Source organism: Ursus arctos, unplaced genomic scaffold (genome assembly GCF_023065955.2).
Source record: "Ursus arctos isolate Adak ecotype North America unplaced genomic scaffold, UrsArc2.0 scaffold_5, whole genome shotgun sequence".
NCBI classification, from domain to species: Eukaryota; Metazoa; Chordata; class Mammalia; order Carnivora; family Ursidae; genus Ursus; species Ursus arctos.
The window spans coordinates 22,609,447-22,897,804 of NW_026623067.1; the positions used below are offsets into that span (position 1 = coordinate 22,609,447).

Consider the following 288,358-nt stretch of genomic DNA (forward strand, 5'->3'; position numbering starts at 1 on the left):
ACACAAAATAAGGAATTCTCTTCAAATTCTTTTATGACACCAGCATATGTGTGTGATAGTAACATCGAACAGATTCTCTCTCCCCCTTCTCCCTCTCCTCCCTTCCCTTTCTTCCTCACAAAAATTCTTAAATCATATATTAGCAGAGAAAAGAGTAATACAACATAACCAAGTGGGTTTAATTCCAAGGTGTCCAGTTCAATATGAGGAAACACATTGATTTCTTTAAATAAGACGGATCACAGTATATGCAAAAGGTATTTGATTAAATTAAGGACCCATTCCTGACTTAATGAAAAACTTTTTAATCTCCCCAAAATTATAAATAAGAATATAGTCTTATCATGGTAATAATCCAAACTTGGCAAAAAAGATAATATAAAAAAAGTTGTATTCAAAGTCGTAATAAAAAGACTACATAAAAATAAAATATACATGAATAAACTGATTAAGCATTGTTCTGTAGGACTGTAAAAGCTGAAAAATTCTATTAAAGGGCATTAAACATAATTTCATAAGTAAAAATGCCATGTTTCTGTTTAGAAAAAAAATTTTAAGGCTATTCTTTGATTCACTTTCTTCAAAATACTCCCTAATATCCATGTGTTTGTCTTCAGTATTGAAGCAATGTTTCTTTCGGATTTTGTCACTTTTTAAAATTAGTTTTAAAAATAGATAAAGCTAAGAAAATTTGGAAGGATTTAAAAAAGAACTATAAGAATGTTTATCCTGCTAGGATATTAAAATTTGTAAATTGCATTATCTAAAACAGAACTGCTACAGGAGACACAGAAGCAGTGTGAATTGAAACATAATAAAGTAGCCAGAAGTAGACCCAAAGATATTTGGTAGTCAAGTATATGATAAGGACAGCACTTCAAATTGGTGAGAAGATGAAGAGCATTTCCAACAAGTTACAGAGGGATTATTGGCTAAACATTTGGGGGAAGAAAAGCTGAATCCCTTATGGGAAAATAAAGGTAAATCAAAGTTTTAAATGTGTACATAAAATTATAAAAGATGAGGGAAAGAAAGGAAAAAAGCATGAAATAGTAGAAGAAAATATGGTATGATGGATAATTTTATAATCTTAGACTAGGGAAATGTTTCTAAGCAATACAAGTAATTTAAGATCTGTAATTATATTTTGATAAGTTTGATTGCATAATAATGTAAAATTTCTGTACCATGAAGTAAGCTTTTAAAGTAAACCCAAGGGGCACCTGGGTGGCACAGTGGTTAAGCGTCTGCCTTCAGCTCAGGGCGTGATCCCGGCGTTATGGGATCGAGCCCCACATCAGGCTCTTCTGCTATGAGCCTGCTTCTTCCTCTCCCACTCCCCCTGCTTGTGTTCCCTCTCTTGCTGGCTGTCTCTATCTCTGTCAAATAAATAAAATCTTAAAAAAAAATAAAATAAAATAAAATAAAGTAAACCCAAAAACAAAATACAAGCCAGGTAATAGATAAGAAAGAATTATTACATGTACTGTGTAAAGAGCTCTAGCATACCAACAAAACAAACCTTTCCAACAGAAATATGGGTAAAAAAAACAGGTGTTTCACAAAGGGAGAAATACAAGAACTGATAAACGTGGAAAATAGTCACTCTCACTAATAGAGAAATGGAAAAGAAATTATATGTATAATTTTTTACTCATGAAATTAACAGATGTTTATGTGACTGTAGGGAATGCTGAAATGTCCAAGTCTAATTGGTGGGAATGTAATTCTGTAGATTGCTGGGAGGCAGAGTGGGTGTGTAATACCTTAAATTAGATATCTTTGGCCTAAAAACTCCACTTCTAAAATTTTTTCTCAAGGAGATCATTATTTAGGTTAAATTAATGGATATGTGTGAGGATTTTCTTTAATGTGTTTAAGCAATCTATAGCTGTCCCTAAGTAGGAAACCAATTCAGCAAATTAATATACAAAGTATAGAACATTATATACCCAATAAAATGACAATGCATATCTGAATATAATTACCCAGAAAAGATGCTCACGATATATTTTTTGGTTGAGAAAATCGGGTTAAATATACAAGGTAAAGAATCAATTCAGTATGGGGCGCCTGGGTGGCTCAGTCATTAAGCATCTGCCTTCGGCTCAGGTCATGATCCCAGTGTTCTGGGATCGAGCCCCGCATCGGGCTCCCTGCGCAGCAGGAAGCCTGCTTCTTCCTCTCCCCCTCCCCCTGCTTGTGTTATCTCTCTCGTTGCTTCTCTCTCTGTCAAATAAATAAAATCTTTAAAAAAAAATCAATTCAGTATGAAATTATGTATAATAAAATCCATCCATGTAGATGTACACATGGAAATATACATTTACAATCATGTATCAGTTATATTTGCCTTCAACACAAGTGATAGAAACTCAGTGCAAACTAACTTAAGCAGAAGGGGAACATTTGGGCTCAGCCGAAAAATGTAGAGTTCTGGTTTGGTTACAGGCTTATCAGGAAGAGACAGTTTTTCTCTGTTTCCAGGTTTCTGTCCTGCTTCCTCTCTGGTGTCTCTGTTTTCAGAGCAGTGTCTCTCTTCATGGTGACAAAACGGCTGCCACAGCTTTTGCCACTCCTCTCCATTTCAGCACTAGCATGAAAGAGAGAAAGTCTTTTCCTGATTGCTCATTTGACAATTCTAGGTGCATTGGGCCTGGTCCGCTAAGTTGGGACATGGCGCCCACACCCAAATCAACATTGTGACCTAGAAAATGTAAGATTTTGATTGGCATTGGCCTGTGTGCTGGGTCACACGTTCTAGTATATATCCACATGTATATCCATATAGCCACATATTCATATATCATAATACCTATAGCATGCAGCTTGAGAGTTGGATGGGACGGGGGAGAAGAGGGGAGACTCTCTAAAGAAAGTTCGTGGTATGATTACCTGGAGAAGGGTAAGTGGACGCTGAGTCACTATAAGAACAAAAGAAGTGTACCCCCTCATGATAATGTTTCTGACATATTTTTTTTTCTTCCTACTTTTGTGTAGCATTTGAAAATTTACCATTTTGTGATTAGCACAACAATGAAAAACTATTATCGTGTCATTTTTATATTTGGATAAACAGTCTATTTTCACTAGAAATCAAATATGTAGATATTTCTCTTTCATGCTGTCTTTGCTCTTTTGTATTCCTGCCTTGTCTTTCACTTGCTCACTTTTCTTTCCTATGCACCCTTACTTTCCTTTCTGTTGTCTTTCCATTACTATTTACTCAAGTTTCCCAGGTCACAAGGAAAAAAATATCCGCACAAAAAAGTAAAGGTATTTACCCTAGGAAGTATTTCAGAGAAAGAAGTGGAGAAGTCAAGAAATCAGGTGGAGTTTCCAGAATGTTTACAGGGAGTATGAGGGCACTCATTTTGAATTCGTACTGCAGAGCAAAGGCTTTTTTCTACTTGGCTTGCCAATGTATACATGTTTGGTTGCCGGAGGGAAGGGTGGCCTTCCAAAGCCTACTCCCTACTGACTTCTGTGAATGGTTCCTTTGCTTCGGGGCTTCAGATACCTTCATGGGCACCTGAGCGACTTGGGAGCCAGCTCAAATGCAGATTCTGATCCAGTATGTCTGTGTTGGGGTGCAAGATTCTGGACTTCTCACAAGCTCCCAGGGAATGTCAATGCTACAAGTTTAAGGGGCCGGACTTTGTAAAGGAAAGTTTGGATGACGTTTTCCCATCTGTGAAGTAAAAACTCAAGCCTGCCATATTCTGCATGTTTTTTTTTTTTTTTAAGCAGGCTCCACCCCCACCGTGGAGCCCAACGTGGGGCTTAAATGCAGGACCCTGAAGTGAAGACCTGAGCTGAGATCAAGAGTCGGGTGCTTAACCAACTGAGCCAGGCACCCCTCTGCATGTTTTTTATTAAAATGATAAATAGATTAAAAGACACTTTTCACTATTCCAGGCTTATTTGTGTATGCTAGTATTTTTCTATTTAGGGTTAAATGTTTTAAGAAATCAACAAAATCTGATTCCATGTTACCTCGTTTTAAAACAAGGTAAATACTTCAATTCTCTTCCCCAGTCTCTAATACAGAATCCCCAAATCTGTTTTTACATTAATTCCATAAGGAAAAAAAATGCTTTCTTGCCATCTTAAATGCTATTTTTCTTGTTCTGGAACCAAAGATTACTCACTTCAGCTCTGAATTACACTGGGGTTATGGAAAATCCTTTCTTGCTGGAGATTTCAACAATGTGCTCTGTCAAAGGCAAACTCAGGAGTTTACTTTACTGCTGCCGACCAGCAAGACTTGTAAGGCCGAAGGAGCAAGGTGCAAAGAACGTGTCTTGGAGAAGAAGTATTTTAAAACTTAGATTCCCACATGTGCAAAATGGTGACCCCTCCTCCTCCTCGCTCCGAATCCGTGTGACCTTGGGCAGCAGACACAGCCTGGACCTGGCTTTCAGTACCAGTAAGGACTGGAGGCCCGGGCCATTTAACCTGTCAGAGGCAAATTTCTGCAGCTGCATGTGAATTCACTTTGGGTTACAAACATTTTTAATGATTTTTAATGATGTTTATGTTTTTAAACGTCACATACCCTCTCCAACTCCAGGCCCTTTGCCAGTCCCTCTTGGCTCTGCTGAGATTGATGGAATCTGGGAATCCAGATCAAGGGCAGGAGTCTGCTTTGTTCAAAAGGAATGTGTGTGTGTGTGTGTGTATGCGTGTGTGTATGCATGTGTGTAACAGAAATACCACTCTCTATGCCTCCCTTGGTTTGTGTGCCTTTCTTTCAGCTTGCCCCAAGAGCCAAATTTGCTTTTGGAAACTTTAGTAGGCAATTCCAAAATGGTAGCTGTGTTATAATTTTAACTTAGGTTTAAGCGTCTCATTTGCCCCTGAGTTCCTGTGTCTCTTTTTGAATATGTCTTCCCTGCTGGGTGGGCCATGATGCTACCTCGCTTGGGCTGTTGTTGCTACCTTGACTGCATATCCAGGTAATGCAGCTTTTGGAAGCTTAGCTGGACTTAACCAGTCTATACTTAGTTCCTACAACTACCCATGTTCTTCTCTGGCTCCTCTAAGGTCACGGGCTATGTATTTTTCACCTCCATTCTTCTTTGGCTTGCCTCTGTGACAGTTACTGGTGCTTTCTAAGAAGATGGAGGGATATGATAACATTAGAATTTGTAACAAAAATCTTATCGATGAAGCAAAACATCATCACAACCTGGATTTATTTTTGCTGGTGACATAGAGCTTTTGGTACCCCAAAACATCTCCCTTTTAAAGGCTTCTGCATAGTAAACTTTTTTACTAGAAAATCATGACACATGGGCACCTGGGTGGCTCAGTTGGTTAAGCATCTGCATTCGGCTTAGTTCATGAACCTGGAGACCAGGGATCAAGTCCCACATCTGGCTCCCTGCTCAGGGGGGAGTCTGCTTCTCCCTCTGTCTGCCCCTCCCCCGTGCTCATGCTCTCTCTCTTTCTCTCTCTCTCTCTCTCTCTCTCTCATGCTGTGTCTCAAATAAATAAAATATTTAGAAGAAAAAAAAAAGAAAAAAGAAAATCATGACACTTGTTTGGTAAGGGATGTTGGGTTGGCCATTGGTGCAGACACCCAAAATCCTAACATGCAGGTGTATTTAGCCTTCCCATCATGATGGTAGGAACAGAGACGCTCACCATGCTCTCCTGCATCTTGACAATTCCCCTCCCACTTCCTCCTCCCCGCCTCAGGCACCTTGGTGACCCTATGGAGTTGTCAAGGTAACGCCTCTAGCATGTATATAGACAGAAAAAAAGTCTTGCATATGAATGTGACTGAGTTTCGGAGAGCATAAGAAGAAAATGATATTTTAAGTTCATCGATCTTTGGATACAAAAGTTAAGCCTTGGGAGAAAACAAAAAAGATTCAAGTATGTTTCGAATAATCATTTATTTTAGAGCATCTGGCAAACATAAACTTGGAAGTATGGGAGAACCTCCATTTTAACAATGGCCACTTTCCAAAGAACAATAAGGGACATATATTTAAAAAGCAACAAGAGAAAGGCACAAACCACAGTCGTCTGCCACAGAAGTAATGAGTGCAGGAATTGTAAAGGACGGTGATAATAAGCGGGAGGTTATGCCTTTAAGTCTCGCCAGTGAAACCCAATTTAATGCAATGAGGGTTTAATTATGAAAACAAAGATGACTTTCACTTCTATTTTTAATTTTATGGATGAGAAGTAAGCCTCCGAAATATGAAAGGACCAAATAAAGGCATCACATAAGAAGAACGTAAACTCCTTTTCTTGTCCTGGTTTGTGGGGGTTTGGGAAGTTTGAGAGAAGAGGATCATTTGGCAAGCAAGAGATAAATAGAAGCAAACTGCAAGTCTTTGACTTTGCCTTACGTGGCAAAACGCATGACGAAAACACAACTGAATGAGTCTGAGTTGATAAACACGGAGGCAATTATTGTTCTTAGTTATTGGGTTATAAAGCACATCTTGCTTAATAGAAGGTGCTGGGCTGGAAAGCACAAAGGCCATTAAAACTCCAAAGTGGGGATTCTGAGAGTTGAAGTCCCACCCAGGGTATTTTCAATTACTTCAGGAAAGAAAAGATCCTATGTAGAGCTATGCGTAGGACAGAGTTCCGCTAAATAAGGATTAGGATTCCAAAATGAACACTGTGCCCTGCGCCAGACTGGCAGTTAACAGGGTGAACCTAAACACAGATTTTTGGCTAAAGCATTAAAACAAATTAAAATATTTAAAATCAAATGTATTATCATTCTTATATTACTTTAAAAGGTTTGGGGGGGATGTGGGATGGTGATTGGGGGAGGGAGAAGCAGGAAAGAATTAAAGACAAATGCCACAACAGTTAAGTAAAAACTGGTTAACTTAATTCAGAGCAACTCAGTGGGAGGTCTATATCATATTTTTTACATTTTGTAATAAACCCCAAATTGTATGGGTCCTCTTTTTTTTCCCCCTAAACTGGCAACTTTATGTGGCTATGTTCATCTATACCCAGTCTGAGTGGGCATCCACACAAAGCCAAAGATTTTTTAAAAATTCTGTCTGTCTCCGGGACATTTTAAAACTAATTTCTTTTACTTCACATCATCATTAAGAAAGATTATTTAAACAGAGGCACAGTCAACTTTTTGAATATCCTACCCGGGGACTAAAATTAGCAACTAAGTCCTTGAATTTAAACCATTCCAAGTTTTGGATCCAATCGTATTAACCTTTCTACCAGTTTTCCTGCTCAGTTTAATCTGATAGCCCCAAGAGATGGGTTCTGAAGGAGAGCCTGCGCTATTGGGGAAGGAAGTGGTTAAGAAGGAAGAAGTACGTTTCTTGGCAGAGTGTCTGAGAATGCAGTGACTTTGCTCAGGGCTGCAATAGATAATGCCTAAGTATCACTGTCTCTAAAAATACAATTTGGGGTTGTCAAAAGGCTTACCAGCTCTGTAATACCTGTCAGTCCCACCGTAAGTTTAGTCCACAAAATATATTTGTTAACTGAACATTCTGGGAAGAGAAAGGGCCTATCATGTGCCGAGTTTTGTGTTTTGTATTCATGTATGGTTAGAGTAGGGATAAGATCATGGTCTTTGATTTCAAGAACAGACCCACGTTACATTTTCCAGACCACGTCGAGAGTGCAAATGGAAGCCCACATACCATATAGGTAAATATTTTAAAGCCATTAATTAAAATTTTTAACAACTTTATTGAGATATCTTCGACATATAAAAATTGTGTGTATTTAAGACATACAATTTAATGTTTGGGTATTGGTATATGTTGTGGAAAGATCACCACAATCAGGTTGGATGACTTAGCCACCATCTTTACATAGTTAAACGTGTGTGTGTGTGTGTGTGTGTGTGTGTGTGTGTGTTTGTGTGTTTATGAGTGTGTGTGTTAAGGAGATTTAAATTAAGATCTAGCCTTTTAGCAAATTTCAGATATACAATATTAACAGGTATTGTTTACTATTATCATCACCATGCTGCACATTATATCTCCAGAACCCATTCATCTTGCAAAACTGAAACTGCTCTCTCTACCCCTGGCAGCCGTCATTCCTCTCTCTACCTCTATGAGATGAGTTTGACTACTTTGGATTCCACATAGAAGTGAGATAGGTAGTATTTCTCTTTTGTGTCTGCTTTATTTCATTTAACATAATGTTCTCCAGGTATCTTCTTTTTTAAGGCTAAATCGTATTCTTAATTTCCTTTTTGGATAGGTCATTGTTAGTATATAGAAATGCCACCAACTTTTGTATGTTGCTCTTGTATCCTGCAAGTATACTGCATTTGTTTATCAGTGCTAACGGTCTTCTTGTTGAATCTTTGGGGTTTTCTGCCTATACGGTCATGACATCTGCAAACAGATTATTCTACTTCTTCCTTTCTGATGTGGATACATTATATTTCTTTTTCTTGTCTAATTGCTCTAGCTAGGACTTCCAGTACTATCTTGAATAGAAGTGGGGAAAAATGGGCATTCTTGCCTTGAACCAAGTCTTAGGGGAAAAGCTTTCAGTTTTTCTCTATTGTTTTTGATGTTAGCTGTGGGCTTTTCATGTAAGGCTTTTATTGTGGTGAGGTAAGTTCCTTCTCTACCAATTTTGCAGAGTTTTTATCATGAATGGATATTAAATTTTTCTCAAATGTTTTTTCTGCATCTATTAAATAGTCATGTGATTTTATCTTCTATTTTGTTAATGGAGTATATCCTATTGATTGAGTTGTGTATGTTGAACCATCCTTGCATCCCACAGATAGATTCCACTTGGACACGGTGTAGGATCCTTATAATGTGCTGTTCAATTCAATTTGCTAGTATTTTATTTAGGATTTTTCCATCTATGATCATTAGGGATTCTGGCCTACAGTTTTCCTTTCTTGAGGTGTCTTGTCTGTCTTTGATATCAGGGTGTTCAGCAACCAAAAAATAAGTGTCCCCTCTTTTTCCATTTTTTGAGAGAATTGAAGAAGGATTCATATAAATTAACTTTTAAAATCAAAATTACTTAAAAAAATCAGAATTACTTAAGCTAAAAAATGTTTAAATTTTGAAAACAATGAAATGTCACTAAATATTTTATAAAAATTAAGCTATTTGTATTTTTAGCTCTGAGTATCTCTTTTGTTACCAATGTAAAGTATTAGTAACATGCTCCAAGCAGGCTATGTCTAGACCTGCATATACGAATTGTTTAATATATCAGCCTCCATGGGCAACTCTTGTGAATGTCATACATTCAGAGGCATGAATCAGAACACAAAGAGAAGCAAGAAGAGAGACTCTTGACACCACAAAGAAATAGCTGTTATACAAAAACCTACCACATTCATCTTATGAAAAAGAGAGAACTTGACAGTTGCTGTCTTTTCTCTTTCCTAAGCACATCTGTGTTCATCAAATCTTCCCCTTACTTCAGAGGAACGTTGGCTTCTGACGTGGGAAGGGGCACAGGCAACAAATCTTCCCAGCATTCTAGTGCAGTCACCCTTGTTTTCAGGACATGAGACAAGAAACATGGACAAGATGGTCCCTGGAGCTGAACAGGTTTGTCGTAAGAGCTGGTGTTTAGGGTGGCAGGCTATGTTGTGCCAGTCTCCAGGGTTGAATCTGAAATGACTCAGCACCCACAGGTTTTTAAAACAAATTTAGCGTTTTGGTGTTTATGATATGTGGGGCTCAGGAAAGTATAGATGCTGGGATGTGGGCTCTTGCCCAGGGCAAGGATGGTCCCACCACAGACCCTACAATTTAGCAAGAGAAATAGACACATGCATCATGAGTTTTAGTCAGAGACCAAACGAAGGAGTGCTGTCACAGATGAGCAGCAGTAATACCGATTGTTACTGGCTCCCTACGTGCTGCTCTCACGAGTGCTTTATATACATGATTTCTTATGGATCTCACCAAACAGTAAGTGAATATTGAAAAATACAGAATAGAGGTGCAGAAGCATTATGTGACTTACCTAAGTATGTGAGTACCCACCAGAGAGTATATTTTTAAGTAGAAGTTTGCTGGATATAGTAGTGTGCTAAATTTTATTTTAGATTTTTTTAATACACATTCACAAAAGGCATTTTTTTTTACCATTATGTTCTTGGCAGGTTTTGCATTCTCAATTTAAAAAATTCACTTATGTGTGTTTGTGTGTGTGTGTGTGTGTGTGTGTGTGTGTGTGTGTGTGTGTATAAATAAAAAAAGCTAAATCTAAAATGTATATGGGAATGCCAAAGACCAAAAATAGCCATGATAATCTTATGGATCAAAGTTGGGAGATTCACAGTAGTGGATATTAAGACATAAATCTATGATTATCAAAACAATATTCAGAAAAGGGAAAACAAATTAAGGGAACATTGTAGAGAATTCAGAAACAGGCCTACACACAAAAGGGCATTTGATTTATGACAACAATGGTCCTGCCCAGAGTGGAAAAAGGACAGTCCTTTCAATAAATGATGATGGGCCAATTGGATATCTATATATGAAAATAAATGAAATTTCACTCTTGCCTCATGTTGTACCCAAACATCAATTCCAGGTAGACTGTAGTTCTAAAAGTGAAAGGTAAAGCATCAGTGCTTCTAGAAGATAGCATGGGAACATATTTTTCTGAGCTTTAGGGATGACAATATATTTGTAAAACAGAACATAGAAGCACTAACCATTAAGAAAAAGATTAATAAATTGGACAAGATAACATCAAATTTTAAAAGTTCTTTTATCAAAAAACATTAACAGAGTAAAAAGTCAATCCAATATGTGGCAGAAGACATTTTCAGTATGTATATTCTTCAAGGGATTCATATTCAGAATGAATAAAGAATTCCTAAAAATCCCTATGACACTATAGAAAAATGGGCAAGAAATTTGAGCAGGCACTTCATAAAAGATAATATCCGTATGACCAACAAATTTGAATGTATGTTAAACCTTAATAGTCATTAGGGTAATGCAAGTAAAAAAAAAAAAAATCCCAATGTTATGTAACAACACATTTGCCAAAGGAGCTAAAATTGTTTAAATCGATGACTAAGACCAAGCTTTGGTACGGATGGGGACCTCTTGTATTTTAGTGGTTTGAATGTACATTGGTACAACCACTTCGGAATAATTACTTACAGTCTATATGTAACTGGACATTTTCTTATTCAAAGACCTACTAATTGAACTTCTAGGCATCTACCCACCAGAAGTGCATAAATATGTCCATCAAAACAATGGACCAAAGTGTTCATAACACTGTCATTTGTAATAGTCCCAAATTGTCCATCAGTAGTAATATGGATAAATACGCAGTGGAATAGTTATGCAGTGAAAGGAGGTTCAGCTGTGAAAATGAATGAACCACAACTATATGCAATGACATGGATGGATCTCATAAACATTATAGTGCGTGAAAGAAGGCAGACAGAAAAGCACATTCTACTTCATAAACTTATTTTTTTTTGAGAGAGAGGGAGAGTGCATGTGAGTGCAAGGGGAGGGGCAGAGGGAGAGGGAGAGAAAGAATCTCAAGCAGACTCCCCACGGCGTGTAGAGCTGGAGCCGGAGGCAGGGCTCCATCTCACGGCCCTGAGATCATGACCTGAGCTGAAATCAAGAATCAGATGCTTTACTGGGGGCGCCTGGGTGGCACAGCGGTTAAGCGTCTGCCTTCGGCTCAGGGCGTGATCCCGGCGTTATGGGATCGAGCCCCACATCAGACTCCTCTGCTATGAGCCTGCTTCTTCCTCTCCCACTCCCCCTGCTTGTGTTCCCTCTCTCGCTGGCTGTCTCTATCTGTATCGAATAAATAAATAAAATCTTTAAAAAAAAAAAAAGAATCAGATGCTTTACTGACTGAGTCACCCAGATGCCCCATCTACTTTATGAATTTAAAAACACACACTAATGAAATTAGCTTCATTAGGATTGTGGCTCCCTTTGGGGTGGAAGAGGACAAATGACCCAAAGAGGCCACGAAGTGGGTCTCTGGGATGCATTGTTCTGCTTCTGGATGGAAGATCATTGTGTAGAAGTCTATCAAAATGAAGAGTTACGACTTATGTCCTTTTTGGTAAACATTAAATACTTGCAGTCCAAATGTTGAAGTGCTGTGAAGGAATAAGTCATGGACTAGACAATAGGGAGGGGGTCAGGGAAAGGCTTGGGAGGAGCGGCACAGGAAGGAGAGCTGGAGGATAAGAAAGAGCTGCAGGGCTGGGAAAACGAACCGCCCTCTGTGAAAGTGAGTGTGTTGCCTCACTTTACCTCAGACAGAGAGTTTACTGTTTAATTCATTACTGCTCCCGTCATCTATCAAAGAGCAAGTTTCTGGGACACAAAATAAATGCATTTTGATGGACTGTGGGCCTGGGAAAGGATGAGAAATGGGAGAAGCTACCTAGGGGGAGCCTATGTGGGCAGGAAGGACATCACTAAGCAGAAAGAGCCTTGGGGTACAGCATGAGGCCACTAAATAAGAAGAGGGAAAGATGGCGGAAATGACAAAGACTGAAAAGGAAAATGTTGAACCCAGTCTTGACCTCCTTCAAGACTTGGCCTATCCCTATCTGAGACATCAAGGGGTAGAATCAGAGCCAAAAATATCAAGAAAACAATGACCACGTAACAAGAAAGCATCTAAAGTTAGTCACAAAATACAGTCATGTGTGTGTGGCCAACACACATGTGTAAACCTGTTCATGAATCCCCTGGAGCAAACCCACATGAGGAAAGCCGACATACATAAGTAGGGGGTTTAGAGAGGACAGACGAAGATGAGGGGCTCCAGGAATAAAGATAATGTGAAAAGTAGATACATAGGTTTGTTTGCCATCATCTGGAAAGAAACAATCCATTCTATTGACATTTCTCACCTTATAAGAAAACTATTACGTGCATAAAACTTAAGAACAGATGGACCAAAAGAGGGAATGCAAAGAAAAAACCAACAGGTTTGTTGAACGCCTTCCTATGTACTGTCATTGATAATATGAAGGAATGAACTAGAATCATATTCAGAAACCAGGACAATGCAAAAAAAAAATTCATATCATGCCCACCTTCGGTGTCATTTTTGCATAATTTTGAAAGCACCTGATACGTTACTCCTCTGCATAAGTAGGTTTTAGATCCAAATCTCGAGCATGGGTGTGTTCATGCTCTTAGGCTAAAAACTTTGAAGACAGCGAACATTTCAAGCTTCTGAGCCTTACAACAGCACGAAGACTCGCGCATTCACACACAGCTAGCACTGGCAAAGCATTTGCGAGAATGCCGCAGTGCGATGAGGCTACGCCCTTGGCAACTTTGACGTCCACAAAAAGGCTCAACACAGTCAAATTAAGATTTGGTAGTAGAAATAGACTGAAATAAGAAAATATAAAATCCAAAGACAGTTCCCATCAGAGTTCTAACACCATCACGGTGCGAAACCATAAAATTGACTTTTCCAGGTGTGAACCAGATGCTTGAAGATTATTTTAAGGTCCTTTCTCTTCTGCGAAAACCTGCCTTTCAGCGTGCTCTTAAGGGTTACATAGCAATGATTCACACTTGTGCTGAACACATTCCACATTGCTTAGGTCGGAGTTACTTCTAACACAAACCAAACAAGGGCTTTTGAAGATTTCTTTAATTGGTGTTTTACTGGTGGTCATTTAGTTTCTAGCATTTTAGGAGAAGCAATCTGACAGCAAATTTAAAAATACAGTGGAATATTACAATTATTAAAAAGGACTCAGTGATATTAGAGGTAGTAAAGCAGTAAGACAAAAGCAGAACTCATATCTTCTTATGTCTAGAATCCTTATTACATGTGTAATATCCAGCTCATTACCATAAAAGACTGTCTCAGGACAAACAGGTATGAAACAGGTGACAGCAGAAATCTGATACCGTAATATATGCAAACGACAAACCCCTGCATTCTCAGTAAGTTTACATAGAGCCCACATACAACAAAGAGATGAATAGGTATGCAGTATACATTTTCAGGTCAGGTTGGACAGAAATAAATTTAATTTTATTGCACTGTAAGTAAAACTGAGAAAATATCTGGACCTTTTCCCTAAAATTTCCCACTAGGCCTATGTGGTAAAAATAAATAGTAGAAAACCACGGTGTACGTTTATCATAGAACATAAAGCTGCAAGCGAGGCTGTGACAGACACCTTCAGGGCACAAAAGGGGACCGGTGTAAATCCTAAGCAAGAACAGGCCCTCCGTGGGCATTGGCATGTCCTGCAGTGACTGAACCCTCGTTACTGGCAGAGTCATGGAGGAAACAGACAAGGCTGAGGCATTTTTCTAGACTAACTGGGATGTGACGATCCTCCCTCTGACGGTACTTGGTACTTGCTGGTTTCCAACGCCCACAGCTGAGAGATTTCACCTCGTGGCTTTTCTTCCTCCAGGAAAACGGCATCTCTTAGGAGAGCTGGCTCTCCACTAATTTCAGCCATGCCAGTGATGCATTTGCCAGACATATGCTGGGGAGAAGCTTCGGCGGGCTGTCTACCGTGCAATTATCATGACCTCAGTAGACAAAATCGCCAGGTCCACACCCGTGAAGACCCTCCCAAGATAAACACACCCCCACCTCGCCCCTCTCCCTTTGACCATGGCCCTGACTCTGCCTCCTTTCTATCTCGGGCTCTGCCTCAGATCCCCATTTCCAGCCTCTCTCTCTGCCTTTTTTTTTTCCCCTCATCTCCAGTTCTCCTGCCCATCTCGTTTTCTTCCTCTTCTCTATTTCCTTCTCCATGTTCTCATTTCCTCTCCTTTGACACCCTCTTTTTTTTTTTTTTTTTTTATTCTCCCCTCCCTTCTATCTCGTTCCCTCATATCTCTCATCTACCTTGGTGATTCTTTTGGACAGACGCTTCTCAGAGCAAATTCTCTGTGGTATGTTTTCGCAGTGACCCCAGAGTCACATCCTTTGTCCCGCTACATATCTCACCGTTGGCCCGCACTGGCTCTCTGTAACCCAAATGTGTCATTTTCCCTTTGGGAAGGTAGAGTGTTTAGAGCAGTAAACACCCTATAGGAAATCAAAATCCTACTGATGTGTTGTCATCAGCAATACATTTAGGCCAGATTTTTAAAAAAAATATTTATTTTAGTGGGGAGAGAGAGAGAGAGAACAGGGAGAGGACCAGAGGGAGAGAGTCTCAAGCAGACTCCCTGCCAAGTGCAGAGCCCTACTGGGAACTCGATCTCCCCATCCTGAGATCATAACCTGAGCTGAAATCGGGAGTCAGATACTTAATCCGCTGAGCCACCCAGGCTCCCCTAGGCCGGATTTTCAAGGGCCCTCCCTTTTTAGAGTCTCCTATATTCAAGGCTTCTGTTTGATTTATGCTTAAAGCCAGTAAGTTGTTTTCTGCAAAATAAGAGGCAAAGAGCCAATTTTATCTCATTAAAATGGAGACTGTGCCTTTGAAAATCTGGCTGGAAATGTTGGTGGGATTGCTCTACTCATCAAGGTTCAAAAGACCGAGGGATCGGACATGGCCAGGAGAATAAACATGACAGTACTGTGACTCCTGCAGCTTAACGGTTTAGATGCAAGACTGATATCGCTGTGATGGGTTACTAGGGCTTGCATATCGGAAAGGAAATGGTTAAAGTAAATTAAATCTAAAGTATGGGAAGGCATCGTCTGTTCATTACTGTTACATTTACATATGAGATAGTTCACAGTCAGAGTCAAGGAAAGAAGACCCTTCGGGCTCTCTGGAGGTGGGTGCTCTGCTCACAGGGTGACTGCAAACGTGGCCCCACGTATCGACAAGAGCACGATGCCGAGTCCCTGCCTCCAGTAATATTAACCACTGTCTGATAATAAATACTAGTATTTATTATTTAACAGCACTAACAGTTTAGGTACCCACCTTTTTCCCCTTTCAAAATGCGAACCCTTTGATTTTTACATTGTGAATTCTCGTGATCAAAGCAGGAGTTAAAAATAGTGCTTATCTGTGTGGTTCTTGACAAAATTTCAAATGAAGCCAAATTCTCTCATCCTGCTTGAACCAGACAAGAAGTTACTGCCTTCATGGGTTTTTTTTTTCTTGAATCCTATTAGCTGTTCCCTGATTCACGGCTTAGTATTTGATCATGGCATTCTTTTCTGTGATTAACCCAAATTAAAATTTACATTGTCTGCTTTTTTTTTCTTCAGATTTTCTAATTGGATAAAAAGGAACACACTTAGCATTCAGTGGGAATTATGATAATGAAAATGACCCTAGTCAGCCACGATGGCACTAAAAATATGCGGTTTGCTAATTACAAAAGGGGAAAAAAAGCTATTCCGTCAGATTAAAGTCTTCATCTCTTAATGGGCAGCAAGCTCAGAGTTTCTTTGTCTGAAGGGTGTCTTCAAATCAGTTGTTTCCTTTGTATCAGCGTCCAAAGAATCTGCTTTTGTTACTTGAAAAATTCAATAGAAATTTCTAGCAATAAAAGAAATACTTTTAAATGGTCAAGGGCACTATCTGAAAAGGATCCTATAGAGATAGATAGATAGATAGATAGATAGATAGATAGAGAGACAGACACAAAATCTCGTGACATTTAAATGTTTCCAAAGCATCATAGAATGTTCACATTGAAGGCAACTTTAGAGACCAGCCAAGGGTCTTAAATTTAGCTCCGAAATACCTGGAGGGCTTATTAAAACACAAAAGGTGGGCTCAGACCCAGAGTTTCAAATTCAGAATTTGCATTTGCAGCAAGCACAGGTGATGCTGACACTGTTGGTCCAGCAATCACCCTGCGACAACCTCTGAGCCAGGCCAACCCTCTTGATTTATGGACTAGGAATCTGCCATTTGAATATGGCACCCACTGCTACACAGCTTGCAGATGGAAGAGGGTCGGAAAGGAACCTGGCTCTTCTTGCTCCTGGTTCCATCCTTGGTCCTCTCCACCAGGGCTTCTCAAACTCTCGTGTGCATCTCGTGGTTGCACAAGAGTCTGGTTCGAACACAGACTGTAGTTCAGTAGGTCTGGGATGAGATCTGCGCTTATATGTTAATAACAAGCTCTCAGGTGCTGACCTTGAAGGTGGTCCACAGACTGACTTTGAGTAGCTAGGTCTTACACTGTGTTATGTAACAGTGTTGGCTTCTTTATATGAATTACTTACCCTCTGAAAAGGTAGAACATATTTTTTTTCCTAATAAACTTTATTTTAGAGAAGTTTTAGAGTCAGAGCAAAATTGAGCAGGCAGTGCAGAGGGTCTCCATGTACCCCCTACCATCACGCACAACCTTGCCCACTATCAGCGTCCCCAGTGAGAGTGGTAATGAACCTACATTGATTCATCATTATCACCCAAAGTCCATTGTTTATATAAGGGTACACAGTTGTTGTTGTTGTAAGTTCTATGGATTTTGACAAATGTATAATGGTGTATATCTGCTGTCATAGGATTACACAGAACACTGTCTTCAAAATCCCCTGAGCTCTGCCCATCCATCCTTCCCTAACCCCTGGCAACCACTGGTCTTTTTAACTGTCTCTTTTGTGTTTGCCTTTCCCAGAATGCTATATAGTTGAAATCAGACAGTATGTAGACTTTTCAGTATTGACTTTTTTCACTTTGGTTCCTCCATGTTTTTTCATGGCTTGGTAGCTCATTTCTTTGTAGCGCTGAATAATATTCCATGATCTGGATATATCACCATCTATCCGTTCAAGTACTGAAGGACATCTTGGTTGCTTCCAAGTTTTAGCAATTAGGAATAAAGCTGCTATAAACATCCATGTGTGGGTTTTTGTGTGGACATAAGTGTTCAACTCCTTTGGGTAAATACCAAGGAATGCGATTGCTGGATCATATGGTAGGAGTATGTTTAGTTTTGTAAGAAACTGCCAAATTGTCTTCCAGAGTGGCTGTAGCATTCTGCGTTTCCACCAGCAACGTATGGGAATTCTCATTGCTCCACATCCTCACTAGTATTTCGTGTAGTCGCTGTTCCACATTTTGATCATTCTAGTAGGTGTCTAGTGGTATCTCATTATTATTTTAATTTGCAATTCCCTAATAATATGTGATGTTGGACATCTTTTCCTACGCTTATCTGCCATCCATATATCTTCTTTGGTGAGGTGTCTGTTAAGGACCTTGGCTCATTTGTTTAATTGCTGATATTTTTAAATTTTGGGGTTTTAAGAGTTCTTTCTATATTTTGGTTAAGTCTTTTATAAGGTACACCTTTTGCAAATGTTTTCTCCCAGTCTGTGACTTGTCTTCTTGAATTATTAAAAATATCTTTTAAACTACCTTTTTATTGCATCGGAAGAGGAAGAATACTCTGCTGAGTATTTTTTTTATGGTTGTGTTAAAACTGTTTTAATGAGTAGTTATTAAATAGCCATCGATCACTAGCTTGTATATGTATCCATAAGTTCAAGAGCCTCTATTATTAAGTGCTTTCCCTGTGCTAGGAATTTGGAACACCAGAATCTTAAGACCCAGTCTCAGGCATCAAGTCCAGTTAGGAAAGCCAGTGTAAGATGAGGAACAGAGTGCACTGTTGTAGGTGTGACCACAAGCAATGTATATAGGAACAGAATGAGTGCTGGAGGGAAAGAGTATTTAGAAACAACTTATGAAAGGAGGTGACTTCTGAGCTGAATTTAAAGGTACACATGGGAGTTGAACATATATTGAGAAGGGTATGGGGGAGGGACAGACATTCCAGACTGACATGTCACAGAACTTAAGAGTAGAAGAGGAAAGGTCTAAAGACAAAACACTGATGAAAGTTTATTCACATTTAAGGAGACAAGGGAGGAAGCTAAAGCAAAACAGAGTGAGGGCATCTTCAGAGACTTGGGAGAAGCTAATGTCCAGAGGTAAATTTAAAAATAACATAGGGTTACCTACTGATTGTTCTTGGACTCCAGTGGGCATAAACAACCAGCATCTAGCTTCTTATCAGATTTGTAGTCTACAGAAAACTCAATACATTATAGCCCAGCAGGACTGATTATTAAGGCAGACACACTGGCTAAACCTCCCGGACTCAAATAAATTTAGAAGTTGCAGTTTTTAAAAACACTGTCTTTCTTAAGCAATTAAAACTTTGACATATGAACAACTGTTTTAAGTGAAATATATTTTAAAGCAATCCAATAAAAGACTCAATTGGTCAGATTGCAAACTTTAGGCAGGCAGGAACTGTGACTTAAATTCATAAGGTCCCGAAGATTAATTAACTAGTATTTTTACTTCTACTCTTACCCTTTACTTCTTTTAAAATGTTATTTATATATATGTATTTATTACATATATTTATGTTTATCCCATATTTATTTTATATGTATATTATATACATATATATTTATCCCATATTTTATATATATATACACACACACACACACACACACACACACACACATTAAGAAATGTCTTGTTTTCTCTCTACATTTATTCTCAACTTAGCTCAGTTGCAAACCTCTGCTCTTTTTGGCAGCTCTCTTCTCTTTAGGGAGCGATCTTTCTCTGACTCAGACATTTCTGCCTTTTCCCCTCTCTCCTGTAAGACCTCTACCTAAATTTTCCAGCTATATTTCAGCTAAAATATCCCTTCTTTCCTGTGTGGGTAATTCATTTTTCTCCAGTTTATTTTCTACTCTGCAGTTTCCCTGCCCTTCCCTGGAAGAAAGACCTTTTATAGAACTTTTCTAGCTCTCAACATATCTATGCACAGTGATTTAGAGTTATGTTACAAATTGTCTTCAAATAATGACTTTTTAGTTTGAGAGAGAATACTTGTAAATACCCAGAATCTTTTCAGACAGAAACTGAAGTAAGACTTGAACTTATTCCATGACAGTGAACTGATTTTCCTGTTTTCTGTCTAAACTCGTGACAATAAACACTTAAATACTAAACATTGTTACCAATTTAAAGAATATTCCGTATTTAACACAGTTAAAATAATATTTATAGACTGGCTGTCATGTCAACTCAGAAACTGTTAGCTTTTAACATGTAAAATATAAATATAGAAAAATATACTTTTGCACCATCAGGCAGAAGGAAAGAAATAATGAAGATTAGAGCATTAATCAATGAAATTGAAAACAGGAAAACAGTAGAGAAAATCAATGGAACAAAAAGCTGGTTCTTTGAAAAACGTCAATAGAATTGATAAATCTCTAGCAAGAGCGACAAAGATAAAAAGAAAGAAAAGACACAAATCACCAATATTAGGAACAAAACAGGGGCTATCAATACAGATCCTGCAAACATCATGATAAAGGAATACTACAACCCACTTTATGCTCATAAATTTGACAACTTAGAAGAAATGGACCTGAAAATCACAAGGTATTAAAACTCAGCCAAGATGAAATAGGCAACCTGAATAGTCCTACAAACGTTAAATCAAGTTGGTAATTAAAAAGCTCTTGAAAAAGAAACTTCTAAGCCCAGATGGTTTCACTGGAGTATTCTACCAAACACTTAAGTAATTAGCACCAATTTTACACAATCCCTTCCAGGAAATAGAAGAGGAGGGAACATTTCCCAGCTCATCTTTATGAGGCTAATACTACCCTCATACCAAAATCAGGCAAAGACAATACAGAAAAAGAAAACTGTAGGCCAATATCTCTCATGAACTTAACTGCAAAAATCCTCAACAAAATACTAGCAAATCAAATCCAGCAATGTATAAAATTAATTATGTACCATGACTAAGTGGGATTTATCCCAGGTCTGTAAGCCTGGTTCAACATTTGAAAATCAATCAGTGGAAATCACCATATCAACAGGCTAAAGAGGAAAGGTAATATGATCATATCAATTGATGTAGAAGACGTACTTGCAAACTCCAATACTGGATCATAACAAAACCCTCAGCAAACTAGCGATAAAGGGAAACTTCTTCAACTTGATAAAATGCATCTACAAAACACCTAGGCCAACATCATACTTAACAGTGAAAGCCTCCAGGCAAGGCTATCCATTCTCACCATTCTTATTTAATGTAGGACTGGAAGTTCCAGCCAGGAGCTAAAGGAAGGAAAGAAGGAAGGAAAAAAAACAAGAGAAAATCTTTGGTAATTGATTAATAACAGACAGTCTGGTGACTTGATACTAATATCCCAATCCAAAAAATGTAAAATTAATAAATTGGACCTCATCAAAATTTTAAAATTTTGCTCAATAAAAGACCGTTCAATGGACACAAAAACAATCTCCAGGCTCAGAGAAATATTTTCGAAGCATCTATCTGACAAAGGACTAGTATCTACAGTATATTACGAGCCCTCAAAACTCAATGCTACACAAATAATCCAGTTAATCATGGGCAAAAGACATGGAGAAGTATTTCACCAAAAAGGATATACAGATGACAAATAAGCATATGAAAATGTATCAGTCATTAGGGAAATGCAAAGTATAGGCACAGTAAGATATCGCTCCCTACCCATCAGAATGACTAAAGTAAAGTACAACAACAGCACGTGCTGTCAAGAAGGCAGAGAAACTGAATCACTCCTACATTGCTGGTGAGAATGAAAAGTGGTACTACTACTCTGGAAAATCATTTGGCCGCTTCTTACCCATCTACCTATGCAACTAGCCTATAACCCAGCAATTGACTTTGGGCAATCCCAAAGAAACGAAAACTTATATTCACACAAGAACGCTAATGGATGTTTTAATAATAGCCAAGAACTGGAAACAACCCACATGCCCTTCAACAGGTGAATGGTTAGACAAACTGTGGTATGACCGTACCATAGCACACGACCCAGCGATCAAATGCATACCCTGGGAGGACGTGGATGAATCCCTGGGGAATTACATTGGGTGAAAAAGCTAATCCTAGAAGATTACATACTGTATGATTCCGTTTATACAATATTCTTAATATGATAAAATTATAGAAATGGAAAGGAGGGGCACCTGGGCGGCTCAGTCGCTTGAGTGCCTGCTTTGGGCTCAGGTCATGATCCCAGGGTACTGGGATTGAGTCCCCCATTGGGCTCCTTGCTCAGAGAGGAACCTGCTTCTGCCTCTGCCTGCTGCTCCCCCCTGCTTGTGCTCACTCTCTCTCTCTCTCTCCCTGCTCCGACAAATAAACAAATAAAATCTTAAAAAAAAAAAAATGTAAAGGATAACAGGATGCTATTGTGAAGCAAAGGGGTAGGTGGTTGTGGCCACAAAGGGGCAACAAATAGGCTCTTTGCCTGTAGTAACGTCAGTATCCTGGTTGTGATATTGTACTATAGTTTTGTAAGATTGTTACCGTTGAGGGAAACCAGGTCGAATATGTGGGATCTCCCTGAATCATTTCTTTAAACTTCATATGAACCTCCGGGTAACTCAAATTAAAACTTTAATTTAAAAAAATCAGTTCTAATCTTTCCCCACCTTCTAATTATTTAATGAATTTTTCATCAATGCCAAAAAGACCTAGGAATCAAATTATAATGCTATGGGAGAGGCGAAGGGGAATTATTAATCAGTTTTACTGAATACTGACTCATGCTTATAATACTAATAGCATGTACTATAAACATGAAGCTCTCCCTATGGGATCTTGCAAGACAAACAGAACATGGCATTGCCTCCCCAGATCTCATATGGAACAATTTGGTGTGCGACCAACCAAACGTATATTGGGTGTGAATACAATGTCAGATTCTCCATCTGGAATGTTAACAGAGTGGCCTTTCTATCTTCATTTCCTCCAGACCATGGCTTTAAATAGTGTTTCTTCTGTGATTACTACTCAGACTTATTAATGAGGTTTTTTTCCTCTGATGATGGCACATTTATTAACATTAAGATGGTTAATGTGGGATTGTTTGTTAATTGGAGTGATTCTATCCTGCGAAATGAAAATCTCATCATTTCCATACAAAGAAAATCATTATAAGAGATTACAATCTAGGAACTGAGGCCTAGGATTGGAGGCTGCCACCACGAGCTCTTGTTTACGCTTCACACCATCACGTATGGACCTTGACAGCATAGATAACATGCCATTCATGTATTCTGTTATCTATTAATTTATTCAATTTTATATTCATTTATTCAACTAACATTTCCTAAGAACAGCGCATGTGCATAAAATTACACTGGGCCCTGAAGTCGAGTAGAAAGTGTGCCCTCAAGCAGACTTCAGAGTAACACACATCCAGAAATACCAACAGTACAAAATAGAAAGTCTTAAATGCCCTAAGATACAGACCATATAAGCAAAGGACAGTCAGCCTTCAGAGGAAATGAGTCTTTCCAACTCAGGGCAACTGGCGAAGGCTTTATGGAGAGAATGATGTCTGGTGGAATTTTTAAGGAAGTGAGGTTTAAACAAACCGAGAGTGAAGGTTTAGAACAGAGCAGGAGTCAAGGCCATCTGGAATTGCCAAAGAAGGCTGAGGCCACCTGGGCTGATAAAGGGATGGACTTGATTCCATCTCTGACACTGGTGACTGAAGCTTGCTTGGATTCTCAGGGACAGGTCAGTGACTACCCTGCAGTGACGTTTCTTCAGCCATTCAGTGGATTTCTTACTGGCACCTTGTACTTTATGCATAAGATAAGCTTTCTAGAAATTAAGGAACCACAAATTCCTCGAGTACCTAAATGAATACATAATTTTAGTATTTTCATCAGGAAAAAAGATAGAATAAGAGAAAGTAGGCACAAAGTTTAGCAGTCAGATAGGAAATCAAGTACAAGCATGAATCGTGTGTCTGTGTATGTGTGGGGGGCGGTGGGGACCAGGTTTAAGAAGAACAGCACTGAAGTACCGGGGGACTTTGGCTGGTCCCCGCAAGGAAAGAGAAATGGACACTGACCATCTAGGGCATTGCAAGGAGTAGAACGTTGACCAAGTCAGTGTGAGAATATATCAGATGTAAATTTCTTTTATTTTTGTGGCTGTTTGTATCGGGTGAAGTTCAGGTAGTAACTAATTTAAGTGCCTATGTTATTTACCATTAATCCTCTAAAGAGTTTAAGGGAGGGGCTGAGATTTTTTTCATTTGCATATTTTATTAGTTAGTTGGTGACATCCTTCCTGGCGCTCTTCTATACTGTTTCTTATTAGATGCTCAGTAAATTCTTCCTGTCAAAGTGTCTGCTTGCAAATTTAAGCTTTCTCTTTCCCTGTTCCCCGAATCTGGACACCCCCAGAATCTGGACATCCCCCAAATGTGTGCACATGTGTGTGTGAGTGCGTTGGGATACGGAAGCACGAAGACATGAAGGTGATCGTATCATGTATAAACTATTGGAAAATTGACCTTAAATTTCCTTGAAACTCTAAGAACTACTTCCAATAACTAGAAGGTTATTTTCATCTTAGTAAAAAACAGCAAAATGAAATGTAATGAGCCCTACAATTGTGAAGTTATGTGCGGTGTGAGTATGTATTGATCAAGTCCCAGACGTAACTGAGTTATCAATTTCTTCAGATAATTTTAGAAACCTCAGGTTTTGATCTCGAAAAATTTGTAAATGTTTAAATAGTTGGCCTTCATTATGCCCCACCTCTAATTTGACTAATGGGAAGCTATTAGAACAACCTATAAGCAAAGTCTTGAAATATAAACACAAAGGCCCTTCATGCCCCCTCCGGTTCCTCCCACTTTCTAATTCCTTAGAGATAGTGTGACTTCATAGAGCAGACCTGTTTCAATCAGCACATTTCAAAAAAAGAAAAATATTCAGATCAACAAAGAGTGTTTTTAATTTAGCCTGATGAGCTGTATTTCAAACAGCCATGTAGATAGGAGGCTTAAGAGGCACTTGCTTACACACACACACACACACACACACACACACGGACAGAAACCTCCCCGTTTGAAGCCAACTCTTGTAATCACAAGATTGCAGGACTGAACTTCTTGGGAGACATGCCGTCTAAGAACCCACAACTTCACAGAGAAGTTTAATTACTACATTGCCCCATGGAGCTTACCCTCAACTCTGATGAGTACATTTCATGTTAACCTTATAAACAAAATGTCTCAACTCTTACGGCTCAGAATAAAACATGGCTGTACATTTTCGCAAGCAATCAGTCCCAACGAAGAATCTCCAAAGAAAACAATCACTTATAAGCTGATGTGGTCATGTCAAATACCACATCCCAGGCAAAGAGATCCAACATGAGTTTTCTCCCTCCTGTGAAGGTCTAGTTCACTCACCTGAACAAACTGGCCTCTGGTATACATTACGTCATGAGTATGAGATCAGCGTTTTCTTCCATAGATAATACTTAATGCAGAAACATAGGAAGCCTGTGTTTCTCTGAATAACTGGAATTACGATTATTTTAAAGGGTGCATAACTATTTGAGTACAAAGTTTTAAAGCCTGGGTTCCAAATTATGAAGGGTTCCACATCAGACAAGTCACTCTACACGAAGATGCCTGACAATTGTTCTCAGGGCCTGGATCGGTAACTCTTAACCCTGGCACGTAGGTTTCTCTTAAAATCTGTAATTACCCTGCGTCCAAGTAGGAACTGAAAGGTAATTAAAAACAATAGTTAAAGTTCACACAGGAGACTAAAGAATCCAAGGAAACTGGTTGTTTGGTATCTTTATCTTTCACAAGTGTTAACAGATTGGAATTGCGGGTTTGTCGTTTTGGGCAAATGTGTTTATTTCGTACTGATGGAACTATTTGGCTGTGCAAATGTGTTTTGGTCAGGTAGACTCAGAACCCAGGCCATCCATCACTGGAGTAATGTCAGGACCAGGGTCGTTTGGCAGGGGGAGGAGAACATGAATTTCCCAGGAGATGGAGCAGAGAGCAATCCCTGAACGAGCGGGTATCTAGGGTGGTGACAGCAGCTGTGGGCCATTATCAGCTTCCTCACCCCAAGGCATATATCTGCAAATCACAGAGTGACTCAGACCTTCTCGAATGTGCGCAGGACCACAATTACTTTGGCAAGTGGGAGGAGGTCCGCGGCAGGTCTGGGTGGGTCTTGAACATTTAGGTAAGCCCTGAGCAGGTGGGCCATTCTAACCTCTCCTGTGCTGGGCACTCGGCGGTCTCAGCAGACTTTAAGGGCATGGCCCGAACCTAGAGTAAGTAGCTCCCACAGTGGTCAGGTCACACCATCCCCACTTCCCGGCAGGCGTGGTCTCCCAGTGGCCAACCTCTCCCGAAATATAGACCGGCCCGGTGCAAAAGGTCTGACCCTGCAGTGGTTGTGAGTAGGGGATGGGGGGAGATAATAACGTGGCTACTCCTGACACGATTGAGCACAATTTTTCCTCTGTGGGTTGTGCTCAATGTAAACGGCAAATTTTCCAAGTTTTTTGTGTCTGCCTACCAGAACTCAAAGAGACTAAGACTCTTGTCTATGTACATAGGCCAGATCCTCCCTTGGAAGGGTAGCCGGGCCAGATGCAGCATTGTAGGAAGCCTGGAGAGTTTGCTGTGACATGAGTCTAGTGATGCTTTTACAGCGAACAGGGATACAAAGGCACTCGTTGTCTGAACTGCACCTTGAACGCCTGGCCCCGGCATCTCTGTCCTCATCCTGACCCGCAGGCAGCCGGAAGGCGAGCATCCGGCAGGTACGTCTTTGCAGTAAGCAGCCTTTTGGTAGTAACATCAAATGTGACAATAGCTAAAATATCTTCCCATTTTCTTGGACCCACAAGCGTTCCTTATGCCTAAAGCATGCTTTGCCTTTCGTGTACATCCCCGTTCTGTGGGGGGACCAGCTCCTGATAGAATTTTCCAGCTCTTTTGGCTCTCGGTAAAATCCTTTCACCAGGTGCTTCGCCGGTGTCAGGGATGTTTGTTTTCGAGCTGCCTCACTGCTGATCCAATCTGGCGGATTTGTATTTTCACGGCTCGTGGGTTTCTACTTCATGGTGACCTGTGCCCGTCCTGGCACCTCGTCATCAAAGCACAAGAGAATAAGGATTCTTCACTCCTCCTTTGAGATCTAGGCCCCTCTGGTGTCGCTGGGGGCTGGAGTCAGAGGGAGTATTCCTATGAATAGATGAAAGATGAATTTAACGGGAAGACTATTTAGAGATAAGCTCTCACAGCGTGCGCATCAAGCTGGCACTTGAGTTCCCGGTTTGGACTGTCTGGGATGAGGAGGAATGCTGGAACCCCAGCTGCTTCTTATTTGGCTCGCCATGAAACGCCCCCCCCCCCCCATAGATGTCACATGGTTCCGCAGCTGAACCGGTTTTTCTCTAACGCGGCTGTTTCACATGCAAAATATTTTGAGTCAGATACACATTAGCTCAGAGGACCTTAATTTCAACCTCCTAAACTCAGATTTTTAAAAAAGGATTTTTTTTTTTAATTTAAATAAGAAGGGGCTGCCTATTTTAGGGCACAGGGGGTCAAAATGTTTTATGTCAGCTTCATACCAAGATCTGCACTGCGATGGTTCCATGATTTTTCTCTCTGATAATGTTTTCAGGGCCAAGGCAGGTTCGTGTGTAAGAAATAAGAACCTAGACTGTTCTTGAAAAATTATGCTGGAAAGAGAGAAGAAAGCACGTGCCTTTGTAAAACCCAATGATCTGAGGCTCATTTTTTTCCACCCACTTTCTCAGTCTTTTATTAAGAATGTAAATATTTAGGGGCGCCTGGGTGGCACAGCGGTTAAGCGTCTGCCTTCGGCTCAGGGCGTGATCCCGGCGTTATGGGATCGAGCCCCACATCAGGCTCCTCCGCTATGAGCCTGCTTCTTCCTCTCCCACTCCCCCTGCTTGTGTTCCCTCTCTCGCTGGCTGTCTCTATCTCTGTCAAATAAATAAATAAAATCTTTAAAAAAAAAAAAAGAATGTAAATATTTAATTAAAATCCATTATGTACGTATTTGAATTAATGTACAGTGTTCAGGGCTCAGACTTGGGTATTTTGGGTGAGAGAACCTACCCTCTAGCCTTTGAGATATGCTAAGATTAATGAAAAGGAAGAATTTGAGGAAAACAAACTTCGTTAGTGACTCTTCTCACAGTGCCTCTTGATTTCCGTCTAGACACAGAGGCTGTCTCTTTATCCTTTATCAGCTCTTCTAGGACTAATCTCCCTGAGGATCACGGATTTGTGATCTGTTTTGACAGGAAATGCAGGGAAGTATGTATTTGTGGAGACGTATTCAAAATGTCTGCCCCAGGGTTGTCCTCAAGCCTTCAGGGGCCACCCTTCTCTTTCAAACCAAATAATTTGGATCAATACCCAGTCAATACCTCAGTGCCCCTCCCCGTTATTTTCACAGATTTCTTAAAAGGATTTGTTTTCCAGTTTATCTCTTTCTCTGAATTCCTGTGCCTCCGTGACAGCCTACCCCCTTTTATATTCTCTCAGGCCGTTCTAGACAGCCTGAGGGCTACCTTGCTGCATAGAGCCTGGGGACACTGCTCACTTTGTAGTCAACGGGAATGACATCTTCTGGAGCACGTGTAGGAGTGGTGGTCCTGGCACTGGGCAACAACATAACAGCTGCAAAGCTCAAAAAATAAAAAAAATTAAAAAAAAATTTTTTTTTTTTGACTTGCAAAAGTACTATTAATGCAAGATGGAAGGCTATGGAAAATGTTCTGGCTAACAGAGAGTCATTATGTCACAAGGTGGAAGACCTTTTAGACCTTTTAGGCTAGGTGGGAGGAGGAGGAAGGGTTCCAGTCTCATAGCCAAACAGATCCAGGCCATAAGGGTATTTTATAGGAAAAAAAAATTCTTGAAAAGAATTCTGCCTTCCTCCTAAGCCTTTGCCTCAAAATGCTAAAATGACAGGTATTTTTATAGCCTTGCCAAATGGCCTGAAGCGAACGGAGGGAAGCATGAGCTGAGACCATAGGGATGATTTAGGACTATGGCAAAGCCCCGAGCGGAAACCCCTGGATTCTTCCCCTACCTGCCACTTCACATTATAAATTCTGCCTCTCACAGACTGCAAACAACGGGGAAATGCAGCTTTCAGAAACAAGTTTCTCTTATCTAGCCGATGTCAGCCAGTTGTTTACTCTATTGATTTAAAAATCTCCCTCCTGACCTAGGTCTTTCTTACATGGCCAATTAGCTGGCTCCTAATGTCCTGTCACCAACTTTAAGATCCTCTGATTAGGGATTTATAACTGCAATCTTATTTTTGTTAAATTTCTTGAGATGCGAAGTTTCCCCTACTGGGTCATTCTTGTCTTGAATGTGAACATATTCAATTGAGGGAAAGACAAATTTTTATTTTATAACTGATATAGGAGAGCTTAATGCAATCTAAATCAAAGTCTTCAATTATTCTTTATCCTTCAAATAGCTACATCACTGAATATAAAATTAATGCTGTACCTATAAATTTCCTTTATATTGTGCTAAAGCTACGTAAGGTGAACAAAGGCCTTCATCTCTGGAAAAATTAGAAAGTTCTGTGTTTAGATGTAACTATGTCCACAATAATTAAGTAGCCAGGAAGATCTCCTCCTGGTAATAGAACATCAGTCATCTATTTCAAACTACTTTATAAAAGGAACTAATGGATCTAGAGGGATTGACCAGAGAATAATCAATCGAATTTAAGGACATAGTTGGAGGAAACACTGCAGTCTATGAAGTGAATTTTTACTTATATTTAAAAAATACAAGTAGATCGCCTTTTTCCTACGAACCTTAGATTAAATTCTCTTCCCTAGGATCTTAATCAAAAATCACTTCTGTGACCTACTGCATTTTTAGCTGATGCTTGGAAAATAAGATTGAAATCCTACATAGAGTCTACAGATCTTCCTTGGCTTCTGATGGGGTCACATCCCAATAAACCCATCATAAATTGAAAATACCGTTGAGTCAAAAATGCATTAATACCGACAATTGTAGCCTATCAGAAATGTGCCCAGAACCCTTACAGTAGTCTACAGTTGGACAAAATTATTCTCACACAAAGCCTATTTTATCATCAAATGCTGAATATTTCATGAGATTGATCGAATACCGTACTGAAAGTGAAAAACAGAGTGATTGCATGGTGACGGAATGGTGGTGATTGTGTTGGTTGTCTCCCTTTGTGACCGAGTGGCTGATCGGGAGCGGGGGCTGCCCAGCGTGGTGACAGGATATCCTTCTGCACATCGCTAGTCCAGGGAGAGATCAAAATTCAAACCACCATTCCTACTGAATGCATATTGCTTTCGCACCATGATAAGGTAGAAAAGTTGTGAAGACAAACCGTAGTATGTCCAGGGCCATCTGTATACAGTTTAAAGAAAAAAATAATCATGATATGAATGGGGAGTCTGAAGTATCAGAAAATATGGGACTGAATTGAAAAGACAAAAAAGCAAAAACCATCACTGAATGTTTTATTCAGTTCGAACAATGCTGTCGTCTTCATCCCAATTTGACTCAACATGTGGTGGGTTTGGGGGTTTTTTGTTTTTGTTTTTGTTTTTTTTTGAGCTCCCTTGCTGAACATAATGTGGTAGGCATGTAAACGAGGTTCAGAAGAAGCAGTCAGCACACCTAGAAACTCGTGTGCCTTCTAAAAGACAAGGGCAGGATAGCCCTGGCAGAAGTGAGAGGTAGGTGCTAGAGAAGTCATCAGTAAAATCCACACATTTCAAACAACAGGATCTTTCACTGCCTCTCTCGTGCAATGTCAAGAGGCTGCCTTGTGTCGGAGAATGTTCCCTGGCAGGGCTCTCTTCGCCTGCTGTGGGGAGGAGCGTCATGACTGCTGAGTTATAGTCGCAGCTCTGTGAGGATATTCCATGAAGTTTCCTGTCAAAACGGCCAAGGCAGCAAGCCAGGCCAGGCTGGTGTGGTAGGGAGCTGCCTCTTAATGTACTTGAAGGAGTTTCTGAAAGCAACTCTGTCACTGAATACCTCCCGCAAGAGAGTGCCTCAAGGCCTCACCGTAATATGCATTTCTTTTGCACAAAGGGGATTCCAACCAGATTTATGAGGAGCCTGTTAACTGCACACATACTCCAAGAAATGTACCCACTAGCAGCCTTCACTTGCATAACTTTATCGGCTTGACTCCAGATCCCATTAGGATCCAGATGGAGTGGGACATAAGTTATGTTTTGGTGGCATGTGTTGATTGGAGACAGAAAAGTCTGGGAGGTGGTACACAGTCCTGATCTAAGAATAAAGTGTGGTCCTGGGCAGTCCAGCCCAGAGAGAAGATGGTGGATTTCTAGAGGCGAGGGAAGTCAGGGCCTATTTTGAGAGAGAAAATGCAGTTGGATAGTGAAATGAGGTGGGCGACATACGCTTTGCCTACCCCACAATTTTGCAGTCAAGTACTGGCCTTGAGTGAGGAAGGGACCCTGCTTTGATGGCCGCCATTTACCACTCATTGATGATTGCCAATGGAAAACAAAAGAACAACCCAGAAGTCTGGTTGCGCTTCAAATGCCATTCCGCATTTCAGCGTTGGACAGGAAGCTGCCATCAGGAGTCTGCCTTCCTTGTCAGCAAGGAGGCGATGCTTGCTGTTTTCACTGGCCAGTGTTCGTTGGCCAAATAACTGGCTACCGTTGGAGATTTCACCAGAAAATCCTCTCATGTTATTTTCTTACTTTGGGTAGAACTAGAGAAAAGAAAACAGAAGTGAATGTGAGCCCTGCTGCCTCCCCAGGGTCCCAGGCCGGGCACCAGCACATCCTGGACTGCTCAGGTTATCTGAGAACAAGCCATCTATGTCCATCAGCACATTTTACGTCCCGGCTTCAGGCATAAAAATGCCAGCACAAAGAAAATTAAGCCAGGTGATAAACCTCCCCAAGAAGGGATCGCTTTTTCAACTTCTGCCTGGAGAAGGTAGAGGAAAATATTACAGGTAATTGACTCAGTCTTCAGTCGCCTGAAGTGTCATAAACCACCCATCCCTTCCCCCCGCAAAAAAGGGCTGATACTGTCTGCAGGTTTAATAATGAGACAAAAGCAAAAAGAAAGATCTAAACTATTTTTAAAGCTCCAGAAGTTTCCTTTGAGAGGAATTCAAGGCACAAGGTAAAATAAATGGGTCCTGTCCACTGGGCTGATTAAAGAGTAGCAACTGTCTTGTCAACACTGCCAGGACTCAAACAGCCCCACGGAATTCAGAATTAGAGGTGCTCGTAAGCCTCTTGATCTAGACAAATGGACAACAGACATCTGCCCGAAGGTGAAGAACTGTTTTACTAACTGTCTTGGGTGGTAATTGACAGAAGCCGACAACAAAAATGGCAGACACGTAGGTCGGGAGGTCAGTCATCTGCCAACAACTGTAACCCTAGGGAAGGCAACTATGCATGTGTGTTTGTGGGTGTAGACCTCATCCATCCTGGGCCAGATCATTTATATTCATGTCTGTCTTCATGTCACACTTGAATCACGCCTCGCTCCTGCCTATTTCATGAGACCCAGTGTGTGTGCACACAAGGACGCATGCAAGGTGGAGATTTTAACTGGCGCTTGTCCTGATCACTAGCTCATAGTTCATGAGTAGGAAACTACTGTAACAATAGTAAAAGTAATATAATTTTAAAAAGGGGAAGGGTATAAGAATATACTGAAGGTTGTTTATCGCTAGATCTAATAGCAAAAGCAAAAGCAAGCAAAAAACTAAAGACAAAGTGTCCATCAATATATTGAAATATTAGACACTAAATAAAATGAGGTGGACCTATATATTCTACATGAAAATATGTCCATAAGATGCTTTTAATTATTAAAAATTTAAGTGGGGAACAAGATGCCAACTTTGATTCAATTTTGTGTTAAAAGGAAAAGATATTTTTTGGAGAGGATCTGGAAGAGTACTCTCAAACACATGCTTGAAGAATAGGTTTGAAAAGTAAGGTTTGGGTTTTCATTTTCTAATGAGTTGACTTCTTTACCACTTATATATATTTTTTAAATGAGCAGATATTAGTTGATTGATTTTTTAATAGTCAATTTTTTTATTTAAAAAAGAGGGAAATGGTGAAACAGAAAAGCAATATGGAAAAAGCTGAGAGATATGGCTCAAAAATGTGCACTTTTGCCTGCAGAGCACCTTGTATGCCAAGAATAGTCCATTTCATCGTGATGATTTAGTCTGTGTTCAATTCCAATGGGTAAGTTAAGATTGATAGTCTCTTTAGAATTTCTGAGTGCGTGTGTGTAATTTATGCTAACACATTGAGAGAAGGAAGGAGAAATTATGTAATCATTTCCACTTTTCCTCTTTCTTTTCTTTACTTTGGGAGGCCCTTGTTACTCCTTTTGCTTTCTCTCTCTCTCTCTTTTACACAGTTTTTACTAGCTCTTGAACATAGCCTACTAATTATGAGTCTGTTGATGACAAGCGACAGAAACCCAGCTAAACTAGCTTATGCTGAAAAGGAAAACAGACTGGGAATTTGGGGAACATGTGAGTAAGAAATCCAGGGGCTTACATTTTTTCATCAACATTTTCTTTCTTCTTACCCCTCTCAGTACTGCCTTTCTCTCTGTGGGCTCCATTCTCCATTACGCTCTTGACGCGGGGGAAGCCCAAATGGCCAACATGGCTGCCTTAGACTCCTGTCACTCCAAGAGCTAACAATCCTACAGAGCAAGAGAGAATGCCTCTCTCTCAGTCACTCAACCAATCCCCCATCCCTGTGCAATCTCTAGGGCCATGAGAGTAAGAGACTCTGATGGACTAGTCTTGGCCATGTGCCCATCCCGATGGTGAGGGAGGCAGGTCAAGTGATAAACAAATCTGTCAACTGAGGAAGGCTGAGTTCCCCCTTTTCTTCCCCAGAAGAAAAAGATAATAGCTCTTACCAGAAGGGAGAAGCTCTGCTAAGTAGGCAAAAACTACAGATATACACTAAACATGGGGTTTTAAAATGTGTCACGTTCCATACAAAGAAGTAACAGAGCCTCTTTCATCTTCTTGATCTTCATCAATTCTTGGAACTTTTCCATCCTTAGGCTTCCATAAGTTCTTTACAACTCTTTCACTTTATTGGAAGACATGATTGCCTGTGATTCTCTTCCCTTGTGTATCCTATTTCGAGCAAAAGGCTCTTTCTCTGTCTTGCCCAACTGTCCTGTCACTTGCCTTCCAGTGATTTATCTCAAAAGGAAACTCCAGTAAAATGAAAAATTCTGATTTTTAAGATTTCCTATCTGATTATGGGGGAAGAAAATACAGTGTTTCAGAGAGGCGTTTTAAAAGTCTTGAGCTGGTGAGTTTTGCATAAAAATAACTTATGTTCTTTTCCCCGAGCCAGCAGTCCTTTAAAAAAAGCAGGTGTTCCGGATACTAGAGATGACAAACAGCTTTATAACTAACACAAGGAAGAGCAGAGGACAGTGAACTCCTCTGCCAAGCGTTAAAGCCAAGGGCAAAATATTCCAAAATGGATTTTTCTAGAACCCTTTCAAAACAGGGGAAGCCAGAGGATTAGTAAAACAGTGAATGTACAGTCTGGTCACTTTGAAGGCTGACGTATTAGCTGCTTTGCTAATGGCGTACATTTGCACAGATCTTTTCAAGGGAAAAGATTTTTCCTGCAGCCAACTACGAAGATATGATAGGTTTTTCCCCTGTCCTCAGCTCACGCTAAGCATCATCAACATCTGTTGCATAGTCTACACGGAGTGGGGCCCTTGCCATGAAATTTTCAGAATATACACTGGATGCCTTAGCTCACTGCTGGCAAAGGCTTATTTTCTGCTTGTTTACTTGTTGTTTGGAGGGACGGACTGGGAGGTGGGGCATAGGTTCGGAGAATCATGCATGCTCTTTTGTTGAAAAAAGCACAAGTCATCTGAAGGACCCTCAGTCCCTGGGCGCAAGGATGACATCGTGTTTTGTTTTATTTTCTTTTGTTTTTTTTTTCCGCTCCTGGTTTCCTTCTTTGGAAGCATCTTCAGAGCACCTGAGTAATTTTCTCCCAACACTTCCTGATGGGTTTTCTACCAAGCATCCATTTTTCCAGTACTGTGTAACTGTCGCACCCATCTGTTACCTTCCACCTACAGCTAGAGCAGTTAGCCACCTGTTTTTCCCTCTGACAATGTTGCCATCCATTGCAACAGAATGCTTTAGGGTAGATGGTTAGGGAGCAGGTACGGTGAGGTCTGTTCCCCAGAACAGAGCTGTCCAAGAGCAACACGATGGAGTGGAATGTGTGCGTTTAAGGGTTGAAGTATTCGGATGAAAAAAATCAATAGTGAAATTAATTTTCAGGATTTCACTTAATCCAGCATATCCACCTACTATACAGTGATTAGTGGGATATTTTTGCGTTCTCTCTTCTGTACTGAGACTGCGAAATCTGAGGTGTTTTTTCCATTTACAGCATTCTCCATTTGGACGAGCCACCGTTCAAGTTCTCAGTAATTACCTCTGGTTAGTGGCTACCATATTGAACAGTGTAGCCCGAAAGGGACCCTGGAGGCTAGACTTAAAGTATTTGCTGTGGCCTTGTTATGCTTTTTATATAATACCGCACAGTGCTGGGTAGTTCAGGATGCTGTGAACAATAGAATTGTGTTTTTTTCAAAAATGCTCATTTCCTCGAATCTGTACCGAGATTCCAAGTTTTTCCCCTAGTCAATCTAGCTTAGTAAAGCCACTGCCAAGGTCATGACAGATGTTAGGAAAATGTGGAAAGTTCGAGCTGAGGAAAAGCACTCCAAATTTTGAAGTCACAATTCTTAAATTCCACATTAGATAGCAAACATTTTGTGATGTATGTCCCTCATTATTTATGAACCTTGTAGACCTTTTCATCCCCAGCGTGATTTTCTGCTACCCGACTTGCTCTGGAAAGTCTTTTGTGTTCCAGTCTCAATTGTCCAAGGTTTTGGAAAAATTCATCTCCTTTCCCCCTCAGCTACACAAGTTCAATAACAATGATTGATCTCTTTACCACGGAGGAGGCCAGAGGGGCTTCTGCTTTCTCTGAAGACTCGCTGTCTGGGGACGAGCATGAGCGAAACGCAGTGACACTGTTCTCACAGATGCTTTGCAAGCACTTCTCATGGGTCAGCATTTCCACTTGTGTTTCCCGAATGTATGGTGAATGGTGTTGTTGATTGTTTTTCTATGCATGTGGTGGTATCCAAGAGGTAGATTGACATGACCTTCCTTAAATCGCTTAATTATTTGAGAACTACTCTGAACATTCTTTTGGCTTCTTAGTAGTTGGTGGGTGGATGTTCAGCAGTCCCAACCATTTCTTCTGCCTGAGACTCTCTTCTCAGTGTTCACAGGGTTGGCTTCTTCTCATTCTCCAAATCTCAGAGGCCTTCCCTGACCACCCAGTGTTATATTAGATCCTATTATTTTTTTTTAAAGATTTTATTTATTTATTTGAGTGAGAGAGCACGAGAAAACATGAGGAGAAGAGGGGCAGAAAAGGAGGCAGACTCCCCTCTGAGCAGCGAGCCCTATGTGGGGCTCGATCCCAGGACCCCGAGATCACGACCCGAGTGGAAGGTAGACGCTTAACCGACTGAACCACCCAGGTGCCCCGAGAACCTTTATTTTATTTTATTTTTTTTTGCCACAATAAGCTGTTTTCTGTCTTCATAGCTCTTAGCAACACTGAAATATACTTGTTTATTGACTATCTATAAGGGCATTCTGGCGTGTCCGTTCTATCCACCCCAATATATCCTAAACTTCTAGCACATTGCCCAGCTCACAGCAGGTGCTCCAAAAAATTACTTTGCTGGCTAAAAAGTGCATAACAAGTTACTTTGTATTTTTCCAAGAGCTGTGTTTTTCTCTTTCTATCACATTAATGGTAAATCCATCAAAATCGTATTGTCAGCCCTGGAGTTAAAGATACTGACAATGCTTCTCTGACTAAAGATGTTTCATTTTGCAAAATACTTCCTCTTCGTCTGTTCCTGATTTGTGCATCAAATCAGCGATGGAGGTCTGGGAAAAATGTTAAGTGCCATTTAGAATCCAAAGTTAAATATCACATTAGAGGATCCACATTTTTAAAAATCTTCATTTGTTGGAGAACCAGTGACAATACTTAAACCCAAACTGAAAGGTTTCCCAAATAACCGTTCATGTCGTCTCAGTGATGATAATAAAAGTAGGGCTGTGGATAACTGTATACATACTGTGTAGGAATCCAAGATGTACTTCTTTTCTAGCTTCAGGAGCAAAGAATCCCAGTGCTATTTCATGCTGTGACACAGGTAGAGAAAGAGCGAGCTGCACAGCCGGCCAGCATAGCACCGGGCTTTAGGACCCACATTGCCTGGGAATTCACGCAGGTTCTGTTGGCTTTCTAGAGTTCATTTGTTTGACAAATACGTATTAATATTCTTCGTGTGTTCAACTTGCAGTGCTCTTAGAATATTGACTTAGTCGCTTATCATAACAATCTGGTGAAATAGGCACCATTAACATCCTATTTTGTAGTCCTGAAAACTAGGACCCAGCCACATTAACCAACTCTGAGAATGGTATGAGATGAAGCTGAGATTTGAACCCGGAGAGCCTAACGCCCAGATCTGTGTGCTTAACCCCTACACTACGGGGTTGCCCTAGACTTCAAATGTAAAAGCACTTATCTATCAACAATTCCATCTTTCTCTATTCTATCCACAAGCCGCCTTTAAAACATTTCTCATGATTTACAAGGAACATTTTTCATCGGCCATCAGCTATCCTCATCCAGTTCAATATGAATTTAGCTTTTCTCTCCTTGTTTTCTTCTAAAGAGGACCATATGTCCCCAGGCTGAGGACTTGGGAACCGGAAGCTATAAATTTAGAGAAAAAAGTAAAACTCACTACAGAGTCATATCGAAGAAGACTGAAAACCTTACTTCATTTTCAGAGTTTTTCTTCCCAAAAGCTGTTTGGACATAGGGTTTATTCTGGTTTGGAACAGAGGGGATTATGATGACTTCTGCATTCCATTTCCTGATGGCTTTCTTCTGCAGTTTAGAGGTGACCAGTTCTAATGTCTTTGCATGGCTTATCCAAGGGGAAAAAGTTTTTGTTCTATTACCCTACCAGAAGCTGCTTAGAAATAAAGTGAAAAAACAGTCCATTACAGCTTTAATATCCATGGCATCGAAATCCCTTTGTTACCCCTCGGAGGGATAAGCGTCATCTGTAGACCTATCCCATCGTCTCCAAATGCGTGGCTTTAGTCTCAAGGTAGAATAGGTAAGAATAAAGGTGAATTACTTATAAAGACAACAGAAACTCCGAATCCAAGTGGATATATATCACAGTAATATTCACAGCACAGATTAGATGCTATAGTGAAATGATTATCAAAATGAAGACAAGAGACTGTGTAGTGGCCCAGGGACCAAGCGTAATTAAATACACAGTGCGGTTACAATTGATAAGTAATCAGTGGAACGTGTTTTCGTCAGTCTCATATTCTGCAACTGGGACAGGTCCATGGGAACATGGTACGGTGTTCGGAAGTTGACCTGCATTCCTCCTCAAATCATTTAACCACACTTGCTGACCTGCATTCCTTATTATAACCATCTAATCAAATTCATTTCAAATACCAAAACCTCCAGTTCCAGATTTAATCGGTGTTTACGCACACGTGTGAAATCTCTAGTGTCCGCATGTGCCCTTGAGGACGAAGGCTGCACGTATACAGAATTTCACAAGACTTCCCAGCCATAGGGTTTCATTCTTAAATGAATTCCCGCTCTCTTTTCTCCTCCCGGTCCTCTCCCTTCTCTTCCCTTCCCCTCCCTCCCCACTCCCTTCCCCTCCCTCCCCCTCTTCCTCCTCCCCACCTTTTTTTTTTTAAAGATTTTTTTATTTATTTGACAGAGAGAGAGAGACAGACAGCGAGAGAGGGAACACAAGCAGGGGGGGGTGGTGGAAGAGGAAGAAGCAGGCTCCCAGCAGAGCAGGGAGCCCGATGCAGGGCTCGATGGATCCCAGGACCCTGGGCAGACCCAAAGGCAGACGCTTAACGACTGAGCCACCCAAGCGCCCCATCCCCCTCCCTTTCTTAAGAGGTCTTTAATCTGTGGACTATTCCAATTGTTGAAACCACCCATCCTGCACCCCCCTCTTAGAAAATATTTCTCTCTTCTATTGGTCCGTGTTGGAAAGTAGTGTAACCCAGTAGGCAAATTACTAATGCGGAAGCTCTGGAAAATATATTGATCCCATGGTAGAGCATAAAGAATCTGGCTGAGTAGTTAATAACTGACATGGTTAATGTGTACGTGTCATATTATGAAAGCAAGTATGCTGACCGTTTGGCAACTTACAGCATTTTCGTTTATCCCTAACTATTAAGTTGGATGCTCTGATGTGGGAGGGCTGTTCAAGTCACCAACAGAAAAAAGAAACCTATGGAAAAGTTGAATAATGAGACTGTGCAGTTTGAAGGATTTAAAACACCGCTCAGTTATTGTTATAGGGCGTTAGGAATTTCCCTTGCAGACAAAAATGTTGGATGTCAACGTTTGCTTAGAAATAACCATCATATGGTTAAATTACAGGTCCTTGGCCTCCATTCATGTCAGTGACTAGCGTGCTATTCATGAAGATAAAAAGGCACTAGAATCCAAAAGGGGGAGAGGATAGTATCAAAGCCAAACACAGGCAACTAAGATTGATTTTATTCAGGTTCTTGCCACAGCCCGAGCACTGTAAACCTGAGTATTGGAGTGTTTCTGCAGTGCGATTTTGTGTTAGACTTTTATAGGGAGGGCGAGACAAGTCACAGGTGGGGTGACTTAGGTTGGGATTGTTTTGCAATCAAGGGAAGTCTAGGTCAGTTAGCTGAACAGGAAATGTTGTTTCTGTGTCTAGCAGTTTTCAGAGGGACAAACAGTTTAATCTCAGCTATTCATTCATGAGACAAAGAAAGGGAAGTTGGACGGTCTGTGTCTAGTCTTGTCAGCACGTTCAGGCAGAAGGGAAAAGTCTGTGTTTGGCCTTGTCATAGGTAAACAAGGGAGCCACCTGCGAATCTTAGGGAGTCATGAGAGAGAGTGGACCATGAGTTTTATCAATCAAATGGGGAAGTGACTCTTTGGGGTAAGCCATTTCCCGGAACACAGAAAGGTGGGGGCGTTTCTCATCCGTTGCTGATTTCTGGGAGCTCGCCATTGTCAATGGCAGCCTGATTCAGACTGGCGGCGTCAGTAGACAGATAAGGAGATGGGATATAACCCAGGGGTAGTCTGCTCCAACCAATCTGACGGCAATAAGCCACCCTGAGAGGGAGCAGGCTTTCCATAAAAAGTATCCAGGAAAAGGTAACCTATTAATAAAGATGATGTGAGGAGAATCCCCAGGAAAAGAGACCCGTCCTTTGGGCAGTTTGCCGAAGAAATACCACTTGTATTTATTTATTTTTATTATGTTATGTTAGTCACCATACAGCACATCATCAGCGTTTGATGCAGTGTTCCACGATTCTTTATTTGCGTATAACGCCCAGTGTTCATTACAACACGTGCCCTCCTTCATACCCATCACCAGGCTACCCCATCCCCCCTCTGCCCCTCCCAGAAATACCACTTTTAAATCAAAACTGAAGGTTTACGGATGAAGCCTAACAAGAATGTGCAGAGAGTCTCTCTGGGGCACAGGTGAAGCGTGAGCCCAAGTCAACCTCAGGTAGAAGAAAGCGCTAACCTGCAAAAATCTGGCTATTGGGTAAAAGTAAGTATAGTTAAATCCAGTCATGACACTTACATACTGCCTGAATAGAGTTTGGATCCAGAGTTCCTCTAGGTATTTCAACAGCTTTACAAATTCACTGTGCTCTCTGCTAGTAACTCACGATGGAGGAGGAGCGCAAAGGAAAGGCCATGGCCCCAGATCAGTTGATTTACCAAAACAAAAACAAAAACAAAAACAAAACCTCTTTGCCACTGGTAGAGTCTTCCCATATTTTTTCCCCAGGCTGACTCAGAACCACATGTCAAGACAGTCCTTCCCCTGATCGTATTTTTGCACATGATTTAATGGTTTCCATTTAAAAATACCAACAACGAAACTTCCAATGATCTGTAAGAATAGGTAAAAGCGTAGTAACGGGATTAATTGAAATCCCAGGATAATCTCAGTGAATCAAGTTAACAATCCATAAACTTCCTTCTACAGCAAATCTTTTATTAAAGCTGCTATATTATAAGCAGCTAAGCTGCTGGACTTGAATTTCATCTCCCTTCCGATTCTAACTTTATTAGAAGTCTAAGATGAGGCAAAAGGCTAACAGAGAAAAGAAATATTGAAGGGGGGAAAATCACTGGAAAGTGAAGAAATGACCACAGAAAACTGGTCAGGTGAGGAATGCCAAATTCCTAGTCACACTCAGCGCAGACAGGCGAAGACACGTGGTACAGCAGAAATGAGCACTGTCTAAAGAGCAGGGGGAAGATGAGGGGGTGGGGCATGTACAGGAAAAAGGAGGTGGGGAGAACCAAGTGAGTATGTCCTATAACCATTCCTTTCTCTGTGAAACTCAAAACTGTTCAAAAACTGGGTTCCTCATCATTTTTTTGCCAGTCACGTTTCTTTAGTGTGGTTTTGGCGATTATTTCAAAAAGTAAAACTAGCTATGGCAGTTACTCTGCTGTTTCAATCTATTCCCCTACTTAAGCTCTATGGCTTTTAGGTCAAATAGAGAATTTTATCCTGTTTTATCTACAGTGAAATGTGAAATGTTCATGCTTCCCCATCTTATTATTTACCAAATTCTCTGGGTACGTTGTAGGATGCCCGTCCTTGTTCTCCTGTTCGTTTGTTTGTTAAAGATTTTATTTACTTATTTGACACACAGAGAGCACAAGCAGGGAGAGCAGCAGACAGAAGGAGAGGGAGAAGTAGGCTCCTCACTGAGCAAGGAGCCTGAGGCACAGCTTGATCTCAGGACGCCCGAGATCATGACCCCAGTCAAAGGCAGATGCTTAACCCACTGAGCCACCCAGTTGCCCCTCCTCCTTGTTCTCTTGTGATTGGTGGAGCCACATGACTCCTTCCTGCCAATGAGTTGTGAGCAGCAGTGGTATGTCTAACATCTAAGCTGCAGCATCTAATCCCTGGCTAGAGACCCTTCAGAGTTCTCTCTCCCTCATAGTGATGAGCAATATTGCTGTTAGCAACTTGCTCCATTTGGCTGGAGTCTTAAAATCAAATAGACGTGAAGCACAGATGCAGCTGACCTGAACTTGACCTCTAGTGAGAGCAAGAAACACATTTTTATAATTCTATGAAAGTTTTGAGTTGTTGCATGATTGTTACTACAGCAGAACCTAACCTATCCTGACTAATACAATCACATTTATATAAGAAGTATAGTCTGATTCTCGATATAAATACCTTGTAATTACTTACATACATTTGTACAAGCAAATGAAACAAACGTGACTCCAGAATAAAATAATAGTCTGCCCCAACCAAATTATAGTTCTCAACCAGAAATCAGAAAGGACTTCAAACAGGACCTCCCTCAATGACCCGGACTGTGCAATGAGAATAAAAAATCTGAGCCTTTAATATAGAGTGAGCTGTTTTGTTAAAGAAAAATCTACATTAAAAGAATAGGGGAAAAAAAAAGAATGGCTACTTGATCATTGACAGTGTTACAGCAGGTTTATCAATGTTTGTCACACAATAAAGATATATTATGGAAACCGGGTAAAAGGATAGAGGCAGATATTTAATTGTAATAATTGAATGAACAATTAGATGTCAGCTCTTTGGCAGATGATAGACAGTGAAATGCACTTTTGTACTAATTATTTTCAGTAGCTAACTCTTGAGTATAAAAATGTGCTCAGTGTTGAAGATCCAAATAGAGTAATATGAACTCCCTGGCATCTTGATGGCGATATTGTCTAGTAGGGGGTAAGAAATGGACAGGAGGGGCCCCTGGGTGGCTCAGTCGGTTAAGTGTCAGACTCTTGATTTTGGCTCAGGTCCTGATGTCCAGGTCCTGGGATGGAGCCCTGCAGGGGCTTCCCGCTCAGCAGGGAGTCTGCCTGCCTGCCTCCCTCTGCCTCTCCCCCTGTGCATGCCCGCCCCACTCTCTCTCTCTCTCAAATAAATAAGTAGATCTTTTTTTTTTTTTTTTTTTTTTTAAGAAATGGACACGAAGCAGAAATACGCTAACTGCTCTTAAAGGTGCACATGCTGTGCCGTGGTAGGCATGGGTGGGGAGTACTCTTAAAAGGGGTAAATGGTCCAGTGGCTGCGGCGGCGAAGCCATTCCCTTGGTACTCACTAGCCTACCGTGGCAGCTGCTTGATTAGAAAAGCGAGTATCAGAGACTGGTAATTGGGAATCAGCAGTTAAAAGACTAGGCGGAGTAGTTTATGAACTTGTTAAAAAGTCGGCATGATATTGAGGAAGCTGGCTTTCTTGCCATCCAATCTAAAATCTAGCAACTGCTTCACTCCTTCCACACTTTGGTATATCAGTTTGCGGTTTAGGATTTAGCAACAGGTTGCACAGGACAAGCAAACCAACAAATGATCCAAGCAAAAGTGAACTCATAGACTATGTAGGAAAGTATATATAAGCGTAGGTTTAAATCACAGTGTAAAAATAATCACACGGAAACAATGGTAAACATGTAATCAAAAACATGTTAGAAAGAGAATAAACCATGAGAAAAGAACTATAAAAAAAACCGGGGGGAACTATCCGAAACAACATCTCTGAGATTGCTCTTTTACACTATGGCATGCTATTCCTTTGGCTATGCAACAACAGAGAGTTTTTTTTCCTGGGACAACCCATTTTCTGTACATGCGACACAATCGGTCCCCTTCTTGAACCATTTAAAGCGAGTTAACACCTGGCTCACTGTTAGAGCTAGTAGATATTCAGAGCAGTGGAAAGATGTCCATTTATTATTCTTCAACAAATTACTCCTTCAATAAATTAAAATCTGATTTTTAAAAAACAGGATGTCAAAATATTTAACAGGATGGCAGTGGAACTAGGCTCTCTGTAGACCACGTCAAGGATGACACCAATTTCCATCCATATCTACTGGATGGAAGCAAGATGTGCTTTTCTCAGAGTTTATACTAGGCAAAAAAAAGGGGGGGGGAGGGGGAATACAAAAAACAGTATTTTTATTTTAACCAGATGTGAATGAATTAAGCCCAATATTTTCAAGTATTTTTAGTGCCATATGATGTCATCTGATTTTATATTTTCCTACTGAGGGATAATGTGTGTTTTTAAAATTGTGAAGCCACTTTCCATGCATGTACTTGGTCTTATATATGATCAATTACAATAAACAAATTACAACACTCCAGGACACACTCTTGGCTGTTTATGTCAAAAAGCAGAGAGGGAGAAATTTAGTTTCTTAATAGGAAATCAAATTAAAAGCATGTGAAATGTCTTCTGCTGGCCTTCAAGGTAGTCCTCATTTCAGTAATTATTGTATTTGTCCAAACAGGTCCAGAACAGGATTGCCGGCCATGTCCCCCTAATCCTACAATTTGCCTTTCCCGCCAACAGAGCAGCCCATGGACTCCACAGGCACTGAGTACAGAATTACACTAGTCATCCAGACAACTCCAGTTTTTAAACAATCAAGTCCTTTCTGGTTGCTATGTATTAAATATGTATTATTATTAACATATGTAATAATACATTATTATACCCTATTAATACAAAATACATTATCTTTATTCTATGTAGTAAATATATTATCGATGATGTATTTTCAATGACAGGCTCACACGCTACACATCGCCAGTGCCGTTAACCCAGATAAGTGCTGACTTTCCCAGGATCGTGGCGCCACTCTCGCTCCCTTGGAACTGGCAAGGGAACAAAGAGGACCGATGGACGGAGAACTTGCTTCCTCACACTTTCCTCTGGGGCAACATCAGGCAAGTAGCCACACCCTGGAGCAAGAGAGTGGCCCTCAATAGCTTTGCTGAGTGAACTTCTCGAGTCATCTCTCCTGGGAAAGAGATTTCTTAAAAACCATTTAAAGCTTTCCAAAGGGCAAAAGAGAGATGGTCCTGAGCCAATGTTACCATAAATGCTTCCACTCTCCCTGATTTCATTTCGGAAATAAGGAAGGAAAGAGGCAGTCACCACTGCTGGCTTGCCCACACGCCTCTTCCAGCTGCTTCCCCCCTCCCGCCCCCCCACCCCCCGCCTCCCATTAAGAAAAAGACGCTAAAAGTAAAGTTCATATTACTGTAGGGCCCGTGGTATATTAAACGTCGTCGAATTAAAAAGCCATCATTTCAGTCCACCCAGCACCCACGCCGGAGCAAAGGACAGTCCGGGCCAAGCCCCCTTGCCATCCACTGGAGGGGGCGAGCCTCGCGAGCGGGAGGGAGGAGTGGGGGCGAGAGCTCCGTGCCAGAGCCACATCCCCTGCCAAAGGCTTCTCAAGCTCAGCAGTGTCCCAGGACTGTGCCCACCTTCTGTTTCCCCTCCCCGAGTCCCTTTTCCCGGTTCAGGCTGGACCGCCGGACGGGTTTGGGGACCAATGAGGTGGCAGCGGCTGACGCGTGGATCCCGGTGAGGGGCGATTTCATTTCCAGGGGGAGAGGCCGCCGAGCGGGGTGGGGGTGGGGGGCTGGGGGCGGAGGAGAAAGAGGGAAGCGGGGGCAAAAAGTAGGAGGGGAGGAGAGGAGCAGCCCAGCTGCGGAGAAGCGAAGGCGGCAGAGGTGAACGCGCGAGAGAGGTGGAGAAGGAAGCGCAGGTTCGCGGACCGGAGCCGGCGGGCGGGGAGGCGGCGCGGGAGGGGCGTGGGGCGGCCGGGGAGGGTCGCCGGCACTCAGGCGGAGCGGGACTCGCAGCTCCGGTTTGGGGGGGCGGGCGCAGGGCGCGCGGCGGCTCCCGCGGCCCCGGCGGTGTAGCCGCGCCCCCGTCCCCGGCGGTGCGCCCGCGCCGCGCCCCGCGTCCCCCCGCTCCGGCTCCGCGCCCGGCCGCCCCGGGGCTGCCCCCGCCCCGAGCGCGCCGGTTGCGGGGCCGGGGGAGCGGCGCCGGCGGCCCGGCCGCATTGTGACGTAGCGGGGCCGCGGCAGCGCCTCTGCCGCCCGCCCGCTCCCGCTGCGGCCGTTCCTGCTCCCGCCGCCGCCGTCCACCCGAGCGTCCGTCAGTCGGTCCGCGCTCCCGAGTCGCCGGCGCGCCGGGCGCCCCCGGTGAGTCCAGGTCCCCCGCGGGCGCGGCGGGGAGGCGGGGGGCGGCGGCGCGGGCGGCTGAGCCTTTCCAAGTTTGCACCGGGCGACCCCGGCGGGTGTCGCCCCTGCTCCCCGCAGCCCCCGGGCCCCCTTTGTGCAGCGAGTCCCGGCGGCCCGGGCAGCGGCGGCGCCTCTGCAGAAAGGCTTTGGGGGAAGGTCTCTATAGTAACGGTGGCGGCGGCTGCCAGCGGCAGCTTTACTCTGGGGAAGGGGGGACTCAGCCCCCGCCTCGGTTGCCAAAGGATTGTTCTTTTCCTTTGCCCGTTTCGCGTGGTTTTTAGCCGTGCTGCCACCTCACATGGTATCGGAGGCAGGGATGGGCAGTGCCCCGGCTCCTGAAAGCCCAGATACTGAGGGGCCAAGTAATACTAACAGCGACAGTACCAAATGACAATAATAATCAACGCGAAAGAGGGACGCCTGGGGTTGCTGCCGCCCCGGGGAGCCCCCGCGCATTCCGGGGGGCTCCCTGGCTGCCCGGTGCAGCCGGGGCTCAGACCTGCCCCGGGCGCTGTCCTGCTTCCCAGGCTCGTCAGCCTCGATTTTCGCCCGGAATGTGCCTCTCTGGGCCTTCCCTCGTGCTGACGACTTTCATCTGCAGGTGGTAAGTGAGGTGAACCGGTATTTTGGCTATTGTCAAATGCCACGTTTTGTTTATTTCATTTTTACGAAAAGAAAAGAAGGGAAAATTATGAGCCATTACTGGCAGCCATACAGTTTCCACAGGAAATACTAGCATTCTTTGAGGAACACGCTACTGCTTGCAGCGAAGAAAGTCTTTACCAAACAAAAAGGCAACAGCATTGTTGCTCATTTTCAATGGACCGCTAGGAGGGGGGGTGGGGGTGGTTTGGGGAACGTGTTGTTTTTTCCTGTGGGAACGTGGCTTTCCTTGGGAAAGTTCATTGAGGAAGCCGTCCTGTTGTTGTCCGTTTTACCCTGGTTGGTGGCTGGGCCTCCTCACTCCTGTGGACTATTACTGACAAGTGTCCTTCAAAGAGCCTGGAGGCAGGGAAGCGCCCAGAGGAAGGGAGAGCCGGTGCAGGACAGTCTCGCCACACACCACGTGCTGTGGAGCCCGGCCAGGGTGCAGTTTGCAAAATGAAATAAGGGCTGTCTGGGGAGGTTTATGAGGATTACATGTGTGCAGAGCATGTCAGTTCTCCAAGGTGTCACTCTAAACACGTAATTTTCGAGCACCACTTTCCTTGCTGAGTCTGCAGGAAGGCAAAAAACCTATTTTTCTGATGACGGAGCAGACATCCCAACTGGGAATGGGTTGAAATCTGTATTTCATTTGTACGTATTGAAATTTTAAAAGGCAGCGAGAACAAGGTCTAGGGAAGCAGTATGCTAATGTGTTCACATCTGGGAGAGACCGTCTATTGGCTCTTCCTGATGCAGCCCAATGTTAATTTACAGTCCGAGGGGTTAGAGTGGAAGGAGATAGCTTTAAGGGCTTCTGAAAACTATTTGAAGAAGGTGTGACATTTTGCTGCCAATCCCAGCAGTCTCTCCCGAAGGCAGTTTTAACTGAAGATTAACCCCTAACCAATTATGTAGGAGTTCCCAGGTCTAGAATCAGAAAGAAGATGGTGCTTCTCTTCAGGATCTTTTGGACATCTCAGAAATACAATATAAAAACATACGGGATGTGACTTGGAATGTAAACTTCATTTTCTCCATCAGAAGCATTTCATGAGGAAAGGTTACAAGAGAGTAGATGGGAAGTGATGCTGCATTTATTGATTCGACATTTACCCTGTGTTGGTGTCCAAAAGGAAGTGACTAGCGCAGATGAATCTCTCTTATACGATGTGCAGATGAATCTGTCTATATACTATGTCCCAGCTTTGCTAATATTCCAGGCGGTTGGTGCAGGTGTCGGTGGAAATGTGCCACGGAGGCCAAGAAACTTTGTGTGCGCTGTCGTTTTGGAAGGAATTGTAGTAGTACTTTACTGCTCTTGAGAGGAGGGAAACCCACACAAACATCTAATACAAACAAATGATCTTTGATATTATCCGAGAAAGCCTGGAGCTGTTTTTCTTGCCAGATTTAAGGCACTGCTTGTCAAGAGAGGAAATCTTGCAAGAAGCAGGTGCACCATTATAAGAAACACAAGGGAAATTCTCTTTTAAATGCAAAATCTAATTGAACAGAAACAAGAGAATCAGTGACACTCTTAGAATAGAAGCCTTGTTTTTGGCAGTCTGTCAGGTTACAGTTGCAAACCACATAGGCGAAATATGTGTCTTGGGAGAACAATAATATCCTGGCGAAAATCAAACAATTGCCTCTGTGAAACTTTTACCCTTATATATTTGTTTCCTTGTGTGCCTTTGATTGATAGGCAGACTTAGTTATGAGTAATTTACTGAAAATGAATCAATGAATCGGTTACTTATATGATATATACTTTACATGATTTTGCACTTCACATGGGTGAGATAACTAGATTTCATTTTTTATGGTTTGCATCTTTGCTCTCTTTTAAGCTTTAAAAGTTAATGATCAAGTTATGTGTTGAGATGATGACTGTGAATTGATAAGATGGATGGCCGGGCCCTGGAAAAGCACTAATTGGTTCCTAAGTAGTTATAGGGTATTCACTTTGTGCATTTGTGGCATATAAAAATATAAAACGCACAGACTCTTTTACAAGGCACTTCGAAGGGAGGAACTAGGACACATGAAAGGTACTTTGCGATCGAGCGCCCAAGATGCTAAATAGTAATTGGAAAGGAGTTGTGAGGAGAAAATGACCAAATCAGCTCAGACGTTTTATCAGTTATGTGTCGCTGCATAACCCATCACCCCAAAATGCAGCTGCTTAAACCAACTACTGAAGCTCAGGACTCTGCGGTCAGTGCTTTGGGCTGAGTTCAGCTGGGTGGTTCTTCTGCTGACCTTGACCAGGGTTCCCTTGGGCATCTTCAGTTCGCTGCTGGGTGGGCTGGTGGCAGGATGATGTGGGATGGCTTCAGTTACGTCTGGCAGTTACCATGCTTTTAGCCAGGTAAACAGGTGACCAGGACGTGTACCTCCCATTCTTGAGCAGATGAGACTGGACCCCTTTACATAATAAACACTATACCAAGAGCAGCAAAAGAGCAAGTGTGAAGCCTCTGCATATATCCTATTTGTTCCTCTCCCTTGGTCAGATCAAATCACAAGGTCACCCTGCATTCAAGGGGTGTAGAAAGACTCCACTTATAGTGAGAGGGAGCCACAAAAAAAATTGTAGCCTTCTCCCCTCCCCAATTTACTGCATGTTTGAAGACTTGTTTTGGCAAATGTTTTCTACGAAGGAAGAGTCCATTGTAAGTCAGGAGAGATTAGTGGGCAGTCTAGAATTTAGTTTAGGGAATGCCTGTACATCACTGTCCTGTAGTCTTTGTCCTGTAAACCTTGGGTAGGGTGAGGAATAATCCAACGATAATAAAATTTGAGTCACAGGCTTCTGCCACTGGCATCAGGATGGTTTGGAGGCGGTAGGCTGGTGGCAGAGTCAGCAGACCATTGCTGGGAGGTGAGGAAGGTTCTGACAAAGGAGGAGGCAGAGACAAAGGGAAAGAAGGGATCACTCTGGGGGGGGGGGGTGTCCCATATTTTAGGATTAGGTGACTGATGGTGATAGGGCATTACTGAAAGCCTCCAGTCAAAATTATTCTGAAATTTTGAAAAAGCTTAAGTGGCTGAAGGAACGATTGTGCCGTCGTAAGAAATGGAGAAATCAATAAGTGATTTATTTGGGGGGAGGAGAAAAATTCAGTTCCAGAAAGCTTGATTCAAAGAGATAAATTGAATGTGAAAGTACTTTATAAGCTGCAGAGTATGCCATGGCTGTTAGCTGTTGCTTGGTGCTTAAATTGCAGTGAATTGTAAACACTTGGGTTTCTCTAGAGTAAAGCAACAGAAGCCAAAAGGCAATCTGGAGAATACCCCAAGGGTCAAAGGGAGGTCAGAAGAACCACTTTCAGGATGGGAACGGAACTGCTGTTGGGGTCCGGGGAGTAAGAACTCACGTTCCTTTTCTGCAAGGCACAGCTGGAGGTCTGCTCGTGGATTTCGCATACCTGCAAAGAGAAAACCTTTGGATGCACCTGGGTGGTTCCCTCGGTTGGGTGTCTGTTGGTTTCGGTTCAGATCATGATCTCAGTCATGAGATGGAGCCCTGGGTCCCGGGTCAGGCTCTGTGCTCAGCACAGAGTCTGCTTGTCCCTCTCTCTCTCTGCCTTTACGCCTGTTCTCTGTTTCTCTCTCACTCTCTCTAATAAATAAATAAAATCTTACAAAGAGAGAGAAAGAGAGAGAAAACCTTTGGCCCAGTGTGAACGGCATGCACACTGCTTAGCTGGGCACGTCGGTTGACCACCCCACCAAGATGGCGTCCAATGGGGAGTCTGTAGGTGCTTCCTCAGAGGACAAGGGCATACTGCTCTCAGAAGTGGGAAAGGACACAGGGTGGAAAAACCAACAGTCGCCCACCAGAAATGAGCCCTCGGAGATTTATTTCGACCTCACCCCTGAGAAGCCCATAGGGTAGGAGCTGACAGTTCAGGCATAGTTCCATAGAGCTCTGTAGGTGCCTTAATAAGAGTTAAATCCGTGCTAGTGTCGGGGGCTTTTCCTGGCAGGAGAGTAAAGACAGAAGGCCCAACATCGTGCCTCATCCAGGCTCCCCCATAAATGTCAGTGGTTGTTTTATTAGAGGGGAGAGGAATTCAAAACACGTTCGACGCTTTTTCACCTAAGGGCTCGGTTGAGGTGCCGCCTCGCCAGCCTCGTTTTATTGATGGCTGGTCTGAGATTCAGGTGGCGTCCTCTCCACCAAGCGCAGCTGCGGGCCAGACAGACACACCTGGCCGCCCTAGCGTCGCACAATTAGTCTGAACGGCACGCACAGCTGCTCGTTACGGACGGGCCTCGGATGGACCCGCTCAAATCCAAGCACACGCTTTTATAGTTTCTTTTGTACAAGTGTAAGAACCCTGAAGATATTCCATAAATGTTAACTTAATGAGTGAATGTGCCCTGATCTGGTGCAGTAACATTTTCTAAAGCAGTCTGGTTTGACATTTCATTAGTCACAGCAGAATTTGCCATAAAATCCCTAAGTGTCTTTTTTTAGATTCCAATGTTTCAAGGTACTATTGTCTCAGGAATGTAGGTTTTTATAATCCACTGCTCACAGACGTAGACTTTTCTGAGACACAATTTTCTTTACTTCGTCTCTTTATCAGCAGCTCTTGGCTGCAAGTCCCAGAAACCCAGTTTATACTTGGTCAGGCGGGAAGGGGCATGTATTGGCTCCACTATGGGAAAAGTTCAGGAAGAATCCAGTTCTGATTTCCCCTCTTCTTCGTGGTGGTTAAGATGGTCATCAGCAGCTTCAAGCTTAATCCCTGCAGGAAAAGAGACTAATTTGGGATTAACTCTAATTAGTGGGCACATGCCCATGCGTGACCCAGCTGCTGTGGCCAGGGGTTTGGTACATGGGACTTGGCTTGTCCTTGCAGACATGCCCAGGCCTGGAGCCTTGGGGAATGGGAGGAGCAGTCGGTGTGTGGAGGTGGGGGGGGGGGAGTGCGGGAGCTGCCTGGGAGGGTCGTCAGCAAAAGCCCCCTAAACCCAATGGCCTGGAAGCAGGAAAGGGGTGGTTCTTGACAAGAAAATATGGAGAAGAAGAGAAAGTGGGTACCATGCAAGTGAAGGAGCCGGGGTCTGCTCTTGGATCTGTTTTCCCTGATGGACGCACCGTCCTCTCACTCTGTCCCCACGCCATGAACTGGGAATGATCCTGAGGTGACCGCCACCTGCTCAGCCACCAGGACTTCCTGCTGTGTCTCCGTCTTACCCCTTCCCCTGTTAGTTTAGACTTAGAGCCTCCGTTTCACCCTGCACAAGTCCCCTCTGAAAATGCCGCAAGCCAGTGTCTCTGTTTCCAGTCGGTCCTCCCTACCATGGCCGGAGGGCTCTTTCTAAAGAACAATAGATAAAATCGAATCAGGTAACTGCCTAAGAGCCATTCAAAACCTCCTAACCCTGAGGGGGTAGAGGGCAGATGGAGACCGAGCTCCTGAATTCCGTGGTTCCCGGGGTCCCCCTTAATGAGGGCCCTGCCCCCTGCAGCTACAGTGGGTGAGTAGGAGGGAGGTGTTCGGCAGGGCTTCCTCTAGCTGCCCACACTGTCCCATGCTGTCCTGAGCTGGGCAGCACCAAGGGCCCCACACGCTTCATTTTTCTCTCATTTTCATGTGTTTGCCTGTGCTTTTGTCTCTACGGAATGTTGTTTCCCATTTCTTGACCTTACTTGACCTTACTTGACCTTGAACATCCCCCCCCCCTTCCACATGCAACCCAAGTGCTGCTCTTGCGAGAAGCCTTTGCTGAACTCTGGGTCCTGCTCCGCGGTGCCCGCTGGGGATGTGCGACTCTCCCTCCCCGTGTGCTGACCGTGACCGCTGCCTGCTGCCTTCTCGTCTTCGCGTCTCCCGGTGCCTAGTGCTGGTGCCTGGTGCCGGGCTCCTCAGAGCAAATGTAGTCGAGAAGCTGTAGAAGAAGGAGTGAAACCTCTGTGCTGAGTCATTCATCTTGGTGATTGTCCAGGTTTACTCTATTTCCTTCTTAAATTTGCATCTCACAGCGTTGGCTCCGAAAGCAGGTTCTCTTTGAAATCGCTGCTCAGACTCTTCTCGACTGTTTCCCCAGCTCTTGGTATGCTCAGTGTCTGCTTGGTCGCTAACAGCCACTTCAAGGAAGAGGCTGAAAAATATCAGCGGCCCAAAGTCAGTCTCGAAGCTGGAACGTACGGCTCAGAGACCAGATGAGAAATACCTTTTTTGTCCCCCTGCCATAAAAGAGGTTATTTAATAGTTAATATTTATGAGGCACTTACTCTGCGTTGGGTGCTTAACAGATGACTTACAATTATTTTCTTATTAATTCTCACAGCAGCCCTAGGAAGGAGGTATTACCATTACCCATCCTTTCTCTGCATGTGAAGAAACGAAGATTTACAGAGTTGAAGGGCCTTGCTCGCCACTCAGGTCCTTCTTCCTGGAGACTGCCCAGCTGTCAGACACTCCTCCAGGTTGCTGAGGAGCAGAGGCAAGCTTTGAATGGGCTCCTCCAGTTCACCCATTACAATTTTTGTTGTTATTGCTCTAACATGAAATGACCACCTTCTAAGAATAAAACATGCCCCTTCCTCCCCTGGCCTTTGAATATGTCCAAAAGACTATGGAGAAAGATGTGTTTAAAGCAGTAAGGACTCTGGGTCCTATAGTTGAAATGAAGACGGATGTCTGCCTTAGAAATTTCCAGTCATATTCCTATGATTCTGCTGTTCCCAGATAATGAAGGCCTCCAGTGGAGGTTGAACCACTGTGAATAAAATGCAGGTGCCCTGAATCGCCCAATGGAAGTCTTAGCTCTGAGGATCACTCAGAAACTGAGTCCATAGGTTGGTTAAATGAGCCAAACACTTTGGAAGCCACAGCAGCTCAAAGGTTCTGTTTTGTTTTTTACCAGTTTTCAGTCTGAGAGTTTGTGGAGGATTTTTTTTTTAAGATTGTACTTATTTATTTGACAGAGAGCAAGAGAGCACAAGCAGAGGGAGCAGCAGAGGCAGAGGGAGAAGCTGACTCCCTGCTGAGCAGGGATCCTGATGGAGGAGGGGCTCCATCCCAGGACCCTGGGGTCATGACCTGAGCCAAAGGCAGATGCCTAACCGACTGAGCCACCCAGGTGCCCCAAGCCTGTTGAGGTTCTGATGAAAGCTATGGATACTTTCCTCAGAAAACATAGATGTGCCCCCACACCACGGTGTTCATGGGTATCCGGGGTCTGTGGAAGCCCATTTGTGGATTTGCTGGGGCTCCATAGACTCCAGGTTAGAAGCCTTGTTTCAAAACTGCAATCTGGAAGAAAGATAATAGCCACTGTAGTATATTGACCACATTCTGCAGGTTACTGGTCACCGTTTATGCTGTGTTTACCCTGTGCCAGTCCTTTTGGAGAAGTACAGAGCAGCTAAGCACCCCTCTAAGACACGGATTATGAGGGGCGCCTGGGTGGCACAGCGGTTAAGCGTCTGCCTTCGGCTCAGGGCGTGATCCCGGCGTTCCGGGATCGAGCCCCACATCAGGCTCCTCCGCTATGAGCCTGCTTCTTCCTCTCCCACTCCCCCTGCTTGTGTTCCCTCTCTCGCTGGCTGTCTCTATCTCTGTCAAATAAATAAATAAAATCTTAAAAAAAAAAAAAAAAAAAAGACACGGATTATGAGCCCTAGGAAGGGGTGGGAAGTGAAGTTAGGGGAGGAACTCCATCTCCCAGCTAGCAAGGGGTGAGAGTGGGATCCAACGCAGGACCCACACCTGTATCTCTGGTACTTCACGCGGCCTCCATGCTCGCTCCTCTTACCATGCTGAGCATGAGACCTGTGCCCCAGAAATTCTGAGCCATTGTTAGCCCTGACTCCCCTCCCACTTCAGTGCCCCTGTTGGAAGTGGGCCACAGGGCTGTTTCTGCTGCAGGAGCCACTGGGAATGTCTCTGGTGCAGGAGCTAACAAGGGTGGGGCAGGTCTCAGCTCCTCTCCTCCTTCCCCTGTGATGGCAGCTCACACCCGCATCTGAGACACACGGCACTGCTACTGGACCCTGCCTAGCTGAGCTCCTCGCTCATTCCTGAGTGCAGTTTGCACACCCAGAGACGTTATCTGCTCCGGGTCTCCACTGCAAAGCTGGCTGCAAATTCTCCATAGGAACCCCTTCCCCAGACAGTTATTTTGAGCCCGCTGTAAGATGGGCACCTCTCAGAGCCAGAGTGAGCATACAGATGTGGTTCCCGAGCTCATGGCATTTCCATCGAGTCTATATCTCGCCGGGAAGGGGGCGAACAAAGAAATAAAGTGTGATGTTCTAGGAGAAAGGAAGTGTAAAGGATTGATTCTACTCCAGTTTCCATTCTTTGCGGCTTTACAACTCTCGGCACAAATGTGTCTCTTTCTCTAGCACTTTCCTCCTTCCCCTGGGATGTTGAGAGTGCCGCAGATTTCCAGAGACCTGAGTAGACAGAGTAACAGGGACCCAGGCGCCCCAGTGCATCTCAGCCACCCCTTTGCAGATGAGCAGATAGAGGGACCAGATGACGGGCCAGATGGGGTGGAGACACGGGGCTAGCTAGCTGGTCAGGTCCCCAGCAGAGCACGGCTCCCTGTAAACCACAGGCTGCTTCTAATTTATTTGTGATGTGATGATTGTCATTTTGGCCTTTATGTTGTGGTCTCTCTGCTGCACATGAATCTGGCTCCGGAAGCTCACACACTGCCAGCCTCTGCTCTGTCTTTGCAGCCCCTAAGAGGGGCCCCTGGAGGGTCTTTTCTATGCAGTTCCTTTCCCTGCTTACCCACGTGCGCCCCCGCCTGCCCCCGAGCCAGCCTCCCAGGTTCTTTCCCCAAGTGATGCCTCGTGACTCCTTAGGCCAGAACTGACGTATAGAAATAATAGATCCCTAACTGTGAGCTAGGTAATTTCACATTTTCTAGTAAGCACGTAAAGAAAAGTAAGAGGACACAGGTGGAATGAATTTTAATAATATATTTTACTTAACCTGAGATAGCCCCAATATTAGCATTTCCACATGTAATATAAAAAATCATTAACCAGATTCGTTTCATTCTTATTTTCCATATTTTCTGAAATTTGGTGTGTATTTTACTTTTAACTCAGATGCTAGGCACACTTGTGAGGCTCAGGAGACACGTGTGGCTTGTGGCTCCCATCGTGGACTCCAGGCTTGGGCTCTGAGGAGGCCTAGGGAGTCCCAGGGGCAGACTCAGTGACCTAGTGCCTCTGGCTCCCTCAGCAGTTAGCTTGGACCTCCACTCTTGCCCCTGCTGGATGTGGCTGACTACGTCCTCGAACGTGGGCTCTTGAAGTTAGGGAATGCGTCTGTCATCTTCCTGCCCCCAGTGAGGAATGCAGTGTGTAGGAGGCCCACAGTTGGCCTTTGGTACGTTGGGAATTCATTAACGGATGAGGAAAGGTCATTTGTTACCCCAGGAGCTGCAGGGATTGGTGTGTGTGTGTGAGGCTGGGGGAGTTGCCTCGCGTGACCTCCCTTTGCTGTCGCTGCCCAGCTTTATCCAGTGCCACAGAAATGCATGTGAGTCAGACTGAACGGACAGAAAGCCTCTACAGTGAGAAGGGATGGCCCAGCCTAGCATTGTTCTGAGCTCCCACAAGTCCGCGTTAGCTCCAGGCTTTACCTCCGTTAATACCGACTGCTAGGACAATTACACACAGCCCAGAGTGTTAAAGCTTAATGGTCTTATTTAGCAGGATAACAACAACAAAACCCCCAAATATACGGGACAGGCCAAACACCAAAAAGGTCAACTGAGATCCAGAGCGTTCAATATGCAGGGAAAGAACTGCTGTGTCAGGGAGCTCTCAGAGTCATCGTCATGAGAGCTTTGTCAGTTTCCAGTGGTTTTGGACGCATCGCACCTCCCTGGGGAGAACAGGAGATTGATATCCTGAGTAAACTAGCGTTTGCACGTACAGTTTTTAAATTTTGCAAGTGCTTCGAACCCACTAATGGGCATGTGCTTTTGTTTGTCCACTTGACCCCTCCTGGTAAATGTCCCTTGAAGTAATTGATATAACCGGGTCTCACAGGTTGGCAGGCCCACAAAGCCGTACTAACCACATATTACAATAAATGCAAGGTTTGAAAATGGAAGAGAATATCGCTGTTTGATCTGTGAAGTCCCATAAGTATTTTAAGGGGATCTGGTCTCAGAGAAGAGTACGGTTACCTCAGGCCCAATTAAAGCGTGCTTTGAAATAGAAAATGGAATCAGGGGGCGCCTGGGTGGCGCAGCGGTTAAGCGTCTGCCTTCGGCTCAGGGCGTGATCCCGGCGTTCTGGGATCGAGCCCCACATCAGGCTCCTCTGCTATGAGCCTGCTTCTTCCTCTCCCACTCCCCCTGCTTGTGTTCCCTCTCTCGCTGGCTGTCTCTATCTCTGTCGAATAAATAAATAAAATCTTTAAAAAAAAAAAAAAAGAAAATGGAATCAGGCATCACCTCTGTTTTACCGTTGATGACCAGTTTCAACCTGGAAGGCTCACAGACCCGCTTGGGGGGGGTTGTGTCTCAGAGGGCACACAGGGAAAAGTCAGTCCTCTGTCACACACCATGAGGGGGCGGGGCGGGGATGAATGAACCTTAGGAAATGTTTGAACAATTCCTCAGCTAAACTGCTTGGAACAGTTTGGAGACAAGGTAGCTTGCCAGTAGTTTTGCGAAGTAGATTCTAAAAAGTTAAGAAAAAAAATCATAGGCTACATCATGGACATCATGACTGAACACTAGCCATTGTTTAGGTAATTTGAAGATCCCTTCTTTAATAAGTCAAGGATGGTTCGAGACAGACAGAGCTGTACATCTTTTGGCTCCAGTTTGGAGAATGCTGCTTTCATTTGAATCTCTTAGAAAGGAACCCGTGCCTCTCTGTGACTGTAATATACTTCGTCCAACATGACGGCTCTGCTCTGCTGTGTTGGTGTAATTGAAAACCTATAAAAAGGCTGAGAGCTACTTTTGAATTGGCTCGGTGAACTTGGACTGGATCTGTCAAAGTGGTGAAAGGTTTAAAGGAATTTTCATAAATGAGGTCTCCAAGCTGTGTTTTAACCATCGAATTCCAATGAACTCCAAGGCCTGTGAACTTGGAGAATAGCGCCTCGGAGAAGAGCAGTCATATCAAGATGGAAATAAATGATTCATTTTCATTCCCCGAGTTCTGCAGACATAAGCACACTTAACTGCTGATCATCATAATTTAGAAGTACTGTTGTGCACTAAAAATACAATTTAAAAGTCTAATCTTTAATTAAATTGAGTACTCACAGATTAACATGGTGACAAATCTTGGGAGCCGGGGATAGCACAATGTTTACTCCTGTTGCTAGGAAATAGCAGAGCTCTTTGTAAGTTACAGATTGATTTGGTAAGTAGAGGGATGTGGGCTTCTCCCAGCGAGGACCTGATGGGTTTCTTCTCAGTTTCTGTTTCATAATGTATGTAAATGAATGTCGTGTAGCAGAAATCCTGCACGCTCAGAGCTTTCGTTGGCGACAGAGAGCACAGGTGTGTGCACCTGAGTAAACATTTGGGAGATCTTTGAAAGGGTGAGCTCTTAGACGAAATAAACATCATCGAGTGTTTGGGTTTTTAATGAACTGGGTTTTTCCATTTGTTAGAATTATCGAGAAAAAGGATTGCTCTTTAAATTATAATTACCATGAGGCTAATTGATGGTTTTGCATTCTTGCCATTTGTGGGAAACTGTGAAATTAGTACAGAAATTTGAGACAGGTTGATGGTTTTCCAGAATCATTAAAACTCGCATGTAGGAAATCAACTCTGCTATCCCTTTTTTTCTCCTCTCCCTCCCTTTGGCAAACCTCTCTGCATGACACATTGTACAATAGTTTTTAAAAATGCAAAGCTAATGCTTGCACAGCATGAAAGGGAGTTGCTGTGCCAGCTCACTTGCCTTGTCCCTGAAAAGACGAAAGATTTCTATGTGCTATTTCAGTCAGGATCAGGCAGAGAAGAGTGGCCTCCTCAAGCTCAAAAGTAGAACTGAGAAAAAACCCACAGGGACAAATTACTATTTGGTCTGTTTGAGGCAGGCCCTTATCTATGGAGCTGGTATTTCAAACTGGAGTGCCCTCCTAAGAGGTGGGAAAAGAGTAGAATACTTGATTGTCTCCAGGAACGACATCAGGGTTAGGATGCTCATTACAGGGTTTTAGCCTGTATCCAAGCTCGGAACAACGTGGGGAGAAGGAAAGGATGGTGCTGCCCGGGGGGCAGGGTCATGATGCACTCCCAGATGTGCCCCCATGACCTCTGTTGGTAATTAACACACTTTCAACTTCCCTCTGCATAATTGTTGACTCATTACTTGCAGAAAGCAGTTGTTGATTTTGGTAAGAATTGTTTTCTCAATCCGTGCAAGTCCCTAGCACAGTCCCAAGTATGTACTCTATGACCAGTATATGTTGGCTGGATACATGAATCCTTCAACATGTCTTGAAAATAAATGTATTAATATTATAAGACCTAAGGCTTACTCTGTTGCAGTAAATAGTGGTTAGGGACTTGTCTTCTCAAAAGATAGCGTTGTGTCACCTATGTTACGTATATTCAGAACATCCTTCCGAGGCAGGATACTATCAAACAAGGGGGCAGAATGCCATGTGATGGAAGGTTTCACTGCTCAGCCCCTAGTCGGAATAGGTGATGGAATTGTAAGAGGTGAGGGACATGCTATTATAGAACTTCCCTTTCAAGAAAGGAATTTGGGGTTTTGACTATAATCAGATGGACAGGTGAGAGAAAACTAGCACACACATTCCAAGCTTCTTGGGGGTGGCAATTATTTACCATCATTCTGTCTCCCCAGACACCCGACAGCATGCTTGTACATGGTGTGGGATAAAGATGGCGGGCAGAAGACAGAATACCATACTGGTTATGAGCTTGTACCCCCTCACCTTAGAGCAACGCTTGGCTCAGTCTCCTATACCGTGTGTGCTTTCACATACTTACGGAACCTCCTGATGTTTTGACATTATTCTCTTACTAACAGATATTTATTGATGACCTCACTTATTCAGGGTAAGTTTTGGATGCTTGGGATAAATGGGAGTAGTGGATAATTGGGCCCACTGTCTTCTTTCTCTACCTGCTTTGTGTGTGCTGAGATGTTTGAACTGAATCAGCAGGCTCCTTTTGTTCTCTAGCTTCTGGTTGGGTCTGGCCAGTGGGAGGCATTATCAGGACATGAGCAAGTGGGTAGAAGAGAGTTAGAGCTTTCGACTTCCTGGATTCCCTCCTTACCAGGTTCCCTCTTGCTTAGGCAGGCCACGGCTCCTGGCAGGGAGCCAACTCCCTGAGGCTGCCTTCTAAATTCTGGTAACTCTGCCCTCCTACAGACGCTTCATGCTGGGAACCACTGTCCTTCAGACTCACTCCTTCACTATGCCATCTCTTGGAGTTACTCTAAACCCCTTCCACACCTTTGCCCACAGTCTCTTTGTTAAACTACACTCGAATTGCATTTGTGTGTGCCACCTGTTTGCTGTTGGGAACCTGACCCAAGTGACTACCTGTCTCAGAGGTCATTGTGAGAATGACATGATTTAGGTAGAATTTAAAACAATGATGGGCTCTTAGTAAGTACTCAACAAGGTTACTTGTTATTATCATCATTGAGTTTTGTGGGGTTTTTTTTTCAGAGTATTGGGTTTGCCATAAGAATTATTACTGCACTGTGTTAAAATCTTAAAAAGGTGAGAAGAAAACAAGGGACATGTTGCAAAGGTTAAAAATGGTAACTGCGAACCAGACGGAGAGCGAGGGCTAAGGTCAGCAAGTGCTCCCATGGCAGAGCTAAAAGGTCAATTAAAGATTTCTGACTTTGTTCACTGCACAGGCTACACAGTCACCACACAGTCCAGAAAAGAAAGTAACAACTTCAAACTATTTAGTCACTTAAAACATCACCTACGTGGGATGACTGGCTAGGCTTCATGCAGCAAACCCTATCTGTGACCGCTGATAATAATTGGGCTTAATCACGGATATCTCCGCATCTTCAACTTCGTGACCGTCAGGGCTGGGACTGAGCATTTTCACACCCATGCCCTCCTGGTAGTTTCAAGACAGATGGTCCTCAGGACTGGATTTCTTCTAGGCTCTTGGGTGTAGACATGCTTCTGCATAATCAGAGCTGAATAGGAGACCAGCAGTATGATGCTGAGGGAGTCGATTTTCTGCACGTCCCCATTTTTCTGACTTCTGTGTGCGAGTTCTCATTCTTGAGTCCCACAAAACAGGTCACTGTGATATTTGGAGTCATCTTGTCTCATCTTACAGTACACTGATGAAACTGTTGGTCAAGTATGAAAAGTTAAGGGAGTCCCTGAAGAGGTAGGGGCCCGCTTGAAAACAAAACTTCCTGCGACTTCTTCCCATTTGATGATGAATTTGTCGTAGTTGTTGAAATTTCAGACTGGATGGATGTATCTTTCAGTGGCTTGGAAAGATTGTGCGAGTGTTCTCAAACTAGACGGAGTGAATTTCAGAAATGTCTCGTTTTTACAATTAAGTAGAGTCAGGGGAGGCATAGCAATTGGAAAAGCCTTTTGATGTCAGTCCAAATAAGGATTTATATACTGTCCCTTTTGTTCAAGGAGCTGAGTAAGGAGAAAACAGCTCCCGTTGCCAGAATTGCTGATGCTTCTGGAAGGAATGATTGTCATTTGAACATTTGGATCTCTTTTTATGCTCTCACGTTTGGCTTTCAAGTCAACCCTAGGTAGGCTTCCTGCCTTCTTCCACTATGAAGACTGTGCTTTTCATATATCGGGCATTTAGCAAACGGGAAGTTTCCTAACTCTTTAGCTGTCCTCTGCGTATTTATTGTCTTTAAACTGTCCTTTCTGGACGAGGTATTACGTTAAAGTGCCCTCATGAGCTCCCCATTGATCCTAACGAAGCTTCCCGTTGCTTCATTTCAACCCTTTACTTGTGCTTAGGTTCCATCTTGCTATTTTTTTTTTTTTGCCTCGACTTAAGTACCGTGGCATTTTCGCCAAGAGGAACCAGTGTATTCACAGCGTTCATTATTCTGAATGATGACACTATTGTCACCACATCAATTGTGTTGACATGAGTACTAGTCACGTGGGAATAAAATTAAATTCTTAGTCGATCGTACCAAACATATCACGTTACTGTACCCAAAAACCTTCTGTGGACTCTCGCCAAACAGAAGTAGAGACAGGAGGGGCGCCTGGATGGCACAGCGGCTAAGCGTCTGCCTTCGGCTCAGGGCGTGATCCCGGCGTTCTGGGATCGAGCCCCACATCAGGCTCTTCCGCTATGAGCCTGCTTCTTCCTCTCCCACTCCCCCTGCTTGTGTTCCCTCTCTCGCTGGCTGTCTCTATCTCTGTCGAATAAATAAATAAAATCTTTAAAAAAAAAAAAAAAAGTAGAGACAGGAGTCCTTTAAAGCTGAGTAACTGATGGTGTTCACAGATGAAAGACCCATTACTTCACGCAGTCATTCTGTAAACATGGTCTGATACCTTTCCTTGTGTAGATGCAGTCTTTTCCTTCATGAACTTTCTGCCTCGTGGAGGAGAGAAGCTTGTATGTGCAGAGTAGAGGTGCGAGCAAGTTCCATACGAGTGAGGAGGAAGGAGCCGTGAACTCCACCGGAGATGGGGAGGCAGGTGGTCAGATTATCAAGGGCTTCCCAGGCAAAGTGACCTTTGATTTAGAGTTCAAGGCCACATGGGTGTTCACCAGGCAGAAAATGTAGGGGAGGGTGGAGGGTCTGACAGATATGAAGGATAAAGTATTTTGATGTGACTTCACATCAAAATGTGAAGGATAAAGTATTTTGATGTGACTTCATGGCAAGATAGATGGTGTGGAGTGGCAGGAGAAAATGTCAAAAGGATGACCGGGGCCAAATCTTCATCTGTTTCCCACTATGAATAAAGGGGGCTTATGTTTCTTTTTCAGTGAGTGGTGCTAATAAATAATCCTACATAGATTCTTGCATCATCCATTCTCAAGGCTTATACTATCACCTGTGTTGGTGACTTCCAGATTTTTCTCTCTTGTGCAGGGCTAGAGATCCTCTTTTTCTTCTGGTCCTGTACGTTGTGATGTTTCATTAGCTCTCATAGTTTACACCCCCAAAGGAAATTCAGCCTTTTCCTCAAAATCTTGGCTCTTCTTCCATTTCTTAATTTAGTGAATGGCCCCAGCTTTCAAGGAAACTATCTGTTATACTCTGTTCTTTTAAACCGCCCCCCCCCGTGTCTCCCAGTATCCTCTCCCCCGCCGTGTCTCCCAGTATCCTCTCCCCCCCCGTGTCTCCCAGTATCCTCTCCCCCCCGTGTCTCCCAGTATCCTCTCCCCCCCGTGTCTCCCAGTATCCTCTCCCCCCCGTGTCTCCCAGTATCCTCTCCCCCCCGTGTCTCCCAGTATCCTCTCCCCCCCCGTGTCTCCCAGTATCCTCTCCCCCCCCCCGTGTCTCCCAGTATCCTCTTACTCAGTAAGTCTTGCCTTGTTTGTTCAGTTACTCTCAACACCATTGACTGTTTTCCATCCACATTTCTAGTGTCTTTATTCAAGGTGTCATCCTTTTTCCCTCTGATTACCATACAACCTCTCAACCCAACCCTTTTCCTTTCTGATTAGTTCCCGCACTATTACCAAGTTGATCTTTCTAAAATTGATTGTGTCAGTGATTGTACCAGTATATTTGCAGTACGTTTTCATTGCCTATGGATAAATGACGTAGAAGCCCTCGTGACTGGCCCTGCACACCTGCCCAGCCTCACGGGTCCCATGGCCAATCCCCCACCCCGTTCCAGACTTATTCAGTGACTTGAAGCTCCCTGTACTTTCCAGTCTAGTAGTCTTCTAGGAATTGTCCTGTTTCTCTTCCCAGACTTCTTACCCTGTGAACTCATTTCCCCTGACCTCTGCTTCCACCCAGGTTGGAGTGAGGTGTTTCCACAACTGTGTGGTGATCGTTTACTTTTTTTTTTTTTTTTTTTTTTTTAATTTTTGGTCTCCACTAGACTCACAGACCCTCAATGCCAGGCTCCATGTCTCATTCATGTCTGCCATATTCCCAGTGCTTACCTTCCTGTCTGGCACGTAGTTGTAGCAAAAGTAAGAGTGTTTATGAAGCACTTATTATAGACCAGGCAAAGTGTTAATTTATTTACATACATTACCTCCTTTAAAGGGGAAAAACAACATCAAACTCTGTTTCAGAAACAGAACGTGGCAGGAACATGCAGATTGGGTAAGAGATTGGTTACAGGGAGTCAACTCAGGGTGGTATTTTAGCAATCGAGAATTTAAAAGAGAACTCTAGTGTAGAAGCAGTAGAAGTTAAGCGGAGAGAATTTACTACAGTGATTCTTAGAGATACTGAACGGATGGATGGTGGGCGGATGGGTGGATGGAGAGCCCAGCACGTGTTCCTTAGAACTTGCCGTGGAACTGACTTTCCAGGTCTTACTAACCTCGGTGTGATAAGCCTATTAGGACTAGAGCAGCAACTGTCTGATGCAGGTGCAGCTGCCGTGGCAACATCCTGAGAGGAAACCAGGTCCAAAGCAGACAGGTTGTAACAGAGTATTATGGGATGGCTTTTAAAAATAGATGTTTAAAACTTTACGTATAAAATCATTAGATTAGGTTCAACATTGTTCAGATAGGTGTGGGAGTCTGTTAATATAATTTAGAATTTTTTTCAATCAAAAATGAAGCTTTGAGCAAAGCAATCCTAAGCTCAGGGATTGTAATCAGAGGGTAATGGTCAAAAGCGTGGACCCTGGAGTCAGACTGCCTGGTTTGAATTCTTGCTCAGACATATGCTAGCTGTAGGTCCAATTCTTGGGTCCAATTCTTAACCTCTAAAGTGGCAGCACCTTCTCCGTTGGGGTGTTGTAACAATGAGGTGGAAAGAGAACAGCGTGCACTGTCCCATAGTGGGATGTGGCGGCCACTCACTGAAGTCTGGATTGACGTCCGGGTACAAACTCCATTCTTAGCAGTAGTGGGAAAGGGAGCATTTACTGAACTTGGGCTTCACCTTATTGGGGGTTTTTTGGGTAAGATTTTATTGATTGATTGATTGATTGATTGAGGGAGAGAGCGGCAGAGGGAAAGGGAGAGAGCGGCAGAGGGAAAGGGAGAAGCCAGGGAAATCAGAAAGTATTTGCTGATTTAATGAATGACTGCCTAACAGTGATGAACAGTGAACAATGAATGAATGAATGATAGCCCCTTGAAGTATGAACCAAGCGAGGCCCTTCTGACTGACTGCTTTTTGCTTTCCCTGGTTTCTTTGACAGATCAACTCCATACATGTGGCATCTTCCCTCAATTCTCTGTTATTCTCCATAGCTTTACCTTGTGTTATTTTTTTCCTATTTTACTACTTACCCCAACCTATCCTAGGTTTATTTGCTTTTTTATTGTCTGTCACCCCCACCTGAACGTCAGCCTACTTGTGCAAGGCTTGTCTTTGTTCACTGCTATATTCCCCAAAGCTGGTAGAGCGGCTCGTCCGTGGCAGAAAGTCAGTAACTATTTGCTGAATGCAGAAGCGTACAGTTGGAGGCCTGTGCTTAGTAGAGAGTCTTAGGCAGATTGTGTGGCCACGTGAATGTGTTTTTGTAAATATCGTTTGCTGAATACATTGGGATGCTTGTGTATGCTTATGAACACATAAAACTGGGAAAATATGAAGTAACCATGGAAACATTTTAAATCACTCTCCAACTCTGAGGCAGTGATTTCAGGTTTCTGTGTGTTACCCCTTCATGTATTTGATAGCATCATCATGTGTTGTCGCGGATATATTATTTTGTACTCGGCCCCTTTTCATCTGGTATTGTATCATCAGTATCTTTTTATGTTTTTACAAACGTTTTTGTAAAGACTTGTATTTAAAAATAATGGAGGAAAAGTACATTTCTTGCCACTTTGCAAACAATGACAGGAATAATGAAAAGCAGAGAAGAAAGTCCATCTGTAGTGAAACAAGTCATTAGCACCAAGCCCAGAGCACTTGAGGTGCACCTGCCCAGCGTGTCATGTTTGGATACAGGTGAAAGGAAGACATAAGAACCTACACTCATCTATCATCTTGAACATTGAGTGAGACCCAGATTTCCTTCAAATATACTGCCCCGCTGTAAAAGACTCCTCCAGGGTCCCCGAGGTGTGTGACAAGACCTAGAGCTGTACAGAGAGTGTGGGAGAAGTTGGGAGTGACTCTATCAACACCCGAGCGTCTGCCGCCGAAAGGCAGAAGGATGGAACTGGAGGGGAAACCATTCTGATGTGCCATTCTGATTGTCCTCTCCCTGGCTTGCTGGCTCAGGGAGCCTGGTCAAAGCCAAGTGCAGAACAGAGAGGGAGCAGGCAGCCATTGCCCAGGAGAGCTTTGCCACAAGGCACATCGGAGCAAGCATTGGGAGGAGCTCGGGACAGAAGAGAAAGCCTTTCTGGAAGAGCCAGCCCAGGCTTTTCAGGAAATTCATGACTTAGTTCAGACGCTGAGAACATGCTAAGACACTAAATAGTATTTGGTGAACTGGAAGAGTGAATACTTTACCCCTGACCTATTTGGTAGAGAGACATCGTCACTAGGGAGAAAAGAACCCGTTAAGATTAGAAGTAAGAATGAAATAGCTGAGCTTGTACAAACCCTGGGTAGTTTACAGAAAGAGGTTAGCGCAAAGATAGGAGCCATAAATCAAAGATTAAGCAACATGGCATAAAAGGGCATGTGTTTCTGTAACTGGAAAATGAGCCTTGTAGCAGAAGGTGAAGCCGAGCTTTTCAAATTTCTGGAATGTCACTGTTTATTTATGAGCCAAGATAAAACTCATTTTTAGATAAATGACTAAATTGAAATACTATAATGCATACCATTCAAGCACTGTTACGGTTTAAAAATGTGACTATAAAAATGTCACATTATCGCAGAACCTATTTGTTGGTTAGGTGTTTCTCGAGTCCTATCTACTCGTTTATCGACTCCCACTAGGTTTTACTCCTGCCTGCCTCGCATAGCCAATACACAGCAGCTGTTGTAAAAGCAAGCTATAGGCCTTTGTACCGCACACAGCCCCAAAGATTGCAGGACCTCTCTAAGCCAGAGCTGAAGTTGTTGACCATGATATTTGGTGAAGTAGATGTAAGAGCTCTTCATTGACAGAGACTGTTTGCTGTAAAACCATGGGCTCTTCCAAATTCTAGTTCATTTGATTTGAAGCTTTACATCTTACGTTCTAGTTTTTCTGCCTCTGCCCTTGAGCACTCAAGCTATGATAGTATCTCCTTACCATATTTAACCAAGGCCGAGCTTACTCTATAACTCATTAAAAAAAACAAAAACCCAGCGCATGCCCTGCATATTGTATACCTTGCAGGTTATGAATTGCGATCTACTCTCAGTGTTAGTAAATTGCATTTTACATGTCCTCTGACGCTGCAGATAAAACGTTTAGAGACAGATGACAATAAGAAGTCAGAAACAGTGGAGGATGGAATATAGGCTCTGGCGGACTTGGAGGAGTCGGCCGCCCCAGGAAGGAACAGATCAGTGTGGAAGGCTTGAGCTTTGTGAAGAGGAGAGAAGTGAATCAAGAGAATGAGTCAGAAAAAAAAAAAAAAAAGGATAAGTCAGGTAACATCATGAGAGGATGTCGTGGCATGTTTTGCTGTCTCCAAAGAAATAACAAGAAGAGGAATTCTAGGAAAAGGAAATTAGAATGGCGACTAATAATAGCAAACATGTACATACCATGCACAGGCACCGTCTTAAATGCTTGACATAGGTTAGCAGATTTCATCTTCCTGGTAACCCAGCGAGATAGGAATAATTAACATCTCCACTATATAGATTTTTTTTAAAAGAGTTTTTATTTATTTGACAGAGATAGAGATAGCCAGCGAGAGAGGGAACACAAGCAGGGGGAGTGGGAGAGGAAGAAGCAGGCTTCCAGCGGAGGAGCCTGATATGGGGCTCGATCCCAGAACGCTGGGACCACGCCCTGAGCTGAAGGCAGACGCTCAACGATTGAGCCACCCAGGTGTCCCTCCACTATATAGATTTTAAACAAAAAAATAGCTTAGAAAGTTGAAGTAACTTGCTCAGGTCACACAGCTAACAAGAGGCCCAGCTGGGATTTGAACCTGGGGACCTTAGATTCAAATCTGTGCTCTTAATCATTAGCCTGTATTGTCTCTTTCGGACATGGATGACAAATTCAGATGATTTATCAAGACTTTAACTGTTTATTGTATGAAAGAGTTGGCAGGCAGGTCTTTGTTCGAGGTCAACACCTGAGTAATTCATAAGAAAGGGCCAACAGAGAGGTGATGAGATAAAGAGGGCACACGAGTTCCCGTCAGTGGGATCAGGTAGTGAAATTGAGGGAGGGAAACCGTAGGGTGGATTAGAGAAAATATTTTAATAGCAAAGCCTTATCTGGAAAATGTGGATTCATATTAGAAAAATTGTTTCTTGTACAAGTTCTATTTTGCAATTGAGAAATATCTTATTAAAAAATATTCTAATATAATGCACCTTTGCAGTGTTCCTAGATTAAGTAGCATATGGGATATTTCATTGTCACCACTATTCAAATGTATAAAACACTGATTTTGAGTAAGTGTCCAGTAATTTGTGGATTATTCCTACAAAGTAGGCCCCTTGGGTGAAAGGGATACTGACCCTAAAGGTGTGGATTTAGTTATTGCATTTTTCAGGAAATGTTATTAAATTGCCAGAGATATTATTAAATCAGTGTAGGTTTGGCCAGAAGGTACTTTTAAGTGCATTTGACAAAGTGCCTTCACTTTTAACAACTAACACAGCTGAAAGGGTGAGAGGAAGATTTCAAGGCAACTCAGATACCTATTTTCAAGCATTTTTCCCGTTTCCACTTTCTTAACAACCAAGATACTGTTGAATCTTGTTTCAAATAACAGCAAAACCTGATGTTTTAGCGTTCATCTTTAGTGGAATATGGTTGTTGGGGTAGGGGTGCAGGGACAGTTCTGTAGAGAAGTTCGAGTTGAGGACCAAGGACCCAGAAGATTAGCTTCATCATTGGTGTTATCTAAGGTTTTGTCATTACAATGTCAAAATAAATGTTCAGTTCTATTAACCATTCAAGTTTGTGAACATATAAGCAAAACCAATCATTGGGCTTCTTTTCTCTCATCTTTCTCAACCAGAAGTACCCATTTGAGGTTGTAGAGACCACAGATAGACCAGCTCTTAGGAAACATAAAAGATGTCTCAGTGATGATGGTACAGGATGCCTGATCTCAGAAACCTTTAAAACAGGGGAGGGAGGCAAGATGGTGGAAGAGTAGGGGAACTCGTTTCATATGGTCCTTTGAATTTAGCTAGGTAACCATCAAATCATTCTGAACACCTATGAATTCAGGCTGAGATGTAAGAAAAGAATTACTACAACTCAAATAGGAAAGTGTTACTTTTTGTAAGGTAGGAGGTGCGGAGAAGTGAATCAGAGGGGATATATCTGAAGCTAAATGATGGCGGAAGGAGCCTCTGTAAGCTGGCTACCAGAAAGTGTTATGGCAGCAGACTGCAAAATAGGAACTCCTAGGAGTCTGCCCCCATGAGGGATGTCCCTGCCTGAAAGGTGCTCAGGTGGCAAAGTGGGGAAGAATAGTAGGTGGGACAGTGTGGTCTCAGGATCCCCAGAGTCACAGAAAGAATCAGGGTGCCTGAGTGTGGCGGAGTTCCCAAGCATTGAAGTGGGGAAGCCAGCTACAATCAGCGAGCCATCTGTGACCTCTCAGCTAGGTGTTGCCGTAAACTGCGAACTGTGGCATGATCCAGCAATGGCCCTCAAGCAGGGGCCCAGCAAGCGCCAGTTTCCATGAGATCTATGAACCTTTGTTTTTAAGTCTTTTTTTTTAACTTTCAGTTTTACATTTACATTTTATAGATATATTCTTCATTTTTGGCTTCCTTTCACTGTATTCAATTTTATTTTTGTATATATATACATATATTTTGTATATACATAATTGCACATATATATGTGTGTGTGTGTGTGTGTGTATGTATATATGTATATATAGTATGTATTCTTTACAGTTTGGGGATTTATCCACCTGGGAGGTTATATTCTCTCTTCCCCCCCCCCTTTTTTTCTTTTTCTTTTCATTTTGGTTGCTGATCTCTTTGGATTTGTCTAGTGTGTATTTCCCTTTGGTCGTGGTTGGTATTTTTTATTTTATTCTCTCATTCACTCATTTATTCTTCTCTGGGAAAAATGACTGGAAGAAGGAATTCATAACAAAAGAACCAGAGGAAATACTCTCTGCCACAGATCTAATCGATATGGATATAAGCAAAATGCCAGAGCTGGAATTCAGGATCACAATTACAAAGTTACTAGCTGGGCTTGAAAAAAGTATAAAAGACACTAGAGAATCTCTTAGTGCAGAAATAAAATCTAATCAGGCCAAAATTAAAAATGCTTTAGCTGAGATGCAGTCTGAATTTGATGGTCTAACAGCTGGGGTAAATGAGGCAGAAGAGAGAGTCAGCGACATAGAAGACAAGATGATAGAAAGGAAGCTGAGGAAAAGAGAGAAAAACAACTAACGGACCCTGAGGGGAGACTTTGAGAAATCAATGATAACATAAAGCAAAACAATATTGGAATTACTGAGGTCCCAGAGGAAAAAGAAAGAGAGAGAGAGAGGGACAGAAGGTATATTTGAGCAAATCATAGCTGAGAACCTCCCTAATCTGGGGAAGGAAATAGGCATTGAAATACAAGAGGTACCCCAAAATCAATAAAAATAGATCAACAACCTGATGTGTAATAGTGAAGCTTGCAAATATCAAAGATAAAGAGAAAATCCTGAAAGCAGCTCAAGGAAGGAGCTCATTAACCTACAATGATAGAAACAGTAGACTGGCAACAAACCTATCCACAGAGACCTGGCAGGCCAGAAAGCGCTGGCATGATATACTCAGGGTACTCAAAGAGAAAAATATGCAGCCAAGAATACTTTATCTAGCAAGGCTGTCATTCAGAATGGAAGGAAAGATAAAGAGCTTCCAGGACAAACAGATACTAAAAGAATTTGTGATCACTAAGCCAGACCTGAAAGAAATATTAAAGGGGATCCTGTAAGTGAAGAAAGAGCCCAAACGTCACATAGGCCAGAAAGAAACAGAGACCATCTACAGAAATAGGGAGTTTACAGGTAATATAATGGCACTAAATTCTTATTTGTCGAAGTTACTCTGAATGTAAATGGGCTAAATGCTCCAATCAAAAGACATAGGGTATCAGATTGGTTAAAAAAACAAGATCCATCCATATGCTGTCGACAAGAGACCCATTTTAGATGTAAAGACACCTCCAGATTGAAAGTGAGGGAGTGGAGAACCATCTGTCATACCAATGGACCTAAAAAGAAAGCTGAGGTAGCAATCCTCATATCAGACAAATTAGATTTTAAACCAAAGACTGTAATAAGGGATAAAGAGGGACACTATATCATATTTAAAGGGTCTATCCAAGAAGAAGAGCCAACAATTATTAAGTATTTATGCTCCAAATTTGGGAGCAGCCAATTATATAAACCAATTAATAACTAAATTAAAGAAACACATTGATAATAATACAATAATAGTAGGGGACTTTAACATCCCACTCACTGCAATGGACAGATCATCTAAGCAGAAGCTCAACAAGGAAACAGGGGTTCGAATGACACACTGCAACAGATGGACTTCACGGACATATTCAGAACATTTCATCCTAAAGCAACAGAATACACATTCTTCTCAAGTGCACATGAAATATTCTCCGGAATAGATCACATACTGGGTCACAAATCAGGTCTCAATAGGTATTAAAAGATTGGGATTATTCCCTACAAATTTTCAGACCACAGTGCTTTGAAATTTGAACTCAATTGCAAGAGAAAATTTGGAAGAAACTCAAACACTTGGAGGTTAAAGAGCATCCTACTCAAGAATGAATGCGTCAACAAGGAAATTAAAGAAGAATTTAAAAATTTGTAGAAACAAATGAAAATGAAAACACAACTGTTCAAAACCTTTGGGATACAGCAAAGGCCGTCCTAAGAGAGAAGTACATAGCACTACAAGCCTTTCTCAAAAAATTAGAAAAGTCTCAAATACACAAGCTAAACTTACACCTAAAGGAGCTGGAGAAAGAACAGCAAATAAAGCCTAAACCAAGCAGAAGAAGAGAAATAGTAAAGATCAGAGCAGAACTCAATGAAGGAGAAACCAGAAGAATAGTACAACAGATCAATGAAACTAGAAGCTGGTTCTTTGAAAGAATTAATAAGATTGATAAACCAATAGCCAGACTTATCAGAAAAGAGAAAGGACCTGAATTAATAAAATCATGAATGAAAGAGGAGAGATCACGACCAACACCAAGGAAATACAAACAATTTTAAGAACCTATTTATGAGAAATTATATGCCAAAAAATTAGGCAACCTGGAAAAAGTGGATGCATTCCTGGAAACATGTAAACTATGAAAACTGAAGCAGGAAGAACTAGAAAACATGAACAGCCATATAACCAGCAAGGATATTGAAGCAGTAATCAAAAATCTCCCAACAAACAAGAGCCCAGGGCCAGATGACTTCCCAGGGGAATTCTACCAAACATTTAAAGAAGAGCTAATACCTATTCTTCTGAAGCTATATCACAAAATAGAAAGGGAAGGAGAACTTCCAAACTGGTTCTTTGAAGCCAATATTACCTTGATCCCAAAACCAGACGAAGACCCCACCGAAAAGAATTACAGCCCAATATCCCTGATGAACATGGATGCCAAAATTCTCATCACGATACTAGCGAATAGGATCCAACAGTACATTAAAAGGATTATTCACCACGACTAAGTGGGATTTATTCCTGGCCTGCAGGCATGGTTCAACATTTGCAAATCAATCGATGTGATACATCACATTAAGAAAAAAAGGACAAGAACCATATGATCCTCTCAATTGATGTAGAAAAAGCATTTGACAAAATGCAGCACACTTTCTTGATTAAAACTCTCCACAGTGTAGGGATAGAGGGAACATACCTCAATATCATAAATGCCATCTATGAAAAGCCTACAGCGAGTATCATTCTCAATGGGGAAAAACTGAGAGCTTTTCCCCTAAGTTCATCGACAAGGATGCCCACTCTCACCACTGTTGTTCAACATAGTACTAGAAATCCTAGCCTCGGCAATCAGACCACAAAAAGAAATAAAAGGCACTCAAATTGGCAAAGAATAAGTCAAATTCTCTCTCTTTGCAGATGACATGATACTTTATGTGGAAACCCCAAAAGACTCCACCCCAAAATTGCTAGAAGTCGTACAAGAATTCAGCAGTGTGGCAGGATATAAAATCACTGCACAGAAATCAGTTGCATTTCTATACACTGACACTGAGACAGAAGAAAGAGAAAATAAAGAATGGATCCCATTTACAATTGCACCAAAAACGAAAAGATACCTAGGAATAAACCTAACCAAAGAGGTAAAGGATCTGTACTCTAAACACTACAGAACACTTATGAAAGAAATTGAGGAAGACACAAAGAGATGGAAAAATGTTCCATGCTCATGGATTGGAAGAACAAATATTGATACTTGGAAATTTTGGGAAAACACTGGAAATAATTAAAAATAGTATCTACATTTTATCCTTGACATTGAGGTTATATGTGGCGTTATCATGGAAGCCTTATTTTAAAAAGAAAATATGGCTAAGAGAAATTTTGTTATTTGAATAAGTCTTTTTTTTGCATGGAAAAGGGGAAGAGGCCCTATCTTTAGTTGCACACCAGTTATCAAGAGAATGTGTGTGCGTGCGCACGAGAGTGCGTGTAATATAGAGCCACTTTTAGTCTCAGGCACCATATCAGGAGCTCAGTGTGTTGAATCTGTGTGACCCTCCCGTGAGGAAGGTACTGCTGTCCTGATTCTACTGATAAAGAAAGCATCACAGAGGTCAAGTGACCGGTCCAAGATCACACAGCTGATTAGGGGCGCAGTCATGACTCTGACTTGAGTCTGCCCAAATCAAAGCCCTTTTCCTTGATCCTATGCTCTGCAGTTAGTTCTAATCCTTGAACTTTCACCAGAGATTTTTCTGCTTCAGTAGATAACTTTCTACCCTCGTTTTAATGATGTCACCTTATCTAGGTTTCTATTCTCCCTAACCACAGAACTTTGACATTTAAACTGAGTGCTTATCACTTCTGACCCTTGTCACAACTTCTCTAGAGCAAAGGCAAGTATGTTTATCCCCACCTATCAAGATGGTCAAGCCGATGGCAGTGGCCTGGCCTCCCGTGGAAAGGGTCACTTCTGAGATGGCTTCTGCCCTGTACTTCTCCCCACTTAGTAGATGAGTTAGCAGGTCAGGGAAGTTCGTGGTGCTAACATATACGAGTCAGAGGTGAAGTTGGGTGTACTCATTCAAGAGCCCATGCTTGATTTCCCCTTCAGTGGGATTAGCACAGGAAAAACTCTTGTGTGTGTATGTGTATGTGTGTGTGTTATGTGCAGAAACAAACCAACCTTTAAATGACCCTAATATTATAATCATTTCATTTGTGATGACATTTTGGAACCAGTAGAAAGAAATCACTGGAGTGGCCCCTAGGAAAAATAGAAGCCTATAGACTTGAAGTATGTGACTTTTGGAATGAATCGAAACCTCATCGAAATTAGAGTAACTTCCTGTGGGCTTCTCATCTGATTAGAGCGCCTGAACTGCGCTCTCTTACACCGTGTTCTGTGCTCGGAGAGAATACGGTTGACTGCTCCCCGCAGTTGTATTAGGTTACAAATGATGCAACACTCCTGTTACTCCGTGACAGTCAACTTCCTCCGTTGGTTTGACAGCACAACTGATGTAGACAAGGTTCTCTTGTTCCTTTGCCTATTTTAATAGGGTACAGCTCGTGTCAGATAATCCAAGAGGACTTTAAGACATTTCTCAGATTTTCATATCATTTTTCATCATCTATAATAAAAAAAAGGAAGGAGAGTAACTGTAGTCTCTTTCATCACATCTATTCTTTGATGTAAAGAAGTAAATGACAACTTCAATGTGAAGTATTTTACGTCTTTTCTCAGGCACCTATTACTTTATTCAGATGTCTTTGGTTTCAGCTCAGCTCTTAATTTAATGGAGGATTTCAGGAACCGCTGGATGGAGCAGGTTATTTTCCCATGATGGATGCAGTGTTCTGTATATGTTGTGTAACTCTGCATTATAAATTATTAAGGATTTTAGTATTAAAAACAGGTGACAATGTGTTTGCTTTTTGAAATGCAGAAAGGAGGGCAGTTTTATATAAACATACAGAGATTTGAATATATCATGAATACGTACACATGTGCGTGTGTGCATTGACAACCGTGAGTCAGCCGCTTAAAAATACGCATTCACATTTTATCTGTATTAATCTAAAGTCTGCAAACTGGATTATCACTACTAGCAGACAAAACAAGCTAAGGATCTATTGTTCGTTTTTTACTATTCTGGGTATTAAAATGGTCACAGAATGGCAGTAATACTGTTTCATATTTATGCATATTATGAAGTTACGCTGACACTGACAACTTATAAAGGTTTATGAATGAGAACCACATTAAAAATGTCTTTGAGTTCACTTTTTGGTTTCCTACGGTGAAGTCAGAAATCAAGTACTAATAAAATACCTGGAAACTCATATATAATGTACCATGATTTAATAAAGACCTTTGGGTCTCAATGTTATTTTAGATCCCTGTAGTATTTGAATGAGGTTTTGTGTGTCACTCGAGTCTGTTGGCCCAAGTCTTCAAGGGAATGCTCATTTCCTAAAACCTCTTTATGGGCTAAGCCTTAGAGTTGATAGCAGGACTCACATGCGTCTCTGTTTCTTCTAAGACAGGCACACTGAATTCATGTGAGTACAGAGTCAGGAGGGTACTTGGAGACCCCGAGGGGGATTTGGGTATCCTATAACAGGGAGTGGTGGAAACTGGCTAATTGAATGATGTAGGTATGGTCTGAAGGAGGCAGCTGGGTTTGTAATCACTTGGAAAGGCGGTGCCAAATTCTCCATGTCGGATTTTTAAGAGAAGACAAAAATATGGATGTTTTTGTAAAACGCCTTATTTTTAGAAGACCAAGTGGGCCAAATCAACCCATTATGTGGGCTCTGTGTAGCCCAAAGGTCTCTGGTGTTCGTATTCTCACATAAGTCATGGAAACTGGAGTTTCCATTTTACATACATGGGATGCCAATATAGTTTAAGTAGGAAAATAATTTAATAGAATCTTCAAAACAGAATCGAAACCAATTTGGTATAGGTTTAAATTTTCTTCTTCAAGTGTTGAAAAGAAAAAAAAATCTCTCCAGTTTTCTAGTTTAAGCCATGTATATGTACTTTTCAGCCAAATAAAGAATGAGGGGTGGAATCTTATTTTATTTGGGATATTGTCTTTTATTATTGATTGGCCCAAAATTGGTTACCAAATTTCCTCTTAATTTATATCTCAGTATGAGATTTCCTGTCTTGATTCAAGCCTTTTGGCCCGTTTTTATCTGATCATTTGTGTCTGATATCCTTGATATGTTTTTATAACGTTTTTTACAGAAAATGTAAGTACTATTTATGGAAAGCAAGCCGGTCGGCTGTGAAGGGTCTCTTGGGATTTCTCAAGTTGTTTTCACGTTTGACTGATACTCGCTTCTAGAACAGAAGTCTGGGAACTAGCCCTGAATGTTAGACCCCTGAACATGGGCTTCTTTCCTTTCCAAGTCTGTCTTCAGTGGCAGAGAGAAAAGATGAATGGGGATGGAAAATAGATGTGTGTCACTGAGCGGGAGGTTAATTATATTAATTTCAGACTCAACCCAGCTTGAAGACCATATAATAATCTATAAAAAATGGAATGCCAACAAGGAGCCAAAGTACGATCACCTTTTTCTTTCTGAGAGCACAATATGTTAGAGTCATCAGGAGCTCATAAATTGCCCTTACAAGCCGTTTAGAAAAGGACACTGTATGAAGCCTACTTAGAATTGGAAACTGGGGAGATTCTTTTCCCTATTGCATCTGAGGTATTTTTTCCATGTGTTGAGTTTCATTTTGGTCGTTCAGTGGAGAACATGGGAATTCTGCTGGGCTTCTCCAGTGTGTGATGGATGAGGAGGGGTCAAGATGCAATTGAGTTATTTTAAATACTGAAGAGCCAAATGTAAATCGTCCTCTGCAGTGCCGTTTCCTCCTTGTATATGTGAATACAGGGATCCATCATGTTTCCCCCTCATTTGCACTAAGTTACCTGGTGAGAATTACATGGTAGATGAGAATGGGAATGAGCAGAAGGAGTGATGAAACATTCCGTTTTCTTCCAACACCAACCTCTCCCTTCCCTCACTCAGGAAGCTTTGGATCTTTCTTTCCTTAGTAAGTTCTAAGAATCACTGGGCAACAGACCAGTGAGGACTGTTGACGTCTCGAAGCAGAGGAATGGTTTTCAGAATATTTATAGCACTCCTGAAAGTAACCCGGACTGTCGGGTGATCGGCCCTTAAAGTGTTCAACTCTGTCCATGGCACGTATTATCTTCAATATTTGCTCTTTCTTTGTCCTACAAACATGACTTCGATGACCCCCTTTGTTAAAACATAGGAATATCGAACATTTCATTAGTCCAAAGAAGCGCATGCTCCTACGATACCATGGAAATCTTGAAGGAAATTTTACTGCCTCGTCACCTGTGTCTAGACAAATTTATTAGGCACTTGCTGATGGTGAGTAATACCTGTTTATTATGCTGATTTTCAGACTGCTTAGAGGAGAGCTTCCATAAATTAGCTTTAGTACCTTCGAATTTAAGCTTAAACAGAGATTAGGCATTCATAAATTGAACCAAGTGATCGTGGTCTAAGATGGAAGAAAAATGTTTTTTAATGCGTTTCTGGCCTGCCACCCCTCCCTTTCTTTCAACCCCAGGAGCCTGCTTTACCATAAGGAAGGACATAGTTAAAGTTACAATCTCTAGTGCCAGAAATTTCTACTTTATGTCTTGGCCAACCAGTAAGGATAATCAGCACCTTGTCTCTCTTAAAACGGACAGGGTACATTTTTGAAGAGTCGAAAGAGAAGTATACAGAACTCGTAGGTTGAGCAGTCTCAATTCCCTGGCCTCAGCGGAGATTTTGAAACTTCAGTTGTTTTTGGTCGTCAGGGTAACGCACTGTGGTCAATTAAATGAATCGGGCTATTTGACTCATTGGTATTTTCTGGCTACTACAGAAGAATCAGAAGTGTGTACCCTGAAATATAAAAATCGAATATAAATATAAAATATAAAAATATTAAATATAAATATATTTATATAAATATATAAAAATAATAAATATAAAAATTGGGTTTCATGGTACCTTTTCTAAAAGAAACAATCCGTTGCCCAGTTTGGTAAGCCTGTCAGCTGTTTACTATGTTAAAAAGGCAAACCCTGTGAAGACTCAGATTTTATCTTTTGGAAATGAACCCAATCTCAGGTTTTAAATGAACTCTGCTTAAACTCTGTACTCTCACAAGTGCAATGACCCTTCCAATTTCCTTTGCACTTTTATGTGGAAAACAGTAGGATTGCATATGCCTCTTGTCACTTTGAAATTCTGCTGCCTTCAGGACCTCTTCGGAAGAGCAGTAACAATCTTTGTCTCTTCAGATCCTGTGGGAAACCTAGGGCTTTGGACAGGGCCCACCAAAGCCAGCCCTATTATCTTGGAAATGCCAGATAGGAAGAGACACGTGGTGGTGTGGTGGGAATAGCCAGCACTTTAATCAACAATACCCCATCCTGAATTTCCAGAGTCCTTTGTCTCTCATAAATTCACTTCTTGATTATTGCATAACATCAAAAGTTAAAGGAGTTTGACATAAACTTGAAGACAGTTTCTCTACAAAATTTAGATAAAACACACTTTTTGTCTCCAAGCCACCTCTCTCTCTCGGGGAGTGGAACGCACTTCTATGGATGAAGATGCATGGGAGGTTTGGGGGTTTAGCTGTGTGTTCTCACACTGCTCTGGCTGTCGATGTTAAAACACCCAAAGTGAACATTTTTTGGTTTTTCCTTTCCTCCTCTTCTACTCCTCGGGGGTTGATCCACTCTTGTCTGGTTGCCCAAGTACTTACATCAGAGCTGGATGGTTTGGGGGGTGGAACCAGCCCTGCCCTGTTCCCTCCCAGTGGGACTCCCTGCTCCCAGCGCATAGGTCCTTACGTAGTGACCACAGGGATGCCAACTGCGGGCTTCCGGGGCCTCCAACAAGCCAGGATCTGGCATCTCTTTACCACCGTTCAGATTGTTGGATATGGATTTGGATGCTAAAGAAAAGGCAGGATCATTTCAATCCACTCGCAGCTGCCAGTCCTAATTGGAGCCTACAGAGTGCCCAGTGGAGTGCACGTATTCGCAGATGGCGTCTCATTTATCCTCGGGATCGTCCTCGGGGAGACTCGGATGGCCGCTATCCCCAGTTTACGGGTGAGCCGCCAAGGCTTAGAGGGATGTCATGGAACTTGCCCCTAGTTACTCCTCAGGTAAGTGGAGTCAGTCCTGGCTTTAGAGCCCAGGCGCTTCACGCTGCCATGTGTCCTCCCAACTGTGTCTTTCACTCGCCGGCACGTAAATGCATTCCACAGTGTTAGCTCCCTCACTCTGTCACTTGTTTTCATGGCAACAGGATGACAGCAGGCCCTGCTCTTTTTCCAGTGGCAGAATGTTTAAGATACGTTGTTCTTAGAGATGGTTCATAAGTGATTTCTGCAACGGATATGTGAAACTCTATCTCCATATTTGCCTCGAGTAAGAAACAAAATAGACGCTCTTCTTTTCCTTCCTCTTACACTTGTGATCACACTTGAATGGTAAGAGATGCCATGACAGATGGCATCTTAAAATAGTGTCAGCAAATATGTTCAGGAGTTAAAATTATAGAAGTTGTTCATACCAACCAGATTTGCCAGTGACACAGTAAAAACTGAATTTTTAATGTGGAAAGCCACTTGGGCACTTAGCTCTCAAGCTCAGTCAACCAAGTGTTATTTTCTGCTTGCTTCTTAGCTGTAGAGAGCACAGTATTTGCTTAGAGAACTAAATTCTTGCCAAAGAGTCATTTGCTTGAGTTCCTCTTGATGTCCCCTCCCCTCTATCATTAGAGAAGGAACACGTTTTTACAAATTCAAGAATTGGAACTGGGGACTGTTGAAATGAGTGCAAAGTTCAGTTACGGGATATTTGAAAGATCAGGAGTTTGGCTTTTATATGGAAGCAGTTATTTTATCTGACGTCAGGAGATGTTAATACTTCCATCTTGCTTTAGTCGACCACTGAGAGTGTTGTCTAAATGAGCTCTGCGCGGACATTGTTAATGGATGCTGCGCCGTTGTGTGGTTTCTCCTGGGTAGTAGTGAGGGCTTGGGAGAGGCCAAGCATGCCTCGTTCTCGATGACAAGATTTCTTTCTCAGCCCCGGTTCTGCTGACATTTTGGGATAGATCACTAGCCGTCGTGGGGCTGTCCTCCTACCTTGTAGGGTATTTACAACGTCTCGGGCCTCTGCGCGCTGGATGCCCGCAGCACCTTCCTCCCAGTTGTGACCATCAGAAGTGCTTAGACAATGCCTGGCATCCCGTAGGGACACAAATGACTCCAGATTGAGAACCATTGTTTTTTGGTTCTCCACGTGAGAAACCACAGGTAGGGATCAAAATACCCACTCTTCAGATGGCCAAGCTGAGGTGGAGAACATGCCTAACATCTAAGGCCAAGATGGAGTTGTGTTGCCCAGCTGTCATCTTACCAAGCCTTCCATGGCCACTCTGTGGAGAAGTAGCACAACTCTGATGACCGACACCATCCCCCTCACCCTGCTCTACTCATCTTTCTAGCCCCTTCCTCAATCTAAAGTTATATATTTAATTCTGAGTTACCTTTTTCCCCCATCAAAATGTAAGCTACATAAAAGCAGAAAATTTGTGTTCTATTCAGGACTGTAACCCCAGAGAATAGCTCAATGCCTGGCTCCTAATTTGCAATCCATGACTAATTATTGGCTAAATGAGTCAATTACTTAGAGACACTTGCTGCAAAAATGTAACAAGTCATGGTATTAAAGACCACAAGTACAGCTTAAAAGAAATTGTGGAGAGCATTTTTAATGAGGAAGCATGGCCTCAAGTATGACTGTTCTACCTAATGGTTTTATAATTAATTATTCCATAATTGAGACTTGAGTTTTTCCTTCATTTGATGTAATTAGTTTTACTAGAGTCTATTTTTCATGTCAAGAAAACAATGGCTTTGGACAAGAGAAAACTTCAAGCGGTAAGGGAGTGAGAGAAAGTCTAGATAATGCATGAAGTGGGAAGACACTAGAAAAACACCAACATTTCTTATACAACCAATCTTTGAAAATGTATCAGTAAGGGGAAGGCAGTTAGGTGGTTTCACTGGAAGGAGTAAAAAGACAAATACAATATTCCTTTGAACGCTTGTTTTGTCATCGCTGAACGTAATAACCAAAGTTTGGAAACAAAAGCAAATAATTTCTCCACTGAGAGTTTAAAATTTTCATTCCGTATTTTCAAAACTTGTCTTGTTTTGTACTTACTTTTTCAGCTCCCTAAGTGTAACCAAACTGCAAAGTACCCTTTCACTCAGCCTTTTGAATTAAAATAGTTACCTTTAATAGGAAATCTGCATTTCATCATAAAGATGGAGCACAAAATCCTGGGCTTAGTTATAAGGCCCCGAGATGAATGGGCGAAATGCTCCAAAGTTAGCAAAGAGTAAGATACACGTTCGACCAAATGTGTTTTAGCCCTGAAAATTATGGACACGTGTCCTGGCAAGGTGAAGAATGCAGCCCTTTTGGGCTGTGCCCCGAACACCACTGAAATTTTATAGAACAAGAATGACTAACCTGGCTCTGGGCAGAGGGCAGAATTCACCAGTATCATCTACGATGGGGGCTATGATAATTCATCTTTCCAAAAGTGTTTATATCAAATTCATTGTTGTTGATCAGAGTGCGCTCAGGTGTTTTGTAATTATGCCTCGTTAGTTTTTTCAAAGAACCTACTGTTTCTCACTTTCAAACAAAGATGATAGAATTATTAAGAATGCTAGATTTGTTTTGTTTTTGTTCTTCCTCCGTATCTGCTTCCTGAGACATGTGTGAAGCCCTGAAGAGTCCAGGAGGATGGCCCTAGGGCTGTGGATCAGGCACCTGTTTGTCTCCTCTTCCTTTATTTGCCGAGACTTGGAGACGAGTTGACCCACCCAGTCTCGCACAATGTGTTACTGACAGATCCATCACGCCTGACCTCTCTTGATCTCTGTCCAGTGTTATTCCCATCCTCCACTTACGGTATCATGTGACCGTGGCTTATCCCTCGTGGATTATAACATTGCTCAACCCCTGGAGTCAGGATTTTTGGTAGAGTTTTGTAATGATAGTAGGATGAGTGGAGGTGATGGGGAGCAAAGAAACAAGAGAGCTGTCATTCCCTTAAATTCTGATAGCAGAACATTTTAGGAGTGCACTCAACAGACGTGCTACGTTTCTGTTCAGTAGAAACTATCATAATGGGTGATAAAGGAGATACAGAGAAGGATGTGATCTGGCCCTGCCCTCCAGGAAAGCATGCCTTCTAATGATTTTCTTCCTGGAGTCCATCCAGGGCAGCCCATCACCACAGACCTTTCTGGAAGTGCTAGAGATTCAAGAAAATCATGCCCCATGTGACTTTCGGAGACCCAACAGAATTACACCAAATGGTTTGGCTAGTAGCATTTTTGTAGGTCTTTAAAATTCAACCTCTAAGAGACTTTTTTTAAAACTCAGAAATGCATTTCATTTATCCCATGATTGGGTCTGTGTGGCTTTTTATTTTCTAAATACATTAACATCACTAAATGAGGTTAAAAGTAGGATTCCAGTGTTAGAGATGAGGGAATTGGGCTTGTCTCAAAGAGCTGATGATTTTTCCAAAACTGAAAGGAAACTTCCTCTTTTCTCTCTGTTGAAGTAGAAGGCAATTTGGCCAGTAAGTACACTATATCCTGTCCCCGGTAAAGCATAGATTCACGGACTGATACGGTGGAAGAGCTATAAAATTATTAGAAATGACCTAGACAGCTAAATCAGTAGCCACTTAAATACACATCTTCTTTCTTGCCATTGAATAATAGGACTCTCACATTCTTTTCCTAATAACTTACTGGAATTTGGGTAAATTAAAGGAGGGTTGATATGATCTATTTGTAGGCCTTCCGACGTGTCCTGTCCATGGTAGTATAAAGCCAAGAAGTCCATTTTAAAACCTTTTAGTAGCCACACATCAAGTAATCATTTTATTGACTACTGAGGTATTTGAACTGTGGGGTTGTAAGCGAAACTAATGATACGGATATGATTATGGATATAATGAAAGCACTTGTCAATGGATTGTGTAGGGTTTTTTTTTCAATCACATTAACTATATTACCAAATAATTAGGACAGAGTTTGAAGCAAGCTTTCCAGGAATGATTCCCAGATGTGAGCAAGCTCATTTTTATCATTAGATTGGAGATAACATTTTAATGCAGCTAGGGGAAGAAGAAGAAAAGTACTCCAGTAGAACCTTCAAGAAGCCGGGTGTTATTTAACTTTCTTCATTTTACCCACAAATTATTTGAAAAGATAGACTATGAATTCTTTGTCATCCGTAATATATTACAGCTTTCTGGAAGGTCTGTGTGAGAAATGCTTTCTCAAGCTTGCTGGGATGAAGTGGCAATCATAGCATCTCGACCGCAAAGAACATCTGTTTACCAGCTCTGCTTTCTTTGCCTGGTTGTAGGAGTGCTTGAGGGAATGATTTCTTTTTTGTGTATTGACAGGCTTCTGTGCTCAAGGCCAGACCGTGAAGATAACAGTAGTGTGTGTGTGTGTGTGTGTGTGTGTGTGTGTGTGTGTGGACGTGTGTGTGCATATGTACAGAGCATACCAAAATCAGAGGTATGGCCACATAAGAATAGTCGCCATTTCAGTAGATAAGTACTTTCACACAAGGGTAGGTACCCTCAATTTGGGAAAAAAAATTATTAATTTTCCTTTGTCTCCCCTCTAAGTTCTCAATTTCTAGACACGCGTTTCATTTTTAACTAAAACAACACACTCACAGTGGCACCTTGGAGTAATGAACACCCTATTCAGGCAGTTCTGTTTGTGTCTTATTTGTAGAATATTGCGAAAAGACAAAGTATCTTATGCTTTTTTGGCCTGAAATTGAACTGTGAAATTCTTGAAGGGAGGGAAAAGTTGAATTTGGGAAACATTCACCCTCGTTTTCTCTCTGATACCATTTTTTATTCAAAAAAATAAAAGTGTTTCCCTTCCTATTTCTCCTTTTTTCCCAGCCTTTGAATATTCAATATTACCACATGTAATGAGCAAACCAAATCACAGCTCATTTGTTTTGACCTCTTCAATCAAAAGTGATTTTCCATACATAATGTGCTGCAAATGTTAACCTTTGATTATATGTGCATTTTGTGAAGTTTCTGAGATTCCCTCCTTTATATCAAATTCCAAGGGACATATAGCTGTCATTCAAAATATTTTAACAATTGGGATACAATTAAAAATGTTTAAATTTCTATGTATTTTATATGTTGCTTAAAGAAATGTGAAACATGGAAACCACTATTTACAAAGTTTATTCATTCATATTAAGATATCTTTGTTCGTTAAAGAAAAAAAAGATATATAAACCTGGCTTTCACTTTCTGGGACATTAGTCTAGGGAATTATGGTTGTTCATTACCTTGATGTTCCTGAGTAAGTGGTGTGGTAAGCCCTCAGTGTGTCAGTCCTCAAGTACAGTTACAAGGCGAGCTGTCCTAAGAGGAAAATGTTCACTGAAGAAACAACTAATTATAAAAATAGCCTTCAAGAACCGTGTCAAGTTAATGTCTCTTTTCATCAGTTTTGGGCTGATTATAAGATGCTTGCAACAGTTTAACGCAAAAAATGCAATGCTAAAAATGTAATGCATATACAATCCGTATAACAAAGCACATTGATTCCACATTTATTTATTTATTTGTAAAGATTTCATTTTTTTAAAGTAATGTCTACACCCAATGTGGGGCTCAAACTTATAACCCTGAGATCAAGAGTCACACTCTACCAACCGAGTCAGCCAGGCACCCCTCTACATATTCTTTAATCCAAAGAAATTGATGTCGGACAATAGCATGAGGATATCCATGGACATAAATCCGGTGATAGATGAGGACCCATCAGAGTTATACCAATGAACAGTTTAAAATGAGAGAACTGAAATGGATGAGGACATAAGTTACATGTCTCATATGAGAATGATTTCAGAATCAAGGGATAAGAGGAACTTGGGAAAATTAATGACATTTTTGAGAATCCTTTGCATACAGTTCTAATTTAGGCAGAACTGTTGTGTAATTTTGTCAGAAAAGAAAAATTTTAGGGGCACCCAAGTAGCTCATCCGGTTGGATATTTAACTCTTGATCTCAGCTCAAGGTCTTGATCCTCAGGGTCGTAGGTTCAAGCCCCACATTGGGCTCTTAAAAAAAATAAAAGAAAAATTTTGTCCTGAAAAAGCAACCCTTGATTCAATCTTTACTCCAGTTCATAGCCCCAGTAACAGATTACACTGTATTCCTTATGATATAATTTTAATGAATTTATAACCCAGCATGGGTTTTTTTCACTATTTCTCTGAAAAAATGGATTGGCCTTTTCCTGTTAGCAATTTTCCTCTAAAAATGAAAACCTCCTGCATAAAGCCACAGCTCTGAGTTATCCATCACCAGTAATTATGACTAGAATGTGCCCTAGTTGACCCCTGCCTTTAAAACCCTAATTATTTCTTTGTCTCTTCTCAGAATATTAATTTAGCACAGTGATTCTCAGCTCTGGTCACACTTTAAAAATACTTGAGGAGTCTTTTAAGATCCTGATGGCCTGGCTGCCGTCCCAGAACATTTAAATCCGAACCGCTGCGGGCTGGTGCTTGAGGTGAACTCTTTTGAAAACCTCCCATCAGATGCCGGTGAGTACCACCGAGGGGACATCAAAACAGTATTAAAACGTCCAACAATTAGCTGTACAACCAAAGAAAAGGTATGATAAGATTTTTTCCCCCTTCATACCTTTTTTCATACATTGAACCTTCTAAGGATTCCCCTGCTATTCCAAGTCAAATTTGAAAAAGTAATGAGAGCCTATTAGGTCTTTTTTGACCGGGAAGAGAAATATTCTTAAGCAAGGGAACTCACTTCTGTATTTTGAAAGCTATTTCTTTAGCTTGTCTTCTCTCCTGTGTTTGCTTTCTCTGGAGAAAGCATAACATTCATGCTCGTGTTTCTGAGAGACTGAGGACCCCCTCCCCCCCAGGCAGGACCTCTGCAGACACCTCACACCTCACCCTTTCTCATCCCCTCTCCTCCTCCATCCCATCATGCAATGTTCTCTAGCCACAAGGGTGTATTCTGTTTCCTACATCTGTGGCGCTTCCTTCATCCAGCCGTAATGCTTCTGATGGAACTCTTCTCTGCCCATGGCTGTCTTGCTCATCGGCCTATCCCAGCCCTCCCGGCCAGCCTGTGGAACACCTTCCAACTTCTTAAGCCCTTTCCATCCCCCTTAGCCAAATGTTTTCCAGAAAGATCGACTGCATTCTATTCTTCCCTACACAGAGTTTCCAATTTGCTCATACTAGTGAAAAAGTAAGTTCTTCATTAGGAAATGACAGAGAAGGATGTCATGGGGGGGGGGGTGGCGGGAGAATCTCAGAGCTGCGTTCACCTGCGTCAAGATGGATTTTCTTGGTCATGTAAGCAGCTTTTTATGTTTCGCATTTTATGTTTCGCATTTGTATTTCTGCATTTAGAGCAAGTAGAGAATGGAAGTGTCTGAATCCAGGAGTCTATCCCAGCTGAAAGACTTGTAAATACATAAATAAGTTGGCTGATTTATATGTTTTAGAGGAAAAAGATATCAGAGGTAATTGTGTAAGTTCCCTTCCAGTATGGAAGATAATTTCTTTTTTACTTCAGTTCCAACTAACAGATTTTTTTAAAAATTGGGATGCCATAATTTTTTCATACTATTATTTTACTTCAATGTACACTAAGTGGGTCTGATAGTTTGGATTTGTGCCTTCCTTTCATGCCCAAAGAATAATGCTTTACAAAGGGTTTATAAGGTTTAGAGTTGAGCTTGAATCATTGTTGATGATTAGGAAGGTCTTATAAATCATCTTTCTGTATTTGAGCTCAGATTCTGACTCACAGCTCGTCACTGACCCATCTTACTTGCATGGGTTTTGGGCAACAAAACATTACCCATGTTATTTTAGGTTTTTTTGTACTTCTGTGTGTCGCAAAGCCTGGAGATCACGATATGTCCGTTGGGGTTAGGAGACAGGTCTCTAACCGCTCTGTGACAAAAAGGTAGACCCCAGAGGGGAATGTGGAATGAGGGAAGGTACGAGATGAGCTCTCCCACAGTGAAGTAGAGACAATAGATTGAGTGGTACCAAAGGATTTCTTGAGGCTTAACAGAAGCCAGAACACCAGAGATCATGTAATAGCTAAGACAGTCAGTATTTATTCTTGCTTGTAGGGTTGAGTGCTGTTTACTTTCTTTAATCCCCAAGAGCCTTGTTGGACACATTAACTATGGATCTAGCACATCCCTTACAGCAACCCAGGTCTTATTTTACTCCATCTGTGCTATAGCGCCAACATTTTTCCATTGATTCGGCGTATTTACTTTTGCGTTTTCTTGCATATAAAGTGTTACTCTTTTTCGTGTTTTGTTACCCTGCCTAAATTCTGTTTTGTGATCTCTTCTCTACTCGTTTCATGTCTTCTTTCCCCCCACTAGTACATGTGCTTTTTGATTCCAGAGGTTAATTAAGAATGTGAATCAATTAAAGACATATTATTTCTTCTGTATGGTTTTGCACTCAGCATAACCAGTAAGCAGCTTTTTATGTTTCGCATTTAATGTCATTAGGACCCAGACAGGCCTGAACAAAGGGCACTAATCAGCAGTATGCAACATCTTCTGTCTGTGTTTGGACCCAGCTGTAACTGGGATGTTTGTACTGACCGCATCGAGAAAGGCTGGCTGCTTAGCAAACTTGGCCAACCCTAGCTCGAACCAAGAGAGTTTGTATACAGTAGGTTGGCTGAGTACCAGGAGACCAGATGATTGCCTTGCTCAGAAAGAAGGGTCTGTCAGTGAGGATGACCTCTTGTTTTCCCAAAAAGCAAGACACTGTGATCTCACCCACTGATACCCTCTCAGAGGCAGGCCACTTCTGATTCATCTAATGGCTGTGCTGGAAGCAACAAGGTTTGCGAACGATTGGCAGAGCGCAGTGTTCAAAATCTTGGATGCTCATCGTTTGCTAATGATGTTTTCAAAATCATACGAAATCAGCACATTTTGTATTTTCTGCCAAAGTCCCTTGTTATCTTGTCTCTCCTCCTCTTACCGGTTTTTACCCAGACCCTCCCAGAAAAATGAGCCCTTGTATGTCACTTCTACCTTGTCATCCAAGATGGCACCACCGCTTGTATCAACATCTCAAAGGTCTTTACAAAGTTTCCAGGTTTTTTCTAAAAACTGTAAGTTTTTATTAAGCCTTCTTTTAAAAAATGTCCAAGGTTGAATAGTTTCTTTTAAAATATTGGCGTTTCTACTGGGCTTTCTTTAATAGGGTTAAAATCTACTTTTTTTGGCTAAGTTGTCTTCTCTGATTACTGAGTTTTCTACTTCTCTTCCTGAAGGACAAATTACAAATATGGGATTCCAGCAGTTTTTTGATTTGCAAGATTCTGTTGTACAATAAAGAGAAACCTTTCTTCATGGTTCTCTATGGAGGTGGAAAAATAGTTCCTCACCACAAAAGAGGTTTTTGGAGGTTTTTTAAAAAAATATTTTTAACCTCTTTAAAATTTCAGATAGCTTTTAAAAATTTAGTCATTTGACATTAATACATTGCATATTAATATAAACAATATACACTATTATTTTGAGGTAAGATTTGACCTCATGGAATCCTTTTCTAATGAAAGATGAAAGTTGGAAAGTAGATATTATTTATGCTGGTTTATGATATCCGATCTGAAAGCAAAGTTTCAGAGATTCATTGTACACCTAAAACAACTTTGGAGATTTCATAGTCATGGGAAATATCACAGAGATACATACTTTCATCTTGTAAAAGAGAAGTACTAGAAATAGTTTTATTTGAAATGCTACTATTGTAAAAGTTCATGGGAAGAGCTGTGTAGCAAGCATAGCCTCTTAGCCTTCCCGATGTTATAACTGTATAGATAAATTGTTTTTAATATAAATATTTCTGAATTTTATGCTCTCATGGGAAGTCCCTGGATATTTGTCAATTCCCCCCTTTTCCATATTTTTAATAGACATTATTTTTTAGAACAGTTTTAGATTGACAGCAAAATCAAGAGGAGGGTACAGAGATTTCCCAAATACTTGTTGCCCCCACAGGCATGGACTCCCCCATTATTAACATCCCCCACCAGAGGGATACATTTGATACAGTTGGTGACCCTACATTTGCATATAATTAGTACCCAAAATCCTTAGTTTACGTTAGGCTTCACTTTTGGTGTTGTACAGTTTATGGGTTTTGACAAGTATATACACCACCCTTTCAGTGTCATACAGACTAGTTTTCCTGCCCTGTAAATTCTCTGTGTTCTGCCTATTCCTTCCTCCCTCCATGTAGCTTTCTCTCGCCCACTCAGAACCTTGTGGGAAAAAAAATCAAGCTTTTTAATCCTCACAGATAGAAGACAAGAAGAAAAATCACTGCGGGCAGATGACAGAACGTAAAACAACTTAGAGTTCCTTGAAAAGAGGGTATTAGTCCATCCTTCCAACAAATATTTCCTTCTGTTATCTCCGTGCAAATGAGTTACAGGCTACTCAAAATCACCCCGCTTTACGAATAAATATATGGTTAACTATAGCTGATACGCCGTGGCTCCAACGGAACCATCGATTAGAACTGTAGACTGTTGGGAACTTTCTCGAGAACAGTTCTGGAATCATCAGCCGATTCCAGGGACTCGATCCTAGTGGACACAGAAGCCCATCTCCATGGGGAGTCCTTCAGTACACATCAACAAAGATGTCTCGCCTCGACTCTGCGTCTAGCTCTTTTTATTACTGTGATCAGTTGTATTGCCCTTTATGTTTTCCGAAGTTATTTTTCTTGTATACTGGGGTAGTAATTAGCATCCGTAGAATCTTAGAGCTGGAAGGAATGAACAGTTACGTGTAACAGGGTGGATGAGTTTTCCAAACATTACGTTGAGCAAAAGAAGCCAGAATACTGTGGGATTCCACTTATGGAAAGTTAACAAGGCCACCCACCTGATTGTGCCAGAATTCAGGAGAGCAGTTACCTAGGGTCGGGGGAGGGGACAATGACCGAAATGGGGCAAGGAGAGAGTTTCCGTTGTGCAGACTCATTAACCTCACAATTAGGATGTGTGTGCTTTACAACCAAAAGCTTAAAATAACCCTAACAATCATGAGACAGAATCTGGGGTGGGTGGGTGGGGGTGGGGGGTGCTTAGAAATAGCTGCTGTAGTTAAAGCAGGGATAGTACAGGGGACTCAAATGAGGGGCACGTGAGGGTGAGCCAGTGGGAAAATCACTGGTGTGACCTCCCCACCCCATTGTAGAACTGAGGGCAGGAGGGTTGCCCAAAGGCCTTCAGTCAACCAGCTGCTTGCTGATGGCATTTATTAACTCATTCAATGCATATATCGGACACAGACCGTGCCCCAGGAAGGGGCTGGGATGCTGGGATATAGTTGGGAAGCAGACTGACCCGGCCAGACCCTGTGCCCTCACGGAGTTTAGAATTCAGGGTTTCCAGCTGATTCCACTGCATGGCCTGGCCCACCCAAGTAGACGTTTGAGTTTGCACTTCCTTGCGTCACATTCATTTTCCTACTTCAGAAAACGGGACATTCCCTTTTCCTAAGGCTCAGACTAGAATTTCCTTCCCACTGGTACTCGGGTTGCATGTTTCACGGTGTTCGAGGAAGAATGTTTTGAGGAATCAAGGGCAGTCCACTCTTCCTTGCAAAAGACACTGGTCTTGCACAGCGGCTGTGCTGAGAGCAGAGAGAACCCTTGCCCAGGCCTCCGGGCTTGCCCACTGGAGTCACCATCACTTCTGGGTGGGTAAATTCGACTCCCACCGCTTGGCTCCTGGGCTCTGTCATTTGAGCAGGCTCTCATCTGCATGTCAATGAGGCTTCAAGCCCCGTGGAAAGAATTAACTGGTCTGGGATGTTGATGTAACTTTTCAGCAAAGGGAATTGGAAGGAAAGTTGCCCTTACTGTGCTGATTGTCTTGGAGCAGATAGAGAGTGAAGTAATCATGTTAATATTATGTGACTCGGGTTATATGATATTTTCAATGATCAGCCTAGTAGGAGTTTAAACATGAGCAAAAACACAAACTAATCAAAAACAGTAAATGAAACATCCCTTTTAAAGCAGATCAACTGGCCCTTTATTTATTTTTATACTTTTTTATTCAGATTAAAGCCTAGGACACATTCAGATTTCCTTTGGTTTATGAGCCGTGTTTTCTATTGCAGTTTTAAACCAACAATATTAATTTCCAGTTGTATTTCTTTTCCTTTAGGACTAATTAAAGAAAACATGTTTGTTTTTCTAGGCATCACTCCCAAATCTTCAAATGCCAGGATATAAATTCTGGTTTTCTGTTCCAAAAGAATGTTTAGGTTTTGAGATCATATAATCTTTAGTAGAATAAAAGTTTGCAGTGTGAGCGGGTGCACATGTTCTTTGTTCCTAAGTTTCGCCTCATACCGTAGACATTTCTAGAAAGGTAAGCAAATTCCGTGCAAGGACTATTCCTGTTCATTCGCCACGGGTTATTAAAATAAACACACAACAAATTCAATTTAGATTTAAAACTGTGTTTCAGAGGCCACACGTTTTATAGGTAAGATGTCTATATTCTCTCGTGTGTGTTAATGTCCGTCACATAGAAGACGACTTCCTCCAAAAATTCTCGAGAGCGCTTGATTTTCGAGTTGATTCAAACTGCAAGACGGTAATAGAAGGTCTTTCATGATCTTCCTTCCGAGACAAGTTGGAGCACGTCTGTGCCAATAATGGTATACAGCGAACCCCCTTTCTCTAACGTGATTAGGTTGTACTCCCCGTGCGCGAGGCCAAAATTATGTCTAGTGAAAGTGACCCTTGAATGCCCGTTAAATTGCCCATGAAATCCACCTTCCCATAAGCCCGGCGCTTTGTTTGAGCATCAGAGGAGGTACGAACAAGCTCTAGGAAAAAGTAACCCTTGAAAGGCACCCAGCATGGTAAGAGCCCCATGCCATGAAACGCAGGGGAACCAAGTCAATGGGTGGGACGGCTCATTTCCTGTCTTAACTCCCTTGTTCATTATCAGGCCTAGACTCACGGAAAGGAACAGAGAGTGGAATTTCCTACCCTAGTCCGTTGCTTTGCTTTCTTCGCCCATTTCTCTGTGGAGGTGAATTTAAGCTCCGCGCCTCCACGTGGTGCCTGTGAAGCCCCGATAGAACTTTTCTGTGCATAACACCCCAATGGCCACGTTACTTGTCAACACTTGAAAAGAACACACGTAATGAGAGATTTCAATGGTCCGGACCTCAGCTCTGCTACTAGATAGCGTTTGATTATGGTTTCGGATAACTGCTTTTGAAGGTAGGTGGCATTTATGCACATTTGAATATAGACAGATTGTATTTAATACTATGCGAAAGTGTATTTTGGCAACAGTAGAACGTTGTACACGTTGGCTTCCTTTTTAAAAGGTCATTACACAGTTTATATGGCTAACGTTAAAGAAGTTCTTTTCGATCAGACTGAAGTAATTGGGCATATTTTACCTGAAATGTTATTCATACACACAGACACACACACACAGGCTTCCTCACGTTACCAATAAGGGCTTTTCTAGTTTGACTAACTCTTGGAAGATCCAAGATTTTTCTCCTGCTGCTCAGGGTTCAAAGGTCCTTCCCTCCTCAGAGTTTGGTAAAGTTGGGATAAGCTTTACAGCGAACTTGGGAATCCTCCTCCCCCATCGCCCCTTTCTTCCTCACATCCACATATCCTGTGGATATATATACTTCATCTTCCACATGCAGGACATTAGCACAAACGAGAGAATATAGTCCCCTGCGTCCATCACCAAGCCCAGGCCTGTTGGCACCACCCTGACCGTGCATTCTGAGTGTGGCCCTGGCGTAGCGTCAGACAAGCAACGGGAGCCTGGGGCCCAACTCCCCGGTTCCTGCTTAACCAACCACGGTGTCCACCCTTCCACCCTGGCAGCCTGGTCTCCAGTGAGCCACTTGTCTGATCTTACTGAACATAAATCAGCTTATGGTACTCTCCCACTTGAAACCGCTCCCTGGCTTCGCTCCACTTCAGAGGAAATTCCAGACCCCTTTGTGTGCATGCTCACACCTCTGCCTGCCTCTCCAGCTCCATCCCCTCAGACTCCTTCCCACTGTCCTCCACGCTGGCCTTCTTGCTATATCTCCTTGAAGGTCACTGTCACCTCAGGCCCTTTGTCCTCTCAGTTCCCTCTGCTTCTAATCCTCTTCCCCCATGTGTTGCGTGGCTGGATGCCTTTTGTCATGCAGAAAGAGGCCTTTCTCCACCCACCAGAATTAAAAGAGCCCATCCTTCCCACGTCACCTTCAGCCTGCTGGGTTTTTGTTTTGTTTTTGTTTGTTTGTTTGTTTTTATTGCATTCATCCAAACCTGAAAAGATTTTAGGTCTACTTATTTACTTGTTTGTTGTATGATTAATCTGTCCCATACCATAGCCACTAGCCGCATGTGGCCATTTAAGTTTAAATGTATGAAATTGAAATGAAATAAAATTTAAAATTAAGTTTCTCAATTGCACTAGGCTCCACAGCCACCATACCAGAAAATGCAGATAAAGAACATTCCCATCATTACAGGAAGTTCTTTTGGGTGGCACTGCATTGAAATAGGAGTTCCTTGAGGGTGCTAAGCCTACGTGGCTTCTTCACTGCTGAATGCCCAACGGCTGGGTCCCATCCGTGGTGCTCGGTAGATAAGAGTGGAGGGAAGGAAAGGGAGGGTGGGGGGAAGGGGAAGGTGAGGGGAGAACCTTATATTTTTCAGGGAGAGAGATCTTCAAGTCTCCAATCCTCCATACCCCTAAATCGGCTTAAATTTCAGGATTAAAATAATTAAAATGTGTTTCTTAAGGAGGAATATTTAACCATCATAATGGAATCCTTTTTAATACCCCTCTGTTGATCATGTCTCCCCTACTCTCCCTAGAGCCTCACTTTGGGGACTCCAACCTACAAATAAAGATGTGACTTCCGGGAAAAAAGCATATTTTTTCCTGGTCTCCTTTCAGCACAATAAACCATTTTCCTCCCTTTATCTCCACGATGTAGGCACAATTTTTTTTTTTCTCTTACTAGGGCTCCAGTTCCCAAAAGTCAGGAATCTGGAATGTGTGTACCGCAGGTTATTTGTGTAATTTTTCTGAATTTACCTTTTTGACGGGGTACGGACTTGCCACCCTGTGTGTCATGCAGGACTAGGGGGACTGGGTGCTGTAACTGAGTGCTGACTCAAAGCGGCACCTTCCCTCTGGCTCGCTGCAGAGCTAAGACCCTTATAAATTGTTGCTGTGAACTTTTGAACTCAGAGAAACTTCTGGATATAAGTAAGAAGAAGTAAGATAATCCAGGGCTAAGAATTTGTGTCTCCCCCGTAACAAATCACATCTAGGAAAAAGTAAGTTTGATTCTTGGCTTTTTAAGATTTTTCTTATAATTTAATGTTTTAAACCTCATCCAAAACCTTTAAATATACTTCACGGAAGGTTTTTAAAATATATCTTAACATACAATTGTCTAGATAGGAAGTCGTTCCATAAAGTAGACGTGAAAATTATTTTCACATAAGGATGGGTTCAAAAACAATAATTTTTGTGGTTTTTGCTCTAAGAGAAATCATTTAAGAACACAATTTACTAAATCATGTTCTGAAGCCTAGATAACCAGAAATTTATTAGATTTGAACTGTCATAATAACGTCAGAACTTTTATATGTTTGAGCAAGTTTCATGTCGAAGGTTCCATTGCCCTGAGAAACAGCAGGAGATGTTGAGATGTTGGATAAAACAAAAACGCTTTGCAAATCTACTGCGCCTTTCTTTCTCCAGAAAACCTAATGAATTAGTGAATACTTTTATTTAATAAGATCTTACTAGAGCAATAGAATAGCTATTAGTGGAAAGTTGTATTAATTTTATTTTTATTGGAAACGGTAAAGCATAAAATGCCTTTAAAAGCTGGGTGATAAGCAGGCTGAATCTGTAGGCTTAGAGATAAAGAGTTGGTCTCTGACATGCGTTACTGGCCACAAATAATAATCCCTTCAGCTTCTCAAGAGGAGGGGCGTCTCATGCTGCAAGGATCCCATGTATGAAACATGGCTACAGCTTCCAGAACCTGCTGGATTCTAAGACCCTCTTTATGCAGACAGGGTGGATTAGTTGCACTTGCGGTGGGGCTCTTTCCTGCCAAAGTGGGGAAACACTGTTCCAAGGGGCACCTGTAAGCACTTTCTCAGGGTTCTTTTTGGATTTTACCGTTTTGATGTCAGAATTGCTTTTGGTTCACTGAGCCCTGAATATTTAGTAACACAGCCAGCCTCTCTGCTCAGAAGCATATCCCACAACAGGCAAATACGTAAGAATGCTTGGAAGTATTTCACAGGTCCCTAGCAGCACCTGTTGAACAGAATGCCTGGAACCACCTTGGACCCGTGCATCTTCTGTCTTCTAGAAACAACATTTCAGTTTCTTTCTTACAGCGGCTAGTAACGAACAGGGTTGTATTAGCGACTGAACTGAAAACTCCTCTGGTTTCCACCAGCTCCAGCATCCTGCACCAAATATATTGGCTCCTTAGCCTACCGTGGAATAATCTTGGGCTCTTGTTCTGTGTGGATTGTAATCCTTTCTCCTTTGGTTACTTGCTGTGTGAACTAATGACTGTTGCTTCATGTCTGTTTTCCTGCCTCTAAAATGGGGATACTTCCACCAGCTTTGCCGAGTTGTTCTAAGACTTAGAAGTCAGGCATGTAAAGGGTCTGGCATGTGATTAATTGCTCAGAAAACAGGACTGTCTCTTTAGCTTCGTGAAATTCATTAGCTGGAACTCTTCTTGGAGAAGAGAACTCTGTTTTTGGATTGCATTCACGTAGCACTTAACTTTTATTTTTGTAATGTCTCCAAGTATGCTCTATGAAAAAAAAAAGTACGATTATTTGTACCAGAGTTCCTCATTATCTGAGAGTAGTCGGGGAGTCGAATAAAAGACCGCTTAAAGTGAAGTCACTAAACACTGGAACACGTCTTCCTAGTAAATAGTAAAACAAACAAAATTAATGAGATTTAACTTAAAACTTTGAATGAATTGGCAGTCAAGTCTTTTGACAATGCGTTCATGTAACATGACATCCATCGTTTTGTGTTTGGCTTTGCAGTGTGTAACAATGGTCATTTTTACAAAAAGGGAGAGAGAGAGAGTCCTTGGGCTTCACCAACTGGCCCACAGCTTCTCTTTATCATTTGATAGCTCATTCTCTTGTGAAACATCTATTAGACCACCTTCCTTGCTGACTGTTTCTGAAATTACTGTTTCCTCTTCCCTGGTGACCTGGTGTATATTTCAAAGAGTTACTCAGCATCCTTGTTTCTGATTTCAAGAATGCTGCATCTTTTGTAAGGTTTGCAACTTTACTTCCAATTCGTTAACATTGTGTCTGTTTTGCACTGAGGGAGGGTTTAAAACCTCCCATAGCCAGTGCAGGATCAACTTCGAAAGATGTTGATTTAGTGGATGTAGAGCTTTGCTACTTCCAAGCAGGGGAGGGACATTTGAGCTGGGGCGCAGGCCGGCGGGGAGGGGGGGGGGGGAGTTTGTAAAAACAGTCAATTCATGAATACGTTCATGTTATGATGACGTTTGTATCACTGCACCCCCTGGAAACGGTGGGAGGTTGGATAACCAGGCCTCCCTGTGTAGAATGATTGTCATGCCCTGATGAAGAAGAGCTGTATCAGTGACCTAAAGGTCCCCAGCATGATCTTTTTCAGCATGTTTGCTCATGCTGGCCCCTGGCTTTTCCAGAACGGCTTTTCCATCAGTATCATTTGATCTTCTGCTTCCGCATAATCAGTTCCTAATGACAGCCCAGATGTAGAAAAAGGGGGAAAGATCTGTCTTGCTTTCTTAGCCCTGTATCAGCGCAATCAACTTTTAACCATCTATAAAACTAGACAGTAATGATTTTTTTAAAAATGACCCTTGTAATCTGCTGCTGGAGGCTAGATGCAGTTTGGGGACAACTAAGAATAGACGAGAATGTGAGAGTGTTCTGAATTCCAGCTGCGAAGTCCTGATTTCCAAATCATCACTGACCTTGATGCACTGACTAATTTTACTTATCACTGGACATACTAGACTAAATGAGAATAAAAGTAAAAACAGTGACAACTAACATCTATTCAGCACTATTCTAAGGACTTTGCCTGCATGATCTCAGTCCATCTTCACAATATCCCCAAAGGTCAAATGTGCTTATATTACAGATGAAGACACTGAGTCCCCATCACTTAAAAGCCTGTGAACATTGGGTGATGAAGTAGAAATCTAGCAAGAGTATGGCGTGAATATGGATGTTGTTGCCCACGGAGGTATGAAGGTATACCAGTATGGATCACCACTGTAGGGTGGTGATGTTGGAAATTCAGGAACCTGGTGTTTTCTGATCCCAGAAATGGAGCAAATGGAAAGAGTAATGGTAGAGAGCCAGATTTTTCCTTCGTTAAGCTCAGCAACAATCTGGTGAGCCAAGGACTCAGTTACTGTGTTTAACAAGTGAAGCAGAGGTCCAACTGAGTATGGTTCATGAACGGAGCATGAACCATACTCAGTGGCCTTGGCAATGCCTCCCTCCTTTAACAATGGTATAGCAAACACATGCACATGAATTACGTCATGTGGCTACACAAGCTCCAGCCAGCTGCACCTTGGGGGGAGAGAGTTTGAAAAGTTCAACAAGGGTTTGAGACCCAGACAAAAGACATGTCCAAGAGGGAGGGAATCTATGTTTAAAACATTGCGTTTCCAGGTACCATGGCTTCTGTTGTTAGTTTCACTGGCTTGGTTGCAAAGAATGTCAGTTATCCAATTAGTCCCTTGTCCGTGCTGTCTTGCCTTTCTACCAGATGGCATTGCTTCCTGCAAGGGTCTTTGGTCCAGAAGTGACAGCGCTCTTCCTGAGACCCTGTGAAAGGTGGCTGAGATTGATCAGGACCCTCATGATTAAAATTAGCTCCCTTTGCCGTCCCCTCACCTGGAAGAGTTAGGCCCAGGGAAAGGGAAAGCGGGTGTAGAACTAGAAGGAAACACGGGCGTTGAAACTGAGAATCCGAACATGACTTAGGTACAGAAGGAAAAGGAAGAAAGAAAACAAAACCCCGATTTTCCATAACACCTAGAACAGTACTGGAAACTGATGAGGAGCTAAGAAATGTTGCTTGATTAATTTAAAACGGTTTGAAGTTGAAATTTTTCATAAAGAAATACTACATAAAATGTATCTAAAAAAGTAAGCCTCTGTATTGAATTTCTTACTCAGGTATTGATGTAGATGTGAGACTTGTGATACACAGTCTAAAAAATTGTATTCAAAACAGATGTATTATTTGTACGAACATGTCCTCTGCCTGCTTGTGATGAGAATGGGACCCCCTATGTTGATGGCTGTCTCCCGAATGAAGTCATTCGGACTAGGTGCTTCGGTATGAATGTATAGGCAGTAGCCAACTTTAGGTCAAGCTGCTTTAATGTCAAAAAATAATTTTTCCCCCACTAATTTTATTTCATTTATTTGTATTGCTATTTATTTATTTAATTTTCAGTACATTCAAAATATGTAGCAGCAGAACAACTGAGGAGATGTGTTTTCTCTTCCCAGCACACCATTAGAAAGTTGTACGGCCTTGGGGCACCTGGGTGGCGCAGTCGTTGGGCGTCTGCCTTCGGCTCAGGGCGTGATCCCGGCGTTCCGGGATCGAGTCCCGCATCGGGCTCCTTGGCTGGGAGCCTGCTTCTTCCTCTCCCTCTCCCCTGCTGTGTTCCCTCTCTCGCTGGCTGTCTCTCTGTCACATAAATAAATAAAAAAATCTTAAAAAAAAAAAAAAAAGAAAGAAAGTTGTACGGCCTTAAGCAACTCACTGGTTCCTTCTAGATGTAATTTCCTTAATTTGTAAGCTGATAAGATTGTGCCAGACAATCACTATTTTTCTAAGTACTTTAAAAATTTTTTCAGAAAAGTTTTAGGTTCACAGCAAAATTGACAGGCATGTACAGAGATTTCCTGTGTACCCTCTGCCCCCAGACATGCCAGCTTCCCCCATTACCAACACCCCCCACCAGAGTGGCACATTTGTTACAACTGATGAACTCACATTGACAGATCTTAAGCATCCAAGGTCCTGCTTTGTTTTGTTTTTTAAAGATTTTATTTATTTATTTGACAGAGAGAGACAGCCAGCAAGAGAGGGAACACAAGCAGGGGGAGTGGGAGCGCAAGAAGCAGGCTCTTAGCGGAGGAGCCTGATGTGGGGCTTGATCCCAGAACACTGGGATCACGCCGTGAGCCAAAGGCAGACACTTAACAAACGACTGCACCACCCAGGTGCCCCACCAAGGTCCTGGTTTTTATCTTACACTCTTGGTGTTGTATAATGATGTGTATCCACAATTACAGAATCACACAGACTGTTTTCACTGCTTTAGACATCCTCTGTGCTCTGCCCATTCATCCATCGCCCTGAACCTCACACCCCTGGCAAGCACTGAGCTTTTTATAGTTTTGCCTTTTTCATCGCGTCATATGGTTAGGATCATACAGGATGTAGACTTTCCGATTGGCTTCTTTCATTTAGTAATACGCATTTAAAGTTCCTCCATGTCCTTTGTTGGCTTGATACCTCCTTTGTTTTTAGGGCTGAATTATTTTCCATTATCTGGATGTACCCCAGCTAATTTATCCATTCACCTACCGAAGGACATCCTCATTCCTTCCAAGTTTTGGAACCATGAGTAAAGCTGCTGTAAACAATCCCATGCAGATTTTTGCATGGACATTGTTTTCCACTCCTGTGGGTCAATATCGAGGAGCACAATTGCTGGATCTCATGGTAAGAGTATGTTTAGTTTTGTAGCATACTGGCAAACTGTCTTCCAGTATGACTGTACCATTTTGCAGTCCCACCACCAGTGAATGAGAGTTCCTGTTCTGCATCCTCACCAGCATTTGGTGTTGTCAGTGTTCTGGACTTAGGCCGTTCTCTTAGGTGTGTAGAGGTGTCTCGTTATTTGAATGTCATTTTCTTGACACCATATGATATGGAGCGTTCTTTCATATGCTTACTTGCCATCTGTGTATCTTCTTTGGTGAGATGTCTTTTAAGATCTTCGGTCCATTTTTTTAATTGGTTGTTTACTTTTTGTATTGTTGAGTTTCAAGGGTACTTTGGCTATTTTGGATACCAGTTCTTTATCAGATGTGTCTTGCACAAATACTCTCTTCTAGCGTGTGGCTTGTCTTTTCATTCTCTGGAAACAGTCTGTCACAGAGCAGAAGTATTTCATTTTCATGAAGTCCAGTTTACCAATGATCTCTTTTAGGGATTGTGCCTTTGGTGTTTTAGCTAAGAAGTCATCACCATACCCAAGGTTATCTAGGTTTTCCCCTATGTTACTTTCTAGGAGTTTCATAGTTTTGCCTTTTACATGTACTATGATCCACTTTGAATTAATTTTCATGAAGGGTAAGGTTTGTCTGTGGATTAATTATTTTGCATGTGGATGTCCAGTTGCTCCAGCACTGTTTGTTGAAAAGACTACCTTTGATTCATTGTATTGCCTTTCTTCTTCGTCAAATTAATTAACTATATTTACGTGGACCTATTTCTGGGCTCCCTAATCTGTTCTGTTGATCTGTATATATTTTTTTAGCCAATACCCCACTGTCACGATTACTATAGCTTAATAACTAAGTCTTGAAGTAACGTCAGTCCTCCAACTTTGTTCTTCTCCTTCAATATCGTGTTGGCTGTTCTGGGGTTTTCGCCTCTCCATATAGATTTTAGAATTAGTTTGTTAGTGCCCACAAAATAATCTGTTGGAATTTTGTTTGTGTTACATAGAATCTATAACATCAAGTTGGGAAGAACTGACATCTTGACGATATTGAGTCTTCTTATCCATAAATATGGACTATCTCTCCATTTATTTGGTTCTTCATTAATTTTGTTCATTAGTATTTTGTAGTTTTCCTTAAATAGATACTGTACATAGTTTGTTAGATTTTTGCCTAAGTATTTCATTTTAGGAATGTTAATATAAGTAATACTGTCTTTTTAACTTCAAATTCCACTTGTTCGTTGCTGGTATGTAGCAAAGCCATTGACTTTTGTATATTAACCGTATATACTGAACCCTTGCAACAACTGCTTATTCCAGGAGTTTTCTGTCAATTCTTTCAGATTTTCTAAATTGACAATCATGCTATTTGTAAACAAAAACAGTTTTCTTTCTTTCCAATCAGTATAACTTTTATTTCCTTTTGTCTCATTGCATTAGGTAAGACTTGCAGTACAATGTTGAAAAGTAGTGGTGAGAGAGGACATCTTTGCTTTAAGCTTCTCATCATTAGATATAATGTTAACTGCAGAGTTTTGTAAGTATTATTAAGTTGAGGAAGTTTCCTTCTATTCAGTAATTTTTAAAACAATACTTTTCAATGGTATTCTCCAATGAAAGCAAGCACAGAAGAGAATAGTAGTAAAAAGAGATACACAGAAAACATTTGGATAAAAATAGAGTTTGAACTTAAAATGATTCTTGGAAGAACCGGTCATTCTTACTGGTGGCTTTTTTTCCCCTTTGATTCCTGCCTGCTTTGTTGCCCTCACCTGACCCTTGGTCAGCCTTGTTTGGTATGTTCACTGTTGTGAAATCTCCATCTTTTTCTTACTTTCCCCAATTCTCTTTGTAAACTATTTCAAACCATGAACCCTAAACTTTTGTTTGGAATCATGACTTTGATTTTATGATACGTGCCCTTCCCCAAAATGCAATTATGCCCTATATTTATTTTAACTATATTAAACTATGATTTGTTTTGTGGTAAGACTTTCTGCAATACGGGTACAGAAAATGTTGGATGCCTTCTGTGGCTAAACTAAAGTTAGCTTCTTATAAAAATATCCCTGTTTGGTTTGACCACTTCATTCAGTTGACTTTTTTATTCATTCAATAAATTCTTGAGCGCCTTCCATATGCCACAGTATGCGCTGAGCACTGTGGCTTATGGTGGACAAGAGAAAGGATCTCATCATGAAGGAGGCACATACATGAGCAGATAATAATATTAAGTTACTGTAAGTACACTGAGTATAATTTGCTCAGGAATTTTGCACCGAGGAAAAGGCAGGGAGGTGCTCTAAACTTGAGGTCAGGTGTGGACTCGGACACTTCCTTACGAGTTACTTCCTAAGTCACCCCCAAGGTAAGCCTTCCAAAGTATGCTCAAAGGGTAAACACGGTGAATTAATCGGAGTGAAACGCTATAAACAGAAACCACTCTAGATATTTCAAACAGAGGGAAATTAAAATACGGCATTAGGTATTTCAATGCTGGAAGAGCTGAAACACGAAACTAAGCAAGGTAAAGCTGTCCTGAGATCAGCAAAGGCAGAGAAGCCACCACCACACCTAGGGCTGAAAGGGCAAAAGCAGGAGGTCTGTTATTACCGTCAAGTTAGGGTGATCGTGCCCTCTAGCGCATTGAGAATGAAAATGATGCTTGTAATGCCTGTCTTATGGGAGCTGTTGACATGTAGAAGACATTGCCTTTAACAGGGCAAGTGTGCGTGCGTGTGTGTGTGTGTGTGTGTGTGTGTGAGATATAGATCTATATAGAGAGACAGACAGACAGACAGACACTTACCAGGTTCTTTCTCTCTACCCTCTAATCTTCTGCCCAGGCCTGCCTTTGGCCCGACCTACCAGGAAGCCAGGCAGCTGGCAAAGGAGCCTAAGAAATACCGTTGTCTGAGAGAATGAATCTGGAATAAATAGGCAAAGGATTGCACTATTCGTTGGCAAATGAAAAGCCAGAGGTGGGGGTTTGGACAGGAGGTGGTCCCAGGAGGAGGAGGATGTACACGGAGATATCAGCATAAGCCAAAACCCCAGGACATGGACCAGCGTGGAATATGCACAGAATCTTAGCCAGTGTCCTGAAGTTTCCAGCGTGAGTCAGGTTGGTAAGAGGCCCCCAACAGGATTGGCTCCTTATGTGGAGGAATGGCCGTCTGTCTCCTAGGCGGTGGGAAGACACGCAGCTGTTTCCAGTAGGCCATCTTTGTGTGTTAAGTCCCTTGGACAGTTGAGTAGACGCAGAGAATGATTTTGAGGAATGAAAAGTATACTAATTTTTTGGCCTTTAATTTTGTCCTTCTCTATTCATTCAAGCAAGAAATAATGAGAGGAAGCTGTAATAAGTGGTCAGAAGAATGGGAAGGATAAAAATTTAATTGACAGAATGATTGAATGTCAGGTGAGGGAGAGGGAGGGACCAGGGATAACACCCAAGTCTCTAACCTTAGCTGAGCAGAGGATGATGGTGTCACGAGTAAGGTTGTTTGGGCTGGAGGCCTGTGGGGCATGCTGGAAGGATATCAAGGAGCAGGTGGTTGGCTGTACGTGTAGGGGTCAGTAGGTGCAGTGGGAAGCGAACCAAGACTTTGGACCCACAGGGAGCAAAATACTGGAGCTGTAAAGGAAAAAGAGAAAGAATGTCGGATAGGTGCGGGGGTTATCGGATTTAGTATTTAGGAGCTGGTCTTGTGCTAAATCATTTGTAGAGGAAAAAGCAGTAGAAACTCAATTGTGGGGAGTTAAATCAAAGGACATGGGAAAGTGGCAAGTGTGAGAGTACATGCCTCTTTTGAGAAGTTTGGACGAGAGGGGAGAAAAGGTGGAGTGGAATCCAGAGCCGGGATGGGTTTTATCTGCAGTGTTAGATGTGAGGATGTGTGTGGCCAGGTGCAGACAGCCAGAGATGGGCTTTATCTTCAAAGGATTGAAGAGAGATAGAGACCCGGGGTCTCAGGGCTGGAGTCAGGCCTGGAGAAGGTTGTGGGAATTTTCCACAGCTGCTTGCCAAGGAACCGAGCCCTATGCTGCAGAAACCGTGCATCCAGAAGTCCAGCCTTTGGCAAAGAGCCCATGTGGCACCTTCAGCTTACGAGCAGAAAGCACCTCAGTGACTGTATGATTTCAGGACAGCAGTACTCACAAACCAGCGGTTGTAAAACACCTTCACACTGGGTTCACAATTTCGTTGACCCTATGATCGCCCCATCGCTGTGTGTGTAAACAGATGTGTACACATGCATAGATGTATGTACCCTTGTACACGTGCACACACACACACACACACACACACCCATGGCCAGATATATTTCATTGTCTCTTGGAAACTCCTCATTAGCAGCCTGAGGCTCAGAGCAGGTGTGTCTGGACTAAGCTTTCACGATCCGTACATGACTGAACCCAGGACTTCTGGCCTCGGGTTTCCAGGGACGGCCCTTGTCATTCTCATAGATTGGCCTGGGGAGCGTCAGAAGAGGCACTGCCCCCTCCATGCTGCTTTCTGGTTGACTAGGCCTTTCCAGCGCAGACGCCTAGGGGCCTCTGCTCTGGCACCTCTGGTGTTGAGGGGCTGAGCGGCTTCTCCGTGCCCCGGAAAGCTGCTCCTCTTATGTTGCCAGCTTCTCCACTGCCAGCCAGCCTTCTGCATTCTCATGTCATGCCTTCCCCAGATTCTGCCCACAGAGCTTTTCTACCCTGGGCTCTTCCTGTCCATCGACAGCAAGGAAAGCCACCACCGGGGGCCTTACACTTGCAGACTTTTTCATCAAGGGCTAGCTCTCAAACTCTCTCACCTTTCCCTGCTACCAAATTTGTTCAAGCATTTGAATACAGTATTTCTCCCCATTGTGACTCCAGGCCCTGCCAACCCACTGCTCTTTGGAGCCACACCACCCTTGGGAGATTCCCGATTCAGGGACGAATCAGCTGGAACCCGCTGGGCAGGTTACTCAGGATTATTGAAGCTAATAATACCTTGTAGGTTATTGGGAGGATTTCAGGAGCAAACGTGTGTGAAGGATCCAGCTCAGTGCCAGGCTTAATCAATCTTCGCTCCCTTTCCCCGCCCCAGCGGCCTGGAGCTCTTACCCACATTTCCCAGCACTTAGCACACTAATATAATTAGCAACATTAATGTATCTAAAAGGCAATTACCATTTAATTGCTCTGACCCCAACCAGCCTGAAGTTCCATTCCATTCACTTCTAATTTGGAGCTACGGGGTTTTAGTCCTATTCTGGCTGGTCACAAAATCACTGCCGTATAGAGAATTGAACATAACTTCAGGCAGCCATTGATTACAAGGCCAGAGATTTGGTAATTCTCTCCATTTCGCTCTATATAAAAATGCAAATACCAATTTGCTCCTGGCCAGTGAACAAATCAGACAATTTCAAGCAGCAACTTTCTATGACTTAGTGAATTATACCACTTGGTTAGACCAGCCCTGGCTTTCCAGAAGGCGGGCCCTTCCCCAGATGTGCTCTACCGTTCTTCATTGAAATAAGTCAGTGCCCTTGTAGAGATTCAGACTCAGAATCAAGTTTCAGGCATCTCTTCTTAGAAGACATTTATTTATATTACATACTCAATTTAAAGGAATAAATGCCCTTCCCTCAGCCTGCAAAATTTGTTTATCTTAGCGCTACTGTGAGAACCTAACGTCCAATTGAAGGCGGGGCGTTTTTTTTCCTCCTCCTCCAACCCAACATCGCCTAAAGTAACAGCAGCCTCTAATCAGGGGAACCCGAAGTACTTTGAGACTGTTGAATCCCAATCTTTAATATTAGAACTGCACATGTGCATTGGAGGAAACCTAGATTGCCCTAAGCCACACGGAAAGCATTGACATCCGAGCCACTCTACATGTGATAGCGAGCCCAAGGAAAATCTAAATAACTCGAGCAGTTTGCGATTTGGAAAACAGCCTGGGCCGTATACATTTCCCCTTCGTTCTTTTTCTGTTAAATCTTATGCCAAAGTAAATGGAAGCCGTGGAGAACCTTTGAACTCCTCAGTTCTCAAATGACCTCAGTGAGGCTGGATTGGCAGAACCAGTGATGCGTTTCCAAAGGAAGATTTTTTTTTCCCCTTCCCTCCTTGAAGGGCACCTGTGACAGTTAGCTCCCCAGGTGGAGGATGGGGGTGCAGCCGGCCCTCCCCGCTCCGTGCCACCTTGGCCCTGGGGGTGCCTCTGTGAAGCGGGCTTTGCGCCCTTGGGAGCTGGCCGCTGCAGGCCTCGGGGCTCCCTGGAGTTGGCACCCAGGATTCTTAGCACCTCCCTTTTACAATTGGGGCAGCTTTTCCCCTTCCGTCCCTTGCGGGAAGAGCTGTTGGAAGCGGGAGGTCTGGAGCGCAGTGCACCTGTTCCCACCAGTTCCCACAAGCGGCTTCGCTTCTCCCCGCTCCCGTTTCCTACTCTGTGAGCTGGAGATTAAAAATAGCCCTGGCCACTCAAGCCCCTCTTTTCTCTGAATGTCTTATTCTTGTCCTCGTGACCAGTTTGTTATCTTGTATGATGCGTTATGTATTCACGATTAATAATTATTTATTTAAATACGTCTTACAGTAAATGACTTAACATATTAAATGTAATACAACAGAATATATATGTACATATATATGTATGTATATGTATATAACATACATATTGTATATATGTTATATATGTGTGTGTGTGTATGTATATAACATACATATTATACATGACTAGACCATTTTTTGCCTCTTGAAGGCAGGGACAGTGGCGGTGGACATTCATTCTCAGTAGTGCGAGTTCCGTCTTGGGAAGGCATCTCTACAGCCCTTCTGTGCCGTCAGTAAAGAAGAGTACTATCCATCCGTCAAGACAATATTCACAAAAATTAATTTTACTCCCCTTATATTTTAATGTGTGCTGTCACACAGTGACATGTGTTTTAGACTTTCACCCTAACGCAAAGGAACGTATTACGTGTTTGCTTAATCCTTTGAAAAACAAAAAATGTTTACATAAGCCTTTATTTTGGGGCGGAAGGTTGGGGGTTTATAAAACAGTTTTTTACCCTTAGCCCTCAGCTCTGAAAAGTCAGTATTATTGGCCATCAGTTGTTACTATTTGGGCATATTTGAGAAATGGCGTCACATAGACAATTTCTTAATGTATTATCCCCAAATCAAATCTCAAGTTGTGATTGTAGTCTCATGATTCTATTTTGTCTGCTGTTTAGGGTGGTTCTTCCTGGCTCTCCATATTCATTCCAGGTGGTCATTGTGCCTCTTTAAACACAGTCAGGAATTGGGGGCGGGGGGGAGCTCACTAGTGCTGGAGACAGCCTTTCTCTGTCTGACAGTCAGACAGCAGGGACCGGGGTGCAGAATATTTAGAGATCTTTATGGATGTGGAAGTCTCAGCGCCCATAAAGCGTAGCCTTGGAGGAGAGAGAACCATTACGTCTAAAAATCTGCGTGACTTGAATATTATAAACCTGAGGAAACTCCTCTCAAAAGAAGTTGGTTAGAGACTCTACATGTCGGGTATATCCACTGCAAATCCTTAGTGGAAGATGGAGAATAGTCCACAGAGAATCCGTGGTCTGACCACACGTGTGGAGACAGTGACTAAGAGCCAGTGGTTTGGGAATCCGTCGTATGTGGCTTTGACTCCTGTCTTCATTACTCAGTGGCTTTGAGAATTTACTTTTTAGACTGCTCTTCTATTTACTCAGTGAATTAAGAATGATTAGGTATTAAATAAGATTAAATGTATAAAGGAACACACCAACGCAGTGTCTGACTCAAACTCGTGTCAAATAAGTGGTAGCGGATGTGAGCGTTGTTAGTGTGTTATTACCGTTAGTTTTATCATTGTCGCTATTACAGCATCGTAAGAAACTCAGGGGTGCGTGTTTGCCAGAGTGTAAATAAGGCATAGGTAATGGCTATGATTTAGGGAAGAAAAAGGTGGTGTGGGAATTCTGAGGTGGTTACCTGTCTTTGTAGCCAGTTAGGGATAAGGGGTTGAAAAGGAAGGGTCAGCCCCCCAAACACCAGTCCTCCCCCCGCCAGAAGCTTTCTTACCTGCTAACACTGCCGAAACTTCTTACAGGTATCCTTACTAAAGGAGTTGGTGTGTACCAAATACTGACCTTATCCTTACATGGATAAACTATCTGCCCGTCTCTTATCTCCCTGATCTGCATTTTTTGCTCGGGCTAGTGTTGTTCTAGTGTCGTAGAGATATGGGACGTCAATCCGCTCCCCTCACCGAAAGCCCTGGTTTGCAGCATTTGATCATTTGCGTGGTGTCAGTACTCCCAGCACACCCAGTTTCAGGCTCCCAACATGAAGCCGGTGAACACAGGGCTGGGAGGACATGTGCACAGTTGCTCAAGAGAGGGCAGGCTGGGTCCCGTACACCACTGAGGCAGACCAAAGCATGACCTGGGACAGCATGGAGTGGGATGCCCGGCAGCAGAACTCCCAGCAAACACAGTAGAGGGAGAGTAGTTTGTCCCCAGCATGGGCCATTAGGATATACTCAGCCAACAGAATTCGTCCAGAAAGTGAATTAATGCCCGGTTACTTGAGCGACGTGGTTCAGCGTTCATTTTTTGGTCCTTGCTGTTACTCTCCAAACATTCTTCAGACAGAAATCTTTCCCTATTCTTCCTTGCACTGGGGCTGGGGAGGTGGGAGGATCTGATTCATCACTTGCCAACTGTCAGAGTGTTTCTTTAACCAATAGTGGGGAAATTTGGTCATGGACATCATGCCCGTGTTTATAAAAGTGTCCTCACCCCACCTGTTCTACCCTTCTTTTTCTCCTCCCTCCCTTCTTTATTACCTTCCCTACCGTATTTGAGAATATTTTCTAATATCTCCTTCATAATGTCAACAATGCCATGAGATCTTCAGAATAGATACTAGTCTCCCTGCTTTATAACAATGGTAGAGGCACTAGAAAACTGCCACACTTCACGAAGCTGCCTTGTTACCGTCACTGGTCATTGGTCATTTCGTTATTCGGAAATCCTCACTGTTATTCAGATACCCCACTTCTTTGTTTTGTTTTGTTTTGTTCCCACGAGTAGAGACAGTAATTTCAACCACTGACCACCTTTCCTTTGCAGTCCCAACTTAAATATCATTCTCTCCCCCATGGTTGTTGAAAACTCTACCATGTGGTATCTAGGAAATTGCATGACGTGGCTATAAATAGATTTCTGAGAAGTTTTAATTAAGTGGTGATACCTAGAACTTTTTCATTGTAGTTAAGTCCCCGGAGATGATAAAAACAGACCTCTCTTGGGAAGCTGTTCTGTTTTCAGCCGCCCATTATCGCTGCAGCCAGCAGGATGCTGTTACGGACCACATCACAACTGCTAGGATGATAGCAGTTGACTTTCTACCACCAACGAGTGCTGTCAACCTAGTAGATTAAAAAGCCCAGGTCTCCTCGTCAAGACGTTTTCCAAATACCTAACGAATTCACGGAAGAGAAGACATCTGCGATGACCAGTTGGTGGTTGACCATGAAGCTGTCCGCCGGCGAGCTTGAGATCGTTGCTTGCACCATCCTCATCCTCGTGAGTGTGGTTGGAAACGTGTGTTTATTTTATTCCACAAGGAAATGTATCGCGGGGCGTTTACAGACATCCTTTCTCCTGATTTTCAGCCTTGTAGTTGTCCACCTCCTGAAAAACTTGGTGGTGAATGTCATGAAAATTGTTTATTCTTCCGGTTTCATGTTGGATTCCGCGGGCTGCAAGGTCGTGCACTTCACGGCCGCGCTCACAACCTCGCTGGCCATCTGGTTCATGCTACACTTTGCCTTGTTCTACCACCGGAAGCTTTACCACACTGTCCACCCCTCGAGTGAGGCTTCCAACCCGGATCATCCGAAGTGTTCTTGGAAGGTGGTGTGTGCCCTTGGGGGAGCTGGGGTGGCGGCGTACCTCCCGGTTTTACTTTATGCTAGAAAATCAGAGCACCGGAGTGCAGGAAATGATACAGACCCCTCGTCTCCTAACAGGATTTACATGGATTGCCTAATTGACTTTGGAAACAGGCAGGTAGAGTTCTACTACGGGAAAATATTTTTAGTTCTGATTGATATTCTTCCTTTAGCCACCTTAGTCTTTGTCTGTTTCTGGATGTCTGTTCTCTTTTTGGAAAGAAAGAAAATGACATATGGCGACATCTGGATGGGAGATGATGATTCAGAAATTGAAATCCTTAGAGGGGCCAAGTTCAGTATTTTATTAATGTGGCTGATCACTCCACTTTGGATTTCTCACTTTATCTTAGTCTATTTCTTAAAAGACTTGGCAGCCTGTGTCTTTTTTCCAGCTGTTCTCACAGCACTCTCTTCAGGCTTCTCGGCTCTGAGTCCTTTCCTGCTCATGTTGGTGAATTACAAAATGACGTTGGTGTCCTTCTGTGGTGCCAGAGAGGAAAAACCCACGCCTCAGCCTGCAAAGGTTGTTCTTTCTCCCTACGCTTAATGGCAAAGAACTCAGTTCCTTTTTTTAATTAAGTTTTTATTTTAACTCCAGTATAGGTATCATACAGTGTTCTGTTAGTTTCAGGTGTACGATATAGCGATCCAGCAAGTCCATACATCACCCGATGCTCATCACAGCAAGTGTGCTCCTTAATCCCCATCATCTGTTTCTCCCATCACCTCCCACCCGCTCCCCTGTGGTAACCATTGGTTTCAAGAACCTGCTTTTAATCCCTGGGAAACGGGTCCCGGCCCGGGAAGGTGCAGCTGAGGCTTCCCTCGCCCTCATCACTGGGCAGTTTTTGCAAGGGAGCTCGAAGATCCCCTCCTCTCTGAAAACAGAGCTCCGGGGAAAATGGCAAGAAGATAACACGAACACTAAATTATTAAAAGCTGAAGAAAAACAGTCATCACAACATTTGTCATTGGGGACAATACCAAGATTTTGAATGTAGAAATTCCAAAGTGACTGAGCAAGGGTCACAGTCTGGAAATAAACTCCACGTAACAAATAATGCATTAAGTATTTACTCTCTGCCAGGCGTTGCATTCAAAAACAACGTAGTATTGAAACTGAGGATAATACTTCCTAGCTGAATTGCTAATGGTACTTGACACTAATCTTGTGTTTTCATCTTATGTTTTTCTTAACATGCTTTGCCACACACTGAAAATCATTCGTTAAGTATGCAGCGTTCAGTTTTTTCACCATTAGTCATAGTACCTCTTCTAAGCGGGAAGCAGACTGCGTTCATTTTCCTGTCTCTACGTGCCTTTAGTAAATTAGGGGTAGATGAAAGCATTGGATCAAAGAATTAGTGCCTGCTTAATCATACTCTGCGTGTATGCACAGATGTGCAAATATTTGGTTACTCAGCTAGGCTTGCTTAATTACCTACATAGCAAACTATAGTCTTCAGAAAAAAAGTCATTTATTTTATAGAGAGTTTATTTCCTCTTTTGGTTATTAAGTCGGTACGTTTTAATTGGAGGAATTGATGAAATCTCCATAGTAATCTGATTTCTGGATTTGGATTCCATAAAAATAAGCACATTATAACCATAATTAAAAATACATGGCCAGTGGGGACGCCTGGGTGGTTCAGGGGATTAAGCGTCTACCTTTGACTCAGGTCATGATCCCAGGGTCCTGGGATCGAGCCCTGCATCGGGCTCCCTGCTCAGCAGGGGGTCTGCTTCTCCCTCTCCCTCTACTCCTCCTCCCTGCTTAACTTCCCTCTCAAATAAATGAATAAAATCTTAAGAAAAATACCTGGCAAGGATTTTATTTCTCTCATATAGCCAGTATAGCCATTGGACTGCTTCAGATTCAGTGAGTAATTATTTTAAATATCTTGTAATGCGTATCTGTCATGTAAGCATTGGATTTTATAAGCTAATTCTCGTTAGATTCTTATATTTTTTTCTTTCATTTTCCATCTTTCCTAGGAGACATGGGACTTATTATACTGTAGTTCTAGTGACTGGATATCCCTGTATTGAGATTCTTGCTCTAAAAAGGCTGCATCTGAAATTATAAGCCTGGATCTCATTAACAGGAGAAACTTAGAACATCTTTGTTGCCATGAAGCGCTATGGAGAAAAGAAATTTTAAAGTAACCAAGGCCTAAATTTTGTAGGGTTTTGTAGGCGGGCGTCTGTCCCTTGTATAGCACTGGGAATTAAAACAGACACACAAACACACACACGTAGACTTAAGGCCTTCTAGTTTTCTGGGTGGTCTTCATGGGAAACGCTTAGTGGAGTTCACGGAGACAGTTTAATCAGAAGGGCACTAGGCATGGATCCTGTATAATGAAGTTAACATCTGTGGACATGGAGGATGTGGGGAAGAGGTCACCATCTTTTAATTAAGTGCAGATGTCGCCAGGGCTGGGATGAGCTATTGATCTTAGGTAGCAGCTCTCGAATGTGGTTCTGGGACCCGCAGATTAAGCATCACCAGGGAACTGGTGAGAAATGTAAATTCCCAGGCCTCCCCCCAGGCCTATTGAATCAGAAACCCAGCTGGGTTGGACCCAGCAATCTGCTTTCGTAAGCTTTCTGGGGGATTCTCATGTGGGCTGAACTTTGAGAACACTGGTCTAAGGCTGCCCAGGAGTTTCGTCCTTACAAACGTGGAGAGGTAGGAGAACGCGGCCAAGATGGCCGACTCCTGATGGAGTCTTGAATGCTCTCCGTGCATAGTGCTGTTATGTCTACTTCCGACGAAAAAAGAATCGAGCTTGTCATCTGTGTTCCATACATTCTTAATAATAATTGCCAAGCAAATCCACTGTAGAAATCAAACAATCTTTGCAAAATCAGGAGTAAAGCATGACCACTTCAGGTGCGCCAAAAATTTGGAACTTGGATTTGAATAGTTTCCTGTACATAACAGAGTAAGGGATCCAGTTCCAAAATTATTCCATAGTTCCTTTCCAGAAGCCGGTGCAAGATGCGACTGGCTAAGGTCCAGGCTTAACTTCCCAGTGCTAGAAATGTTTCCTTTTTCTTCCCAGATATTTTCTTTTTGTTTGGGCCTCATTAGGTCATAGTTTTGTCCTTGTAGAATTGATAAGTTTTCATCTACCACAGAGAGTACATCATTTTCTCACTGAATGAACAACATCCCAGTTCTCTTTTAAAAATTATTTTCTCTTTAACTCTCTCGCTCTCTCTCAACTCCTGTATTTCCTTTACATTCCTTGTGAGATCAGGATGGCAGATGAGACAGGATTAAGGAGGTTCGACAGAGTTTGTCATGGCAGCACCAAGGAGAGGGGTCCTGATGGGTCAAGACTGTCCTGAGGTCCTGCTTTGGTCCACTGCCATCGCAGACCACACAGAATCTTTGCATTGGGAGGCCATCTCTTTCTCCTTGCAAATGAGGGAGTCCCATCTTTCGCCCTCAAAGGATCCCTCCAGACCTTGAGATGAACAACTTCTTGCTGGCGTGGCTGTGATCTCATAAAGCATCCTGTTCCATTTAAGCCCATTCCAGTTGCTATTAGTAGGAAGTCTGCTGAGGTTGGTGTCCCAGAAACTTCCTCTAAGATTGACACTTGGAGTCGAACCTTGCCTTTACGTGATGGCTCTTGATGGTCCTAGAGGGAGAGGAGATTCTCTTTTCCACCTTAGATCTTTCCTCTTTCCTGTGCCACAGGAGACAGAGCTTCCCAAACACCAGCTGTCCTGACTTCCTTACAGTTTACCTCTGACCATAAGAAGTGACATCCAGAACCAAACAGTATAATATTCTTGTGTTTAGAGGTGTGTCTCTCTTTTTTCTATTATACATTCTTTTGTCTTGTGAAGCTTCTGTAAGCGTGGATTCTTTCCTTCCTCTTTCCAAAAAGAATTTCGAATAATAAATTTATTGTAAATCTCTCTCTCTCTCTCTCTCTCTCTCTCTCTCACACACACACACACACACACACACACACACACACACACACACTTAAAAGTACCTCTACATCCAGGCTGACCTACTAAGGTCTTTCCAACTCTGAAGTCCTACTGTGGTTCACTTAGATTTTAGAAATAACGAGGTGACCCGCAGCTCATTTGCAAGGATTTTAAACTATAAGCAAGAGCTCGAAACCACCCAAGGACTAACCTTTGTAGGAACTTGTGAGAGCAATGCTGATCTCCAGAATGAGGTTTTTCAGCACAGGACTGTCTTACCTGCCTTTTTAATAAGACATAAGGAAAGATGGTCATCATCATTTTCTTTGAAGATGAAGTCAAAGTATCAGAAACCAACTGGCTGTGGAACATGATGTTTCATGGACCAGTTCAGGGACCTCTTTGGGTAAGGGATGTCAGATCCATATACTTTTCTCCTTATGTAAAGATCCATATACTTTTCTGTCGTGATGATGATCACGCCTACTTTTTTTTCTATTGAGACTCTGCTGGAGAGGGGAAAGAGTACTCTGTTTGCCACTACAGTCTGTAAGCGCCCAGAGCGATACAATTAAGGACTGAGGATGTCTACGGAATTCTGACCCAAATGGTTCAAAGATATGCCCATGTTTCAGAGCAATCTGGAAGGCAAACTGGTAGAGTCCCAGAATTAATGGGAAGTGGTTGGTCTGAGCTGCTTTTCTCCTACTTAGTAGTAGTTAATTTGGGCCCAAACATTCCTGTATTTTCCCATCTGTGAAATTGAAACGAAATGACTGCAAATCGTGATACACACACTCTACCTCCTCATAGAGTTGTAATAAATAAAGTCAGGTCAAAAAATTAAAGGTGACTTGAAAAGATCAAATGTCTGGTGTAGGCAAAGCATTACTCTTACCCCTGCAGTTTTGGGTAAGCTAGAATAAGGGGGAAAAGCAAACTTAACATCAGAAGCCTTGGCTGTGTGTCTGTGAGATAATTCTAGAACCTCTCTGAGCCTCAGTTTCCTTATCTCCACCAAAGAAATTTTAAGGAAAATAATGAAGGCTTTCAGAGCCTTTGTGAAATGTAAACGGGAGAGTGTATGTAGAAGCACCTAGACCCTGGGTATCAAGTTTGTTCCAGACTGGGCACCAGACCCAGTCCCCAGTACAGAGCTGTGCTGCAGTACTGTTTCTGTGGGCCGTCATACAGCAAGAGCAACACCACTTCCCCGGGAGCTGGAGCAGGGGCAATATGTTGTCTCTTGTTTGATAGCAAACATTTACTTGTATTTTCTCCAAACAAGCTGGAAAATGTGATATTCCAAGAAAATGTGCTGTGTTTACACTCTGGCTTTGGAAATAATCCCCTGACCACCCCAGCTTACCACTCTGGCCTTGACCCGTCAAGACTCCTTCTTTGGAGCAAAAACAGCAGTAGGTACGGAATCAGTGTGCTCCGTCTTTCTAGAAGTTCTGCTTCAGCCTTCTCAGCCTTTGCCCATGCTGTCACCACTGCCTGGGACATCTCCCCCGGCCCTGCAGCTCCCCTCACCATTCACACCCTTGTCCCTCAGCATTCAGCTTAGACCTCACCCATCCCAGGCACACTGCCTCGTCTCCAAGGTCTAGGTTGGGTGTCTCAGGGTCCTGTGGGTTCATTTCTCTTAGCGAGGACCACATTTTATTGTCATGACTCGTTTTCTTATCTCTGTCCCCTTGTGCTATACGCCCACACCAGTGTAGAGAATGTAGGGATCGTCCGTACATGAGGAAGGGTTTGAAATCTCCAGAGTTCGTGCTCTCCCCCTTACCCCTCTCGTGTACTTCTTGGCTCTCCTTCAGTTGCCCCTTTCCAGTAGAAATGTCTTGCCTCGATCGTTTTTCTGCTTCAGGACTAGGCATTTAGCGACTGCCATGCTTCTGGCCACTGTTGAATCAAAGAGTAAGAGAAACCGAATCCAACATTTGGAATGAGTTGCTTCCTTGCCAGCCAAGCTACCGAGCCAACCGGGGACGACATTTCATATATTTCACTTTTTTCCACCCGTGCCTTCCAGTGCTTAGTTGGTGATTTTTTTTTTTTTTTTTTTTTGAGCTCTTGTTATAGTAGAGGAAGTTAAGTCCAGTATCGATGTGCAAGCTTGCAAACTGAAAATGTATCCCGGTACAGATTTGGCTGTGTGTGTGTGTGTGTGTGTGTGTGTGCGCGCGTGTACGTGTAGGGTGTGGGCTGCTATGTTTTCCCAAGTACTGGTGAATTAAAGAGCAAAGAAAGACGCCATAATGCAAATCGATTGAGGTTACCTCATCACCAAAAGTACTCTGCTCATTTATTTTGACAAGCCCAACTTAGGTTTAATTACCAGGCCTTCGTAGGCAACTGGTAAACGAAGCAATAGTGACTTTGGCAGGAAAGGAGAGATCTGTGTAACATGAGCCTTCAGAGTGAGTCCATGCTGACTCCTTGTAAAAGGGAGTGAGGCAATTCATTTTAAGAAGAATTTCAGTAGAGCAATGTAGGTAATGTGTGACTGCAGTCACAAATCCGTGAGCCAGAATGTGTATATTAAGTGAGCGGAGCTTCTCACAGAACTTTTGTTGGCCATTTCCAGCTTTTTCCACTTGATGATGCCATTAGCCAACAGATTTTTGGAAGTCTTCATTTGGAATGACTTTTAAAGTCAATTTTCAAGTTGCAACCAAAAGATCAAAAATATCACCTAAAGAGCAGCGTCATACTAGAGCGGGGAAGGCTTTTTTTTTTTTTTTTAATTGCTCGCTTCCTTTTTATTATCCTTGGACTCTTAGTGACTTTGAGCTCTTTCCCCAGACTGAATCTTCCCTCGAAGGAAGCAGTTGGGCCATCACTGAGGTCCCTTATGAGAAGGTGACATGGTGTTGATAGACCCATTAGGGCCATGAGCCCCTTCTGTACACTTTAATAGGCACTGGAGGGACTTCTGTTTTTGGCAGTTTTTCAAAACTTCACGAGAGTGGGGAAAAGTCCTACAGATTTGTGTACAGTTGATGCTAATTATGTTGTCTTTTATCTCCTCTAGCCGAGCATCCGCTCGGAGCTTGGGTGGAGTTTCTCCCAACGCCTCGGGCACACCAAAAGAAGGGGGGAATATGTCACCAAGAGCTTCTGGACAGCCACCTAGGTCCCAGGCCCCATATTCTAATATTTTCTAATATTTAATAGGTACAGGTCCCAGCCACCTAGCCCTGTGGCCCCATATTCTAATATTTTCCTTCTTCTCCTTCCTATAAATTTTCCTACTGAAACTGGTAGTGCTTATTAAGGCTTAGAAAATATTTTCTTTATCTTTCTCTACTCTCCCACTCACTGTCTAGCTTCCATCTTCATCTCTCCCCATCCTTAAAAAATTAAACACAGAACATACCTGCCTACGTGAATAACAAATTAAAAATCGCTCGCCTTCGTGAAGAGATAGGAATAGCCCAGCTGAGCTGGAAATGGAATGATTTCAGTCTGTCAACAGTATCTAAGGTAGATAGGTCTCGTAAGAGGTATTTTGGGGCGGAGGGGGGCAGTAATACAAAAGAAAGCCCTTGGAACCTCAGGGAACCCGGGACAAATGACTGTACCTTGTAGGGTCAGGGCTGATGGGGACAAGGTGCAGTACAAATGTAGAAATGACTGGGTTTTGAGATCTCAAAGGGGCCCAAGGCCAACTATGATGCATAGTAATAAAAATCTCATGTAAAAGTATTTTTCACCTACGTGTAAACCCACTCTTGTCGGCCCTGTGTGCAGTTAGCCCTCTTGCGTCCAAGCCGCTAGTCTGGCCAGATGGCGGATGGCCTTGGTTTCCTTCTGGGCTTGCACTTGACGCAGCGTGTGCCCCTCCCTCTGGTTGCGACAGCAGAGAGGCACCGCGTCCGCCCGTCGACAGCAGCAATCACAACAAAGCAAGAACCCTTCCTTCCTCCAGTTGTACAGTCAAGGAAACCTAATCCCCACCTTGCGACATTTGATGACGTGTGTGAAGGTTTTCTTTTTCTAGTCCTAGGAGAGAAAATGGAGGCTTTGTGAAAGTACAAATTATAACAAGCTGGTAATTTATGTGTAAGAAATTTTACTGTTGCTGTTGTGGCATGAGAATTTAAAACAATCTTAGAATACAAATTTGATCTTGGAACACAAATGAAGTAAACAGTATTTGGCAGGAGGCAGCTGCACTGAAAAGGGGGGGGGGTGATTGGACTTATTGTTTAATGCTGAATTCCTTTGACGGATCAAACACTTTCATGCCCCCAGGGCCGGGCAGGGCTCCTCAGTGAGGGGAGCCGAAGAAGGGGAGCTGGTGAACTGGGGAGCACATGCCTCTCTATGAGGCAGCTTAGCCCCAGCCAATCGTTGTCACGGGGAATGCGGATCTGTGTTGGCCAGAGCCTCAGATATTTTTAAAGCAAAGCCAGAAATCCAGAATTTTATGTGAAATCACCCAAGGTCTACAAATTGGCAACTCACTCCGTTTTTTAAAAAACACTGCTAGGGCCAGACACATCACATCTGTGGGCCAGACTCCGCTCACGGGCCTCCGGTGTGTGCCCTCCGTAGCTGTGTATTCCCTTAGAGCATGTGGTCAGGAAAGGGGACCCGGTTTCCACTGTGGGCTGGCATGGGGGACACGGGATGGTGCCACTAGGGCAGGATGAGAAAAGAACACACAAGCCGGCCCAGTGTCCTTATCATGTTGGATGATTTTCAGCTGCTGCTCTAAGCTGACCTCATCTCTTCCCATCTCATCCCTCATTCCTGGGGAGGAAGTGCCCACGCACGCCAGGTGCCCTGTGGAAAGGCAGATGCAGAGGCAATGTGATGACCCCTGGGACGGCTGTGGTCTCACTCTCTTCTGAAAAGGAGCAGTGAAGAGCGGGAATGGGGCCCTGTTGGTCAACCATGGGGATTTCTGCACTTTATAACGGAGGATGTAACACTTCTTTCTTTCAAGTGGCACCTTGAAAGAGAGAAGCCCTGAACCAGAGAAGAGGAATGGGGTGGTAGAGAGAATAAGACATCTTAAGGAGATGGCCGCATGTGGAAGCCCGTTAGGAGGAGAGGAGGGTCCTGGATGCCTTGGGCCCCTTTGAGGCTGGACCACCCATCCCACTGAGATAAATATGGGAAGTGGCCCAGCTCTTCCCGTCATGAGCTGGAACTGTTGTAACTCTTGTGTTCTGGCATATGGAATAAAGAATCTCACTGCCATCTCCTAGCCTAACCACGAAGATGGTCTGCTTGAACGTCATGCTTTATATTATCCACTGGCTGCGTCCCATTAGAATGGCTGCACTAGAGTGGATGTTGCTGACTATATTATTAGAACACCTCGAACAGGCTCGATGATTACTTGTCAATTGGCTTCATTAAGATGTGTTCATGTGCATTTTATATTTAGTCTGTATGTGCATATATTTAAAGATGCACTTGATCCCCGGTTTTGAAACAAGTTTTCCTGCTTCATCTCCCCATGAATCCATGCTTCCGATGGTACTCTTTTTGTCTGCACCCCATCCTGACACCCACTGTCATCTTTGTTCACCAAGACCACGGGAATAGAGTCTGTAGGTCAATAATTCATCCTGGAGTAGAGATGTAGCAAAAAGAGACTAGATTCAAAGAATGTCTGTCAGCTGACGTGCTAGAATCCAAATAGTCTGGATTGTCTCAGAATCCACCAGAACGGAAGAGAAAGTCATTTTGTGTAATTTGCCAGTATGAGTGTGGATTTTTTTCCTCTGAAAATCTTTCAAGGATTAGAGGGAAAGTGATATATTTTTCTACCAAGCAATTTGCTTTAGAACCTCTTTTTAGATTTCTATAAATAATATTTCTGGACATATATATAAAATAAATATATAACAAATAAATAATAAATATATAAATATATAACATATCAATATTTATTATTTAATATAAACTATTACTTAGTATAATTAATTGTATAATTATTATGTTAACAATTAATTTTAATATATAATGTTAACAATATTAACCTTGATATATGATACTGTATATATAACAAATACAAATTGATTTTTTTCATTTTAAACCTTAATGTGATTTGAAATCACTTTTTTTTTTTTTTTAAGAGAGGGAGATAGGGGAGGGAGGGGCAGAGAGAATCTTAAGCAGTCTTAGACATGAGCCAAAATCAAGAGTCAGACATTCAACCGACTGAGCCACTCAGGTGCCCCCAGAAGAACTTTTAATATTTATTCTAAATGGATAATCTCAGTTGAACATGATAGTATCCTCCTAATCCTTTCTTGGATCAACTCTGTATGCACTGTAATTAAAAATATGTAAAAATTGGTATATGCATGTGGGAAGAAAAGGAGAGGAAACACTGGAAATTAAATCAACTGATGGTTTTGAGGTATGGATGGCAAGTGATTTTCCCCCCCATTTATTGTAATTAAGCAGTTTGTGTAGCTTAAAAAAAAAAAAAAAAGTCTCAAAATAGGAAAGCCATGCCTCCGGAACAAGAGTTTCCTTTTCAAAAATAGTCATTTTTACACTTTGATCTTTTATTACCTACACCCATTTTCATCATTAATTAAACCCATTTTCATCAGCCTAGACTTATTTTCACTTTCCAATAATGTATTCGTTAGTCATCTTAGTCCTCGGTCTAATCAAGATACCCCCTTGATTAGAGAACCGAAAGAGGAAAGAATACATTTTTTCAGAGGCTCCAGTCTGAACTCATAAGACAGTTTCTATAATAAGACAGACAAGTTACGGGAACCGGGATCTCGCCGGCTCTCGGCGTCGGCTCTGCGGGAGGCGCTGTGCGCTCAGGCCCTGCCCGGAGATCTATTTCTGTTCTTGACATCTGGAGGTGCCACGGCCACCGCCAACGGTGATGATGATAAGCGATGGGAAAGCGAACTGGGAGGTGATGTATCTTGCTTGACAGATTTCAAGGATTGCCACAGGCAGCCCCGAGGCAAGTGCTGACTGAGGACATTCTGGCGCCTGAGTCCGGTCACCGTGGCACAGCGGGGCAAAGCTGTGAGAAGCCCGAAGCCATGGGAAACCCTGTGGTTTACATCGATGCCTGGATCCTGTTTTGGGGGGGCGGGAGGTGAACTGGACATTGTCCTACAACGTCTGAAGTAGTCGTTACTGTTGGTTAGTTGGTCTCGGTCTTGAACTTGGGTTATTTCTGTGGGGAGCCAGGATTTACTGCTCTGCGCATGCGCGGCTTTCCAAGGCTACACCTGCAGTAAACATTGATTTTGAGGCTTGCGCCCCATCTGCAAAGCCCTGCTTTCACCTAGGGTATGGTAAGTGCTAGGTGTGGGCTGGGTCCTTCCTAATATTGGTCCCTGGGGAAGCAGCGGACCCGAGTCACTGTCCTGGCAAAAACAAGCAAACAGATGAAGCAAAGCAAAGGACCTTGGGTGCTCCCCGGGAGCCCGAGGGGCTGAAAAGCCAGGCTGGGCCATCCGAAGAGCGGACGTGTGCTCCGAGGCAGCTCTAGCACCCAATTACCCTGCTCATTTCTGTTTGTTTAAATATAGATGGGAGCTGTGGTTCTAAAACAGCTAACCCTTTTGCTTTTCTTTTTTGCCTCTGTCTCTTTCAGGGCTTTTATAAGTATTTGACTCCACTCAAAATGTGCAAAGAGGAATAATGGAAGCACCCGAATACCTTGATTTGGATGAGATTGACTTCAGTGATGATATATCCGTAAGTAGCCCTTCTTGCAAGTGATGCTTCGGGACATCTGCCTTCACCTCCATTTTTTATTTATTTATTTATTTATTTATTTATTTATTCGTCTGCATATCCCAAACTCCCCCAATTGCATTTAGCAGTTGACGGCAGAAATCCCGTGTGGCAGACAAAGTGGGGTTTCGGGGTCTCCTGGACCAAGAAGTGAATCTCACTTGACGGCGTGTGTGGTCTGGGAGGGGTGGAGTGGGAAAGACGTTTGACCTCACTCAGCCTCCCCTTCCTAATCTGTTTCCTTGTTGTCAGAATTATTCATTGAGTTAAATGTATGAAGTGGCTGCATATAGCACACGATTAACCCTATCAGTGATATTCCGTTTATATGACTGGCTTTGCCACGGCCAGCATTCTCTGGTGTTCACAAGGACAGGGATGGCCAAGTTATTAACTGGTGAACAATAAGAGGAATCCTTCCAGTCCCTGTGGGTGTCAAAGCACAAGTTGGATGCTTTGGGGGAATACCGAGAAAGAGTCATGTGTTGATGAGGACTGGGACCAGCTGCCCTCTGAGGGCTCTGCTTGATCCTATAAAGCTGTGGGCTGATGAGCTGCTTCGTTCCCACAGTAGCCACCAACTTCCTGCTGCCTCCAGCTTCCCTCACAGTGACTCTGAGGGGTCATCTGGACGTAGCCTGCGTAGAGCTGATTGTGACTTACCCCGGGCCACACAACCAGTTCTGCAGCAGAGCCAACCGGCAGCCATGTTGGCTTCTAAGCCTCCCGCCAAATTGGGCTCTCCGAGTATGTGAGGAGAAGGTTGCTGTTTCTGAGCTAGCCATCTAACTTTCCTTCCCAGCACGGTCACAATTGCTGAGCCTACCTTTCATCACTCTCTCAGGGCATGGAACTTTGGGTCAATGCTGGAAATGGTCTCAAAAGAATAAGCTCTTTTCACACATCTCTGGCAAGGGAGTTGTTTCTCTCCTTCGCCATTCACTTTGAAGTAAAATTTGCATCCTGTATGCAAGAACTGGATTACTAGGGCGAGTTTGATGAATGACTTGCTTTCTACAACCTTGGTTGTGTCCTTGTGTACCAGGGGAATGTGAATTCAGCCTCTCCCTATCCCAGCTTCCAGACGATCTTTATTAATCCTTGTTAAGACAACGTGAAATGAGTTTCTTCCTTTCCACAATTTCTGTCTCTTGCTCTCTCGATCTCTCTCTCTCTCTCTTTGTAAGTTACTGTACTTAAAAGTGTTCAAAGCATGGTTCTTTCATAGCACTCACCTCAAGGTATTTTGAGCTGAGTGGGGAGAAGCAAGGAAAGAATCATGTGGGGAGGTGGAGGGAGTGTAGAAACCGTCTTCGAGAGGGAACATGCATTATGGTGAGGAGTTGAGGGGAGCTCTCTTAGCTTTGATAATGAAGCTGCATTTTAGGAGCACAGGCTTTGGAAGGCAGCAGTTGGCTCCAGCCTGGCTCTGACCTTTGCTGATGGGAGCACAGTAACTTCACCTCTCCGAGATACCCCTCTAACTTTTAAGGCTCTTTTGAGGATTGAGTGACCTGGTAATATGCATGGAGCACTTAGCTTGGCACACAGTAAGGGGCTCCTAAAGTAGCTTGTGTTATTATTTCAGTGAATAATAACAATAATATTTATATGACCAATGGTGAAGAAAGAACTCAAAGGAAAAAACCAGGCATCATGTAAGGACTTTTTTTTTTTTTAAATACAATAGAGCGTTTGTATTTACAGAAGAATCATCTGGCAGCAGCCTATAATTTTGATGAATTAGGGATCTCCACTTGAAAGATAATAAAGCGTGTTAAGCAATAGCTGTCACTGTTTAGCAAATCGGGGATGCAGGATTATGTAAGAGTCAAGCTTCTACAATTTGACCACTCGGAAACATAAATAAAGATTGCCCATCTCTAATTGTGTAGCTGCACTCAACCCCCCCCCGCACCCCCCCCTTAAATAGGTTTCCATTGTTTAGATCTTTAACCTGCCTTTACACTTAAATCAGAAGGGAAAAAACAATGGCTGTGTGGAGAATGGTTGAACCAGTAATGGCGCACATTTACTGAGCGCTCCCTCGGGCAGAGGCATTCTCTTGTTTAATCCTCACAACAATCCTGGGAGTCAAGAATTTATCATGATCTTGGTTTTGCGGATGGGAAAACCAAAGCATGGAGGTGTTACCCATCTTGTCCAGGCCCACCCAGCTCGTTGGGAGCACTCTGTCTCTGGAATACCTGCTCTGGGCACAGTACTTGACCGACTCTCCAGATGACTATAGTCTACTGCAGTGGTCCTTGTGGGGTTGATTTTACCCACACCCCAGGGGATCATTTGGCAATGCCTGGAGACATTTTTGGTTGTCATGGTTGGGGAGAGGTCTCACTGGCATCTAGTGGGTAGACACTAGATGATTCTGAGCAACGTAAGATGCACAGGAAAATCCTCTACAGCAAAGAACTCCCCAGCCTAACATGTACCTAAATACTCAGGGTAAGCAATCCTGTTTCTTTTTTAAACCACATGAAATTAAAGACGATCTAATACGGCAACCTCTTTAACATGGCAGATTATTTTGTAATAGTTCCGTCGCGTCCAGGTTCAGTCCCTTAAATGTGCCAGAATCGTATTGCTCTTAGGGAATAACTTCTTGGGGAAAGCAGTGGTGACCTCTTTAAGGTTGAAATGATTATCCTCAGCCTCTTTAGGTAAACCAGGAGCAGTAAATGTTACAACTGCTTTGAGAGCCAAATGGAAGCTACTCAGATGCTGACATTTAAAAATGAAGATGTGTTCAACTTGCTCATTGACTGGCATAAAAAGAATGTACTCAGTCCCCCATAAGCACGCCTTCACTTTTAGGACTCCATAACCTCCATCTCTGACAGCCCTTAACGCCTCTCCCCTGGTTGAGTGGCAGGAGCGAGGAGGGAAATGCCCAATATATTTGAAAATAAGATGTCCAAGTTCACCACCGCCCTTCTTATTCTCTAGCCGTGGCCCTATGACTTTGTCCGCGCTTTCTGTCTCATGATTTTGCCCTCCGGTCATGAGCCTGCTTCTTGTTTTAATTAAAACCCAAGCTGCATATTGGTTCAAAACAGCAACTAGAACTTTTCTGCCTTTACCTAATGAGACAAAACCCAGAAGGCAATCACATTATTTTGAAGTCTCCCAGACCCCCAAATAACGTTCATCCTTGGCAAACTGCAGCGTTTAAACTACACGTTCTTGTAACCCTGCCATCTCGAAGGAGAGAACATTGCCCAATCCCGCAGGTCGGGGAGGGAGATGACGACACTCAGGAATGCCGCAGTTCAAAGCAGGGCTTTTCTGTCTCTGCAAATGGGTTTGCAGATTTCTTTCTTTACTCCTGTGGAAGCCAGACCTGTCTCTTAAAAAAAGAAAAATCTGCCAGGATATTAGTTCTTAGTGTCCGTAGTTGTATTTATTTTATAAAGAAGGGCCATTTTGCTTTCCTCAAAAATAGTAGTCGTCACAGGACCAAACAAAGCAGAGGCCGAACTGTAGATCTATGGAGAGACCTCACCACCAGCTTAGATGTGGGCTGTGCCACGCGGGGCTCCCCACGCTATGGGTCCGGTATCTTGATCGAAGCCCATCAGCTCCTATTGTAATCCCGTTTGGCACATGAAGAAAATTGAGCCTTAGGGAGACCATCTGACTTTCACAAGCTTATAGGTACAGAAGTGGCAGGGACAGGATTTAAATACAGAACTCTGTGACCATGTTACTCTTCCCCCTTCGGAGCAACTTGGAGTAGGGACTCTGGACCAGTCTGTAAGATGCCATCGCTGTTCACATTTGGTACTGATGCAATTGCAAATCGCGGTTTGAAAGTAATGGAGTTGGTGTGTATTCTAAGTAAAATATAAAACAAACTGAAGCAAACAGAGACAAATCTCTTAATATTTTTGCCATTGGGCTTTCCCATCTGTAAAGTGGTAATCATCAGCTACCTATTGCCCGGGATTTTATGGAGAAAATATGAAATTTTATATATGTATGTATATAAATCCATACCCACATATTTATATAATACACACATGCGTATGGGCATATCTGCTTGTGCATATGCACATGTACATGTCAATACACACACACACGTGCCCGCTCACGGACAGAAGTGAGGATATGCTCCATTCCTCTACTCAGGAATTTTTGCACCTTTCTGAACCATCGTGACTGCAACTTTGGTGAAAAATGACATTTTTTGACAGCCTGTTCTTTGTGCAGGTCACATGAGATCGAGACAAGTGTCCTTGCACTTCACTATCCCCTTTAAGCCAACCCAGAGTACTAGCACGGAATTATGTGGTTTCGTTTTCTTGAAGTGGCTGAACCACTGTCTGGTAGGAAAATAACTTCTTATGGCAAACAAATCTCCTTTCAACAGGTTTTCATATTTTTCCATCCTTGCACTAAAATGCCTGCCACCCTCCCTCCAGCTTGCTGGACCACTTTTTACTCAACACAATCTGCTGACACCTCCCAGATTTCATTTCATTTCCGCAAAGCCATTTTGTAGCAGCAGGAGGCCCCAAGAAAGGGCACACGGAGCTTATCAGGTGGACTCAGGCAGAGAGTCGAGTGGGTCAAGAATACAGCTTTTGCCCTGATTTTAGGAGTGAAAAAGCATGTGAAGTTAATCAAGGTAGAAAGAACCTGGCTTGCCCCTCATCTCTAGCAAGAGGTCTACCTGAGTAAGATCCTATCATACTTCCCTACATGCTTCCTAGAAGGTGACCAAGACACTGTCACGTGGCCTCGGGCTGCCTCTGCCCCTTCTTCCCTGTCCCATCCATCCGCCCTGCCTCTCCCAGCCCTCACCTGCTCTCATCCACATTAAAACTTTTCCTAGTGCTTCTCAGTGTGATCTCATTTTGTCGGGTGTTCACATGGTCTTTTTGCAAATGTCCTGTGTTCGAGTCTACATTACCCTTCACTTCTCCCCTCTGTGGCCCCCATTATCAAAAGCCTCGTGCCTTGTTCTGCTATCATATGTCATCTGTGTTCTCTTATTTTCCGAACACCTGCCAGGAAAGGAATTAAGAATAATCTAATCCAGACAAGATGAATTATATATGTTCATGTCCCATAGGTAGTATAAGAGCCCAAGAGCAGAACCTGGGCCCCCAGACCCCACGTCTTGGACTCGATACCTCTTCCCAAGGAGGTAGAGAGCAGCCTTATAGAATGATTTCCAAGAATGAGCAATTGCCAGGTTTTTGTTTGTTTGTTCGCTCTTCCCTTACTCTGAAGGTAGCCCTAAAAGATCTTATCTTGCCTGCTGGTTATAGCATGTATTAGATTCACAGTGCAGATTATTTACATAAACTATTTACCTCTTATGTACGACTAGATTTTATGCTAATCTACTCAACAACACGTATTAAATGTTAACAGTGAGCCAAGAGCAGTTCTAGGCTTGGGTGAATGACACAGGCTTGATCTATGTTCTCAGAGCTTATGGAACCCCATCGCAACAATTGAGCCTATTACGAAATGTCAGGTTAACTTCACAGAAGGTCATATTTAATTACAATTTCAAGCTCCGCTCTTGACAGTCTTTATATTTCTGTGGTGATTGATTATTGGCTCACAATTAAAACTAGACTATCATTGAAGTTGAACAAGGATTATAGCCAGCCACGAGCCCTGCTGCAAGTTAAATTTCTTCTGTAATTCCTTTGTAATTTGTAATGTTTGCCTCAGGAGCTGCCATTGCTTTGGCTTTGCTTCTAAATGCTCATTTTTTGGTACTTTTTAATGTAAGTAATATTAATAGCTAGCGTTTATTGAACACTTCCTATGCATCAAACGGGATTACCTACGTTTTATGGATTTAGCTCATTATCTTCACAACCATGCTTTGATAGAAGTACCACCGTTCCCATTTTACAGATGGAGAAACTGATGGACGTTAGGTAATTACTACTAGTTAGCTAGAAAATGGTGACGCCAGAATATAATGCAGGCCGTCTGGCTCTGGATACCATGTAGGTAACTTCTATTAAAATGACTTCTGCTGGGCCTGTTGGTCACCTCTGGTTGGCTCAGTTCATCCAGGTCTCTTCTTATCCATGACCACTTCTCCTAGCAGAAGGGGATCATTCAGGGCTGTGATGTCTCACCACCTTTGCCAATGTGGACCTTCATCTTTTGCCTGACTACATGTTAGCATTATAATGCGATATGTGGTATACTTTTAAAATGGTCAAAATAGCTACTATGTTTTCCCAAATACCAACTGCAAAAAATGTCTTAGCATAAAAGAATTTGATTATTATTAATTAAAAAAAAACCCTCTTAATAGAATAAAAACAAAGAACCAGAACAAAAATGCATTTGAAAATAGGATTATTTATAACATTTTTCTCTAACAAAGCCTAAATGGTAAAAAGAAATGTATTTAAAGCAGTCTGGGATGAATAGACGAAAATGTCGATCATCAGTTATCCACACTCTGTAGAGGCTAAAACTGTCGGCATCTGTACAGTCTACCTGTGAAACACGGAACGTGGAAAGAAGAATATTCCAAGGACAGAATTGTGCAGAGAAATATGTCCCCCATGGTATGGGGGAAAAAGAGGCTTCTACTAAAGAGCCTGGAAAACAGTTTTCAGAAATATAGGATGAATACTAAGGGAACTTAAAAAAGAGAGAGGGATCTAAAGAACTTAAAGGAGCAAGTGGCCAATAGTGGGAAATAGGCCATTTATTATAAAGAGGAGAGTTGGATTTTCCATGGAAGACCCATTGGTGGCCATAATAAGAGTGGGGCCTTTGGGATGGCAGAACGGAAGCCATGTCGTGGTGGCTCACAGAGTAAATGCCAGAGATGAGGGAGGAGAGAAAAGAACCACAGCAATTCTTTCAAAAAAGACGGTGGTGAACACAAGATCAAGAAAGCCCATGGTCAACTGGAGAGGCAACATATCTTGAGGTGACGGGGGGGGGGGCTTGTTTGTTATTGTAGGATCAGAGGAGAGAGCCGAAGTGGAGAGAGTGGCTGAAGAGAAGGAGAGAAGAGGGACGATAGCAGAGCCAGAGTTCTGAAGGGACAGGAGAGGAAGAGACCTGAGCGCAAGTGGAGGGCTAGTGGCCAAGGGGAGGACTGTTAGTGCCACATCCTCAGCACCCTGTGGGGAGGGTGTGAAGTCAGGACACGCCTTCCCTAACTGGAAGGGCAGGCTGCTGGAGAGGAAGTCCAAACTGCAGAAAAATACCGTCTCTGAAAAATCTCACTTTAGGGTGTGTCTGCTTCCATGGCCAACTTTGCGCCTACACATGGTGGCCATTTCCCTGTACACCCGTTGAGATGCCTGCCTCACTTCTGGAAAGCTTTGTGAGAAATCATGAATTCCAGGATAGTTGTTTGGATGACTGGCTTAATTGTTTCTTTTGGAAACATAATGAGACCTTGGTTGTTTAAAAGTCTCCAACTTCAAAAGGTGCTGGGGATTTTCGTTCTTTTATTCTCTGTGGCTCGTTACCGTTTGAGTAATGTCTGCTTGTTCACCCAACTGGCTCCAGCTTTCCGGAGTCAGGGCCAAAGCTTTCAGTCCTGAACAATATCTAGGGTGGTCAGAGAGCCTCACGGCTCAGTGTAGAAATCACGCACTGTTTTTATGAATCCCATGCATGTTTGAACTATTTTGCATGGCAGAGTGACAGAAGTGACTGGCGCGGGCTGGGATGTGTAGGATGGCCTTCCGTCACGTCGACTCTGTAGTTTGCGAAGCTAAGTTTCAGTGTCAGCCCTTGGCCATGGACTCTCTTGGAGGAGGAAAGACCAAAGAGAAGCCAAAGAACATGCTGGGACAGGCTGCGCTCTCCTCTTTTCCAGTTCCAGCTCAGCCCCCTCTTCCGGTCTTTTTAGTTCCCACATCTTGATCTCCTGAGCTTAAAATCAGGAGGGCAATGAAGGTGGTGAGGGAAGAAGGGCTGTGCACACATGTGGAGAACGGGGCAGGGGGAAGAGACAAAAACATTCAGCATCGTTTTACTGCTTGCAAACTGACTTCACTTGTATTACCGCGTGATTACCAGAGTTCTATCTGTAAAGAAAGGGAGCCCCAGAGATACGAAATGATTTATTTGTCCAGAACCCCAGTTAATAAATATCAGACTGAGGGCTTGAATCTAGATCTTCTGGCTCCAAATCCATTGTTCTACATACGAAAGACTAAGGCATCAGCCAGTACCCATATTATGAATCTATTAGAAGTGTGTTTTTTTCTTTTAGATGTACCATGATTGCATCACTAGACTTGTAATAACAGGCCTTTCTAGAAAGATGAGTGTCATAGAAATATTAACTGCTGTTATTATTATTTTTATTATTGCCACTAAAATCATGTTACGTAGGGGAAATCATTTTATTCAGTTCAATAAGTGCTCAGTATCTTTGGCAAATAAAACATCGTCCACACCCTTAGAAAGCAGAGAAAGCAACGATGGGAACATATAGGTGAAATGTCATGTGATGGACTCTGTAATGCACATGTGCCTAAAATCTATATATAAAGCAGTTGTTCTTGAATGTTAGAGTGGATCAGAATCATCTGGTGGGCTTATAAAAATACAGAGTGCTAGGCTCTGCCCTCAGAGTTTCTAGGATGGGGCCCAAGAATGTGAATTCCTAACAAGTTCCTAGATGGGGGTGATGCCACTGGTCCAGAAATCACACTTTGAAAGCTGGAATTACTTCCATCTAGGAGGGTGGGACAAGATTTTGTAGAAGTGATTCCTAAGCAAAGCTTGAAGAATTAAAAAGAGTTTGCCTAGTGGAATGGGTGGAACGGAGTTCCAGGTGGACAGAATAGCATGCGTAAAGGTGTAGACAATTAGAACAGTGGATAGGGGATCCATAAGAAATATCATTTAGCCGTGATCAAAAGAGAAGTGGACAATGGTAAGAGATAAGCCTGAGCTCGTGGAGGCTTTCATGTGCCATGTTAATTAAGGCTTTGCCCTGTACCCCATATGAAACAGAGAAGCACCTTAGTCAAATTTGCATTTTAGAAAGCTAATTAATTCTAGTGCAAGTATGGAAGCATGGAGGAAATTCCTACTTAGCACCTAAATATGAAAGAGCTCCTTTGAACATCTATAATATTATGCCTAGGGATTAATCAGACATGTGCTTGTCTTGATATTTCAGTCAAGTGGTTAATAAGACACTGTGTGCCATGCATACTTGCAAGTCAATGACACTGTCCTTTCCCTCTGGCACTTAGGGGAGCCAACACTAACACCTAGGAAACAACAGAGCACAAAGCTAGGCAGTATTAAGGGCAGAGAAGACTAGAGTCATTTAGGGCTGAAGCAATTAGCCAGGGTTTCATGCAGAAAGCAGAGTAGCAGCTGCCCTTGCAGAGTGATGGCTTTTGCCTGGCCAGAGGAAGGCTTTGCAGGCAAAGAAGACCCTGGAGTAAAAGTACAGACGGTGGAACTCAACGTTGAATGCACAGGGTCATTGAAGAAGCAGAGACATCTGGTCAACCTATAGTGGCGGCTTTTCTTGAGACATGATAGAGGAGTGGAAATGAAGTTTGGTTCACAAAGGCTATTTCTATGGGAATAACCTCTGGAAGATTTTTTTTTTAAAAGAATAAATTTGAGCTTTGTGGTGGTCAGGAAATATGGTGCTCCTCAACCGTCTGCAAGCCCCTCTCTCTTATCACGCAAGGATAATAGGTAGCAAGGGAACAGAATACAAAGGCGTGGGTTGGGGGCAAGAGACAGGGAAGACACATTGGGCTTTGGTTCTGATAGGGCCAAAATGACAGTAGTTGTTGCCCAGGGAGCTGGCCATTGTCCGGGGGATGAGGTGGGTTGGCGATCAGACAGCTCCTTATAAAAGGCCATCTGTCCTTTGCACTGGGATGAGGGCCTGGGTAGCCCTCCCTTTCAGCTCCCAGATGGTAATACAATGTGCTTGTGTAAGGGAGACTTCCTGGGTCATTTGCTTATTCCCCAATGTGCACATATGAAAATGTTTTTGCATGTTGGTTTTGTGACTTGTGTGTTTCCTCTGCTACTCTTCCCATCATGACCTAACCGTACAGCATTCACTTAAGCTTTATCTTCTCTCCAAAGAGCAGTGTGTGTGCTTACTGAAATAAATACACAAACGATGTTTTCCTTGTGTCTTTATAAAGGATGGTGGATTTGTTCACAGCATAGGTTGGAGTCTTTGCTGAATTTGATATTCCATATACTCTTACAGTTATTCAAAACTTTGATTTTCTGGCCAGTGCATCATCCTTTTCTCAGATTGCTGTACTTGTAATTTTCATTACCAGGAGCAGCGTATGACTTTTTCTTCAAGGTCATTATTCCCAATGAATTAAGATGTCTGCCTTCACAAACATGACTTTCTGTGTGCCAGGGGTGGAGAGGGAAAGCTGCCACGTGGGATGGAGGTTGAGGCAGTGGGTGGGGCTCATCGAGGCTAGTTCTCTGCCTATAGCTCCATCCCCACACCAGCCAGGCCACCTGAGCTCCTCCAATTTAAACCTCATTACATTAAGAGTTACTGCACGCTATGGACCTTTGAGGTCACATAGGAAGAGCTGAAGGTACAGCTAATAATTCAAAGATTCTGTCATGCCTGACTTTGGGAAGCATGTGGCTGAAAATGCAGAAAGCAGTTTAATCAAATATATATCATTAAGCCCAGTGAGTGACCTTATTGAATTTATCATTAACTATTGTTCAACACAATCCATCTTAAATTCCCTCTTTCTAACATTTTGCCTTGGAAGAAAAACAGAACAAAACAGAAGGAGAGGGGGCGAGGCTTTGCCAAGGGGTGCTTTCCTGGGGCACATGGCAGCTGAAACACAAGGCCTCTTTTTAATTGAATTATAAACTGTGTAATTATTTAACCTGTACCAGCTGGTCTCAGGAAGCTACCAGATTCCTTAGAGAGCTTGTACTTGGCCAGGAACATAAGGTACCTTATTAGTAACAAGAAAAATGCCTTCTGTACCTATGTTAACCCCAACCCCCAGAGAGCATACTGCAAAAGGGGAAAAATGCTTGAAGTTCATTTTTGGTTTAAGAGACAGTCCTCCTTCCTCCTGAGTATGTGAGTAGATTGACTAAAGCCCCTGTAGTCTCTGAGGAACGGGCACCATAAACAGGATATTATTGCATCAGACAGGTAAGAGTAATTTCTCTAATTAGTCATTTGAGATTTCATTTTTCACTTGGAAGAACTGGAAATTTAATTTGTTTGCGACAGGCGATTGGCAAACTGACAGTAGCTACAACTGCCCCTCCCTCTGTCTTGCTGTCCTGACATCGTGGAGAAAGCATTGGGGGAGGTCTCGATGTAGACACTTTGCTTCATCTATCAACATCAAGCTAACTAAAGTACCTTCTTATTGACAAATGTGTCCTAATTACACATTCCTCACTTGCAACGCTAGAATAATCCTAATGAGTTCCCCATGATCATTTTTCTTTCAGATTAAAGATGTGCTCTCAATCCCCCAAATTCTGCAGCAGTGCAGGAATTTATAATACGTTCTCATTGCCATAAGTACATCGTTCCCAAAGGTGCAGAGCAAGATATTTTTAGGGAGCCGTCTTTTAGGAGTGAATGTGTGATTGAAGATGGTCGTTTGATTAAAGAAATAGTTCATCCTATCTATTTTGTTTTAAAGCATCCTTCTCTAAAGAAAGCTGGAGTGGCGTCAGACACAGTGCCCATAAATCATAGCTATTGATTTTATATTTGTTTTAGCTCTTCTGACTTTATGCCCCCCATGCTGTAATTTGTTATCCTGAGAGCTGGCCCCTGAGTCGGTTCTGGGTTGATGCTGGGAGGTGGTGTCTTTCAGTTCGGACTAATCTGCACGTGAAACAGACGAGCTTGCAGACACAGAACCGTGCTCCTCTTGCTTCTCATAGCATTTCCCCCAGTATTTCCCACAGAGCTCACAGATGCCTGCTGGTAACGTCTCTGGCAGGTGGCAGCGTGAGGGACCCTCGTGCGGTCCAGCCAGCCTGGGCACGGGTAAGGCTCCTGGCAGCCCCAGGTGCTGCCGGGAGCTGGGGGCTTGTCCCCTTGGCTCTTCACACCCGGACTCCAAATGCAAATATTCCGGACACCTGCTGGAAACTCTCGAGGCCAGAAAATTCTTCCATCCTCCCCCAGTAGCAGAAGTAACGGGAGAGAGAATGTGAGCTTGGCCACACCTTGCGTGTGAAAGGGGGGCCGTGCAGCCCCTCTTAATGTGCATCCGCTTCGATGCTTCTAGGTGGAGCTTGGGATGCCGCCAGATCCCCAAGCAGCCCATTTTGGATAAAATGAGACAGACTTTCTGGATATATACGTGTTGTACTCAAGTGTCACTTCTGGGGTTTTGCTTTTTCCGGCCAATTTGAGTAAATGTCATGCTCTCGTTTTAAAGTGTTGTTTTCTTCCCTTTGCCCTCCGGCTTCCCATTCAGTACTCAGTCACGTCGCTGAAGACCATCCCGGAGCTGTGCCGAAGATGTGATTCGCAGAGCGAGGACAGATCAGGTACGCCTGTCTCCGCAGCCCTCCCCTGCCCCTGACTCCTGGAGAGGCAGGGCTCCAGGGAGCTGTTTCCCCCTCCCGCTACCTGCCCCTGCCTTCTGTCTTTCTTTTACGGCCTCTCCCTTCCTCCCCCCTACACACACACACCCTCCGCCAACAGATGTCAGGTCATCCTCCAAAGGCTAAGGGGACAGGGAGGCCCTAATGAGGACGCGGCTGTCTACAACTAAACGGAGGCCGTCATCTCGACAGCTCCAAACCACAGTATACGCAGCAATTTACTGAAAACCCGAGAAACCATTGGTGACAAAACATAATGATGCAGGCGCCAATGAAAAAATGTTGGATGCATTCACTACCCATATGGCCAGGACCAGCTTGGGGGATGGGGCTTCGCCAGAGTCTGAAACCCTATCAGGGATGCGACATGATAGGATCTGCAAGAAGGCATACTGTAGCAGTTAAGATTAAAGCAAAGCTTTGGAGTTTAATAGTGTAAACTAAACAGAGAATTATGGCATATAGATGAAAACCAGCTGGTTGACGTTTTCTCCTTGCACACTGCCCCCACCCCTGGCAAAAAAAAAAAAAAAAAAAGGGACTTTCAGGGTTGTTTTTCCCTCTGTAAATCAAATTAAGCCTCTCTCCTTTTCTCTCCATGATGGGCAAAACTGAGAATTAAAAAGGACGTCAATGGGGATGATATCAATGGCATTAAACTATGAAAGGATGTTTGTTATTTTTCGAAGTAATTACTGTAAGGCATCGCGATTAATTGTGCCGAAGTTGGACCTCTTCTGGTAGTAGCTCGAATTCTGAGAACCATGGGCTATAGAAGGCTCAAGACAATCCTCCAATTATGTGTATCATGTTTCAGAATAAATAGATGGCCCTCACCTGGACAGCTACTAGAATTCTAGGCCGTTCTCACTGAAAGGACTAGCACAAAGCTAATTTACTTGTCTCCTGGACTGCTCGTTCCCTTTTGACAGGACATGGGGCAGATAATCAGTCTTCCTAGGTTTGTTTATCTCGGTGGTTTTGTGAGTGATAGTAATGCTTCAGTGTTTGGGTCGGAAACACAGAGGATAGCTCTAAGTTCCCATAAAAGTTTTCATTCACCTTCAGTTTTTGGGTTTTTGTTGTTTTTTTTTTTAATTTCAAACACACTCAAGTTTCTATCAGGTTTAACGGAGGCTTGGGCGACGAGACAAGGCATCCCCAGGTTCCAAGTTGGATCGTTGACTGGGGGGCAGTGACTTGGGTTCAAGTTAGGGTTCAGTCCATTATCAACCATACAACCTTGACCCCGAGCCTGATCGTCTACAAAATAAAGAAGAAGCTTGTTCTGCCAATGTCACCAGGCACTGTTAGGATCAAAATTAGGTGATGTACCCAAAGTTACTTTGTAGATATAGATTTTCTTCTTTAACTAGAGGTGGGGAGTAAGAGAGGAGAAAGAATAGCAGTCACTTGCATTGCGCTCCGTGTGGGAGATCCTGTTGCAAGCCCCTCACTCACATTAACTCAGCGAACCCTAAAATCTCCGAGAGCGGAGTACTTAGGATGTTTATATTATAGGTGGGCAAACTGAGGCACAGAGCAGAGAAGTTAAATATCTTGCCTAGAGTCACACAGCAGTTAAGTCGCAGAGCTGGGATTCACACCAGCAAGTCCACCTCTGGAGTGGGTTCTCTTACCCGTTGCATATACTTCCCCTCAGATAGCTTGACTTCGAGGCATTCGTTTAATTTTAGGATATTAGCCTTTTAAAACTTTAAAAATCAGCATTTGCCCTCATTGACCAAGTGGTGAATTTCTCTTCTCTGTTCAGTAGCTATTCTTGCTTATACAAGTGAATTAAACAAAGCTTTGTAGAAGTAATTTTTCCTGGGACGGGTTCATCCCATTTTCTATGGTCATGTGACTTCTCGCCACTTGCACGATAGGTGGTGTTGGGCATTTCTTCTCTGGTTGAGAAGGAGCCAGTTTCAAGTTTAGAAGCCTTTCCACTTCACCCAGAGCAAAGACCCAGCGCTCAAGGTCATTGGCAATAATTAGACCTGACAGGAAATGGATGCCTGTGGGCAAGACTCAGGACTCTTACTGGAATCACATGTACGCCTCATTTGGAAGCTGTCAAACCACTTTCTAATAGAGCCAGAGTGATCCTAGAAAAAGAACACATAGAAAAATCCATCTCTCTGTAACATCACTGTAGATTATCTGTGAGCTCCTTTAAAAGAAATCTCAACATAGTAAAGATTTCTCAGAGCTAGTTTCTGAAAGAATTGAGCATTCTTGATTCATTCCAAGGACATCCAGCTGTAGAAATACCCTTTGCACCCCTCCAGTCTTCCCGTGTCAACCCCCCGGGAGCAGCTTGCGTGGGGAGGGCTTGCAAATTTCCGTCTTCATGGTAATCTTTTCAAACAGATGGCAGCAGAAGGCGCACTGGCCTCTCATAAGAGTCCACACCTTCTTTTGGATGGGGCACCCTCTGGAAAAACTTCCCCAAACTCCTGTCACTTAGAATATATGCACCAGATAAAGGCTCTTTCTCTTTCTCAAGTTTTGTTAAGCAATTTCTATTTTGTGTAGGTTGTCAAATGCTACCATCCATCCTTGCATTAACAAGCCCTTGATCAGATGTTCTCGGGCCCATTTGTTCTTTTATTCATTCATTCAGCAGATAACTGAGTATTTCTCTGTCCTAGGCACTCAGGACGTGGTAACAAATAAGACATAGACAAGGCCCCCGTTCTCATGACGTTTATGTTCTAGGGAGTGATGAACAAAAGGCAAACAAACAAATAAATAAACGAGATCATTTCACATAATGGCAAGAGGTCATTCGAAGCCATGTGATAGAGTAACTTGTAAGAGTTGGAGGAGGGCACTTGTGGGGGTCTGGGCGGGTTAGAAGGACCCAGCCAGTTGATAACCAGCGAAGATCATTGAAGGCAGAGGAACTGGCAAGTGCAAAGGCCCTGAGACAGGAATGAGCTTAGCATGTACGAGGAAGAAATAGAAAACCAATCTGCAGTAGGGTGATCAAAATGAAGATGAGGTCTGGGAGATGGTCAAGGTCAGACTCTGTACGCAGACGTGGGTTTTATGCTAAGTGCCGTGAAAAACATCGCCAGCAGGATTTCAATTTTTCTAAAATCTTATTACTTGGAAAGAAGCCTCAACAGAAGAAGGGACCCAAAAATCATCTAGTTGGAGAGAGAGAGAGAGAGAGCATGTGAGAGCATAAATAATAAAGCAAATGGGTAAAATGTTTAAAATTGATGAATAAGGATAAAATGTATACAGGTGTTCTTTGAGCTGATTGTGTATTTTAACGCTTTTATAAATTTATTAACAAATGAAAAAATTAATTATTTACAAATAAGTTTTTTACAAAGCAAAAAATAATAATCACTTAGTCCAAAGTCCACCGAATCTTCAAAGAGGAGCCTTATTATCCTGCCTGTACTTCATGGCTCCAGTGACGGAGTTTTCACTGTCTCGTGAGGCTCCCCACACATAAGGGGTCATTTTTTCATTCAGTCAAAGTCAGTGTCTCTCAAATTACCATCCCTCGTCCCTGGTTCTTCCTTTGGATCCATGGAGAAGGGCAGCCCCGCCCAGACAAGTGCCACTAAGTGTTTAAAGATGGCAGTCACTCTTGGTCTTGTCTTCTCCGGGTTAAAATTTCCCTCTATGGTGCTAAGTCTATCCTGCTCATCTTTCTTGCTCTCGTGTGGATGACTGCAGATGACAAGTGGAGCCCTCAGTACTGAACCCTAGATTACTCCTTGCGTGGTCTGAGGAGAGCCCGCCAGCCCCACAGGTCAGCCTCCAGGACTCCCCACCTACCTGCCCTGCCTTCTTAAGTGCACTCCAGAGACAACGCTCATGCCTGTCCTTGCTGCCTGTTTCTCTAGTGTTCTGAGAGGACCAGGAATGTCAGACAAGCCTATTGGTGGCCTTGGAAGCCCCTCTGTGAGACGTCCAGCCCAGAGGTCACCCTAGACCCTGGGCCACCCCATGCTAAGGTCCGAGAAAGGCAAATGGCAGTGTTGTCAGAAGCCTGGGGCAGCATTCCACTACCTTCCACTAGCTGTCCCATGCACATGAGTGTGCCCTAGAGATGCCCTTCCTTTATTTTTAAAGATTTTATTCATTTTTTGACATAGAGTGAGCGAGAGAGAGAAAGAGCACAAACACGGGGAGTGGCAGGCAAGGGAGAGGGAGAAACAGGCTCCCAGCTGAGCAGGGAGCCCGATGCGAGGATCGATCCCAGGACCCTGGGATCATAACCTGAGCCCAAGGCAGACGCTTAACCGACTGAGCCACCCAGGCACCCCTTTAGCTGAAGGCTTCGACTCTATTGAAATCTGCACCTTCCTCTGACAGGAATAATATTTTCAACTGTCCTCTACCCATTACTTTACACTATGACCAAGCTTCACATTTTTGTGAAAAAAATTTTGAGAAGACGCGAAGGTATTGCAGAGACCACAAGAAGGTGGGAGAGCGAGGTGAAGAGCTGGAAATCGGACCCTTGAGAAGAGACTTGGCCACTGTTCGGAGCTGCGTGGTGCGCTTGCGATTTCGGAGTTCCTTCTTGGGTGTTCTTACGGCCCTCCATAAACAGCTGCTCTGTCCTCAGACTGATTGTCCGAGCGAGGACCACGATGATGCCCAATTTCTTGATGAGGAAACCAAGACTCCTAGAGATTAAATCACTGGCCCAGAGATCTGGAGCGGGCAAGTCTTTAAAACCAGCTGTGCTGACTCCAGAGCCCTGGGAAGTCGAGTCAACTGAGCAATTGTCGTCCAAGGCGCCGCGTGTGGCTACTAGTATGGAAAGGATGTTATGTGTGAAAAACTTGTGCCTCTCCAAGGAAGTTATTTGTGAAACATTTGCACATATTCTCTGCTTAATCCCTGCTGCTCGTGTAGGAGAAGGGGCCAGCGCAAGGCCGGGAGTGTTAACTCTGCTCTACGGTCTTCTCCAAATGAGGACTAAAATATGTCGACATATGGTCTTCAAATCAGACATATCCAGTTTCATTGACTTCGAGTTTTCTTTAATTAATTGGACATTCAAATACACATTCGTTTCAATTCACGGTGCTTTAAGTGTCTTGTGATTCTTTGGAAATATGTATCTGCTAAGCGCATTGGATAATTTTCTCATGAAAGAAGGCAGATAAATATTAATGCAGTTCTGGCTCCGAGAAAGGGATGCACTGAGGCGAGAATACTCCGCTATATAACAGTTAATAAATGGCCCTGGGATGTGCTTGAGAAGAGAGTCTGGGAGAATTTTAATACCTACATAATATGGACGATAATTTTCGTGACAGGGAGTGAAGGAAAGCCATTCTTTTTTAAACTTCGTATCTGATATCTATCTGGTAAAAGGCATTTTGGTTGTGGATGTAGAAGCATTGCCGATTTGCTGTATTTTTAGCCCCTCGGAGTGCAGATTTTGTGACAAACTCTGAACCTCTGAAAATATGTGGTTTTTCTAAGATTTTCAAGGATTTCAGCCAGCACCAAAAATAGTAAATTGACATGAAATTTATCCCCTTGACCCTTCTGTAACATAGCCGATGATGCTAAATACGTAAACCCCTATTTTCGATTTGATGAAGGTTTAATGCTAAAAGCCTTCAAGGGAAGGTTGGTGGGGCGGTTTAAATTTGAAACGCCTGCTAATGGCTCCATCTCGTGTGAAATATTGCCAAATGGACTCCAAAGAATAGGGAAACACATTTCCTAAGATCGCAATTTTAAAAACGAACGCTTCAACTTGGGACAGCAAAGAATCGAACACCTGTGACAAAAATCTCAGTTTATCTAATCACAGTAAAAAGGTACATACAGCAAAATCTCTAGATGAGAATGTTACCAAGCGAAACACTTATTTTTATTTCTGTTTAACAAAATTATACCTATCAAGGTGATCACAACCCATTATAAAAAATGAAAAGCAAAAACTACAGCTGATCCGGCCACCAAAGCAAAACGTGACTCTATTTCTTTCTAGCATTTTTTTTTTTCCCCAAGGCCTAGTTTTGTTTCGGTTACAGTCATCATGCAGGGAACGTTTTATCTGCTGCTACAGAATGTGTGAGGCTATCTGTCGAGGGAAGCCCAGAACTGACCTGTGGAAGCGCACCTGCCCCCTCTGTCCAGAGGGAGAGACCCTCTCTGCCTTTAATCCGTAACACTTAGCTTATGTTTCCAAGAGAAAGGGTGTAAGTCAGTGTGGGGCAAGACAGGAGCAGGGGGGCGATAGAAAAGTTAAAAGTAAAACGTTGTTGGTGTTGCCCGTAAGGAAAGGGGCTCGAAGGAGCAGAGCTTCAATACATCGCACACAGGGCCCTTCATCTCTTCATTTACGCATTTCTTGTCTTTCCTTAGCCGGAGCTACGAGCATCACAGCTCCCTGGTTTTCTAAAACGTTATTAGCGTTGTGGAGTTAAGGAAGAAATGAGACAACATTAAAGGGAGAGGAATCTTAGAGGAAGGGGACCCTGTCTCCTCTTCCCTGATTTAGTTTATTTTTATTGGACTCTGAGAAGCATGTTTCCCACCCTCAAAATTGATAAAGAAATCCTGGTAGAAGTGACTTCAAGAGTCTCTGCAGGAAAGAAGGATGAAGATTTGGAAGCAGGGAGTTAAGCATAATGGGGAGGGGGAGGGAAAGACATGAAGCTAGGGGAGGAGGAAAAAGTGATCCAGAAGCGAAGTGCTTTGTACCTTGCGCGGCCTCCAAAGTTCATTCCTGTCCTAAGGGAGAGTGGTTTCCCTGTCCCAACTTCCCAGCCCAAGGCAGAAGCGTCCATGTGTGCCAAGGGTGTCAGGGTGGGGATATGAGTTCTGGAGCTTTATTGCATCTCTGGAAACATCTCCTTTTTCTTTTGTCTCCCAAAATTAAATGCTCTCCATCTTCCCATTTAAAATGAGCCCTCTTTGGGGCACCCAGGTGGCTCAGTCGGTTAAGGGTCTGCCTTCGGCTCAGGTCATGATTCCGGGGTCTTGGGATCGAGTCCCGCATCGGGCTCCCTGCTCAGCGGGGAGCCTGCTTCTCCCTCTACCTGCAGCTCCCCCTGCTTATGCTCTCTCTCTCCTCCTGCAAATAAATAAAATATTTTAAGAAATGAGCCCTCTTTGCCCACATACTTCCTTTGCCCTGACTCTTCCCTTAAAAAAATAAAAGTTATAAAAGAAACTCAAGTCATAGAAACAATCCCAGAACCTCATAGCTGAAGGATCCTTGGAAAGAGTCAGGAGCCATCCACAAAAGTCCAGACCCTTCTGGGGCCCCTGACAGTGTGGCCCAGGGCCAGAGCCAGCACCACTGGCATCACCTGGGAGCTCGTTGGGAAGGCAGACTCTCAGACCTGACCTCAGAGCCCCGGATCAGAATCTGCATTTTGTAGCAAGCTCTCCAAGTGTTTGGTGCATATTCAAGTTTGAGGAGCCCTGACCTAGAACACCCTGGTGCTCATCCAGTGTCCGTGATGAGTGTCACTCTAGGCTCAAAACCAAGCAGTAGTTCCCCAAGGCGGTTCTCAAGACAGACAGCGGGGAGCTCTCTCCTGTGGTCTTCGGGGCTCTGAGTTATCTCCTCCTGGTTCAGCAAGCTTCCTCTCATGCCCCTCCACACCCCCACTGTCTGCCTGCCACATCAGGGAACCTTCTTCACTTCTTCCGGTGTGCTGCGTTTTTCACGTGGCATTTCCTTCTTCCACCTCCCACTTCACCTCCTCAGGGCCCCTTTACCCAACTCCCTAGACCACCATGTTCCAATAGAAATAGATTGCAAGCCTCTGACATAATTTAATTTTTTTCTAAGAACCACATTTTAAAACTATAAACCAATGAGATTAAATTAATATCTTTAATTTAACCCAGTACATCAAAACTGTTATTTGAACGTGGGCCACCAGCCACGTTTTAACTGCTTAATTGCCACAGGTGTCTAGTGGCTCCCATTTGGGACAGTTTGAGCCTAGATGATATTAGCGCCGCGCTCCCAACTCACTATTTTATTTCCTACCCCCTATAGTTTCCTCCTCTTTAAATAGCTGTGTTTCAAAAAATCATTGACAATATGATGTTTGTTTAGTGTCAGTTTTCTCTAGCGGACTAAGTGCAAGCTCTTGTTTATTATGGAATCCCCAGCGCCTGACGCTGGAGCCTTGTGTCTATGCGAGGGGTGGATGGGCAAATGAATGTGTGAAAAGGGGAGAGAAAGCCTCCCTTCTTTGGCTTTTGTATCATACCTGAGGCATGAGCCAGCCGATCGTTCGCTGCTTTTCATTTGGTGTGATACCTCGGTCCTTCAGCTTTCCTCTTTCACCTGTACCATCGGTATCTTTCTCTCTATGGGGTCATTACTCTCATCAAACAAACACTCTCTAATCATCTCCTGTCCTAAAAAGCAAACAAACAGGGGGCGCCTGGGTGGCTCAGTCCGTTAAGCATCAGACTCTTGATTTCAGCTCGGGTCATGATCTCAGGGTTGTGAGTTCGAACGCCACGTAGGGCTCCTTGCTGAGTGTGGAGCCTGCTTAAGATTCTTTCTCTCCTTCTCCCTCTGTTCCTTCCCCCACAACCTCCCAACCCTTCATGTGTGCTCTCTCTCTCTCTCTTAAAAAACAAAAAACCGTACCCCCTCTGGTGACTCCCACCCTGGTTCTTTGTTCCTTCTTCTTCCCACCCCCTCCATGCCTTTCCAAGTACAGCCAACCTGCTATAAAGAGTTAGGGGGAACCCCCATCTTCAGCCCTCCCCGCTCCGTCACTTGAAGTATCTTCAACATGACCTCCACCTCCCTAGGGAAGGCCACGACTTCCACGTTGCCACATCTGCTGACACGGATACTCTCCTCTCTCTTGGCCCCTATGCATCATTTGAGACTATTGGCCGATCCTTTCTGGAAACATTCTCCTCTCTTGGCTTCATGATACCACCTATCTCCTCATTTTTCTCCCAACAGTCTGACATCTCCTTATCTCCTTTGTGAGTCCTTCTCCTTCTTTACTTAGACTTTAAATATCCAAGTGGGGCTTCTGTATTCAATAGGACCCTCTTTCCTCTCAGTCTCCAAGCCTCTCTGGGTGGGGAGCTCATCCACTGTCACGGCCTACAACATCACTTACATGTTACTGCTGCTTGCCTGGGCTTCTAGCCACCTCTTTACATGCCGGCTGCGTGGCTATGTTGGATGTCTCATGGAATTCTAAAGAGGAATCCTTGAATCCCATTCCCCAACTTTTTTCCTCCTCAGACACCCCCTCAGTCAGGGGCATTCACTTTACTGATACATCCACTCAGTGACCGCAGCTGGAATTCTCCCTCTCCCTCACACTCTCCATCAGCCTGTCACCAGGTCCTGAGTCATCTGTGCTCAAAGTATGTGCCCGTCTGTCCCCTTCTTTCCATCTCCTCAGCTACCAGCTAGGACAGGCCACCTTTATGTTTCATCTGGGTTAACGGGATGAACTAGTCTAACCCATTTCTTCACCACCAACCCTTGCCCACCCTCTGTTTCCCACAGAGTGGGCAGAAGGAGGGATTTTAAAATGCAAAGTGGATCATTTCACTTCTCTGTGAAATCCCCCCAGGACACCCCATTTCTGTTAAAGTTCGTCGTTGTGGCCAGGAAACCCCCAAATGAGTTTGGCCCCTGACAACCTTCCCCAGCCTCCTCTTCGAAGGCTTTCGCCCCGGTTCACTGTACTCAGATGTAAGAGCTTTAGAACCTGCCACATTCTGTCCCACTTTAGGCATTCGAAAACGCGCGTCCTTCTGCCCAGATCTCCACACAGTGATCTCATCTCTTGTACTTTCCCTCAGATCTTCACATAGTTGGCTTCTCATTGCCCTGGTCTTGGCTTTAATGTCACCTCCGCAATGAGGCTTCTCAGCTGCTCTCTCTCTAGTACCCCATGCGTTCCCTTCAAAGCATCTCGCATTTTGTAATTTCTTATTCATCTGTATGCTTGCTTTACTGCCTGGTCCTCTCCTTAGGACAGGGATTATGTGTATTTCATTCACCTCTGCACCCCTAGAACCATGTGTACAGAACCATGTGCTAATATGTGCTGAACGAATGGGTGCTGTAAGAGTATTTTAGCATTCTGTCAAGTTCACCCTTCTGAACAAGCTTCCTTATATTCCCGTATCTCTTGCTTACACGCAAGATTGACACATTTCACCAGTTGAAAGAATTGGCAGCTGAAAAAACAAATTCCTGGTGATAAGATGACCCTAAATTTAGGCTAATGCCACTATCGATAAGCAAAGTAGGGAAATTCTTCCACTCAGCTGTTTCTAAGGAAAGTTGTTATGAAAAACCATTTTCCTAACTTTGCTCCCATCCAGAAGCTTCTTAGTAAGTGGTTACCAAAACCTAGGCAGGGAGCAAGGTTTGGGATTTAGGTCCGCATGAATCTGAAATCAGTACAACCAGGTTTTACCGCTGGCTTCTGGGATTCCATTACCTGCATGTGATCCAAATAGAGAAAATATGGGGGCACCTGGGTGGCTTAGTCGGTTAAGCGTCTACCTTCTGCTCCAGGTCATGATCCCAGGGTCCTGGGATGGAGTCCTGCGTTGGGCTACTTGCTCGGGAGCGGTCTGCTTCTCCCTCTCCCCCTCCCCCTACTCATGCTTGCACGCACTCTCTCTCTCAAATAAATAAATAAAATCTTAAAAAAAAAAAAGGAAAATATGCACTGCATGTTAAGGAATAATTATAGGGGCACCTGGGTGGCTCAGTCGTTAAGTGTCTGCCTTCAGCTCAGGGCATGATCCCGGCGTTCTGGGATCGAGCCCCACATCAGGCTCCTCCGCTGGGAGCCTGCTTCTTCCTCTCCCACTTCCCCTGCCTATGTTCCCTCTCTCACTGGCTGTCTCTATCTCTGTCAAATAAATAGATAAAATCTTTTTTTAAAAAGGAATAATTATAGTTGTGATAAGGCACTTACGTCCTGTTACAGAAAGAAAGCTGGAGTCAGGGAACCTTGGTCTTGGTGGAAAAGTCAGCACGCTCTGTGATTTGTGACATAACCCTTAAAATTCCCAGAGTTCTCATTTATCTCAAGTGAGAATATGGAAGAACTCTTCATCCATCCTGCAGAGTTGTTGCACCAACCTCTAACGAAACCGTACCCTTGGTCTTGTACTCAGAAACTTAGAAAGCTTTACACAAATATACGGTATTAGCAATTTTAAAATGTTATACCAAACAATGAATCGTGGACCACTACATCAAAAACTAATGATGACTAACATAACATAATTTTTAAAAATGTTAGCTGGAGGAAATTTCAGGAACACGCCAATTAAAAAATCTCATTTTTGAGAACTTTGTAAACTACGCAAAGGTTTTTTTTTTCCTTCCCCTTGTTTATAGTAGTGCTTGCGAAGTGTATACTAAGTGCCCCAGAAGACAGAGGAAAGTAGCTGTGCCATTCATTTATCCTGGGAAAGGCCTCCGTCTGCACTTTGCTTTTGCTCAGCTATACCTGCTCTTTCTCTCAGAGGCCTTGTAACTAAAAACTGTGGTCCAGGTGGGAGCTCTTGTGAACAGACCCCAGGAGGGCTGTCAAGACGAAGAGTGAGCTACAGGCCAACTCTAGACCTCGCTCCCCTTTCTCCTCCCTCCAGACGTTAAACTGCATTCCTCTCAAAAACGAGACCATGTTTCAGAGACTTACCACTTTGCTTCTCATGGAAAATAGAACTCATTGCACTTTTAGCCAGAAGACAGGAGGGAATCCTCTTCTTATACCCCGAAGACATACCCCCTTCTCTTTCTTTTTCTTGGCTCTACAGCTCTATTGCTAATGGAAATACCTAGCTCCATATTCGGATCAAATCATCAGGCACTGGGGGAGGCAGCAGTGGGAGACGGAGAATAGAGAGAGACGGGGAGTAGAGGGTAGTGAGGAGGGATCCCCCCCCCCATCCTCCATCTGCCTCCCCTTGTCTCCCTTAAGGAAGAGCAGTAACTTGGTGTTCTTTGTCCTTTGGCCGTTGATCAACACTGTAAAACACCGCCACCTTCAGTTAAAACTGGTAAGTGTGTGTCTGCACTTTGCAGAAAGCACACAGAGCCTCCTAACACTTTCCAGATACCACCCAGAGCAAGCTGTCCCCTGCTTCAGTGCTTCTCTGCTCGGTGAGCCTCTTCACTGTCCCTTGTTCTGTCTCTCTCTCTGCAATTCAGCACAGGGAGGGAGAGAAAGAAAGGCAGGAGCCTGGAACATGGGCCTGGAGTGAATACAAGACTTAATGCACTCAAGAGGTTTGGCTAATGGCAACGTGAAGGTCAGCATACTTGTTAGATGACAGAATGACTCTGAAACCACGGACTGTCTTCAGACCCACCAACGTCTCTTCTACGTAAACCATGCTTTCGAAGCTCAAAGGTTTAAAGTTGTCAAAATATTGAGTCTGATTGCATGATAGAATGTGCCTCTTCGGTGAAGTATCTTTTCTGTCTAGCATAGTAAGGGCTTGAGGATTTCTGGGAGTTTCCACAGAACAAAGAAATGGGTACAGATGGGGCACAAAAGTTATATAAGCAAGTCTGGACAACTCTGGGCAGAGCTGGAAGTAATGAAACGTGAATCTGACACTTTCAACAGCTGCTTGATACTAACAGCCACTTAAAGTCAGAACTTGAGAAGCAAAGCAGTGAATCTTTCCCAACAGTATTTAACGTCTTAATGTGAATAAATCGTTGGTGGCCATTTTTATAATGAGAATGTGCTCTGTTTTCCCCCTTCAGACTCACAATACCCTCAATAAAGGGTCTGTGGCATCAGTGAAAGAGATTAACAAGCAATTCCGTGGGAACAATCCAGAAACAGGCATTCCTCACCCCGGTTCTTCCCAACATAATGGCCCTACACAATTCTCCAAATCCAGAGTTAACTCAACCCTTGTTTTGAATCAGGTTACACTCTAGTCTCCAAGGACGGTGCAGAAGAGCACCCACCAGGTCATTCACCCTCAGACTCCAGACCTTTCTTCCTATTGTCATGAGATGGTATAAGTCACCTGTCACCATTCCTTCCAGAGCCTGGGGTATTTGCATTAAGTGGGCCCACTGCAGAGTTAAGTTTATGGTGGCTTAAGGAAACTCATGACTAACCCAATCTTTCATAATGTCCCTCCCTGAAGAGTAAAAATAGAAGGAAATGGAATGTTGGAGAACTTCACACGTATGTCCTTGAAGGCACCTAGACTTCCAGTAGCTATAGATGTGGAGTGTGTTGTTACGTACATTTTTAGTCAATTGCAAGTAAAACTGACCATTTTGTTTCTCATGGAAAACAGAATTCATTTAACTTTTACAGTAAATAGTAGGGAAACACTATTTTATCCTAGAGACATACCCTTTTCTTTCTCGATGTCTAAAGCTAATTTTCTAATAGGAACACATATCTCCATATTTAGAAGTAAAATAAATAGGCATCTGGGGACCAGCCAGCACTGACGTTCGTTCTCGAAAATTGGATCCACCGATGGAATAGCAAACTGTACATTATCTTCCTAAGAAAATACTAATTTATCAGTCCCAAGAGCCAACGAGTTGTTCTGTGTCAGCAATCAGCTTAGCCTCATAATTATAAATTTGTAAGGATCTGTTGAAAGACACGGATCCAGAAGAATTATAGTGTTTCATAGTGAGTCACTTAGAAGAGAGAGCCCTGTTATTTGTAGACATTCCATATAGTCATAGAAATTTAGAGATGGAGCAGGTCTCAGCAATCATATAGTCTAACCCTTTCATTTTACACATGAAGAAATCAAGGCCTGGAACCTATTGTAGGAAACATATGAAAATATTTCCATATGCAGCACATCTTCGAGATGTCTGACTATCTTCAATACGTTGCTAACCCTGCCTTTGAAATATTCAACATGGTGTGCCCCAAATGCAGCAAGGGTGACTCATTGTTGCAAGACGACTCATGTTTATGGACTGTGCATTGCATCTGTAGTCTAACATATTCCTTTCTTCCTTTCCTCCCCCCTCCTCCCTTCATTCATTCATTCATTAAAAGATAAGTCACTGGGCCCCCGTAGCTGTGAGATGCTCTGCTAGACAGATGGCTGATTATAAACACAAGGAGGTTCATGAGCAGTCTTTGCCTTAGAGGAACTCTCAAGACAGACGGTGAGACAGATGCACGTGTGAAGAGTTTCAACAGAGCTTCCTATATATCCAACTCTAGGTACACGCAAGTCTTTCTTAGGGCGCCGAGAAGCAGGGAGCAACGGTTTCCTGGGAGAAGCAGGGAGCAACGGTTTCCTGGGAGAGTCGGGCGAAGTGCACCACGGAGGCAACCCCTGAGGGGAATCCCGTCAGATGAGCCTTATCTCAGGCAGAGAAAGCAGTCAGGGCATTGTCGGAGGAGGGGAATCTTGCCCAAAGGCAGGAGCACTGAAGGAAGAACGTGGGTGTGTTCCAGAAATCAGGAGTTCAGCAGGGGGTGCAGGGGGAAATTAGTGCTTCGATGAGAAGACAAATTAGAAAATAAATACAAGCATACCTCCTTTTTATTGCGCTTCATATTTCTTGTGCTTTTCAAATATTGCTTTTTTTCCTTTCCCTTTTTTTTTTTTTTTAATAAATTGAAGGTTTATAGCAATGCTGTGTCAAACAAGTCTGCGCCATTTTCCCAAGAGCATTTGCTCACTTCGTTGTCTCTGTCACATTTGGGTTATTCTCACAATTTTTCCATTTTTTTCATTCTTACTATAGTTGTTAGGTTGATCAATCTGTGATCTTTGCTGTTACTCGTTAATTGTTTTGGAGCCCCATGAGCCACACCCAAATCAGATGGCAAACTGAATCAGTAAAGGCTGTGTGTGTTCTGACTACTCCACCAACCAGCCATCTTCCCATCTCTCTCCCTCTCCTCGGGCCTCCCTGTTCCCTGAGACACACCAATATTGAAATTAGGCCAGGCAATAATCCTACAAGGACCGCTCAGTGTTCATTTGAACGGAAGAGTTACATGTCTCTACTTCAAATCAAAAGCTAGAAATTATTAAGCTTAGTGAGAAAGACATGACCAAAAGCCAGGGCAGGCTGGAAGCTAGGCCTCTTGGACCCAACGGTCAGGTTGTGAAGGCAAAGTAAAAATTCTTGAAGGAAATTAAAAGTGCTGCTCCAGCGAACACATGAATGATAAGAAGGCAAAACAGCCTGATTGCTGATACAGAGAGAGTTTTAGTTTAGTAGTCCCATTAGAAGATCAAAGCAGCCACAACACTGCCTTAAGCCAAAGCCTCATCGAGAGCAAGCTCTAACTCTACGATTCTGTGAAAGCCAAGAGAGGTGAGGAAGTTGCAGAAGACAAGTTGGAAGCTAGCAGATGTTGGTTCATGAAATTTAAGGAAAGAAGCTGTGTTTGTAACAGGATAGTACAAGGGGGAAGTAGTTTATGCTGACACAGAAACTGCAGCGAGTTATCCAGAAGATCTAGGCGAGATCATTCATGAAGATGGCACCACCAAACAACAGATTTTCAGTGTAGATGAAACACCCCTTGGTCAGAAGAAGATGCCGTCTAGGATTTTCATAGCTAGAGAAGAGAAGTCAGGTCCTGGCTTCAAGGGACAGGTGACTCTCCTGTTAGAGTCGAATGTAGCTGGAAACGTTCAGTTGAAACCAGTGCTCAGTTGCCATTCTGAAGATCCCAGGGCCCTTAAGAATTATGCTAAATTTATTCTGCCTGTGCTCTGCAAGTGTGCATGACAGCACATCTGTCTCTAACATGGTTTACTGAATTTTTTAAGCCCACTGTTGAGACCTAACACTCAGAAAAAAGAAAAGAAAAGATTTCTTTCAAAATTTCACTGCTCGTTGACTATGTACCTGGTCACCCAAGAGCTCTGATAGAGATGGGCAATGACATGAATGTTGTTTTCATGCCTGCTAACACAACATTCATTCTGTAGCCCATGGATCAAGGAATCATTTTGACTTTCAAGTCTTGTTATTGAAGAAATACATTTTGGAAGGCTGTAGCTGCCATAGGTGATGATTCCTCTGATGGCTCTGGGCAGGGTAAATTGAAAACCTTCTGGAAAGGACTCACCATTCTAGATAACACGAAGCACAACCATGATTCATGAGAAGAGGTCAAAAATACCAACATTCACAGGAGTCTGGAAGAAGTTGATTCCAGCGCTCACAGATGACTTTGAGGGGTTCTAGATTTCAGTGGAGGAAGGCAGTGCTGATGTGGTGGAAACAGCAAGAGAACTAGAATTGAAAGTAGACACTGAAGATGTGATTGCATTGCTGCCATCTTGTGATAAAACTAGAATGGATGATAGATTGCTTCTTACGGATGAGCAGAGAAAGTGTTTTCTTGAGATGGAATCTACTCCTGGGGAAGACTGTCGAAATGACGACAAAGGATCTAGAACATGACATACACTTAGTTGATCGAAGAGCAGCAGGGTTTGAGGGGATTGTGTCCAATTTTGAAAGAAATTCAACTGTTGGGGAAAGGCTATCAAACCGCATCACATGCTACAGAGAAATCGTTACTGAGTCTATCGATGTGGCAAACGTCATTGTTGGGTTACTTTAAGAAATTGCCACATCCAGCCCAGCACCCACCACCGGGATGGGTCAGCAGCCAACTACATCAAGGCAACACCCTCCATCAGGCAAGAGATGATGACTGGCTGAACGGTCAGATGATGGTTAGCATTTTTCAGCAGTCAAGTATCTTTAGTTAAGGTGTATACATTGTTTTTTGGACCTAATGCAATTATACACTTAATAGCAAGGACGTAATTTTATACACACTAATTATCCAGAAAATTAATTTGACTTGCTTTATTGCCATATTCCTTTTATCATAGCAGTCTGGAATTGAACCTGCACTATCTCTGTGGTACGCCTGTAAAAACAACATCAACAACAACAACAACAACAAAACAAAACAAAAAACTGCTACACCCGATGCTAAGGAATTTAGTTACTATCCTGAAAGCCAGTTTTCCAAACCTTAGTAATTTAAGAATTATTTCCACAATATGTATTCTATCCAAAGCCGCCTTCTGTTATTTTTGCTCTCCCTGTAAACTACTTGTACTATTATTTGTTTAACATTTTCCTCAAATGTCTTACTTTGAAACATACCTGTTTTCAAAAGAAACTTCACATCAGTATTGTAAATAGAAAACCCACTTTGTAGAGGATGTGCAAGGGTTCCTGTGTGGTCCAGTCGGTATAATAGGATGGAAAAGAGGGACCAAAATTGAGAAAAATTTGTGATCAGGCCAGAGCAGGAGCTGGTGCCTGGAAGGATGAGAGATGCCGGTCAAGGAAAGAGACGGGCCAGTGATGCTCCACAGAGGGTCTGCTTGGGAGACTGCATGAGCGGTCATGTGACCCAGGCCAAGTTTACGAAGAAGAGAGAGTAGAGCATGTGTGCTGGATGAGTAGGAGAAAGGGAGGGAGCAAGGAAGGGAGGGGAGGGATAAGACCCCTGCATTGGAGCATGCTGCCTGTGCAAATATGCACCCATCCCAGGCTCACAGTAAACGTTTGTTGAAGATACAGCAAAGTATGGATGGTCAGCAGGCCACTGGAAACCACTTTGCTGGAGCTCAGAGACACTCCCAATGCCAGTTAGATTGGAAGAGATCACCGTGGCCTATAAATTGGCCTCAAGAACACTTGCATTTACTTCATGACCATTTCAGAAAATTTGTGACATAATCAGGTAGACAGGTTTAAGGTATACTAGACACGTTTACTTTCGCAAGATGTTAAAAATGAATCCATTCGACCAAAAAGCCATTAAGAACCTATTTATATAAAGCAATTTGCTGAGTGCTTTGAGGGATAGAGAGATAAATTCGACACAGACCCTGTTCTCATAGAGCTTGTAAAGATCTAATAAGACAATAGATAAAATTTTCAGGGATTTAAAGCTTAACATATGAGGCTTTTATTCATGGTTTCCAGAAAACAAATTGAACCTTGAAATCTCTCTAGTAACCATAGTCTGAACTTTGTTTTCATGTGTTATTAGAAATTGATGACAGTATTGGGGTAGAACAACAGTATAAATGAAATTTGGGGTAGATCTGTAGAATTGGAAGTTAAAATCTTGTCAACCATTAGTAGGCCTTTTTCTTATGTTGTGCTTAAAGTGCTCATTTTCCCAGCTTAGGAGAAATAATCTAAAGTTTTGTCTTATGTGTAGCATAAAATTGTCCTTCCTCCTGAGATGAGTAGATGTAGGAGTAAATTGGAACATTCTCGTGAGACTCTTGAACAATCAATTTCACATAACTGGGATTTTTTTTCCCCCCGGTCAACAAAACACAGACTAGAAAACATAGATTTCACTCTGAGCCTAAAAAAGAGTCAGAGGTTTGAAGAAGAGGAAGGACAACAAGGCTAATGTTGATGCCCCCTCTTCAGTTTCTAGACCCTTCTGTGGAAAGAAGTGTTTTCATAAGACTCAGACAGAATTCATTTCCATAGAGCGTTCTTAATGGCTCCTGTCAGTACAAAACAGCTGGGAAACATGTGGTATCCATTTCCCTGTATCACTTGGAAAAAATTTCACATGTAAATAAAGCCAACATAAAAGAGTATCCCTTTGAACCCACGACCTTAAACAATACATAAATATATTGGTACAATGCACTCGTTGTATTGGTCCACTAAGTTATGTGACTTTAAATTTTTTTTATTTTATCCTGAGATGCACATTTTTAAGAAGTTCCAAAGGAATCAAGGTAACTGGCAAAATATTAGCAAATACCATACCTAATAATCACTAGTATCCCTGAAATGTCAAGGAATGTGTATGTATATATATATATATATATACACACACACACACATATACACACACACATATGTTAGCCACTGTATTTTAAGCTTTTCAGAAAAATGGATGGATAAAATTAAAGGCATATTTACACGTTATAAACTTTACGTCCGCTATCTCTCTGCTGTTTTAAATAAGTAACCATGTGTTCTTGAAAGGAAGGGAGGAAAGTTTGGCAGAAACTTCTGGCAGACAATTTTTCATAGCTTCACATTTTTAGGGAAAAATGGACCTATAAAGGATAGGAAACCTTTTAAATTTATAATGGACCAACTGGAATTAGTCTTTGCCTTTGCATATTTACATTTCATAAATAACTTCAGAAAACCCAGCTCTTATTGGTGATTATCACTCCTCTGAGTTTATTAACAGGACTTTTGTCCCCTGTGATATTAAGCCGTAAATCCCTCCGAAGGATGCGCTTTGGGCATTTACAAGGAGATTTAATGCGTTGCGCAAAGTGAGATTCAAATTCAAATACTAGCATTTGTTAATTGTCTCCTCTGTGCCAAGTACTGTGTACAGCTTAGAACCAGAGCCAACGAAAGGGAAGAGAAGCAGCTGCTTAAAAGTATCTAGATACCTTCCTTCCCTTCTGGAACATTCCTTGTTAATACCTGTTCTTTACTGGACAGAATCCAGGCCTCCCTCCACTGCTCGTAGTATACTCTTCGTAGATTTTAAAGGTCTCAGAGCTCGACCATTTAGTGCAGATCTTCTGAAAAAAACCCATGCCAAATTGTGGCCTGTTTTGGGGGAAAGACCCCAGCCACCAGCAGTTACATAGCATTCAGGCTCAGAATAGTTACTCTCACCTCCTTAGCTTGCTTCCAGAACTTCTCTGAATCCTTTTAGAAGACATCCCAATAGGAACGAGATTGACTAGTGATCTAAATTTGGGGAACTTGTAATAACTTGTACGCCACTTTCACCCCTGGAAGTAGTGGTAGCCAGGGACTGTCCTAGAAGTTATAGACCTGAATACACCCCATCTCTTTTATTCTTTAGTCGTGTGCAGTAGTAAAGAAGGGACACAAGCACATGCTTTTGGATTAAATACTACCTACCTGTTGTTGTTCCAGAAGAGGAGGGCATGTCCTGAAACCTCCCCCCTTTGAAGGGGGCTAGTGTAAATGTAAGTGGAAGGGGAGGAGTCCATAAATCAGCCGCCTCCAAGTTTCCAAGGCTGCCGGGTCATCTGTCTAGTCAGGGGAGTGTCCCAGAGAGGAAGCAGGATCACCGTGAGGGAGGGGACTGTTGTTCTGTCATCCTGTGCCAGGAGCAGGCACAGGGTTGCCTTCCAGGAGGCTAACCGGGAAAGCTGGTGTTCTTATCTTTAACCTCCAGATGCATTGCTGTTTCACTGTAAACTCCGTCTCTACCTGACGCTCACTCAAAGGCAAACCAGACAATCCTTATCTCAGCTTTGCAGAGAAATGAGAAGAAAGAAGGGAAAAAACGCACTAATGTGTGCATCTCGCTCTCCCTTTGCAGTTCCTTCTCCTCCTCGTTGTTCCCACCTTTGCCAACATTGGAGGGCAGCCTTGAATCTTACAGCATGTTCCACTGTGTGCTGTGTTATATGCCAGAGAGCACCGGGAAATGCCCCTGAATGACGGTTCACTGGGATACCCATCTGGGGTAGAGAATCACCCAATGGGTCACAGTTTCAGTTTGCCCAATATTAAGTAATTTACCCCTTCCTTGTGTAGGACTGCTCAAGCTTTAGGGATATACACATATGAATGTATGCATGTGCACGTGTCTATGTGTGTGTGTGTGTGTGTGTGTACATCCCTTCTCTCCCCAAACCACTTTGGAAGTTCATTTAACAGAGATCCGACCTCCCATTTCTGTTTTTCAAAGTGGCAACAAGTATCCTAATCCTTGCAAAGAAGTATAGCCATCCATACATCAGAAACCAGGGATGAACTGTATGGTGACTAACATAATATAAAAAAAAAAAAAAATTAAAAAAAAAAAGAAGTATAGCCATCCAGGGAATGAACCTAAAAATCTGTCTGGATTTGTTTGTTTGAGCTGTCTGCTTTTTCCATGATTACTATTTTCATTAATTTTGAGCCAATAGGCCATAACTTTTATCACTCACTGTTTTCCAGTGGTATGTATGAACTGTTTGGTTTATGATACACGTTCTCTCTAAGTCGTCCCCTCAGACGAGGGCTTTCTTTGAACATAACATGAGTGGACTGCTCCTGCCTGCGTGGCCAAGATACCTTGGGCATTTCAATGTAATACTCTCCTCTTTCTGAACAGTTTCTAGCTCGAGCTGGAATTGCAATGTGTCAGCTCTCATTACGAACACGCAAAAGCCCACAGGAATCGCAGATGTGTACGGTAAATTCCGCCCCGTGAAGCGAGTTTCCCCGCTGAAACATCAGCCAGAGACTCTGGAGAACAATGAAAGTGATGACCAGAAGAACCAGAAGGTGGAGTACCAGAAAGGGGGTGATTCCGACCCGGGCCCCCAACCCGAGGAGCTCAGCCCTGGAGATGGAGACAGTGGTCCCCAAAGTAAGAGCACCGAGCCCAGCGCGCTGCTGGGGGAGCTGGAGCATTATGACCTTGACATGGATGAGATTCTCGACGTGCCTTACATTAAATCCAGTCAACAGCTTGCCTCTTTCACCAAGGTGACTCCAGAGAAGAGAATCCTCGGTTTGTGCACCACCATCAATGGCCTTTCTGGCAAAGCCTGCTCTCCCGGAAGTGCTGAGAACTCACCAGCCGCCATGACACCGTTCTGCGTTCTTTCGCCTGTGAAAAGCCCTCACCTGAGAAAAGCGTCCTCTGTCGTCCGCGAGCAGCAGAAGCTCTCGGCTGAAGAGTCCGAGAGCTCACCACCTCTGGTGAAGTGTGGCTCTGCATACGAGCCCGAGAACCAGACTAAGGACTTCCTCAACAAGACCTTTAATGAGCCTCCGGGTCGAAAACGCGAGAAGGCAATGCCGGACTGCCAGCTCAGGGCCTTCCATCCGCAGTCCTCGGCCACAGACCCCAAACTAGAGGAGCAGGTCGGGGGCGTGACCTGGACCAGCCCCCAAGGCCCGGAAGAAAGGAGTGAGTATCTGAAAAAAGTGAAAAGCATCTTGAACATCGTTAAGGAAGGACAGATCTCCCTCCTGGTAAGTATGATCTGATTCCATCATCTAGAGGCTTCGATTTTATCAGCTCCATTCATGAGTAACAGAATGATGAGTGTTTGTTCCCGTTCTTGCTGCTTTACTCGTAGGCTGAGTTAGACGATGTGCCTCTTGAATTTTAAAATACTAGTTAGGTTAATACAGGGGGAAAAACGGCTATAGAGGGAGTATTATTCCACTTGAACTGTGCATGAATCTGACTGGAGTAGGACCCATAATCTAAAATGAAAATAAAACAAAAGTCCAGCCCTTGCTCTAACGTGAATCTTAATGTCTTTCTTTTCCCTGTTCGAATGGGTCCCAGTGCTCTCACTCGGTTACGTGTGGGGATGTTGGTTCCTTGTTGATGGGGAGCCTGCCAGATACATGAACAGAGGGTCTTCTGTTTTGTCCTGATCATTATTCAGAAGAGTTGGACCAGGAAGTTTGGAAGCATTTGCAGATAGAAGCTTACCCTAGAGCTTGGTTGCCCTCTGACCTCCATGGAGTTTTTACTCAGTTCCAGCACAGCATGTCTAGGGAGCATGAAGAAACTTTTCCAAAGACTCAAGTCACAGAGTTAACATGATGTAAGAAAAGTCTGTTCTGCTTAGGCTCAGAGAGAGCGCAACTGAAATCACACTCCATCTGCCTACATTGTTCTTTTCTGGCTTGCAGACTTGGATCAAACAGTAGCAAGCCTGGGCTGATACTATGATGTTAATTAAAGTCTCACTCGAGAAAATCATCACATTTGGCAGTATGATTCCACTTAGGGTAAAGCCATGCAGAGATAAGTACAACGTGCCTGGTCTATTGTCACAAATCTGACTGTTGTCATAGGATGATAGGATTGAACACTTTTACTAAAAAAAAGTAATAATTTTTTTTCTCCTGAAAATAGCTTTTCCATTTCTCCTGGCTCTTCCTCTCTTTTTCTCTCTGGTTCATTCTTTTCTTCTGTCCATCCCATGTTTTCTTGTTTCCCAGATGATAACACCTCTCGACTCACCCAACAGTCTCTCTCAACCATGTCATATGCAGGGAACTAAGCTTCACTAGATGTGAGAACACTAAAGACCAGGTATAGCCTCCAAGTGCCCCAGGGCTTTGTTTGGGGTGCAAGTGTCTGGAAAAATCCCGTGGTAGCTCTAGTTGTGGCAGCCATCAGATAACTTGCGATCAAAGCCAGTTCTCCGTCATTCAAGGCAAACCAGATGGAGGAGAGAAGTAGTTCCTTCATTCAACAAACCTACAACAGAGGATAAAACACAGTCTGGCTGTCAGCACTTAGCAGTCGAGTGGAGGAGACAGAGAGGGAACCTGCCAATTACCATAAATGTCATTGCAGTCATTTAGAAAGCCATCTTGGCGCCTCCACAGGCTCACTGACCGAGCCCTGTCGCCATGTCTCTCATGAAGATAAGTCCCTTGAGGACTCAAGTTCTAAAGGACAGGATAGCAAAAACTGTAATGGAAAGTCATTAGCATTAACAGTAGGGAATTTTTGACTTATTAAATCCCCAGGATGGCCACCAGAGCTCCTGGAAACTCATCTCTTCTTCCCAGTGCCCACAGTGAAACCCCCATAGCGTCTCATTCTGATTCTTAAGTGTTCTAATCTTACTGCCTGTACAGCCACACCTCGCTGCCGACAACCTAGACAAAATTCACGACGAAAATGGCAACAATCTCTTACATGTGGCCGCGTCGCAGGGACACGCCGAATGTCTGCAGCACCTCACCTCTTTGATGGGAGAAGACTGCCTCAGTGAGCGAAACGCAGAGAAGTTGACTCCAGCAGGCCTGGCCATCAAGGTGATGGGTTGGGGGCTGGGCGCGCCACAGCTAAAATTGAATTTCTGTGTTCGAAGATTCCTAGTGAGCTAAGTTGGAGAGATGAGTACGGGGGTGGGAGGGAGAGTAGCATGATATACCAAGCAAATTGCCAATGAGCATACTACATTTAAGAGAGTAATCTTTTTGGTTACTAACTGCTTTGAGCTTTGGAGACTACATTCCAGTTTATCGTGCAATGAGCGTAAGATTCAAATCAGCTAATAAAGAGGAAGGAAAATGATCTGTTGTGGTTCTCAGAACTTTTGTTATTCGTGGTGACTGCAGTTTAGATTTTTAACCACACCTGGATTTATCTGAGACTGTTTCAGTTTTTCTTACTGTGAGTATAATGAGCGAGACAAATGAGGAAAAGGTGTATTTTAAGGAATGATAGCTCTCAGGAGTATTTCAGATAATAAAGCAGGCTTCTGATGGATCACATCTGAAGGGTAAACATCTTTGGTACCAAGAGTTGTTTAGAATGTCAGGGCCGAGTTTTGAGTTTAGTGTCGACTGGGATAGAGTTAAAACGTAGAAATTGTGAGTTAGGGAAACGTGGTCTTTTATAGCGCACTGCAGTGAGTGCCTCTGTAAAACATAACACATCACTCGAAGGCTAGCTATTAAACTACAATTACTTTTAAGATCTTTGGCAAATAAGTGTAGAATTCAGTCATATTTATGAAGAAGCCAGAAGTGAAGTCCAGGGAAATATAATACATCTTGTGCTTCTGCATATGTGCTCTGCTTTACATAATAGTTATGTCTTCTAAAAGCTGAATAATCATCATTTTTAGGAATGGAATTATTTTGAAATTTACTAGGGGAACTTGCTAGTTAAAGAAATCTACTTGTGTATTCACTGAAGAACATGTTACATTTGAAAAACGAGTGATTGCTGTCCTACCCTTAGTGTCTTTTATGCAAATCTGAATTTCTGCATCTTTAATTTATTTACCATTCAGTGAAATTGTTTTTAAAGATTTTATTTATTTATTTGAGAGAGAGAAAGAGAGAGAGAGAGCATGAAGGGGGGAGGGGGAGAGGGAGAAGCAGACTCCCCACTGAGCAGAGAGCCCCGATGACAAGGGACTCCATTCCAGGACCCTGAAATCATGACCTGAGGTGAAGGCAGGCACTTAACCAACTGAGCCACTTAGGCGCCCCACCATTCAGTGAAGTTTTATGTATTAAAAGTTGCTTTCTGTTTTATTTAATTTTATTCAATGATAATGTATTATTTCCAAGGTAGTATAGAAAATTATATTTTTTGATAAAATATCTATGACCCTAGTAGATATTGTTTTCCTTTAGTGAATGTTGCTATGTCACAGTAGGAGCTGAACTGGAGGCAGCCATCATGAAGAAAGAGAAATCAGATGGAAAGTCAAGGTGCAGTGTAGTTGAGTTCAACAGTGTGTACCTAGTCCACCGGGTACTGTGTTAGGTGATGGCAATGCAAATTTGAATGAGACCTAGTCTTTTTTCCTCAGAAGCTGATAGCCAGGTAAGTTACAGTAAGTTACCAGTAATTCAAGCGTAGGATGGCAAATTCAGGATCTAGTCCTAGATCAGAGTCCTGTGGGAAGACAGGGGTTGGATCTCGTCATCAGTATGTGTGGGTCAGTGATGAACAAAGTACACTTGCAATGCCAATAAACATTGACATTTTCCTTGTTGTTTTAGTGTTTATAAAATACAGTTCTCAGCACCTTTCCTATCTGGTGTTAGATTATGGAGTATATCGTAGCTACATAGTTGGATGAGAGTTTTTTTCTTCATTTATATGCCCTAGTGCTTGTTTTCATGGATTAAGAATCTTTAGGGTAGGGCAGTACGTAAGAAACTGGGTGGTCATTAGGCCAACCCTGGGTATAAACTCCTTCTACGGTATCCATATTGGTAATTCATTTTTCAACTCCCCCAGTCAGCTACTGCTATCATATAATCAGCATGTAACCTTGAACGGCAGTGCTTTTTGTTTCTATGTTTTAATGAGGAACACATAACAAACCCACGAGATTCAAAAGCTCTTATAGATCTGGGGTCTCAGACTTTTCATATTTGTACTTCCGGACAATGATATGAGAAATGGAGCTCTTCTTCTGTGTCTTCATTTAATCTAGAATTTACCAAAAAAGTCAATACAAATATTTTAGAGTAAGTGCCACCCCCTTTGGGAATCTGACCTGAAAAAAAACCTGCCTCAGTCCCTTCAGTGTTATTTGATAGACATTGGCGGAGTTGAGGGAGTTCTACGAAGTCATCATTCTCCTGTTTTAGGACCTTCTTTTGAACACCAGTGACCAACTGATGGCGTTTCACCTCATTAAACATAGTTTTGAGAGCTATGCTGTCATTAAAGACAACAAACATGGTTCAAACAAGCAGAAGTCGCTGAGATAATGTGACTCGGCTGACAGGAAGCAGAGTCAGAGATAGCATATCAAATAAAAAGATTACCTGAGGAAGGGGGCTTTGAAGGCTTAAGAACACCTCTCCCCTACCCTTAAACTCCTTAAATGGAACATAATAAATTCTTACTGGTTACATGCAGAATTTATTGAGAGTTTTCTGGGGAACCCAACACTAGATACTGTGGCAGTTCAGGGCATTACTGAGTGCCCTTTGGGAACAGTTAAGCAAAATAACTAGAAAGAAAGATTTCTATATGGTGAGAGAGGTGTGTTTCTAAAATGGGGCCAACATAATACATTATTTTAGGAGCTAAGCAGACTTGGAGTGAAATAAACAGTTTATTTTTTATTTCTCATTCAGGCCTTCTGATTAAGCTCAAAGATAACACATTGGTCTGGTGAGAGAATGACTTCACAGACATAATCTATTGACGTTGCTTTTTAACATCTAATATGAGTGACCCCAGTTTCAGAGACTCCAGCAGGCAAAAATCCCCTGCTAGAATTTAATAACATTTTTTTGTTTTCTTGGTATTTCTATTTATGGCAAGCAATGTTGTGTTCAAATCATAGTAGCAAAATATTTCCTTCCACATTTACCACAGCATTTTATTATTTAATACATTTATTCAAACGTTACCTTCTTGAATAACTAGACCTAACAGATATCTAACAGAACATTCTACCCAACAAAAGTAGAAGACGCATTCTCCCCAAATACAGATGGACCATTCTCCAGAATAGATCATATATTGGGCCACAGAACAGGTCTCAATAAAAATGAAAGGAATGAAACCATACATTTTAATGATAATGAAATGCAATTAGGAATCAGTAACAGAAGGAAATTAGGGACACTCACAAGTATCTGGAATTAACACAGGCCGAAATAATCATTTATCAAAGAAGAAATTACAGGAGAAACTGGAAAATATTTGGAGATGAATGAAAATGCAATATATTATCATTTAAGAATGCAGCTAAAGCACTGCTGAGAGGGAAATTTGTAGCCATAAATGCCAGTATTAAAAAAAAAGAAAAAGAGGGGCACCTGGGTGGGTCAGTCAGTTAAGCATCTGCCTTCAGCTCAGGTCATGGTCCCATGGTCCTGGGATAGAGCCTCATGTTGGGCTCTACGTTAAGCCTTCTACCTTAAGAAACTTGAAAGGGAATAACAAACTACATTCAAAGCAAGCAGAAGAAAAGAAATTAAAAAATTCAAGCGGAAATAAATGCAGTAGAGAACAGAAAAAAAGAAATAGAGAAAGTCAACAAAACCAAATCAGGTTCTACGAAAAGATTTTAAAAATTAGTTAACTTTTAGTTAGACCAAGAAAAAAAGAACAAGACTCAAAGCATTAAAATCAGAAATATGACCTTATATTTCTGTGTTCTGTGTAAACGCCAGTTGATATGAACCATCTTCCCTAGTAAATGCTCATTATAGTTCCTATTCCTTTTTTATTCAGAGGGAATGAAGCACATAGTATCAGTGGTTTTATTTTAATCCTGGTCAGAAACAGTTGGCATGCTCAAATTATGCAATTTGAAGAACATCTCTAATGAAGGATTCATGTACAAAAGGATGATGGGTGGGGTGTAGGAAGCCCAAGAAGAAAAGTACAGTATCCTGGGGATAAGAGCAAAGCACTATTATCACCCAAGAGCCTGAAGGGGCTGGGGAGGGGCACAAGCTAGAGTTGGCTGAATGGAAGAACTGGCTGATTTTTGACCTTCGACTGCTGGAGGGACACAGCAGCCAACGGAAACCCCATGGGAGTTGGAAAAACCAGAAAAAGAGGGAACCTCAAACTCACCCTCCTTTCCTGGTGTCCTGCCAACACTCTCCATCAGCCAAACCCAGAGGGCAAGGGAGCCAGCCCCTACAGACCAACCTCCCCTGGCGGCAAGGAGGGCAGAGGAGGGAGGAGACGGATCTGAGGTGGTACCTGGAAGCTATTCACCACCCACCTGATCTTGCTAGATTCCCCCAGTGGAAAAATAGTCTCTGCCTGTGAGCGGTGGAGAGTTGACTACTTGAAATTCCACTCTCCAAACGGGTGTAGATGAAAAATGAGTAGATCACCTCCTGTATCTTGTGTCTAGAATAAGCTTCCCAGACTCCATGGCATGGTAGCTCTTTTCTCCTGGGCTAAGGCCCCACACTGGGCAAACCAGGAAGGCAGCTGAATGTCTCATTTGTGTTACAGAGGATCTGGGAGAGTGCACTACTAGTGAAAGGTAACAAGTGTTGTGTGCTTTGTCTCGTCTGCTGCTCACAGTGACTTTAGGAGGCAGTTAGTACTATCCCCGCCATTTCACAGGTACGAAAACTGAGTATCAGAGAGAGGAAGCAACTTGTTCAAGGTCTTATAATGAAGTAGTGGATTAAGGATTTAAATCCATTCCAAATTCGGGGTCCTAATGCCTAGGTTAAACATTTCACAACTGCCTTCCTGGTTTGTATAGTGTGGGGTCTCAGCACAGGAGGAAAAAGCCAGTGTGGGGACGGAGTCACCAAAGGCTTCAGTGAACATAGCATTTGAGCCAGTATAATAAGGTTATTTTCTCTTTCTGTATTTCTACCGTTTCAAATTCTCCAGGGTGAAAGCCTATCCTAAGAGCTAATGAAAAAAAACAAATGTTGATATATTCATACAGTGGAATACTTATCAGCAATAAAAAAGAACAAACCTTTCATACAAGCGGAAGTTTGGTTGAATTTCCGAGGCATGAAAGCTGAGTAACAAAAGTGAGACACAGAAGGTGACATACTGTATCCCATTGTGATAGAAATCCTGTCAGTGGTTGCCTGGGGCAAAGGTGAAGACCTGAGACCAGAGGCACCCTAAAGATTTTGGGGAAGTGGGGAATGGAAATGTTCTCTATCTTGATTGGAGCAGTAGTTACAAGAAAGTATGTATTTGTCCAAATCCTTCAAACTATGTGCTTCAAAAGGATAGTGTATAATTTACAGTATGCAAATTATACCTCAATAAAGTCATTTCAAACTCTCTGATTACAGTTATGAAAATGCATTTCAGTAAAAATTCCCCAACTGATTTTGAGCCAGAAGCACAGACCAGAGATAAAATAGATGATAGACTGCAAATAAATGAAGTCAAATAGAAGAACCAAAATTCATGTGATTTCTTCCTTTGGCAAAGTTATCATCGATGAGGTATTTTTCAAACTGAATGACCTTGAACTTCTTTCTTTCTTCTTTTTTCCGATCTAGAATGGTCAGTTGGAGTGCGTCCGTTGGATGGTGAGCGAAACCGAAGCCATCGCGGAGCTGAGTTGTTCTAAGGATTTCCCAAGCCTTATTCATTATGCAGGTTGCTTTGGCCAGGTAGGAAGAATTTTTAATGATCAGATTTATAAGCCATCATTTCCTTGTATTATTTTTTAATGAAAAACATGTTTAAACAACCTAAATATTCCCTAATAAGGTATTGGATAAATAACAAAGTTGCATACCTATGATGGAATTTTATGGGAAAACATGGTCATTACATAATATTAAAATGTATGCTACAAAACCGTTCATATAATTTGGTACCAACTTTGAATTCTGGAGAGAGAAGAAGAGACATAGGTAATAAGACTTGAAAAAAAAAAAACCAAACTATGTCACAACCTGTTTATAGTAGTTACCACTCAGGGTGGAATTAGAAGTGGCTTTTACCTTCGTTCTTATATTTTTCAGTGTTTTCTAAATTTTCTACAATAAATGCAATTAACTTTCATCAAAAGGGAAAATGATAAACTTTCTTGTACCCGGCATTCAAAGGAAAATCTTCAGTAAGGCGTTAATTAAGGAAGTCTCTGTCTATTAAAGATGAGCAAACCCACCAACTAGATGAGTCTCATTTACAACCAGTTCCTACATTAGGAAATCCCAGGGTGCGTAACGGATGTTCACAGATCACAGTCCAGGGTATGGAGTAAAAAAGAAAATCCTCGGTAACTCCCTTTGGGAAGCATAAGTATAAATTACATATTTTTTTAAGTTGGAACCACAAAATGCCAATCTCAGCCTTAAAAATAAATAAATAAAGTCAGCACTGTATTAAAATAGATTTAATCATATTTGTTTGTGGCAAAGAAAATTGCTTCTCATGCATATAACCATATCCCCTTTGGCTTCATAAACTCTCCCAGTGGCAGTAAATTGTGGTATTGTCAACAAGAGATTATGCTTTTTTCGAGCATGACAATCTCAAGTTAAAAAAATACCCTTGGAGACTATTACTACAGTCTTTCTTTAGTGGGAGTCCATGTTAGGTGATAGCTTATTTTGTGCCACAGTAACTTCAGTTAATATTATATGTATATTAATATGTATAATAGGTGCAATAATATACATAGTAATATACATCGTAATATATGTATATATTAATTATATATTATATATTAATTATATAGTATGTGATTAATATATGTATATATTAATAATATATATTAATGTCTCATATTCCCTGTATGTGCCAGGCCCCAGGCCATTGGATTTTGCGTACATTATCTGACTTATTCCTTAAAACAGCCCCATTGGATCCTATTGTTTTTACCCATTCAGTAGATGAGAGTGAAGAAAGAAATTAAAGTGACCTGCACATGTTCCAATGCCTAGAAAGCAAAGACTGCATCTCGGCTCAGGTCCGGTGACTCCAGAATCGGGTCCTGTCTTGTGTCCGTGTAGATAACTTATATAGCCTGTTTACAGCAGCATTGATCTAGCCGAGGAAGGCTTTTTTTTTTTTTTTTTTTACAATTTTGGCTAACAACACACTGTGATACACAGCTCATCAAAGAAGGGGGCATCTGGTACTAAATTTATGAGATGAAGAAAGGAGCAGGAAGAGCATTTAAAATTGGTCAAAGCTACTCCGCTTTCTCTGCGTACTGTCCTTGCGAGTCCCAGCCACGGTTTTCTACCAACAACCCTAATAGTTAATAAGCATTGGCGTAGGATGCCCTTTTTTTTGCTTATACTGGCAAAGGGGAGAATAGAATTTTCGAATGACCAGAAGAATGTCATCACTGATAATCTTCATAAATCATTTGCAGTCTCAAACAGAATGTTATTTCTTCCCGAACCGTCTGAATTAATTGTTTCATGTCCCTGATTTCATTTTGCTTATCTGAAGCCTCACAAGGAATTTTTGATACCGGTGGAAAGGCTACCTGCACTTTCGGTGGGGCCTGCCAAAGAAAAGGAGGAGCGGATTGCTAAGTAAACAGTTGGGCCCCCGGCCTTCTTTGTCTCGGGGAAATGCTGCTTAACGCCAGCCGGTTTCTCTGTTCAGCTCTCACAGTGGGTTTCTCATCCCTGAGAAGCTATTGGGACAGAACCACAGCCAGTGCCCTTTCTGGAACTGTTGGGTGATGGCGTGGCTTGCTTGACGGACTCGAGGAAAATCCACAACTGGGTGACCTAGTCGAAGAGCCATGTCAGACATTTGCCTCCTGCAAGTTATCAGTCTCCAGGTTGTTATTTCAGGCTGATAAGCAATGTTAATGACCTCGAGGCCAGCCGTGAGCCGGGCCAGCCCAGCGGCGCCCTGGGGAGAGCATTCCTACCCAAGGGGAGAGCGTAGAAGCCCTAGAGAACTGTGAATTCTCTTCCGGCCAGCCATCCTGCAGGCCCTTATGTAACAGATAACCTGTGGGGATGCTGCCCTTGGAACCGGGACAAGGCTAATATTTTCACAGGAAGACTGTTACCGAACAGCTTTCTAATGGATTCAGCACATGCAAGTTTTTCCTCCGTCAGGCGGGCACTCAAGTGTGTTCTGGTTTTGTTTCTTGAGTAAATACCTCTGGAAAGGATAGGGCCGAGCAAAATGCTTCTCCCGGTGTATTTTTGTTCCCCTTTGCCCCTCATACAGATTCCTAAAGAACGGGCTCTCTTGGACTCCCAATTTCTGTCCCTTTTCTTGTAAAAATTGCCTTAAAGACTCCGGGACCACAGGGCAGCCTGCAGTTTTTAGTGGTCCCCTGGAGTGCTAGATCTTCGGGTGAGAGGAATTGATTCTCCTCCTGGTGACACGTGACGTCTCAGAGGGTGCAATTACTTCATGGCCTGAGTCTCCAGAGCAGAGCTCAACACAGGGAGCACAAGGATGAGAGCTGTGGGGGGGACTGAGGGAGAGAGCAGGGATGGCCTCCAATCGGCCTGCTTTGCTGTCCCTTGAGAGAGATGTTGCTGGCGAAACAATGGAGACGGAATTGTCTCGAGTCGGAGCCACCAGCTGTGTGATTGGGGCTGTTTTCTGTCAACACAAAGGTTCCAACGGTCTCATCCCCGCAAGGCTGTCGCCTTCAGCTGCTGGGAGGGGGAGGGTGGGGGGGCTTCGGCCTGTTCCGCGCTGGACATCGGTTCATTGGGCTCTGTGTTATTTTCAACATCAAACCTGGTGATCGCTTTGCTCCTGAGTCTTCCCTGTGACTCTTGGTAAGGAGATCCTGCTGCCGAAATGACAATTGTAACATGCGGCATATGGCCAGAGCACCTTTGCCCTCCCATTTTGAATGTTTGCCCTAATACAGATCTGAGGGTGGGGGGAAAAAAAGGTGGGGGGGGGGACACTTTTTGAAAAACGGAAATTCTCCGCTGTTCCTACAAATGGTCATGAACAGTGACAGGCAGGCTAGCTAGAGGGTTACTTCCACAGGCTGTGTGTTGCTGTTTTTCCACGATTCAGAGGGCAGAATATTCTGTTGACTTCACTGTTTCACCGTCATGGGGTAGAAATAAGTAAACAACCCGGAAAAGTGCTTTGATTGCAGATGAAAGCAAAATAGAAAAATCTTTGATTAGCATGGGCGCCCATCTGCTCTCCAAGGACTGATCTTTGAAACAGCCTAAGCGACACAGATCTCCGTGAACCCCCAGACTGATAGGCTGTTAACCATGCTTTCTGTGACCCCAGCGGTGCAAAATGAGCGTGTCCAGTACGGAATCAGGGGTCACAGGTCAAGGAGCGGTTGTGCACATTCGTACTCAGTAGACAGAGAGCAGAGACCCGGAGAACACAGGCTCCATGTCTGGGTTTAAATCCGAGCCCTACCACTTACTAGCTCAGTTGCCTTGGAGACATTTATTTTTTTTTTAAAAAAAGAAAAGATGTCTCTGGACCTCATCTCTAAGATGGAGATAAAAGAACCTTCTTCACCGGGCAGCTCTGGGGACTAAGTGGAAAAAAACCTACACGAAGCATTGCCCATTGCTGGCACGGAGTTGACATACTCCGTGGTTTGGATTATTGGATGTCTTCCAGTTTCCTATTTTTATTGATATCAATATTGTTCGGCTTACTTATTTCACCATAAGTAAAGCATAGGGGAAACTTGGCAAAAAATTATTTGCCCCTTAACCTATTTAAGAAATCCTTGGGTGTACCTTTCTTTCACATTTTACTATCTCTGGGTTTTACATTTATCTCATAGTAAAGGACATCACGAAATTATGGCTGGCCACTTTTTTACACTTAAACATCTCGAAAACCAGACCGAATCAGACAATTGATGGTGTATCAGATTTGATGACATATGATTGCAGAAAAAATCTGCCTCCCTTAGAACTTACAGTTGTAACGAAAACTGTAGAGACTTTATTGACGCCAGTAATAAACCCGTGGCACCCTTTTCCATTACATGTTTTATTAGGCTTTGTCCAGAAAACCTCGTGAATTACATGTATTAATTGCCTCATTAAACGAATTGCATTGCCGTTAAGAACACACAGAATACACCAATAAAGCAGGTTCCCCAAAGAGCAGAGAGTCCCCAGCAGAGGAAACCAGGACATGAAGGAAGTTTTTAGTCAAGAGATGAAAATTGAATGTATCGATGAGTGTATGGGTGGATAGGTAGAATGTTCAGTTGGAGAGACATTCTGTAACACAGAAATAACACAGAAGGTCCTCTCCATCCACATGACTGCATCGATGTCCTCTGAAAGCAATACTTAATGGGAAAATGAAAATCAGAAATTACATTCTCCTTGGAACATCTCCCGACACATGCGTGTGCGAACACACAGAGAGCGCCGAATATCTAAGGAGGGAGGTAGATCTCAGGGCATATATACTTAACACATGTGCATTCATAAGGCCCTTCTTGGTTGGAGAAGGTAGTTGTATTTGTTCTCCTTACTAGATTCTTCTCAAATAAGTCGCTGTTTGAATTATAGGACCGTCGATTTCTGCGGGCACATTCTCCACAGTCAGAGCAGAAACCAGCATTTCTCCGAGAGCAGATGCTCAGTATGCTCCTACCAGGACCCAGGAGCTCGAGATCTTTTGTTTCCATGAAGTTTATCAGCAAACAGGCTGATTACGTCGCTTCTTATTAAAGGAAATCACCCACTAGAGAACACAAAACTTAATTTGAGGTGCTGGGTAAAGACGTGCTTGTTCTGAAAGTATAAGTGTTGCATAATGAATTGGGTAAGATATTAAATTATCAGAAAGAGTTTTTCATGCCATCAGAAGAAAAGAAGGCGGGTTATTGAACAATCTAGACTGAACCTGACTTGGAAGACCATTGGGAGCCAAGGCAGCTCTTGGCCTCATACAGACCTTGGCCTGTTTGCCCAGATTTTCAAGCCCCTGCAAAGTCCAGGTTTCTAGATTCTTCTCCATACTTTGACAAGGGGAAAACTCTTCGTCTTATGAAGTGCAGGATTCCATTTCTTACAACCCTGTTATTAAAAGTCAACACACTGTGAAAGGTAGTAAAGGGCAGTTTCTGTACAGATAGAATAGCCTTATCCATGATAATATTAATTGAGTCTGAAAAATGTGAAAATATGCCTGACAAGCAGGTGCATATAGAATATTCCTAACTATCTTGCATTCCTTTGAACTTGACTTGCTCAAGAACGGAGCTGCTAGCATATCAGAGAATATCTACTTGTCTTCTTTGGCTTTCTGATTTGTAAAACAAGGCTGTTGGAATTGGATAATTCCCTGAAGTCTCTCCCACCCTGCAATTTTAAGATTCCATGATTAATATCATAGAGCAAGCCAAGTCACCACACACATGAGAACGACCCACGCAGGTGGCAGGGCTGTCCTTGTCACCCATCGAGTCACGGCAACCTGTCCTCTTGCTGTTTCCAGATCTTCGCCATTGACTTCAAACCAGTGGGTTATGTTTTTTATCCTGAGATAAGTCCACTCTCCCAGATCTTTTGAGTTAAGATCCCATGGTAGAGTCACCTGGCTCCAAGTCAAAAGTCATACCGCTTTCCCCCTTCCTAATTAGGAAAAATAAAGAAAGTTGTTTTACCTCGTGTATATGAAACATCACCACCCACTCTGGTCCAAATACCAACCCCAAACTTTCTCCAAGTTTGCCTCTGAGTGAAGAGAACAGTCATGTCAGATTCTCACTGCCAGCCCTGGCCTCAGGCTCTGCTCCGTGTCATCCTCTAGGGACCTTGAGGGTTTCATGTTCTACAGGGTCTGTCTGATTTTGCAGCTGACACTCACCCTGTGCTCCCTGGGTGCCTTCTTGGTAGGTGATAGGCATTGACTGCATGTTTCCCTTCTTGTTCTTTCGGGATCTTACTCCCTGCTCGCTCACGTGGAAAGAGCATGGTGCAAATGTTCATTCTGTCCCTGATGTGGCCACTGACTTCATAAACAGTGCCCCGCTCCACCCAAGAGAGGTGAACCATGAAAGGAGTTGGCTGTTTTTATCCAACATTCCTTTAGCAGATTAGTTGGCATGTTCAGAAGGTGAAGGCAAATTTAATCCAGAAAAGTATAAAAGTTCATGACCAGTCCGAGCAAGTAACGGGAAAAAAAAGAGAAAAAGAAAACCTTTAACAGGCTGAGGAGAGGTTCAAGGCTATTTCAAACACATGATCATCTTTATAAATGTCAAATTCCACTCACTAAACTTCATGCTGTTGTTTTTACCACTCTCATGTTTTTTTAACATTATATTTAATTCATCTATTTTAAAACAGTGAAATCCCATCCCCCTGCTTTCTCCTGAGGCCAAACATAACACGAAAATACCACAAAATACTCAGTGGGTAAAAATGCAAACGGATTTTGACAACACGCTGAGCGCCCTATGTCTTTGCTCTTGAAAGGTTGTGTTCAGAACGTCGGGCGCCCTCCGTTTAACAGGGAATAAGGGAAACCTTGCAAACCCCACCAACATGTGGTCAGAAAAATCAAGAGGGTCCCGGTGTTTTCTCGGTGAGGGTATCTTATACTTAGCCACTTAAGCTCTTGCGAGCTTCTCTCTGTCAGCCAGGAGGTCTGGGATCAGGAAGGCCTGGTCGAAGCATTATCAACTTCAAAGGAGAAGCTGGTTATCCTAATGCCTGAGGTTTTATAATAATATCGCTGAACCCTAAAGACAGTATAACAAAGTAGCAAAAACATTGCCTTGGCATCGAAAGGCTTGGATTCTGGTCCCCACTTTCCATCAGTCTGGCTGTGTCACTTGGAGGAAGTACTCAAACGTTCTACAAATCAATTTTACATCTAAAGAATACGTACACCGAGAGCATTTCTGACCTAACTTCCCGCTCTTAAAATTCTCTGAGCATTCCTCTTTCATAGACTTTGAGTCAGAGAGATGCAGGGATGTTCAGTTCAAAAGGAAGGGTATTTTCTGTGGATACGGCAAACCTGATTATATGTAAACTTCCCGGGTCAGAGTTTTGTTTTCCTCTGTCTTTATTTCAGACTCGCTACATGATATTCCATTAATTGCAACTGTTTTTGTGTTTATAGGAAAAAATTCTTCTTTGGCTTCTTCAGTTTATGCAAGAACAGGGCATCTCACTGGATGAAGTGGACCAAGATGGCAACAGTGCCGTCCACGTGGCCTCCCAGCACGGCTACCTCGGGTGTATCCAGGTACGCAGGGCCTGCTGCTTTGAGGAGACAAATGAGTTTATCAAGTAATGAAACAAAAAAAAAAAAATGGAAATTTTATGTACTGGAAGACATGTGCGGATTAAGTCAGCTTTTTCTGTTGTAGATCATAAGGAGTTAAGTTGATACATTCATATTTCCAGAAACCCACAGAAATGTCAGCATAAAGAGCCCTACGAGTTTTCCGTTGAGCGTTGCAGGATGTTGAAAGGGACTGGAGATGGAGGGCTATGGTTGCCCCCCCCTTTCTCTGGGGCAAGACGGAGCTTCTCGAATGCCTTCAGAAAGCCCCAGAACTGACTACAAGGAGGCCTCAGATATTACCTTTGATCCCCTAGGAAGGTTGGCCAGCCTCTCCACCCAAGAGCCTCAGGTGGCCTCCTCCTTGCAGTCCTACCTGCCTCACAGATGTTCCCATGGTCTGTGTGTGCAAGGGTGTAGGGCTGGGGAGCAGAGCCACAGGAGAGGTGGGGAGCTTCTTCCCCCTGCTGCCAGCCACCCGAGAGAGTATCCACATGCTTCTTGGAGCATGTGGAACCCCTCCAAGAAGAGGAGTCAGAATCTCTCCCCTCCGCCCAGTGCTTTGGTTCACGAAGCTGAGCCAGACCCAGTGCCACCATCATAATAGCACGTGGCTGAAAGCCCAGTGAGGGTCCTCAGAAGTTTGAGGCTTGTGTGAATATAGAAACCAGATAGATCCCTCGACTTAAAAAAAAAAAAAAAGGTTAAGGCCCTGAGTGACAAAGCAAAGAGAGAAGGTGACCAACGAGAAGGAGGAGAAGCAAGAGGAGTGACCGTGTGAGGGAAGGAAAGGCTTCACATCGGAAACGAAGTTTATTTAGATTTAGCCTGGAATTTGATTTATGGATGGGTCATTACCAGCGTCAGACCAGTCGCACCATTGTTATCATGGAAAATGGCCCGGCATCTACAGACGTGTTCCCACATCTGCCTGAGGTGCAGGAAAGCCCTTTCCTGACTGACCACATCCTGCTGAAGGCTCTGACGAAACAAAGTGCTTTTACCTCACTGAGGTCACACAGTTCAGAATCAGCTATGTGCATACAGCAACTCTAAGAAAGCAACATCTTTTGTTGCCTTACTACACGTTGTTTGTTTTATTGCGACTCAGTGCGCTGATTTAACAGGAACTTACTGACGTCCTACTGTGCACAGGGTGGGCAGTGAGAAAAAGAAAATCGGGCAATGAGAACCGGTTGCTTAGGAAGGTAGAGGGGACTCTGGAAATGACAGGAGAGGATCTGGAAAAGCTGTCCGCGTGAAAGGCAAGAGGCTAATAAAAGCAAAAGGCAGAGGTAACAGCAAAACGCTCCCTAGAGCGTCTGCCCTTTGGAGGACGGAGTTGATAGGAAATATTGCACGTGTCTGGAAGTTTCCCTGCTAATGTTGGCAGCGTGTGCATCTTCTCATTTAAGGCCCCACGTTGTAAAAGCAGCGATGAGAACGCAGAGCCGAGAGAAGAGAGAAATTTAAATTATTACCAGGATCTACGGAGGATGAAAGGAGTAGCGTGACTTTTTGTGGAGGAAAACTAATTGAACATAACCGAAAACTTCAATTTTTTTCCATGTAACAAAGCACTCTAATATTTAATAGTCTTGAATTTTTCTTTATCAGCTAATAAGTGACTGAAAGCCAAAGAAAACCAGCTGATAGCACTAATTCTGTTTGAGATTTCGGTTATTTTTCTTTTATATGCGAAGAGAGGCCATCTGTGCTTTTGGGCCATTCATCTCTCCACTTAACACAAATGATATTTTTGGCACTAGATACCGTGGCTGTGGAAACTTGGATAATCTTGGAAGCGGGTCTATCCACTGGGTGTGAGATTTTTTTAAAAAAAGAAAGAAACAAAAGACACAGAGAGACTGAGAGTAGAACAGGAGGTGAGCAAAGGCCCTTTTGAGGGGAGACAGAGACTGACTCTAGGAAACTCTGGAAGGAAAATGGCGGAAATCAGAGTCAAGGGAGTGGGAGCAGTGAGTGTTGACAGGGACGCTCTGAGGGGGTGGGGGCCGCAGGAGCTCAGGGCTGAGGTGATCTGCGTGTCACTCTTGTCAGGCCTCTGGCAGAGGCTTCATGGTAGCTCGGCCTTTCATGGTGAGTGGTCGTCAACCAGAAAGGGATGAAGCCCCTGGTGACCTCTGAGTTTAAGCAATGTAGGAATTTAAAAATCCCAAGTGTTACTTTTGGGAACAACAGTACCTTTTACTAATAAACCCAGAGGTCCAACCTCATATTGATAGTGTCAAAGGATGTGTGAGGTTGTGACAGCTGACTAATCATGATGTAACAGCTTTTTGTGCTATCTCATGTCACCACAGTATAAATAGAAAAGAATTTTGATTTTTTTTTTTTTTTTTTAGTTAGCAATGTCAACCGTGGTCCATCAAGTCTCTCTTCTTTACTATGATGCCTTGGCCAAATCTGTAACTTTCTGCTTACTTGTGACTTCACATTTGCTCCAAACTAGCTTAAAATCTTGGTGTTACTTCTGAATCGAAGTGTCCGCCTCTCCAGCCTAGATTTAGACCCAGGGTTCAAGGGACACGGCATGGGGACGGAGCCATGATTGGCTTTGTACACCTCACCTTAGCTCCTGTTCCCCTTTCTCTCTTCTGGGGTCAGTGTTGGAGACAAGGAGAAGGGAGGAGAGAAAAGTTAACCATCTCTTTGCTTAACTGGCAAAGGTCCTGGCACTCTCCCTGAAAGCTGTCATTGCTTCTCTGGATCACGGTCCTGGGCCACTAACGTCCTCTGTGGCAGCCTCCACGTGCTGACCCTCTGCTGGGCATGATGGGTGAGGTCTTCAGAGGGCTCTCTGGAGCCTCCCCGCTGATACCTGACAGGGAAGATCTCACCCGTCCTCCTCCCATACAGTCCCCTCAGCCTGTGTCACCCCCACCACTCTTACTGCCGGAGAACACTCTCCTTCCGTAGTGGGGTGATAGCACGCTCACCCCAAGCCCCCTTCTACGACGTCTTCTCAATCCATGGGTCATATCCTTGCCAGACACCTGGTGGGAGCGTGGGCTGCCCCACACACAGCCCCTGCAGGTCATTTCTCTCCAGTGATTTTTATTTCTGATGGGGAAGGCTCAGCAACAGATCACAGATGCTTCCCAAGCCAACAGGAACAGGAAAACAAAATTCCGCTCTCTCCTCGCAGGTGTCCCCAGCTTTCTGGGCCCACCTAGTGAAAGGGACAAAACAGGCCCCCTGGCACTGCCTGCTCAGGAGACAGCCCCCTGAGGACAGTGGCAGGCTCTGCCCCTCCCAGCCAGCTCCTCCAAGGCTGGGTGGGATTGGTAGTGGTAGGACGGGTTCTGTTGCATATGTGTCGGCTCTGAGGCAGGTGTCTGATACGAATCCTGCCAACTCGCCAGAGGCTCTCTTGTGTGTGTGATGATACCCTTTGCCCTCTTCCCCACCCTGCCATGGGCTCTGGTAACTGGTATTGGACTAGCAGGAAAAGTTCCATTCAACTTTCTCTTTCGGTCATTACAAAATGTTGCCAGGGAGGTCTTGTCACGATCACGTGCCTCTGCATTTTCCCACAGACCTTGGTTGAATATGGAGCAAATGTCACCATGCAGAACCATGCGGGAGAAAAGCCATCCCAGAGCGCCGAGCGCCACGGGCACACGCTGTGCTCCCGGTACCTGGTGGTGGTGGAGACCTGCATGTCGCTGGCCTCTCAGGTGGTGAAGCTAACCAAACAGCTGAAGGAGTAAGTGGCCCGTTCTTTCCATTTGAGCCAAGTCTGGCTGGTTCTCACTTGGCTGAGGTTTGAGCCTGGTGCCTTGGTGAGCTGCCCGCATGCCGATTGTCTGGAAAATTCCTAGCCTTCTGCCCATCTTCTTGTCCTCTTCCCTCCCAAGTCCTGCCAGCCAGCATCCATGCGATGGGTGCCGTGTCTGCAGAGGGAAGAGGATACTTCCACGAGCAGATGGTGCAGAGCAAACTCCGTGAGCAGGGATGTGAGGCACGTCGGATGAGAGACAGCCTCTCTCTGTGTGCACAGCTCACGGCCCGATGACTTAAGTACACACACGCCTCATCCCCAAACTTCTGTCCTTTACATTCTAGGAAATCATAAAAAGCCTGAGAGAGAAGGGAAAAGAAAAACAAAACAAAACTAAAAACTAGACATAGGCCAGTTTCAGATTTTCAAATGAAAAATGTATATTTGGGGAATTACAGGCAGGTCATCGGACAACCATCACCAGTAAATTTATTATAAAAAAGAAGCCAACGATTCTTGAGTCCTTACAATGTAAACTAGTGTCCGGTCAGCGTGATGTTACTTAAAACCCTCTTGGTCTAGATGGAGTCAGTTCTGTTCTTGATGAGATTGTCAAACCGGTAACCATTGCCTACAGAGATGTCAGGAAGCATTTCTGGGAGGTTGTCATGCTATGCCTGATGAGAGGGGGAGAGAGGGGAAGCCATCAGGTAGGTCTTTAGAGGTCTGAAGAATCAAGGAGCCGCTACCGCTTGAGAGGACCAGGGTCAGGCCTTGGCAAACACACCAGCCAAGGTACAGTTGCCATATTGGGGAGGTCACTGAAAATCCCAATCGGTATTCAAAGTCATGTTGACAGATTAAGAGGATAAACCCGAAAAATTAGAATTTAGAAGCAAAATAGAGAGTGTTTTAAATTATTTTTAAAAATACTCTTTTTGGGACACCTGGGTGGCTCAGTCCGTTAAGCGTCTGCCTTCGACTCAGGTCATGATCCCAGGAGTCTGCTTCTCCCTCTACTCCTCCCCCCTGCTCCTGATCTCTCTCATACTCTCTCTCTCTCAAATAAATAAATAAAATCTTAAAAAATAAAAAAATTAAAAAAAATTCTTTTTCCTTTTGGAAAGAGACCTATGATGGCTGGGAGGCCTTCACTGATCATTCGACAGTATGACAAGTCCTTAGACCCTCTGGCTCTTCTCTAAGCTGGGAGAAACCTTCATCTGTCTACTTCCGCCCTCTTGCCCCAGAGACCAGGTCTCTGTCCCCTCCCCCTACTCGAGTACTCACTTTAATGAGTTGGTTAGGATTTTACTAGACACATATAGTGTTTAAAAATTAAATATTAAAGGGGTTCCCTCCAAGCGTCCTCTGCCCAGTTACAGAAAACTCCCCTGGGGCAGGTGAGTTAGATGAGCTTCAAGGACTTAATTCAATTGAAGGGAAAATACACACAAACAGACAACTCAGTAAGTTATCTTTCCACAGCGAACACCCTTGTACATGTTTTTATGTGCTTGTGTAAGTATTTCTAAAAATAAGTTCCTAGAAAGAGAATTGCTAAAACACAGGGCATACGCATTTAAAACGTGGATAGATGTTGCCTAATATCCTTTCAGAAATGTTGTGGCAATATTCCTTCCCCCACCCCGGGTAGTGTATGGACATATCCTTTCAGAGAAGCTTTAAAATGGTCCAGTAGAATGTTTTTGGGTTTGTTTTTTTCCAAAAGATTCATACTCAGAGGAAAGATCACAAAACACTATCCTCAGTCCCTGTACCGTGGAGTCTGCGAGCTGTTCATGAGCTCTAATAGCTGTTTTATTGGTGAACTCTTCAAGGTCAGGGTCTTGGCTGCCCTCTCTGTTGATGGGCCCAGAATAAAATACACATGTACGCTAATAGATAACAGTTCTTCCATTGTCTCTGAAGCTGAATGCTGTAGACAGTTACAGTTAGGCCAGTGACAAGATAAAATATGAGAGTTTAGGCTGGAGACCCCAGTCTTTTACTTACCGTGTGCCTCAGTGAGACTGGCAGAACTAGACGTGAACAGGGAAGCCCACTGAGTATGGCCGCCATAGCCCGGGCCCTTCAAGCTCCAGGCACCCCCAGCACAGAAAGTTACAGGAGGAGGAATGAAAACCATGAGTTTTTCCAGTTCAAAATTCTGAGTGAGAGAAGTCCAGAGTGCCTTTTCCTACCAGAATACCTTTACTAACTACAGTTAATAAACATAATTACTATTTAAAAAATGGTGACCTTCAGCTCTGTTAGAAGTCCTGATGTACAAGCCTAGATATTACAGGTTGAATTATGCCACCCCCCCCCCGAAAATATAGGATAGAGTCCTAACCCCTGGTACCTCAGAATATCTGCTTTTTCGGAGATAGGGTCTTTGCAGAAGGAATCAAGTTAAAATGAGGTCATGAGGGTGTGCCCAAATCCAGTATCACTGGCATTGTCATCCAAGGGGGAAAGTTAGCTGTGGAGGCAGACACGCACAGGGAGAACACCGTGTCAACATGAAATCAGGGGTCAGAGTGATGCATCTACAAGCCAAAGAACGTCAAAGATCGCCAGCAAAGCACCAGAAACAAGGAGAGAAGCAGGGAACAGCCTCCCTGTCAGCCCTCAGAGGAAACCAACACTGCCAACCCCTCGGTCTCAGACTTCCAGCCTCCAGAACCATGGGAAAATAAATTCCTGTTGTTTTATCCCCCCAGCTGGTGGTATTTGGTTAACAACAGCCCCAGGGGACTAGGCATATGCCCATATATGTTCTCCTGTTTCGTGTACTTTTATATATTCATATTTCACAGATCATGTATTTAAAATTGGGCAGTCCTTGCTGAGGGCTTCTTTAGAATCTAGAAAGCAGAGTCCTTTTTTTCCCCCCATTCATACCTGAAATTCCAATCATCGGTCAACCCAATCGCTCCCAAATAGTTTTCTTAACTGTATCATAATTCACTTTGATACCTAACAAACCCTTTAAAAGTAGACTGTCAGCTTGCTTCATCTACTTTAGCTCCTCACTATTGTTCTTAAAAACTTGATTTGCAGTACAGCTTGCAAAGTGGGAAAATTAGAATGTTCTTATGTACTTTCATTTTTTATTATTTCTTTAGACTAAGGGTTAGCCAACTATAGACTATGGGCCAAATCCAGCCCACTGTCTGTTTTTGTAAATAAAGTTTTATTGGAACCCAGCCATATACACATTCATTTACCAATCGTGTAGGATTGATTTCATGCTACAAAAGTAGAGTTGAGTAGTTATGACACAGACCGTATGACTCACAAGCCTAAAATATTTACTATCTGACCTTTTAGGGAAGAGTTTGCTGGCTCCTTCTTTAGACAATTAAGTTTTCAGTAGGTGAGTCACAGAATGAGTGAGACAAATTGAAATCACAGACTTTTCTTGTCTTAGGGATGAAAAGTTAGGACTGAGACTGACCATGTCTGAAAAATAGAGTACTTGGAGAGATGGAAGCGTTCATCCCAGTCTGATCTCACAGAATTCGATTTAGGTGGCCAATAGTGGTTGAGTACGCGCAGTGACACTTGGCAAGGAGAGCACTGGGCTTCCTCAAGCCCAGATCTAAGGTCCAGCAGCCATTTTAAGAACACTTGGAACTCAGGGCACCTGGGTAGTTCAGTCAGTGTCCAACTCTTGATTTTGGCTCAGGTCATGATCTCAGGGTCGTGAGATCAAGCCCATGTCAGGCTCACACTCAGCTGGGAGCCGGCTTAGGATTCTCTTTCTCTCTGCCCCTCCCCCCACCTCACACACTCACGTGTGTGTGCACACGCTCGCGCGCTCTCTCTCTCTCTCAGAAAAAAAAAACAAAACAAAAAACTTGCAGCTCATTCATTTAGTTCCATGTCCTGGCTCATGAGAGGGCCCACCATTTTTTTTAAAGATTTTATTTTTTGAGAGAGAGAGAGCATGAGTGGGGGTCAGAGCTAGAGGGAGAGGGGGAGAAGCAGACTCCCTGCTGAGTAGGGAGCCTAATGCAGGGCTCGATCCCAGGACCCTGAGATCATGACCTGAGCCGAAGGCAGACACTTAACCGACTGAGTCCCCCAGGCATCCATGGCCTACCTTTTTTGAAGCCGATTGTATCCGTTTTCTATTCCTGTTAATAAATTACCACACACCTAGTGGCTTAAAACAACACAAACTCATCTTACAGCTCTATAGGTCCAAAGACCAGAATGGGTCTCCACATTAAAATCGAGGTGTCCACAGACCACATTCCTTTCTGGAGGCTGTAGGATGGGTCTGGTTGCAGAATCACTTCCTTGCAGTCGTAGGACCGAGGTCCCTTCTTTTGCTGGCTGTTAGCAAAGGGTCATTGGCAGCCCCTAGAGGCCCTTGCGTTCCTTGCCTCATGGCCCCTTCCTTCGTCTTCAGAGACAGCAACCACTGACCTCATCTTCTCCTTCCTCCTCACTGTTAAAGACTTGTGACTAGATTGGATAACCAATAATAATAATAATAAGAGTGCAGGAAAATCTCCGTGTTTTCCTATCAGCCGATAAATAATCTGGATTCTGTCTGCAACACTAATTCCCTTTTGCCATGAAAGGTAACATAGTCCCACCTTCCAGGAAGTAGAATGTGATGGACATCTTGGGGTGGGGGTGGGGGTCGCCACACTAATACTAGAGTTCGGTAAGTACTGCTTTTTCTTCTAAAGTCAGAATCAGTTGGCTTTACTTTTCTCAAGTTCTGTAATATGCTTTCGAAACAGATTTCAATTTCTGTAGCCCGTGGCTTTTAGCTGATTTTAAATTTAAAGCTCATTCTCATTCACATGCTCTTATCTCCAGAATAAAATGAGTGTTGCCATACCGTGTTTCCCTTCATGTAAGAAAACACCAAGTTATTTAATGGTTTTCACCCAATACTGAAATAGTTGTGTTGTTTTATTTTGCTCTTTTCTGATCACTAAACTAATTCAATTACTTTAAAGGTTTAAACAATTTGGAAAGAGTAAATAATATATGTAGGTATATAATTATAAGTAATACACACACACACAAACGTTATATAGAGAGAGATTTCTTAAAAACGGTATTATATTACATACAGTATTTTGTAATTTCCCTTTTATTAGGGAAATTTTTTCTGTGTCATAGATACTGAAATATATTATCATTTCAATAGCTGCCTTTATGGAAACAGCTAAATTACTGACTTACAGGCTTATTGATGAGCAATTGGGTTACTTACAGTTTTCCGCTAATGTGAATATTAAGCATCCTTGTGGGTTCTTAGGAAAATCGCTGCACCGCAAGGAAGAAGAATGTGCACGTTTGTAAGGCTTTGGGATTTGTTGCAATTTATTGCAAATCATCATGAAAAAGTTTACACCTACTCATTGATAGTAGTGGCCATGTATCAGAGAGCTTACGTGTCTTCGTTTGGTTTTCCTAGACAGACAATGGAACGCGTCACATTGCAGAACCAGCTTCAGCAACTTCTAGAAGCCCAGAAGTCAGAGTCACTCCTTTCTTCGCCCAGGTAATACCAGGAACATGGGTGGTTAGAGTTCTCAGTTGTCTTTAGTCTCTGAGCCTTCTTTTGGACTTTCAGAAAAAAAAAATCTTTAAAGAAGACAACGTTTTATTTTTAAAAAGAGGAATAACAATGAGACGTTACAGGGGGAAAAGGCTCTGGACCTAAAGTCGGAAGACCTGGGTTCCTCTCTGGCTCCGCCCTTTCTTCATTCCCCGGTTGTAAGCAAGTCACGTACTCTTTCAGACTCCTTCGTTTCTTCATCTGTGAAATGGGAATAAGAATATACAGGTTCATAAGGTGGTAATGTTGTTGAAAATGAGCATAATGGATAGAATCGGTGCAGAAGTGAGGTGTAAACGGTAAAGCAGTAGACAAACATACCGTCATGGTGTCAAGTGTGAGGCACTATGCTTTGGTCATGGTTGCCACTCTGGAGTATTCGCAGATGGATTTGCTCAGACACGAAGGGATAATTCTTATTCCCGTCCTGTTGTCCTTTGTTGTAAGTCATTCGTGGCAGTGAAGGAAATCAGTGATAGGAAATCCCCTCATATGTTCTTCATCATCTTTCAGTTCGCCGTCCTCCCCAGCTTCCAGAAGGTCCCAGTGGAAATCTCCAGATGTGGACGATGAGTCTGTAGCCAAAAGCAAACCTGGAGTCCAAGAGGGGATTCAGGTTCTCGGAAGCCTGTCAGCATCCGGCCGGGCCAGGGCCAAAGCAAAAGACGAAGATTCAGACAAAATCCTACGCCAGTTACTGGGGAAAGATATCTCAGAGAGCGTCTGCACCCAGGAAAAGCTGTCCTTGGAATTCCAGGACGCTCAGGCTTCCTCTAGAAACGGCAAGAAGATCCCTGCGGAGAAGAGGGAGCTGAAGTTAGCTCGGCTGAGGCAGCTAATGCAGCGGTCCCTGAGTGAGTCCGACACCGATTCCAATACCTCCGAGGACCCCAAGAGCACACCTGTGAGGAAGCCTGACAGGCCCCGGCCGCAGCCCATCGTGGGGAGCGTGGAGAGTGTGGATAGCGCCGAAAGCTTGCACCTGATGATAAAGAAACACACTTTGGCGTCGGGACGTAGGTTTCCTTTTGGCATCAAGGCCTCCAAATCTCTGGATGGCCATAGCCCGTCCCCCACCTCAGAGAGCAGTGAACCTGACTTGGAATCCCAGTGTCCCGGCTCAGCGACCACTCCCCCCAGCCAGCCCTCTGGAGACCCCATTCAGCCCAGCCCTGACAGTACCGCCGCCCAGAAAGTGGCCATGAGCCCCAAGAGCGCCCTCAAGTCTCCATCTTCCAAGCGCCGGACCTCCCAGAACTTGAAGCTCAGAGTGACCTTTGAGGAGCCTGTGGTGCAGATGGAGCAAACTAGCCTTGAGGTAAATGGGGAGAAGGACAGAGATAAAGGCAGGACCCTCCAGAGGGCATCCGCAAATAGCGAATCGGGGGACCAACTGAAAAGGCCTTTTGGAACCTTCCGGTCTATCATGGAGACACTCAGCGGCAACCAGAACAATAATAATAACTCCCAGGCAGCCAACCAGCTAAAGACGTCCACACTGCCCTTAACCTCCCTTGGAAGGAAGACAACAGACGCCAAGGGAAATCCCGTGAGCTCTGCGAGCAAAGGAAAGAATAAGGCGGTGAGTGCTATTTGGAGACTTTGAATTCACTATGCTGTTCCTCACACTACAGATTGGTGACCTTTGCCACCACCAGGGAATCCCCAGAAAAATTCCAAACGGTTGCATGGAAAGCCCAGTCCATGTATTTTCTAACGAGATATGTCACATTAGAGTATAGACACTTTGCTCTTCCTTTGGAAAATACTCTAAGAGAGAAAGATCAAATACATCACAGGATGTTACATTCTGGTCTCCCAGTTGCCCTAAATAGTGTGATCCCTGAGTGTTAGGAGTCCTAAACTGGGAGGCATTTCTATAAGATCAGACCACCCGTCGATGTGAAATCAGGCCCTTCCTTGGCCCTGATTTTTCCTCCAGAAGAGTTTGTTCTCCTCATATGACCAGCTAGTTTATTCTCAAGCCCAATGAAAGAGCACATAAATAGATACTCTATTTCTAAAGACTTAGCTGCTCAACCTTGGAGTGACCTTTGAAATGAATACACCCCAGGGCCCTCCTCATTTACGACACAAACCCGTGAGTGTTGCCAGGGGGATGCTGGAGCGGCCCAAAGAGCTCAGTACGTGAGGGTTGGCCGGACGTGCCATGAACTACATTTCATAATTGCATTTCCTGGAAAACCATGCACTGTAATCTGTGGTTTAAAACCAGTGAATAAGAGATACGCACATCTTTTTAGGCGACGTTTGCTGTGTGCTCTGTGCGTGCCATGCCATCCCCCAAAAATGGTGTAGCATCCAAAATGCAGAACTCTGAGGAATGGAAGGACCCAGAATAGCCATCTCTAGTCTAGAGACTCCCAACCTGCATAATTGATTATTATGCCATAAGGTGAAATTCCATCATGGTGAGGGTCACGGTCTGTCCAGATTCCTTTTGCAACACCGAAATCGAGTTAATATCTCGTTACTATTCCGTTAATATCTCTCTAAGTAACTGAACTCCAGTTTTAACTATACATTGATTTCCAACGAGAATTGTCTTTGTCGTAAAGGGCTTCAGCGTGTCTGTATTTCAGCTAGGAAAGTCCCACCCGTGCCCCACACCCTGGCCCCTTTGGGTGTCCCCTATCCAGCCTTACCTTGCTCAAACAAGACTCTCCCAAGTCACTTAATGGGTTCTGTCACTCAGGAGTGAAAGAATGAGCTCAGCAGCTCCCCGCGCTCCTGAAAGTATGTATGACGCTTCTGTCCACTAATCTGCCTCCCGCATGCCTCCTGTTTATTGAGACATGTGCATGTGCCGAGCTTTGTTGCATGTTTTCAGATGATGTTTAATCGCACCTCTCTAGGAGATGTACGGCAGCTGCATCACCCTTTCTTCTAACACGCTGACCGGAGAGCCTCTGCGTAACCATGCACGGTACGTGGTGCTAGCTAGCGGGGCCCTCGCACAGTGAGGCCATGCCTTTGCTTCCAGTAGCATGACCTTTGAAACCACGGTCCCAGAGCACCCTTAGCAGGCGCTAATACCAAGAAAGAAGAATATGACACCTCCCCCGCCACACACACCCCAATAGAAGCAGCCAGTTACTTATAACGGGGCCTTAGAAAGGGACCAAGTGCCCGATTGGCGGGGCTTTCTTCCAGCCGCAGAGGGCACAGGAATCTACTCACCTTACAAACATGCTGAGTCTCCCGGTTGACTTTGGCTTTCAGTCTTTGTTTTAATGGAGTCAAGTACCAAGTAAGTATAGAAATTAAATTTCCTGTCGCGGGTGGACGGAGTCGATCTCTGATCAGAATCAGAGCTGTGAAGGAGAGCTGAGGTTTTATTTCATTGCTGATCCTAGACTGAAACCGCCTTTCATCACCACGCTTAGGGGAAGCAAGGCCCAGCCATTCTGAAATTGCTCTCGCTTAACGCTCAGAACCCCAGTGCCCAGCCGTTAGCGCGTCTGTGTGTGCCCACCAGTCAAACACAGGGCTTTCCCAAACAAAATGTTTATGCTTCAAAATGCATGGACTGTGTACAGAAAAGGATCATCTTCGAAGGTCTCCAGTAGCTCAGGCGCCTCTCTGGGCAAAGTCCTTCTGCATCGGGGTTTTCTTTCCTCTCTGGGGAATGTGCACAACTCCCGCTCCCGGATGAAGCAGGAAACGGGAGGAGTGAAAGGAGAGCCCTGGAGGGCGACTTCCTGCATTTGGTGCCTGGTTTCTGGCTTCTTTCAGAAGAAACCCCCAAATTCATGTCAAGGGAAGCTGTCACTTTTAAATCATTCAAACTTGCTTTAATTTAATTATTTAAAAGAAAAATACAGCCACGCCCTGCAGCACCCTTCCAAAGTCCTCCGCAGTGCATTTGTGAATGTGCGTCTGTTTCTGTATATGATAAACACACCCAAATAGGAGTGTATGTGTCATGAGTATAAATTTTAGTTAAGAATACTAAGGCGCAAGTAACGTCACTCTTCTTTTTTTGACCCTTTAAATCAAATTTAATCTGCTCCAGGTCTCTGGTCAGCCCAGAGGAGAAGTAAATCTCAGACATTTCAGGGATTGCCCCTGGGGGTCTCATTAATTCAGTACATTCAAGGAAGCACCTTGGAGCTTAGGTATTTACTGGTCACAAGCATTCAGCTTGGGTCAGGCTCACACGGTACCCTAGTCTGGGCTGCTTCCGGCCACCCTGGGGCAGGGAATCTCAGCCAGTTCTATGAACCCAAGACCCGGGGTAGAAAGGAAATAGAAAAAAAAAATGTCCATTCCCTTCCCAGACATTGGTACCGGGCTCTTTCTGTTCCTCTCAACCCACCTCCCCAACCCCATACCCGTCTCAGTCCCAGATGAGGTTGGATGTGTCTTCCGGTACCTGGAAAATTCTGCTTTTGTCCTTAAACAGAAGTTACCAACAATACCCTCAGGGAAGGCAGCACAAAGACTTGACAAACTCTTGGGAGGGGGAGAAGGAGAACACCTCTCATCTCTCGAAGGTTCCAGAGTACCTGGAAACAAGACAGTATCACAGTAAATTGACCTACCAGAAATATTTCATCTGTCTTTTTACAAGCCAAGAAACAAAGCTGAACACTCTCCGATAATAGAAATATAAAAGTCAGAGCACCAAATGAGGCTTTGGGGCTCCTGAGCTATCCAACACAAGGTTAGCCCTTTCCTACTCAGTTTAGGGAACAATCCGTCTGAAGGCTCAGTTTTGAACCTCAGAGTCACTGGGTTTACATATTAACAGAGTTTAATTTCAGCGATAACCTAGAAACCCGAAAATAAAAATATTCAGTGTATTTAAATAAACATCCTGACTCCTTCCCCTCCCTACCTTATAAATTAACCTCGACTTTATCATGGTTTCTGCTTACCATGTGTTCCACAGAAAGTGAAAAGTCATTCGTTGGACCACGCTGGAGAAGGCAGTTTTCTCAGATTCACTCATAATGGCACAGAGGCAGAGGGAACAGGGCCAAGTTCACTCCTTAGAAAAAATAAGGATAGACGGCTATAGTGGAAATGAAGATTTCTCAGAGAAATTAACACTAGCATGAGACTGTGGGCATGAAAAACACCTAATTGACTCTAGTGCTTACTTCATTTTGTCTAGGGGACCCATCAAAGGAACGTCCCACAGAAAGATAAAATAGAGAAAGGACCCCAAGTGTTCATCACTCAGTGATGCCTTCAAATCGTGGCCCAAGAATTTGCTTGGAAGCTGAATGGCTCCTCTCGGGTAGCAGAGATCCCCCAGGATTACATAACTTTGGAATCCAATGGCAGTCCTTGGGTTGGAGTTTGTCCCAAACGTTAATGCCACCAAATGGCCCTATTGCCATGGCTCTGGGAGAAAGAGTGGGACCTCAGATCCTAGTCGCTGGAGTCACATTTTAGTTCCTAGGAAATGTTTATTTTTCCTGGTAAGGGAAAAATATGGGCAATAAATACATTTGAAAGAACATCACCTCTGTGTGGGGGTTCTGTTTGCTATTTATTTTCCTAAATTGGTCACGGCTTGATGGCAAAGAATCTAAATTTCTTTTCAATGCCCTTTAAAATTAGATTCGACTCCATTACTTTGGACAGCTTTCCCAGAGTGTTTCCACAGCCGAGGACGGCTTTGTTTATAACAAGCAGATTTATCTTTACTTTTTCTTATCAAGGACAAGTTGGTTTTGAGTTATTACAACTCCAAGGGAATGTTTGCAATTACTTGTCTTAAAACGCCAATAAGACATTCATTTCCCAGAGTTTAAGTCTAAGTGAGACCTGAAACACGTGATGTGAGCTTTGAGTCCAGCTACCAAGAAGCAGAGGGCATCATCCCCTGGCCACCACCAGCCTCACTGTGACCACAGTGCCGCTAGGACCCTTGTCCTAGCACCAACAGGAAAGCAGACTTCTTCAAAAGACATTAAGTAATGAACACCATTAGTGTGGGTTTTACTGCCAAGGAATTAGCCACACGGGAAGTGATACATCCAGAGCCAAGAGCTCTTGTATCCAATATTTTGCATTGATGTCAAGGTTGTTCAATAACCACTTCAACAGGAGTCGTACGTTGGGCCTGGGATGACATGAGGTGTGGCAGTGGTCAGCTGCTGGGCCCAGTAGAAGGTCAGAGTGGAGGGTGCCCACCCCCACCAGCACACACGCACACACAGACTCACACACACACACATGCACACAAAGACACATAGACACACACACACTGTATGTTCTTACTGTCAAGATATCAGGCTAAACAGAAAAATGAACAAAGATGTGGAAGCCATTGGAAAAGTGGAGGTGAGGCCCTGGCTGAAAGCTGTCTCCCAAGTACAGTGTGTACCCCTCAGCCCCACTGACGAGCACTTCCAGACTCGTGATGGAAAAATCCAGTCGGCACCAAAAAGGAGCCCCCGATCTTGCTGAACAAAGGCATCCTCACTATCATTTCTCTGGATATAAGAAAATAACCGCATTCTAATCTTGTCTTTAATTTTTTACCTTGAAGTATCTATTTTTAACCCGTATGCTTTTTAAGAATTCTTGAAGGGATGTGTCTGTAATTTCTTGGTCACTGTTATATTACCATGGCTCTCTGATAAGTGCTGAGGACATAGTTCTAGAGTGACCTCCCCAGGAGCAGAGTCTTTCCAATGTAACTGTTCAGAAAAGTTGTTTCAGGTGCTAATATGAAAAGGGGATTTAGTGATTACAGACATTAGCATTATTGCTCAAAAACTATAGTTTCGACTTCTAAGCCCTGGTCTGAGGTGGATGTTCCTTTCTAATATACTAGCTCTAGAGCCTGTCCATCAGAAGGAATAGATACTAGGTCCCTGAGGTGCTTTCCTCTCCTCCGGAAACCCCTAGAGCCCACCTGTTCTCCTTCCCCTCCACTCCTCCTCATGTGTTCCCAGATTTTGTGTTCCCTGTACAACTCTTGTGTCTCCCACCCTCACCTCTGCCTCCTTAGGGTTCATATTAGTTTCGGAGGGAAAACCCGTATTTCACACTGGAGCTTTGTCCCAATGACTTAGAAGAGACCCCAGTCTTGAACATTTCCCCAAGGGCAGGTTCTCCTTTGCATAGGCCACGGTTTTGCATTGTCCTTGGCTGTTGCATAGCAGAATCTTGTGTGTGGAGGGAAATACTCAAGTTATGGGGGATAGTTAAAACGATCAGACCCTCCCAATGTCTCGGCACAACTTAGCAAACTCTTTATAGAAGCCACCAGAGTTCCTAAGGTTGACCAGAGAGCATGATTCGCAAATGGAGTTTCTTCTCCGTACCCCCACTGGGAAAAGGAGAAAACATATTCTGCCACAGGAAGACAACGAAAGATAGTGTTGTCTCCAAGTATGAAGAGTTGAGACGTAGAAAAAGCTATTGCAACTAAGATCCCACGTTCAGTCTTCACGCACCGGCCTTGGAAGGCAGGAAATGAACATGTGGAACAGCCCTAGACTAGAAGTAGGAGGGGACAGAGAGAAGACCTTCCTTCAAAACCAAAACCATCCCGCTAGAAACACATTCTTTCAGCATGCGAATCCTGGTTTAAATGCAGTCACAAAATGGAAAAACTACTTCCTTCTCCCCCTCCCACCTCCCCTTTCCTCCCTCCCCTCCAAGGTCCAGATTTGGACTGTGAAATGTCACAGGGGAAACTGTCTTGTTCGTGCCCTGTGGGCACCATCTCTGCCACCACGGGGGTGTTTCTAAACATTAAAAGAGCAGTGCCTGTCTATAAGCTCTGAGGAAGGCTGGAGTTTCCAAGAAGCAGAAATTCACTTGAGGTTTAAAAGTACCAGCTAGAGACTTTACCCAGACAACTTCCAGTACCTTCACCAAGCATCCCTGCTCCAACCACAGCCATCTGGGATTCTCCTTCCCACTAAGAACAGTGCAGATATATTACCTCCCGAATGCCACATTCCCAATTTGCCAGTGCGCTCACTGCACCACCGTCTTTCGCTCTAAGCTGGGCATTTTGCTGTGCCAGCACAAGGCATGCTGCCTTTCTAAAGGAGATCAGAATCCAGAGAGCATGAAAAGAGGATACAGTTAAAACACAGTAAACTCCATGAAATGTACAGGAGCTTCATGAAAGTGGGGACCCTTGACAGCCTCCCCACACCCCCATCTGTACCCCCAGCGTCCAGCTCGGTGCCTGGCACGTGGAAGAGACTTCATAAATATCTGGCCAGAGGGAGAGTGGAGAGAGGAAAGGAAGAAAGAAGAGGTGAAAGAAATAAAATAAAAAGGACTGAGCCTGTCATCCCAAGAAAGAATGGTGTCCTACATCTAAATTAGGCCCTTGGATTACAAGCCTCCCTACCTACAGTGAGTTTTTAGTGTGGGCAGGGCAAGTTCATTCTTTGAACTGGAATCCCATTTTTTAGCACATAGGACTTAGAGATTTGCTCTCAGTAAAGTTCTGAAGGAGATCACAAAAGTAAGAAACTCTCCCTGTTTTGGTTATCAGTGGAAGTATAATGCATGCCCGTGGACCCTTTTAGACTAATCCTCCAAGTAAATTGCTGTCTGGTCACGATGGGCTATGGAAATGTGGAATCCATGCCTAGATGAATCAGCAAGTTAGATTACTTGCAAAACTGTTATTTAAATTTAAGCCTTTTCTTCTTCCCAATTTTGGTCACTAAGAATGTGATTTCATATCCAAAAATGAAATCAAGGAACAGCAAATTATCTGCATAATTCATGCCAGAATTACCCAAACACTTTTGTTCTTTTGAATACTGGTAATTCAGGACTAGGTAATTGAAGGATTCAGGGAGGCTTGAATTATCCTGATATTATTCAAATAAATGCCTCAAATATACACTCAGCTCTAATCATGCTGGGTTTTGTCCTGCAGAAAGTTTCTTTTTTAGTGTTCTTGACCACAACACCCCTTATATTAAAGCAGAAATACTTTGTTAATGTCTAAATGATGATATCATCCTTAAACTACAACCTAAGCCTTCTTTTTAACTTTTATTTATTTTTCATTTGATTTTTTGTCAAAGTGCTGTAGGTATATGTATATAACAGTAATGCTAGTGTTCTAGCAAAAATTGGCTCTCCTCTGTCCAACCTACCCTGTTCTGTGTTCCCACTCCCTGCATCACACACTTGACTTTCTTTCAGATGTATTCTCTAGTATTCTGTATTGCTAAATCACATACTCATACAGATATTCAACTTCAGATATTCTCTTTATTGCCTCCTGGCGTTCCACCATAGAAGGTAAAGTGATAGCTAACACTTTTAAAGCATTTACAGTGTACCAAAGAACATTCTAGGTGCCAAATGCATATTACCTGTTTTAACTTTCACAGTAACACAATATGGTAGATACTATTATTGTCAAATTTTGCAGTTTGGAAGCCAAGGCACAGAGAGATTATGTATCTTGCCCAAATTTGTACAGTAATGATAATAATAAACTATGAAGCCAGGTTTCCAAAAATCTGTATTCTCCAAATGAATCAAACTTATCTAGCTCTATTTTAATGCCCAACCCCGCCCCCCACCCCGAAACACACACACATGCACACACACACGAGTGCACACCCCTGCTTCCTCTTCCCACCATTATTAATACAGTTGTATTTCTCTTTGGGGTTAAATCAGTATTTGGTGCTTATTATTACTATGGCTGTCTAAATATTAATCACACTAGGTCTATGCATTCCTTCCTAATTATAACTTTACATTTTGGAGGGGAGAAAGTAATTTTGACTTCTCAGTTTACAATTCACTTCTCAACACTTTGCGGGAGACAGAAACCTTCCTTCAGCACATTCAGACAAATCAGGTGTCTCTCAGTTTGTCTGTTCATGGAGACAACCTCTTTCCTCCTACCCAGTCTGGACTGCAGTGCTATACAGCTGTCTTCTGGGTGTTTCCAGAAGAATAATTCCCCAATTATTCTGGGAATTGCTTCTGCTTCTGCTTCTCTCCTGCGTAGAGCCCTATTTCCTGAATCTGTCTTTTCCCATTTTGGGTTTATGCTCTTGTTTTGGTAAACACATCTTCCCATCTTTGGGAGGCGAATGGGTGCTAAATTTGTTGAGACCTTGCCTGACTGAAAACATCTTCAATTTGCCCTCATACTGGATTAGGTGTGTTTGGCTGGGTATAGAATTCTAGGTAGGAAACAATTTTCTCTCAGGATCTCGAACACATTGTTTCATGTTCTTCTTGCTTCTAATCTGTCTGTTGTGAAGCTCCATTCCTCTCTAATTGTGAATCCCTTGGAAGCTATTATGATTTTCTCTCTATTCCCCCATATTTTGATTTCTTGATGCTTTGTCATGATGCCATTTTCATTCCTGACATGTGGGCACTCAGCAGTCTTTTTTGATCTGGAAATCTCTATGCTTCAGTTCTGGGAAATGATTTTGTACAATTTCTTTGAACATTTTCTCCATTGCAATTTCTCTGTTCATTCTTTCTGGAAATCATATTACTGCAATGTTGGACACACTGGATAGATCCTCCAATTTGTTATTCTTCTATCTTTATCCATACTTTTGCTTTTTCTAGTTCTTTTAGGAAAGAACTAACCTGTACCTTCCAACCTTTCTAATTTTTTTATTTTTGCCATAATAGTGTTAATTTTTAAAGGTACTTTGTTGGTTTTCTCTTTGTTTCCTCTTTGTAGCATTATACATGCAGGACTTACTTAAATGTTACAATCAAATACAAATGTATATTTTTTTTCTTTTCTTCCTTTTTGCAGTAAAAGTGGTGTTTGCTACACACAGTTTTGCTTCTTGCTTTTCTTCACCTAACACAATGAGGGTCTGTATGTATTAGTATATAGTTTCTTTATTATTTTACATAGCTACATATCCTTTCACTGTATGAATGTACTGTTTTTAATCCTTCATTTTATTGAGATTCTGGTCTTCTTCTTTTGACTTCTAGCAGCTCTTCATATTTTACATATTAGGAAGACTAACCCTTTGTAATATGAGTTGCAGACATTTTCCCAGTTTTTCTTGTTAAAGATGTTTAAAGTTCTCTTTGTCTCCCTATGTTATTTCTATGCACTTTGACTTCCATTTCTCTGTTTATTTTGGTCCCTGTCTTTCACAGGAGCACTTTCCTCAAATATCTGATGGTCTCTGACTCATTTATAGTCACTGAAGCTGAACAGAAGCTCCGACTTTATGGGTGAGGCTTGTTGACGGGTAGATGCTGCTTCACGAACCGGTGCGGACTAGGCTCTTTGTTGGGAAAGACCCCGTCAGTATTTGTAGGTCTTTGCTCTTGGCCACTTCATTTCTCAGGTTAAGGAAACATCTCCTGCTAGGGCCCATAACCTGAGTGCCAAGAATTCATGAGTCAGATTAATAGGAGATGGGTTGAGAATCATATTCGCACTTTCTCACTTAGGGAGACTTTCATTTAATCTCATGGTTTCCACCCCCTTTTCTTTGGTTCATGCCTTACAGATTGTAGCCTCCAGTCTTCTTTCACAATGGGAAGGAGGTACTCACCCAGCTACAGTGGGTCTGAGAGGTAATCTGGGATATGAATTGCTACTTCCAAACATTTTTCGAATAATCTTCCCATTTTCACCCCCACTCAGCACCCACTGTCACCTTCAGGAATACATGGTGCTTTTGGTTTCTATGATCTTGCAGCACAAATCAGTTTGTTGGGTTCCCTGCCCATAGGCTTAGATTTCTGCATTTTCTACTCTGCTAAATCAACTCCACATGCCCACCCACTTTCCTATTTCTGAAATAGTGTTGGTATTTTGTTTATTATCATCGCCTCTCACTTCCCTTATTCATTTGGGTTTATGCCTTTCTTATTTCTTTACTTTCCTTTTAGTGTTGTTTTGTAAGAATGGGGTGATGAATGTGTGTATTTAATCCATCATTTTTAATTGGAAATCCCTAGAACGTCTTTTAACCAACCAGGTTTTTCTTTCCCCTTCTTCCCTTTCTTGCCCATAGACACTCTCTAAAGTTCTCTTCAGGGGCACCTGGCTGGCTCAGTTGGTAAAGCTTGCAACTCTTGATCTCAGAGTATTAAGCTCAAGCCCCACGTTGCGTGTAGAGATTACTTAAAAATAAAAACACTAGGGGGAATGAACCATGAGAGACTATGGACTCCGGGAAGCAAACTGAGGGCGTCAGAGGGGAGGGGGGTGGAGGAATGGGATAGGCCGGTGATGGGTATTAGGAGGGCACGTATCGCATGGTGAACTGGGTGTTACACGCAAGTAATGAATCTTGGAACTTTACATCAAAAACTAGGGATGTACTACTGTATGGTGACTAACCTAATATAATAAAAAATTATTATAAAAAAATAAAAATAAATAAAATCTTTAAAAAAATAAAGTTCTATTCAGAGGAATAAATAAAGTAAGAATCAGAACTTTGAGGTGGTGATGAGGATCAAATATTTACTGGAACACTGAGAATAGACTACATGGTCTTTGTAAGCAAGCACAATTTCGAGGCCATAAAATCCCACTTGAAGCTCTCCGTCCAAATATGTCCTCCTGTTAGCAAGTAGCATTACTGGAAACACTTTGTTTTTGTCTGATATAGCAAGAAGAAGGAATTTATTAATATGTAGGCTCACCCACCTTCAGGAGATGACTCCTTTCTGGAAGATGTTTGTACCCAGAATATGAGTAATATCCCATGAAAATGAAAGCATCTACCCAGAGGGGAATTCACTTACAAAGCACAACTGTTTCCAGGCTTAAGCTTCTGCTTCTTTTCATAAGCTTACTAGGTATCAAATACTTGGCGGGACGGGGGGGGGGGGGGGAGGACAGCATTTCTTTTTCCTGGTTTTTTCTTTTTCCCCTAGACTTACCTACTTACGATCTTCCAACAGTAATCACACACCCAAAAAATATCTTCTTTGAACGATTAAGACTCCAGCTTATTGGACATTAAAGATGTCACCAATGAATCCATGTCAATAAAATATAAACATCTCTTGTTTCCACTCGACCAGCATTACTATACTTACTATCCTATTTGACGTGACTTTGACATGAATTTGATAAAATTCACTTGACTAGAATTATGCCTGGACTCCAATCAGCATGACTGAGAAATTATTTCCAGAGCCAAATTAAAAAGTGTTTGCTAAGTGTGTGTTATTACATGACTATAGCTTTTATTGTTTAAAGAGTGATTTATATGAAAAGAAAATCATTTGCCTACTGGAATGAAGTGTTCTTCAGTGTGGTTTGTATGAGGATAATTTCCATGTTTGATGAGCTGTTTAGTGGTGGTGTCTTGTAACTTGACTATAGTTTTATCTAATTCTGGCCTTTATGGTTTTTCTTCTGCTTAGGCATAATGACATCAATAGAAAAATGAAGAAATCCTACAGCATAAAGCACAATGCTGAGCCAGAGTCAAAAGAACTCTTCTTGTAAATCACTTTTTTCTTGTCTCTCATTGCTGCCCTTTGGACACCATTGGAAATTTCTGGACTATCCACTGTGGAAATAGAATCATGAGAACAATGCCTCACCAGCAGAAGAACATATCAGGATGCCTTAAATTTATAGTACTAGACTATATAATACACATTTTTGGGTGATATTTGTATATATAACTTGTTTCTAAAGAGATGCTGTTTAAAAGCATGATTTGGGCCAATGTATGTTTTTTAAGATTGGATTGGTTCACCCTCCCCACACGACGTCCACCAAGCCACTGGCGCCATCTTGTCTTTCATCAGTTGCATGAATATTTGCTAATGTTGATTGAACTTTTCTTTCCCAGTAAAATGGGCAGTTTGGGCTCAGCTCCTCAATGAGAACAGGTCAGTGGTATTGTTTTCTGTCAAGAATGTTTTTTCTGTCATTTCTACTTTTTGTATAAAGGAAATAAAACAATGTTAACAGCACCTAGAAGCTTGGGGCACCTACTTTCTAATAAGCCTGTGATGTTCTGCTTTCTAAGGGACGTTGAGAGTATTTTGATTGCTGATATTTTATTTCAGGAACAAACTGCCCGGTTTAGCTATTTTCCCATAGGGGTGAAATAAAACATTCTAGTTTTCATTAAGTACTAAAGGATCAGACAAGTATATAAAGTAAGTCAATTTCTTCTGTCTTCTCAAATTCCAGCGTTGACATGAGAAAATACTAATGACAGCTAAGGATTCAGCCCCTGCTTGGGTCACTTTTTCTGTCTAGAACACATTATGAGACCTGTCTAATCCCTTTAGGAGACAGTGTGGAGCCTGAGTTTATAAGAACCGTATTGTTGATACAGCTCTTTCAGTCCATGTAAGCAGTAAGTTCCAGATGGTTTCGTCCTATCATGTAAAAATATATTTCTGTTGAAACTTCAAGAGTTTTATTTTCAAAGTGTTGGCATGGCCCATAAGAGGCCTGTCAAATTTTAGTTTGGAAGTTGAATGTGTTCTTACCCGTAAGAGGGAGCCTTGTATGCTATTCACAGTTACTAGCAGTGCCACGGCCGTCAAATGGGGACCGTTCTGCATCCTCGTGGACACAAGAGGCCAAGGTTCTGAGTTAGGAGGTAATCTTGCATATATGGGTTATCTGACAAACTTGGGCTTGACAAGATGCAACGAGGTATAGAAGAAGGACCTAATATTCAAGTACCTTTTAGGTACCAGCCACACCTATGTAGAGATATTACTACTACCATTTTATGCAAAGTAAACTTCAGAAAGCTTTAAGTCCTATGTCCAAAGTAATACTACTTGTAAATAGCAGACTTGGCTCTGGCCCAGGTTTGCTCATTATTCCCACTGGACTATCCTATCTGTCCTGCATGATGCTATCTCTTTAGTGCATTACCCACTGGACTGATACACGGGGATCATGAGTTGTGTTGGCTCTACTTCTGGATGACTCTTGGGTCTTGGGCAAAACAATGCTTCTTTGATAAACCTGGCAAGGGGCGAGACCGGCCTGCATGCACATCTAGGAGGTAAGTTCCTTTCGACCTACAAAGCAATATCTCTAGGAATTCAACCAATTTGTTCTGTCCTTGTTTGGGTCCTCTGAGTTCCTGTTGTTAGAGCCCGATACCCCGCGTGGTTCTGCGTTGCTCGCGTGGTCTTTTCCTCCAATGAGATGCCTTAATCTGATTTTGGCCCCTTGGCCTCAGACACTCTCTCCTTGTTCACATTTCATTGCTGGGTCCTAGTGTTGCGATTCTAATAGAGACTATATGGCCTCTATTCACAGCACATGTGAAGATTCTCCTGCTTTCTGCTTGGTACAGAAGAGGTGACACTGGCGTCACACATGAGCCAAGCTTTTGGACTTAGTTCTAGAATGGGGCTTGCAAGGGAAAGGGACCCAGAGAGTGTTCTCTCTGTTCCCCAGAGGCCCCAGCTTTGTTCTTAGATAGACTGGGTTTTTAAACTTAAAAGTCGAAGAGGGGGGGTGGGCATTCTGCAGAGCTTTTATGAACCAGACACAGAGTTCCCAATTAAATGTAGCAGAGAAAAGCAAGAGTTTGAAAGAAAGAGATGCTACCTTGACCTAGAAAACTGTCAATTCGATTGTTTATTGACGCAAACATTTCAGACACCAGAGTACTAAGTGCAGAAGAGCAAAGAATTAAAAAGTTATTTGATTCAGATGAGCCAGACTGCTGAGACTATACATTCTGTGTTTATTGATGTCGTTAGAACACTAAAAATGCTGATCCTTAAATCACGCATGTCCGCCATCTTTACCATCCAAGTTCTTTATGAAATGGATGAATTTCACTTGCTTGAAATAAATAGAAATGATGTGTTCCTTACCACAAGCTCAATTGTGTGCAGAATTTATAAAATGAAAACACAGACTCTTACTTGTTCACAGAAATGGAGACGCACATGTTAAAGAAAGAGAGAGTGTGTTTCCTTGAAGTAAGCGGAACTTTGGAGCCCCCCACCCCCCTCCCTCCCACTGGGCTAGTAAAATGAGTAAAGCTCTATCTGCCTGCCTAATTACATGCAGCAGAGCTGGAAACTCAGCCCCACTGCAAAAACAAAAAAACAAAAACACAAAACCCCACAACTCTCTCAGCATCTGTCAGCGTCTTTTAAAGACATTGCTGCTTTTATGTCACTAAAGGGACTCATTTTGCCAAAGTTCAACACATCAAACTAAGAACGTTTCTTAGAAAAGATAACAAGAAACCAAACCCTTCACCACTTTGAATGGATTGAATGCCTATTTCTTATTCTCATAAAACATTAATACCAAGACCTCAACTCTAAGAAGAAACTTCTAGATGTGCATCTCGGGGTTAGGAGTGGGGATGAGGACTGTCAAAGGGTATCTATCTTCAAGGAAATTTTGAAAATTAATTTTTTTTCACAGAGCGAATATTTGCAGGTAACATACCGGATGGTACAGGATAGAGGAAATAACTATAAAATACTGAAATAATTCCCTGAAAGACTCCTTGATACGAAATGGGTTAAATGTTCTCTCTTCAGGAGCCACCTATGTGCATAATCTGAGTTAAGCTGATACGGCCAAATAAGAATAAGGGATCCATGGCAACAGAGTTGATATCATTTCCCCACGTGAAAATGGAGTTCATGCTGTCTATTGCCTTGAAACTCTCATATGTTGATGGGTCTCTCTATAAGTCCCATGTCCTCTCCAATTTGATTTCCCTTTATTCTTCATTGCATAGTTTAATGTAACTTTTTGAGTGCCTGATTCCTGTCTCCTAACAAGACCCTACATTTATTGATCTCCACAAGAATCTTTGTCACCTTTCATAGATGGTGATTTGTAAATACCTACTGGCAATTTTTGTCAATAGTTTTCAACTTCTGCTACCCTTATATCCATCTTAGTTTCTTCTCGTTTCTTCCCCATTTTTCTTCCATCCCTTCTTCTCTTCTTTTTCTCTCTCTCCTTCCCTCCCTTACTCTCTTTCCTCTGCTGACATCTCCGCTCCCCATTATTTCCCCTTTGTCTGCCCTAGGTTCCCAAGATCTGGAAACCCTTTGTATGGGGTATCCTTGGAAGAAGTCTAGCAAAGGAATGGCAGTAAGTAGAAATGTGCTGTACCCATATTTACGATGAAAAGTAAATCCTCTCTCCCTTCTTGGCCACAACGTGTATATAGAATGGCATCTTTCTATATGCTGATGTGGTCAACAGACTCTGAGCCTATGCCAAGAAAGGGACCCTGTGCTAGGCGCTCTCTTGGAATAAAAACCACCCAAAAGTTGGTATTAACCACATTGGAGGCTTATAAGGATACATAAGTTAACAAATTGTGTATTTGGAGGGACATGTGCAGAAAACTACTGTAATTGGTTCATAGCTTAGGGTTCTGAAATCTTGCTATACATTAGAATCACCTGTGGGAGCTTTTAGAAAAATCTGATGTCCAGGGGCACCTGGGTGGCTCAGTCAGTTAAGCATCTGACTCTTGATTTCAGCTCAGGCCATGATCTCCGGGTCATGGGATCAAGCCCCATGCTGGGCTCCGTGCTCAGTGCAGAGTCTGCTTGGGATTCTCCTTCTCCCTCTGCCCTTCCCCCCTGCTAAAAAAATAAAAAATAAAAAATCTGATGTCCATGCCAACCCTATAATAAATAAATTTAACTCTCTGGGTGGAACCCAGACATCAGTATTTGTAAAACTCCCCACAATTCCAATGATGCAACCAAGCTTTAAAACCAACGCCTTACAACTCAAAGTGTGGCCAGGAAACATTAGCATTGGCATCTGCTGAGAGTATATGAGAAGTGCAGGATCATCCGACATTGACCATGGCCTCTACTTCTAATTGTATGAGGCTATGAACTATTGAGACAATATTTGAAAAGACAGTTTGACAGAAAAAGACCCTTCCTCAAGGAGAAGGGAAGAATGATGAGCCCCTAAACCTAGGGTCGGATATGAAGAGGGTATTAGGTGTTTTGGGGAAATATCACTGGGGTCATCACACTCTTCTGTTTAGTGTGTCCATACATTTAATGTGTATATATGGAAATTCTATTCCATACTATAATCTCATATGCAGAAAGTTCAAAATCATGTAATTATAGAAAGTGAGGCTTCTTTTCTGGATGGAAGAGGTAGAAGAGAGCACCACAGTTTTCAAGAAAGGATGAGGTAATTGCACTTTTTAAATCATACTGGGGGTAGCTTTTCTATTGTTTTTTTCTCAGAAGTTCTCGAAAATCTGGATGTATAAAATCAAATCATCAGAAAGCTACACATCTGCCAGGGGCATAAGGGAAACGGAAGCAGAGTCAAGCAAAGACTAAAACCATTCCCAGAACCACTCCTCAACCACCACTGCAGGGGCTTCCCATATATGCCAGCAAGACACACGACTTCATGATTTTATGACGCAGTATAGTGCTACATTGTATGCCAAAGACGCTCCTTTGTTTACACGGCACACACAGAGACACACATGAACACACACCCAGTGAATGTCTACCATGTGCACAGCTCTGTCCCAAGCGGCAGAAAGGCAAGCATAAATCTAGGGTAATGAATGCATATTGCTTTTGATGAAATGTGGAAAGTCTGCGTTCAACCGGATAAATTTGGAAAGCCGAGCATTCTGTTGTGATGTTGTGCCCATAGTCGCATTCATATTTTATGACTGTATTTCTTTTCTTCCTATGGAATCCGTTTCCTGCAGTCGTTCAGCCCATGAGGAACAAGGAAGGATTTAAATTCTATTATTTGGGGTCGGCCATGCGAGTCGTCTTCTCAATATCCTTTCTCCCTCTCTTCCCAATTAAGAGAAGCCAGTTAAGCGTTCGCAGGTGAAATGACTTTACCAGACGCCCTGGAAATTAGGCGTGGTCACGTGACTCGGCTCTGGCCAATGAAAAGCCAGCAGAGCTCCCACAGAACTTCCGAAAATGTCGGGGAGGAAGAAGCTTGCGTGGTGTTTATATTTTGTGGCTTGTGCTTTCCCCTCTGGGGTAGAGTAGTGACTCTTGTAGCCATGAGACCAAAAGTTACGCCAAAAAGGGACGAGAAGAGAAAGAACCTGGTTCCGTGAAAGCGGCTGCACAGGCTTATGGACTGTCCCCCGAATTATGTAAGTGAGTAAAATAAGCTCTTTTCATTGACTGAGTCCCTTGTATCTGGCTTCTGGTAGGAACCGATGGGCATAGCCTACAGAGTCAAGCGTGTGCTTCCAGGTTATGGGAATAAAGCAGCCCGTCACAAAAGAGATTCTGCTGACCGTCACGTCTGGGAGATATTTTAGCTGTGCCTCACGTTTAAAGTATGTTTTGCTAGTTTGGCAAACGGTGCCTAGAAAATCCCCCAATAGATAGTGATGGACCACCTTCAAAAGTCTGGGACTTAGGGGCGCCTGGGGGGCTCAGTCGTTGGGCGTCTGCCTTCGGCTGGGGTCGTGATCCCGGCGTTGTGGGATCGAGCCTTGCCTGCATAGGCTCCCTGCTCCCCTGGGAAGCCTGCTTCTCCCTCTCCCACTCCCCCTGCTTGTGTTCCCTCTCTTGCTGTCTCTCCCTCTCTGTCAAATAAATAAATAAATAAATAAATAAATGAATGAATGAATGAATAAATAAATAAAATCTTTATTAAAAAAAAAAAAGTCTGGGACTTAGTCCCCCTCACTGCTGGCTGCTGGCCCAGAGCCCTCAGGTGTTAGCTTCTTCAGGGAAGTGGCCTTGGCGGAAGAAAGCCACGGTGCCCAAGAGCACACCCCTTCTGAGGACAGCTTGGTTCCAGTGAGTGGTCGGTGTGGGGTGTACAGCCCCAGCCCCTCACCCAAGGGGAGGCAACTCCAAAAAGCTATCCCAGGTCCAGTGTTCCCCATGGCTTTCACCCCACTTCCTCTTCCACTTTATCTTGCGCTCCTCCTCTCCCTTCCCCTCCCCCCCTTGTCTTCCTTAGGTGTTGATCCCAGGAGCCATCTGTAGTAACCTTCCTACACACTAATCACCCAGAGTCTGTCTACCAGGGAGCTCAGTCTCTAACAGCATGTTAGCCTACGCAAGTCTTGAAGAATCTCAGAATACAAAAGCAACTCGTTTAACTGTGTTTGGTGCTTCAATGGATTTGTAAACCAGAGGATTTTTCCTTTGGAATGCTTGTCACATTCTCCATTTCTCTTAATAGGAGTTTGGGTCGTAGTGGGGTCAAGTTTAGATCATTGTACGTATATGGAATTCATTATGATAAAGGCCCAGTGTCAAATCAAAATGTATGTGTCCAGGCACAACTGTTGAGCCAAATTTAAAAAGAATACAGCCGAAGTTAGATTCTCTTTTAATACAACTTCGTTTGTTTGCTAATAATCTCCAGTTGATACTTAGCCCGTGGGCATTGCAAGTGGATCACACCCTTCCCAGGGTCCCTTCCACAGGCTACAGGCCCAGACATCATCCATCTACCTCGTTTCACTCCTGGGGGGTTGAACTCCATCCTAAGTCCCCAAAGAAATGTCATCTCTGAACTATGGCATTTATCAAAAATCAATATAAGAAATGGCCATACAGAAAAAAGTTTCTGTATTTTTTTTCATAAAACTGTTATTGAAACCGTCATATATTTTAAAAGTCAATGGCTTTATAAGGAACCATAAAAGAAATTCTTCTTAAAGTTAGTGCTGGGGGGAAAAATCTGCTTGTATAGAAAACCTGGCATGCTTTTTTTTATTAGCTAATAAGAACCTTATATAACTTGTGTTTTCCTTTTTGTCTTGCCTGCCAGGAAAAGGTCAAAAGTAAAGTTTGTATTCAATCTCAGTAGCAACCCTTAGCTTTGTTTTTTCTAGCTATACCCATGCCAACTTCACCCCCTTTCTTTGTCCTTATTTTTTTATGCTTTGTTTTTTGAAATAGATTTGACAGATAACATCATATAAATTGAAAGCATTGTATGCATTGATCCTTTTTCATGGTTGAAATATATCTGAGTTTTCTATTAAAGTCACCACTAGTCCTGAAAAGTAAGTAGGCTGAAATATATATGTTTCTTTGTATTTTTTTTCCCACCTTACCCCCTTGGCTGCTCAGTCCCTTTATTTACCTGTTGTGAAAACCCAAAACTATGTGTGCAAGACAATGCTGATTGAAAGCGTAAGACAACTGTTAACTTCAAGTTGCACATTATCTTTTGAGGATGGGAGAAGTCATAGACACATATATGTAAAGTGCAAGACAGAAACAATATGTGGGGTGGGGACTTAGGAGACAATGTTGAGAGGTGGGAGGAATCACTTTGTGTTTGGCTGAGGCCAGGCAGGTGCCCTGTAGGGTCTGCATTTAATAAAGGCAGACAAATACACTCAGGTGCTGTGATCAGCTACCCCAGGCCCCAGGGAATGCTATTATCAAAAGGAGCCTCACAGGTCTGCACACAATGTTACGTATCCACAGCCAAATGTCCTCACTGGTAGGATGTCCAGCTCTGAGAATCTCGTATAGTGTTCAGTCTGCCCTGAACTTGATCAAGCAGGATTTTCTAACCCACAGGCAGGTGAACAGAGATCAAGAAGTGAGTTCTCTGTATAATTCCACTTGTCTTCTTGCTCTAACCCAGATGCAGGGCCATGGTCCTAGACCCTTAGAGCCTTCACTCGGGACCCTGTATCGGCACCATGTGTCCCTCCCTGAGGTGGCCATGAAGTTAGTCCTGCTGAGCTACCTTCAGGAGAAGTTGCTATGGGACGTGCCTCCTGCTGCATTGTGATGCTCACCCCAGAGCCACACTTCTCCCCAGGTTTTCTTGGACAGTGAGCACAGCAGGGGTATTAGAACCCAGGCATATCTTCCTGCTGGGGGACTCTTCTCGGGGACAGTGGTGGCCTGGGACTCTCCTTTATCTTGCCACCGTTTTCTCCACAATATGCTGTGGTCTGAGGCTCTTCCTATGTGATTCCCCCTTCCTTTCCCTCTCTTTCCCTGTGTGTCAGCCCTGCATCCCAGTCTGAAGGCTCTCCCTGCCTCCTCCTGCCCCCTCCCCTTGATTTTTCAGAGGCGAGTCCCTCAAGGAACCTCTTGCACATCTAATCCCATTTTGGTGGCTGCTTCTCAGATGACCTTAACTGACACACACCTTGACCTTCCTCCTATGTCTTTCTCCTTTTACTTCCCCTGGCACTCCAGTCAAAGTTCAGTTTCCTGTTGGCTTCAGGACTCGGCATGGGCTATCCTCCTCTCTTTGCCCTGCTGTGCAGGGTGGGGTGAGAATGGTGCCTAAGATCGTATAGGTGGAGGTCGGTAGGGCAACGGGTCTTCTCATAGCAAAGATGAACCTGGTGCTACTGTGGATATTACCTGTAACTTACACTGAGTCTTGATTTCTTTCCGTAACTTGAGTTACATCACAAAAAGCCACATTCTGTTCCCTTAGGCCCCATAAATTCCAGACGCAAGGACCAGGTCTTGGCTTGGTGAGAGAAAGAGAGGGGCCGATGGGGCAGGGAGAGGTGGTATGTGATGGAGGAAAACACACCCTGCGACATAGGTAAAACACGTTATCTAAGCTTGAAGAAAATTAGAATCCCTTCAGGTGAAGAGAACTTCTGTTTCCCATGAAGCTCCCCTCCCCAATGCTTTTTGTTGTTCTCTTTGCATCTATTGACCCATTGCTTGAAAAATCTTGCTTTTCAGGGACACCTGTGTGTCTCAGTTGGTTAAGTGTCCAACTCATGATTTTAGCTCAGGTCATGATCTCACAGTCCTGAGATCAAGCCCTGACCTCTGGACATGGAGTTGGCTTAAAATTCTCCCTCTCTTTCTCTCTCTGCCTCTCCCCCTGGGTGGGCATGCTCCCTTTCTGTCTCTTTCTCCTTCTCTGACATAAATAAAATCTTTTTTTAAAAAATCTTGCTTTTCACATGTGACTAACTCACACTCCCTTCTCTCACTTCAGGTTTCTCCTTCACATCCTCAGTCTCCCTATGTAGGTTAATTTAGCACAAAGAACACCTAAGCGAATTACTAAAGTTACTCATCACTGTAGGATTTATTTCCCTTGCGTTCATCTCTATTGAAAGAGATGTGTTTTTTAAACATAAGCATATTAAAATTTTCATAAACTTGCTACAGGCAGTAAATTGCAGGTACAGGGAGTAAATATTTGGTTAAACTGCGAAGTTACTGGTCATTATGTTATGGGTGGTGGTTGCCTTTTTCAATCCACGTGCGAGATGTATAATCACAGCCAATTTCCAAACCCTGTAGAGACTTCAAGGCGAAAAGCACCATTCTATTTATGCCTTATCTGAATAGATGCCTGGCATCCTGGCTGCAAACTTCCAGGTTTATCTGGATCTGCACACACGTCTGTGAGAGAAACCCCGTGATGTCACTTTCCCAACAGTTGCTGGATTGTAACGATAAGTCCCCAGCAGGAAGTAATTTATCCTTAAGTTTCAGAGCGGTCAGGAGAGGATGGAAAGCCCTTCTTTCTGCTTGTATCTACAAGCGCAGCTTTCCAAGGGAATTCAGAGCCATTGTTCCTTCCCACACTGACATTGCGACAACTAGGAAAAATCACACCTCTGATTTCAGCGCCGTTTTGCTAGAATTTATCTTGGCCCAGTGGACCTTTAAAAATACGTTATTTGAATATCCTTCAGCCTCCTCCTAGACAAGTTTCAAAGGCTGAGCTTCCTCTCCCGTGCCCCTTCCGTTTTCCAGACACACCACAGCCTGTACGACACAAAATGTTAAGCAACAGAATTTCTTGACTGGCTACCTAATTAAGTAAATCTCCTTGCCTGGAGGAAACTAAGTTAAAATAACATTGAGGTCCGTCCCTACGCCCGCAAAAGAAGAAAATTAAAAACCAGGGCTGAAAACGTCCTCTCTTGTGCAATGCGTATAGCAGAAAGGCTGTCAGATGAAGTTTCAAACATGGATTAGCATTTTCCGAAGCACAAGTTCAGACCCCACAGTCTCCTTAAATGTTACAGGTCTGGATGACATTCGTTCCTGGAGGATTATGCTGGTAGAACCCATCGCCGCAGAAGTGGCTTTGCCAACGCTGCCTGCGATGATATCTTCTTACTGGAAGGTAAGAGCTCCGTTTCCTCTGCTTTTCAGTAATAAACACCTGGAAAGGAAAAGCGTGGTATTCTGAGGAGAGATCTGAAATGTTGGCTACCTCCCAGCACTTGCCAGAAGGGGCACGTGCACACCATCCCAGATAAGAGAAGCATGGACTATGTTTCCTAACCCTCCAGAGAAGGAGATTCCACCATACCTCTAAGGAACTTGTCTGGGTTAAGTGAATGGCAGCCATTTCTTCTTCTTTCTACTTCTCTGAGCGGGCCTGCCTTCTGAGAAAAGCTCCCGTTCAGATTGAACCGGTTGACCATGACAAGTACCCAATACAGTGCAAATAGAGAAAGAGGGAGAAGGAATCAGCTCTGGAAGGAGATAATTGGAAAAGAGAAATTAGATAGCACTTTGAGTGCTACGTCTAAGCATTTGGCACTTCATTTTTCAACCATAAAAGTACCAAAATATATCCCCTTAGGAAGCCATGTTTTACTAGTGTATATGGGGTTCAGTCAGATGAGAAGCACTTTAAAGGTAATAAATTGCTCATACTCCTTTTGACCCAGGCAATAAATAGGAAGGACAGACTTCTTGGGGTCATACATCATTTTGTTGGTATGTTTGTAATAATTCAGTGTAGAAGGCGTCACATCTACCTAGCCAATGCTTACTGACAGATTCGTACTGAACAGCTGGCTCGATCAGACCACTGGCGACAGAGCCTCTCGAATGAATTTAGTACAGTACAGTTAACATCTAGTTTAGGTACACCTCTCCGCCTCCCAGTTACCACAAAAATCTATTGCCCTGGAATTACCTGGCTTGTTTCCGTATTAGTGTGCGACATCTAATACAGCTTGTTAACATGGTTTCCCATATTTTCTGGGCACAAGTGTTTATGGGAACAACTTGAGATGTGTACAAGGTTTTGGACATGTGACTCATAAAAACTGGAATAAGAGCATTGTTGCTAAAACCTAGGGTTTGCTTTGAAGCCTCATCACAGTGTTCCTGGGAAACCATTAAGCAAAATGCCCTGAAGGATAGGAAAAATCGTATTGAGCAATAAAATGTCAACAAACTACAGAATTTGAACATCAGGCACTTTCATCTAAACATACCCTTCTCTCCTTTCACTTGGCAGGGGTTTGGTTTTTAAAAAGTAATAAACTTTAGCACTCCAGTTGACCTGGGAATGTGTTTAAGAAATCCAACCCTAGAGCCAGAAGCATTATGACCTTTAATGTGGACTCCCCACTTCAGGAAAAACCATAGAATGAGAAATCTAAACAGAAAAGGAGAATAGAAATCTATGTCTCAATTGTCTAGGTCTTGGATATTTTTTAGAGGAGGGTATACAACAAAACTCCCAGCCAGAAGGAGCAGTCTTAAATCTGTTTAAACAGGTGTCCAGTACTTAGTGTCTCATGAAGAGCGAGTAATATAACCAGAGCACAGTGTAAGAAGGGTACGAACAAGGAAAACCTATCCACAAGCCTGTGTAACATTATAAACCTGGGCCAGACACAGTTTGGTCTCAGAACAGGACTGCAGTCAAGAAAACAGCTTCCCACAACCGAAAGTAATTTCAATAACTCAAACCCTTTCCTTAGGTTTGCTGAGAATCATAAAGGGGCTCCACATTCAAAGACTAAAACAATATTTATTAAAACCGCCTTTCTTCTTCTTCCTCTCCCCCTCACATTGGGTGCCAATCCTGAGCCCTTCCATTCACAATTCCCTGTAATTGCTCTCAATAGATCATTCTCCTCTTTCTGCCTGTCCTCATTATTTTCTGTACCACTTCATCATGTATATGGACCTTACCTCTCTTACAGCAGAAGAAAAAAATTCCTATTTGTAGGGAGAAAAACAGGAGATTGATCTGGTAATTAGAGAATTCTCTTTGGCTGGATAGGGGAGGGGAAGAGATGGCAATTATCCCATATTCATAATTTGATCTCAACATAACTGTCCCATGAGTTAACTACTGGTAGGGGAAGGCTGTATCTTCAATATATCCTTAAAACTGAGGCCTAAAAATCTGAGAGACATGATGTGGTACATGATGTTTGCATAGTTCTAGAGATAATGTTCACGTAGGAAAACTCATGTGCATTAAAGTACAGAGAAGATCTCTGTTCTCTACCTCAAAAGAATGGAATTGTGTTGTGGAAGAACAAGTCCGATAGGTTACCAAGTGGAGGTCTAGAATTAAAGAAGTGCAAGGGGGCATCACGTGCACTTGGAAAGGTCACACGGTTTGGAGTAGTAGGTTGGGTTTTGCCTGTACGTGACTGGCATGAGTTTTCTCATAGGTTCTATCCTACCAAATCAGGGGTGGTGAACCCGAATCCTGTAAGAGTCAAGCCATGTCCTAATCAAGCGGCATGGACTAAGTAAGAACTATGACAACATGGAAAGAAACTGCCCTATCTAAAGTAATTATTCCTTTCCCACTAATTCTTATCATGTAGGAATGTTGGCTTAGTGTTGCCAGATTCCCACTTATCCAGGAGAACCTAAAAATCCAGATGCTGTATGTAAGACCTTCCCCCTGCAATCTTGGATGTTGGCAGTTGACTATTTTTCATCTCTGGAAATGCCAAATGGCCATGCCTAAGGGCTGATGCAGCCCACAGACCACATCAACTCTGGGGGGAGAAATTAACCATGCAAAAAAATACAGGCTCAGGTCCAAGAAGTTGGTATCAAAACGGGAGGGTGCCTTGAGAGAGGGTCCCCTTACATAACAACAATTCCACTTTTAGGAAACTCTACAATGAAGAAATTTCTTAGTTACACAAAAACTAATATGTGAGGATATTTATCACAACAGTTTGTAACTGAAAAAATGGGGGGGGGGGGCGCCTGGGTGGCGCAGTCGTTAAGCATCTGCCTTTGGCTCAGGGCGTGATCCCAGTGTTCTGGGATCGAGCCCCACATCAGGCTCCTCCTCTAGGAGCCTGCTTCTTCTTCTCCCACTCCCCCTGCTTGTGTTCCCTCTCTCGCTGGCTGTCTCTATCAAATAAATAAATAAAATCTTTAAAAAAAAAAAAAAAGAAACAACTAAGTTATCCAGCAATAGAGGCCTAGTTTAAATAAATGTTGTGCAATATATCCATAATGTACTAAACTCTGCCTGAAAAATGACGCTGCAGGAAATTATCAGAGAGGTGTTCTTGATTTACTCTTAAGTCAAAAAGCAGGTTATAAAGAATATAATTCCATTTCTTTATATGCTTATATGTTTGTGTGTATATATTCTGTTCAAAGAAGACATTACAGGGGCGCCTGGGTAGCGCAGTCGTTAAAGGCGTCTGCCTTCGGCTCAGGGCGTGGTCCCGGCGTACCGGGATCGAGTCCCACATCGGGCTCCTCTGCTGTGAGCCTGCTTCTTCCTCTCCCACTCCCCCTGCTGTGTTCCCTCTCTCGCTGGCTGTCTCTCTCTGTCAAATAAATAAATAAAATCTTTAAAAAAAAAAAAAAAAACAAAGAAGACATTACAAAGGAAATTAGAAAAAAGCTTTAAAGTGAAAAATAGTGAGGGATGCCTGGGTGGCTCAGTCGGTTAAGCATCTGCCTTCAGTTCAAGTCACGATCCCAGGGTCCTGGAATCGAGCCCCACATCATGCTTTCTGCCTGGGGTGGAGCTTTCTTCTCCCTCTCCCTCTGCCTGCCTCTCCCCCTGCTTGTGCTCGCTCTCTCTGTCAAATAAATAAATAACATCTGTAATACGCAACTAATGAATCATCGAACTTTACATCAGAAACCAGGGATGTACTGTATGGTGACTAACATAATATAATAAAAAAACATTAAAAAAAATTAAAAAAAGAAAAATAGTGAAAACATAATATATCAACATCTGTGGGATGCAGTGACAGCAATGCCAAGTGGCAAGCTTTTAGATTTTAATGCTTATATTAGAAACAAAGTTTAAAATCATTTATATAAGTTTTCACATTAAGAATCTGTACTACAAAGCTGTCATCACAAAGACAGCATGGTACTGGCACAAAAACAGACACACAGACCAATGGAACAGAATAGAGAACCGAGAAACGGACCCTCGGCTCTTTGGGCAACTAATTTTTGACAAAGCAGGAAAAAACATCTGGTGGAAAACAGACAGTCTCTTCAATAAATGGTGCTGGGAAATTGGACAGCTACATGCAAAAGAATGAAACTTGACCACTCTCTCACACCATACACAAAGATAAACTCCAAATGGATGAAAGACCTCGATGTGAGACAGGAATCCATTAAAATCCTAGAGGAGGGCATAGGCAGCAACCTCTACAATATCAGCCACAGCAACCTTTTTCATGACACCTCTCCAAAGGCAAGAGAAACAAAAGAGAAAATGAACTTGTGGGACTTAATAAAGATAAAAAACTTCTGCACAGCCAAGGAAACAGTCAAGAAAACGAAGAGGCAGCCCACGGAATGGGAGAATATATTTGCAAATGATACTACAGATAAAAGACTGGTATCCAAGATCTATAAAGAACTTCTCAAACTCAATACAGGGGAAACAAACAAATCATAAAATGGGCAGAAGATATGAACAGACACTTTTCCAATGAAGACATACAAATGGTTAACAGACACATGAAAAAATGTTCAAAATCATTAGCCATCAAGGAAATTCAAATCAAAACCACACTAAGATACCACCTTACGCCTGTTAGAATGGCAAAAATTGACAACGCAAGAAACAACAATTGCTGGAGAGGATGTGGAGAAAGGGGATCCCTCCTACATTGTTGGTGGGAATGCAAGTTGGTACAGCCACTCTGGAAAACAGTGTGGAGGTCCCTTAAAAAGTTAAAAATTGAGCTACCCTATGATCCAGCCATTGCACTACTGGGTATTTACCCCAAAGATACAGACGTAGTGAAGAGAAGGGCCATATGCACCCCAATGTTCATAGCAGCGTTGTCCACAATAGCTAAATCGTGGAAGGAGCTGAGATGCCCTTCAACGGATGACTGGATTAAGAAGTTGTGGTCCATATATACAATGGAATATTATTCAGCTATCAAAAAGAACGATTTCTCAACATTTGCTGCAACATGGACAGCACTGGAGGAGATAATGCTAAGTGAAATAAGTCAAGCAGAGAAAGACAACTATCATATGATTTCTCTCATCTATGGATATATGAAGTAGGAAGATCGGTAGGAGAAGAAAGGGGTAAAGAAAGGGGGGGTAATCAGAAGGGGGAATGAAGCATGAGAGACTATGGACTCTGAGAAACAAACTGGGGCTTCAGAGGGGAGGGGGGTGGGGGAATGGGATAGGCTGGTGATGGGTAGTAAGGAGGGCACGTGTTGCATGGTGCACTGGGTGTTATACGCAACTAATGAGTCATCGAACTTTACATCAAAAACCAGGGATGTACTGTATGGTGACTAACATAATATAATAAAAAAAAATTTAAAAAAAAAAAGAATCTAAAAAGAAAAGCATTTAAACTAAAGGTAGATAGAATGAGTAAAATAATGAAAATTAGAACAGAAATCAAATATTTTTAAAATATTTAAAAAATAAAAGATATAAATAAATAAAAGAAATTATTTAAAATTTTTAAAAAGCAGAAATCAATGAAAAACAAAACATAGAGAAAAATCTACAGGGGAAAAAGTCTAGTTATTTGAAAAGATTCTTGAAATTGGTAAACCCCAAGCTGATCAAGAAAAAATTTTAAAAAATTAATATCAGCAATGAAATAGTCATTTTTACTAGAGGTCCTATAGCCATTTAAAATGATAATAGAATACTATGAACTATTCTATGACAATAAATTTGACAACTTCATAAAAAATGAACAAATTTCTTGGAAGACCTAAATTGCCGAAATTGATAAAGAAGAAATAGAAAATCTGAATAACCATATTTATATCGTAGAATGCTGTATCTGACATATAAATCAAATTAATGATATTTTTAACACTTTAGGAAAACTGCAGATCAAAATAGCTTCACTGGTTAACTCTACCACACATTTAAGAAATGATGCCGATTTTATAGAAACTCAGAAAATCAAGGTGGGGAAAATATGTCCTAATTTATTTTCTTTCCCTGATTTTAAAACCAGATAAAGACCTAAAAAGAAAAGAAAACTAAGGATAAATATTCTTTGTGAAAATAGAAGCCAAAAACCTTTAATAAAATGTTAGCAAACTGAAGTTAGCAATGTAGAGAATAATACATCCTTACCAAGTGGGATTTATTTCAGGGACACAAGGTTGATTTTTATAACTTATATCATTCAATGTGATGTATCACAATAAGACAGTAAAATAGAAAAGCATATGATTATATTAATGATTATATTAATACTAATATTATATTAATATAATTATATTAATAGGTATGGTAAAAGCATTTAACAAAGCTTAATGTCCATTCCTGAGTAAAAACTTTTAGCCATCAAGGAGAAAAACATTTTTAACATGATAAGGCATGTTAGAAAAGCCTACATTCTACATAACAGTGAAAATTTTACTATTCTCCTTGAGATTAAGATTAGGAATAAAGCAAGGATGTGCAGTCTAATCACTGCAATTCAAATTGTAATGGAAATCCTGGCCAGTGCATTAATGCAAGGAAAAGCAATAAAAAGCCTGCAACTTGGAAAAGAATAAAATTGTTGTTATTCACAGATGACATGATGGTGTGCATAGAAAATCCTAAGGAATCTACAAACTAGGCTACTAGAATTACTCAGTGAATTTTGCACAGTCTCAGGATACAAGGTCAAGAAACAAAAATAAATTGCATTTCTATGTTTTAGCAGTGAATAGTTGCAAAGTGAAAATTTTTAAAATATTTTACAATAGCATCAAAAACAAGAGACTACTCAGAAAAACATGTAAGACTTGTACACTGAAAACTACAAAACATTGCTGAGAGAAATTGAAGACCTAAAAACACAATAATAAACTTTGTGGATTAAAAAAAAATTCAATAGTGTTAAGATGTCAGTTGTCCCAAATTGGCCTGTTGTTTCTATACAATCCCAATGAAATGTCTGAAAGGATTTTAGTTTTTCAGAAATTGGCATGTTGATTTCAAAATATATAGAGAAATCCAAAGGACCTAGAAAAGCCAAAATAACTTTGAAAAGGTTGGGGGATTTATGCTCCTTGATTTCAAGATTCCCTGCAAAACTACAAAAATCAAGACCGTTGTGTTGGTATATGGATAGATACATAGATCAGTGAAGCAGAATGGAGTCCAAAAATCGAGAGACCCGCACAAATATGCTCAATTGATTTTTGACAAAATTCTCAAGGTAACTTAATGGGAATAGGAAAGAATTTTCAAGTGGCCTTAGGACAGTTGGATATCTGTGTGGGTGTGAGGTTAATTTTATGTGTCAGTTTGGGTGGGTCGCAGTGCCCAAGTAAGTAGCAAACATTATTCTGGATGTTTCCGTTAGGGTTTTTGTTTTCATTTTTTGGATGAGATTACTATTTCAATTGGTGACTTTGAGTGAAGCAGGCTGCCCTCCCTAATGTGGGTGGACTCCATCCGATTGGTTGAAAGCTTTAATAGAACAAAAACTGATGTGCCCTGAGCAAAAAGGAATTATTCCAGCAGACAGCTTTGGACTGGAACTGCGACTCTTCCCTGAGTCTCCATCCTCTGCATCAGATTTTGAACTTACCAAACTTCCCCGACCACATCGACCCATTCCTTAAAATCTCCCTGTCTTTCTCCCCCTCCCCCTAGAGATCCCTGACTAATACAGTGGATAAAAGAAGCTTGAATGCTAGAGCATAATAAAAATGAACTCAAAAAGGATCAGAGACCTACATATAAAAGTCTAATGTTTGAGGGGCACCTGGGTGACTCAGTCGGTTAAGTGTCTGACTCTTGATTTCAGTTCAGGTCATGATCTCCGCGTTGTGGGATCAAGTCCGCATTGGGCTCCACGCTCGGCAGGGAGCCTGCTTGAAATTCTTTCCCTCTGTCCCTCCCCCTACTTGTGCGCGCGCTCTCACTCTCTCTCTCTCAAATAAATAAATTTTAAAAAATTTTAAGTCTTTAAAATTTCTAGAATGAAGCGTGGGAAAAATACTTGTGACCTTGGATTGTAAGCAAAGATTTTTCTAGACAGAAAAAAAAAAATGAGAACTTGGACTTAAGCAAAGTAAAAACTTTGACTCAGCAAAAGACCCCACTAAGATAATAAAAGGTAAGCCATAGACAACATAAAATATCCACAGTACATATTTCTGACAAGGGACTGGCCAAGTATCTGAACCCGTACTTCACAAAAGAAGATGAACATGTGGCAAACACACACCTGAAAAAGTGCTCACCATCGTCAGTCATGAGGGAAATGCAAATTAAAGCAAAATGAGGCACCACTGTTTGAAACAGCATCTAGTCACTAAAATCACTAAAATGAGAAAGACTGATGATAACGCCAAGTGCTGGCAAGGACGCCAGGCACTGAAACTCTTACACTGATGGTGGGAAGGCAAAACGGTGCAGAACACTTGACTTGTTATAATGTTACACATACACCAACTGCATTTACTCAGGAGAATGAAAACCTATCCACAAAAAGCTTAGACCAAAATGTTTACAGAAACTTTATTCATAATAGCACACAATTGGAAACAGCCCAAATATCCATCAACAGGTGAATGTTTAAACAAATCTTCATACATTGATACAGTGGAATACACGTAGCAGTAGAAAGAAACAAATCTGTGCAAGTCTATGTCAGGAGCCTGACACAAAAGGACGTATACTGTGTGGTTGCTTTGTAGAAATCTCTAGAACAACCCAGACTAATCTATACTGATGCAAACAGGCGTATCATTGGCTGGTGGGTGGATACGGGCGGTAAGGGGGTTGACTGCAAGGTATCATGCAGGAAATTTTACCTGTGTTGGAAATGTTCCCTATCATGACTGCAGTCGTCATTTCACAGATGTATATATTCTTTCAAAACTCATCAAACTGTACAGTAAAATTGATACGTTTTATTGCACGTAAATGATACTTTAATAAATTGATAAAGTAGATTTAAAAAAAAAAAAAACATTTGCTTAAGGGGCACCTGGGCGGCTCAGCTGGTTAAGCATCTGCCTTCAGCTCGGGTCAAGATCTCAGAGTGCTGGGATCAAGTCCCCGAATCGGGCTCCCTGCTCAGCATGGGGTCTGCTTGAGATTCTCTCTCTCCCTCTCCGTCGGCCCCTCCCCTCTGCTTGTGCTCTCTCTCAAGTAAATAAAATCTTAAAAAACAAACAAACAACATTTGCTTAAGACCATCACACTCCTCCTGCACAGCTGCTCAAGACTTCTTGTATCCCGCAGTTCCCACCTGCAAACTCCTGGAGAGCTTTTCTCTGTTTTCTAGGGACCAGCACATACATCCTCCAGCCCTCGTCTACTCCACTAGAAGAGGCCTTTATATAGGAAGTGATCTCAGGTCTGGCTGGCTAGGCCTCACAGTCACCTGGGGTATCCATTAAAAAAATGCAGGTTCCTGGGTCCTAGCCCTGCAAAGTCGGATCATAGGTCTACTTTAAATCCAAAGCAAATGATACACTGCTGTCCCGTGTTCATTGCTCACGCTCCCAACTGCACTAGATTTGAGTCACTGCTGCAGGCTCTGTGGAAACTCAGTTCCCCCTTGTGTCCAGGCCGGCCCTACTGGACATTGGCCTCACTTTTTGGTAACGGTCTCTCTCAAACTTCACCCTCTTAGGGGACAAAATGACATCACTCTGATCATTTATACAGCAAATTATGAGGGCTCCGAGACAAATTAACAGCTCAGTCTTTTTGTAGGGTCCTCACCCCTCAGTAACCCCAAGACTCTCCAGGGGAGGAGTTTACAAGGATGCAGGAATCAGCCCTACTCATCAGCAACTGCTTGTCAAGGCAGTGGGAACTCACACTTCCCCCTGAGATCCCGGATTAAGGATAAAATCCTTTAATGGCTCATTGAAAATGAGGGTCTGTACTGGCCCCATGTCAAGGTGACCCTAAGGGATTCTTGCTACTCAACTGTTGTGTTAAATCAGAGGACGTTTTTCTGCCATCTCTGCCATAGGACCCCTAGTTAAAATATCGCTTTGTCTGAAAACCTTTATTTGCTAGTCTGGTCTGATTAGAAAAATCTCGAAGACTGTACCTGCAAACCCACGAATATCAGCATAGGCATGAGGCTGCTCACTTGGGATTTCTACCAAAACAAGGTTTTGTTTGCTGCCTCTTAGCTTGCAGGGTAACTTTACTGGGAAATACGGTGTGTGTGTGTGTGTGTGTGTGTGTGTGTGTGTGTGTGTGTGTGTCTGAGACCACAATTTTCATTCCACACATTTCAGATCCTAGAAGACCAGGTAAGACACTGGACCATTTTTTTCCAACTGCAGATGTTCTGTCGGCCTCGTGGACCCTTTAGTAGAAGTGTTTTTCATCAGTTGGCCTGCCATGAGCACCCAGGGGATGGGAACTCTAGCTGGCTGAGAACGCAACAAGATAAATCTCTGTGCAGAGCAGTAGAGCAGTCAGGGAGGGGAAAGATTTAGAAAGCAAATGGCAGGACGAGGAAATTCAATAGCTAGAGTCCAATAACTGGGATGAAAAGTGGACTCAGAATGGAAGAGGTGGGTTGGAATGCATATTGCAAGCTTGACCTTCTCTGTAGGTTTGCCTGGGGCCCTGGTGACAGCTCTTCACTCTCAAACGTCTGTTTGCCAAGGGCGCTTTGGAAAGTATGGAGCACACCTTCCATGATTTCACCGAGTTTCCACTATTGAAACACTCTGACTCCTAATTATTATGTCTTTCTGATTCTCTCCAGTGGAAAAGAAAAAAGAGACAAGACTACTACTTCGCTGAACATTCCATCTTGTCAGTATGCTCTTGACAGAATTCCCCCTAGTTCAGGATCTCTTAGGAATCCCCAAGACTTCCCATTTTACTAAATTGATGACTCTTGTAGGATTTGACTCATACAATTTTAGAACTAGAGAGGATATTGGAAATTGTGTAGTTGCAACTCTTAATTTGAGGCATTTAATCATTGATGCAAAAATGCAGATTGCTACACCCACTGCTATGGAGCTAGGAATCAGAGCCTGAGACTTGCCCTCAAACACCTCGATGCCCCTCGTTTACCCCCTCTTACTTGTGGCTCTGAATTTCCCTCAATGTGGGGCTGTGAGTTCTTTAGGTAACTACCTGCCATATTCTTTATCTTAATTCCCTGCATTGTTCCTCAGTTCCTCTCCCTTGGACTCTAGAGATAGGTGCTAGGGCTACAGTCCTGCATAAAACACATAAAAATCCTGTTCTAGGTGAGTTCATACTCTAGTGGAGAAAACACTCAACAAAACTAAATACATACGGACTATCACATTAGACACTGATGATAAAAGAAGAAAAATAAGATCGTGATTGAGAGGCTGGTGGCGGGCTTAGATGGAGGGGTTAGTTAGGAAACGCCTCCCCATTGGTGACCTTTGAACAGACACATAAGTGAACTAAGAGAATGAACCCCGTGGAAATCTGGGACTGGTATTCAAGGCCCCAGAATCCTCTGAGGTGCAAATGAGCTTGGCATATTGAAGAAACAGCAAGATACTCCCTAGAGACAGAGAGTGAATGAGGCAGATAGGAGGTGACGTCAGAGATGAAAAGAGGACAGTTCATGTACAGGTGCAGGGCCTGGAAGACAACAGAGAAACAACCAGTGATTTTCCAAGGGCAAAGGTGCGATTTGTCCTCCTATCAGACCAAAGGTAACTCTAAGTCACTATAAATTCCTGAAGTCAGACTCTGTCTTTATGATATCATACGGTCCCAGTCATCAGACACGATGAAGTAGATCACCAGAGGAAAAGCGGATTGAGAGCAGGATGAGTCATCCCCAGAAGGAATATGATGACTAATACAATTTGAACAGAAAGGTACACGTTGAGAGACGTAACTGGGATTTTTCAAACCATGAATGATGTGGTAGGGTCCTCATGGAGTTATCTTTATCATTTTCTAAAATAGGTTTTCCTACTAGAGGTAGAGTCATTTTTTCCCCCACAAGTGTGTAAAAAGAAGCCTCTGGAAGGCTAATTGGTTGTGAGCAGTTCCCAGGTGGTGAGCGCTCAAGGAACTCATGGTCAGAGGAGAGCCCAGGGGAGCGGGCCGAGGCAGCCCCTGGTCTATCAGCCTGTGGGGGAGTGTCCAGTGGCAGGCCAACTGGGCGGAATGAACTAGTAAACCTGGCACCTCTCAACTTGGGTTGCTATCCAGATTACAGTTCACACTGGTAAAATATAAATAGGTCCTCTTTTCCACAAAGTAGACAACTTCTCAAGTGAACTTTCAAAACCCCTCCTCCCAAAGGGCTGTGTGCCCAGTACCGCTGCCCAAGAGTGCTGCTGCCGGAAAATAAGTGATTTTTTTTTATCTGAAACTTAGATAATTTAGTATGTTTCCCAAGAAATTGGTCCAGAATGAGAAAATTCCAAGACAGTTACAAATAAGTAAAAAAGGGGGAAAAAGTAATTTTATATCCTTTCCATGTAATCAAGTCTTAGTTGAGCACTAAGAAAAGATGTACAACTTTTATTAACAAAAAATCAGTATCTCCTTACCCCTATTACATAAAGATAAATAGACAAAGCATATATCCTTTTGAAGGGATACCAAAGGATATACCTTCCATGGGGCCTCCTATTTCCAGGTCCAGCTTTAGTGTCGTCTCATTTTCTCAAATGTGATGAGGTCTAGGAATGCCTGCCCCTCTCTTGCCCTAAATGGAAATGAATATTTGATCCCAGTTGATCCTAAAAACATATTTGGACAAGAACCAACAGTGCCGGCCAATAGGTAAACGGAAGACTTAGAGTTGGAGATGTTTTTCCTCATGTGGGACCTGGAATATTTAGGATTCAGATATGAGTGTGAGGGTCCAAAAGAGGTACGGTTAGGATCAAGCTAAGAAATTTCTATTTATACAGCAGGTAGTTTAAGAACTCACAACCCTGCATGGAGAGCAATGCTTAGAGGGCGTAAACGAGGCATATCTCTCTGTCTTCCTGGTTCCATGAGGATGAGAGCTGAGCCCCTTCCCTGGGCATGCCTTAGTCTCTTTATCAAACACAGAGTACCCACTACATAGGCAAATCTTAGGCTTATGTTCGCAGAATACACGGCTTAAGACACTAAGAGGCAATGGTTTTTAGGGTCTTATATTATCTTGATACTCCAAGGAGCTCAGGAGAGGATGCTAGGACTTCAAAAGAATTCACATTTCGTAGATTGTTGCATGAGGAGTATTTATCTCTCAGAAATATTTGGTGTTGGCTAAATGGAGACCTCTGTTTCTGTTCAACTACTTGACATGTCATATGCTTCTCCACGTGATTCAGGAGTTTTCTTGGGCTAGCCCATGGCTAGAACCTTCTCTAAATTCCTAAAGAACTCTCTGTGCCCCTCATTTGTCATTTAGTGTATACTCTTCTATAGGCTTCTCCCTCCCTCCCTTTCTCCCTTCCTCCCTCCCTTCTTCCCTCCCCTTTCTCATTTCTTCTCTCCCTCCCTTTCTCACTTCCTCCTCCCCTTCCTCCCCCCTCCCCTTCTTCCCTCCTTCCCCACTCCTCCCTCCCCCTTCCTCCCTTTCCTTCCACCTTCCTTCCCTCTCACCCTCCCACCCTCCTCCCTCCCTCCCTTGCTGCCTTTCTCACTTCTTCCATCCCTCCCTCCCTCTCTCCCTTTCTCCCTCCTTTCCTTCTTCTCTCCTCCCTCCTTTCCTTCCACTTCCCCTTCTCCTTCCCCTGAAATGTATTGACTGCTTACACTCTGTGAGCACTGTTCTCATCTCTTTCAATTTTCTAATATAAGCCTCTCAACAATTCTATTATCTAATCTCGCCCAATTACATTCTCTAATTCTTGGGCATAGATACTGTCTATTCCTGTTTGGATCCTAGGTTCCTGAGACTCTTATTCATCCAAAATAATAAGAATAATTGACCAAAATCTGTGTACTAGAATCCACTTAAGTTTGACATGTCTCTCATTCCAGTATAACTAAAAAGTGAGTTTTCCATTCTTCATTAGTTCTGTTATTATGTCTTAGGTCTGTAGATATCATCAGTACATGGCTGGTCCTAAAACAAACATAAAGATTTTTATGGAAATGAAGAAGGAGGAAGGAAGGAAGGGAAGGAGGGAGGAAAGGGAGGAAGGGAAAAAGGAAGGACAGGAGGCAGGGAGGGAGGGAGGGAGGTTAGAGAGGACTGACATACCTCATACTTGAATAAACTGCAAAATAGGTGTCCTCTTTATATGCTCTTCCCCTTCTCTATACTTATAAATCAGCCAAAAGATGATTAATTTCTTGAAGAATGCTTTTCTCTGCAATTATACAAAAATGTTCCTATATCCAAGAATGTATGTGTTGAGGCGATGGAGACAGAGGGAGAACATTCCATAAACCCTGATCGGCAACCCTAAAAAGCCCATTTTCTCAAAATTATAAATTTCCAAGAACTGGTTCCCCCTTTACAAACCATTTAAAAACTCTCCTACTAAATTAGTTTGGATCAGGTCTAAGCCCTGAATCCCAAAGGCTGGGGATTCAAACCTTGGCTTCAGAAACCATCAGTGACCTACACACTCATAATGAGAAGTGAAAGAGTCCGTTCAAACCCCAGAACAGGCAATAAGAAGGCCAAAATCCCTAAGCTCATGGGGCTGCTGATCCCATTCTCCAGGAATGTTGAAAACACCAGCTTTCCCAGAGAGAGACCCCAAACTATACTTTTAGGTGATGCAATCCAAGCCAAGCTTCCTTACGTGGCCAGAGACAGAGCCAAGGACATTTCTGTCAGTTCTACTTCTTCTTGAACTCTTTGGTCACCACACATCTGAAATTACTACAACAACAAAAATTATCTAGGAACATTCACAGAGTCCTGACATGATAATAATGGTTGCCCTTTGAAGACCTACCACACGCCAGGAATTAACCAACTGTACATTTTTCTAATTCTTATAATGACCATAGGAAATATTTTATGGACAAGGATATTGGGACTCAGAGAGGCTAAGTAACAGTAAGCAGCAGAACCATGATTAGAGCCCAGGCCTCTCTTGCTGTTTCTCAACAAGGGGCGATTTTGCCCCCTGGGGAACATTTGATAATGGCTGGAGATGTGTTTGGTTGCCATAGCTCATAGCGTCTCCTGAATACCCTGCAATGCACAGGACAGCCCCAACCACACGGGATTATCCAGCCCAGGATGTTAGTAGTGCTGAGGCTGATTCTCCCTGGTATCTCCCTGATTCTAGGGCTGCCTCTGTGTTTGGCATCTAAATAAATGTACAGGGAAACGCAGATGGGACTGTGAGGCTGTGGCCGAGAGCCAAAGAGGGTGAAGGGAAGACATTGACTTGAGGTGGAGGTTTCTACCCATTGGTAATGGAGACGGGGGGAGTGAGCAGGGAAAAGAATCCAAGCCAAGAAATTGCCCATCCTCTAAATGAACTGTCCCCTTTGCCGGCGGATGAGCACCAGCCAGCATGGTAGATGGTACAGAAGACCAGCCAATGGGTCTGGACAAAACAGAGCATCCTAGTCCAAGGAACCATAACTGTGGCTGCCTCCTGAGCACGGTCTGCCTGCCTTGAGATTGACAGAGTAACCAAGGCAGCCCGTTAGGTCCACTTACCTCAGCACCATGGCTGTCTGGGAGGGAGCCCCTCTAATGTCTGCTTCACCACGGCCCAGCCTCTGACCGTCAGCTCCTGGAGATGGGGGAGCGGGGGAGCCGGGCAGGGCGGCTGGGCCGGACACCCAGGCCCGTTCTCTGTCCTCCCTCTACTACTAAATGGCATTCCCAGTGCTGCCAATGCAGGGATCACGGAATCTCTGTCAGCAGCACAGCCATTTTTCTGTGCCTGCTTGGAGCATGAGAAGCAGAAGCTTTCTTGGATTGTAGTTGAGTGCAGATGCTCTGTGTTGCGGTTTCTTCACCGTTAACCAGTCATAAATCAATCCACTCGGCAACTTCCATACCTCTCCATGTAGATTTCTTCAACCCTTTCTAGAATTGGGCCGTGTTAGAGGAATTGCATAGGGAGTTCCAGAAGAACCTCACGTCTTTCCCGGCACACGTCTCCTTCACTCCCAGGGCACGATGTGGCTTTGACTAGCGCCCAGGGCTCTCATCCTTCTCTAGCAGAACATCCCTCTCTGTGTGTCTAGGGGCTCCCCGCTGGCCTGTGAGCTTGCTCCCGGCTCTGTCAACTTCTGTCACACTCGGCAGCAGAGGACCTGGTCCCGACAGCTGCATCGGATTGCATTAGTGAAATGAACAAATGGGGTCCTATCTGGGCACACATCCTTTGTAGTAGTCATCATATTGTGTTGTCACTTTCATGTGCCTGGCTGGTCTACAAAACAGAAAGCTCCTCGAGAGCCGGAGCCATGTCTTAACTCCTTTGTACTCTCGCTGCCTGGTACAGAACAGAAGCTGAAACAGTTCCCTGAGTGAAAAGAGTAAAATGAACCCACTGATGAATCTAAGTTTGAGAGTGTCTCTATATTGGATTTCCAGTGTCAAAACCAGGCACCAGAGATACCAAAACGGTCTGTGCTTGATAAAACCCACAAAACCATGCACAAAATGGGATGAATTATTGCTGTGTGTTAAACGAATTTTTTTTAATGAGAAAGAATATAAGAAATGGACCGGGGAAAATAAATCCCTTTAGCAGGTGACTATGATAGAATTTAAAAGCAATTCTCTCTCTTAAAAATGTTACAGCAAAAAAAGATGTATGTAACCAAGAAGCAGCGCTTGACTGGCGTATTAAGAAGGAATATTTCACAACTGTCTTCAAAATGATGGTGTAATCTTATTTCATATACGGGCTCTTGGTGAAAATGAGGCATTTCCAGTTCCTGAAGGCAACATTCAGCTACAAATACGTCTTTAGAGAGTCATTGTTCTTTAAGGAGAATGTAACTTGACTAGATTCTTTAAATGCTGTGTGTTCAAATTCCTGAGTTGTAAAAACTGTGTTTTGCCCGAAGGATTGACTTATTTGTATCCCAGCATATTAGATCATAAAGTAGATGCATGAACTGCTGCGAACAGCTTTCTAGGGACACAGAGACTTAATATGGCACTATATTAATGGAATATTTTGGAAATTAAAAATATTCCATAATTTAAGAAAATGAATAATAAATGAAATGAATAATAAACAGGGCACCGGAGATCATATCTTTGGTACAAAGCGATAGAATTGTGTCGGTTCTTCTCACGGTCTTCCGTGACTCTTGCAGCCTCTGCCTGAAACCCCCACCTCTGAATTCTCTTGGCACTTTCTGTTGGCATTTGCTAAGACTGAGATCATCAGCCTAAGGCAGATTCCATCGCGGCCACATGTAGAATGAACACAGTAAGAGTTTTGTGTGTGCGTGTTATTTTGTTTGACTTGCAGTTTTATAAAGTTTTGAATGTGTTAACATTTCCAAAACTGGCCAGTTTTCTTGTATGATTCCAGTGTTGTCTGTTCTCTTGAGGGATCAAAAGAGCTGGTAATGCTCAGTCCACATTCCCACGCAGCTGAAGCCAAAGGGCGGCTACTTTCTGTAGAAAGAGCAGGTGCTCTCTGGCTTGCCAGCATCTCTACGGTCCTGTATGGGACTTCTCTGGTCTCCGTGACTTTGAATATGCAACTCAGCCCCAGGGCTTGGCCAGGTGTATGCGACCTTGGTGCAGACCCACTGGCTGTGGGTAAGTAGGCCAAGGCGATTGCTGAGACCGTCCTAACCAGTGCTGGATCAAAGAGCCTGGCTGTGAGTACGGCCAAAGCCATGAAGTGCAGGGAAGGGCTCCCAGGCTGAGAGAATCAGGACATGACTGTAGGGGTTGCGGATGGCTGTAGGAGGGTCTGGCTCACAGTGCACAGGGACCCCCAAGAGGAGAATATGGCTTGTATCAGTAACATGGCCGTATCATCTGGGGCCCACAGGTCATGACCTTTGACAGGCTCTGCCTTGGCCATTTCCTTCTACAAAGTTTCCTTCTACAGAACCACAGGATAGCAAGGACTCCATAGGAGATCTCCATGATTCCTGGGCTGAAGGTTCTCATTGGTGTCACTGCTGTCTTCTGAGGCTGAGGTTCTGGCCTCAGAAACCTTCACAGAGGCCTCATTTGGACAACCACTCATATCCTGTCTGCTACTGGCATTCAGTGTGTGTCGTACTTCTTCAATAAGATAGCTACTTGTGAGCGGGTGAAATGCCTTACATTTTACCTGTTACCACCTATGACAAACTACTGTGTGTTAGCCAGACAGCTCATGCTCCTTACTTGTTCTGACCTGAGTCAGCAGACTGTCTTCAGTGCACGAGTAAGATCACAAAGACAAAATGGTGGGGGAGTAATGGCGGAAATAAGGCTGGGGTCATGTAACAGTCAGCTTGGCCTTCCTTGGCTCTCCATGGGAACCGGGACCTCTCTGACCCCTGCTAAGCTGGAGATTCCACAAAGAGAAGAGACTCTTTAAGATGCATATCTGAAGCATTCCAAAGTAACTATCAGATAGAAATAGAAGAAGTCTTAGGTCTCACCTGATGACACCTGAGAGCAGGTAGCGTACGACTGCAGTATTGTCCATGATTTTGAGGGCAGGTCTTCCTCTGAATATTGTGTAGTTTCAAACAACTCCCACCTAACTATCGAAAGGGATTTGTACCTGTACTCATACAGGATTCTAAGAGAAATGAGCTCAAAGAACCACAAGAAGGAAGATTCTTCTGTTGGTGTAAACACTGATTTATCAGCCTTGCTTCTCATTAGCATACACCCTGCCTTGTAATTATGCCCTAATTTGTACTGTGCAAACATCTCACAGTCCCTCCACCAACAGCTTTTCTAATTAGTCAGAAAATCAGTGGCAGATGTGAAACTCATGGGATGCTGAACATAAAATGTTAATTAATTTGAAAAAATTTGAAGCCTCTTGAAAAACCTTGAAGCCTCTTGAAAAACCTTCTCTGAGAAAACTTTGTATGAAGGCCTCACTCACAGAGACCCTCACAGAGTTTTTTTTTTCTTTTACCATGCTACCTTTTGAATCTGACTTATACCATTTCTAGATTCTTCTCTGGACTACAGCTGCTCGGGGAATTCGTTAACCCTTAAATCATTGCTTAAGTAGATGTGGAATTGGTCACTCCAACACCGTTGATCAAAGACCTACTGGCCTGTTTGACTCTGGCGGTCAGCGGGGACCTGCCCACTCACTCCAGAGCAGTCTGAGAAAAGGCCTAGAGTCTGTGGGTTTGTCACAGCCACGGATGAGGGCCTGGGTGTCTCCTTGCGGGTTTCATCCTAGCTCGCATTCAGATAGTTCCCAAGACCCCTGGGGTTGCTCTTGAACTTGTGTGTGGCACAGTTGTCCCCAAAGATGGTACAGTGTGAAGACTCTCTCTGCCTCCAGGTTTAACAGGCCTCATGCTTCAGGGAACAGCTGGCGACCGTCTGGTCAGTAGTGACGCCCACCTTAATGGAAAAGGGGCTACAAGACCTCACAATGGAGACAATCATTTTTAGTCACCCTTACAACAAAGCTTGGAAACAAATTCCTCTCCCAGTTTCCCAGAGTAGCTGGGGCCAGTCCCTTTCCACACATGAAGTGCTGCCTCACGTGAAAAGTTTGTGGCTCTGACTGCATTTTCCCCATCACGTCCCCGGCTGTCACTTGAGAGGACAGCAGCTGGCTCTGGCCTGACCGGTTCAGCTCGGTTCCAGCCACACCACCCTCCCAACCCGTCCACTTGCTGACGCTAAGGAAGGGTCCCGGTTGCAGGGGTATAAAAAATCTCCACAAACCAACCAAAATCACTACTTTTTTGGTACACCCCTCCCATGGCCGCCACCTGTGTTTTCATCAGAGTTTCCTTTTGGAAGACTTAAGAAATGTTTCTTCAGAGCTGAATTAGAAATTGTAAAAATACTAACACTTAATATGTCCCTTGGCATGTCCTAAACACCATTCAAAGCATGTCACGTGGCTGACTTCCCCCCTCTCAACCCCTCTGTGAGGCAAGTGCTCTTATTGTTGCCATTTTACGGATGAGAAAACTGAGGCCTTGCAAGGTGACACAGCACACTGGGGTCACAGAGTCAGTGGCAAAACTGCGATTCGAACTCCGGTAAACTGGCTCTGGAGTCCATGCCCCATGAGAGAAGGAATACCTCATGGTTGTATTCGAAGGCTTCTCTCCATCTAACTGCTCGTTGCTGTCCCCAGACTCACTAGGTACGTGTTCCTCTGTCCCCTCTGGGTGGATGTCTTTCCACATGGCTGCACCTGCTAGTTGGAAAGCTGTATTTTCCCCGTGACCCCAAAACCCCCAGTCCCCCAAGACGCTCATCCCTGAGGGCTGGCTAATGGCCGCTGCCTGACCCTAAGTTACTTTCAGATCAGCTCTGGGCCTCGAACACAGAGAACTCTGGGGCTTCCCTCTCAGTCCTGTGCTGCACATATAAAGACACCTTCTTCCCATTGACGCCCACCCCACACTCTCCACAGACCCTTCTCGGTGTTGGCTGTTGACTGAGGTTCACATGTGCACATGTGTGCACAACTGACCCCAGGTTTCAGCTCCCCGAGGGACAGCAGTGGACTTCTGCCCTCTGTCAGTGGGGGGGACTTCAGAGGGAATGGGGACATGTTTATGGTCCTGGAGAGCCTCACAGTTTACAAAAATACTTGGTGCGACTTATGTGTCTGTTCCCATCGTTTCACCTGATCCTTGAAAGCCAGTCAAGCTGCTTTCATTTCAAAAATACTCTGTTCTTAAAAATTGCTTTTTAGGAGCACCTGGGTGGCTCGGTCGGTTGAGCATCCAACTCTTTATTTCGGCTCAGGTCATCATCTCAGGGTCATGAGATGGAGTCCAGTGCCAGGGCTCTGCGCTCAGCGGGGAGTCTGCTTGTCCCTCTCCCTTCCCCCAACTTGCCCCCCACAAGCTCTCTCTCAAATAAGTAAATAAAATCTTTAAAATAAAGTTGCCTTTTAGCTTGTACACCTTAGCAGATTTTGCGTGAAGGTGAAAAAAAAGTGTTTTTTTTTTTAATAAAAAAAGTTTTACAGTAACCTAACATCATGCAGGTATATAGAGGGTACTCTTAAGGCAGTGGGCTCCCAACCTTGACTGCATATTTTCACCATCTGGGGAGCACTTACAAATCTCAATGTCAGGCCACACCCCAGACCAGTTTCACCAGAACCTCAGAAGGCAGAGCCCATGTTCTGACATTTTTTTAAAGCTCCCCAGGCAATTCCAATATGCAGCTAATTCTGAATACCCCCCCCTTTTTTTTTTTTTTAAAGAAATGCAGGGTTCCTTCCTGCTAAACCCATTGCTTCCCAAATTACTATTTGGTTAGCAAGCTTTCTCCCTTGATGCTGGGCTCAATCTTCCTCAGAGAGTGAAAAGCTCAGCTTGCATTGGAGTTGATAATACGTACCATATGCGGGGGGCTTCCTCTGCACAAGCATATCCTGGATGCTTCCTGTGGATGGTCTCATTTAATCCTCCAGAGAACACTGGGGGGGGTGGGGAGCAATCTTACTCCCATTTTAGGGAGGAGGAGGCTAAGGCTCAGAGAAGCCAAATTGCTTGCCCAAAGTCAAACAAGCTGGAAAGTGGTGGGATCATGATTTGACCCCGAGAGTCAGTCTCTGAGGCAGAAATTTCTAAATTCTTCTGGTGACCAGGATCTGGGGAGTTTTTTTTAGATGTTTTCATATGTTTTGTACTACCTATGATCTGATGTGACAGTACGATGAATTCCCACAAGTAAACAGACTCCTAATATACAGAACCCCCCCCCCCAACCACCATCCTTTCATAGCTAATGCCTCCTTTGCAAATGCTTCTGGCTTGTTGGAAAAGCCGTGCTCCCCAAAGACAAAAGTGTCTTCGTCCATCCTAGTTTCGGGGTTCCCAGAGCGAGGGTAACGTGTGCCCACTCTGACAGGCGCAGTGCAACTGCTGATGGGAGTGTCTTGTTCAGTCCTCCTGGCGACCTCTGGTTTGTGCATCTCACACCCTGACTTTACAGATGGGGGAAGAGGCGCAGAGAGCTTCGGTGATGCCCCCAGTGCTTCCTAGCAGGTGGTAGAGCTGCCCCCCTCCCCCCGTTACCCGGTCACCCCCCCCCCCCCCGAAGCTCCCATTCGAGTCTTGGGAGGGAAAGAGTGAGCATTTTTATCCGTGCAGGCTCCAGCTTCTAGAAAAACAAGGACAGCCACAGATGGAGCAGCAGGCGGGAGATGGTAAGAGTGGTCACCAGAGGGAGACAGAGCTTGAGACATCAGCAGACGTGTCTAATTCAGCCACAACCAGCCAAGTGCAGAGAAGCTGGAGAAGAAAAACCAGAGCTGGCATTCTTTGTTTTGGTTCCATTTCTTCCTCTGCTGCTGCTGCTTTTCCTTCTTCCTCTTCCTCCTCCTCCTCCTCGTCTACCCATTCCTTGTGCTGGCGTGTTTCTAACCGGTAGGGAGCGGCTGTAGGAGAGTGTGGTGTCCCCAGGGGTTGTTGTGGGGGGACCGTCTCCGCCCTCGGCCCTGCACCTGCAGCCCGACCAAACAAGCCCCTGGTGCTCCAGAGTTTCCACAGCTCCTCTGTCAGATCCTAGGGTTCTTGCAGAGACACAAGAGCAACACTAGATATAATTTCTTTTTTGAGGGAAGAAACCGAACACAGCCGAGGCAGAGGAGTTTTGATGGGGATTCATCTGTAGGACTGTTTGCTGAAAGCTGTTAAGTTCGATTCTGAAATACCAAAATATTCCGTGTAAGTAACAGATCCATGAGGCTACGCTGATACCATCCGGCCTCGTCTTTTAAATAAACTAATTTCTAATTTCTGGATTTTCCACTTCCTTAAGGCTTTTCCTTAGAATATGTGCCACATCACGGGAAGGAAAGTAGTTTTTAAAACTGATGTAATTAAAATACTATTTTCTCTTGACTCACAGATCTGATTGGAGAAGATGTTTAGTCTCCTAACACTGAGCTGCTAGAGAGGGGAGACTTGGTGGTATTAATCTAGAATTCTCCGGTGCCTCTCCAGCATGTTGGCATGAGAAAGGTGCTCTCTAGACAGTTACTGAATTGATTAATGAATGAGAAATCTGCGATTACCTGGTTTCCTCAGCACAGAACCCATACCTGAAAATAAGGCCAATCCTGCCACCAGGTAGCCCATCTGAGAGGACAGGTTGGGAGAGCAGGACCGAGGCACAGCCAGTAGTAGGTCTCCTGGTTCCTCCCCTCACTGGGTTCTGCCTACCCACTTGATCTAGTCACGGATTATTTGGTGAAAAATAACAAACCCACTCAACGTAGGCTAGAGGGGAGGAAAGACGTTATACTGGAAGGACTCAAGAATCTTCCACAGAATGTAAGGGCAGGAAGCAGCTCAGCCTTCTGGACGACCTAGAATTAAGGAACGCAGAGCAGTTAGGGACCAAAGCCACCTCAGTCTCCCCCTGCTTTTCACTGTCTTGCCAAAGCACCTGTCTCCTTCTCCCGTCACATCTGTTTCTCTATTTTCCATGGATTGGTTTTGTCTCTTCCACTATATATTTAGAAAAACAGCTGCTCCAAACAACTTAGAATGTCCTCTGAACTCAGCGTACTATCACTGGGTCGCAGTTCCATTTTCCCCAAACGCGGAGTCTGGCCTAGGTTGGGTCAAGTGTTAACCTTGGATCTAGAAAGTTCTGGCCTGGGGCGCCTGGGTGGCACAGCGGTTAAGCGTCTGCCTTCGGCTCAGGGTGTGATCCCGGCGTTGTGGGATCGAGCCCCACATCAGGCTCCTCCTCTATGAGCCCGCTTCTTCCTCTCCCACTCCCCCTGCTTGTGTTCCCTCTCTCGCTGGCTGTCTCTATCTCTGTCGAATAAATAAATAAATAAAAATCTTAAAAAAAAAAGAAAGAAAGAAAGAAAGAAAGTTCTGGCCAGAGGAATCGGATCACTTCCCCTATTCCCCATTCAGCAGCCACCACCCCACCTTCTTAAAGACAGCTTGTGGTGCAAATGAGCCTGTCCTTGACAGATGCTGCTGGTTGATGGACCTAAGAGGTACCATCCTTCACTCTGGTCAACCTCAATAGAATAGGATGAAAACACTGAAGGAAAAGTTTCAGTAACTGTGTCTTCAGTTAAGACCCCCCTGTGTTTAAAATTATTAACTATGGCTCAAAAAAGCGTTTCGTGTAAACAGATGACATGGTCGATGCTATTTTGCCGTGTGAAGCTCCAACTGCATACGAGCATAGCTGGCACCATCTCGAGGCGTGTTTCAAGTGGGCCGTGACCATGTGTCTGTGCACATACTTCATTTCTGCCGCATCCAGAACGTGTGATCACAAAATTACAATTTCAGAATGTGTGCATTTCTTCTGAGAGATGGGAGAAGTCTTGAATGAGAAAGCAATAGTTGTAAAGGATAAGAAGTTGAAGGCAAAGAGGTGGTTGAGGCCAAACAGAATGGCTCCTTGGAAGTGGTTCTTCAAGATGGCTTCAGGTCCAAGGTGACGGGATATGCTTGGTTGACACTGAAGGGTTTCTACACTTCAAACCTCTTCTCCATGCCGTACCGCAAAAGCTACAGTGGATCTCAAAGAGCCAGAGCACATAGGAGTCCGAAAGCAGTGTCACCTTATGTGATCAGCATAAATGCACACAAATCCAATGGCAAGCACCTAGATCACTGAAAATTTGGTACAAGTGAACATTCAAGAACAGAATAAAGGCCAAATTTCTGCAGTCCATCTTATAATCCAAGCCTTATGCCAGTGATATGTTACCTGTGGTCACATTTCTGTGTGGATGGCATTTCAAGGTAGGCTTTTGTGAGCCATTCATCACCAAATCCAAGGGTAAGGTACTACCCCAAAATTGAAATGACTGCCACAAACTGGGTCAAAATCATCAAAAATGATGAGCTGTAATTTGCATAAAATCTTTTTCATTGTTTTGTTTCATCATACAATAAGCCGAAGTTTTATGAGAAACAACTTTTGAGACATCTCATTAAATCTGATTTTTATTTTACTTAACAAATATTTAATAAATATTTATATTTCTAAGCACTTTAAAAAGCACTAGAAAGGGGCACCTGAGTGGCTCAGTCAGTTAAGCATCTGACTCATGATTTCGGCTCAGGTCATGATCTCAGGGTCGTGAGATCAAGTCCCAAGTCAGGCTCTGCACTTAGCAGGGAGTCTGCTTGTCCCTCTCCCTCTGCTTCTCTCCCTGCTAGCTCTCTCTCTCTCTCTAATAAATAAAATCTTTTAAAAAATATTTTAAAAAAATAAAAATAAAAGGCACTAACTTAATCCTTACAATAGCCTTATTAGATGGGTAGTACTTTCCCCATTTTGCAGATGAGGAAACTGAGTCTCAGATAGGTTAAATAACATGCCTAAGGTCATAAGCTAATGAGTGGCTTAATAAATAATGGAATCAGAGTATATTTTATCCATATCTTTTAAAATTTCCCCTCCCCAAACAGTCCTCTTAAATACTATAGTACAAATTCTCAGGTCCTTTCCCGTTATCCCCTTTGCACCTCAATATTCCATGAGCCTCACCTCCTGTTTACAGATAAACAGATGAGATCCCAAATATCATGTGACTCCCCAGAGCTCTGAGAGCTAGTTAGGACTCAAACTAGGGCCTCTGGTTCCTCCTGGTCTGTGTTCTTGCCACTTACCCACAAATCTAATATGACCTTCTGGTGGTCAGCTTGCTAAAAAGATAAGGGCCTCCTTAGCCTGAAGTAAAACTTAGTATTAGTGGAAATAAATGCAGGTCTTGCTACACAAAATATTTATTTGATGTCTTGAGCTAATTCCTGTTGGGGAGAAGGCGTCCTGTCTATCAGCAACTGAATTGTTTTTTTGACAGAGAGAATGCTTCCCATTAAAACAGTAACTCATTGGGCACTCAGGTGGCTCAGTCAGTTGAGAGTCTGCCTTCGGCAAAGGTCATGATCCCAGGGTCCTGCAATCAAGACCCACATTGGGCTCCTTGCTTACTGGGGAGCCTGCTTCTCCCTCTCCCTCTCCCTCTGCCCCTCCTCCTGTTCATGCCCTCTCTCTCTCTCATGCTCTCTCTCTCTCAAATAAATAAATTCTTTTAACAAAATGATAAAACAGTAACTCACTGTCCTTATTGGTCAGAGATGCCAAGTGAGCTCGGGTCCCCTTTTCCTTCCTCACCATGGTCCTCCAAGTAGACCAGGAAGCAGACTCATCTATGGTTAGTTTTGGTTTTGCTGTTTTTGCTTATTCGCTTGCTTGCATATTTTGTTGTCTTCAGTTTGGTAGCAGGAACTTTCTTTCACCTCATAGAATGAGGCGAGAAGCTCTCCATTTTTCTTTTGCTCTGGAATGGTTTTTCAAATATTTGATATGATCTCTTCTATGAAACTCCTAGGGCTCTGACTACTTCAACTATTTCCATAGTTATTTCTTGATTCACATGTTACTTCTTGATTTTAATACTTTATATTTTGGGGATATATATTCAATAAGAGTCTAAAGCTTGTTAAGAAAGGCTTCATGATGGGGGCACCTGGGTGGCTCAGTGGGTTAAGCTTCTGACTCTTGATTTTGGCTCAGGTCATGATCTCAGAGTCCTGCTTGAGATTCTCTCCCTCTTCCTCTTTCCCTCCCCCTCCCACTCACTCTCTCTCTCTTTCTCTCTCTCTCAAATAACAAATAATAAATCTTTAAAGAAAAAAAAAGTTTCATGATGAAAACACTGTTGCAGATCCATAGCTGAGAAAGTAGAGAGGAGCACCTGTCGAGAGTGCGGAAGACATATAAGACTATTAACTTCGGGCTCTAGACAGCAAAGAGTTTCGAGGAAAAGCAATGGTTGTCTAACCATAACTGGGCCAAGAGGTTAGACAAGGGCAATGTATAATCAAGAAAAACATTGAGATTTTAGCTCTATTTGTCTCTCCCAGATTCTCTCCCTTAAGAACATGGAACATAATATCGAGGTAAAAAGAGAAGCCACAGAATACTGTTGAAGAATTGCAGGTTAGACTTTCCATAGTCAAGCTGTACTCTGACTTCCTTCCACCTGCTGCATAAGCTTGGTCAGTTGACAAGCTCCCTGAGTGTTGTCTACAAATTTGCAGGACCCCGTTGCTAAGATACCTACGGAACACTCTCTCCATGGCCACAGCTAGCATTTGCCCTGTGTCCTCAAAGATGGCAAGTGCATATTTTCCCACATACCACCAAATGGTGTATCTATACTTAGCTGCATTCAAAAGGAGTCTGGGTCATGTCCAAACCTAACAGAAGTGAGCTCCATGACTGATTAACAACGGTGTGCCTTGAATGAGTCATTTATTTGCCATCTCTGTCCCAAATTAAGAAAACCGTGATGGTAGTTTAGTTTTCCAATTTGTAAGGTGGTGGCTTCCTCATTCAGAGGTCACATAAGACGAAGGTATGGAAGATTTTTGATGGAAGGGTAGTAAAATTTCTATAGGCGTGGCCATGGGATTGTGCTTTGAACCAAAGTTGAGAAAGGGCTCATGTGTCAACAACTCCATTGATATTTATAGGCCCTCCTTTGTAAATGATCCCATAGTAAGTCGTTTTTCGTTTTAGTCAAGATGTCCTGTTCAAGACAGTATTACAAAAGTTCTTTACCAATTAAAATCTTCAGTTAAATAGGATAAGTTAAATCAATGTTTATTTCTTGTTGAGTTTATTAGGCTCTGATTGATTTTTCTCAACTCATGCAAAAAGATAACAATGATTCTGGGTAGCCGTTAACCCCCTTCCCCCCCAGTAGTGGCTGGATGGGACACCTCTGTCTCTGCTCTGTCTGCTCACCCTGTCATGGCAATGCTCTGTTGGAGGCTCCACACCAGCGCAGAAGAAATACAAGAAGTGGGTAAAGGAGACAGAGTAGAAAGAGCAATCCAAGATTCAGGGGATGGTGACACATTGTGGCTGGTGGCCCTTTGGGGGGGAAGTAAAGATCTGATGAGATGGTCCTCTCGTGGATTAGAACATGAAGGCTACCAACAAGTTCTTCTTCAGCTTCTGTACTTTGTCCCTGATTCAACTGGCATGATTTTGACCATCTACTGTGTGCCAGCAGTGGGGCCACCTGGGGATTAAAGAAATGAATTAGAAATTAATTCATGGTTTAGAGAGGAAGAAGGACGCATCTAGAGCAGTAAATGCTCCAGGAAAGTGATGGAGTTCTCTTTGGGAGCAAATCCTCGATGCTGAGACCACTCTCTCCGTGTGCACATACATCACAGACTAGGAGCTGAAACTAGAGATAAACAAATACTCACTATGAGCTTTGGTCTTCCATAGTTATTAGGTCATTGGATTTCCAAACAATTTTTATGACTCAGAAAGCAAGTTTTAAAGGCACCCTGGCCAGCGTGTCTGGTTTAATTCTAGTCCCATTTCTTCCTGACTCTTTAAATAAGCCTTAGCAATATTGCATTCACATTTAGCAAAGTAAATATAATTTAGCAGCAATCTAGGTCTCTTTATGTGAGAAGTACTCAGGACTATGTCAGTGCTTCTTACTTTGGGTTTATTTATGTGTTTATCTGAGGCCCTTTTCTCTCCATAAACCGAGCTATTTGCTTTGCAGCCATTTCAGTGTTTGTGGGGATATTTGTTGTCTTACTTCCAACTGTTCACCAGTAAACCATTCTCTTTGGCCCCACGTAACTACTTAGCTCTGGAATCTTAAACAACTTTTATAACTACTTGGCACCTGGTGGAATTTTCCAGGTAAATGAAAGAGATGATATGTTAGTCCTTATTTCACCCCCAATCCATAATCTAGACCCAAGTCATGGTTTCTCGTTCTGCTTGGCTGACTTTTTATAAGAGCAAATGCCAATACCAGAACTGATCAAGTTTTAATCGAAATGGTAGAAACTTTCTTAAAGGGCATCAGTAACTTTCTTGGGGCCTGTTACATGGTGGTGGTAATACTGTGGAGATTATCTGGTGAGGCAGCTATGAACTTGGCTGCAAGCTACTAGAGCCAGGGCCATGCGTCACCTTGTACCCTCTGCACCTGCCCCCACGTGGCATGTGATAAGTCAATCCGTGCTGAACGGAATGCACTCTTCAGTTGTGTTTTAATATATTTCAGAGTAGTGAATAATAATGGAAAGAATTTTAAAGCGTTTGTTTTACTAGTTTGGCTTACAATGCTTTGACTGTTTACGTGCTTGTCAGTGTCTGTAGTAAAAGTTCCTAGGCCCTGAGTCTTTGGGCTTAGGCGTCTCGAGTCATGATGCAAACCTAGTGCTCTTAGGCATATATATGTGGCCTCTATATATATAGAGAGAGGCACATATATATGCATCATATTCCTCAAGTATTTCTTTGAACCAGGATGTCAAGAAAAAGCTCGAAGAAAAAAATTTCTGTATGAGCTACCTGTTAGTTCTCTATCACTGAATAACAAATTATCCCAAAGCTTCATGACTTAAAACAACAAATATTATCTCACAGATTCTGTGGATCACGAATCCAGTCACAGCCCCTCTGGAGGTTCATGTCTGTTAGTAGACTGAGATCAAGCTGTTGGCTGAGGCTTTTGCCATCTTGAGACTTGACTGGGGAAGCATCAGCTTCCCCACTCCCTTAGAGGGCCTCAGATCCTCACTGGCTCTTGGTTAAAGACACTGGTCCCTAACCAAGTGGGCTTCTCCACAGGGCAGCTCACAGCATGGCAGCCAGCTTCCCTCAGAGGAAACGAGTTAGAGAGTAGAAGGCACACAAGACTGAAGCCAGAGTCCTTTGACAAACTAATCTCAGAAGTGATGTCTCCTCGCTTTTCCAATTGTTGGCATCAAGTCACAAGGGCCAGCCCACACTGAAGAGGGGGTAATTCACACAAAGGCAAGCATTCCAGGGGGGAGGGGAGGGTGGGGAGCCATCTTGGAGGCTGCCTCCCGCAAACTGAAGATGTATACATGACATGAGTCTATGTGAGTTTGGAAGCTGATACTTCCCCAGTCAAGCCTCGAGATGGTGAAAGCCTCAGCCAACAGCTTAGTTTCTGCTTAGTCACAGACCATGAGCAAGGGCCACCCGGATGTGTTGTCCCTGGATGCCTGGGCCACCGAATATACAAGACCAATTTGTTGTTTCAAGTCACTTAGCTTCGGGATAATTTGTTATATACGTGTGTGTGTGTGTGTGTGTGTGTGTGTGTGTGTGTACATATATATGCCTCTCCACACACACCACACACACATAGGGGTTAAACTTAAATATCCTTCAAAACAAGATCCGTTTCTGATAAGAGAAAATGATCCTTGCAGCTCCAAGAGTCTGTTTTGTGTCACTAAACACATTCTTGATAGACAGGTTTACATTTTCAGGATGACTCTCTGCCTTGTGATATTTCTCAAGTTGGAAAATCAAATATTTACTTCTGTGTCCTGAAGGAAAGAAGCAATCGATAGCTTTAGTTTTTGTTCCTGGGAAAGGCAAATGCGACCTTCATGTCTGTGGGATGAGCAAGCCACGCGGATTAATTTGCTCAGTGCCCATCAGTGGATTTTTCAAATGTGTAATTATAAAACCTTTCCGAGCTGGCAATAAAATAAGCTATTTTTAGGAATCATTTAATATTAACAATGATCTTAATGCCGGAACTGAATCGAGAAGGCAGAACGAATCCCAGGATGGAGTTCATTCAGACCACACGAGTTCCAGTTGTCATGAGTCTTTAAGTTCTCCAGAATCAAGAAGAGGTCAAATGATGGTCACGAATTAGAATGATTTTCCAGGCTGCTACTGGATACAGATACCCACCTGTCACTATGCCAGGTGCAAAAGGGACCAAATGCGAAGTAGCCAAGAAAAAAGAAAACTGTGGTGGCCTCGTCTGGATCTTTGGCCCAAACGCCATCACCACTCATTGACTGGTCCTTCCCGTGACCTTGCAGGTCCCACCTGTCACCTAGGAGCTGACTACCCATCACCTCTCGGACTCTCCACCGCCTTATCCCCCACACCAGCCACGTTTGCCCGCTGCTGCTCCAAGTCCAAGCGTGCACCTGCTTCAGAGCCTGGTGCTTACTGATCTGCCTGGAACACTCCTCCTGGGGCCATCATCCGCAAGGCTTGTCTCCCATACTTCCCTTAATGTCTTTTCTCCAACTCCATTTTCCCAGAGAAGCCTTTCTGGTCAAAACAAATGCTTTATTTTTCTTCACAGCACATCATTCCAGATTACATTAAAGTTGAGCGTCTGTCTCCCCCACTAGATCGTGGGCTCTCTGAGAGCAGGGAGCTGGCCATGTCATTCCCTAGGCAATCCTCAGAACTTGGCTCAGCACCTGGCCCACAGTAGGTACTCAGTCAACTTTTGTTGAATAACCAAGTATTGAAAGCTTCCTTTTCACAACATACAATGCCCTGCAGTTCCGCACATTTTCTTCTCTAGCCCTCGCAAGAGCCGCTGGGAGAGGTCCTGTTCCCATTACCACTACTTGAGAGTTGAAGAACTCAAAGAAGTTAAATCATGCAACACTGCCCAGTGAGTGGGTGATGGATGTGGCTGTGAGCCCAGGACTATCTTAGTCTGTGCTCTTTGCCAACTGACCCCTTTCAATGAAATGCTTATACACATACAGTCAGCCTTGAGGTTGTAACAGAAACTCCTGTCGAACTGTATACGTCAGGAGGACATTGCCAGGCCCCCACTGGTGAAAATGCCACCCGAATAAGACAGGGGCCGACATCCAGGCCAGTATCGGCAGGTTCTGTCAGTGCTATAATTGAGTTCCTTTCCTCCCTGCAGCCCCATCTTCTCTCTCTTTCTAGAAGAGAGCTATCAAGGAAAAGTTTGGGTGAATTATCTTTAACTGGAAAATGAAGGGCAGAAAAGCAAACTCTCTTGGTAATTGCAGGAGGATTGAAGGGGAAGATGATTAAAATAACAGGTTTGTGGGACACCTCACTGGTTCAGTCCATTGGTAAGTGTCCCACTCTTGATCTCTGTTCAGGTCTCGATCTCAGGGCTATGAGTTCAAGCCCCGAATTCGTCTCCACACTGGCCATGGAGCCTATTTAAATGAAGGAATGAAGGAATGAATGAAATAACTGTTTCCAATGCCAGGAGAAAGCTGATGAGGGCAGGAGATTGGCGCTGGGAATGGAATACCCAGCAATCAGATTCTCATTCCAAGAGCCTGCCAGCGCCCAATCTCTAGAAGGAATTTAGGAGATTAGAGAGTCTGTGCTGGCCTTGGGAACATAATGACTTTGTTTTGTTTCATTTTGTTTGTTCTAGCAATTCTGTATTAATTGCTTTCTGAGTGGCAAGCCCCATGCAATGCAAATAACTTATTATGTCTCCTTAAACTCTCAGCAAGAGCAGGGGTTTGACTGTCAGTGTGTTCATCAAGTAGAAACACCAGCATTTGCTCCGAATATTAGGAACTGAAAATGTAGTGGTCATTGAATATCATCTGTTTGACCTCCGGAATCAGATGCCAAAAGATTCTGGGTTTTTTCATTACAGAATATATTCCTGAACATTCGTTTAGCTTGGTGGACACAGGAGGACAAACCCAAAGCTGGAGTCAAATGTAGTGTTGTAGGCGCGTATTGGTTCTCCCAGGGGATTTGTGCAGTGTTGAGACGAGAGAGAGCTTCGCCAAAAACCTATCTTTGCAAGGCTTATGCTCCTGATATTTGCTCATTCACCAGCACACCTGAAACGAATGGCATTGGTTGGAGTACTCACCAAAGTAGTGATTGTCAGTAAGGGGCAGCAAGAGCGTGCTAGAATCTTAGAGGAAAATCACAGAACTCCCTAAGATTGGGTCATTCCCATTCTGGGCAGGATTACAGGGTTTTCAAAGACCAACGATGAATTTCTAGTAAAATAAAATAAAAGACTTAAAGACACAAGGGTTCCCATAAAAATAAAAAAATTCAGATTTAAAAAAGCAAGGAGGACAACATAGTCCAGCTGAGACAGTTAGGTGATGGTCATAAACCTTTCCTTAGTCAACTGCCCGCGGGTCCCATGCAGTTCCCGCAGAGGCCAGCAGAGAGCGCTGTTGGCATGCACATGTATCCTTTCATCGCCAGCCCTTCCCAGTTACCTTACAGTCTGGAGAGCGGGATTTGATAGCGGGGAAGGACAGCTTAGGTTAACGTAAAAAGCACCGGACTTTAATCAGAAGATACACGATATATAAGATACAACCCTAGCCCTGCACTCTTGGTAAGTCTCTGTGAATCAGTTTGGGGTCTGTCAAATGAAGGGGTGCGCTGGACCAGTAAAAAATACCATTTTCCATTTCCTGAGTACTTCCTGCATGCCAGACCCTATGCTGGGCCCTTCCATGGGCAGGGGTTCACATCCTGCCCCTGCAGCATTTTTGCATCTGTGCGATTTGGGGCAAATTACTTAATCTCTTTAAATTTCAGGTTCCTTATCTCCGGGCTAGGGATAACAAAGCCTCATGGGGTTACCCTGGGGATTAAACGAAGTGATGTATGTAAAGCATTTAGGCACAGCGCCTGGCTATCATCAATTGCTGATTTCATTGCATCTTCGCAGCCGCCCTGCAAGGGAGTGAGTCCATCTTTGCTATGACATAAGGACCCCTGAGGCTCAGAGAGGTTTGAGATGTAGCTGTGGCAGCCCAGCTCAGAAGTAGCGTCACCTGGGTCACAATCCAGCTGTGATCTTTCCATTACACTATGCGAAGCATTCTTAGATCTTACACACTGTAGTTTGACTGTAGCATCTTTTGGACTCTAACTTACCCTGGAAATACTGCAGGTGGGATTGGGGACAGACTGGCATTCACAAGCTGTAGGAGGCTAAGGGAGCCCCACCTAGGATCAGAACAAGGTGTAGGGAGGAGTGGAGTCAGCTCTGCTAATTCTCTAAGGGGATAGAAGCCACCTTTTATCGAAAGATCTCTGAAGGAGTAGTGTTAAACCAAGGGCTCTTGAATAAAATCTGACAAAATGCCATTCGGGAAGTTTCTGCTTCACCAAGGTATTGCCTTTCATCTGTTGAGGTGGATGGAACCCTCCCCCGAAATATAGACAAGGACCTTCCCACTGCTAGATTACGTCACACCGCACTTGCCGCCTTAGGAATAACACAAGCCTCCATTGACAACTGCCTCCGGGTTCCATTTTGTGCTCAGCCCCCAACATGTACTATTCTCTGTTCTCCCAACAACACTGCAGTGTTTGTCTAGTTTCCCTGTTGGACAGTTGGGGACATGGAAGCCTGGGGAAGTGGTGAACCCCGTGGTAAGTGAATGAATGGGGATGTGAACTCAAGATTGTTGGACTCCCAATTCCACAGCCATTCTGCTCCATTTCACTGCCTGGCTTGGCTTCAAAAGTGGGCTCTCTTCACGCCTCAAGCTACCCCATGTCTTTGGAAAGTCATAGGGCTGTCTCCTGGCTCAGTTCGGTTGGGTTTTGTCATAAGCATTCATTTTCACCCCCCTTAGAGGCTCTCTACCAGGAGTAGCCTGGGATACGTTTCTTTCTATTCCTTTGCATTGGGGTTTTGGGTAAAATCTTTGCTCTGCATGTAGTAAGATGCATTGTGTTGGATTTGGAAAGTGGAAATTATTCTTTTCCCCCAGCAGTGGCAACAGAGGTGTGGGCTGCAGAGAACAGCCTCCACACCCCCCTAGCTCTCATCAGCTCAGTGCTTATGTGGCTCTGTGAGGTTGCCAATGGTCCCTGTCCCCTGGGTGGTGGCAGCAGTTCTCTGACTCTGGAAGTTACTATCAGATGCCTAGCCCTTCCAATGCTTTGGTAAACACCTGAATCTCCATTTTAAATACTTCTAGTTATTTCTAGCTTCCTGTCTAAACCCTGACCAATATTATTCTTAGCTCCTTCTGAGTGCTTCTTTTCTTCTAGATCCTCCGTAAGTGCACTCTCAGATTCCAGATCTTTCCTGCCTCTCTTCTTACTTATGACACTTTCTGGGATGTCACCTACATTTGTGTTTTCAGTTATAATCTTATGCCAAAGGTGACCAGTTCAGGCTTTCCAGCCTTGAACTAAACTGGGAGTTCCAGTACACGCACCCAGATCCACATTGGACACATTCGTATGAATATCTCCTGTCCATTCTATTCCATATACGGTTGCAATGTAGCAAACCACCTGAAAATGGAGTGGTGTAAAACAACCATTTTACTGTGTTCACAGAATCTTTGGGCCAGGACTTCCAAGGGGATATAAGAGGGATGACTGATCTCTGATGTGCCGTGTCAGACACCTCAGCTGGGATGGTTCAAGGTTCAGATAACTTGATCGTATGGGCCTAAAATCATCTGGATATGCCTTCACTCACATGTGTGATCGTTGATGTGCATGTTGCTTGGAACCTCAGTGGGGCTGTTGCTGGAAAACCTGCATCTCCATGGGGTGTCTCCACCTGGTGCTGGTTTGGACTTCCTCACAATATGGCAGCAACATTCTGAGAGTAACATTCTGGCCCCTCCCAAAAGGGCCAAGTAGACATGTGTGCAATTTTTATGATACAGCCTTCTAAGTCACATGGTGTCATCTCCATCATATTCTATATTTGTCATGGCAGTCACCAAGTCCCAACCAGGTTTGGCAGGCAGCAGGGGGGAGAGAAGGAACATAGACCCCATCTCTTGGCGGTGGGCATATCAAAGTCATGTTGTAATAAGAGCGTGTGATACGAAACATAAGGTTTCGTGTCATGTCTGGAATCATGTCTGGAAAGTACAGTCTACCTCATATTAAAAACTCAGACTGTCCAAAACCCAAATCATCATCTTTCCTGTCCTCCAAATCTGCCTTGCCTTTATTCTTTACCTTAGTGACTAAGGCCGTTATCCCTCTGTCACTTGAGCCCGGACCTTGGGAGTCAATCCAGCACCCTACCCCACCTCATCACACAGAACCCTCATCTCACCCCACTTAACTGTGATCTAGTTATTCCAATTTTGCCTTCTAAACATATCTGGGACACACCTCTTTTTATGCCCATGGCCTTAGATCAGGCCATCAAATTAGGTTCCTGTCTCTCTCCTTGTTCTGGCTTCCCCCTCTCCACCCACCCTGAGCCTCAAACCCGTGCCCTAAACTGCTGTCAGGGTCATTTTCTAAAATTCAAATTGGATTAAAACAACCTTTTGCTGAAAACCCTTTACTGGCTCCCCAAATGCCTTAATTTGCTGTGTCAAGCCATCAACATCAGCTCCCCCTCTACCTCTGCTCTCATGGCCATCATTCTGGCAAACCCGTCTTTACCCTCCAGCAATATCAACCCATTTCTGGTTCCCCAAACTCACCAAGGACTCCTATACTGCAGCAGGACCTTTCTGCACACTTGCCCCTTCTGCTGTCCTTTGTTTATCCCCCTCTTCCTTGCCTTCCAAGACTCAGACAAGTAATTCCTTCTGGCAGGAAGCCTTCCCAGTGTCTTCTCCAGTTGTCACCCCTGTTAGAGTAGAGAATCAGAAGTAGGCAGGTTGAGAACTTTCTCTTTGGACCCCTAGGAAGACAGCCCTTCTTCTCCAGGGAAAAAGATTTTTTTGGCTTTTAAAAGATCTTCAGTTTTTGTTCTACTGATCATTCCAGTGAAAATATCCTTCATGAATGAATTAGGCATTTTCTTCCTTCTTTCTTTGCACTGTGTCTTATGTCTTCTGACTAAAGTGAGAAAAAAAAATGTCACAGGATTCACAGTATTCAAAGAAGTAACCTCAAACATCCAAAGTCAATAAGACCTTATTTTCTCTCTTTTCTCAAGAGTATTTAATTCCTTCCTCTAATGTTGCTGAAGGCAGTCATTTATGTGGCCCAAGAAAACCAGCATAGCTTTAAGGCGAATGTAGAAGTGTTGGTATTTTGTGAACCAACCATCCACATCCCCGATAAATAAAATTGTCATAACCTCTTCAACTCCACATCCAGCTCTTTAATCTGAAAGCTTTCTTAATGAGGACAAGGTATTTTAATAGTGAAGTGATGCTTTTGCTCCCCAGAAGGAAGAAGAGATGAAATGTAAGAAGAAGACAGAAGGTAGTAATGGGAAGCTGCTGTTTCTTCCCCTCTTCTACAGGAAGGGAAAAACAAAGATCATTTCTCTCCTGACTACCAGCATTTATCAGGAGTGCCTGGTGTCACTATGATGATGTGTAGGGTTCTAGAAAGGAGAATCCCAGGAAACTGCTTAGATCACCTTTTCCACTAAAAAGAAGTAAGGGGTGACATCCTTTCCTACGGCTTCCAATGATGCTTTAAATATAGTGCATAGAAAAAATATTTAATTCTTGCAGGAAGGGAAAGAAAGGCCAAGAAGTGTCCTAGTGGCTTTGGGGGGAAAAAAAGTATGACTTGGCCTCCATAAGGCAAAAATAACACTAACTCATTGTACAAATTTTAGAAAATATTGACCCTACAAGCACAATGAACATCTCCCATCGTCCCACCACTCAGAGATAATTATTGTTAATATTTTAGTGCATGTCCTGTCAGCTTCTCTCTCCCTTTCTCTCTCTCTCTCTCTTCCTCCCTCTCTCTCCTCTCTCCATCTCCCTGCCGTGGGTGTGTGTGTGTGTGTGTGTGTGTGCCTATGTGTGTATAAACGTGGGCTACAATACACGCTTTAACAAAGTGAGATTAGACTTTATGTCTTGTCACATACACCTGAGTTTTAATCCGTTTTTCTAAACATTTTTCTGTGATTATATTGAATGAAACCGTAGAATGCCCATGTGCAAAGGTAGAGGATTTGATCAGTTATCCATGTTGGGTGGCAGTAACATGTTCATTCTAGTTTTTTGGGGCATCAGTGACTGCCAAAGAAGGAAGCTGCTTCAAGTGGGAGATGAGAAGAGAATGAGAAATTGGTACAAAAAGCCTCACTGTTTCTACCCTCCGTGGACTCCTCTAATGGGCACTCTATGTGTAGCTTCCCATGAGCTGGCAAAGACTTGGCCAGGTCCGTGTCATTGTATAATGGCTTCCCCATCCAGCCCTGCACACAGACCTCTGTGCCTGAAACCTTTGTCCTCCCAGCTCTGCCTCAATTGGCTTCCTGGGAAGCCTACCCACACGTGCCCTCCTTTGAGTCCCAGGAGAGTTCATTTGCACATTTGACCTATGAGTAGGATTGCCAAGTAAACTAGGGGATACGTCATGAAATTTGAATTTCAGATGACCAGTAAGTAATTTTTAAGTATAAGAATGTCCCAGGCAGCATTGAGGATACACTTATCTCAAGACAATCTTTCACTGTTTATCAGAAATTCACATTTAACTTAAAAATCTTGTATTTTTATCTGCTAAGTCAAGCAACTTATTTCTGGGGTCATCTTTGTGCCCATGTAACTTATCTCCTTAACTAGATTGTGAGGTCCCTGAGAATATAAGCCCCAGGTTTCGGATTTTTTTGTTTCCCCAGAGGCTCTTCGGGGAATAGTTCTTTCTAACTAAGGGGTCCTTGAACGCATCCCACAGGGCCACAAAGCTCCCAGGAAATGAAAGCAATGTTTTGTGTCCTGTAGATGAAAAGTAACATGTACAATTGCATATAACTAACTCAGTATTCCTTGGTCCTCCAAAAACTCTGTGAAGTAAGCCTCCTCAAAAAAAAAAAAAAAAATCATTGCTCTTCCCATTTAACAGGTTAAAATTAGAAATAAGATATACATACACAATATCACACAGATATCCAAGTCATATTCTCAGGCATTGAAATCCTACAGTCCTTCCTTACCATGGGAAGCACATAGTATAATTTTATCAATTAAAAGGTACCTTCGGCATGGCTGGGTGGCTCAGGCAGTTGAGTATCAAACTCTTGATTTCAGCTCAGGTCATGATTTCAGGGTTGTGGGATCCAGCCCCGCATCGGGCTCTTCGCTGAGTGTGGAGTCTGCTTAGGATTCTCTCTCTCCCTCTCCCTTTGCCTCTCTCTCCCACTCTTCCTCTCTAAAATAAATCAATCAATCAGGAAGGAAGGAAAGAAAGAAGGAAGGAAGAGGGAGGGAGACAGAAAGGGAAAGAAGAAAGGAAAGGAAAAGAAAGAAAGAAACCTTCAAATTACCTTTTGAATAGAAACGAGTCTGTTGTAAAAAGCAAATGCAAATAATGTTATGCCTTTATATGGGAAGCCCCCATGGGTCCATCTCAACTAAATAGAGGAAAATGCTGAGTGTTATGGTCTGGATGTTTGCGTCCCTCCCCAAATCCGTATGTGGAAGCCCTAACCCCCAGTGTGATGGTACTACAAGGTGGGGCCCTTCGGAGGTAATTAGGTTTAGGTGAGGTCATAAGGATGGGGCCCCATGATGGGCTTAATGCCCTCTTTTGAGGAAGAAGGTACATCAGAGCTTGTTCTCTCCACCATGTGAGGGCAGAGCAAGAAGGTTGCTGTCTGCAAGTGAGGAAAAAGGCCCTCATCAAGAATTGAATTTGCCAGCACCTTGATCTTGAACTTCCCAGGTTCCAGAAATGTGAGGAAAAAAATTATTTAAGCCTCCCAGTCTGTGGTATTTTTTAGAAATGCCACAAACATTTGTACCCATGTTCATGCTGTTTTCTATGTCTTGGATGCTCTTCTCTCCCTTTCTTTTGCTCCATTGGGAACGTTCCCACTCATGCTTTAAACACAGCTTGGTGTGCATGTTATGAGGAATTTAGCCTTGCCCAAAGAAAAGGTATGGCCTTTGCCCTCAGGTTCTCAGAGGAGATCTCTGGGCTCTTGTAAGTGCTATTAGTAGTGTCTTGGTTTGCCTGGGGGTTTTCGGTCATGCTAGATAGGCTAACACTGTGACTTAGGATGGGGGCTGTCCACAGTAGATAGTATTTAGAGTGGGGTACTGGCCAGAAAGACCAATAATAGAAGGTAAGTGGAGATTTTGAGTGAAGTGGTATCGGTTGACTTGGAAACAGAGGTTAACCATGTGAGCAATCAGTTAATTAGTCATGACTACAGGATGGAGTCCCAACTAAAACTACCAAGTCTTGGGTGAACAGCCCTGTTTGGCAATGCTCCATGCTACACTTCGATTTGGTCATATATCAATGTCAGCAAAGTGAGGTTGTCCCCAAGTCAACAGGGAGAAAACTATAGACTATCTGCCTTGGGGACTTGCCCACAACCCGCCCTCCCTCGGCTGATTTTAATCCGTATTCTTTCCTTGTAATAAACTGCAACGATGGGTGTAGTAGCTCTCGGTGAGTTCTGTGCATCCTTCTCCAGGATTATTAAGACAGAGTGGTTTTAGGAACTCCCTGACCTTAAAGTTGGTGTCAGAAGTGAGAACAATCTTTTGTTTATGGTGCTCTTACTAACCTGACCAGCTCTTGCAGAGGGACCTTCTCTGAAGAGACTCTCTGACTCCTCTAGGGCCCTCCTCTGGGGCCCCACGTTTTTTCATACCATATAATAGCACAGTGTGTCGGGATTCTTATACGTATTAGTATCCTCTTGCTGCTATAACCAATTACCACAGATGTAGTCACTGAAAGAAACCCATTTATTATCTTACTCTTCCAGGGGTCACCATTCCAAAATGAGTTTCACTGGGCTAAAATCAAGGTGTTAGCAGGGCCGTGTTTCTTCCAGAGGCTATAGAGGATTTGTTCCTTTGCCTTTTCCAGCTTATGGAGGTTACCTACCTTCCTCCATTTTCAAAACCAGCAGTCTAACATCTTCCATTTTCTCCCATTCTGACAGCCCCACTAGCTCTTTTAATCCAGAACAACTGTCCTAACTCAAGAGTCTTAACTTAATCACACCTGCAATGTCCTTTTTGCCATATAAGGTAACCTTCAATGGTTTTGGGAATTAGGATGTGGATATCTTGGAGGAGGGCATTATTCTGCCTATCACAATGCTTGATTTGGTTTTTCTAAAATTCATCTCAGTGTAAATATCATAAGCCCCCTATTTATGTTAAAGTAACTAACAAGAATTACAATGATTTACTTCAGAATGATTGCTGGGAGCCCTTAATCTATTGATAATGGCAGATATATTTATTGATGATGGTAATAACAACTGTAGTTTGCTTGCTCAGCTGAGACAGTTACTACAAATCACTTAGAACAGTGCCTGGTGCATAGAAACTACACAAATAATGTTTATCATTACTATTATTTCTCTTATTATTGTTATTACTATTATTTATGTGATACTTAATGATGGGGCAAAGTATGCTGAAGGTTAAAATGTCTCCTTGAAAGAGAAAAAATACCAAATGTTGATTCTAGATCTTCAGAGGATACAAGAAGCAGTAAGGGGCAATGAAAAGGAAGAAGAAGTTGGAAACATTTCATTCAGTTAAGAATCTCACCTTCTCATATCCATATCCAACATGTATGGCTTATTCAGAGTGGTTTGAAACCAACACTGAGGGAAAGCAGAAGGTGGAGGGAGAAAGGGCAGCTTTCCCTGGTCCTCTAGTGGGTCTTGGGTTGCTGGAAGGAGGAACATGCCCCCTATTGGAGTTGATAAAAACACAGTTCCCACAGCCTTTTCAGAAGCTCACCCAGGACCGCCAGTTACTGTGTGCTTCAATGCCTGTTCAAGTCTAGGGGCAAAGTGAATAAGGATAATGATGTGAAAGTAAATACAACATGCTGGTAATTACTTCTAGGTTCTGCCCTTTCATAAAATCTAATAAAATTGGACTTTAAATGTCTATCTTCATAATGCAGCTGTGATATGTTTGTTCTGGTATTACCTTTTTTGTCTGTCTTGAATTAAAAAAAGGTGCATTTCATTGGAAAACAGTACATTTTTTATTTTAAGTGGAATAGAAAAAAATTGATTTTTTTTTCTCAGCTCTAATTGCAAACATGTCAAATAACATGTCACATTTAAAGGCTGTCATGGGAGCCAAACAGTGTAATTGTATATGGACGGTGCAATCTCATTTAGCTGGGTTTGCATGATTTACTAGGATATGTTGCTATCAGTTGCATTATTTAGATCTTTGATAATCTCCTTCTTTTCCCCAGTAATCTAAATCTGGAAATTTTTCGCTTCTCTTGCATCAGGAGGTCATTTTTGTCAATCACATTATCTGGGTGCAACAGGAACTGAGCCCAAAACAGAGGTGAAGGAGGGAAGCGTCCCAGCAGTTTAGCAGTTCAGAAAGCGAGAACTGGGGTTACGGGCACACAGGATAAAAGGGCTCCTCAGGGTTTTCAGGGATCTGCTTGCCTATGTTTTGTGGGACTCTGTAATTGTTGGAAAAAGTCACAGCCAAAACTTTTTTCTCACGAAGCAAGCTCTTTTATGTCCTAATATCTCTTGATGTCATAGAAAGTCAGGTCAAAGCCCTAATTTGTCAAACCTAGATCGGGTCGCAATATTTTCAACACAATTTGTTTTCCATAAGCATCGAGAGTAAGCTCTTTGCCAATCACTGTGATGTTGTACACTCGAGTAAGTTTTAAAGGCTTTGAACTTGATTAGTGTGAACGGGTCACTGTGGTTATGGGCCTGCTGCCCCATTCGGGGACCTCTAGGCTTATAAAATAAAAATACTCTGCCACAGTTGAGGTGCTCGTAAAATGTAATAATACTGATGGCTGTGGCTTTTGTGTCTTTACCTGTGGCCATCCACATCCCCTTTTCTCAGTCCCAGGCTTCAAGCCCCATGCAGGATAGGTGTGAACCTTGATATCATCTGTCCAAGGGAAAACCAGCAGCTGGTGATTCATGAAAAGTTCTGGAAAAACATCTTGTAAATAATTGCATTAGGATACATAGTGTAGCCAGTAAGACCCCTTCTTTCTTTTTAATTTGCATTGGATCTTCTATCTGGAAATTGTCTGGTTATCAACACATGTCTTCTCGTGAGTGATTCATAAACTGGAAACTAGCTCCTAAGGTAGCTAGGTTTGCCGTTACCTGCAACAACCTGAAAGGTGCATGTTTTCTGAGAGAGGAAAAATGGTTTCTGAAAGGAAATCCCTTAGAAAAGTGAGTAATGTGAGCATTGTCTAACTATCACACTCTTTGCTTAGACACATTCTTTGAAATACACAAGGAGTTCTTTACCACAAGTGAGGCCAGAGGCCATCAGTAGGTATCATTTGATAATAAACAACTCTTGAAAAGGAAGAGCAGTAGAATAGTTGGAACTATAATTAATCGGAAAGGGGGGGGTTTAAAGCAACTGACTGAGTCGAAAACACTTAGGTAGGCAGACCTTGTTTTATTGCATTTCACTTGACTGTGCTTCACAGACCCTGCGTTTTTTACAAATTGAAGGTTTGTGATGACTCTGTGTCATGCAGGTCTATCACAGCCATGTTTCTGACAGCATTTGGTCCCTTTATGTCTTGTGTCACATTTTTGTAGTTGTCACAATGCTTTGAATCTTTTTATTATTATTGTATTTGTTTTGGTGATCTGTGATCAGTGATTGCGATTCACTAAAACCTCAGAGGAGAGCACTTTTTAGCAATAAAGTTTTTTAAAATTAAGGTATGTACATTGTTTTTTTAGACAAAATGCTATTGTACACTTACTAAACTCCAGTGTGAACACAACTTTTATATGCCCTGGGAAACCAAAAAATTTCTTTGACTTTCTTTATTGCAATATTCACTGTATTTCAATCATCTGGAACTGAACCTACAGTATCACCAAGGTATGCCTGTACGTACCCTTCTTAAATATATTTTTTAACTTAAGACACAAACATGCATTTATTTGCCAGTCTTTTCACTTAACGCCATTACTTCGAGTGTATCTGTACTAATTGCAATTCTTTGTTGACTGTATTCCACCAACCAGAATGCATGATCTGCGATTTCTATGTCCAGTTTCTATAAAATGCAGTGAGAGCTTTTAAAATTTGTGATGTCATCTTAGTGTAAGAGCCAGCTAGATTTGTACACGGTATTTACCAGTATTTCATAACTATCTCCCTCGCACTGTATCTGAGGGCAGTGTTTTAAAACTACTTTGCCAAGACCAAAAGACTTTGACTGCTTTTCCATTCAGATCATTGCTCAGGGTTGTTTTTGCAGCGACATTGGGAGATGAGATAACATCTCTCCCCAGACACAGAGGATGTTTGCTTACTGCTTGCTATAAAACAAGTAGATTCCCCAACTCTACCGACTTTAACACAAACTGACTGCATGTGTAGTCTATCACATTGGTCTGGTGATGCTTGGAAGCAAGAGGAACTCCTGCAAATATGCTGATGTTCCTGTTGCTTGCTACACCATGAGTAATATAGTGCTTTGTCTTGACCCAAGAGTCTTTTGTCTTGTGTTAGCATCTATGAATTAATAGCAGGCTGATTTATTAGCTTGTAAGTAGAGTAAAAATCAAATCTCAGACCCAACAGCCCTCAATAAGCATACAGCTCAACTGTTAGTTCTGGAAATATGCAAAGGTATTGGAATATAGCCTCCTAACTTCATGCATTCCATATGAAATGAACTTCAATCAGCATGTTGGTTTTTCAGTGCAGAGAGGACATGGATATTCTGGTTAAGCTGATTATGTAAGAGTCAATGAAGGTAGCACATTCTAGGGGCGCCTGGGTGGTTCATTCATGATCTCAAGGTCCTGGGATCAAGCCCTACCTCAGGCTCCCTGCTCAGCAGGAAGTCTGCTTCTTCCTCTGCCTCTTCCCCCCCCCCACCACCTGCCCTGCTCATGCTCGTTCTGTCTCTCAAATAAATACATAAAATCTTTTTAAAAATTTTTTTAAAGATACCCATATTATGTGAATAAAAGAGAACATGCTAAAACTGATTATGTAATATAGATAATGACAATCATGAAAAGGGGTAATAACAACATAATTGATACCTAAAATAAAAGTTAGTGAATATAAAAGAAAATTCAACATGCTCTTCTATACTTATATTAGTCACCTAATGATACTTTATGTTTTCCACAGCAGTTAGGCTCCCATTCAATATGATTTCTAGGAATACTAAGAGTCCATTCATCCCAGGGTCATCTGCTTGGTCAAATCTTGATTTGATTTCTATTAGATAACACACACACAGACAGACTTTTAATAATATGTATGCAGGAGTCAACCAATAACATTTTTTCCACTTAAAATCACAAATTTTCCATTGAATGATGTCAAATTAAGCTGTGAGAAAAATTAAAAATTTATTTTCTTCTTCCCAACTACTTACAGCATGTTATGGGCATAAAAATATGTTCTCCTTCTATTAAAACTCTCACTCTGGATGCTGTCAATACCATATACCATCACTATACACATTTAATTTGATTTTTATAAAATCAATATTATAAATTTTATGTATTAATTAAAATGTTTTATGTATGAATTGTAGAAAATGGAGATTATCCAGAACCATTCAAGGAAGAAAATGAAAATTATCAATGATCACTAAATAAAATAGTCATTACAACTTTGTTAGGTATTCAGACTGTCTCCAATTTTTTGCTCTTATTAAAAATGATATATATTAAGGTAACACTATTCCAGATAAACCCCTGAAATCTCCATAGATTTCATACTTATTGGTTGATTGCTTTTTTATTGTTCATGTACAGTCCAAACCAGTGTTTCTGATCACCTTCAAATAGTGATTCAGGGATGCAGTATCCTTCCATATTAAGACTCCACCATCTTTAACATGTGGCTTTCAAGGTCAACATGGAAAGGGAAAGAGCATAAACAATCACCAGTGAGACTGGAAGTGACACACATCACGTATCACTTCTGTTCACATTCCATTGGGTAGGACTTAATCAGATGGTCACTTCTGACTACAGGGGAGCCTGGGAAGTGTGCATTAGGCATTGTGCCTTGGAAGATGAGGAAATGGGTTTGGTGATTAGTTAATAGTTTCTACCACATAGTGATTGTAGATAATCCTTGTGAGTAAATCTCATGTTCATGATTATTTCTTTAAGAGAAATTTCCAGAAATGGAGAATCATCTTAATATTTTATAAGTATTCTGAGCAGATGTCAACCTTCTAGCTTTTCATCACAGCCCTAAGTGATAGATAGATTGAATATGTTAGTATCCTTATTGAGGACCCTGGTTTCCTTTTACTTGGAAAAATCATGGATCTACGGGTTCTCTGTCCTGTGATTGTTTTCCTGATGATATTCCATTCATGAAAAGCTAGACATTTCTATATAAATGTGTGTGTGTGCACGCGTGTGCACGCATACTTTCATATGTATATGCCAAAGCCTGGTTAAATATAGTGAGAAAATAAATTTCAGTTATTTTTACAGACATTCATGTTTTTACACCATGAAAGGACAATCTACAAAAGTTTGGGTGTTGGAGAATCTTTTCTGAAACATAAATTTGTTTTGAAAATCATCCACATTTTTACCTGTCTAGAATACCTTAAAAATTCAAATACTCCACTTTTGGATTTTGTACTTTCTTATTCATACAGACCAAGGATTACTCTAAAATTATTTTCCCTTCACTATTTATTTCTCTACAATTCATAATCAACAAAAGTAGTCAGTAAATAAGGAAAACTCTAACAAGAATGACTATAATTCCCTGGAATCTAAAACATAAGTTGATGTCAGCAGTACTTAATATGTAATTTCTTGCTGGGTTCCTCTACCACACCATGGAATCAGTTCACTCTGCATTGAATTGACCACTTCCTAAAGGTGATCCTCATTGATCCCTCCATATCGTCTCCATTGTTCACAAATTTGATTATTGTATTGGCTTCTTCTCAGCAATTTTTTTCTGGGATTCTCCTTAAATGATTGCGTGTTCAGCTCAATATTTTATAAAATGGGTGTTTTTCACACATCTTACTACATGTTTTTCTTATTCAGCCTCAGTGCTAACTATGGCCTTAACTTCCCTTCTGTATTTCCTCTTGAAAGTGCTGGTTAACACTTAACAATAATCCTGTCTTGAAATAGAAAATACGGTTCCGAGACTTGCACCAAATGAAATATCGATTCAGGTTGGAGAATATTTTGATGTTTTAGTTTTGTTACAGTTCAGTTGTTTTAGAAAATATGTAGGTTTGGATTTAGTTCAGAGTGGTTCACTGGGTTTTTTGTTTTTAATGGATTTGATTTATAGTTCTGTAAAAAGTTTAATATTGGGTTTAGGTCAGAGAGGACACGTTCAGCAAAATAGTTGTTTGTTTCCAATTTCAGTTCATGGGTCATTACAACGCCTGGGTGTTGTAACTTTTTCCAAAGCCACAGCGTGAAGTTTGCACCTCACTGTGGAGTCTTCATCCAAAAGGACAATAGATGCCATTCACTTCCCACAGAATTGTGATCATTTGCAGTAGACCTGATGCAGTTATATACACCCCCTGTGAGATATGGCGATAACAAAGAGTTGCATGTTGGGGGATTATTTGACTTTTAATGTATGACAGGATTTTCTTTTTCTTTTTCTCTGTGTGGCTTAGAGGGTTCCCATAATATCAACCTTTGAATGTCTACAGTCTCAATGTTATTTTTTTATTCTGTTTTTATTGACATTGAGTTAATTATATCCTAAGTAACGATCTCAATTTTAAATGGACTTCCTCTTTTGGTTTATGTAGTGGGCTTTGATTTCAGAATTATAGCACATTTTTAGGAGACTCACCTGCAAGGCTGGTTCTCTAATGAATTCCATCTTCTCTTGTATTTTTATGGCTAAGTGTAGAGAAGGATTATCAAGTTATTGAGTATCGTGGTAGTAATATTTTTGCCTCCTGGGAATGTTTTATTCAAAAGTCCACTTTAAAAATATGGGTAGGGTTGTCACTGGGCATAACAATACTTGAGGTGAAGAAAGGGGGCAAAATCCTCCTGCTAGAAAAACTCTTTAAAAGCTGGATAAATAGTAAGGAGTGTGTTTAATACAACTAATTTACAGATAAATGTGGTGCCAAACCAGAATACATTAACAAGTAAGGCTTCGGGGTCTCTAGGTACGATAATATATTGCTTTCATTAAAAAGCAATCTGCATGGATGCCATCCACCAGCACTGGAAACTCTGCAGCTGTCACCTTTATCAGGGGGACAAGAGCAAGCACTACATTTTAATCACTGGAGTTTGTCAGGAACGAAAAACAGCCAGCTTCCCACAAATCAACAGACATGTATCCTGATAAGGGAAGTGCCCTGGAAAAGGACAGCTACATACCACATGACACCACCAATTCCAGAGTGATCAAAGCCCAGTAATTGTCGAAGATAAATCTAGTGATTTGGGGCTTTAGGATGAAACAGTTGTCTTTGAACAAAGCAGACACACACTTATACGAATTATCCGTGACTTAGAACATGTTTAGATCAGAGTATATTCTGCAGGATGGGAAGAAATGGACAACAAAACAGCCAACCCTGGGACATGGGCATCCTCATGCTGATAACTCATTTCTGGCTGTGTTATACTTTGATTAAATTGAGAAGCCATCAGGGGGAAAAAATGGAATAAGTGTCAGGAGAAGGATATCTGCGTAGAAAACAACAACAAAACAAAACAAAACAAAAAACCCGGACAAGTAAGACAGGGATGGGGACTATTTCCTAAACACTCACACCTCTCACACTTGCACTAAGGGAAGCAGAGCCTAGCCCAGGCCCCGTGGCAGCCATTCCAGCGCTTTTCCTGTTCGACTGAATGTAAGGTCCTCGCAACAGATCTCCTGGTTTAAGATGTCTTGAGAGAGTCTCTATGCTTTTAACATAAGAAATTAGACTTAAAAAAATTAACGGTTTTTTCAAATGTTGCAAACAAGCAAAAACAACCCAAAAAGTGTGTGTGTGTGTACATATATATACACACACACACTACAAAGTTTTTAAGGATTGAGAAGTCATAATGAAAAACTGTGCCATAGAAATGTAGCACTAACCAAACAGGGTTAGAATTTACAAGTCAGAGTGCCTTAAAATGAATGGCATCTTGAAGATCACTGAAGTATAAGAAGATGAGACGTACAAGAATTAAACATGCTGAATTTGAAAGTCATTGATGGTCCCAACCAAGGGGATTGTGATCTATTTTCAAAACCCAAAAAAGGCTCTGGTTTAGATTATAGCTATCAATTGCTGGCTCCCCAAATATCAGTAGAACAACCTGTCAATAAGGCAAGACAGTTGAATCCTTATCAAGCTAAGAAAGAACATGACTCCACAGACTTAAAAAATCGTATTACTTGAGGTGAAATTCACGTAACATAAAGTCAGCCGTTTTCAAGTGTGCAATCACATAGCATCTCATAAATTCGCAACACTGTGCAACCATTGCCTTTATCTACCTCCAAAATATTTGTATCACCCCCATAGGAAAGCCCTTAACTATTAAGCGGTTGCTACCTGTACCCCTACTGCTACCTCAAATCCCCAGCAGCCACTTATCTGTCTTCTTTATCTATAGCTTCACCTGTTATGGATAGTTCATGTAAGTGGAAACATACGATGTGTAACCTGTAGTGTCTGGCTTCTTTCACTGAGCATAATCTTTTTGAGGTTTCGCACACTACAGCGTGTATCAGTACTCCGATCTTTTTTTTTTTTTATGGCTGAATCATATTTCAGTGTGTGGATATACCACATTCTGTTTCTCCATTGATAGACATTTGAGTTTGAGTTGTTGCCGTCTCATCTTTTGTCTGCTGTGAATACCACAGACTTGAGGGAAGGGCAAGTTCTGGTTTATCAGAATTTTGAAGTCTGGGTTCAAAGCCAGTTCTTCAAAGCCAGGACTTGAGTAGGACCAGGTAAGGATTATTGTATCATAGTTTGAGAGTGCTAGGAATGGCAAGCATTTTGAAGCAAAAGCTTAAGGAGTCTTGAGATTGTGAACTGCCTGTTGATGTTTTCAGTTGAAGACTTGATGGATCTTTTTGGGAAATTTCTGTAATAAATTTGAAGTTATTTACTTGTGCAAGAGACTCTTGAAATAGCAAAATTATGTTCTTGATAACAATGGGATCCTAAAGTCATGTTAATATAGATACTAAGTTGTGCGGTCCTCACCCTACAAGAGATAGAGATATATTAGAAAGGATGCATTTTCTGGCAGCATTGAGGGGCAGAACTTCTCTTGAACCATCCCAAGCACAAAATTCTGTAAAGTAAGTTAATCAGGGTCAATCCATGGAGTGCCTCTGATAAACGGTAGGATCCTAGGGGAGCAAGAACCATATCTGTTGGCCATTTGTGCCACAACATCATAAATGATCTAGCATACAGTAACAGCTTCCTGAAATCTCAAGGAGTAATAATAACATGACATTCTTGTGATGGTGATTAAGCACACATTCATCTCAAGATACCACATATTTTGCCAATAAAAATGAATACCACTTTAAGTATCTTAAATTAGTTGCTTCATATTATCTGTGCTCACAGGAAGCTGTTCTATCACTGAATAAATTATGATCCTTTGCAGTTTGGCCATTTACCCAATCTCTAAAAGAATATGGGAGAAGTTGGAACGTCCTTGCAAGGTAGGAGCTGTAAAGACTAAAATAATCTTGGCTGCCAAGCTAAGTATCCAAGAGCCGATGCTGCCCGATAACACTGAGCATATTTATAATGAGAGTTTCCTGTAATTAAAGAAGAACTAACTGTAAAGGAGTAGAGAGAACAAATATTCCATTCCTGCTGCCTTTGGATCGATCAGAAAGAGTATTGCAAAAGTAAAGACTTGGTTACTTATTTTCAAATAGAAGTGATGAAAGCGAATATCATACTGCACAAGGAAAAAAATACTTAGGCTCCATGGAATATATACTTCGGAAGTCCTTGATGCCTTTTATAAGTTAAAAAGAGTGCACTTGTTTACCTGTCTCTAAACACTGAAGATGGGGAAAGAAAGTGGAATCACCAACTTGTTTCAATAACTACTTGTCACTGAAAAACAGTTGCTTCTTTTGGAAATAAAAAGAATTGCCTTTGCTGAAAATAATGAATATTACTTCAGAAAGATTTTTTTTAAGTGGATATGAAGTATGAGGGTCATTTACATTTTTCATAAATTTCCCCAGTACTTCTTTTCTCTTTTCTTTTAAATATTTATTTATTTGAGAGAGAGAGAGAAAAGGTGTGTGTACTGGGGTGGGGGGCAGAGGGAGGGGGAGAGAGAGAATCTCAAGCAGACTCCCAGCTGAGCGTGGAGCCCGACACGGGGCTCGATGTCACAACCCTGCGATCATGACTTGAGCTGAAATTAAGAGTGGAATGTTCAACCAACTGAGCCAGTCAGACACCCCAAGAATTTCCTTTTTTTTCTAGGCTGAGTAGTATCCTATTTTATGTGTGTGTCATATTTGTTTTATCCATTCATCCGTCAATGGACATTTGGGTTGCCCCTCTGTTTTGGCTATTGTGAATAATGCTACAGTGAAAATAGGTGTACAAATATCTCTTCAAGTCCCTTCTTCCACTTCTTTTGGGTATACAGCAAGAAGCGCATTTGCTGGATCATATCCTAATTCTCTGTGTACTTCTGAGAATCACCATCAAGTTTTCCACAGACGCAACACCATTCTATACTCCCACTGAAGTGCTCAAACGTTCCAATTTCTCCAAATCCTCACGAACCTTGTCATTTTCTGCTTTACTTTATTTTATTCATTTTTAAATGCATTTTTAAAAAAAGATTTTATTCTTAAATAATCTCTTCACCCAAGTGGGGCTTGAACTTACAACCCCAAGATCAAGAGCCACATGCCCACCAACCAGCCCCCTGTTTGATTTTATAATCGCCATCCTAATGAGTGTGAAGTGGTAGCCCAAGGCTAAGTTAGACATCTCTCTTTGCCCTATCATCTTTCCCCCTTTCGCTTCTTTTCTTATTTGGTTTTCTCCATGCTCCTTTCCCATTTCTCCTGCTTTCTTTAGCAGAATAAGAAACAGACTTTTCAAATACACTGTGGGTACATTTTGCTTCACAGGGAGGACAGGTACATGGCAATGCATAACTCTCAGTCTCTGCTAAGGGGAATGACAATGACCAATATCGACTGTTCAGAATACTTGCACTTACACTTAGGGGAATAATTTTAAGTGTGACCTTGATCTTTCTGGGCAAGGTTAAGTTTGTGTCTTCTTGAGAGGGGAGGCAAAGGAATATTCCTTGTCTCTGACAAGCCTCGTGGAGTGTTTTGAGGAGCACAGTACAATGCCTTAGGTGTTGTTTCCCCTGATTTTGATGTTACAAAGAGTGATCAGGGCACGCCACTGCATTTTACTAGGACTATGGTCATTACGTTTCTCTCCTGGCTTTGCCACTGACGTTCCCAGTGGTCTCAGGCAAGTACTTTCAAAGCTTCAATTTCTGGATTTGTAAAATGGGGGTATTTGAGTTGATTGCCTCTGGGGTCACTTCCAGTTCTGGGCCCCTCCCCACTTAATATGGGATAATCCTCAGTAGTTATCTACAGGGATAATATTTGAGAAGTAAAGAAGCAGCAATCTTATAGGTCAAAGCAATGTAGAAAGTAAAACTGAATGAGTCCATTCATTAAAAAGAAATTATTGCATTGTGTGTAGCTTTCTGTGGAAAAAGAGATCACGTAAGACACACATCAGAGCATAGCCCATGGTTTGCTTTGGTATAAAACCACAGAACCGTTTGATGACAATGTTGATAATAATGGAAGAATCTGAATTTTATTATCTTTCCTCTTACTCTCTGTCATCCAAAACCCTATTTCTCAGCAGAGCTTATGGAGTTTGGATGATTTCTGGGTTATCTGGAATTTTCAGTTAAAGAACATACTGAGAACCATGGAAAATCATAGCAAAGTTGTAAGAATTTAAAGGCTGGGATGCATTTCATTCCCTGAGTACCTAGGCATTATTCTTCTTTACCTTTGAACATAAGTCTGCTAACAGTTAAATAGAGCCCTTGTATGAGAACTATGATCTTTTGATATGATTAAAATCTGATCAATTAAATTTAATCTATGATTAAAATTGGATTAATATCTAAACCACCAATTAATAGGAAATTTTTTTACGAATTTTCATCTTAATCCACTAAACCATGAACTCCAATGTCTTGTTCATTCCTGTTTATGTTCTTGCTTATTCTTTAATTCTTATTTATTCTTGTTTATTTTCATGATGTACTAAAATATAAGTGTTAACAAACTAGGATTTGGAAGTAAGCTAGATAATCTCAACTCTGCCACCCACCTGGGGCCCTTCTAAACTTGTCTTAGTATCTAGACTAAAATAGACAATGAATATTTATGGAATTAATTCAAGGTCTATCCTTCCTAGACACTCCATACTCTCCTCATGGTCATCACCAGTAAATGGTTCTGAGCAGGATTTGGTCTCTGTGGGGCCATTTTTCCTTTGTAGGGTATTGCTTGCACACATGAAATGTAGCCTGTCTCTAGGCTTCTGTTTTCCATTCGGAAGGCCCTTCTCAGTAGTACCTACCTTGAGGGTAGGACCCTTGCACTTACCAGCACACCACAGATAGATACACTATCTTAGGCTGCAAGTTTATTTTTTAAACCACGCAACCAAATTTTGACTGGAATTTTTATGGTTAATGAAAAGAGGCTCCTTCCAAACCCCATGCTCATCAAGGATTCATTTCCTGTGTTCGGACCCACTAAAAACATATGTGAGTTCTTGTGTGGTCCTATTTGTTGCGTTTAAATCCTTTCATTGATATTAGAAACTCTGGATATTTTCTAGGATATAAAGAAACACTTTCTGCTCAAGCTTAGGAAGTTCAATAAAGGGGAATTCTGTATTGCAAACCCATATTTAAGAGTAGTGTTATATACTCTGATATCCTGAATGGAACAACCATTAAATGGGTTTCTTTGACTATCATTTTCTCTAGGAATAAAATTCTCTGTGATCCATCATCCACAAAACTACTTAAATAACATCACCAGTCAGCTCTTGGCCCAGGAAAGAAGCCACATTGTCTTTTCTTTCTTCTTGTACTTTTCAAGAGAGAATCTGAGTATTTCATGTTGATTGCTTGATTGGCTGCAGAGGGACTCTTTAAAAATACTAAAAAAAAATCAGGAATCCAGTACAAATCAAACATAAGCTGCTATCAATCATGTGCCCAGGGCATTATGTGAGGTTTTTACTCAGAAAGATGTCATTAAAAGTTGCAGAAATTAATTGGTGCCATTGAATGTAATGGCCTTTCCTGCCATAGTTTCTCAAATGTAAAGAAAAATTATGGATAACGTAAATTCCTCGTGGGATTCTTATAGATGTCTGCTTTGTTCTGTTATTGTTTATTGCAAATGTTATTACTGTGATCTATGGCCCTATCACGCTTTGTCTATACTGCGCTGCTATTCTGTAGCCCACAACAACGGAGGGCTTTACTCATAAGCGAAGACTGTGTTTATTTGGAAATTCTTTGCTTTTATATATTCCAAAAGTGTCTCAAGGTGTTCATTTTGTGTGTTTAAATTTTTATACAAAAACACATTTGTTCTGATTGATTAAATATTGACTTACAGCATTTTTAGAACAACTCTGAATCTTATTTAAGTTCAGGGTTTGTGTTCTGCTTTCCCAGAAGGTTTGGATTCAGTGTAATAATGGCTATTACTTTGTGTGAGTCGATGGATCGAGGTCCACAGTCTTTCTCAATAACAACATTGGCTTAATTAGTAGGAGCGTAAAAATTTGACTCTTAATTAAAGAGCAATTTTATGTGTCTAAAAAAAGTTTAAGGCTTCTTTTTGGAATCTTAAATGCTCTTTTGCACTGCATAATCCGTAACTCCATATGTATGTAAGTTATATTAAATTTTTATCTAATACCACTAGAGGTTAACCTTTGCTTCCAGATATTTTGAAGGCATGTGTGGATGCCTTATTATTCTTTTCTTATTCGATGGCACAAGATTCTAGAAATTCATGAAAAGGGACAAGAGGCCCCATGGAAAATGTAATGAATTACTCTTACAGTTTAGTTTCCTCGTGTTTGGGTTGTGTTTTGGGAAATTTTAGAGTATCTCTAGGTTAAACAGTGTACGACAGCTCTTAAAAATTTTAATTTGCTAAGATCATATCAGATATTGAAAATTTATAATAACAAGGGAAAGTAAATTCAAGGTCAAGATGGCTCCTTAGGTTCATAGACTCTCTTGCATCTAATATACAGAAATGGTCAAGAAAAGAATGAACAATCTACTATAAAAATTAGTCAAAATAAATTTTAGAATATAGAAGAAGAGTGAAACTAAAGCTCTAAAAGAAACAATATTTTGTTTGGGGTTGTTTGACTTAAACCTGATAAGTTTTATGGCATCTTTGGGAAGAGTTATGGAATAACTTGATGTTTTATTACTAAAAATATAAATAAATATGGCTATAAAATAGTAGTGACCACTAAAAGAATGTGGATGCATTGTATAGGTTTGAAACCAGCAAAGGAAAACAGTAGAAGGGGCACCTGGGTGGCTTTATCAGTTGAGCCTCCAACTCTTGATTTCAGCTCAGGTCATGTCAAGCCCCATGTCCTCTGTGCTCAGCAGGGAGTCTGCTTCTCTCCCTGTGTCCCTCCCTGGCTCATGCACTCTGTCTCTCTCTCTAAAATAAATAAATCTTTAAAAAAAGAACAGTAGCAGAAATATTGAAAAATTTTAACAGTTCAATTAAATGCAGAAAAAAAGGAGGAAAACAAATGAAAAAATAAATATAAACAAAACGAAACATTAGATGGTACAAACAGATACATCGCTAGGCAGAAAAATTCAAATAGGTATTGACTCTACTAAAAGTTTATGGAAGTATGTATTTTTTTAAAGGCATTTATATCTTGTTTGAAAGTAATAGTGTGAAACTAATTTGTTTTTTAAAAGTTGTGTGGGCTAAAACAGGTTTATGAAAAATGAGACTGAGGATACATGGTCCAAGAGGAGGCTGGTCAGTGGGTGACTGTATCAGTCAAAGTTCAGTCAGAAAAGTAGAACCAGTAGGATACTATATTAAGAGATGTATGGGGCACCTGGCTGCCTCAGTCGGTAGAACACGCAACTCTCGGTCTTAGGGTTGTGAGTTCAAGCCCCATGTTGGGCGTGGAGCCTACTTAAATGATAATAATGATAATAAGATAAAATAAAATGCTATTTTTTAAAAGAGAGACATTTGGGGCACCTGGGTGGCTCAGTCGGTTAAGCATCTGCCTTCGGCTTAGGTTGTGATCCCAGCGTCCTGGGGTCCAGCCCTACATTGGGCCCACTGCTCAGTGGGGAGCTTGCTGCTCCCTCTCCCTCTCCCACTCCCCCTGCTTATGCGCACACTGTCTCACTCAAATAAAGAAATAAATACAATCTTTTTTTAAAAAGGAAGAGAGACATTTATTACAAGGAGTTAGTTTATGCAGTGGTCAAGGCTAACTAGACAAGATGAAAATCCACGGGGCAAGTCATCAAGAGGGGTCACTCTGGGGGCACCTGGGTGGCACAGCGGTTAAGCATCTGCCTTCGGCTCAGGGCGTGATCCCGGCGTTATGGGATCGAGCCCCACATCAGGCTCCTCCACTATGAGCTTGCTTCTTCCTCTCCCACTCCCCCTGCTTATGTTCCCTCTCTCGCTAGCTGTCTCTATCTCTGTCAAATAAATAAATAAAATCTTTAAAAAAAAAAAAAAAAAAAAAAAGAAGGTTCACTCTGACAAGGGCTGGCCATAGAGGGATTTTCTCCTGCTTCAGGAAAGCCTCAGCTCTGCTTTTGAGATCTTTCAATTGATTGAATCAGGCACAACCAGATTAACTAGGAGACTTTCTTACAGTCAACTGATTATGGACTTTAAGCACATTTACAAAACACCTTCAGAACAACACATACATTAGTGTTTGATTGAATAACTGGGGTATATGATATATCCAAAAGACCATCAGAGTGAGCAAGATCTGACACTATTAGAGGTCAAGGCAGGTGTCTCCTTGTCTATGAGGCTGGAGGTCACTTGTCTCACATTAGCCCCCCGCCCATATGGGATATTATCTTTTTGACCAGATACCAGCACCATAACCAAAGTCTCCTGGAAGCTTCTCCAGTGACAAGTCAACAGCAAATCCTAAAAGCCCAAAGATTCAATTCAACTTGTCTCCAACCTTGTACATCATCACTGTTAGTGGCTGGCGATGAGGCCACTCTGAGTCACTCTGTTAATTTTAGGTTGATAAGAAATGAACATTCCAAACCATTTCCCTGTTAAAGGGGCACAAAATAAATGATCTTTTTTTTTTTTTTTAAATAACTTGAGACTCCTAAGAAGATACAAATTTTAGGCAAAAAGCCATTGTGGGTCAAATAAAATATGAACGTTACTATTAGAAAGATTTTGTCTGGCTATCACATCTTGATAGGACAGAAAGAAATGTATGAAAACTTGAAACCTACACTGGAGTTTGAAGTGATAACAGCTAAATTAATAGAGAATAAACTAATGGGGTTGCCTATGTTCCAGCTTAGTTTTGCTTATAAAGCAGCTAAAATTGGGACGCCTGGGTGGCTCACTTGGTTAATTGTCTGCCTTCAGCTCAGGTCATGATTCCAGGACCCTAGAATTGATCCCCACATTGGTTTCCCTGCCCAGCGAGGAGTCTGCTTCTCCCTCTCCCCCCCGGCTCATGCTCTCTCTCGCTATCTCTCCCTCTCTCTCAAATAAATAAATAAAATCTTTAAGAAAAAGAGCAGTTAAAATTGATGGTGAGCTTTTAAATAGCTTTTCAAATAGTTGCATTTGATTATTTCATAGTAGTCCATAGTAGTCTTAAAGAGTATCCTTCTCTTAGGCTGGCCCTCACAATGGACACCTGTGAGTGTCCTTAGGGATAGAGGCCTAAAACCCAAGATGTGGAGGACAAGGATCCCTGATGCACTGTTGGTGGGGATGTGCAGCCTCTGTGGCAAACAGTACAGAGTTTCCTCAAAAAATTAAAAATAGAAGTACCATACGACCCAGTAATTCTACTGGGTATTTCCATAAGGAAAATGAAAATATTAATCCAAAAAGATACCTTCACCCTTAGATTTACTGCAACATTACTTACAATAGCCGAGATATGGAAGCAACCCAAGCTTCTATTGATAAAGATATGATAGATAGATAGATAGATAGATAGATAGATAGACAGACACACATATGATGGAATATTATTCAGCCATTAAAAAGAATGAAACCCTGCCATTTGCAAAACCATAGATGGACCTAGAGGGTATTGTGCTAAGTGAAATACATCAGACAGAGAAAGATTGTAAGTGGCATCTAAAAAAGAAAACAAAAAAAGTGGAAACAGACTCATAAATACAGAGAACAAACTGATGGTTGCCAGGGGGAGGTGGATGGCGGGATGGGCAAAATGGGTGAAGAAGAGTGGGAGATACAGGCCTCTAGTTATGGAGTGAATAAATCATGGGGATAAAAGGTACAGCATAGGGAATATAGTCAATGGTATTGTAATAGCATTGAATGGTGACAGTTGGAAAACATAGCATAAAATACAGATTTGTTGAATCACTATTGTACACCTGAAACATCATAATGTAACAGTGTGTGTCAACTGTACATATATATAAATTTATATATAAATAAATATAAATAATATATATAAGTATATACATATATGTATATATATGTACATTTGTATATATCGAAGTATATATATATAAAGAATAGAGATCTAATGCATATAAAATAATACCCTATTTCCCTCCATAAAGAGAAGCCTTTTAGAACATACTAAACACTCTTTGACTCTTGTGGCTGGAACTAAAGCAAAGGGATTACAAGTTAGCCAACTGTGAAATCAGCCCTTTTGGTAAGCATTGAATTTCTGCAAGAACTGAATGTAAACCTCATGTGATCCCTTAGGGCTCTCATCCAACATTGCCCATTAGCTACTGGGCTTGTGAGAGTCAGTGTCTCATGGGTGTGACTGAATCAGGTTTGGTATATCTGAGTCTCCTATCTTGGTATGAGTCCCAGGGCAAACTAGAAAGTCAACCTTCCCGTTTAGTAGAGGCATCTCTCTTATTGAAACAAGTAGCCCAGGCTTTCCTATCCACCAGGTCACGAGCCCTCCATGCCTGGCTGCCGCTGCTCTGACTCATGACCAGCTCTCCTTGTCTCAGGAGGGAGGGAACAGATCTGCAGCTTCGGCTCCATAAACTTTCATTGCCCTTTGTCTTGCTTCTTTGCTACCTCATTTCTTAACCATATGCAGTAACATTTCCTTTCTAAAATATCAGCAACTCTTCAGAATTAGTAACAACACAAGTGACATCTGTCCACTGCAGACTACATGCATCAAGTTCACGTCTCCCCCGAACACCTGAAGGACATCCATTCTTCTTGGGCTTCTTCCTAGTGACATTCTATACATGTGGAAACCCTGATCAGCTACAACTTCAAAGGGGAAGGAGCTTCCAATTGCCTACCTATTCTTACATAATAGCATTTTACATTTAAATATTTTGAGTTTCATAAATCTTTAAGATACATTTCAGAAGACTTTAAGGCATTTAATCCATGTTACCTAAAACTAAGATTTATAGCTCAGTCTCGCATCAAGTAAAGATCCGTACATCTTATTGGTGCTTTTTCTGGATATCCTTGATATAACAGAAATTTTTGTGAAAAATGCAGATGTCTAGATTTTCTTAGAAATCTGGAAGATCTGGCAATATATTGGACATGCGATCCATTACGATAATTGTTCACCGGAACTGAGTTGTGGTTCCTCTGACCTATGTTTCTTAGTTCCCCACAGTCTCCCAAGAGAAAGGATGAGTTTTCACTGCATTTTATCATCTTATGGCTTGAACTTCTATGAGCGGTTGACCCCTGTAGACATCTGAGTTTGCAGCCTTTCTCTATAATTATTCATATCCAGACGGAACAGAACCTCATCCCGTCAGTTCTGGAAGGCGGCTGCTTACTTGGCTTTGTACACACTCAGAATCAAACCACTGGTACCCGTAAGAAGGCAGCATCTGCCCTACTTCATGTAGCAATGTGGAAAAACTTAGAGAAGTCTTGGAATGAAAGACTGTGGAAACTAAGACAATAGAAGGATGTGTTGAGAATGACTTACTGAGTTAGGGCACGTCCATCCTGCATAAGAGCAATGCACTTACCTGCATATACAGTAAGAATGAAGGCAGTACTCAGCCTTTTTTTTTTTTTTTTTTTTTTTTTTTTGCATTCTGGACACATCTGAGAATTCCTAAAACAAAAACAAAAACGCACATTTATACACCATCACAAATTTTTCAAACAATTTTAAAGGTTTCTGGTCCAGCTGAGGCCACCCGAGAAACTTCAGGGTTCACAGGTCTTGGTTGTGAACCTCATGTTCTAAGAAAGAGAGAGAAATGCTGATACAAGATTCCTTTTCCTCTGCGCTAAAGAGCCCACCAAGGGACCTTTGCCTAGTATGACTAGTGGATAATTCTGGGTCATTCTGATTCAGTCCGATCTTCCTTTGCATCCAAGGTTTTGTCTTCCTGCATCTTGTTTTATATTATTTATCCTGCTTGTGCGCTTAGTGAATACATAGCTCCTACAGTGCTTTTCCACAGAAGGCTAAGCTTCCTTCCAGTGTGTTCTGCAAACGCCAATCTGCAGCATTCCCATCTGTGAGGCTATGCCTACCGTCTCTCACTGCAGGATAAGAGTTCCTCCATAGGCCAGTGAAAAGAACAAAGATTTTATCATCTCTGCTTGGAGCCAAAGCTAGGGATAAATCTGTGGGCCCCACTGCACTTCTTGAGGGATGCCACTGGACATTCCCTTGCTCACAACAGCTCAAATGTGGTCAAATGTGCTAAATGACTATCTACTCACTGTCTATCTGGATTATGCACAGATAGCCTCAGGTAAGTCCTCCCCAAAATAAAAGCTGAGAATTGCAGCTACTTACCCTGTTGGTTTCTGTGATGTCAGGACTGGTTTGAGGCTGTGAAATTTTATTACGACGTGCCCAGTGATGCCATGTTGAATCCTCCATCCACTCCTTTTCTCCCAGCCAGTTCCCTGGTCCCTTCTCATTCTGGTGTCTTTGAAGTTTAGCATCACAGCCAGGCAGATAGGCTGTAAGATCCCGGATAAAATGACACAAATAAATAATTCTTTAAGTTTTTGACAACATATTTTCCCTTACGCCTTTGCCTTCAGAAAACTATTGCCAAGCAATTCCGTATAAAGAGAATTGCAGAGAACAATCATGAAAAGAATTCAGAAAAAAAAGGGGGGGGGGGATTTATCTCATTCTTTTTTTAAATGTAGCTTCTCCTATTTTCCTGGTAACATCAAGTCTTTAATCTTTAGCATTATAACCTCTTGCCATGCGAGAGAGTTGACATAGCTTCTGTTTGATGAGGATGCCTTTTGAAGGGTCATGCCCAATACCGTGGTTTCTTCAAGGGCTCGAGATTACTGGTGCTTTTTGATGTCTTACCTCCTGCAGGCCAGATAAGCACTTAGATGACCATGATAAATGAGGATCATAGGAAAAGTGATAAGAATTCAAAGGCTGGGCATGAGTTATGTCCTCACTCATACAGAAGTCAAGATTCTCTTATCTTTCTCTTTAATTTCTTAATTACAAAAAAATATTTTGCATCTAAACAGAGAGAGCTCCCAAAAATAGTTTGTGAGTGTTGTCTGATACCAAATACTTTGCTCTCAGAACCTTTCCTTGTTCATGATTTTTTGTTGTTTTTGTTCTTTTTGTTGTTGTTGATGGGGTTTTCCGTGAAAGCCGACGTTCCTTATTAAATATTGAAGCTGTTTCCCTGTAATAGAAATACTTTGTTACCGAAGTAGCAAACAAGCATAAATTGCCATCTTAACGTGGTCATCGGGAGCACGCATTACCTGTGTAAAGATCCCAGGCTCCTCTCTCCCTGTCTCCCAGTAGTCCAGCACAACTACATAGTATGTTCACTGCCAAAGACCTTAGCTTGCACACAAATGTGGATTCTAACTCCAGACTACCCCCTCACACTTCCCTCTTGCTGGAACTTGCAGAAGGAGTTCCAATCCACCTTTGTTCACAGTATTCTCAGGTAGCACAGGGGGTGTTGGTAGAGAAAGAAAAAAATAGGAGCGTGGTCAGTCATCATGTGTGTGCTTCTGGGGGCCACACCATTCCCTTGTCCCTTCCTTCTCCTGGCCTCTGACTGCCAAAATGTACTCCTCTTTTGTGAAAGGTCTTCTTTCCCTATGATTAAAATGACTCATTTCCTTTTCTCTTTCCGGAAGCATCACACTTTAGCAGTGGGATCAAGAAGAGCATGGATACCGGGATCTTCAGATCTGGTTAAAATTTTGGCTCTGCGATTTGTTACCTATGGGATCTCGGGCACATTACTTACCCTCTCTAAAATCCAATTTTCTCATCTGTAAAATGGGGATAGTCACCATTATTTATAGGACTGCTGTGATGAAGACATAAGATAAAATACATCAGAGTGCCCGTGACAATGCGTGGCAACACAGTAGTACTTGATCAATGGGAGCTCCTCCATAATCGCTGCCCTGGCAGGCACATGCCTCTCCCTGCAACAAAGTCCCACAGAGGGGAAATATGGTAACACTATTACCTGTATATTAAATTGGTCACTTGACCTGCAAAGTACAAGAAAACTATGGGTCTGCTTTTTTCTCGTCTGTACAAATTGCACATTATTTTCTCTTTTGAGTATGGAAGAGGAAGGCCAGGACTGCACGCGTATAACTTGACTGTCACTTGAATTGCAACACCTCAACTCAGCTGTGTTGTTCACCCATAGAGACACCATTCTTTTTTTTCCCCTCCACAGTTAAGATCCACTAATGAAGAGAAGTTTCATATCCGAGTAGTCTATTCTCTCACGATATTTCTTGAGCTACGAATAACCTGTGGTTATGCTCTTGATTGATGACCTTCACCCTGCGGAAGGTCATTTGCCTGCCCATCTCATCCAGCAGCATGTGAACTTCCTGGGGTCAGGTGGTGGTCTGCTGTGTTCTCTGCATAGCTCCTAGCACAGTGACCTGTGGACAGTGGTTAATTAATCACTTTGTCACTCTTCTAAAAGACAAGACTCAAAGCTTGTTAGGTGCCCAAGTCCAAGTACGTTGTCATAGAAGCGACTCTTCTAACCAGGAAAGACTCAAGTTTGCTTTAACATTTTAAGCTCTCTCTTTCTTAAATATGTTTCTTTGATTTGCTTCATTTTTATTCTATATCGAGGGTAGGTCTATAGAGTCTAGGCAGTCCTCTTGGTTTTGTAGGACCCATGTCCCCATCCGAGCTCTCCACCTTCTTTCCCGTATGATATTAAGAAGTCCCTTACCTTTTCTAGATCACAGTGTCTCCATTATATTCATGTCTGTCATTTTAGAGTTGGTTCCTAAGACCCCTTAGGTCTAACGCTTCATGACAAACATGAAGATCCATCTTGTGGGTTTGAGGGATACTCATGGCCTGACAAGGGACCCTCATCTGAAGCTCCTAAGGTGTCCCATCAGACACGTGTGTGGTGGGCCTCCAAGTGAACACTGTGATTCCACAGACATCAAGGCCCTTCATGGTCTTTCTTCTTATTCAGGCAAGAGTACAGGGGGCTGCTGGCTCTGCTGCTCACTTCTACCCTACTCTTGTTGACAAGGGCACCCAGCTTGTCCTTGGCATCACTTAACAGCTCAGATTTAGAATCTTCTCTCTGATAGATCCAGGGAGAAGTCAGAGAAGTCAGATCCATCCTGTGTTGGGAGAAAAAAGTTAAAAGACTGTAATCATAATCGCCCTGGTTTGATAGGTTTTCTAACATGGAGATGACATTCTCTTCAACAAAAACTCTTCAATAAGACCACAGAGAGAATTGATACAAGCCAATTTTCCTGGATTACCTAGGCATTTGGGGCGCATAGTGCGCCCGTTCTAAAGGTTTTCTGGTGAAACGAAGAACAGAATCTCTTAACCCTGTTCTCATCACCTGAAAGGTTACACGCCTCCAAGCTTCCTCTGTGTAGCTAGAGGTTTTATCTCCATTTTAAACACAAATCTCTGCATTATCCATCTAAAAGTCACTTCTCAACATATTCTTTTGCAGTATAGATAGAATATGGAGGGATATTTTCCTTTAAAAGGTCTATACCTTTTACTTTTGTATTGAACAGGTCCTGAACTGTGTGAATAAAAATATTGCATGCAATTCTTGGTTCTAATTTGGAAATTGTCGGTGTTTTCAAAGACACAAGGAAATGAAGTATGGAGGGAGGAGGAGACAGAGGAACGTATATGAATGGTATCTTTAGAAATGCAAAGAGAGAGCATTTTGCACCATAATTATTCAGATTTCTTTAGTCTCCTTCAAACCAAGATTTGTTTACTAGAGGCATTACAATGCAGGGAGACAAATTAGACTAAACTTTTTTTATCTCAGGTGGTTTGCACACGCACTGATTGAACTAGTATTTCTTCCAAAGATTGTCTGGGAAGATAAATGAACACGAGGAGCAATTAGGGTAAGGAAAAACTAAAGATTGGCTGACATGATTTAAGTTTACCACTAAGGCAGTTTGTCATTTTGTCTCTATAATCTCTATCAGAATTGACTAAAACAGTAAACATAAATCATTATACTAATTTATTTCACCACACTGTGGTCTGGGAAAAGAAGATTTCATTTTTTTCTGAGAGACTTTGGGAATTCAGGCAGCCACTTTGAACTCATTTTCATTTATGTATTGGGAGGGAAAATGAGAAAATCAAAGATGAGCACCTCGGGTTCCTCAAAACGATATTTTTTGGTGGCAAGCCAAGTTATTTGTATTACATGATGCAAAAATAACTATGGGTTGTGCATTAAAAAGCAGCACAACATTGATTGCATTTTTTAAAAAAGAGCAAAAGTTAATTCTTAAGGTAGAGATGTGATTAAACATATTACTGAAAGTGATTTTCAAATAGCAGTTAATAAGGCTCTAAGTTTTTGCTCTGAAGAAGCCTTTGTGACCACAGAGAGTCAGAATACCACAAACTGTCTGGGACTTCTTAGGAAATATCAACACTCTTCATAATTAGGAGCAACTGTGTCATCTGAGTGTAGAACGTAGCACTGCTGACTCGCCAAAACAAAAGCACCACCCACAGGCCCTTGGACGCAGGAGCCAACTGGCTACTTAAACAAAAATGGAGCCATTGATGAACCTATGGAAGTAGGGTATTGCTTTGGGTTTTATTCCTTATTTTTCCAGGTGAAAATTTTTCTTTTAAAGGTAAGTCTAATTGTGAACTGTGTTAGAAATGAATAATTCCTTCTGAAATTTTTTTTTAAAGATTTTATTTATTTATTTGACAGAGATAGAGACAGCCAGCAAGAGAGGGAACACAAGCAGGGGGAGTGGGAGAGGAAGAAGCAGGCTCATAGCGGAAGAGCCTAATGTGGGGCTCGATCCCAGAAAGCCGGGATCACGCCCTGAGCCGAAGGCAGAAGCTTAACCGCTGTGCCACCCAGGCGCCCCCTTCCTGAAAATTTTATATATTTTCTGATATTACTCAGATATTTTTATATCCATATATATACTTATACATATCTATGTATATTTATATATGTGTGTATATATACATACATGTGTATTTCCAGCTATAATAAATATGAAGTTAAGTTATTAGAAGTACGATTATCATGGTGTTCTTTAGTCTCAAGGAATTCCAAAGTTGTAAGCAATACATACAAACTTATCATACAAATGTTTCATTGAGTATCCTCTCTATCAAACCGTTTTGTATGAAAGGAATAGTCAAAGGAGTTTAAAATTTAAATTTTTAAATTTTTTAAATTTAAAACTTAAATTTAAATTTAAAATAAAAAAAAATTTAAAACTTCCATAGAGTGCCTGTGGGACTCGGTCAGTTGAGCATTGGACTCTTGATTTTGGCTCAGGTCATGATTGCAGGGTTGTGAGATTAGCCCCACATGGGGCTCCGTGCTGAGCATAGAGTCTGCTTGGGATTCTCTTTCACTCTCCCTCTACCCCCTCCTCCCCCCAAACCTGCTCACATTCTCACTCTTTCTCTCTGTCTAAAAAGAAATTAAAAATGAATAAAACTTCTTATCCTCAGGGAAATTATGATCTATGATAGAAAGTCAGATGTAAACATAAACGACTGTAGTATGAAGCACAATCTAAAGTGCCATTAGAGGGGCGCCTGGGTGGCGCAGTCGTTAAGCATCTGCCTTCGGCTCAGGGCGTGATCCCAGCGTTCTGGGATCGAGCCCCACATCAGGCTCTTCCACTGGGAGCCTGCTTCTTCCTCTCCCACTCCCCCTGCTTGTGTTCCCTCTCTCGCTGGTTGTCTCTCTCTGTCAAATAAATAAATAAAATCTTTTAAAAAATAAAATAAAATAAAGTGTCATTAGGCTGCATACTAACAGTATGCTGGAGGCAGAGATGAAGATCCCACTGGACTAAAATAATTGGGGGAAATTCCACAGCTGAGATGGGTCTCATAGGATGGGTATGATTTCAGCAGCCCTTTGAAGGCAAAAGCAATAGTTGGAGTAATGGCCCAGGGGATTAAAAGTTTGAGACATTTCCGGGGAATGAAGGGGTACACTGGCTGTGCCAGGACTCAAAGTGTTTGTCACTCCAGGAAGTGACCAGGGAGCCACCAAGAGCATGAGGGTAAAATTGGTTGAGACTGGAGCAAGATTCCCACCTAGTTTGACCAGTTCATATTGGGGTGGGGGGGTGGGGGGGGAGGTCCCTACATTATGATTTAGCTTTGAAAAAGTGGGACCACTGCTTAAAAACAAAGCACATGCACACACACATGCACACACACACATGCAAATTGGATGCATAACCCCTGAGTGAGACATTGGAGAATATTAACTCTGAAAGCAATGTTGGGCCACACTTGTCAAGAGCCTTGAATGCCAACCTAAAAGGACTCCTGAGGTTTATTTAGGAAAGGATAGGAAGCATCTGAAGATTTTTACATAAGGGAGAGAATTTCAAGCAGTGCTTCAAGAAGATACATCTAGCAACAGGCTTGAAATGAAAGTAGATAGGAATCTATTGCAGTAGCCTTGAAAAGGGCTATAAAGCTCTAAACTAGGATAGTGATTCCTAGAAGTAAAATAATAAATGTGTACACAATGTATTGTGGGTATAGAATCACGACCAAATTACGTAAGGGACTCAACTCAAATCACACCCCAGAAGAAGGTTGCCATGGTTACTATTCATAACTTCAGATAAAGGCAAAGATTTTGGGGAGGATAATAAATTCACCTAGGGACACTGAACTTGAGGAGCTATTGAGACACCTAGCTTAGATGTCTAGCAGAGAGTAGGAAATACTAGATAGAGATAGGGTATAGACAATATGGGACTGGACATTTTGAGCTTACTGAATTTAAGGTCTGCCTCTTTGTATAAGGAAGTCAAGAAAAATGAACTAACAATTTGAGCTCCAATCCAGTGCCTGCAATATGCTGAACACTTTTATATATTATCTCATTTAATTGTGACAACAGCCCACCAGCACATATTCTTAGCCACGCTTTACAGTGAGAACATTGATTGGTGGCAGAGAAGTAGGATCTTTCTGGCTCTAAAACTTTTTCCAAGGCAACTCACTTCCTCTAAAAACATACGAACCACTTGCTTACCAGAAATTTTTGAGATCGTCTATTAAAAAGGTGAAAATGGGAGCAAATGAAGATGTCAAGGGAGAAAGTCACTAAAGATTAGGCAAAATGTTATGAGGGAAGATACACAAAACAGGGAAGAGGTAAAAGCCATGAGGGGTAGCCAGCAACTTGGTATGCTACAGGGAAGGTAAGAAAGATGGAAACCGAAAACACCCATTGTATTTGGTCTATAAGGGTTTATTAATGACTTTTGAGGAGGCAATCTGCTTTCAGTAGTAAAAACAGAAGCCAGATTGCAAGCAGCAAAATGTGATGGGAAGGAATCACGAGACTTAGCTAATGTGTAATATTCTATCTTCCAAAATGTTTAAACACTAAAGGGAAATAAAGAGCCATTATCTTTCAAGGGAGTAACAGAGTAAATGAAAGGAATATTTGTTGTTGTTTGTTTGTTCTTATCAAAAGGAAGCCTTAACGGGTTTTCATTCAGAAAGGAAGGTAGCAGAGAAAGAGTTCAAAGATCAGAAGGTAATTAGATATAGCAAGATCCCAGAACAGCAGAAAGAACTACATTTAGAAATGGTGGTAGCGAGTCAGCCATTCAGAACAAGAGCATGTCTTCCTCTGAAAACAACAACAACAACAACAAAAACAAGGACCTCTGAACATCCAGAATAATGATGACATCGTGTGCAGGAGAGCCACCCAGGTATACCGGAAGCACAGGCTCTGACCAAGAGAAGCAGAGAGGAAAGTCATACCTTAATATAACCTCTCAGCTCCAATGGATAGATAAAACAAATAGGAAAAAAAAGTAACACCAGCAAGATTACAAACAATATTTATAACTCCATACAGCAGAAACACAGCAGGCTTCCTGGTGTCTAAATCAAAAATCAGATAGAGACAGCTAGAAGTTCAGCTCTGGTGAGGTCCTGGAAACTAAAAGTTTTCCATGTGGTCCAAACTAGGCTTACTCCCTAAAACCAGGGGGCATAATGGGGCTCATCTGAAGAGGCAAAGGAAGCTGGAGATGCCATAGTGCCCCATCTGGAGCTGCACCTGAGCAGGTCGGAGGACAAAGACCTAGTCCAAGACACAGCAATTGCTGGATAGTGATAGTATCTTCGATCGTTTCAGTGTCACCACCTGTTTCTAGCAGAAGAGCCCCAGAGGGCCTGGAAGAAGTAATCATAAATGTAAACACAGAAACAGACAAGCAGGACTACATCAGACTAAAAACCTTCTGCTCTGCAAAGGAAACCATCAACAGAGCGAGAAGACAACCTGTGGGGTAGGAGATAATATTTGCAAACCATGAGTCTGGTAAGGGGTTAATATCCAAAATAGATAAGGATCTCCTACAACTCAATGACAACAACAACAAAAACCCCAAAGAACCCAAATGAAAAATGGGCAAAGGACTTAAACAGACATCTCTCAAAAGAAGACATACAAATGGCCAACAAGTATATAGGGGAAAAAATTGCTCAACATCACTAACCATCAGTGAAATGCAAATCAAAAGCACAATGAAATATGATCTCATACCTATTAGGATGGCCATTAACAAAGAAAGAAAGATAATTGTTGACAAGGATGTGGAGAAATTGGAATCCGTGCACACTGTTGATGGGAATTTCAGCTGCTATAATATGGAGGCTCCTCAAAAAATTAAAAATGAATTACCATAAGATCCAGCAATCCACTTTGGGGTATTCATCCAAAAGAATTGAAATCAGAATCTCAAGAGATCTTCACACGCCCATGTTCATTGCAGCATTATACACAATAGCCAAGATGTGGAAACACCCCAAATGTCCAATAATGGATAAAGAAAATGTGTTGTATACATACAGTGGAATATTATTCAGCCATAAAAAAGAAATGTCTTACTATATGTGGCAACGTGGATGAACCTTGAACCTATTACGTTAAATGAAATAAGCTAGTCACAGAAGGGAAAATACTATATGATTCCACTTCTATGAGATTTCTAAAATAGTCAGACTCATAAAAGCAGAAAGTACGACAGTGGTTGCCAAGGGCTGAGGGAAGGTGGAATTGGAGAATTGCTGTTCAACAGCTGTAGTTTCAGTTATACAAGAATACATTCTAGAAATATGCTGTACAGTATCATGCTTATAGTTAACAGCACTGTACCATACACTTAAAAATTAAGAAGGTAGGTCTCATGTTATCTGTTCTTAGCACAATAAAAAAAATGTAGACTGCAATTTTAAGACCTGAATAATAATCTTATACTGTATATCAAAACTTGTGAGATGCAGCTAATATGGGACCCAGAGGTAAATTTAGACTTAAATGTATTTATTAAAGAATCTAGTTCTGGTACATTATGGTTAATGGTAAAATTCTCATCATTCAAATAAATTCTTTGGCTCTGTAAAACAGCTAGGAAAATATATTTAACATTTAGAACCTAAAGAGTTTGTCGAGATGGCTAGGTACTGAAATAATATACCAAAAAAAGCAATAGTTTTCCTATAATTCAGTGATAATCCTTTAGAAAATGCAATTTAAAAAATAACTACATTCATCATATTCGTCAACAACAGTATCTGATAACAAACTAAAAAAACCTCAAAAAAAGTATAGAACTTTTCTGAGATTTTAAAATAAGATCTGAAAAAAACAGAATAATAAACTATGTTCCAGATGGGAAGACTAAATTTTGTAAAGATATTAATGTTAGTAGGGAACTCATTTTTAATCCCAAAGTAATTATATCAAAATCCTAAAGGACTGAAAGAAAGAAAGAAAAAAAAAAGAGACTAAAAAGTGAAGAGAGGAACTTTAATTATCTATAGTCTTTTATATAAGTGAATGTTTCTATATTATTTTTATAATTAAATATAAATGTATTTTAATTTTAAAGATGATAATGTTATCAACCTTCCTGTGATAGTTGAACAATGACCTTCCCAAAAAACATGCATGTCCTAATCTCTAGAACCAGCGACTATTACCTAACCTGGCAAAAGGGATTTTGTAGATATGATTAAAATAAGGGTCTCGTAGGGGCGCCTGGGTGGCACAGCGGTTAAGCGTCTGCCTTCGGCTCAGGGTGTGATCCCGGCGTTATGGGATCGAGCCCCACATCAGGCTCCTCCACTGTGAGCCTGTTTCTTCCTCTCCCACTCCCCCTGCTTGTGTTCCCTCTCTCGCTGGCTGTCTCTATCTCTGTCGAAGAAATAAATAAAATCTTAAAAAAAAAAAAAAATAAGGGTCTCGCAATGGAAAGATTATCGTGGATTTTCTAGGTGGGCTCTGTGTAATCACATGCGTCCTTAAAAATGAGAGAGAGGTAGGGCAGTATGAGTCAGAGAAGTGAAGATGCTGTGTTTTTAGCTTTGAGGATAAGACACAGTTTATGAGGCTATAAGCCAAGAAACCAGGAAACCCCTATAAGACTGAAAAGGCAAGAGAATGCATCCTCCCCTCGAGCTTTCAAAAGCAACAGCAACCCTGTCTACACCTTGATTTTAGCCAAGCGAAACCCATTTTGGACCTCCGCCTCCCAGAATTGTAAAATAATAAGTTTGTGCTGCTCTCAGCTGCCAAAGTTGTAATTTGTCACAGCAACAACAGGAAGCCCTTGTATAACTCCTTTGTAATGGCCCTTCAGTTGAGTCTGGGCTTCCACGAGGTGAGCCAGGGTTATAATGGCAGATTTTGTACCACAAATGCCAGTATCACCTGAGGATTTACTCTGTGGGGTTCCTCTAAGACAGAGAATGTAAAAAACAAAAAGTGTAAGCCTGGATATTTTGAGTCTGCTGGGGTTAAAATTGTATGTAAAACTATATAGCCCCAAGTCATCACAGTATTTAATGAGCAACTTTGGAAGACTTAAATATTTTAACAATGCAAAGCACTGGGCTAGTCCTTAACCAGTTTTGTAAATGTAAGACCAAGGGTTAGTGACTCTTTATAAACCAGTTACTATAAAAGCATAAAGATTAAAGATCATTAGCCAGGTGGGAGGAAGGTCCTGTTTAAGTTACATCTAAACATATTCTCTATTTTGTCACCAAAGGGACCTTGAATTCAGTCTTCAGTTAGTTTGTTTGCTAAGAAGGATGATAAACTTTCCTGTGTGTTCTGCTTTTTTAGAAAGAGGTAATCCTATCTACTATAGAGAGTAACCTAAACTCAGACCTTCTGTTATCCATTGAGGCATGAAATGATATTGCATGATATTACATGTTTTTGTAGGAAACTGTAATTGTTTTGATGTGCTTCTAACAGGAAATTGAATTTAGTTATCTAAGCTTTAATAGACCCCTTAGCACCCATCATGATTTCAGTGCCTCCTCATTAATTTTATGCCATAAATCTACAGTATATAAGGGACACAAACTCAGTGTGTCTTTTTTTTTTTCACTACAGAACCTTAAAAAAAATCACATAAAATTTTGTAACCCATATAAATTCATAACACAAAGCCTATTTCCTTAACAATAGCATCTTTTTCTTTGCATTGCTATTCATGGCCTGCTATGTGGTTCTGTAACGAACAGGACAGTTCTCACCTGGGGCAGGTGAGACTCCAGCCAGAAGCAAAAGAAAATGTTTGTTTAAAATTTTGAAGATAAAACTTTTTTTTTGGTTTATTGCTCTATATATGTGTAGCTCTTACATAGCTTATTAATATATTGGATAATATAATGAGTTTGATTAAAGCACACATTTTGCTAAATACCATTTTCAATGTTACCTTTATAATACATAATGAACAAAGAAATCCTTCAGAAATGCTGGAATTGAAACTATATGATGAATGCGTGCCTAGCTGGTTCAGTCGGAAGAGAATGTGATACTTGATCTTGGGGTTGTGAGTTTGAGCCTCGTGGTTGGTTTAGACATTACTTAAAAAATAAAATCTTAAAAAAAAAAACCATACAATGAGAAAGAATTAGAACTAAAAGTTGACTTCCCTTTTAATGAAAAATAATCACTTAATAAATCATATGTTTGTGTGTTATATAGCCATACAATTCACACACAGGTAATGCATATGCATATAGATGTATACAGGTGATGGTTTCCGCCACCTTCTCGTTTTCTTTAAGTCGTATTTTCCATGGCAGATCTTGGCTTTTCTTATTCTCCTAGAAGGTCTACTTTAACTCCCTAGAAAGGGAAGCCCAGCAGGGAAAGCAAGGTGTAACTTGCAGGATTCCTATGAACTAGAAAGAGAAGTCTCAGTTGTGGAAACTGATTTGAATTGATAGTGTCATTGGGGCCCACAAATTGCTGTGTGGAGGGCTGGGCCCCATATAATCAACCAACAGATGACCCGATGCTTTCCTTTACTGTGAACGGTGACACATCAATCTCTTTGGAGCCCCTTGTATCTGTGAGTACGAACATGGCAACCATGAGGACATGGAACCCGTACAAGGGCCAACATGTGGAATTCTAGTCTCAACTCGGCCTCATCTCATTATAGAATTAGTATACTAGTACTTAGTGCCCAAATCATGCTTAGTTTTTATCTAATTAATCCCACTTACATCTAAGAGAAATATAGGATGGGGATATGAGTCCACGAATCAAAGACATAGTTCATACTTCAGGCCTAATTCCTATGACACCAAATTCCTCTTGCTTATTGCATCAGCAAGGCCAGATGGTGCACCTGCAGAACACAGTAGCCACTGGAACTCTTCACTGACAGAAATGCTTTTGAAAATGGTAGTCCTACTCCATGGTACATAAATTAGAGGCCAATAAATTTGCAGAGTTTTGAGTTCCAAACAGTTTCAAATGAGACTCTGAAGCAGATAGTAATTTGACAGGTTTCCGAGGTCCTGATTTCCTAATATCTACCCAGATGCTCTAAAGGTGCTTGCAAATCCCAATCAAAACAGGAGTAATGCAGAGCATTGTCATGAACTGAGACATTCCAGACTATAAGAAACCCTACAGTTCTTTGCTCCGAATCTAGGAAGTTCTGCAGTTAATTCTCATTCCCTAATTTCCTGTTTGGGCTTAATGAAATTATAACCGAGGACTTTTTGTTAAGTCTTATTTTCTAAGTCTGCTTTGGGCTTTCTTTTTAATACAATACACATCTGTCTCTGTTACTAGTAAGCTAAGCCTCTGAAGTTTTAATTATATTTGTCCTGCTCTTATCTTATCCTATCAACCCCGTGGCTGTATACAAAGCTCCAAATTAGCCTGTAAAATAATAAATCTTAATCTTTTGAAAGTTACAGACCTTGTGAGAATCTGACAAAGACCCCGGTTCTAGGAAAATACACACACACGCACACACACACACACTCCTTTGTAGCCATATAACAGATTAGTTCAGAGCTTAATGTTCAAAGATTTGAATTTCAAGTTCTATCCCTTCCAAGCTGTAGTATCATTTGCTAAATCAGGATATTAAACTTATAAAAATCTATTTTGGCCCGTGATTTTATTATATTTTTTATAAATATGATTTTTTATATTTTGCCTCCAGTAAGAGTATGTTTTAGAGCCAAAAAAATATATATACCCTGATATATAAGTAAGACCTAAGCTCGGAGTGAGGTAGGAGGAAAGAACTATTTTTACATGTAAGCTGGTCGTGAATGTTTTACTAAATAATTTCTTTATGATTTTTCTCTTAATTCCAGTATAATTTCTTCTAGGTAATTATAGCCAAAATTTTAGAAACATCTATCAATCTGGTTTCTAGATGCTGATTATCTCTAATGAGGGATGGAATTATTGGATGCTTAATTGAATGCAGTCCCTGAGCACCATGAAGGCTGTTATCTTTCCTTGTCTAGGGAAGTTAGCAATATGTCACCTTCTATACAACCTATTACAATGTTTTAAAAATATGTTCCTGCCTTAAGAGTTTTCTGCTGCTGGATTTTCTTGTGTTCTTTGTGTGTACATGTATGTATATACAGCTATAAAACTCAGTATCTTAAAGTTTGGACAAATGTGAATTTTTAGTAATTCTCTTTTCCAACATAGTTTAGGTCACAATAAAATAAATATGGCTCTAACAACAAGCTCACTAAAACAAAACCATAACCATGTCCCAGCTAATGGCTAAGTTAAGGTGACTTCATTATGAAAAATTTCAGTTTTTGCTCAAATAGCGTTCTCTATGGCAGTGATCTCCAACCCAGTTGTGATCACAGTACACCTGAGGACTGTGACACGTGCCCGGCATCCCAGCAGTGACCCTGTCTGGCTGGAAGATGGTGGATAATAGAGGAGGTGTCGGTTAAGAATCACTACTCTGTAGCCAAATAATATTTTCTGGTAGTCCATGTCATGTTATAAGAAGGAACATAAAGTATTGGCCAAATATGGAAGGGATTTCATTTCCTCATCATGCCAAAGGGAAATAAGTCAAGGTATTGCCTCAATTATAGTGGGCCATAATATATATGTGTCAGGGGGATAAAAGTGTTGCTTTCTTTAAAAAAAAAAAAAAAACAACTGTGATTTCTGTATTAGAAAGCTTGGTTGATCATACTTAACCTAAGAATACACCATGTCTTTATGATTATTATTCAGTGCTACATTGGAGTCAGTACACAGTGCTCTGTTTTGAAATAGGACACACCCTACAGAGTTTGGAAATAAGCATAAGAAACAAACACCCTATGTTTGACACCATATGTCATCCATATGTGGAAGTATCCCAATGAGATGATACGTAAATCCGCACCTGGAAAAAGTAGGTAGTCTTCCCGTCCTATCTAATCTTTGAAACCAGGATATAACTTAATTACCCAGTTATTTGGTAACATGACAGGCATGAGGAGATGATAAATGGAACCCAGAGAGAAAGAATCAATCCATTTTTTCTCCATCCTGGCTACTGGAAATTTCACGCTCAGATTTACAATCTTCCTCCATCCAGCATGCAGGATTTCGCAGACTCTATTTTCCATGCAAATATCAGGTTATTTCCCTCCCCTCTTCTTTTTCCTCCTTGAATCCCATATTTCTAATTTCTTTCTTTCTTATTTTCTAATTTCTTACCCCATTTAAAATCTTAAAAATCTCCTCATAGTTTATTGTGTGTATTATGACAACTTAATATCACCCATTAAAAGTATGATCATTCATGCTTATCCAGTTCTACACAGAAGGTGGGTTCTCTAAAGAGCGGATGTATTTCTCTAAGGTGACTCTAAGCACCTGACATTATCTACATCCCTAGAGAACCTGAGCGCTCCAGACTCTCAAAGCGGAATTCCAATGGCATTAAGTCCGTGCAACCACCTCCCCAGAGTCCAGATTCCTCAGCAGCCTTTGGGCATTAATTCACATTGCTCCACGGGGGAGATCATGCTGACCAGCAGACATGAGTCTTCTAGATGCTTGGCCTCATTTTCTTTGTAAATGTGGAAGACTGGCATTCCAGCCCATTTATTACTCTCTTCTGAGTCTGATTCACATGAGTCAGTTCTCTAAAACCTTACCAATTTAGTGATCTGGTAGAATTTTGTTGCTGATCATGTGCAGGTGATGAATGGCCCCCCAAGCCTTTGTTCTAGACCCAAAGCTCTGCCCCCTGTGGGCTCCCAGAGCAACCAGAAAACCACTCTTTGGCTCCATTTCACTTGAAGGAAAAAAAAAATTACCTTCATTACACCTTTTCATTCACTATTAATATATTTTGGAATGCCATTAAATTTAAATGTTTCCCAGCACTAAATCTATTCCTGTGCCATTGGCCAGGAAAAGGGTGGGATTTAGCCCCAGAGAGCAAACATACAAAGCAACTGTGTTTAGGTCTGAATTCTACCAAAGTAGTCTTGTCTCGGGCTTTTTGTTTCCTTTGCAAAACCTTTACTTACTTGGGGACCTTGTCGAATCATCAGTGAGATGCCTCTGGGTGGTAGGCTTCTTCATTCCTTCGTCCAACGAGCATTTATTGAGAATCTAATGTGTGTTGAATGCTGTGCTCAGTGTCAGATCCTGCCTTATGGAATAAAAAAGTTGAGTGAGGAATTCAGATACTTTTAAAGTCTGGAAATAAATGTGTTCTTATACATTGTGATAAGATACAGGAGAAAAAATGAATTGGGTGTTAAAGTAGAAAATAAGCTGGAGGTGGGGTGAGGTGGTACCGGTGTTAGACTATAAAGCTGGAGCTCACCCCTCTCCCCACCAAAGGATACCTTTTCATGGGGCATCTAAGATATGTGCCCGTTTGATTGGGATAGTCCCAGTTAATGCCACTTGTCCTAGTGTAATTATTAACAGAGCCTCCGTTCCCACTAAAAGTATCCCAGTTAAGATAATAAATTGTATGGTCACACTAATTTTAAACAAAGTGGAAACTTAGCAAACCGCTAGGTCCTATAAGGCATAATGACTTCTAAGTACTTTGGAAAACATCCTGAGGTGAAGATAAGCATTAGTAGTGTAATGGGCTGAGATTAACTTCGTTCCTGGCTTGATTGCCGGGCCAAATCACAGCTTCAAACATAATGTATTTAAGGGCATGAAATCAATGTTGAGGGAAGAGATATGAAGAAGGGACTCTCCCGGAAATAAAACTTGAAGCCTTTTCAACGTTGTGAAGACAGAATTCTCAGAAGAGAAAAACCCGAGGCCTTCAGCATCATGGACACCTAGAAACTTTTTTCTGTGAAAGCGGAGAGCCGAATGGAGTCATAAAAGGTGGAATCTGAAGGAACCTTGGAAGTCAGCTCATACAGGTGCTCCATCTCAGGGAAAACGATGCCACGGGATGGAAATGTGAATGGTGCCCTTGGAGGCTGGGAATCACTGGATCGTGTAATGTGCAAAACAAAGGACATGGACACAGGCCACCTGTGTGACGGTCAGCGTTCCTAAGGCACATTTTCTTTGCACCTCGGTTTCTTCAAATGGAATCCCAGAATCATAATACCCTCCTTACTCTCTCCCAGGGTTGTTGTGAAGATTAAATAAAATCATGTAAGCTACAAAGGGCTTTGTAGATTTCGTTGTCATTAGGGACACATGCACTAACGTAGCCCATGTTCCAAGTAAAAAGGTCTGGTGTTACCATGAAGATGTGGCAAAAAGTCTCCATGGCCTGTCAAGTTGAATAAAGGGGACCCTAATTTGGGTTTCACAGCTTTCCATTCCTCCCTTCTCCCATCCCCCAGAATTCACCAGGTCAAATAGAAATCACAGATGGTAATTAGGCAATGGACAAAAATGAGGGCTTTACACACACTCCGCTTTGGGCTGAGGAGGCCAGATCTATAAAAGATAGTGGGCGCCATGGTCACACAAATATCTTCCCCTTCAGGGTGGGGTGACACAGACCTAAACAGGTTCAGCAACATTGACTCAGGAACAAGTGAGCACATTTGAAACAAGGACTATAAAACGGAGAGTGAGATCTGAGCTTTCCAAATGAGCATGTTCATACAGATTAGACTCTAGCACAAGCCCTGCGAATGGCAGCGCTGACCTGGCAAGAGCTGGAGTCTTGAAAAGCCCTGCACAGATGGGCCAGTGTTTGCTTTCAAGCTGGGCAAAATCTTCTTGAATAAATATAAGAGATCTTTTAAAACCTTTATAAGGAGTTAAGTGAATGTGGTGACCATATTGAATGAATTTAAGTAGGCCAGGTTACATAGACAAACATGTGCAGGGGCAAATATAATACAAGTATATCTTTTGTTCATGGAAAAATCGAAGCAGGTGATTTTAGATACTGGAGTTCTGCACACAGTGGCTCAGGGACTCCCTTCTGTGGCCCTGCCTACCCCTACGGCCTTGCCGTCAGTTGCATCCAGCCCATCCAGCCAGTGAAGAAGGGGAAAGACTGCAGGAAACACAGGCTCTCTTAGAAAGCCATGGCCCAGAAGCAAACAGCATTGCTTCTCATTTGTGTGGCAGGCAAGTTCATGGCCACGTCCAACTCCCAAAGAGTCTGGTGAAGGAGTTGTAGTTGGGAATACAAGAAGAGCATGAATTTTTATAAACAGCTAGCCCTGTCTGCAACAGATAAGATTTCTAGTGACCTAAATTCTGTACCAGGACCAGCAGTAGATTGGAAGCAAGACAAAGAAGGGACAGAGACTATGAAGTGACCCACTTTCCATTCACAGCTTTCTAGGTGGCATTGTGCCCAAGAGAGCCCCCAGTTTTTTACAGAGCTGACAAAGTATGAACTAGGGACAGAGTGTTACTCCACTGGTGTGTGCTTTGTCTCATACTTCACTAATAGTAGAAGGGATCCATTTAAGGTATGCTGGCTTTGCGATAGCATTAGAGAGAGGTCTTTGGCCAGAATATGGGCAGATCCATTCCCTGTGACCCATCCATAGGCTTCCTAGAACTTTTCATTTGAAAAGTTTATATGTCTTGGCAATGATTTGCAATGAGCACAATTTTCAACCACAGAGAGTTTTAGGAACTCTAGACGTTGAGACCTTTGGGCCCCAAACCAATTTAAGTTGCACTCCTACTTTTCTCATCATTCTGGAAGGTGATCTCTGACTTAGCCACAAACTGCTTTGGAAGTAGAGAGACCATTGGGAAGGAAGAAAGTCAGGCTTGGCTGCAGTGCCTGGTATTTAACGGAAAGACAATACCTCAGGAAATTGTGAAACCACCCATCATCAAGTAGATGGTGTGAAGATGGAGAATAGTATCTAAAACTACAAGGCTCTGGAAGAAAAAAGGACTTTTCAGCCACCATGTGTGTCTCTGATTGTCTATTTTTCTCTTTCCCACATGAGGGAGAAATAGAAGTCCTAGATTTAATCTTTCCTTAACTAAGAATTAAGAGAATGATATACCACGGACTTTACACAGAACAAGAAGGGAAGTCTGAGGGGGTTTTAGGATAGAATATGGCAGGAGGTGAGGCCATGTCCAATGCACTAACCCTTCGTGTTGGCATCATGGAGGTGCTGGGTTTAACTCTTCTCCTACCAGAGGAACCAGACTCAGAAATAGACCTCAGGAGTGCCTGGCTGGCTCACTTGGTAGAGCAGGTGACTCTTGACCTCGAAGTATTGAGTTTGAGCCCCACATTGGGTAAATAGATTACTTAAAAATGCAATCTTAAAAGAAATAGACCTCAAATATCAGAGTAATTTCTAATCAAGCTGGGTTGGGAAACACAGCTTGGATTTATAGCCATGGTAAGGTTGCTTCAAACTAACTGACTTGTCTGTCCACTTGCAAGATGACTCATCTGAAAGGGAGTTCCCCAGAGCCCACTAAAAGGGTCTGGGAGAGAGGACAGGGAAGGAACATGGGTATCTGGAGGGAAGGGCAGAAGTTTGAAAGGCTGAGAGTCTGGGAAAAAACAGATGACCTGAGAGGCTTGTAGTCAACTGTGGAACTGAGATCGGAGGCAGAATGAATTTGGTCCCGACTTGACAAAAACTAGGGCTTTGCATCCAGACCTAAGAGGGTCCAGCTGAGGGCAGGCAGGAGGTCCATGAACATTGGCTGGGTCTACATCCCACATTGAGGAGGGTAAGTAAGAGTCAACAGCAGAAAGCAATTAACCAGGAGCATGTGATTCTCATGGGGGACTGTGGGGTTGGCAGCAGCCACTGCCTGGGCTGGGCTGCTTTTCTCCATGGTTAGCAGTGTTGAAGAAGAATTATTCATGACACTCAGAAGTAAGGCAGACTACTTAGTGAGATTATCAGGATAGGTGTAGGGACCACTGCAGTGTGGCCTTGCAATAGGGTAGAGAGGTTGGGCTCAACTCCAGATACAACAAGAAGTGAGAATTTATAGTCAAGGAGCAGGATGGGGGTCAGTAGATGGGAAATCATTAAGGAAACATCAGAAGTAAGAAGAGTTTCTGATTAAATTGACTGAACAGGATTGTGCTGAAGGTAGGTCAGGATGATCACACGTCAGCATGGGGATGTTGGGGAATGAAGAACCTCGTCCAATAACCAAGGTGATCAGATATCAAAGGCATGAGATTCTGCCTACCTTGACTTAGCAGGATTCTTACTAAAATTGGACAATATAGAGGCGAACATGGAAGTCCATTTGTTGAAGCCTAGTTGAAGAGAGCTCAGAGGAGTCTGATGAGAGTCTAGTGGAGGAAAGAATCTTTGTCAGAAGACATGTCTCTACCAGTCTCAGAATAGGGGCCTCTGACAGAAACCCTCTGCTCCCCCCAGCTGACAAGGTGGGCTGCTGCCATCTCTCATTTTTCAAAATATTGAGGCCCTTACTATGTATAAAACGTTATTAGGTTGAACCATATAAAACTGCCAGGTTTTTAAAAAAGATTTTATTTATTTATTTGCGAGAGAGAGAACACATGTGCATGCAAGTGCACATGGGAGAAGGACAGAGGGAGAGGGAGAAGCAGAGTCCCTGCTGAGCAGGGAGCTCGAGGCAGGAATCGATCCCAGGACCCTGAGATCATGACCTGAGCCAAAGGCAGCCACTTAACTCACTGAGGTGCCTAGAACTGCCAGTTTTGAAGTTAATAGTCTGTCAACATCAGCAATTTAATATGATTCAACTTATTGCTGAAGTGGGCCCTTGGCATGGTCACTGTTGTGCAGTCCACTTCAGGATTAGGGAACCCCCAGGGTCTTCCTAAAGGTCTTGGGGTTCAAGGTGTCCTCAGATGACCCAAGAATAACCCAGATGATAATGGGCCCTGAAATCCTCCATAATTCTCTTACATGAATGGTAGAACATTTTCCTGGTGTGATTAATTCAGTGACCTAATCAGACATTTGAACCCTGAAATTAGAACCCAGACTCCACCTGCCTCACTGCTAATGAACAACCTCCCTACCTACATCTCAGAGAAAAGAGCATATCGGGTAAGACTTTCTGCCATCTCCCACCCAGACACTATGTCTTTGTCTCCTAGCTGAATTTACACAGACTGTGTGGAAGTCTTTGACTACATTGCTGAAGAATCAACTCAGAAACACTCACTCTGATTATATTATGTTGAGCCACAATACAGATGAATGGCAGTTCACAGATACGGAACTAAATTCTCATACCAGAGACTGCTACCACCCACGCACCCTGCACACTGCAGCCAGGTGATCTTACTGAAATAGAAGCCTGAACGGTCCTTTCTGAGACTTAAAGGCTTCAAGCACCGTTGCATGGTTCAGGAATCCCACTACCGCAGGATCCCACGGCCCCCCACTTCTCCAGTGTTAAACCCACATGCAGCCTCTCCACCAGCCATTCTCAATTACTTTGCTTCCTGGAACGCATTGTGCATTTTATGCTCCTGGGTTTTCCACATGCTGATTCTTCAGCCCTATGTTTTTTTTTTCCTGTCAAGACTTTACTCAGCTTAAGTTTTCTCTCTTCTAAGAAATGCCTGAATAAGACACCCCTTCTCAATGGTCCCCTCTCCTCTTACACATACCTTTTTCTTTGCTTGTATGCCACTATATAGTTCATTTTAGTTTTCTAACCTGTGTCACACACAGGGCATGACATGAGTGGACACAAGGCATTTTGAGTTGAAACTCCATGAAGTAACTTGTGCTCAATACAAATTGAGAATACTTGTCTACAGGTTTACAATTTCTCTTCCTAGATCCTAAAAATGTATGAATATATCTGAGTTGTGCATAATTACACTTTATAATACCAAGAAAGTTTGTGATTTAAATTCATCTTTGCTAATTATTTGTGTGCATTGAAGCAATCCTTCTGGATGGCTTCGGTTATAGCCAACAATGGCTGAGTACCTATGCTGAGCCAGGCACCATGCTACGTGCTCTCTATCCCTGGTTTAATCCTTGAGACTACCCTTGGAGTTCTCATTTTAAAGATGAGAACACAGAGTAGACATTGCCTTCAATTTACTGGATTGACAAGTAGGGGTTTTGTATGTTCTGTTGGTTTGAGTTTTCACCTGACTTGCAACCGAAGCAGTAAAATGTCATATCCAAAACACATCGCATCTTGGCATAGAAATGTAAATATTTCGATCTTTGAGCAATTCACCTTCTATTTCTTTTCCCTGCCCCATCTACTCTTTCTGTTTGCTTCAGTAAGCACCTGGTGACCTTTCTCCTAATTTGTCAGTTCTTTGGATCCTCCCTTTCCTTCAGTTTTATTAAGAGGCTAAGAGTCTAGAATCACTGGTCAGCAATTGGATCTCCACTACTGGCCAGATCACTCAAGAGGTATATCCCTGCCTGGTGGATTTTTGATGGCAATAAAATCGGATGACAGGAAAGTGCAGAGAAGATGAATGGCTTGAGCTGATGGGCAGCATTTGGAATTGGGTTTTGTTTTCTTCGAGAAATGCAGTGTCATTTTTCTTCGTCTTCTCCTGTCTCTGCTGAGACTGTCTAGGGGATGTCTTTTAATGTGAAAAATTGAGTAATGGCTTTATAAGGAGAAGTCCTGAGAAAAATGCCTCCTGGATCCCAACTTAGCCTCAGTTCACATGAGCTCCTCAGAGTGATGGACTTTTCTTTTTTCTTTGATTCAATTAGGCTTCAATTATGACCCAGGAAACCAGCCTCCGGACTCAATGGGAATCGCAGGTAAGAAATAAACAAGACGCTCCATGCTTTTGCCTTGGACGTCTTTGGATCCGTTGTTTCCTCCTCAAAGAGTTCTGATGTGG

The 288,358-nt window shown here is 42.5% G+C and overlaps 1 protein-coding gene and 1 long non-coding RNA gene across 8 annotated transcripts in view; both read left to right on the top strand.

The window, feature by feature from the left end:
- Nucleotides 1-45,154: 45,154 nt before the first annotated feature.
- SNCAIP (synuclein alpha interacting protein) lies at nt 45,155-194,944 on the top strand. Of its 7 annotated transcripts, none has more exons than XM_057307180.1 (12): nt 45,155-45,456; nt 121,793-121,896; nt 134,394-134,466; nt 155,640-156,508; nt 158,144-158,323; nt 164,000-164,113; nt 171,525-171,650; nt 175,250-175,419; nt 180,884-180,970; nt 181,541-182,609; nt 183,904-183,974; nt 194,384-194,944. In XM_057307180.1, the coding sequence occupies exons 2-12, from the start codon at nt 121,840-121,842 to the stop codon at nt 194,466-194,468; spliced, it is 2,901 nt and encodes a 966-aa protein (XP_057163163.1). In that variant the 5' UTR covers nt 45,155-45,456; nt 121,793-121,839; the 3' UTR covers nt 194,469-194,944. The 7 variants fall into 7 exon arrangements, with proteins under 7 accessions (XP_057163163.1, XP_048076900.1, XP_048076901.1 ...); XM_057307179.1 differs by lacking the exon at nt 45,155-45,456 and adding an exon at nt 85,613-85,959; XM_048220943.2 differs by lacking the exon at nt 183,904-183,974.
- A 4,967-nt stretch (nt 194,945-199,911) lies between these two features.
- Nucleotides 199,912-288,358, top strand: part of LOC130542799 (uncharacterized) — a 148,075-nt gene continuing 59,628 nt past the window's right edge. Inside the window, exons 1-3 of the long non-coding RNA XR_008957634.1 lie at nt 199,912-200,103; nt 204,958-205,058; nt 288,225-288,275. This is a non-coding gene — a long non-coding RNA (uncharacterized LOC130542799). The remainder of the gene's footprint in view (nt 200,104-204,957; nt 205,059-288,224; nt 288,276-288,358) is intronic.

What these genes read in the sequence shown, in the direction of transcription:
- SNCAIP (XM_057307180.1), top strand. Translation starts at nt 121,840, where the DNA reads ATGGAAGCACCCGAATACCTTGATTTGGATGAGATTGACTTCAGTGAT. An exon ending in AAGGACAGATCTCCCTCCTG is followed by an intron (nt 156,509 to 158,143) that starts GTAAGTATGATC and finishes CTGCCTGTACAG; the next exon opens with CCACACCTCGCTGCCGACAA. An exon ending in TCACTCCTTTCTTCGCCCAG is followed by an intron (nt 180,971 to 181,540) that starts GTAATACCAGGA and finishes ATCATCTTTCAG; the next exon opens with TTCGCCGTCCTCCCCAGCTT.